General features: G+C 36.7%; 6 protein-coding genes across 9 annotated transcripts; 4 read left to right on the forward strand and 2 right to left on the reverse strand.

Annotated features, from left to right (window-relative positions):
• Positions 1-10,537: 10,537 nt before the first annotated feature.
• On the reverse strand, positions 10,538-18,640 carry LOC140146072 (transmembrane protein 69-like). 3 transcript variants are annotated; one of them, XM_072167822.1, is made up of 3 exons: positions 18,617-18,640; positions 12,178-12,257; positions 10,538-11,379 (listed from the first exon to the last, which is right to left on the reverse strand). In XM_072167822.1, the coding sequence occupies exons 1-3, from the start codon at positions 18,623-18,625 to the stop codon at positions 10,638-10,640; spliced, it is 831 nt and encodes a 276-aa protein (XP_072023923.1). In that variant the 5' UTR covers positions 18,626-18,640; the 3' UTR covers positions 10,538-10,637. The 3 variants fall into 3 exon arrangements, with proteins under 3 accessions (XP_072023923.1, XP_072023921.1, XP_072023922.1); XM_072167820.1 differs by lacking the exon at positions 18,617-18,640 and adding an exon at positions 18,163-18,550; XM_072167821.1 differs by lacking the exon at positions 18,617-18,640 and adding an exon at positions 17,793-18,110.
• A 467-nt stretch (positions 18,641-19,107) lies between these two features.
• LOC140139729 (uncharacterized) lies at positions 19,108-58,517 on the forward strand. Its single transcript, XM_072161435.1, has 13 exons — positions 19,108-19,322; positions 31,214-32,265; positions 34,048-34,137; positions 44,519-44,783; positions 45,438-45,868; positions 47,853-47,931; positions 48,952-49,277; positions 49,739-49,799; positions 50,020-50,948; positions 53,358-53,561; positions 54,295-54,395; positions 54,853-54,955; positions 56,133-58,517. The coding sequence occupies exons 3-13, from the start codon at positions 34,060-34,062 to the stop codon at positions 56,268-56,270; spliced, it is 2,715 nt and encodes a 904-aa protein (XP_072017536.1). The 5' UTR covers positions 19,108-19,322; positions 31,214-32,265; positions 34,048-34,059; the 3' UTR covers positions 56,271-58,517.
• Positions 58,518-61,310: 2,793 nt separating this feature from the next.
• On the reverse strand, positions 61,311-93,763 carry LOC140146074 (uroporphyrinogen decarboxylase-like). The gene is made up of 9 exons (XM_072167823.1): positions 93,693-93,763; positions 86,914-87,019; positions 85,636-85,715; positions 71,599-71,697; positions 70,502-70,663; positions 68,814-68,975; positions 68,051-68,188; positions 66,471-66,571; positions 61,311-65,011 (listed from the first exon to the last, which is right to left on the reverse strand). Exons 1-9 carry the CDS (start codon positions 93,714-93,716, stop codon positions 64,771-64,773), a joined length of 1,113 nt encoding a protein of 370 aa, XP_072023924.1. The 5' UTR covers positions 93,717-93,763; the 3' UTR covers positions 61,311-64,770.
• Positions 93,764-97,318: 3,555 nt separating this feature from the next.
• LOC140139738 (uncharacterized) lies at positions 97,319-115,485 on the forward strand. Its single transcript, XM_072161447.1, is given in 14 exon segments — positions 97,319-97,489; positions 102,842-102,957; positions 103,944-104,030; positions 106,341-106,592; positions 107,105-107,191; positions 108,488-108,586; positions 110,624-110,693; positions 110,696-110,877; positions 111,052-111,180; positions 111,723-111,931; positions 112,285-112,506; positions 113,111-113,253; positions 114,411-114,504; positions 115,038-115,485. Coding segments are annotated over 14 exon segments (1,929 nt in total). The 5' UTR covers positions 97,319-97,482; the 3' UTR covers positions 115,270-115,485.
• Positions 115,486-126,000: 10,515 nt separating this feature from the next.
• Positions 126,001-137,186, forward strand: LOC140139748 (protein SpAN-like). Its single transcript, XM_072161458.1, has 10 exons — positions 126,001-126,219; positions 127,235-127,454; positions 127,925-128,039; positions 129,436-129,502; positions 130,227-130,430; positions 130,761-130,899; positions 131,254-131,373; positions 133,330-133,427; positions 134,333-134,454; positions 135,890-137,186. The coding sequence occupies exons 1-10, from the start codon at positions 126,124-126,126 to the stop codon at positions 136,017-136,019; spliced, it is 1,311 nt and encodes a 436-aa protein (XP_072017559.1). The 5' UTR covers positions 126,001-126,123; the 3' UTR covers positions 136,020-137,186.
• Positions 137,187-145,195: 8,009 nt separating this feature from the next.
• Positions 145,196-215,562, forward strand: LOC140146076 (blastula protease 10-like). 2 transcript variants are annotated; one of them, XM_072167827.1, is made up of 11 exons: positions 145,196-145,301; positions 203,749-203,843; positions 207,798-208,017; positions 208,925-209,039; positions 210,003-210,069; positions 210,711-210,914; positions 211,294-211,429; positions 211,757-211,876; positions 213,248-213,345; positions 213,730-213,851; positions 214,671-215,562. In XM_072167827.1, the coding sequence occupies exons 2-11, from the start codon at positions 203,841-203,843 to the stop codon at positions 214,795-214,797; spliced, it is 1,212 nt and encodes a 403-aa protein (XP_072023928.1). In that variant the 5' UTR covers positions 145,196-145,301; positions 203,749-203,840; the 3' UTR covers positions 214,798-215,562. The 2 variants fall into 2 exon arrangements, with proteins under 2 accessions (XP_072023928.1, XP_072023926.1); XM_072167825.1 differs by lacking the exons at positions 145,196-145,301; positions 203,749-203,843 and adding an exon at positions 206,750-207,057.
• Positions 215,563-215,568: the final 6 nt, after the last annotated feature.

A 215,568-nucleotide genomic window follows, 5' to 3' on the forward strand; every position in this document is an offset into this window, starting at 1 on the left:
AAAAAAAAATTTAATGCACTAAATGCTCGACAAAGTTTTTGTGGACCAAAGAATGGAAAAAAGGCTATTGGCACCGGATTTTGTAGAATGATATGTTATAGTTTTGTCAGAATTTCCGTTTTTGTTTTACCCTTTTTCCATTCATGCTCCGAAAATGTCAAACTAAGTAAAAGTAGGTAATGGTGAGTACTTTTATCTCGAGAGCAACCAGCAGAAATAGTCGATATTTCCTTTGTTGTTATCCAGGTCAATTTTTCATTGAAAGCAAATTGCCCGACCAGCGATTAAATCCCCAATTGGGTGTTCTGGTTAAACATGATCAGTAGGAGCGCTATAGGTCTGGGAATTTCTTTGCTATATTGAAGTTCTGGCAACACTATAGCCATGCCGGTATTCCTATTAAACCCAGGGATATCGATCCACAATGCTAGTACTAGCCTTAGATTTCACGTGTTGATTTTGAAATTTTTTCAGCCGACAGTGAAAGATGGTGAAATCAAAACGGAAATTCTGACAAAACTATGATATATCGCTCACGGTGATGTGCGTTAGAAAGTTGGGGAAAATCCTTCATTAGCGAACTATCTTACTTTGAAAAGCTAAAAGGTTGATCCAAAAAAAGGCTCGCGGGCAGAGTTTAAGCCTATCAAAATCGAAAATCTTACACTAAATGACTAAATTTCACGCCTAAGTTTAACACTAGGATTTGAAAAAAAAATACAGTATCAAGCACTACAGTTTTTCCTGACATTTACTGAAACAATGAAAAGGATTGCTTTTCATTTGGCCGAGAAAATTAATTTTACAATGAAAGGGTGTAACGCAAAATTTAGCTCATTTCAACACCAAATTCGATCGTTTGTATTGCCTCATTAAATGACTGAGTGAGCCTTGCAGAACAAAAGAATCGGTTGTCCAGGTTGCTAACTGTGTAATACTTATTAATTTGCCAAAGGTGACTAGCCCCTTCAATATTTCAATTATGTACGAATGGCTGATATTCAAGCAGGTTTACATTAATGCATTGAAAGCTATAATTGGATCCACAGACTTATAAGCGCATGGGAATTAAAAGTCGAGCATAGACGCTATATTCCTTTCTAGGGTCTATGAGTAGAGGGTGTCATTCGAAGGAAGTTATACGATTTCGGTATACTGGAATGAGCGTTTTGAGCGTTTCGACAGTATTTTTTGTGGGACATGAGAGCACATCAGACCTATCGAATTGCATTCTGAATACGAAGAATGTCTTTCTGATATCAAATAATTTTCATTTTATGAAAATCACGATATAATACAAATTTTATGACAAATTAATAAAATTTGATATTTTCACATTTTGAGATACCTATAACAGTCCTCGAAGTAAATTTTATAAATTTAATGATATATTCTTAAAGTGTACGTAGCTGGGAGGAAAAGCCGACGATCAATTGAACATTTTGACATGTCATATTGAAGATATGGATTTTTTTCCCAAAAGGACCTAATTTTTTGGGTGTTTTTGGAAAAAAAATCCAAATATTCTATACGAAAGGTCAAAATTTTCAATTGATCGTCGGCTTTTCATCCCACCTACATACACTTCAAATATAAATCATCAGATTTATAAAGTTTACTTCGAGTACTGTTAAATATCAATTTTAATGATTTGCCATAAAATGTGTATTACATTGCGAATTTCAAAAATCAAAATTATTTGATATCAGAAGGACATTCTTCGTATTCAGAATGCAATTCGATAGGTCTGATGTGCTCTAATGTCCCACAATAAATACTGTCCAAACGTTCATACCCCTTCCCTTAATTTTGTTATAAAATGAAAAAGCCTACTAAATATCCTGGGGATTTAATGTTTAAAAGGGGGCAGAATTATGACGCCCAACTTCTAATTCTATGCATTGAAATTTGCAGTCGCGGCCTTATTTGAGAAAAACATAGGTATATAAAAATATTTGTAAAGAACTTATTAATTAAGTAAACGTGCAATAAAAGTTTTTTCTCAAAGAACGACAACGACTGGTCAGTCGAATAATGTTTTGGTTTAAACTTTTTGGATTCTCTTTTCCCTTTCGAAATGTTTTCTGTTTTCCTTTTTAAAATATATTTTACTGCAGGTATATTTCAATTCAATTCAATTTTATTCATCAATCATCCTAATAAAATTAACAAGACAAAAACATAATACACATTAGAATTAGAAAATAAATAAATGCTAATATGATTCAATTGAAATATACAGACAGAACAGTGATGAATGTTTTGCATGTAATGCTCCTGCGGAGATATGGGGATGGCATTCTGTGCGTACTCCATTATCGTGTCTTGATCATGTGTTTGATTAAAACCCATCATGATTATAACCCCGGGGCACCCGACTTTGGATGTGACGGGGATGTGCGGACAGCAGTTCGAAACTAGGGGTCTTTCGGTGAGAGCATAGACACCATTACATTTTCTTTTGTCATCAATTCAGCTCATATGTCCGCACTGCATAGTCGTGCGGAAGACTCTTTTCAAGCTCATTCATCTGTAAAGAAATGTCCTTGAGCACGAGAAATAGGGAAATAACAAAAAGCAAGCCTCCGAATCTCTGTGTGAAAGTTATGGAGCGTAAACTCTCTCATTTGCATAACAAGGAACCACTTCCATAAGAGCCAACGCCCTTTATATCAGTTTAGTTGATCGCCGGTTTGTCAGGACCGAATTTAAAAAAAAAAAGGGGGGGGGGTGTCTTTCAGTGAGAAGGTCCCAAAATAGGGGGTCTTTTCGTGAGACTGGGGAAAATCAAAGAAGGGGTCATTAAGTGAGACTGGGAACAAGATATAAAAGTTGATACAAAATTTTCAAAAATTCAACAAATTTGGAACCTTTTGAAAAAAAAAAGAAAATAATGAAAAATGGTGTCATTCAGTGAGAGATTATCAGAAATTTCCCCAAAAGTTTTTAAAAAAAATGGTGTCTTTTGGTGACAGAAAAAGAAAACGTTTGGGTTTTTGTTGAAAAATGGGGGTCACATCCCGTCACCCATTTTTAGTGAGTGACACCCCCCCTGGATTACAACTTCCAGCCTCTCTTCTGGAAGTCAACTGGTGCATCACTTAAATTAGCTTAAGGAGACACCGCATACTCTCCCGTTTATAGGGATTGTAATTACTCAACAACTTTTTGGGGCAATGAATTTCACATAGTGGAATAGATCAACATAAATTAATGCCAAGTTAATAGCTATTAGGCAACTGTGCTCTCCAGTTTTTGTTATGCCCAAGGAAACGATATACTTCTGATTCTAGAAAAATACAGCATTAATTTTCTGTGATTAAAAAATATCCTGTTTTGTCAAATGAAACAAAGCTAGATCCCAGGTCCGTACGCAGGATTTCATTTGGGCGTGCTGATTTTGAAAAAGTGGACTTTTTTTCCAAGGGGGGCAATCTTGTGAAAAGTGGACTTTCTTCCCAAAATTTGGACCTTTTTTTGTCCAAAAAAAGCGTAAAATCCCGATTTTGAGACTTTTGGTATACTTTTGCAAATTTTGGGGTGGGGGTGGGGTGCGACGCACCCCCATGGGCCTGCTAGATCCTAATCTTTTTAGAACTATCTGGCAATAAAAGCTATTTTCATATTTTTGCAATGGGCCAAATCATACCATTTTCTTACATTTGCGTTCACAGAATTCAAAATCTTGCCACGAGTCTAAGGAAACAAACCAAAAGATCGATGACGTCCTATAAACGAAACTAGTTTCGTTTAGTGGGGAGAGGGTAAAAATACTCGATTACGTTTGTACAAAAACATCGGTCTGAAGTATGTGTTATTATTATTATTATTATTATGTTTCTGGCAGGGAGGGAGGGGGTCGGCTGAGAAACGAAACTAGTTACGTTTATAGGACGTCATCGATCTTTTGGTTTGTTCCCTAAACATTCAACATCTTTAGTATATGCTGAGAGTTTGCTCATAAATCTTAATATTTTAGGTTAATTTTAATCATTTCTTTGTATAAGTCTCTCGGCTCATTTTATAAGTATACGTGGAAAAACATGTTAAAACATTATAATTTTGGCCTAATTTCAATAAATTGGCCAAATATTATAAAGTTATTTTCATCAGGTAATGCTAACTAAAGGATTAGGATTTTAGCTATTTAAATTTGGCAAAAGGGAGAGTATAATATTTTAATCTGAGTAAAATTTAGCGCTGTATTTTTCTGGAATCGGGATATATATTGGATATTTCGTAATGAACGAAGTTCACTTCATTCAATATGCATGGTGCCACATATAGGCCTACATGTAATTATAAACTTCTTTCTAACCACATCTTACCATTTAATTCCTTATTTATTCAATTTGCCCTGGTCCGAAACAAGTGTATTTAAAGTAACAAGTACATTTTTTTAAGGGTATACGATGTATTGTTGGTCGAAGCAGCAACAAAAAATGTAGTTCACAGCATCTTGCGAATGATAGTGAGCTTTAGCAAAAATTGCATTGCTCAATTCATAGCGAGCGTGTAGAAAAATTCAAATATCACAGATAGGTCCTGCGGTTCTTGAGTTATGTTGTAATGAGGGCTGAAACAGCAACACAAAATAAAGCAAGTTTTCAAAGTGTATATATACCGGTATGATTGGTAGAATGAACTTTTTCAAAACACCAAAGTGTTATTTTTCAATAATATATTGATTCAGATAATGAAAATCGATTTTTGGCTGCTACGACATACCCTTAAGTATTGTATTTTTTCAATATACCTCATTTATTGCTTCACAAATTGCAATCTTTTGGCTTTCATTCTGACCACCTCAATTGGTTTCGCGCTTATTTAACATGTACAGGGAGGAGGCAGATGGTTGTTATTGATGGGGTTAATTCCGACTGGCTTCCTGTTGTTTCAGGGGTACCCCAAGGATCAATATTGGGCCTATGCTTTTTCTATTATACATTAACGACATGCCCAGTGTTGCCCAGAATTCTTCTTTAGCTTTGTTTGCAGATGACTCTAAATGTTATAAAAACATCTCTGATATCTCTGATTGTCACATCATGGTCCAAAGCGATATTGATGCATTATTTGGAGCAAAACTTGGGATCTCCATTTCCATCCCGGGTTTCCATCCCTCTAAATGTCATATCAATCACCAGACGTAGGAATGCAATTCGTCATGATTATAAAATGAATGGTGCCGTTCTAGACCGTGTTAGTTCCATCAAAGATCTTGATATTTCCTCATCTTTCACTTGGGATGATCACATTAACAGGGTTGTTAAAAAGTGTAACAAAAAACTTGGTATGATTAAACGCACCATTGGCTTCAATGCCCTTCGTAATGGCTTTGTACTCATCCTTGGTTCGTAGTGATTCGGAATATTGCAGTCCCCTACCTCAAAGCGCAACATCCAGAAAGTTGAGAGGGTCCAGAGAAGGGCAACTAAATTCATCTTAGATTATCCCGAGGCTGAGTACAAAGAAAGGTTAAAGCAATAATGTGTGATTTGCATAAAGAATAGATTCTTATTTAAATGTTTGTTTTCACTGATCACATTTAATATCCCCTTTTAATTTCAAGCCAAATAAATGAGATATAACGAAGAAAATTGCGATTAATTCCAACGCCTACAATGCGTGTACTACGCTCGCCGATAGTATTACATCAGAGGATGATTTAAGGAAGCCCCATCATGCACTGTAAAAGTGTTATCACTAGAGTTTCAACTGCCACTTTTAAGTTAATGGGATTTTAAGTTCAATGGGATTTGAAAAGTTAAAACTTTTCAAATCCCATTGAACTCTGTGCAAAAGATGTTGTTTTAGAATTGCCCGTGTGTCATTATTAGTTGGTCGATTTCAGATCTAAAGTGATGTATGCATGAAGGATAATCCACACCTTCTGTAGATAACATAAAATGTGAAATCGACCAACCTTTAGAAGGTGTTTTTATTGTAAATATATCTGTCCAAATTCAAATTTAACCATGCACGTGTGTATGCAGTGGGCGGGCAGTGGTGTGTGTTCACTCACACAGCTGTGCTAACCGCAAGACTTGCTGGGAAGTGCTTAAATCATCCTCTGGTATTACATGTAACTGCACGGAGAATACATGTTAGCAAGTACTTAGTATTCGATCGTTGAACTCTGAATATACTCTAATACAAAAAGTTAAATTTTACTGTTATTGAAGCACTTCAGGCTTAGGCTTTTACGTGGTATTTTAGTATAGGGCCTACCACTGGGCATTATAATTATGCAAAAAGTAGAAATCCGAGTAAAATTGAGGGCGTCGCTGTGAAGCAAATCACACATTATGGCTTTAACCGAGCTAACTCTTCTTCCATTAAGTTTTAGAAGAGAATATGTTGATCTCAATGTATTTTTCAAGTGCAATCTGGGATTATATGACATCAATCTAGATGATTATGTAGTTTTTAATGGTATTAACAAAGACCGTCCCACCACCAGATTTTCCTCTGATCCTTTGTTGCTGGTAAATCAGCTTTCAAAAACTGAGTGCCACAAGATGGGCTTTTTTCAGCCCATTTGGAACCAGCTCCCTAGTACAGTGGAAACTCTTTAATACGAAATTTGTGGGGCCACAAAATTTAGTTTGTCTTATCAGGATTTTGTCTTATCCATCACATGTGTAATATAGGGATTCAGTGCCAGGGACCTGAAAATCAAGCTTGTCTTATCAGGTTTTTTGTATTATCAGAGCTTGTATTAACGAGTTTCCACTGTATTATCAGATCTACAAATTCTGTTGCTTCATTTAAGCAACAAGTTTTAGAGTTTTACCAGTCCAAATTTGCTCGCACCTTTGATGAAACTTCTGTTTTCACTTGGACCTCTTTTTGTAATCCAAATTGCAGGCAAACGTAACTTAACCTGCATTTCCCCCTCTAATTTAATTTACATTTCCCTTCCCTTCTTTTTTTGGATTTAGTTAGAGGTGCCTGGTACCTGTTCGCTCCAGCCAATCACTGGACTTTTTAAAACAAATATTGTTCCTTATAATATTGTGTAATTTTTGATGTAACTTATGTGCAATATTATTATTATATATTTTTTGGTAATTCTGTGCCAGTGATAAAGTGTAATAAATAAATAAATAAATAAATAAATAAATAAATAAATAAATAAATAAATAAATAAATAAATAAATAAATAAATAAATAAATAAATAAATAAATAAATAAATAAATAAATAAATAAATAAATAAATAAATAAATAAATAAATAAATAAATAAAATAAATTTACAATATTTCAATGAGATTTGGGACGAAATTAATTATGTACAATTAAAGTAGAGCTTACGTACGGTTTGTACTTTATTTACTTGTTGTAGCTGTTCCAAATCTCATTGTTTCTGTTTGTAATATCAAATTTCACATGTTCGGAATATCCTGTAAAATACATTTTCGGTATAGTACTAAAATTCCTAGCCTGATCGAATACTTTTGGATCTTACATACTCGCTAGTCATGCTAGTTTAGAATGTTCTGTTCAAAGAACCATTGAAGTAATGTACCAAATTCAAAGTTGAAAGAACTTTTTGATATTCCAAATCTCACTAGTTTGGATGCCCTTTGAAAATTACATTTTTTTAAAAAACATACTGTACTTACGTAAATGTACTAGTACTAGTCATTTACTCCAACCTTTTTGGACGTTTCAAATCTCGCTTCATGGGATTTTTCGGAAGTCGTACTTGAAATATTCTTTAGGCTTTTCTAAATTGCATTACTTTGGAATGTCCTGTAAACGCACATTAAATAATATTATTCTGTACCTAATTCCTACTTTGGATATTCAGCATCTTGCTGTTAGGAATCCCTCAGAAGTACTTGAAATTATTATACGTGTGGATTTTCACTATATAGTTGTCTTGTAGAAGTCAAGTAACCGATTATTATGGTTTGGAATGTCCATCAAAGTGATTTTGAATTTGGATAAGTACTGAACTTTAATTTGTCCCTTTTGGATGGTTCAAATGTTTACTGTTTGAGGCCGGGGCTTTGAGGACAAAGAGGCCAAAGCATGCAATTATTTCACATTTGTTGTCACAAAGTTGAAAGACTTGGCACAAAGTAATCATTCAAAATGTTTAGTAGGTCTACATGCTACGAATTCGCTCATAATCTTAATATTTCGTGGGTTATGTTAATTTGTGAAAACGTATTTCCAAGACATAAGTGCTGGAACATAAAAGTAGTCCGAGTACTTAATTTATTCCAACTTTTTTGGATGTTTCAAATGTCGCTGCTTGGGATTCTTCGGAAGTCGTACTTGACATATTATTGATGTTTCAAATTTCACTAATTTGGAAAGTCCTGTCAAAGTACATTTGCCTCGTTGTATTACTTAAAATATTGTCGTCACACAATAGATACACGGCATCGGCTAACACCAATACCTTTATTCTGTAATCAAAAGTCAATTACACTACCATTTACTTTTGATATGTTATTTTATTGGCACTTTTTACAAATATTTTATAAGCATTATTTATCAAATAACAATCCATTGTCACACACACATTATAATTATAATAAGTATATTCAAAGGCGTTTTTATCTTAAGCTCTGTAAATTTGACAAAAACAAATACTTGGTACATGTAGTTCTAATCTAACAGGCCTGTATGCAGCATTTTGCTTTTTAGGGGGTGGGGTGTGGGGTTTTCTGAAAGTGGACTTTTTTCGAGTGAAAAGTGCACTTACATAGATTTAGTAAAAAGTGAAACTAAGTGACCCCCCTAAAATTGCCCTCTTTTGGGCTTTTTGAATGCCTTATCACCAAAACCAGGACCTTTTGTCATTTTTTCACTCAATTTTGGATCTTTTTATTGTACCAGAGAAGATATGTTACACTTCCCAGAATCCTTTGCAACATGACGCATATTATGTCACCTCAATACCTCCGATGACACTCCTATAGTCCTATTACTTGTTTTCATGTAATAGACTGGCTAAACATGGGCCAATAGTCAAGAAATATACATTTTGCAAGATCTGGATGTTCTCTTTTTATTGAAGTAAACATATTTTGCAAGATCTGTTCACTTTTGACCCACATTGCACTAGATAGCAAATCAGCACAGAAAATGGAAGAAATGCATTGTGGGAAGTGTAAGATATCTTCTTGTATATGGTGCTTGTATCATTTTCTGGGGGTGTAGTGGCATAGCCAAGTAAGGGGGGGGGGCAGCTACCCGGGGGGAGGGCACTCAACACAAATGACCATACGGGTATGCTCCCTGGAAAGACCCCCCTTTTTGGATTACGAAGCTCTGAAAGACCCCCTATATTTGACAAAAATAGAGGTCCAAAAGAACCTTGATTTTGATAATTTCAGCTCTGAAATGTTTTTTCAGGCACTTTTCAACCAGAAAGCCAAGAAAGACCCTTGATTTGGACTGTTCGCAGCTCCAAAAGTCCCTATTTTACTTGTTCGCAGCTCCACAAGACCCCCTTTTATTGGTACGCCATCAGCTCCAAAAGACGCACCACCTCAAAACTCTGTGGGAGCATACCCACCAAAATTGTTCAATGTGCCCCCTCCCCCCGGCAGCTACACCAATTGGGATTTCATTTTCTTCGGAAAGGGGGTCCCAAATATGTCAGTGACCAAATTCAATCTTTTATAACAACCCTATCTTGGGTTTTAATTTTCTATGACCCCCTCTTTCAAAGAAAATGACAGACCTATGTGGATAAAAGTATATTGTGATGTAAAGAAAGTATGAAAAGATTATACCATGTTATTCGCTTGACTATTTCTGAACACTTTAGGCTCTTTCATCCCTACTAACTTGTATGTACAAGTGAAGTGTTCATACAAAAGGTGATACATCTGTTTTTTTCTGCATGATTTGAGATATAGTAAATATAAAGAACATATATTCAGAAAATAATTGTTGTTTTTTTATCACAGCTTCAAAAATATACATTGGATTTTTCTATTTATAAGCTTTAAAACTATCTCAACTGTTATCAATATAAAATTACTACTGTAAGATTATTTATCATTAAAGTTTTTTGGGAAAAAAATCACATTTATAAAAATGTGACAGAAATCATTTGCCTCAAAGCTCTTGCAACTTGTTAGACTGCTCTGCATTCCCTTTTGGATAAACAAGTCATACCATTCCATGCAAAAACACAACACATCCTCAGTGACCACTGCCCAGAGAAAAGGATCATTTTTTTCACGGATAGCTAGCTGTTGGATCAAAACAGGATTGGTGGTCTTTCCATGCTCTGAGGAGAGCTTTTTATTGCTTGCCTACCTTTGGTGTAACAATAATAACCACATATACAACTGCACAGTAAAAATGCTTACCTAATGCTCTCCTGTAGCACTTTAGAGCGATTAAAAGCTCCCCTGCAAATTTCAACGGCAAAGCCGGTTACAAGCCTTCAGATGTATACAGTATTCTTCAACATATAAAGTTTTAGACATTTTCTCAAAATAACAAGAGCTATCTCAAGAACAACTGAACCAATACTAGGCTTGTTTGTACTTATTTTAATGCATTTTTCATGCTGATTCCAAATATGGTCATGAAAATGTACAATTATGAAATATTTGAATAAAAAAAAAGAAATTGAAACTTTTCATCTGCAGTTGACAGAGTTAATCTTCCACTATGATGCTTGCAATCCTGACCAGTTTATACCAATTAACTCCACTTTTTGGTTCCTCAGGTGGAAATACCAAACTGTATCCATACATGACTCCAAGAGAGAGAATTGCGAATGTAGACAGAAAAAAACGCAATGATCTATACCAATCCGGATAACCTTTCATACGGCTATCGATGACAGCTGCAAAAAGGAGTCCCGAACCAACACATGCAATACTTGGTTGCAACGGCATGAGTAGTCCTAACCATGCAATGAGAGATGGCGTTACGCTGTAACCCAGATTGATCCAGTTTGGTTTTGCCTTGTCTGTTTCAGCCAAAGTCAAACCCCATCGGACGCCCCCTAGGAACGATAATATAGTAGCTCCGTATGCTACTTGCGCATACGCCACATTGCAGCTACACGACATTGTTACAACTGTATACAAAGTAGGGAGTATAAATGGTAAGAGCCCGCTGAAGCCGAGAGTGAGCGCCGGTATGGGGGCGGTCTTCAAGTTCTCACGGTGCACTTTTACGAAGTTTGGGGTTTTTACAGGTGGTAAGTTGGCTTGCAAAGACACAGATGTGTGAATGGGAGCGATGTTCTTGATACCATTGGTAGAAATGTCCAATTTCTTCCACTTATCTGCATAGTTTGTTGAGAGTATGCCAGGGAAATTTGAGAATGTCCTTTCGTTCACATCAAGAGTAGAAACCTGTCCATTGTGACTAGCATGTCTGACGTGTCCTCTGGAAAAATAAATTTTCAAGGATTAAAATTTTCAATAGGTTGTTATAAACACATCAAAAAAAATAAGTCCCCCTCTGAACATGGCATCATAACGGTTTCGTTTTGTACCAATGAAACTAACTTTGACTAACTAATTAAATGACTGTTAGTGCTGTGTGAAAATGAGAGATTTCCAAGACTTCAGGGTTGAATGAGCCTAAATTGAAGGCAAAAACTGCCATTTTCAAAATTCACTCCCGAAGATGATTATGCTACCCAAGGTAGCTGCTAACTAGATGACTTATGTGGCCAAAAATCATGGAATTCTGTGGCTTTATTAGAACACTACGGATCAAAATGTTAAAAATCCAAAGTTACACCCTTTACCGTGAAAATGACCATATACATTTGGGTGTTTTCCTAATTATACATGTATGTGAATTCCTGACACATTTGGATGTATTCCTAATACATTTGGGTGCATATTCCTAATATATTTGTGTGTATTCCTAAATACATTTGGGTGTATTCATAAACACATTTGGGTGTATTCCTAATACAGTTGGGTGTATTCTTAATACATTTGGATGTATTCCCAATACAGTTGGGTGTATTCTTAATACATTTGGGTGTATTCATAAATACATTTGGGTGTATTCCTAATACAGTTGGGTGTATTCCTAATACATTTGGGTGTATTCCCAATACAGTTGGGTGTATTCCTAATACATTTGGGTGTATTCATATACATTTGGATGTATTCCCAATGCAGTTGGGTGTGTTCCTAATACATTTGGGTGAATACTGATAACACTTACTTGGTAATTTTTGGGAAACTGAAACTGTGTGTGTAATCTTGACCAGGCAGGCATCTCCAGCTCTTCAGAACACTGGGTACCTATATACCAAAGAGAAGACAAAATGGTAACAGACAGTGAAAGTACATGGATTTTGTCTATACAATAGAATTTTTTATAAATTATTATAGTACCATCAGGGTAAAGACTTAGGCAGGATTTGAAGGTTTGGGTGTGTAAATTAAAAAAAACTGGGTGTGTAAATTTAAGATTTGTGTACAAAGTATAGGCCATGTGGGTAAAAAATGTGTGTGTAAGCAAGGCTTTAGCTAGAGACCCGTCCGGCCGTCATTTGGACGCCCTGTCACGAAAATGGACGGCCTAGGACGGCCTACGAAATTGCAAAAAAAAAAAAAAAAAAAAAATTTCCGGTTTTGTAGTGTCCCCGGACCTAGACCTAAATGCTAGGATTATTCATGGTTGACCTTAAAAAAAAAAAAAAAAAAAAAAATTTGCATGATGTTTGTGTTTTTAATATGAAAATTGATACATTGTATTCATGTCATACTCTATTAAACATATCAAAATGCATTCAAATTCAATGCATTTTGATATCATTAATATAGTATGACATGAATACAAACTATCAATTTTCATATTAAAAACACAAAACATCATGCAATTTTTTTTTTTTTTTTTAGGTCAACCATGAATGATCCTAGCATTTAGGTCTAGTCCAGGAACACTAAAACCAAAAAAAAAATAACTTAAAAAAATTTTTTTTTTTTTTTTTTTTTGGAATTTCGGGTATCCGGGCATGGAATTTCCGCCTTGGTACTAGGCTACCAGGCAGGACTCGAATTCCCAGGAACCAGTCCCTACCTTAGTAAGTCAAGAAAAGTAAGTTTTGAATGGTATTGATGCAAATTGCTTTAATACAAATAGTTGGATTTTTATGTCTAAAAAGCCTCTCTGGGCCCTTCAAATTGCTAAAATCCAGGAGCTTTCGGGGGCCCTGCCCCCTGATCCCCCCGCCAGGTGGGCCTTAAGCGGCCCCCTGGACCCCGGCCGGTGGACGCTACGTTCGCTTCGCTCACTTCGCTTTACTTTTTGTACTTTGGACACCCTACTTTCAAATCCTGGCTAATGCCTTGTGTGTACGTATATACAAATTTGGGTGTGTAAAACACTCCCTACATGGCTGGTTGCCTAAGCCCTTGAGTACCATTCTTCATGTTCTTCATCATCACACAGCGTCATCATCCCTATATCTTCTGTGTCAAAAATTGCCGTGATAGTATAGTACGGCGAATCCTCTCGTTTTTCAACAGCTACGCATGGCGATTTTGTTCGAGATAGGTCAAGCATACCATTTACACCATACGACTATCATATGAGATACCACCAAGTTTCTATTCTACTGAATTATTACGATTTACGTATGCTCTAGTACCCCATATGATGTTGTTACAAGAAAATTCGATTTGTTTTCAGGTAAAACCCAGGTTTTGTTTTTAATACACTAACTTGAAATGCAATGCACAATTAGCGCCATTGCTGTTTGCTTCGTTCGGGGGTCACTCCCATTGTGGCCTGTACACCATTCGCGATAATGAAAACGCGTAAAAATGGTAGTTTTTCGTGGGTAGGCACGATACGCGCGTAACGCGTTTAGGGTGTCAAAAACATGAAATATTGGAAAAAAGGGTAGCAATATTGCAATTGCTAACACGCGGAAATTAAATTGCAAGGAATAAAATCCTTGTTTAGGATATTGTAATAGCCAATGGTTAAATCCTTGTTTAGGTGCTTTTCAAAAGTTGATTATCGCGGATGGTGTACAGGCCACAATGGGAGTGACCCCCGGATTTTACTGCATTTTATGCGTAACAATTTTTAAGTCGTTAATCAAAATTGTGATATATTTAATTGTGAGAATTACAATTATATAAAGGTAGTCAGGCTCACATCACACACTATAGGTGGCGCTATTCGTCCATAGGGAAGTGGAATGTGCCTGTGTGTACAGTCAAAAAATGGCTTTACTGTGGGGCTCAATGGAAAAAATTACTAAAAATTAATTTTGACAACCAAAACCTAAGTGATGTTGACTTATGTTGGTACTGGCATAATAATGGATTCATAAGCTATCACATAGTGCAATCTATGTTCCACCAAGTGGGCGCTCATTAAAGCGCAAAAGCAATTTGTGTGTAAATCAAGACCATCCAAAACAGCTTTCTTACAGTAAAGAATAGGAGGTCATCTGGGGTCACATACAGTGGTGTTAGTGTACATTGTACATGTGCCTGCTGTCACAATTTCACACACAAAATTTTGGACAATTTGGTGACACTATTTTTGTCTGTAACTTCAAAAGTATATGCACTAGAAACATGATTGACCCCTTATTGTTCAGGTAATTTGATTCTCTTTCAAAATGAAAGAACTTTCAGCTAAAAATATTGAACTTCAAAATTTTATTAACATACCTAATAAAGGAACACATTTAGCCCATTCACCTAAGATCCAGGTGCTTGTATAGAATATTCAATCACAAGTCTATAACACAGTGCATACCGTATGTAAACTTTCTTTATCTGTGTCAATAAATAGAATATTGATTTCAATAGAATTGAATACATTTTGAGTTTGTACTTTACCACCGAGCGATCTAGCGATTGATTTTCTAATCTAGCCAATCAGATAGGACTCCTTTTCTTGTGTTCGGTGAAATACCAATCGCCCGTCGCTCACCAACGGGGTATGGAGCTGTATGGAAAAAATATTTATAATATAGGGTGTTGACACTGTGCATCAGTGATCATCATTGCATTCTTGTTCATAATTTCATGTTCTTCAATCATGTAGGTACATGTATGCTAGGTGAATTCAAATTTGCCATTTTGCATCATTTTATATATCAAATTAAAGCGCCTTGAGTAAACAAAGCCAAAACTGAAAACCTTTTTTTCATAGCACTTTCCGTAGCAAAGTTACATCTTGTCAAAGACTGACTTTCATCAAAAAGATTCAGCTAGCATAATTCCCCAAAACAGCATTTTGGGGGTGTTTCTAGATCTTAGTCTCATGGCGATAGCAGCTTTTTTTAATGGAACTTAGCTATCAAAATCCCTCTATAATTCCATGTGCGACTTGATTATCACCATAAAAATCATATATTTGGGTCAAGTGAAGTATAGAAAACATATTTAAGTTTCCTTCACCGACCTATTCTCGAAAAAAATTCAAATTTCTATGTAAATAATGCATTGTGTTTGGGCCCCGGTCTCAGCGAATTTCGCTGACTAGCAAATGTGTTAACTAAGGTTTGCCTAGACTCGCTTGCCAGTCCTATATACGCCGTACCTATGTATATTGAGGACTGGCTTACGCCATTTAGATGTCAATGGGAAATACACATTTAACGATTTGCGCGTTAGAAACTTGAAAAAAAAATCTTTAAAATTTCATCAATGTATATAAAAGTGGTACCAACCAGTGTTGTGCTTGATAATTTAAGACTCGGTTGAAACAAAATTAAGGATCGAAAGCATTTTAGTGTCCAAAAGGCAAAATTATCGTCAAAGTTCTGCGAAATCGGCACCCTTGCGAAGGGTTCAGAATTCGAATCGGGAACGAACAATATAGAATAGAAAATTTGACATCATTTTCTCAAAATATTGAAAAAATTTGCTCACTAGACATCGAAAAAGTACGCAATCCAATTCCCGTTCAAACGCGTGGGAAACTGAAAGTGCATAATCGTGACTAGGTTAGACATGTCCACATTGCTTATTATAGAGGGCGACATTCAATCCAAAAAGTTGTGTCCACAGTAGCTCACAGTCAATGGCTTAACTGTGTAATCCCCATAGGAAATACAAAATTTGAAATTTGGACACCAGAAACTTGACGACGTAGTCTAAAAGTGCTGGTACTTTATCCTTGATACAGAAGTCAGCATGCAGTGAAAGTTAGATTTCATAAAATAAAATCGCCTTTGTGTAAAATGGATCATCGTGGTAAAAAATGGTGCATTGGTCGCATGTCATGAATTGGTCATCTTTTGTGTAACATATTGTTTTATGATAAAAATATCACCTATCTTGATTCACTTCAACACAACTTTTAATGAATACATTTTAGACCATTAAAAGTATACATTTCTGGAAAGCTTATATTACAAGGATGCCAAATCAACAAAGTATAATATCATAATACAGGGTGGGTAAGAAATATACAGGGTGGAACATCAACAAAATTAGCATCTTTCGTGTCATGGTAAACTCCATAGTTTCTTTTTTTCTGAAAGCTATGTAGCTCAAAATAAATATGGATTCAGAAAGACATTGCATGGGCCCTTCCAACAAATTAGGAAGAAAGAGATTGGTATCCCTTGCGTTAAACATACAGGGTGGTCAAAAATTGAAAAATTATTTTACAATTTGTATGACATTATCAATCAAAACTTTTTTCCTCCATGTCTGGCACTAAAACTAATAGCATAATTGAATTCCTCATCAAATTTCCTTAAAAATATGTGTACTTTTGAATAAGCAGGGTGACTCGGGCAAGAGATAGGCCATTTAGAAATGTCGGAGCATTACGCATACACACTTTGTACAGTAACATATAGGGAAAACTGTCTTAATTAGTATTTAATTAGGCAATTAATTAGTTACATCTTTTGTTACAGTTGATCTACTATGAGGTAGATTAACAATCTAGGATGATAAATGTGCAATTTGGTGTCCATGCTAGTTGTACTTTTTAAGATACAAAGGTTTGAAGTTTGCCCTATTTTCACAATTTTGTGTACAACCCTATGGGGCTCACCCGCCCGCTCACCCGCCCCAGCTCCTCCATTGACACATCTTACATATTGAAGTATAAATCTCAAAGTAGTTGTCTAATTGACTTGGGGTTTTTTGCATTTGACAAAGAACATAATTATCTACAAAATGACACCAAACTTCCTAAAATAGGTATTAGGCCTATACTTTTAGAATAAACTAAACTTGAAGTGGGAAGAAAGCATTTTCATGTTACGGCTCCTCCATTTTTGGGTGACCTATTTGTGACATGCGACCCATTACATGCTTTTTTGTACAGTAAGATGGTTGACCCCTCAGGGGTGGTGCAATAATTATGTGTACCCCCGGGTGAATTATAGGGGGGCAAAGATTTTTTGGCAGGCCAAAAGGGGGAGCAAGCATTTTTGGCAGGTCGAAAGGGGGGGGTCAAGCAATTTTGGCAGGTCGAAAGGGGGGGGCAAGCAATTTTTGGCACAGATATTTTGGGCACCGTTTCTATATTACGCCCTAAAAGGCGTAGGAAAAGCGATTCTGAACACGCTCAAATATGCAAAATTTCCTGCTCAGCTGCTTTCGCATTATATGTTAAGACAATTGAAGGTTTTAAATTGGGTTCCCCAAAATCTTGCATATGTAAGGGGGGGCAAAGATTTTTGGCACATCAAAAGGGGGGCAAAGGTTTTTGGCACGTCGAAGGGGGGGCAAAGGTTTTTAGCACGGCCAAAGGGGGGGCAAGCGATTTTTGGCAGACCATTTTGAGAATTCACCCCGGGTACACATAATTATTGCACCACCCTCATTTTTAAGTTAAATAATCACCTTTTTAAACAAAATAATTTCAATGTGAAATATCCTACTTGAAAATTTTGTGAACATGCCTATAGCCAAAATATTAAATTCTCGATCATGAGAGCCACCTTGGGTACGCACTGTTATTTGCGCCGAGCGTACTACGCAAATACCGGCGCTTACGGCGCAAACACAGCTTTTGAGAATTGACCAATCACACGGTCGTTACTAGGCAAGGTCAAGGTTCGGTCATGCAGGTCGCGCGATCGTGTTATTCTATGAAAAGTACGCTGACGCAGAAGGTACATCCTCTCATGATCGAGAATTTGTTATTTTAGCTATAGGTTTGCCTGGGATATCTAAATTGTCCATTGACATTAATCTTAAATCTACTTCTTACCCCATTTATGCGACATGATGAAAACAGGGCCCTCGAAAATTCTCTTTTCATAAGTGGTAAAAGTAAAGTCATGTTGATCTTTCTTTGTACTCAACACCATTTACTTGACTTTCTATAAAGTTTACTTTCTTGGATTCTTTTCATTGCTCTGACAACTTTTTTCCTGTGTACTTTCGTACAGACAACTCGTGTGACAAAATTCGACCAGGGCGATGTGACTTCATAAGGGCAATGTCGGGGATTATAGGACACAATCGATGGGGAGAGATGAGGTCCGACCAGGTCCGACCGAGTCTCCTACACAGGTTACGCTCCCTGTGGAGGGGCGGAACCAAACTGGCTGATGTGGAGACTAAGCCAGTTTGCGTCGGTGGGTCTGATACTCGTCTTTGACCATGCGCAGATCTGGCTGGTCAGGAAGATATTTAATATCCCGAATTTATAATATGCCTACCAGTTCCATCTATAACCGATTTGCTAGAGAATATTTGTTACCATGTTTAATAAATTCGTATTAATCGTATAATAAAATGTGGCCAAATGTACATAGTGTGTACATAGTGTGTGGATCCACTCTTCTACGGGCTTGGCTACTAAGCATGTCGGGAAGGATATGGCGGTATGCTGACCTGGGTCAATATGTTCTGGGCAGATGAGGTCCGACCAATTGCCTACGACCTTGTGTGCGATCATGTGTAACAGGCAATTCCCGATAATAATAGAGGTTCCCTGATTCGACCTCCAATCAATTATGCAAATATATGTATCATGTGACCTTAAATTGTTAGATTTGAATTGCAAAAATAATGATTAAATCAAACCATTTTATTTCAAAATTTGTTGCTAAATAACTAAAATTAACATTTTAATCAATTAAGTCCGTTTGTTGGAAAATAAATGACAAAAACTTATTTATTTCTGAACATTTGCGAGATATCGCGAGAACTCATGTGACGCCATCTTAGATAATATTCTCGGAATTTTGGTCCATTCGTTGTGTTTTGAACCAATATTTACGGCTTACAATGGATAGAACGTTTCATTGAACGATTCCGCTAGAGAGAGACAAACTTCAGATATCTTGAGAAGAAAATTCTATGACAAATCACTTCAGCACGTCGAGTACCGATGATGTTAATTACTTAACAGTTACACAGCGGGTAAGCTTAGCTATCGCGCGCTGGTGCATTCACTTTAGTGCATGAGTGTGTCATGTGTTGTGTGTACATAACTGTACAATCAGATGATGCATGAATTTGTGACTCAGTCTCGGTTTAGTCATGATATTTATCGCCATTACGTTGCATGAAATATTTTGCCATACTATTGCTCCACCGATTGCCTTCACATATAGGCTACGGTAAAGAATCTGGAGCTATTTTTGGCGATCTTTTCCTTAATAAAAATAGACCACCGGCCACCCTCACTGACACTGTCTTTATAATTATATATTATAATGTACACAGGGTTCCCGTTAAGGTTTTAAAAATGTAAGCGTCGTAATGACGCAAGTTTGCTGACGAGGTTGCAAAAACTTGCGTCCAGACAGATTTTTAAAGCGTCCATCTGAAATTCACGATTATGACGATACACACGTACCTCGGGTCTACACCTCATCAAATGTTGATTGTTAAAAAAAATAAAAGTGCATTTTCGCCGTGATATTCCATCTCCATTCGCTATGATAATTTTTCTCATTTCTGTGTCAGTTTTGGTCCGAAACGTGGTCAAAAACAGGTGCAAAAACATGAGCAAAGTCTGTCAATCTTGAGCAATTTTCGTTCGTACTTTCACTTCCGCATTCTTTTTTAAATTAACGTGGTGTTGATGCTACAAAAACTAAAACACGCGCTGCCACAAATAATACGAAAAAGGGTTATCATTTCGATTTTTTCTTTAAAATTGCTTTTATTCATCGTAACAATAATACTGGTCTTGTTTATGCTTTTATATTCTCTATCTCTACCCCCGCTGATGCTAAGCAGTGTACTGCGTTTCATAATACATGTTGCGCAGGGAGGACAGTAATATCGTACACAGCCAAACTTGACTTCGGCAGTTAATTAGGCCAATGAAAGTCAATTCCTTGTTTCCCGTTACACAATTTTTCATGACTGTGTAGGTGACCATTTCATTGTTCATTATTCATTATTTCATACCATTTCATTATTGCATCTGTTACAGGTGTAAACCAATAACTACCCATGTATACATGTGATAAATCACAGTTTGTAGTTTACAGATGTAGTTTACAACCACATGAAGGTGATTGTACAACTATTATCAACAGTTTCACAATGTTTTTACGGGATGAGATCAGAGCAGAATCAAAAAGTGCGGGACAGAGAAGTGAGTAGGTATTCATTATTAATTCATTATTAACCATATGCCATGTGCCTACTGCAAAGAAAATCCCTGAAAATCAACAGAAAGGGATTTATGATATATTTAAAACCACAATTTTTTTATTGGTATGTTAAAGTTTGTTAGAAATCAATGTTTTATTCAAAATAATGAAATATTTGGCCAGCAATTGGTTTTGAGCGGAGTAGGGTAACGGGAAACAAGGAATCAACTTTCATTAGCCTTAGCATATATGCATCATGCATGAGTATATTGAGTGATGCTTTTGGGACGATTCACTATTTGGCATGGGTAAGGCATGTATGAAAAGCGGCGTATGCGTGAACGAGGGTTGTGGAGAAAAAATTAAGTAAAACATAATTTAAAGGAGTATTTCGTGATCCTAGCATCCTCTTTTTATGACATTTTTCAGTACATATCCACGTAAAAAGCATATTCCCAAAATTTCAGTTGATTCCGATTTTATGCTTATGAAGTTATGCATGATTATGTGTATTACACTGCTCCATAGACAATACATATGTATTTGTAATTTCGTTCTGGTGCACCAGAACGAAATTCAAATTTCATGATATCTTTGCTAAACGAATTAATCTGCAAGAAATATTTTGTACATAAACATTATGTAGCCAGAGTATTCCAGTGATATAAAAATCTCAACTTTTTTGAGAAAAGTGGGGGATGAGGCTGTGGATCACGAAATGCCCCTTTAAATATGAAATACGGTCTTACTTTGTATCAGTTGACATTTTATGGACTAATTGCCCGTTATGCAAATTTATAATTAATAGCGCTGGTAATGAGTTCATTATTTTATTTTAAATAATTATCGCCCGGCCGGATTCCCAAATCTCCCTTTCATACAATGAACGTCTGCGGTCCGCATATGTAGAAACTTGATGCGGCATGCTCAGAATGTGTAATGTGTATCTTGCAAAATCTGACAAATGTTGACTCACTATGTAAATTTAATCATGTTGACGTCGCGTCAGTGAGAAAAGTTTTAAATAAAGAGAAATTTTAATAAAAACATTTGCTTAATACCTTGCTTGTCTTGTCCGACAGCTGATTTTAACAACTGCAGCTCCATCGACATTATAATAATTTATGCATATGACGTACTAGGGAATACAGTGGAAACTCGTTAATACGAGATCGCTTAATCGCGAGAAACCGCTTACTACTAACAGAAACTCGTGGTCCCGATTTTCCCCTATTATTTACTGTACAAAATAAACTGTTTAATACGAGGTAAATAACACAAAATCCGCATAATACGAGCACTTGCTGTCAGTCAAAGCTTTTGTTTTCTATTGTTTTTATGATGGATAAAACGAGCTAATTTCCCAAGGTAAATTTATGATGCAAATCATGTGAGAAGTTGACAAAATACTCGCTCGAGACATCACTTTAGCGGCAAATGAGGATTCCCTTTCCTATTTTTTAGATGTTATAAAATCAAGTCATGACAAAATTTGCCATATAAGGCCAATTATTGCTGACAACATATATCAGACTAGCTAATCGCAAACGCGAAGTCCGCCTTGGATCGAAAGTGGGAAACCCTTCAACATGTTCAAGGCATGTTTACTAGCTGCTGGAAGTAGGGGAAATCCCGATATCGTAGTATAATTGTTTTATTTGTTTACGATAATCAGCTTGAGAAAATCATCTGAATGTCATCAGAAAGCTGTGAGAAAAATGCCTCTTACCGAAAATCAAATTCAATTATTAGCCTATCATACCGATTGAGGGAATTTCGAACTGTGACATTGCTCGGAGGCTGCAAATCTAGTATATAAAATAATGAAGATGGCTATGCAGACTGACCAGTGAAGTTTTGCTTGTACAGCCCACTGAGCCGACTTTAGGCTTAAACACATGCAGTCTTCCGACACATATTTTGAACCTGACTTTTAAAACGAACTCCGCTTAATCTGAGCTAAACATGCCGACCCGGCGATCTCAGATAACGAGTTTCCACTGTACCTAGGAATTCCCTTCGTGATTGGTTGGTTGTGCAAAGCTGTTTACAGAATTCATGTGTTGGGAGATTAAGAGATGAAATCGTCCTCAACAGGATAAGCGCAAAGTGCTGATTCCAATATGACGGTCGGGACATTTGTTTGACCGTTTGTTCCCATGGGGTTGATCGAACAAAAATCATCGGGATCAGCGGCAAGTTTTGCTTAGTTGTATCATGATCTTATAGTCTGCCTAATTTTACATGGTTGCACAATTTTTTAATTTGGACGATATTTTAGCCATTCCGTCGGCATGGGTATTTCCCGGGTCTTATTTATTTTTAGCATTATCATTATAAAATTAAACAAATAACGTAGATAATAATACAGATATGGGACATCCCCATACCCCCAATTAACATGTGCTTAATATCTGTAGGCCTATCATCCAAGCATCCTCATCTCCAATGCAACGTTCACTATTTATCACTATGGAATTATATTTACATGTTGAAAAATGTAGGCCTAGGGTTGAGTTTCTTGACGGGATATAAATATGCAGGCATGGGCGAGCGGCATGAGAAAATAAATGTTGGTTAATCCTGAAATCTGCCAGGTTAGTTATTTTAATTTTTGTTATTTCGGTGCTAACAAAATGCACAACTTCCTCAACGTTTATAAATTGAAATATTTGGACAATGAACAGTCTTTTATTCATACTTGATAGGGGTTTATCGTTGAGTGTCTAGGACAAGGAAGATTACACAATTTTTCGTTTTTTTTCATTTTTAGCATTTTAACTTTTTTATTACTTGCTCTTTTTAATACGAGCTTTATGGGAATTAGTTTTACTATTACCGTTTTTTATTAAATTTTTTGATGGTTTTATGCTACAAGGCCTATTTGGTTGGTTTTGTGCGGATGTTTGGTGCTTTAATTTTTTCACAGACAAAATAGTTCAGTGGTTTTCAATAGTTGTAGGCCTACTTAATATTACGAGTCCTGCTGCACGCTGTTTTCATAAAATAAAAAAAGTTGTGCATTGGCCTATATCGCGATAAATATTATCTATCAATTCAACTGTATTTCTTTAATCATTGAATGGCAGAAAGTCGGGGGAAAAATAAAATATATGTGATTTCCAACAACTTCATGTCAGAATTTCGACATCGACTACTCTTGAAAAATTTTATTTTTCCAAAAGTGGCATAAATTTTTTTTGCGGCACCAAAAAAGAGGGACGGGCGGGTTACCGGAAACCAAATTTTATTTTTAGTAGGCCTAACACTTGGCCATAATAATACTTTTAGTTTTGACAGTCTTTAGTCTTGATTCTTGAATCATCACTCATCATTCAGCCATTTTTCTTCAGCCGTGTTGTGTTGGCCAAATTTGGCTGCTGTCTGTTACTGAAATCTGTTTATTAGTCAAGCTAACTGGCAGTCAAGAAGTGAAAAGTCTGAATGTTTGCACTTTTGCAATGACAAATTGAAATGTTTATTAAAACTTGTTTTTAACAAATAACAATATTTTAATCAGTATCTTTAATAAGTGATTATAAGTCACAACAATCATTTAACATAATAATACATAACATTATAAAAGTAAATTTGCTACACAAAACATATTTTGCATAGCAGTTTTTGCAATTTAAAAAAATGCTATGCAAAACATCTTTTGCATAGCAGTTTAAACTGCTATACAAAATTTTGGAACTGCTATGCAAGATAAAACTTGCATAGCAGTTTTTGCTATGCAAAAAAAACCCACGAATTCGAACCCTGGTCCCACCATAAGACTTGTGACCATAAGGCACTTGAAACTTGATTATGAGTTTAGCGTGTGCCGCGTTTGAGATGTAAAATCTGAAAATAATTCATTATTTTGCAAATTACAACTAAATCCAGAAAGAAAATTTGTTCTGCAAAATTTTTAAACCCCTTTTTTTGTATTTGAACCCTTCAAAAACTATAGAAAGACTTGAGAACTATTAAATGAATCCATCTAAATATTTTAGCATTAAAAATATACAGGTTTTTGACCCTTGCTCTATCCAATTATTTCAATTATACCTTTGGGATACCAGGGTAAACTACATTGTAGAAGAGAAACCAACCTAGCCAAAATGGTTTTTTCCAGATGGACATTGTTGAAGTTGTATTTTATAGGAAAAAGCTAGTTTTGACAAATTGGTGCCAAAATGTATTTCATAATGTTCTGCATGATTGTTATTTTTGTATTTAATGAGTCAACCCCCCCCCCCCCATTTCCCCCTATCCTCAAATGTATACGGAGAGGTTAGTACAAATTGGAGTGAAGAAGACTGGCATGGTATACTTCGGAATACATTTAGTTTGTTTTAAAACTTGAAAAACAAAAAGCAAGATAATTATACTTTTATAAATGTTTATGTGTTTTTGTGACATTATATTGCGACTGGAGATACTAGGGTAGGGATTTTCGGGTAATTTTGTTCCCGGGTACCCGTTTATTTTTCGGGCAGGTACCCGGGTACCCGAAATTTAAAAAAAAAAAATTAAAATTTTTTTTTTTTTTTTTTTTAATTTTTTTTTTTTCGGTTTTGTAGTGTCCCTGGACCTAGACCTAAATGCTAGGATCATTCATGGTTGACCTAAAAAAAAAAAAAAAATTTCAAGATGTTTTGTAATATGAAAATTGATACTTTGTATTCATGTCATAGTCTATTAATGATTTCAAAATGCATTGAATTTGAAATTTTTTTGAATTTCGGGTATCCGGGCATGGAATTCCTGCCCGGGTACTCGGCTACCCGGGCGGGACTCGAATTCCCGGGACTCGGTCCCTACCTTAGGCGATACCCAATTAAAATGAACAAAAGGGCATTTATTGGTAAGAGGCCGCTGATAATGAAACCTTGAAAATAAGGAATAATGAATACCGTAATGAAATAGTTGCCTCATTATGAGCTGAAAAAAATGGGACGCTAAACTCAACATCAAGTTTCAATAGCCTGAAATTGAAATTGGCAATTCTGAGCAACGGGATTCCATGAAATGGACGATTCTACAGGATCGGTAATAATTAACAGCTGGTCTGCTGTATTTGAAGTGCATATTGAAGTTTGTAAGTTTGTGACTTCGTATGTTTATTGCATTGATATTATAGGAAGCTTAAATTGGCAGGCTCTCATGCAATGTATCCGTCTCTTCCGAACATATATGTCATATATATGGCTCTGGTTTTTTTAACTTTTATCAAAAGTGTGAACTGAGAGGGTAAAAATGAAATTGACAGAAGACACTTAAAATATGTCATTTCTCAAAGCAGATGACTTGAATTTTATGAAAATACAAAACTTGGAGCTTAATTCTGTTCATTTGGTCTGTAAACTTTGTAGACCCTTTGGCCAAATGAGATTTTTTCATAAAAAAGCAACTTGTTGCCAAAGCTAGATATTGCTTACTGTAATGCCCATTAGTTACCAAATTAGTTGTCATAGGAAAATAATGAGTCCAAGTTACTATTGACCAAATATGGCCATTCTGCGATCACTTTTAGGTAACTTTTCAGGCATATATGAAACTGAAAAATGGGCAAAATAGCAGGTTTGGTGGTCAAAAATATGCTCTAAATGTAATTAATTTCATCCACATATATTGCTAATCCATATGTGAATTAGGGGTTCATTCATATATTTTCATGACTAAACGGTTGTTTATGCCCGAGGGGCCGCTTACAAGAACATTTTGTAATTCTTATTTCATCAAAATAATAACAAAAAATTACAAGTAACATTATTAAAAGTCATGATTTTCCTTCATTTTTCCTACCCGCGATCGCACATCCGGGACACCGGGCATAAACGCTGTTTATGCCCGGCTCTCGACCAATCACGCGCGCCGTTACATAGCGTGTATGTATGAACAAGGTAATGATAACCAAGTACTGACATATATCAAAATAAGTTTGATAATGCCTTTATAGTAAAAATGTAACTCTAGATACTCGTGGGTTTCGGATGTTACATTATTTTGTTAACATGCATTATTTGCAGGTATCTGACCCTATTTCTAAGCACATATTAGTTCAAAAATGTAAATGATAATCACTGTCAGATGATTAAACCTATCACTTGAAAATCTAATCATCATTAAATGATATTTTCATCTTACTGATGAAATTTTTAAATTTAGATATGTACATATACTGATATGGCATTTATTCATACATTGTTACCCACATCCTTATTGTAAATGTGCACTGGACATCATAATAAACCACATTAATTAGCTCACTGAAGCATTAAGTTGATAATACAAAGGGCTACACCTTTCTTACAATCATAATCAGGCTTTTTTTTACGTCTTCCCAACTTAAGAGTGTTTCGGATGTTACATTACGTTAACATGCAATTACAATCTAATTGAACTTATTGAGGGAAACATTTGGTTCATTTCATTATTTTAGCATAATATCAATCACTTTGAATCAGAAAACTTGTTGAAATTATTCAAATGATTCAAAATATGTACAAATATGTGTATAATTAAAGGCAGTGATTCGGATGTTACATGATGTTAACATTTTTACAAAGTTTGATGGTTGGAAGTTGAATTAACAAACATGAGATCATTGCATATATAACAGGTATGTTGCCATGATGGACACTCAGAAATTTTTTAATGCAAGGCACAATCATTTATCATTTGCACACATATAAAATATGCAAAAACTGATCGTATTAAAACATCTCATAAGTCTGTGTTAACAAATAATTCCCATGAAACTTGTTCTGTTGTAAGAGTATTTTTCTTAGTGGTCAATTTGTTTCCATTGATAATTTATTGTTTTATCGGACATAATGAAGCTGTATGAAGCATAGTAAGTATTTCTCCTGCTTCGTTTCTGGTATGTGGCCATGTGTTATGAGTTGGGGGTCTCATAGGCTGGAGCCCGGACATTTGCGCAGAATTTTTTGCATAAATGTTGAATTGTTTAATTACTGTAGTTACCTACATAGGTAAATTATATACCAAATTAAAGCTCTAAGTGAGTGCTTCAAATTGGTACCTTAACTGTTAGTATAGCATGTATACTTCAAAAGTTATAGCAGCTGAACGAAAAAAATGTCAGGGTGGAGTCGGCCCATGATATGCACTTTTGTGTTAACGTTTGCTCCAGCTTATTGACATGTTGTTTCTGATTTGCTTTTTTGCCCAAAATTAGTAAAATTGCCTAAATATGACAAGCCTGAATACTAATAAGTATTCTGAATGTATAATCTTCCAAGTTTTAGGGTTTTAATTAAATTAATTAGCCAGGCTGGAGTCGGCTTACGATATGGCTGCTCGGGAAATGCCGGCTCAGGATATGCTCTTTTCCGGTGAAGTTTGCGAAAACTTATCAGGATTGTATTTCTGATTTGATATACTCTGTCAGATTTAAATATTTAACTTACAAACATCCTTCTTAATTTACATGTTATACATGGTCTTGGTAAAAACCCTTTTTTGGGGGGGGGGGTCCAGGTATTTTACATGTTCAGTGGCGCATCATGGTTTTCAAGTTTTCTGAAGGGGCAAAGACAAACAAATTCCTGGTACCGGTAGCCATCATTTTGACCCTGTGTTACTGTGATTACCTGAGTGATTATTGTGCAAAACAATGGCAATTGTGTACACTACATTTAAGACCAAAATAAGGTGAAAATTGTGTTTGCCGGGCCAAATTTCAGTATGGGGGGGGGGTGAAATTTTCTTTGGGAAGGGGTTGGGTTTAGGGGTGTTTGAAATTTTCTTTTGGGGGGAGTTGAGTTAGCTAACCAACTCATGGCTCAACCCCCTAACCCCCTTGGTCTTCACAATTTCAAAAGACTACATGTATTACATTTACATAAAGTCACTTCAATTTACATCAGTTGAGCATGTGTATTTAAATTAGCACTGACTTGATCTCAGTTTTTGTAATTCTTTGTACAGGTATTGTACCTGTATCTTTGTAACAAAGTAATTTTGTACAAGACTTTCCCAGAAGAAACTGTTTTGCATTGGGATTGACTTGCAAAACATCTGAAATTCTGCAAATCAGCAAAACTTAATATTATTTTAAATCCTGTTGATGACTGTGATATCGTATAGGCCCTACAAGTTCAACTTACTGTAACTACAAACTTCATATTTTGGACAACAAATTTAAAAATACTGTGAATAACTTGTTGTAATGTTAACTTGAATCATTCTTGTACTTTTAATTACTTAATTTTTCTAGACAGAACATGATTTGTTAATGTCATCAAATTCAGCGCCATTTTTTAATGGCGCGTTTTAACCCTTGCGCAATTTGAGGACTGCAATAGGTAGCAAAGTAAAACTATATATTTTCTGAAAGCTTTTGATGTGGGGAATGCGAAAATGGAGTCTATTTTAATGTAGGGTAAGGCATTTTTAAAATAGGACCACTTGAATTTTGATAATTTTAAAAAAAAATTTCCCTTTATAACTTAATTTATATTTCTTAGCACTGCTCCTACATCATAAATAACTGCATTTTTGGATTCCTTATGAAATTTCCTTTCAGAATATGTATACTTTGCCTACAGTAGCATGTACAGGTGCTGAAATAATTAATTCTAAACAAAAAATGGTGCGATTTCCCAAAAATATGCAATGTCCGGCAAAAATCCCCCAACTCAAAACGCATGGCCATATGTGCATAGTAATTCCAATATAGGCCTAACACATATGTACATACTTATATATTTTATGTTAAAATGATCACTTTTTTATGAAAATGCAGCTTTTTTCAATTTTGAAATAAATGATTATGACAAAATTGCTACTTAATTATTTTCAATAAGTTTTAGATATCATCTAATGCTAAAATATTATAAAGTTTATTGAAATTACAACTTCATTTTGGACTTGTTAACAAAAAATGGGTAACATCCAAAACACATTTTAAATCAAAGTATTTTGCTAGTGTAATGGAGAAATATTCAGTGTAAGTTGCTTTTCAAATTTAAAATAAATTTGTTAGGACATGTGTATATGTCAGTAATGAAATTAATTTGAAAGGAGTGAACCAAATTAATTTGTTGCTTTTTATCTTATGTGTTATGCATAGAGACAATAGATATTATAGAGCTAACAACTTGTAATTTTTCCCACTAGCAAGGTTTATGAAGGTGAAATGGAGTCAGCAATATTAGGAAAATGAGGATGTACACCATATTTACTAGAAATTAACATTCATTTAAGTGTATATTCTAAAATCTTCTTACAATGCCCTGTTATTGGCCTCACTTTCCGTTAACATTTTGCCTTGTAACATCCGAAACAAACTTGACATGTTAACGGTTTGCACACTCAAAGAACAAACGTATGGGTATGGTAAAAAATATTTCTACTAGGGCCTTCCCATGATTTCCAATCCATTTGACCTTTTTATTTCCCCTCTAATTAAATTTCTTCAACAAAATGTCACTCTTTCTGTCTCGGATGTTACATTTGATTCGGATGTTACCATTGTTAACGGAAATGTTGTGTGGCCAACATTTTACATAAAGTCAAGAGGAAGTGAAATCATTTTTCATTTAGATACTTGTTGTCATGTCTACTTCAACTTAATAATGAAAATTCAAAGCTAGTATTGTTCTTCACATAATTATAAGACAATATGTATTCTTTCGGATGTTACAAAACTGTTAACGGAAAATGAGACCCATTTAAGTAATGCTTCACCATAATTTGAAAACATTCAACCGATACAAAATTTGCACTTGCAATTATTTATATTGCCCTGAGGCAAACATGTAAAGTATTTGTGTATGTTTTACATGATAAAACAATCACTTAGACCATGTTAAAAATAGAGCAAGATTGTTAACGGAAAATGTAACGTCCGAAACATAATTTTCAAGTGCTCAAAATTGTTTCATGTTAGAAATTATTTAGGTAAATCTTGGATTTCTTGGATCTTGTACTAACATGTGTTCATAAAATATTGAACTGAATACTCAGAGCTGATCTGGTTTCATTTTGTAAACAAAACAAATTAGTCCCCTTTGTTAGGTTGACAAATTTCCGTTAACAATTGGACATTTGGTCTTGTCACAAGTAAAGAAAGAAAACTGGGACAAATTTTGTTAAGCTATGGGAGATTAGCCTAGGTCTACACTACATAAAAATATAAAAAGTTATCCGGAAATAGGTCATGTGTTTCTACTGGGGTCTCTCAAAGTGTCATTTAGCCTTTTGATACATGTTAAAAAAACCAGAGCCATATACGTCCATATATATGGATGTTCAGGGCAAGTCATATACTGAAGTATGACTTGCCCACACAGGGTATAGAAAAACTGGATCCTCCGCAGTAAAATCCATCATGACCACTTGAAATACAATGTAACCAATCAAGCCCTGAATTTTCATGTGTATGGTACAAAGTTTGCATCAAGGACTGTTAAATATCAAAATGTAAAAATATAAATTTCTAATAATTTACCAATACGGTACCATAAAATTTTGTATCATAGATCTATATAGCGAATTTCAAAAAATCAAAATTATTTGATATCATCAGGATATAACACGTATTCAGAATGCAATTTGATGTATCCGATATATGTGTTATCTGATGTGTTCTGAGGTCCCACACAAATACTGTGCAAATGTGCATAGCCAGGGATAAAATAGTACTAATAATTCATTCTTTTTTGTATCTATTTCCCCTCCAATATACAGGTTACTCAAATATTCCAGTTTCACATTGAACCAATCAGCAAGAACATCATGGTTTAGTTTATCCATGGATCGTCGTTACTATCCACGTCAATTGGCATCCCTCACAAGTGCTCTGTTATGGAAACTAAGTGCCTAGCATCAGTTGAAATGGTGTTGAGAACTTTTTAACTCCTTTTCTACCGTTGGAAACCAGTCTGCGTTGAATTCGACAGCCGCTATCTTGCACCCGCTATCAACAGGGTTATTTTGTTACATTTTTTATTGATTGATACACAAAACTTCATCAACATGTGACAGTGAGGTCCATTATAGCAATTCATAATAGTCATCGAGCTTCCATTTTTTTTGTTTACTTTTGAACGAAGAGAGAACAAGACTTAAATGATGTCTAACTATCAGTGAAGAACAACAGCTATGTAAATATTACCGTAGTGCAAATACCAATTGTGTATAGTCGTTAGTTCAATGTTGCAATTACGCTAGCATCACGCTACACGTACGTAGGAAAAAGTAAAAAAAAAAGTATATTGTGTTTGTGTTGTTTTGTATACCTTCAGTACTTATGCTCATTCTTATAATAGTACTGACTTAGAAGCACATCCCAAATCTTGCACAGCAAAGTAGCAATGTTTACAAAGTAACCTCTGCTGCATAGATTTGATAGAACTTTCAATAGTTGCGAGTTTATTGACTTCACTACTTTGTACAGTCCTGACTACAATGGCTTAGCCACTTGCCGCGACAAAGACTGCAACTCTTGATTCATCGTAACGTAAATCTGTTACCGAACTGGCTCCGCTTCGAACAACCATCGCCTGGAATCATTAATGACATTCTTTATTACAGAGGTGCTGTCCTTAATCGCCGTCACCATGACGAGGTAACCAAGGTGATACCGCGCCTCTTGACTCAAGGCGATTTTATATAGAGCGAACCAAGACTTTTGTAACGGACTGCTTGTTTATTTGTCATAAAAGACTTCTTTTCTATTCAGTAGTGCCACCTTAGGTGAAGTTGAAAAGCTTCCCTACATCTGGCTATAGTGTTTTAAGGTGAGTTAAAAGAATTATTCTGTGCTCAAAAATTATCTTGACACTTCAAAAGAAAGCGATTTCGTAAAGAGAACTAAACCTAAATTATCAAATGAAGTGGTTGATAGATAGGTTCTGCGGATTTTGACAACTCATTCGGCACGATGAGACTCTACTACCCCAAGTTATACCAGTTTGAATGAAAGAAAAAATAGTGCAATGTTTCAAAAGTGACAAATTTTGATATTTCTTTGCCACCTTTTGTAACAGGCTCATTACAGTATGGCAGATTAATTTACTTTTAAATGCTGTCTTTTTTATTCAAATTGGTATAAGTTAAGGAAATAAAGTTGCATCATGCCGAAGGAGGTATACTTCAAAATACACAAGAGCAAAATTCTTAATCTATCGACTTCTGTATTTGGTAATTTAAGTGTATTTAAATGTTTTAAGTTAGATGTCACTTCTGTTTTAAGCGTAAAGATACACTTTGTGTAAATGCACAAATATGGGCAATTCAAAGCGCATCATTCCGCAACTCGGAAGTTTGCATATACCGTATTTCGTCAAATAGTCGCCCCCCTCAAATAAACGCCCCCCACCACTTTTTTCAACCAAGATGTTTCAAAAATGCAGATATTTCCATGCTATTTTGTGTAGTAAGCTTACCAAGTTGCGCACATGGTCGATAATAGCGTCAATAATTGGCGAAAATCTGGATCAGAAACCCGGAAGTGAGCCAGAAGTCAGTGTTTCTAGTTCATAGTTCGTCATCTTAGCATGTGTTTTTAGTTTACCTAATGATTTTAACGGGAATTATCGTTCTAAAATTGACCTTGAATAAACGCCCCCCCCCCTTGGGAAAATGTAATGCCCCCGTTACATACGGTAATGCAAATTAGGGGGGTTTGGAAAAGTTTCTCCTATCTTAATCATTCACTTACCAAAAATAGTTTCCATTATGCTATTCACCTACATATTATTTGGCTGCTGTATTAAAAAGAAATTCAAATGCAAACTTTGCATTGCAGAATGATGTGCTTGGATTGGAATTGCCCATATAACTGCAAATTAAGAAACAAGTGAAATAGTTGTAGAAAAATTAGCTTTATGAAAGTGAATTTTATGAAAAATTTCTCCATTTGCTGAATCTAATGAACCGATTAATTATTTTCATGCAAAATCAGTATTTGCTTCAAATTTCACATTAAGTGTCTCATGAAATTCTTTAGCCAGAATCCAAATACGATTCTCACAGTTTTATGTAACATAATTTCTGACCGTGGATTTATTAATTTTTAAAAAATTCAGTGGAAAAATTAAGATGTTTAACTCACATTTTAGTGATGTTTCAGTACTACTCTAGTGGTTTCATCAGACTGACAACTCATCACATCTCCCTGTATCCTTTTATAGCCAATAGAGGGTGTGATTATTGGGTGAATAGGTATATTAACCCTAACTGAACCAAATATAAAAAAACCTCAATTCACCAAGCATATACACGCACGGATTGTGATGTAATTGCATCATCATGCGAACAGTCATATGAAAAGGTCACGGAAAGCTTGGCCTGCAAAGCTAGACCCCTGTGGCAAGGTAGGCCCATGCACGGGTGTGGCACCCGGTAGGGGGTTCAAAACCATTCTCCTTTCTTTCTTTCTGCCTTCTTTCCTTCCCCCTCACCAAAAAGCAACTGGGGCATTAGGGCTGACAGTTGAAACATTCCAAATGAACTTGTTCAAAGATAATTCTGACCTTTTTGATTCCTATTTATTTTGATGTGTTTTGTTTGTTACTTAGGTGCAGTATGGTATGGTACTGGCTGCAATGGCCAATCCCCCTGAGCATGACTTTGCTCCATCCTGGCTCAAGATACCCTCAGATCAGCAGGTAAGTTGTCCACAGAGAACTTAGGGGGTACTACACCCCTGTCCAAATTTGTGCATATTTTTGCATTTTTCTTACAAATTATAGCGCATTGGGGACAAGTAAGATACGCATATTACACTTACAGGGGCAAGGACTACAAATGTTGTAAATTTTATTTCAGCACAGACAGCAGTTGTGGGGTTACAATCAAAAATGAGGGAAAACCAATATTTGATCAATAAATCAAGAAGTTATAACTACTTGCTTTGAGTTGCTGAATTTTCAGTAGAGTAGTTGTAGTCCTTGCCCCTATAATATACATATCTTACTTGTCACCAATGTGCTATAATTGTTGAGTAAAATGTAAGAATAGGCATAAAATTGGCCAGGGGTGTAGTACCCCCTTAACCCCATGAGAACTACCTGCCTATTGGTCAAAAAGGAGTTTTCATTATCAATTGGACCAATCCGCAACATTGTTAGAATAATTTCACCACACAAAATAATTCGGGTGAATTATTTACAAAACTCTATTCTGATTGGTGATTAAAATGAAAATATCATGTAATTGACCAATCAGAGGCAATGTTAGATTGGCAGGTAGTGCTCAGGGTGCTAAAATGGATTATCACAGACAGGGTTCGAATTTGTTTAAAAATTTTGCGTAGCAGTTTTTGGCTAATACATCATAATCGGGATACTTCCACTAAAGCACTATAAAAAGTGTTATACAAATGCAAAATTGGGTAGCTGTTACTTCAAAATGTGAACAAGAACATGGCGGCGGTATGAAGCACGCGAGGGTGTCACCGTCCGGAATAAACGTTAAATTGACTGTCTAAATAATCACCAGAATCAGAAATATTGATACTGTCGACGTATTTAGCAGTTTCGAACACACTGATCAAAATTTCGAATGAAATGGATACCAGAAGAAGACAAAATCAAGGTGGAAATGATACGGCGGGTGATTCAAACAGCGGCGCACAGTGGGCCAGAATCGCCTCAAAGTGTGCCAAAATTATAAACAGACATTCAAACGCATAAAAACACGGTAAAATGACTATATCAGGGGTTTTTGAGGCTGCAGAATTCAATGGAGGCATTTTCAAAATGTATGACGTCATCAAAATGCTGAACGGTGATTGGTCGATTATTTATACAACAGTATTTCAAATGACATAGGGCCTATGTAAAAATTTTAATTGAAAAAGCAAAATAGGGGTTCCAAGGGGTGCGAAATTCAGTGATGACATTTTGGAAAGCGTATGACGTCATTAATATGCTGATATGTGATTGGTCAATTATTCCTCCCACAGTTATTCAAATGCATGTGTAATAATTATTATAAAAACTTTCAAATCGGGGGTTTTAAGGACTGTGGAATCCAATAGAGCCATTTTCCAAGGCATATGACGTCATTAAAATACCGAACCGTGATTAAAATACCGAACCGTGATTGGCTAATTACTCTTACAACAGTAATTCAAATGTCCGATTGGAAAAGTATTAGCAAATAGCATATTCAAGGTTATACGGACTGCAAAATTCACTGACGGCATTTTCTAATACGTATGACATCAATATTAATGCGGACATTTTAATTGTCTAATATAAGCAAGCAAACAACCAACCAACCAGACTCGATGTTGGGGGTGGTTTCTCTTCCAAAATTTGTGCGTGATTCTTCCTGTCGGACTCCAAAACGTCGCCATTATCTTAAACGTAATTTTGGCCTTAATTTTCAACCCATCACTATATACCAATTTCCTTGAAAGAACAACCAATTTTGCTCAAAATGTGAACAAGAACATGGCGGCGGTATGAAGCACGCGAGGGTGTCACCGTCCGGAATAAACGTTAAATTGACTGTCTAAATAATCACCAGAATCAGAAATATTGATACTGTCGACGTATTTAGCAGTTTCGAACACACTGATCAAAATTTCGAATGAAATGGATACCAGAAGAAGACAAAATCAAGGTGGAAATGATACGGCGGTGATTCAAACAGCGGCGCACAGTGGGCCAGAATCGCCTCAAAGTGTGCCAAAATTATAAACAGACATTCAAACGCATAAAAACACGGTAAAATGACTATATCAGGGGTTTTTGAGGCTGCAGAATTCAATGGAGGCATTTTCAAAAATGTATGACGTCATCAAAATGCTGAACGGTGATTGGTCGATTATTTATACAACAGTATTTCAAATGACATAGGGCCTATGTAAAAATTTTAATTGAAAAAGCAAAATAGGGGTTCCAAGGGGAGCAAAATTCAATGATGACATTTTGGAAAGCGTATGACGTCATTATATATGCTGATATGTGATTGGTCAATTATTCCTCCCACAGTTATTCAAATGCATGTGTAATAATTATTATAAAAACTTTCAAATCGGGGGTTTTAAGGACTGTGGAATCCAATAGAGCCATTTTCCAAGGCATATGACGTCATTAAAATACCGAACCGTGATTGGCTAATTACTCTTACAACAGTAATTCAAATGTCCGATTGGAAAAGTATTAGCAAATAGCATATTCAAGGTTATACGGACTGCAAAATTCACTGACGGCATTTTCTAATACGTATGACATCAATATTAATGCGGACATTTTAATTGTCTAATATAAGCAAGCAAACAACCAACCAACCAGACTCGATGTTGGGGGTGGTTTCTCTTCCAAAATTTGTACGTGATTCTTCCTGTCGGACTCCAAAACGTCGCCATTATCTTAAACGTAATTTTGGCCTTAATTTTCAACCCATCACTATATACCAATTTCCTTGAAAGAACAACCAATTTTGCCCAAATTGGGTACTTTTACCAACATGTTTCTAAAAATACACAATGTAGGCCTACTGGGCGCTTTCGTCTGTGGTGAAAACCCACCCATCGCTTTACAAAAATGGGCGAAAAGCACCCCAAAAGGCAAGTCATATACCATGGCAATGGGAGACACCACCCCGGATGTTAAAACTTATTAATTTAATTCACGAATGTAATATTTAATTAACGAATCTAATATAATATATAATTCGCCGAATATTAAATTCGTAGATTTAATATTTAATTTATTTAATATTAAATTCACAGATATAACATTGAATTAAGAGATTCGCGAAATTTATATTAAATTCATGGATTTTATATTTAATTACATGAGATTTGATATTTAATTTACAAATGTTATATTTAATTCTTGAATTTAATATTAAATTACGAGATTTGATATTAAATCATGTAATTATATATTTCATCTGCAAATTTAATATTTGCGAATTTAATATTCAATTTACCAATTAAATATTCAATTTGCTAATTAAATATTAAATCTCATGAATCTGCTAATTAAATATTAAATTCAAGAATTAAATATAACATTTGCAAAATAAATTTTAAATCTGCCAATTTAATATTAAATCTGTGAATGAATTAATTATAAATTTAAAATTCGCAGATTTGATATTTAATTCGCAGATTTAATATTAAATCGGTGAATTCAATGTTAAATTTGCGAATTAAATATTAAATTATAGGCCTACTATTGTATTTAAAAGTTTGTTAAACTTTATCCATCTCTATACGGAGGTTGTACGGAGTTTTGTCTCCCATCAATCTATTAATAGAACACTGTGCATCTCCAGATGTTTGTACACGCTGCAGCGCGGTACATCTCTTTTCACCTGAATTTACGCTTTTGTGGCCAGTTTTACTGGCACAGGGCCTCATAAAACTGACTCCACTGCAGAAGACTGCAAAAAGCTGCAACTGAATTTGGTACCACCACAAAGATGAAACTTTTCTGAATGTGCCTGTATAAGTTTTAAGGCGGAATCGACGGAATCTAATCTTTCGAGATCAAATTTGTTAAAATGTAATATTTCCTTAGTTTCGAGGACGTTTAAGCCAAAATATTTAATTCCCTGAAGGTTTTCACATTCTTCATATCCTATTGTTATATTCTACAAATAGTTTCTCAAATAGCTGTGAAAGCACAAATGAATCAGAAATGTCAAAACAAAATTATAGAATTTTACCCCCAAATCATGATTTTTCTAATAAGAAGCAGATTGTAACGAATTCGCGTGTTTATTATAAAAAATACCACCTTTAAGAACAAACCAGTGGTGAAATATTTTCAGAAAATATTCTTAGGTTCATTATCTTTCCAAATCACATACAAAAAATTCGAACATTGAAAGTCACTAAAGTAGGGTTTTGGCACACTTTGACTTTGACCTGGCCCACTGTGCGGCGGTAGTAATGTGAGTACTGCACGTAACACTAGCGCTAAACAAAACGCAGCTGATCCAAGGCCGACTACAAGTAAATATTTCGCCGATGATTCCCGTAGTGCTAATGCCCAGCCTACTGGCAACGATAGTGCAAAGGATCAGGACGTAACGCATACATTAAACGGTCGCTAGAAACCCTTATTACTGGACAGAATGAACTGAAGAAGGAACTGAATGATATTAAAGCTGCCGTGAATTTCCAAGGTGAGGAAATTAAAGACATAAAAAAGGACACAAAACGCCTGGACATAATAGCAAAAAATCAGAAAGAAAAGATCGGATCAAATACAAGCAAAATCGCGAGCTGCATGATCACATTAATAAGCTTGAAAGACAGTCACGAAGAAGTAACATACGGATAATAGGGTACCCGAAAAAAGGGGAAAATGTCTTTGAGATAGTGGAGACCATTTTGAAGGAGCAATTTGACAGAGGAGACATCGAAATAGAACGTGCTCATAGAGATGGAAAGTTTACACGGTGTAAATCGACACATCTTGGTCAAATTTCTCCGGTATCAAGATAAAATGGACATTATGAAAGAAAAGAAGGAGAAACTTAAGTATGAAAATTATCACATGGTAGAGGACCTAACGGTCAAGGATTTAAAGGAGAAAAAGGCGTTCTCTGAACGAGTAAAATTTCTGTATAAGAAGAAAATTTATTTCCGGTTTGTCGCTGGTTACTGGAGGGACAAAAAAGGAAACAAGGCGCCTTTTTATGCAGATGATACATACGGTCGAGATTATGGAGAATATACAGGCCCAATACACAGGAATTGCCGGCACACTGAACAACGAGACCATAGGGATGATCAGCGAGACCTTGGTGATGATCAACCAACTGGAAACGAGTTAGAATGATAGCTGCACCCCATGATAGACTAATCTTAACACATTATTATAGACACACTACTGTTTACAAGTATAATGAAAGACAGTTTGATAGCGGAGTTCCGCATCAATAAGTGAATCTCAACACCATAACTGAAAGTTTAAAGCGCAAACAATGAAAGTAAACAAACATTAAATATTAAGAACTATTGAAAGAACTTTGTTATAAAAGCAAGGTGAACTCTTGAACTGATTGGTGAACATTTTGTAATATTTTCGGATGGGTAGACACCCGCTAAACTGATCAAGTAGATCAGGATTTATCTTTTGATTACATTTTAGTTATTTCAAATCTTGTTATTATTTAATATTATTATTTTTATTATTTGTACTTCTTATTTATGTCGTGTATAAATGTTGCATCTCTGAATGTCCGTGGGTTGAGAAATGTAAAAAACGTAAAGCAATCTTTATGTATATGAAGAAGAAAAAATAGACATTATATTCCTTCAGGAAACACATTGCTGTAAAACTTTAGAAAAACAGTGGAAACGAGAATGGTCAAGTAATATTGTTTTTAGTCATGGAACAAACGATAGTAAAGGTGTAGCTATTTTAGTAAATCCAACAATTACATGTACGTTTGACCAAGTGATAAGTGACTCGGAAGGAAGATTCATTTTAGCAAAAGTTAGTATCGAAAAAAAACCTTTTACCTGTTAAATGTATACGCTCCCAATAATGACAAAGATCAAGTTATCTTTTATGATCAGTTAAGCAATATTATAGAAAAACATGTAATTAAAGAATACTTGATTATAGGAGGCGATATGAATTTAGCTATGGATATCACTTTGGATAGAAAATCTAAAAATAATACTATTAAGGATGAGCATAAGAATGGCGAATTTCCTCAAACGTCTTCTTTTTAAAAACAATTTAATAGACATTTTTCGTACAAGAAACCCTACCAAAATAGCTTACACATGGTCAACACGTAATCGCAATTCTGCATCAAGGATTGATTTATTTGATTATTGGTTTATACCTCAGTCGCTTAAAATGAATATAGTAGATTGTAATATTGTACCAAGTATTATGTCCGATCACCAAACAATTATTATGAAGATTTCTTTGAGTGATACCGAGCCTCGTGGGCGGGTTTTTGGAAGTTCAAATAGTCTTCTAGAAGATGTTGATTATCATAATTTAATTAAAAGTGTCATTTCAGATGTTAAACGTGAATATGCTAACTTAAATGATCAACAATTTTGGGAATTTATGAAGTTCAAATTACGTATGGAAACCATATCATATTCAACCACAAAAAATCGAGAAAGAAATGCACGTGAAAGATCTTTGAATAAAAGATTAATTGATCTTGAAGAAAAGATAAATAATGAACTTCAAGAAGAAATTGTACACGAGTATGCGAAGTGAAGAAAAACTTAGAGGAAATATATAAATACAAAGTTAATGGTAGTATTGTGAGATCAAGAGACAGGTATTATGATGAAGGAGAAAAAAGCTCTAAATATTTTTTTTTTTTTTTTTAAGAAATGTTTCAAAAAAGGGAATTGATGAATTACTTGTAAATAATGTCCTTAAAACAACATCAAAAGATATTCTTGGTGAAATCAAAGTCTTTTATGAAGATCTTTTCTCAAGTAAACAAGATGGTGAAGGTTATGAAGATATTGAGGAATATTTAAATCAAATTGAGATTCCCAAGCTTTCTCCACAACAGCAAGAGCTCTGTGAAAAGCGTTTGACTTTGGACGAATGTTACAAAACCTTAAAAGATATGTCTAAAAATAAATCTCCTGGGAGTGATGGTTTCTCTAGTGAGTTTTACCTATGTTTCTGGGATTTGCTTGGAAATATTTTAGTTGACTCTTTAAATTTTGGTTACTTAAATGGTCAACTTTCAACAACCCAATCACAAGCAATAATTTCTCTTCTACCTAAGCCTGGAAAAGATCCAAAGCTTATCAAAAATTGGCGTCCAATATCATTATTAAATATCGATTACAAAATAGGTACAAAGGCAATTGCTAAGCGAATGGAAGGTGTACTACCAAGTATTATAGGTAATCATCAAACAGCCTTTGTCAAAGGTAGATATATTGGAGAAAATATTCGTTTAGTTGAAGATATTCTGCAGTACACAAATGATAACCACATTCCTGGTATGTTACTTTTTGCCGATTTGGAGAAAGCTTTTGATTCTGTTGAATGGAGTTTTCTTATGGCAACCTTGAAAAAATTTAATTTTGGTCCAAACCTGCTTTCATGGGTAAAATGTTTTTATTCAAATATTAAAAGTTGTGTAATAAATAAGGGGTTTTCTACTGGTTGGTTTGATCTGACACGAGGTGTTAAATCAAGGATGCCCGTTATCAACAGCATTATTCGTGTGTGTGATAGAAATGTTGGCTTTAATAACTTTGAAATGTAAGGATATTAATGGCATAGAACTCCCAAGTGGGGTGGAGCTTAAGTGCTCCTTTTTGCAGATGATGCAACCTTTTTCTATCCGATTCAAAATCTGTGGAGAATCTTGTAAGAGAAATAGATAAGTTTGGAAGGTTGTCTGGTTTGAAGATAAATTTGGAGAAAACAGAATTGATGAAGATACATGTAGGAAGTCTTAGACACTGTAATGATTATGTTTATGGTATTAAACCAACTAAGGAACCTGTGAAAATATTGGGCTTATTTGTTGGTTATGATAATAAAAAATGTAATGAGTATAATATTCAACCAAGACTCACAAAATTAAAGGACAAATTAGATATTTGGAGACAAAGAGATCTAACACTTAGAGGAAAGGTCTTATTAGTAAAAAGTATTGGTATTTCACAAATGACTTATTTAATGTCCACAGATTATGTGAGTGGAAATGTGTTATCTGATGTTCAAAAGATACTGTATAACTTCTTATGGAGTGGAAAACCAGAAAAAATCAAACATCCTGTTTTAATTGCACCAAAAGAAAGCGGAGGAATAGAGATGGTAAATATATTCAATACAGACAAAGCATTAAAGATAATGTGGCTAAAAAGATTTTTGAGTGAAGGTTATGCACCGTGGAAAGATGTCCCAAATTATTTCTTTAATAGAATGGGAGGTCTGGAGTTCCTGTTACAATGTAATGTTGATGCTTCTGTTTTTCCTGCAAATTTCCCCCAGTTTTACAAAGAAGTCATTTTAAGCTGGCAAAGTTTTAAACAATGTAATAACAAAGAAACAATCAATTTGGAAGATGTATTGCATATGCCACTAAGTTATAACAAGTTGTTTTCAAAAGATGTAAACAAGTCTCTTAATAGAGCTCGAACAAGACTAATAAAGATTAAAGATATATTAGATGATAAAGGTTCATTTTATTCATACGAAAAGCTTTGTGAAAAATATGGACGATGTATTGATTTTGTAACATATTACGGTGTTATAAATAGTTTACCAAGGGAATGGAAATTAGAAATAAAGAAACTTTCTGAAACAGATATGGGAAAACTTAAAAGTATTGAAAAAATATTTCGTTAGAAGTAAAGAAGTTAACAACTTCGTGATGTATCTAAACAATTTAACATGTCACAATCAACAAAACCAGTAAATCAGAATTATTATGATCGTTTGTTTGATCATTTGGGTAGTCTAAATTGGGAATACATTTGGACATTACCTTTTCAAATTACCACTGAAGAAAGAATGAGATTTTTTCAATATAAAATCCTTCATCGAATAATTCCAAGCAATAGTTATTTAAAGCTTATTAATCTGATAGAGAATGAAAATTGTCATTTATGTCAAAATAAAGAAACAATTGATCACATGTTCTGGGAATGCCATCAAATAAACTCTTTTTGGAAGGAGATAGAGACATGGTTAAATGGAAAGATACAGACTCGAATACATATATGTTCCAAAGATATAATTTTGGGACTGGAAGGACATTCAAGGTTCAAAGTGCTTAACTATATTATTCTGAGTGCTAAGTATTATTTATTTAGGAACAGGTTTTCAAATGAGAAACCATATATCGCCATCGTTCTCACATTTTTAAGTAAAAAATTGAAGAAGAAAAAGCTTGTTTTCAGAGAATAAATAAATTGAATATCTTTCGTATGAAATGGGAAGGTTTTGTGTAAGAAAATAATGTAACAACAAAGTAATTATATATAAATATAACATATTAATTATTATTGTCTTTCTCATGTGCCCACGGACAAACAAAGTAATTTAAACGAATTTAAAAATATGCATAATATTGTATTGTACTAGTGATATAAGAGATGCTTTTGTATTTGTGTGTGTTGTTTTTATTCTTTCTATCTTTTGTTTATTTTTTCTCAAGTTATTTGTCTTTTGTCCTGTTTAATCTAAAAGCAAAATGAATAAAAAAAAAAAAAAAAAAAAATAAATAAATAACAATTTATAAAACAACTTTAAAATTCACTATATTATGTAATATATGCATCCTCTCCTAGCGTTTACCTTGAAAACGTCAAATTAAATCAATCGTTTAAATCAAACAGGTATACAGGTCATTCAGTAAAGTAACCACCTGGAACAAATAATAAACGTGTTGAAAAGCATATTCAAAAAAAAAAACAAAAAACAAAAAAAAAACTTCAAAATGTGGAGCAAACTGCTATGCGATACAGCCGAATTCGAACCCTGATCACAGATTTTCTGATGACAAGCACACTTGGTACAATTGGTTATCATGTACATGTATGCCAGTTTCCTGAATTTATTTGGTTTTCCAAACTTTTATTCCAACATTTTTATTTTTTATTTGAAGAGACCCTGGACCTGGAGCAAAATACTATAATCATTTGTTATCGATTTTGCCGGGAGGTGCTGTACTCTGGTCGATTCACTCCCTATGGCTTGCAATTGTCATTTTCAGATATATTTTTTTCCAAGTTAATCAGAGATGCCACTTTTCAGGTTTTAGCCTGAATTCAGGTTTCGAGTATTTTTATTTATTTTCCTGCTTTTTATGGCTTTTTTCACCAGTTTCAGGTTTTTTTGAGTGAAGCTGAGTGGCATCTCTGAGTTACTGGCATCTCTGGGTTATTCCATTTGAAATTCACACTTCCCCTGTGAAATATTTAGCCAAAATAAGAAAATGTTCAAAATATATGTTTGCCACAGAATTTCAGATTTTTCAAGCTTTTTGTGATTATTTTTGTTTTGTTCTTTGTCGCCTAATGCACAAAGTGCCCACTTTTGTTAACATTTATTCTTTTATTTACAGAAACGAGGACAAAAACTAGGTGCTTCCTCTTCCCCACTCTCCTCCTCAATAGACCAATGGTCCAACAAATCAAGTCACCAAGAAGACACCGGACATAACAAATCCCGTCATCGCCACTACTCATCATCAGATTCGCCTGCTTCATCATCATCTCCATCGTCGTCATCTCAGCAATCTGGTGGAGGGTATGGAGGACGCTCTTCATCGGTGACATCTTCGGGTGGTGCGCCACAAGGTGGATATGGATATAGAGGACGGGAAACGGGTAGGTTTTTAAACTAAAAATTATTTGTAATTTAAATGTCTCCCTTGATTGCTCACAGTTCCTTTTACAAATTACGGACTTGCAAAATATTTATAACCTCATAAATATAAGGACTTTGCAAAATATTTATAACCTCATAAATATAAGTGATGTGTGCGATCCAATCATATTTTATTATTTGTAAAAATGTGAACACAAATCGAGGTCAGTAATATTAGTAACCTCTGCACGCGCCGTTTTGTGCGTCAAACAAGCTGCGCGTACGCTGGCCGCCGTATTTGGATTGCGCGCTACCATATTTGCACAGTTGGTTCAGGTACAAGGACACTAGGATAGATCAAGAGATTAAGGGCTCTAATTGAAATGACGTACAGGAAATGGGGAGGGGGCCATGAGTGGGCTATTCCAGCTGGAATCCGTACCCCCCTATGGAAGATGTGGTCTTAATCTTCCACACACCCCTGTGTAGGAGGTTAAGGTCATGTTGTCCATAGAGGTGTATGGATTGCAACTGGAATAGCCCAATACATGCTCCTTCTCGAGTTGAGGATTCGTTTTAGTCATGGGTGATTATAATCCTTTTTCTATGATTGTTTTGTTGTAAGATAGATACCTAAGCTGAATTTGTATATTTCATACCACCTTTATCGCCAGACCGAAGACATTATCCCAGACCAGGCTCAGGCTCAAGACATCACTCAGTAGACGATCTCAATGGCTTCCCTGACTACGGAGGAGGATGGAATCTCCCTCAGTATAATGCTGGTTTCTACTCCAACTATCCCCGACGTGGATCCTCATCCGCCGGCCTCCGAGATGGATTCGGTGGAAATTCTCGCTACGGAGATGTTTTTCACCCGGGGAGCGCTGGTGGAAGAGGATACTACAACAATGGTGGTCGTGGAGGGTCAGCAGGAAGGCAGAGGTATAATTCTGGGTCGCGGGCTGGGTATAACGACAGGGATAACCATACGGATGGGAGTTCCTCCTCATCCCACAGTGGTGACAATAGTGATGTGTCGGGAAAGAAGAAAGATGGAACGGATCATGAGACTAAACACAGTGCCTTATTTAGCAATGATTTTGTAAGTATCTTGTCAACCGGCCAGTTCATGGCTGGGCCATTCAAGTTGAAATTTGTATGGAAAACATGACCCTAATCTTCCACACAGGGTGTATAGATTTCAAAAGGAGTCAGCCATTCAGGTAACATTGAAATACACACTTCATGTGTGGAAGTTTCAGCTCATGTCTTCCGAAGGGAGTGGATGGATTTCAAATGGAATAGTCCATTTTCATTGTGAAGATTTTTCTAATCTTAAGTCTGAGAATGTTTGAATGGTGCCCCCTTTTTTGTTTACATGAAGTTGCATGTAGCACGCATAATGTGTAAAAATATTATAATCTAGGTGAGTTTGGGCCTCTCATAATGATTATTATTGAAATGCACACAAATCGTGCAAAACTTTGTGACTTTCACTCTTTGGAGGGGGCACTGAACCAGTCAATTTATGTGTGGCCATTTTGTGGGAAAAGTGTGCATGGAGCCATGTGGCGTGCAAAAATTTGAAATTTTTACACTTTGCTTAATTTGAAATATGCTCGAAAAGTTATTACTGGTCGCATGTCATAAGTTGGGTACAATTTCAATTACATCCATGGTCAAAAATGACAAAAAATTTATTTTTTGATATGTTGTATATATTGACAACCTCTAATAATTAACACCATTTTTAACCATAACACATGCTTAATTCATGAGATAATGCTTAATTACTAATTAATTAATACACAGGCGTCTATGTAAATCTCAATTTTCAAATGCATTTTTCTCAAATCGGACCTCAATTACAAAAATTACTGTAAATTTTTTATTTTATGCAAGAATGGCATCAGATTTGTAGGATATGTTCTCAATACATTAATGCTTCAGATGAACTATTTAAAATAATTGTATATGTTAATTACATTGTGAAGGTCAATGACCTTTTACGAGTAATTAGCGAGGCGGTTATTCTATCATTGAGGAAATGAATATCAAGAAGAGAAATGTACATTAGCATGTTGCTAAAAATACTGAAATTCAACTAGGATTTCATCAAAAATGAAAAAAAATGGAACATATAACCCGTTAAGGTGGCGCTACACCTGTTGATAAATTTGTGACTATTTTTGCATTTTTCTCAAAAAAAATAATAATACACTGGTAACAAAATTTATGTATATTATAGGGGTAAGGAATCCAGTTACTACACTTGAATTCCAGTGACTCAAGACAAGCGGTATGTTATATTTATGATAAGAAAAGAGGTACCGCTAGAATGTACCTCATTTCTTAACATATATAATGAACCCCTTGTCTTGAATCACTGAAATTTCAGTGAAGTAATTGGAGTCCTTATCCCTATAATATACATAACTTTTGTTACCAGTGTGTAGTTACTTTTTGAGAAAAATGCAAAATTAGTCAAAAAAATTTTCAGAGGGTGTAGTACCACCTTAAGTAGTCAGTAATTGTTTTAGTTGTACAAATTCAACATTCAAAGCTGTCATGAGTACATCATAGCCTCACTAGATTTGAAAAAGTAACCAGTAGTTTTGACATGCCGACATGTGAATTTTCACATAGGCCCTATTGCATACTCCCGCATCCGCCTGCTCTACATCCACCTGCTCCTCCACCCCTGGCATTTTTTGTTTCAACTGATGTGATTTTTTTATTGAATAATTTATAATTATATGCTTCAGTAGACAGAAAGAGTATACTATTAGGCTTAAAATGAGGTATCAACCACTGCTGTAGGATATGGGGTTACGGAAAGCCAATCAAATTTGTAACACAATTTTCCAAAAAATGTAATCCCTCCACCCTTTTTGCATACCCAACTTATGACAGGCGACCTACTGTAATTTATTACCAAGATGGGCATTGGCACACAAAATTTGGCACTATTTACAATCATTTAGCAATGATCAAGGTCAAATTTGATCCCCCTATTAAATCACTTGACACCATTTTGGCCTAACAACTACTAATGATATTCAATTTCTTTGCCTTCTTGTTTGCAGCCTTCACTCTTAGGCGATAACAGTAAAACAAGTGGTAAGGAATCAGCCAAAAGTTCGGGCACCCCATCGGGGGTATGGGGTGAGTAAGACATACAGAGTAACCACAAACAGCCAAAGACTCGGCATCACCCGATAATGAGGGCCGATCGTTCCATGAAGTGCAACAGTCGAAACTGCTATGCACATAATGCATATTTTTATGGTCTTAACATGAAGACACATAATGCTCGACCGCGAAGGCATGCAATGCTGGCGTGTTTGTTAGACACACACAATCAAACATTCGGCCCTCATGAATATGCGAGAATTCACAGCATCTAAAGCCGAAGACTTTGGCTGTTGATGAATAGTCTTAAAACGAACAAGTATGAACAAGTGAAACGAAAGATCTAAGTACACAGGGTTGGATTTACCTTTTGAGGGCCCTGGGCCAGGCAAAAATTTGGAGGCCCCAAACTCACCGTGAAGAAGGCATGTGTGTGCTAAAGTGTCCAAGAGGCCTACTTAAAGATCAACATTCTCGGCGGAAGCATAAAAATTTTGAAGGAGACATTTGTGCGGGAATCGCTCAAAAATATTTCCCCAAATAAAAAGGTGAATTTTGCAATGAATTAAACCAAATTTTGGTTTAAACAAGAAATGTAGGCGTAGAAGTACGTAAGGTTGAATATCAAAAAATAACTAATGCTGAAGCCCGTGTAAAATTGTAAAACCTGCAAAAACAACAGGGATGAGCAGGGATCAAGTAGACAATGCAAAATTCACTGGAAGATATGAATATCATTGTGAACATAAGCAGACAAACTTAATGCTGTGCATGCTAATCATATATGCTTCAACATAAAAAGTTCCAAGTTTTGAAATATTTTCTCAAAATATCAAGAGATATCTTAAGAACCACTGAACCAATACTAGGTTTGTTTGCACTCATTTTCATGCGTTTTTCATTTGAATGTTTAAAACAAAATTTGAAACTTGTCGTCTGCAGTTGAGTTAGTCGACGTTGAGTGAATCACCACTCGCATAGAGAGGGTTAACTTAGCAGGTTTGGGAAATAAAAGATTGCTATAAACAAAACTTGCTCTTAAACCTTTTACAGATAAACCACCAGGTGCGGCCAAGGTCCAGATCAGCGGGCGCAAAGTCCAGCTGATCAAGAAGTCAATCCACAATGACCTTCCACCTCGTGACCCGAGCACCACTTCCTCTTCCATCAAATCATCTAGCAAGGCAGTGTCTAGCAGTGGCAGCAACCCAGAAGGGTCAAAGGTCAGCAGCGGAGGTCACATAGGGTCAGGTACTCGTGGGGGCCGACCTGCGCCATCAGCAAGTACAGCGCCATCTAGCATTAGTAGTAGTAGTATTAACGGCGGTCACAAGTCGTCGTCATCAGCAGTATCACAGAAAGTTTCTGCACCTGTGAAGGTAAGAGCTTGTCGCTAAATCGTGTGTTCGGGGATGTAAATCTTTAGGAAATTTTGCTTGGATGCTCGGGCGTGGGGAGCAAATTTGCCTCCGTAAAGCCACTTGGGTTGCTCTTGGTTCTTGTAAAATGCACATGAACCAGGAGCAGTTTATTTTAGAAAATTGCTCAGTTTCCAGTTTTTGCACTTGATGCAGTAGTGCTGGAATGCTAATGCTATATTTTATATATATATATATGCAGAAAAGGGTTTACTATTTGAAAATTGCTCCTAGTCCTGTTCCTTCAAATATTGCTCCTGGTTATTGTAAAATCCCAGTGAACCAGGAGTAATGTTCAAAAACAAGTTGCTCCTGGTTCCAGTCTCCTTATTTCCAGGCTTGGTCATGTTGCAAAGTATTTTGGGAAGGGTAAGATATCTTCTATTGTGTGACTCATAACATCTTGTGTTTTTCTTTGCCAGGCTCACGATTCATCCAGCTCATCATCCAGCTCATCCAACCTCACATCCCCTAAACCCTCCAGCAAGGACTCAAATTTATCCCATTCTCCCAAATCCCCCTTCAATATTCCCCGAAATTGACCAGCAACATCCCTCCACATCAAACCCCCACCCAGCAAACCAAACCGTACGAGAAAAAGGCAATAGACATTGGTGGACCGGTTAACAAGCCGGTCGCTTCAAAAGTTAGCAGCACCCCGGATGCGTCTAGTTTTGTGTCGACAAAGAATGGCATCAATAAGCCCCTGAAGGTGGGCTGACCTCAAAGGATGGCGTAAGCAAGCAAACTAAAGTTTACGATGTTGCTGAATCATCCGCTGGTAGAGCGCCCCCATCAAATAAACCGGACATTGTTGCTGCATTTTTAGCCCACAAATCAAAGCAAGCGGGTGGCACACCATCACCTACTAAACCAGTTCTGGTTCAGACAACAATGCCAGCGACGAAACCTGTATCATCAGTACAAGTCGGTGGCACAGTGTCTCCTGCTAAGCCTGTTCTGGTGCAGGCGACAACGTCAGCGATAAAACCAACGATGAAACAAGTCGGTGGTAAAGATTCGCCTACTAAACCAGTTCTGGTACAGAGTGCAACAACAGTGACAAAATCGCAGATAAAGCAAGTCGGTGGCACGGTGTCGCCTAATAAACCAGTTCTGGTGCAGATTGCAACAACAACGACGAAATCTACGATAAAGCAAGTCGGTGGCAAAGAGTCGCCTACCAAACCAGTTCTGGTGCAAACGGCAACGACAGCAGCAAAACCTACGATAAAACCAATGTCCGTTAAGAACACCAATGGCAAGCCAGTCCTGAAAGAATCCCCAATCCGACCAGTCCCCATTCAAATCAAATCGACAAACACCACAAAATTCTCTGGAAAAGAATCCCCCATCCGGCCCTTCCCAGTGCGGACATCAAACCAAAAGCTGAACAGCAACCGTGACCGGTCAGTACGGCCGGGTCCGGTGCAGATCAGGAGCAACCGGTTGGTGTCAAAAGAAACCCCGTCAATTCGCCCTGTGCCTGTACATATTATGACACGAAAATCTACAGCAGCTAAAGATGATCCTAATGATGCAGATGCCATGGCAACAAGACCGGTGTCATCATCTGGACCTAAGGAGAAGCAGCCATCTTCATCCAGAATCACTTCCTCACTCGCCAAAGAGGTAAGAAGTATATTGCGCACAAAATGTATCCAAATATTTAAAACAAAAGGCATATCTTGAAGGCACTAAACCTAACTTTCCATATTAAGTAGTCATTAGGCGGATAATTTTGTTCTGCGTATTTTGATACCTCATTTGGCACATTGCGACTTTATTTCCCAAGTTCGAATTGAATTGAATTAAAAGAGCATTTCAAAAGTAACAATTCCATTTCCGTAAGACTTTTCTCACAAAACATGCTAATTATGATCTGTCCCGCTATGATGAGCCTGTTAGAATAGCTGGTAGGAATCAGCTTGAAAGAGGAAATAGCCAAAATTTGTCACTTTTGAAATGGTCTCTTTTCCATTCACATAAAACTTTGGGAAATGAAGTCGTATCGTGCCAACTGAGTTATCATAATACACAGAACAAAATTATCCATCTAATGATTATTTTATATGGTACTTTAGGTTAAGTGTCTGTGTTTTTGTGCAGAGTATAAATAGAGAAAAAGAGAAGAGAATGCATGTGATTTCTGGTGATGTTGAGTCCAGCACAATACACATTTATGCACAAATAATTGTGAGTCCTCTATCTATGATTGCACAAGTTGTTACTTATAGCGGAAATAAATATCTTTGGTGCGATACAGTTTTGAGGTACACCAATCACTAGGAAATTCATGTGTTGAGATTTATTCAAGATTCTGACATTTTCTTGACTATTTCTTGACATTCCTTAAGTTAACTTTATAGATCTAATGATATGTAATTAAGGCCAGAGTAATGGAAGACACATTCGTCTACGACCGAATTTGAGATTTTTTGATATTTATCAACACTAAGATGTATTCTTGAACTTGAAACTGATAAATTACAACTTGCTAATATTTATTCGTATTTTTGCTTGATTTATTTCACTCTTTTCAACTCTAAAAAGTCACATGGCTCAAGACAGCTTAGTAAATTGGCGGAAATAATGAGTCAGAAATGCTTGCTGAATCACGAAATATTGTGATTATCTTGGCCGATTCGCGTCAGCGTGACGCTGGCGCAAACTCTGCTTGCGTATGTCCAACGCAGATCAAGGCGCGTTCGGTATGTTGTTCACGCCAGCAAATGTGGTGTAAACAAAACAAAAATTTGCAGTCAAAATGCCACTTAGATTTTTCAATTATTTTGAATTTTGACGCACTGAAAGCAGACATTATAGATTCATTAGTGCAAATAGATGCATATTTAGACCATGCACCAGATACAGCTTTTACAAGTGTGAAAGTCTTACCGTTTTAAAATTTAAGGACGTTTTGTGCATAATTTTGACATTTTTTACTAAAACATCGATTTCTCAGAGTTTACTTTTGACAATATTATTGCGATTTTTGTGACAAGATAACTCGAAAAATATGCAAGCAAAGGGTAAACTTTTGCACTATCCTTTAGAGTACATCAAAGTCTAGGGAAGGTTTTTTCATTTTTTCAAAATATTTGTTTTAAACAAAAATATACACCATTATGTGCAATTTTTAGCTTAATAGAGTGACAAAATGGCTTTTTTCACATGTTTTTTTCAATATTTCAAAAAAAGAGACGAATTTCAAAAAAATTAAAAAACCTTCCCTAAGTTCATGTCTCTTCTTCATGAAAAGCTAACTGATTTTTTTTTACTCGAACGGATTTTTTTCTAAGTTGTCACAAAAAATTGGGGTAAAAAGTGAATTTTGTGATTTTCTCAAAAACTTGAGATTTTTGAACAAATCTGACGACACCATGGGATTCCTTGACTCATTTCCTTTCCAAAAATGTATAGTTTTATATACTTTGGACATACAATTCAGAAATAATGAAGCTCGAAAAGGTCCATGTTCTCTCCCATTACTCTGCCCTTAAAGTGTATGTAGCTGGGAAGAAAAGCTGACGATCAATTGAAAATTTTGACCTCTCGTATTGAAGATATAGAATTTTTTCCTCAAAGCACCAAAAAAAATTAGGTCTTTTTGGGAAAAAATGTATATCAATAATATGAAAGGTCAAAATTTTCAATTGATGGTCAGCTTTTCATCCCAGCTACATACACTTTCAGTACATATCATTAGATTTATAAAGTTTACTTCGAGGACTGTTAAATATCAAAAGTTTTAAAAAATATCAAATTTTAATAATTTGTCATAAAATTTGTATTATATCGCGAATTTCAAAAAATCTAAATTATTTGATATCAGAAGGTCGTTCCTCGTATTCAGAATGCAATTTGATAGTTTCCAGTGATATAAAATCTCAACTTTTTTTGATAAAAGTGGGGAGATAATGCTATGGATCACGAAATGCCCTTTTAACCCCCCCCCCTCACCTTAGGCAACAAAGTTCAATAGCCTAGCACCCAAGAATCTTGTCTTGAAATGCGTGTTTTCTTTTTGTCTTGTGACAGCCTTCAACAAATCCCACCTCCACGCCACCAGTAGACATTAAGAACGCCAGGTTCAGCCACAACAAGAACGTTAACAATTCTGAGAGCGGCAACGATGTCCTCAAAGGTTTACAGAACGGCGGAGGTAGCTGGACTGTGAATGGACCGCTGAGAATAGAAGATGCGGAGAAGATGAACGGGCCTCGACATAATACACGGATAGAGGTAAGTGGGTAGTTTATGTAGGGTCCACAACTTATAAGTTCCCTCCTAAATACTTTTTTAAATAAATTGAAAAATATTTGACGAAATGCAAACATGTAAGATTAAGGTATGGGTAGCCTTATTTGTTTTACACAAATGGACCAAATTATAGTGTCACACGTCATTTCATTCAGTCACAATGGTTCATTATGTAAAAAAAGAGACCGTTTTAAACAGGGTTAAAAGTTGCATCTGAGTCCATAGGAGTCAACTCTCAAAAAATACAGTGCCACGTCTATTTATGTGTTGGTAAAAGGAAACTTGACTGCTATGGTGTCCCTGTAGGAAGATTTGTTTGGTCAGATAAAAAAAAAAATTCATAGCCAGAACATGCTAAATGAGAGGCTTAATTACCTTAATAAAAAACCTAAATAGATGAGATATGGGTGATTTTACTACAGTATCACTTCAACCTTTATTAGATGGGTTGTTCAAGGTCACATATTGAAGTCAAAGGTTATTTGGTTTTTGTAAAATAGAGTGAACATTAAAAAAAGGTCTCGCATGAGCAGTTCAGATCCAATTGCAACCAAACTTAAAGTCATAGCTGCACTACCTAGTGTTCACTACCTATATTATAAATTGGAGGACTTCATCACCATCCTTTTTCTCAATAGTTATAAAGTAGTGCTCTCTTTTTGTAGGTCATTGTTATAGAACAATTGCTTATTGCATCCTATTGTTTTAATTTCAGACTGATTCAAGAGAGCACATTACTACCAATGGGCTGGACAACAACCTTCATACTGGAAGAAACAACCTCCTACTTTCTAGCAGTCTGGAAGCCGAGAAAAGGTGAGAAGCTCAAAGGGTCACACTCTCTTGGACCCATGGGCGTCAATCATGGGGGGGGGGGGGGGGACATGTTCCCACCTTTGGGTAAAATTATCCATTTTTTGTTCTTTTCAGCCACTATTTGACAATTCAGGTTGATTGTTCCCCCACATTTCAAGCCGGATTGGTGCTTATGCTGGGACCCAGAAATCTTGTGCAAAATGTGTTAAAAAATATGGGTCAATATTTCTTAATTAGGACCTTATACTATTTCTAAACCTTAAAATATCCACAATTTTTGTCAAAATTAAAAAAAAAAAAATATCCATTTTGACCCATATTTTTAAAATGAAGAAAAAATTCTAAACTTTCAGAAAACCGTTTTTAATTTTGTTTTCCTGTGTACATGGTATAACCTGTTTACACTGTCATGGTCATATATTTCTTATCAAAATTTGCCATTCTTGTATTTTCCCAGACTTCTACAAGAGATGGGATGGCATGAACATAGTGATAATGAAGAAGGCTATGCACCAATCACAGAAGATGAAATGAAGGAATTCCAGCGACGATCACAACAGGTATGCTATTATGTACACGGCTATGGCTTGAATACATGGATGTGTGGGGTTGGGGATTAAGGTGTGCCTAGAAACCTTCAACCCTGACGGGTAGGAGCATGGGAGTGCCAAGTAGATGAAATGTGCCCCAAAAAGTGTGAACTGTTTGTTACAGGTGATTAGTCGTAAGGCCAAAAATAAAGTTATTTGCTCGTCCAACATCTCAGTAGTCCCAACCATAGAATTTTTTTTTTTTTTTTTTTTGAAAAAGGTTTTTTGTTTACAATTTTCCCAAAAAACTTTTTGTCTGATAAACTGAAGATATAAATGAAATGTTGTAAAATTCCATTTCTTGCATGTTTTCCCTGCAGTCGTACCTTGGCTGAGGGTTCCGATATTTTATTATCATCCTCAGCGTCTGCACAAGTAAAACATTGCTGAACTTAAAAAGGCAGTATTTTAAGTCTGCCAAACATGTGTATGTCAAATAAAGTAGGGCTTATGTTGAATTCTGTGGTCAGTGAGTTTTTTTACATACAGTTACCTGGTATGAACACATACTTTTGGTAGTTGGGGGGAAATAAAAAAAAAAATAAAAAAAAGGAAAAAAAAACTTCCCGATCGACCGACCCAACTGTCTATGGACAAGCAAACAATTTATTTTTCAGCGTAAGGGTTGTTAGTCCGAAAAAACCAATAAGGGTCGCTTTGAGGTCTAATCTGTACCGTAAGCCTAAAATAATCCTAATCCTAACAATGACCTTAACCATAACCTATCCTTAACCATAACACTTGCCTAACACTAACCTTAATTAAACTCTATTAATCCTAATCCTAATTAATCCTAATCCTAAGCTCTATTAATCCTAAACTCTATTAATCCTAATCCTAACATGCCATGAACCCTAACTTTAACCCTTTATGGACTAATGTCCTTTCCGACCTGGCCTGCTCACGATTTGTTATTGTCATGATATTGGCGTAAACCATGGGGGGCTCAAGTCCCACCTTGGGCACACACCTCTGGGGTTGTAATAGATAGGATGGCATGAACATACTGATAATAAAGGCTATACACCAATCACAGAAGTTGAAATAATTCCAGCGACAATCACAACAGGTATGATTCACAGCTATGGCTTCTATATGGGTGTGAAACTTTTAATTTGTTCTCCACTTTACGCTTTCTCAGCGAAAGACTAAGAGTAACGGCATCACCAGAAACCTCCCAGTGGCCTTCCTCTCCTCGTCTCTCCCCAACACGCCGATGACCTCCATTGACCTAGATGACGCCCTCTCCAGCTGTTCATCGGATTCATCGGACGACGACTTGTAGCGACAATTTTTTGAACCAAAAGCAGTACAAAAGGACGTTTTCTTGACAATTCGGGAACAAAATGTTTATCGACACGACAGTTCCTTGGGATCATCAAATGATGATTTTGTAGTGACGATTTTTTGAACCAAAAGCAGTACAAAAAGGACATTTTCTTGACGATCGATTCAGGAAGAAGATGCAGATCTGCACATCAGTACAGGAGGCAGTGCTGCATGTTGTATTATGTATTGTTTATAACCATTTTCACTATTCTTCATACTTGTTGTATAAAACAAAAGACATTTTCTTATTGATAAACGGCCATTCTAGTTGAAATCCATACACCCTGTGTGGAAGATACAACCTTAATTCTTCCACACACATGGTTTAGATTTCAAATGGAGTTGCCCATTCAGGTAACCCCGTTTGAAATTCACACTCCCTGTGTGTAAGATTAAAGTTGTGTTTTCCATAGTGTTTGTATGGATTTCAGTTGGAGTGGCACAATTCAAGTGAGTGACAGAGCGGTTATGAAATGTTTGACTGTTTGTTTTTTTTCTTTTCTCACATTATTTGTGTATTTGTGGAGGGCCAATATTTGTGTGTGGATAGAAGTTGACGTTTAAATTAATGCACTGAGAGGACGAACGGATGACGAGAAATGATTGAATCTTGATATTTTTTTTTTGTAAAATTTATTAATTCTTAACGTTTTTCATGAAAATGAACTTTTAACACGTAGCTGTGGTCAAAACAAGTATTTGACTTAAATGTTAGTGATTGCAATATATATATATAAATATATTTTCCTTTTTTCCTGGAAAGTAAAAAAACCTACCAAATTGTGGTATTTGAATAATTACATACTATGTATACAAGAATGAAAGAGAAAAATTAAAGAGTTTCTATCTTATTTTTGTGCATATTCACTGATATTTTTCTTCTTCAAAAAGTCTACGACCGAGAGATGATGTCGTAATTTGTAAACGAGATGATGGTGTTCTAATGATTGTTTATATATTAAGATGTATTCAGTACACAAGACTAGGTACTGTATTTCGCAAAATGTTGATGTACAGATAGAGGGCGCTGTGTGCTTGCTAATGGATGCTGTGTGCCTGAAAGATTACCGGAGCTGTGCGATTTGGCAGTGGGAAAATTGGGTTGAGACTGGATGTGTATAGACCAGGGGCTTTATAGTATTTGAAATTTGAAGCACAGTGAAAGCTATAAATGGAAATTTTCTTAGTGAGGTAAAAATATGTCAATCAATAGGCTCCAATAACAAAACCGTATCAATCATGTATAATTGTATATCAAATGGTATATACTGCGCTATTCAAGTTCATACACCTAGGGAAGACATGACCATAATCTTCCACACAGGGGGTGTAGATTTCAAATGGAACCATCCATTCAGGTAATTTTTTTTTCCATTTGAAATTCACACTCCCTGTGTGGAAGATCCATGGTCATGTCAGCCGTAGGAGGTGTGTGGATTTCAACAGGAATACCCCAATGCAAGAAGGTTGTAAGCACTTTATATTGTTCTTTTTCTTCACTTCAACTGTGTTTGCATTCAATGTACGTTAAGCTTCCAATTTAAACCCACTATGAATCAAAAGTTATGATCATTTGGATGATAATTGCACAATGTACATGTTACGTTATCTATATCGTAATCACGATTTCCAGAAGATGCTGAATAACGGATCACTTAAGTCCATTTGGATTGCTCAAAATGACGTCTGCGTGTGATATACGGACGATCTATCTACAATCTATCTGCAGCGTGTGATGCGGTACAAAGTGATTGCGCCCTGTATCACATGCGGACTCTACTGTCTTGAGGTAGCCAAATGGACTGAATAAACCATCCCTGTCTAAGCCAGATACCAAGGCAAAAATGACTTGGACTCTATAAAATATCGCCCTCTGTAGTGAGAACAATACAAAGGGATGTGTACGGTTTATATTTGTCTACTATTGAGCAGTATCGTTGATCACAATGATATGTTTAACCCGCTGGACACTACTGGTCATCTAACAGCATTTCTGATTGGTTGATAACTTGAAATGCTCATTTCAATTGCCAATTATGACTAGGCTTTAAACTATTTATGGTCAAACTTGCATTTGCAAATGATCTTATTAATGCCCTCCTTGATTGGTTCAAAATTGGACACAATATTCATTTTGGCCAATCGGCAGGTAGTTCTCAATAAAGAAATATCATTGTGCGAGTCCAAGAAAGTTAAAGTGCAATGGCTGCCTCATGTTTGATTCTAAAATTGCATTAATTTTGCAGAGGAATCCAAAACCTTAACAAAATGTTGATGATCTCATGAGTCAATGGGTTATGAGTTAATTCAGCTGCTGACTCAAGTTGCTCCTGGAAGCATTGCAAGTTCCACTATAATAGGTTCCAAAATACATTGGAGCGTCGGGAAAAGGTTAAAGGGCATTGGCCCAAAATAGGCAACATAATTTAAGTATTATTGATCTCATTGGAACTGCATCAAGTGGAGTCAGTGAGCACATTAATTGATAATAATGCGAAGTACAAAAATAAATGTTACTCCAAACAGTTGAGGAATGTATAATAGTCACAACAACAAACAGTGCTACAAATTGTAAATTACAAAAGCTGGCTATTGAACATACATGACTTTCTTGACGCACATATGATGATATGCCTTTTGGATGATATGGTTTTGGTCCAGCAAACCATTCAATGGATCATAATAAATATCGGCATTTCTAAAGCGCCTGTTCAATTTGTTCAAAGCACTTTTTAAATTTATTCTGTTGCTATATATGACACTGTGCGGCTGCCAAAAATAAGGGCAGCGGTTTAACAACCCCTAACAGCTCCTCATTGTACACCTGGGTGGAGTGAAGCAAACTGCTCAAGGACACAGCACATTGGATGACTCATATCTTGTGATCACACGTCTGATCACTTGACCATTAGGCCAATGTGCTCCCGTGATTTATGTATGAAGGTATTGGGCTATATACCAGTTGAAATCTATACACACCCTATGGAAGACATGACCTTAATCTTCCACAGGGGGGTGTAGATTTCAAATGAAGTTACCTGAATGGGCGACTCCTTTGAAAACCACACCCCCTGTGTAGGTGATTGAAGTCATATCTTCCATAGGGGTGAGTGTATTTCAACTGGAATAGCCATTTTTCTTGCATGCTGGTGCATGCACGTAACAATTAATCGTGTACAAAATGGTCTGTACAGTTTGACAATCCAAGACAGAGAAAACATGCTAACAATTATAGAGATAGTCAACTTTTTGCCATCAGATCCGAATACCAGAATTATATGTATTTATCTTGGTACACTACACGACTCCTTTCGCTGCCACCCCAGAGGTACACAGCAGCACGGTTGGTTCTCTAGAGTACCTGTGTGGGTACACACATCGGAATTGTGCATACAGTACACACACTGGTACTGCATTGGTACTGAGTAACCACAAAGTAGCTGGCTAGCAGTGTACTTCTGGGGTTGGCAGCAAGGAGCAATCTAGTAGTGTATAAACTGTTATCCAGTGAAAACTGTTTATTCCCGGTGTATATAAATATACCTACAAGATGGCCAACCTATGACAAACCACTGACAACGTCTATTATATCCCGTAAATTATGTTGAGGTGCAAAAGTATGAGCATTTTGACAATATTTGCCGAAATCTTGACAAACATGCATAGTATGTAAAACCGAATATATCTATGCTTGGCTTGCACCATTGTTTATGTTCACACGTTTTCCATTTATTTACAACTTACATAATTATACAGTTTTTCAAAATCACCATGTATGATTTATGGTTGGAAGTTAAGGTTTTGAATAAAAAATGATGTTGAAACATTTATATCAATGGAGTCGATGAGTGTTTTTTAGTGTGATTTAAACACAGGTTCAGGTTTTAGCTTCCTTGAAGAAATCAGTCAATCTTGATTAACATTTTAGGCTGATGAAGGCGGTAATAAATCATGCAACCATACAATGGCCATACCAACATGATATCTGTTGCCAATTTGGATTTAAAGGGCAACAGGTTGGTCAATTTTAAAACCACACCACACCAAACGGGCTGTTACTGACGGTTTCCCATCTGGATCATGGGGGGGGGACCTCATCAATTTCTGGAGGGTATGCTCCCTGCAATTTTGACGTGGTGGGGTCTTCGGGAGCAGACTACATACCACAAAAAGGTCATTTGGAGCTGCAAAAGGTCAAAATCAAGGGCCTTTCTTGGTTTCTGGTTGAAAATCGCAAGAATAAAGGAGTCTTGGTGTTGCAAACTAAAAATGAAGGGTCTTTCTTGATTTTGGGTTGAAAATTGCCTGAAAAAAACCAAATGTATAGAATGAGCAATTTAGAAGTCTTTTTAGAGCTGAAATTATCAAAATCAGAGTCTTCCAGAGCTGTTGTGGTAAAATTCAAGAGGTTTTGGAGGGTTCTGCTCCCGGGGGTGGCACTTAACACAAATGACCATACAGGTTTGTTCCCCCGGAAAGACCCCCCTTTATGGATTTCATAGCTCCGAACGACCCCCTATATTTGACCAAAATAGAGCTCGTAATTTCAGCTCTATAAGACCTCAAAAATCTCATTCGTCATATTTTTGGTTTTTTTCAGGTGATTTTCAACCAAAAAGCCAAGAAAGACCCTTGACTTTTACTGCTCGCAGTTCTTAAAGTCCCCATTTTACTCCAAAAGACCCCTCTTTTGCTGGTACGCTGTCAGCTCCCAAAGACCCACCACCTCAAAATTCCGCGGGAACATACCCACCAAATATTTTTGATGTGCCCCCCACCCCACCGGGGTTCTGCTGTCTAAAAAAAACGGGTCTTTCGAGGGGAGCATAATGGTCATTGTGTTAATTGCCCAGTTGAACATCACATTAAACCAGACAAAGGGCAAAAATGCTATGAGGTGGTTGAATGCAGTTCCCTCCAGCATATCGATAGACCATTCTCTTGCCTTTTTTTTGTAAACATTGCTATCACTTAATTAGACAGTGGGACAAACATATTAGGAAAAATTGTTTATATTTATTCAATATTCATTCAAAACAGGACCCTGTTTTGTTTATAATGTGTGCATATTTATTGGTTTACGTGCTGTGATCGGGCTGCTTTTTATTTATTTTTTTTAAGGTAGTCGCCATTTGAATTAGATGCTGCAAATGCCAATTTTTTATCCATGTTCAGGGCCCCGATCAACCCAGGTTTTGAGGTTTTGAGGTTTTGATTGCTACGTCAGGAGTCAATTGTGAGATATTAATGACCTAGACTTGCATTCGCGTTTTCACAAATAATAAAATATGATTGATCACACGAATCATGCATATTCATGGGGTTATGAATCTGCGCTAAAAACGTGGTACAAATGTTACTTCTTACAGGTCTGTCAAATTATTGATTTATAATTTGGGATTAAAATGCGAGATGACAACAATTAAACAACATGTGCACACACAGTAGTCCATTCAATCATAAAGCTGATCTTGATTTTTATACATAATCAAAAAGAAAATTTACAACTTCTCAACAGCTTTTATATAAAACTAGTAATGATATAATATGCTAACTTGAACATAAATACAATATAGAATTTTCATACACTCTTAGAGAGTAGGAACCAATCGGAGCAAATGTTAGTAAATTACTAGCAGTGCATAAATATTGTATAATTGCACAGGGAGTGCTTTTGGACGAGTTAATTTTTCTTGCGGGTGGATGCATATATATTTGCTTGCATTTTCCAACATTTAATAGTGACAATTTTGTTATAAAATAGCAAAAAATCATAAGATTTTTTCTCGTGCATGAAATAGGTTAATAAATGCACAGCATTGTTGCTCGATAAATCGTACAAACTAACACACTTGTACTGAGATGTTGATGCATCTAATGCACTCCACCCTTCGGGGCATGTGCATTTGACGCATCAACATCTCAGTACGCATGTACCGTTTAATATTAACCTACATGTATAAATAAAATCTTTAGGAGGCCAGGTGCTGCTAAAATGTTTAATTTAAACAGTCTGTTTAATGTTGAAATATATGTATACTGAATGAGTCTATATCATCAGTGGATGACATACACTTCATTCTTCTCCAAGTTAATCATTCTTCTCCAAATTAATCAATTCATCTACTACACATTTGTTGGCACATAAATATATATCATGTCATTATTTTTGTCACCCTGGTGAAATAATTGCATAAGTCATATTTAATATCAGCTATAAAAACTATCTGCTTTGCATAAGTCACTTGCTTGACTCAGGCAACTATTATTTTGATTTGGCTACATCACTTATGAGTGAGTTTGTAAATTCAGCATTGTTACTGCATGGGTCTCTCCCTCATGGTAAAGAGCTGATTTAGGCAAAATTCTCTAATAGTTCAAAATATGGCAATTATTCAAGTTTACGAGAGTGACAATTTTGCAAGATGGATTATTCATCATTAATACTGATTGTAAGATATGGTAAAAAAACCATTGAACTTCTTTGTATTCAGGGTTTTGTCATAGGGTGTGAGAATGTATCTTGCATTCTTGCAGAGGAGTTAAAGCACCTTTTGCAGGAATTATTTGATTCTTCCAAGTTATCTACTGTGTAGAATTTGAACATTTGGCCAGAATTTACTTGCTTCATGCAAACATTTGTATAAGAATTTTTGTGACTGGCAACATTGAACGGGGAGAATGGGGAGCATATTTGAAGTACCCATGTCAAAGTGTTCCAACAATTTTGCCTGGGATTGTAGGTGTGTTTATATAATGTACCATGGAAATATAAATCCAATTGTTCAGTACATTTGCAGCCAGCCAAATATTGGCATGAATATTCAATGCATTAAGAAAATTCATATTCTAAAACAAAAGCCTCATTTACCTTGACGATCTGATCCAAGCAGACCAAAGTCAACAATAATGAAATTAATATATAGGCAAAATAAGGAGCAACCAGGTGTGCCAGGGACTAAGGGATTTCAAGATTAGTACGCTTAGGTATTCAGCAATTAATTAGTATATAGGCCTAGTAATGGTTATAACTAAAATTTTCAAAATGTCTGACTTTGGTTTGAGCAGATCAGATTTTGTAACATTGGGCTATCCTAATTGAGATTCACACACCCCGTATGGAAGACATGATGTTAATCTCAAACAGGGAGCGTAGATTTCAAATGGGAGTCACCCATTTAGGTAGCCTCCATCCTGTGTGGGAGTTGTGAGGTGGTGTATGGATTTCAACTGGAATAGCCCATTATGCTTCTGGTGACTGGTATAATTAAAGACAGAGATAAAGAATTTATCGCATCTGACGTCATCTGTCAATCAAATTCGAGCATGGTTTGTTTACAAGTGTCGTGATGATGACTTGCTGAACGCGGCGGTACAACCGGGCGCCTTATTGTTAATGTTGCACCTTCAAACATGCAAACCATCTCAAAAGTTAGGTCTTGATAGTAGGAAACTTTCTATTCCTTTTCTCCGATCAGCACCAGATAGATCGGTCTTCCTTTTACGCGCTATTAACCTGTGTAAACCAATCAAGGATCGTAATTGACAGAGACATCAGACGCGATAAAATTCTTTTTATCCCTGTCTTTAATTATAGGTAAGATAACATTGGAATGTTGTTCCTTATTAGGTTGTGTTTGGCCCAGAATACCCTGCATTTAAAACAATTCCAATACAGGGTGTATCAAAATAAAGTATACAGTTTGAAAAATGCTGCTAGATTAAAAAGTTTGAGGTATTTGGTCAAAATTCTACAGTTGACAACTGAATCAATATCTTGTCCTGTAAAATCACTGGTGTGTGCCCACTAATAAGGACTCAGTGGCTATTTTTGCGAGCTGAGCAAAAATCCAGTTCCGTGAAGTCAATTAAAATAACATGAAAATCACATGTTTAACCACTTTCTTTACAGTATTTGACAGTCAGAATTTTAGTCTTCCACATGGCCTCAGGGCATGGCTACCATTACTCTGTAGGCAGATATCAACTCTCCTCAACATGGCATTGATTTCACACCACTTAGTGAGAGACATCCTGCCTGGGGATGGCAACGTGTGCGATTATACACCTCTAGAGTTTATCAAGGTCTGCAGGAGGACTTGTGAAAACCTTTCATTTCAGATAGCCAAGCAAGAAGAAATCTTAGGGCCATTGCACTTGGTGCATCACACGATTGCCAAACGTTCTCTCAATAATTACTGTCAAGAACGTGGTGGAACTGTGATTTTCATGTTATTTTAATTGACTTTGCGCAACTGCATTTTTACACAGCTCACAAAAATAGCCACTGAGTCCTTATCAATGGTCATACACCAGTGATTTTACAGCTGTGGGAGGACAAGATGTTGATTCAGCTATCAACTAAATTATTTTGACCAAATACCTCATGTTTTTTTTAATCTAGTGGCATTTTTCAAACTACATACTTAATTTTGATACACCCTGTTTTATACCACTCAGTCTTCAATCTCATCTTTATTTAATTCTGATGAATATTTATGGACCGTGTCCACAAATAATTTGCATTTCTCTGGGTCCATATCGGGATAAACACCATGGCCAAGATTAGCTATGTACTGCTGAGTTCCAAAATGTTTCACCATGTTTTTGGTATAGGTAATTAAGTCTTCATTGGAGCTGTAGAGAGCGCATGGATCCAGGTTTCCTTGGAGTGTGATGGCCTCACGCACATGCATTCTGTAATAAAGGATATACAAGAATTCAATAGATTATATCAATCAATCAATAAAAAAAGCGCACAGGCACAATGCATAGACGTTGATCCATAAGTCTCAGCACACTTTACAGGTTATTGTTGACCACTATGGCTCCATATCATTCCATAAACCATTTAACAACAACTCAGGGACTTTGCAGCTTCAAGAGCACACACCTAGACATTTAATTCCACAATTGACCTTCACAACCAGGATCAGCTCCCCGAGTTTCATACGGGCTACAACGAGACAATAAGTGCCAGGGGAATTTCAAAAAACTCAAATTTTCCAATCAATCAGTCAATTAATCAATCAAAATATCTGATTGGTGCCAAAACATCAAAGGCTTTATCAGTGATTTTATATTTAGAAAAAAAAAAAAAATGAAAGTGAAGGATAAATTTATAAAATTGCCAGAAGGTATTTTTTCATACAAGAAAACAGAAGTGTTGATAATTATGTAATGTATTCAATTTCAGGTAGCTACAAGTTTCCATACAGACATACTCCCACAGAATCAAAATAACCAAAACTGATATACGATATAAAGGTTTGAATCTGTACCTTCCATTGCTTAGCCTTTCATAACTTGGTGATTTCTACATCATTAGCTAGGCTTGTGCGACTAAGTCACCAATACTAGTCGTTAGTCGCCACTATTACTGATAGTCGCGACTATGACTATTGAAAACCAACAGTCGACTAACACAACATTTTTATGTTAAAAAATCATATTAAAAGCACCCAATATCCACACTAAAACCAACCAAATACTAACATATAAACTGCGAAAATGTGATAAAAATGTTAATCATTGTCTTACCGATAGTAACACTAACCAACTACCGTATTCATTCCAATAAGCACCCAGGGCGCTTAACAAAGTCATTTTGGGTGGGCGCTTACTTTTTTACCTTGTTTACCTAATTTTTCCGTAAGGGGCGTTTATTAGAGACAAATTTTCGTATGTTATAAAAGGGTCCCAAGATTTTCTGATGCAGAAAATGTATTGCAAGTTTATGCAGGACTTGTAGTCCTGCAGCTATTTCACTGTATCGACATCTATCTGTCACTTCAACATTAATGGTACCTTTTAGCAAATTAAAAATACCCTGGGTGGGCGTTTATTGGAGCATGGGCACTTATTGGAATGAATACGGTAGTAATCATAAAGTCCATAAATCATCATTAAATTGGTGTTGTTGACTTCTTATCACAAATTTGCACCAATCTTTCACCCAATTTTGACCACAGATAGTCACAGTCAAAGTCGTAGTCGTGACTTCTTGCTGTCGACTAGTCTACTAGGAAAAAAGCGATAGTCGCCCAACTCTATCATTAGCCATCACTGATATCTCAAATTAAAGAAAACACATGTGCGCACATTATGGCTACCTTGATTTTTAAAAATTTACCCTCACTTTTGCTTGATGACTTACTTGGCTAATTCAGGCTCTACAGTCCAGTCAATGCTGACAACATCATACCCTAGAGTTGCAAGTTCCTGTATCGCATAATGGGCCCCTTTGGCAAATACAATCTATAATGGTATGAAAAACATTTATCAATCAATCAATGCATGTACAATCTACAATGATAAGAAAAACATCTATCAATTGATCGATCAATCAATCAATCAATAAATCAATTGATATGCTGATGACAGACAGGTAAATGTCATTCCAAACCCCTGGTTACATTCAGTCCATAATGTAGCCTCTCACATATAACAGGTGCAACTGGCTTTATCCTTTATGTAAAGGGACAGAGAATTAGCCTAGCACAGAAATCTCCTATTGTAGTATTATACAGCTTTATTCTGTAATTATCAATGGAGTCTTTACACAAACTATATATCTTAAATCTTACATCAAGGAATTTACTGGAACACTGCCCCAAAGACCAAACATTTTTAGGTCTTTGGGGAAAAATGTATAATATATAAAAGGTCAAAATTTTCAAATGGTGAACGGCTTTTCCTCCCAGCTACATAATCTTTAAGTACATATCATCAGATTTATATTTAAAATGAACTTGGTGGTTGACTATCATTAGATTTATAAAGTTTACTTCAAGGACTGTTAAATATCAAAAATATCAAAAATATCAATTTTTAATAATTTGCCATAAAATTTGTACCGGTACATGTAATGGCTATTTAATACCAGAAGGACATTCCTAGTATTCAGAATGAAATTTGATGTATCTGATGTGCTCTCATGTCCCACAAGAAATACTGTGCAAACGTTCATTTGATAATTATTTTACCAAACGTTCTGACATACATAACTACAAGACACGATATGTAAATGACCTAAATCTAACCAAAAATAAGAAAGTCTTTTCTGATCATGCTATACGTACAAGAGGTCCCATTCTTTTGAATTCTTTAGATAAAAATCTGAAAGCTTCAAAATCTGTTAAACATTTCCGTAATCAATTCAAAACAAAACTGATCTCTAAATATAATTAATCTTTTCGTGAGCACCCCCCCTCTCCCCTTCCCTTGTCTTTTGGTTATGTTATGTAATGTTGATTTATTTTGTTAATTTCATTTGATTTCAGGGAAAGGTTACTTTGTACCATGTTTTTATATATTTTTTGTAATGTCTTTGATTTTTATGGAAATAAAATATGAATGAATGAATGAATGAATGAATGTTATCCGATCCCTTAAGGATGGCACAAAACCGAGCTACACTCTTGAGCACAAAATGACCTGCTACCACGAAATAAGTGCCATAAAGTTGGAAATTTTGAGATGTCCTGGTTGCTGTTGGTGTTCTTTGTTTCCCACGCACCTATTCAAACCAACAGTATGTCTGTATGTCCTATGTGAATGGGACACAATGGGTCATTTACAAAGGACATACTACTGGCTTGTACCAGTGCATGGCAAACAAAGAATATCAACTCAGCAGTCGGGACGTCTCAAATCTACCCACTTGCGACTTTACGTTCATTTCGTGGTATCTGATCACAAATACTCCCTCACCATAAGAAAAAACCTTTCACTCACCATGGGTACTGGTTCAACAGATTTCTCTGTTAGTTTCTGCTTCACTTTGGTTGCTATCTGTTGAAGGTACGGCATGGAAAATTTACAAAACATCTCATGTCCGAGAATCCCTGCATGGGATTCAAATAACTGGAGTAACTGAAAAATAAATACATTAAAAGAGCAGATTAGTAATTGACTGGTGATGATTCCAATGATGTAGAACCAACACTGTAAATCCCATAGCGAGCCCAATATAAATATCAGTTGTAAAGCACCTAATTTTATCATTATTATGTTTTGGATCCAAAATCTTCACACACTTGGATTCATCAAAACATTATAATTGCTGCAATTGGATTTTGTATGAGAACAAATTTGCACCAAAAGTCTTACATTATGACACCCCTATCACTCCCTCACCCACACACCTATATGTGTTCACATCCAAACAAATACACAGTTTAGTACTATGCAAATGCGAACGTCTGAATCCACATCCAACCAACATACCGAGGATGATTTTTTGCCATTTTTTGTGTGTATGTGTATAAGATGCAACTTTACGTAGCAACGGCAGACAGTGCATGTATATTTAATGCATGATAGAGGATGTATCTCGCAAATGCATTATATCTGCAATTGTAGTCATTTGACGATCTCGAAACTGAGGATGGGCCCCTTTGCAGAGTGGTCCGCGATTTAAATGTAAAGTGTATGTGTCCACGTTTGCTGGCAAACACCTACGCAGCCCACACACTGATCATGAAAAAAATTGTCTTACCTGTGCTCCAGCTATTACTTGGCCCACTAAATAGTCAACAATGACATCAGTAATGAGTTGTAAGAACCTATGAGCATCTTCAGAATGTACATATAACCAGGCCTTCGATTTGGAAAAGGTTGTAGAGCCACCGCCCTCTATACTGTAAGCCATCAGCGTCCACTGCAAAGAACAATAAAAATTAATACAAGAATTTGCCAAAGGATCCAATTTCAGAGTCTTGTCCAGGCATTCAAAGCCTTTTAATACTCATTCACCTGGTTACAGCTCTTCTAATTTTCGAACTCAGACACACAAATCTTCTTATGCACTCTGCTCCGACTCTGCCGTTACATTTGAAATGCCTTATTCCAAAAAACAAGCTGACGATTGTGGCCTTCTCAACTATGGGGCCACACCTCTGGAATGAGTTGCCCACCACTGTCCATGGCAAAGAAAATATCACCACCTTCAAGAACATTCTTAACACCTCTTTCCCACTGTGTATCTCTTTTCCTTTTCTTGTTTTTTCCCTTTTAGTGCTTTGCCTACTTTGTAAAAGGAATTCTCATTGTTTATGTTTATGTTTTTATTAAAACATACATGTGTCAAGAAATTATCCTAACTAAACTGGATCTTATAGAGGTAATCTGACTGGACAACAATTTTGAACATGCTACCACAATGATTTTGAGTTCCTATATCATTCACTATGTATCAAGAGTATCATCTATTTGAGTAAATGTGTGACCTACATGCGGCGCATTTTGGGGGGCTTTAGGGCGCCAGCCCAGGGGTCAAAGTAGGGGCGGCAAAAACGAAGGGCGGAAGGAAGAAGAAGGCGGCAAAACAGGGCGGCAAAATGAATTAGCAAAGATAAAAGGGCGCAAAAAATTGAAAAAGCATAACATTTTTTAAAAAGGTTACTTTTAGGGCGCCAGCGCCTAAAATCCTTTTTTTTTTTTTTTTTTTGCTCTTCACTTTTTCAAACGACCGTGAAAAAAATTGGGTCAACCTTTTCGGGCTGTTAAGGAAGGGGCGGCAAAATTGTTTCTTCTTCAGCCCCGGGGTTGGGGCGGCCACGGTACGCCACTGACCTACATAATTATGAAGATATATCCATTTTGCTCAATTTGGGATATAGACCAATACAACTGGTCAAATGTAGAGAAACTAATAAGAAAATATGTGCTGTTTTTGATCTTATAAAGTTTTGCAAATTAACCATGGATTTTTACAGTAGGTTGTCAATTTCAAAAAGTTTTGAAATGGCATTTTAAATAATTTATCAGCTTTTGCATCATTCCAAACTCTTCAGATGTGAAAAATGTAATTAATGGACACCAGTAGTGGCAGACCAGGGCAACATTTTTCAAGGGGGAAACTTTAAAAGTTGCCCCACTCCCAGAACAACATTTCCGGAAATAGTGCAAGCAAGACTTGACAGTTTTTAAAGCTACAATGGATGGAAATTGCGTTGATTTTGGATTAAAAAGAAGTAAACATTAAGCTATAAATCACAAAATGTATTAATTTTGAACCAGGTGTTGAGATAGCAGTGTCTTATATACAGAGAGGATGAAGATCAAATGGAATAGCCCAACAATCTTGACTTACAGGTGCAGCTGAGAATCCAATTAGTGGCACGCTCCCTTGTCTCTTCCACAGGGAGGATGAAAATAAAATTGAATAGCATAATCTAGACTTACAGGTGCACCTGAGAATCCAATTAGTGGCACGCTCCCTTGTAAAGCATGCCTGGTTTTGGTGATGGCTTGGAAGACATAGTTGAGTGACTCGTTGACATCCACATGTTCCTTTAGTCTCTCTAGATCTTTGGGTGTTTGTATGGGCTCTGGGAAGGATGGTCCCTGTATGCAAAAGATAAAAATGTTCAACACACCTTGTATAAACAAAAGGGTGCTAGCTAGCCACCAGTCCACCTGTCATTTTGGTCTGGCAGTTTACTTCGGGAACAGACAAAATTAATGCCTGTGACTTATGCTAAATTCTAAAAATAATGCTTGAATACGTTCTGTGAATTCAAAACTGGACCAGAATCAAGTATATAGCAATACCTATTTCTATCGTACCCTGAACATTTGCACGGTGCTTATGTTTTGTTTTTAAATGACAAATGATATCATTATGCAAAATGTTATTTATAAATGCTTGATACAATATATTACATCACCAGGGTATGATAGAAAGAGTCACTGGTATCTAAACCGGACACCAGAAGCATTATAGGACCAAATTCGATGTGGTGCCTAAGGCAGGGTTGTGAGAGGCCACAGATCAAAAGAGAGAAAGATTACTTTAAAAAAAACCCTGAAAAATAGTGTAAAATCAGGGTTAAAATGCCAAATATGGCCAAAACATGTACATGTTGGCAACAAAAAAAGAGGAAATCTGCTGAAAAAGGGAACTTTCACACCCCTGCTAAGGGATTCCCCAGCCAAATTGCCACCATGAATTGTCGTATGACATGTCGTCAGAAGTATTATGAATTATTAATTCAAGTCCTATACTTTGTCTACTATATTTAACATGCAAAATTGGCCTTCCGGTCAACTCCTCCATACTGTCTTTTTTGTTTGCTGTTTGTTTTGATGTACAATTTTTATATATGTATATGGAAATAAATAAATTTGATTTGATTTGATTTTAGACCAGACAGGTGAACAATGTCATTCCTAACATAAGTCTACTTTTCGGCATAGTGGTAAAAGCCTAACAATTTTTGCCGATTACAAGCTAATAAAAGTGTAAGTATGCGTGAGATTACTTGTTAAGTTTGACTTACTTTTCCAGGAATCATCTCTACCTTGAGTCCCATGGCTTGAGGGATGACGAGAATATCAGAGAAGAGGATGGCTGCATCAACATCAAAATGATTCAAAGGCTGCATAATAAAATATCACATGAAATTCATCATCAATACGAAAATGTTTATGAGTAAATGTGAGGCAAAGGGACAATACTCGAAAAATTTCTGCCCAATGTATGGGATTCCAATGTTTTTGCAGTGAATACTGTTGATTATGTTTTGTTGCAGAGAGTATGTTGATTTACAATAAAGGATTTATTTAAAACTAATAAATTGCATTTATGACAGATATTCACTGTACAAATTAAGGATTTCAACATATGCATCTTTGTATCATTTGGGTTTTCCTTGCCCAATGATAAAGTACAATGCCCCATAAGTTTCTACTAAAGAGATGGTGCCTCTGAATGGAGCCGTCACAGTAGGTGCCCTTTCCTCTAAATAGTCAGTGGCTCTGAAAAGAGCCATTGTTGTGTGCCCCTTTCCTACTGAAGATTCAGTGGCTGTGAATAAAGCCACTGTAGTAGGTGCCCATTTCCTAATGAATATTCAGTCACTGTTAAATAGAGCCGTTGTAGTACATGCCCGGGGGGGACTCAAGTTTGGTTTCGGTAGGGACGTGCCGCTGAGAATTTGAAAGTGGACCCATAAATATACCAATTTTTCAAGAAATTTGGACCCATTTATATACCAAAAGTCAAATTTTTGGCCAAATTTAACCCAAATTGTCTTAGTTTTTACAAATTTTCCCAAAATTTTGGCTAGATTAAGGAAAAATTTGGCTATTTTTCGAAAAAATTGAGAAAATTTTGAAAAAAGGACCCATTTATATACCAAAATAGGCTTTGAAAAAGGGGTCATTGATATACCAAAAGGCTGAAATGCTACCCATATTTGCGGCACGTCCCCGTATGGTCATTTGTACTAAGATCCCCGGAGTACATGTAGGTGCCCTTTCCTACTGAACATTCTGTGGCTCTGAAAAGTGCCGTTCAAGAGGACAGATTTATAAACGGATGAATTATTTTACCCTGTCGACTTCAATTCAAAAATGCCAGAATTGCACAGTGTTATGACCATACATGAAATCAACATGAGAATAAGTACAAACAAGCCTCATCTTGGTTCAGTGGTTCTTGAGATAGCTCTTGATATTTTGAGAAAATATCTCAGCACTATCACTGCTAAACCATAACGTCCTACATTGGACAAATCGTCCTACATTTAAGAAGCCACATACAATGGAGAATTAGTGCTGCTTCACAATAGAGACACTTCAATGTAGGACGCAATGTAGGACGGCATTTGAGACGATAGAGCACCCAAACTGGCCGCCCAATGAAAAAATCAATACAGTAGGAGGCGAGCTGCTTTTCACACTTTCTGCCCGACTCTCTGCAAAGAATGGTGAGCTGTGAGCAGTGGATGCACAGGAACCACTTAACATGCTCTCACTGATACGTGTGTGCACGATTAACTTGAATAAAAGAATATCATAACTGTAATTGTCACCGGGACCGTCATAATTGAAGGGGACAATTATATTGACCGCTATCATGTTGTCATGACAGGTCGCTTTCGTAAATCGTAAATGTGTCTTGGTCGTAGATAGTGAAGGATCTATGGTCTGGTCATCAATATCACGGCCGCGGCGCGGTGGCTATAATCACGGTCACGGCATAGATGGTTGGCGGGACCGTTACCGATCATCTGAGCAAGTCAGTGACGGATTCCATAACATAAATATCAGTATATAGGCCTACTTAACATGATATTAAAAACATTAATGAACAAATAATAATATTCATGTATAATAACACCCATAATTAATATAAGCATAGGTCTATTAAATCCCGGGGTATTAAATACTGATGTCTGTATATTTTCTTGATAATGTCCCATGTCGCATGTGAATAATATCAGCATATAAATAATATAAATCGTATCATTTTCATGTAAGATCATGAATTATTATTTATTTTACATTATTTTTGACCAGTAAATGACCACATTAAAGCATCAACCAAAGATAAAGAAATGTCCATGATACAATCGATATATAGGAACCATTTCCGTCGAGCCAGCTCAAGTGTGTCCCATAAAATAGATTTGTTGTTGATCATGATCGCTACCCAGGCTTTTCCAATTCAGTATTTCGGTCACGGTATGAACCGTGAATATATTAAAGTTTCTTCTGGTTTCTTAATTTTACCACAGGTATAATAAAAATTAGTATAAATGTAACTTATTTAAAGAAATAATTAGGAAATAACGATGTTTTGAAGGTAAAAAGTAGACAATATATTTTAAAAAATGACCGAAAGAAGATTACAAAAAATGTAGCAAGAAAAAAACAAAATGCAGAATTACGAATCTGACCTTGACCAGCCAAATGCGTACATCTATTTTTTAGGTCTGCAATTATTGATTGTATTAGGCCTAAAGATGCATGTTTTATCATATTCGAAATCACAATTTTATGATAGGGCTTATGATGAATTTCATATTATCTAGTAGCTTGCGCTTCTTGCAATAAATCTTGATATCGAACTCACCATGCTCGATCATGTTGACTGGGATCTTGAGATTTATTGATGATCGGGTTTGTATCCTTCCATGATCAAATTGTTGCAACAGTTTTATATTTCCAATTTTAATAGAGATTCCAGCTGAGACTATTATATCGTCATCAAGTCGATCAATCCTCTACATCGTGCACGATCTATCATCACGATCATCTTTCAATCGTGCCTGGATATGGATGTAGGCCCTACGTATCCGGGATATGGATGCCGGACTGAAAGATCCTGTCGTTCGCCGTGGTCTTATCCCGCGGGGTCTTGCAAGTTATTCTTCCAACTTCTAAGTTCCAAGCAAACATCTTCCAAGTTCTCGGAAAAATATTCTTCAATCTGATCTAATATGGTCCGATAGATGTTCCGCAAAAAAAAAAATTTATTCTAAAAACGTGCACCATGTGCTTTCGATATTGAAACCATCCATGTTCTTGTCTTGTTCAATATAAACAATAAACCAATCGAACGTGAGAAAGTTGTGTCACATGTCAACATACCCACTTGACCTGATGCTGCATGCCGATACTATCGATCCGTGCTGCTGTGCAGGATGTACTAGAGGGAGGATAATGATGATGCTGACGAAGGTGATGATAACAAAGACTCAAGTTCAATACGAAGATGAAAAAATATTTTGTTTACATATAAGTAATTAGGCCTAATATTACACATAAATACATGTTTTAACTTGACGTTCACAATCATCCATCGTATTTTCACAAAGTGTCTTCCCTTTTAAAATATGTCTACCTCTCCTCCATCCCCAATTTATTCCAGGTACGAGCGCATTTCTTCCAACTTTCACCATGACGACGGTCGTACGGATGTGGCTATTTATAGCTGGTAGCTACTGGTCGACCCGGGCGCGATTTGGATGGGGGTGTGTTCGGGGTGTGTATCATGATCATCCAATCACAGGTCCAGTTTCTCAAGAGATTGCAAACTAAAAATAGATCGTTGGCAATCAGCCAGACACCTGTTTAGAGTTGCTGATTCCCCGGGATGGTTCAACCAGGGTAATTAATATGATGTGATTAATAAATATCATGTTCACTCCTACCTTGTCGAAGTATTCAAAGGAAATGTTTTGGCTTTCGATATTTCTATAGTCTCAACATGTTTATGGGTTATTAGAAAATAAAAAAGCATTGTTTGGATGCTCAGCCGTGTGTCTAGAGGTATGAATAATATCATGAAAGTGAACGGAGCGGGTGAGATATAATGCAATTAAATGCCTGGAGCGAGAGGGGTGTATGGTGAATATTGATACGATATGGAGCTGTGCAATAATTATGAGCCCTGGGGGGAGGATAAAAAGGGAGGGGTTAGGGTGAGCCGAAGGGGGGGGGGAGCAATTTTGACAAGCCGAGAGGGGGATTTTTGGCACACATTCACGGGGCGCCTTTTAAATAAAACGCTCTAAAAAGGCTTAGGGAAACAGTACAGAAACGCTTAAAAAGTCATGCTACAAAATCGCCCATTGAATTTCAAGAATAAGATCAGGGCTGTCAACTCTCACGCATTCGTGAGTGTCACGCATTGGGTCACTTTCTCACGGTCTCACGCCAAGGTAGTATAATCTCACGCCTATGTAGTAAACCTCACGCAAAAAGCTGAATAATGAGTAAAATCTCACCCGGGAATCTCACGCATCGTCATGAATAATTTGTTGTTCCTACACCCCCCCGCTTTTCACATTCTCGAGCGCGTAAGATACTGATAATTTTGGTTAAATAAATGTTTCAAATCAACAAAAATCTGTCGAAAAAATAACAAAAAGATGATCGTCTTGTGACGTAAAATTGCTTCGTTTGTTGCAAAATGGCGATTAAATATTCATGACTGAATGATGTCATCGTCCCGGCCAAGTTTTTGCCAGCTGTATATATGCATTTTTATGAATGAAGTTGTACTACGTCCGGATTTTGTCGAAGATTAATTACCTTCGGTGGGTATTTCCCCGCGCCCCAGGAACTCTCCAAAGCAAAATTTCAACGTTCACTTGCCTTCTCTTTTACGTTAAAAAAATAAAACAATAACAACATTAAAATTTTTTATAAAAATGAACTTCTTGACCATCTCGCTTTAAATATAATTGTATATGAAACAAACCCCATATTCAGAGAATAAAATGAGAACCAACATGAATAATACACGTGGCAGGTGATCATCACCCCGGCCCCCGACCCACGAGGCAAATGCCCAGGTAAACATGCTTCCAAATACGGCGTGACACGCATAGATTGATACTTTCCCACGGTCGGTTTGAATGAACTTATGAATATCTAATGAGGGACTACCCTGGGTACAGAGTGGGTACAAGGTGCAGGTGGCTCACGATGTTGTTTACCAAAAATGTCTACTTTCAACGTGCGCATGGGTAGAATCGGTTTCCCGCGGTTGTGTATGAATAATTATCGTAATGAGGGAGAGTACCCGATGTGTGAAATAACAGAAATTCAACTTTTCGTGGATATTAAATAGCCAATTCATTCTTGGAGTTATTCGAAAACAAAACGTGAATTGTTCTTCTTGTACAATGATTTACTACAAAATATTGAGCATTTTTTGGCAGGCCGGGGGGGGGGGGGGCAAGTGATTTTGGGCAGGCAGAGAGGGGGGGGGCTCATAATGATTGCACAGCCCTTAAAGTGGAGGGAGATTGGTTATTGTGATATCGATACGATTAAGTGGAGCGAGAGGGGTGTATGGGGGATATCGATACGATTAAGTGGAGTGAGAGGGGTGTATGGGGGATATCGATACAATAAATTAGAGGGAGTGGTTAATGGGGCATATCGATACGATTAAGTGGAGCGAGAAGGGTGTATGGCGGATATCGATACAATAAATTAGAGGGAGATTGGTTAATGGGGCATATCGATACGATTAAGTGGAGCGAGAAGGGTGTATGGGGGATATCGATACAATAAATTGGAGGGAGATTGGTAATAATGGGGCATATCGATACGATTAAGTGGAGCGAGAAGGGTGTATGGCGGATATCGATACAATAAATTGGAGGGAGATTGGTTAATGGGGCATATCGATACGATTAAGTGGAGCGAGAAGGGTGTATGGGGGATATCGATACAATAAATTAGAGGGAGATTGGTTAATGGGGCATATCGATACGATTAAGTGGAGCGAGAAGGGTGTATGGCGGATATCGATACAATAAATTGGAGGGAGATTGGTTAATGGGGCATATCGATACGATTAAGTGGAGCGAGAAGGGTGTATGGGGGATATCGATACAATAAATTAGAGGGAGATTGGTTAATGGGGCATATCGATACGATTAAGTGGAGCGAGAAGGGTGTATGGGGGATATCGATACAATAAATTAGAGGGAGATTGGTTAATGGGGCATATCGATACGATTAAGTGGAGCGAGAAGGGTGTATGGGGGATATTGATACAATAAATTAGAGGGAGATTGGTTAATGGGGGATATCGATACGATTAAGTGGAGCGAGAGGGGTGTATGGGGGATATCGATACAATAAATTAGAGGGAGATTGGTAATAATGGGGCATATCGATACGATTAAGTGGAGCGAGAAGGGTGTATGGCGGATATCGATACAATACATTAGAGGGTGATTGGTTAATGGGGCATATCGATACGATTAAGTGGAGCGAGAAGGGTGTATGGGGGATATCGATACAATAAATTAGGGGGAGGTTGGTCAATGGGGCATATCGATACGATTAAGTGGAGCGAGAAGGGTGTATGGGGATATCGATACAATAAATTAGAGGAGATTGGTTAATGGGGCATATCGATACGATTAAGCGGAGCGAGAAGGGTGTATGGGGATATCGATACAATAAATTAGAGGAGATTGGTTAATGGGGATATCGATACGATTAAGTGGAGCGAGAAGCGCGTATGGTGGATATCGATACAATAAATTAGAGGGAGATTGGTTAATGGGGCATATCGATACGATTAAGTGGAGCGAGAAGGGTGTATGGCGGGTATCGATACAATAAATTAGAGGGAGATTGGTTAATGGGGCATATCGATACGATTAAGTGGAGCGAGAAGGGTGTATGGCGGATATCGATACAATAAATTAGAGGGAGATTGGTTAATGGGGCATATCGATACGATTAAGTGGAGCGAGAAGGGTGTATGGCGGATATCGATACAATAAATTGGAGGGAGATTGGTTAATGGGGCATATCGATACGATTAAGTGGAGCGAAAAGGGTGTAGGGGGGATATAGATACAATAAATTAGAGGGAGATTGGTTAATGGGGCATATCGATACGATTAAGTGGAGCGAGAAGGGTGTATGGGGATATCGATACAATAAATTAGAGGAGATTGGTTAATGGGGCATATCGATACGATTAAGTGGAGCGAGAAGGGTGTATGGCGGATATCGATACAATAAATTGGAGGGAGATTGGTTAATGGGGCATATCGATACGATTAAGTGGAGCGAGAAGGGTGTATGGGGGATATCGATAATTCGATATGAGTGGTTAATGGGGGATATTGGAGCGAGAGTGGTTAATGGAGGATATTGGAGCGAGAGTTGTTAGTAGGGGATATTGATACTGTAAAATGGAGCGAGAGGGGTTTGTGTGTTATGTCTGACTCTGAACTTGCGTCATGTTTTTAGAAGGGAATTTAATTCTACATTTTATCCCTTTCACGTTTTTAAACAACTTTCTGTCATTTTCAGTTCAAGCAAATAAAGCTAAAATTACGAAAAGTTTCATCGTATCCTGTGTTAGTCAAGTTTTTAGAATGGAATTGAATTCTAGTTTATCCCAAGTTCAAGAAAATAGGCTAGATTTTATTTCTTTGTAAATTCCGATTATATATAAATATTGGTAAGTTGATCAACCAACTCGAAATCTAATTAAGTGGTCCGGTAGTACAGCTGTCATAGCCATCCCTTACATAACTACACAATCATCCGGCATAAAAATTGAAAAGTTAATACCAGGAATTTCCGTTTTTTTGAAGGAGCACCAGTATGATACATTTTGTTTGGGTGCATGATGGGTGTGTGCAATTGGTTTCACAATACACCAAATGACCATATCATGACCTTTAGCATAAAATTACATGAAAAAAATATTTAAAAACATGAGATATTTTGCAATACTTTTATTATTGAAAAAGTACTGAAATAAGATGTATTTTCCATTATATATTATTATTATTGATTAATATACGGATTTTAATATCAACTTAAATTGTAGCATCCCTAAAAATAAATACATTGGTAGAAACTTACCTTAAACCACTCTCCAGGACCTTTCTGCCTCGCCCATCCCCTCCAGTAGCGGCATCATATTGGCACAGGGGCAATTCTGCCAGTCATAGCCCCCAAATATCTAAAATTACGAAATGTTTCACTTTTTATGGCACTGATTCACTTTGCCCACACCCTTCATAAAATTACATAAAAATATTGAAACATATGATACGAGACATTTTGCAATACTATTATTATTGAAAATGTACATGAAATGAGATGTATTTTCCATAATAATATATTTATTATTATTGATTAATATACTGATTTTAATATCAACTTAAAATTGTAGCATCCCTTAGAAAAATAAATACATTGGTAGAAGAAACTTACCTTTAAACCTCTCTCTAGGACCTTTCTGCCCCTCCAGTGGCGACGTCACATTGGCACAGGGGAGATGTTCCCAGTCATAACTCTTGCCCCCCCCCATCACGGTTGTTTAATATGACCATTTATTAATGTTTTTTATATAATATTATATAACTTTCAATTCTAGACATGGAGAGCTGTCCCCTCCCTTACATAATTACCTAATCATCCAGCAAAAGTGTGGCTCAGCAAGGAATTCCCGTTCTTTTGGGGGAGCACCAGTATGATATATTTTGTAAGTGTGCGTGATGGGTGTGTGCAATCGGCTTCACAATACACCAAAAGACCCTACTTTCAAATATTGAAATATTATACGGCATTCACCAATATTATTGCTATTATTATTGATAATAGAAATGATTGATCGACTTAAAATTAGAATGTTGAGCACAAGTCAAAAAACTTCAATTCTGTCCTCTGTGTAAGTCTGAACTTGAGTAAAATTTTTAGAACAATCATCCGGCATAAAAATTGGGAAGTTAATACCGGGAATTTCTGTTCTTTTGAAGGAGCACCAGTAAAGTATGATACAATTTGTTTGGGTGCATGATGGGTGTGTGCAATTGGCTTCACAATACACCAAATGACCATTATCGTGACCTTTAGCATAAAATTACATTAAAAATATTGAAACATATGAGACATTTTGCAATACTATTATTATTGAAAAAGTACTGAAATGAGATGTATTTTCCATTTTAATATATTATTACTATTAATATACTGACTTTAATATCACTTAAAAATTGTAGCAAATAGCATCCCTAAAAATAAACACATTGGTAAAAAACTTACCTTAAACCTCTCTCCGAACCTTTCTGCCCCGCCCATCCCTCCAGTGGCGACGTCATTATGACACGGGGCAATCCCCACTTTTATTTAAAAACAAACAAAAAACTTTACGGGGCAATACTCCCAGTCATAACTCTCCCCACCCACCCACCCCCAAATCTAAAATTACGAAATGTTTCACTTTTTGCGGCACAATTCACTTTGCCCACACCTTCCCCACCCCGAACTTCCCTCACTACATAAGCAAAAAAAAAGATGAAGGAAAAAAAAGAAAACCCTTTCCCCACTTTAAAAAATAAAATAAAAACATTTACAGGGCAATACTTCCAGTCATAACTCTCCCCACCCACCCACCCCCAAATCTAAAATTACGAAATGTTTCACTTTTTGCGGCACAATTCACTTTGCCCACACCCTTCTCCACCCCGAACTTCCCTCACTACGTAAGCAAAAAAAAGACGAAGAAAAAAAAAAGAAAACCCTTTACCCACTTAAAAAAAAAAAAAAAACTTTACAGGGCAATACTCCCAGTCATAACTCTCCCCACCCATCTCAAATTACGAAATGTTTCACTTTTTGTGGCACGGTTCACTTTGCCCACACCCTTCTCCACCCCGAACTTCCCTCACTACGTAATAAAGCAAAAAAGAAAAAAAAAGAAAACCATTTTCCCTCTTTTATTTAAAAAAAAAAAACTTTCCCCATTTAGGGACGCACCATTAGATACTCAGGGGAATTTTTTTTTTTTTTGCTCAAAACTTCCTACCCCACCATGAGAATCTAATGGTGCGTCCCTTAACTGTGTATATACTATAATCTGCATGATCATTAAAAAATGATCATGAGTAAAATTATTGAGTAAAATCATGAGGGGAGGGGCGTGTCTCCTCCCTCCCGTAAAAATTCCTGGTGTCACCACTGTGCATATTTGTTAAAACATATGCTAACTTTTTAATATGACCACGCGCACACCCACCACACCTGTGTAGGCTCCGTTTCGTCTGGTAAACATGCACATGGCATGGTCCCCGGGCATGATCCACTCCCCAACAACTACTAGGTCATCAACGGGTCAAGTATGTGCATGGGGATTTCCCTGCCACGATGTTCTTGCAACTGTCTGTCGCCACCTAAAAATATTAAAACTATCAATATAATAAAAAATACAAATGACTCCATTCGGAGGTTTATTTTCTGGGGATGAATGCATTCGTTCAAGGGGGGAGGGGACTGGGCATGGGCGGCTTATTTTTGGTCTTGAGGTGGGATGGTCTTAGAGGTGATACGCACCTGTTCGTCCCATTCTCTGCACTGGTATTAATTCGTATTTTAAACATGTATATTATTGTAATCTTTTCAGAATGTATTTTGCTATTTTATATTTTACTGTTATTATGATATTGTGCAATCTCCAGTGTATAGAGTCTAATAAATAAATAAATAAATAATAAATACATGGACGGTATTGTTTTAAGATTTGGTATTGATGTCCAGGGTTCCCGAGCGGGGTCCCATTTAAAGATTTGAAAACAATGCATCCCCTCCGTATTAAATGTTCACGGACGCAATATATTAATATCCCACTTTTGACCTAAATAAATGGTATCAAGAGAAAAGAACGAAATTGGCAAACTTAACCAAGTCAGTAAGCTTACATGCCATCATTCATCCGCTTCACTGCTGAGACGAAAATGCTCGAACATACAACATACAATAAAAAGGTATTTTTCATCTAAGCCTCACTCGGTCATTAAAATCACGTAGTTCTGAAGGTCGGGAAATCCCCCATGATGGCCCGTTTACGCATGTTTTGACTGGACCGCACTGATGTTCGTTGAGCACGTGTTTTAATATTATGCATATATTGCCTCACAGATTTACACCATGACCTTTATTGACTTCGTTCAGGTTTTTTTTTTCGAAAGCTGGTTTAGAAAAATATTTTCACATATAGTTCACAGATAATAAAGAATATAATTGTACAAAAATATGCATGAAGAATTTCAGAAAATAATTTTAAATAAGTGTTTGGAAGAATATTTCTTCCGACCGTGTTTACTTCCGGTGTGAAATAACTAACTAGCTCATCACACTACATGTGGTGGAAACTGGATCCGGGCCGGCCAAACTGACTATGGACAGTGCAGGGGGAAATACCGTTTCAACAGTTTCAATGACGGATTTTTTGAGAATTTTTGAGAACATCGTAATTATGCCATCATCGTTTGCCTGGTGTGCGTGTCTGATTTGCAAAAACAAATTATTAACGCGGACCTCCTTTTATTTTGAAAATACTAAAATTTGCAGAAACAAAATTTTTAACGTGGACCTCCTTTTATTTTGTTTTAACGCATTTTCAGTGTCCAAAGATTTTCAGTGCGATTTTCATTGCCAAGATTTCTTAAAGTGGATTTGATTGCTCAAAATACTTTCTCACCAATGGATAGCTAGGCCAATCACATGCCAATAGCGTGGGCGAACGTCGGGCTTGTTTTTTTTAAATTGGCCAAGGCCTACTATATTTATTTTTACAAATGATCCTAAAAATCAACCAAAATTTGTCAATATTTTGCAATTTTTAAAAATTAGTTAAGCAAATCTGCATTGATTTATATTTTTCGTTGATCTGAATCCCCATTTTGACGAAAAAGAAATTGATAGTAGAATTAAATTTATAATAAATATTTATAGGCCTATACCAAAATTTCAATTGTATGTTATTATTATAATTGTGACAATTATTATGATTTGATTAAAATTTCAAGGCAAACCATGTACCATATTATAAATAAGAGACCTCTGTCGCATTAATCGATTGTGTGCTTGACAGACAATGCGTGCCACGCCCCTCACAGCGAAACAGTGGCGCAATTGGGCCCTGGATACAAGTTCATCTTCAGGTCAAGTGGGGGGTATGTTTTAAAGTAGGTCAGTCATTCCCGGAGCACGGTATTTCCCACGATCTGCCATCACTGCTTGGAAGTTGGAATCATAATATTACTGTTCCTGACTTCCGATGCACAAGAAGCTTGCATAAGAATTACAATATCTTTGGATTTTAATACGGATATAATATTGATGGGAACATTTACAGACACTTCGTGAGAATGTGGCCGTGTCGACATCATGATAGGGCTATAGCCTATTAAAATATTTTTTCGGACGGGAAGCAGTGATCAATGAAGCCCGTGGCGTGGCCGTTCTGATCAGGCAAGTGAGAATAATTCCAGAACATTAAATGTAATAGATATATAGGTTAATTTTTAAAGAAACGGGAAAAGAAACTTCTGTCTTATATAAAAAATAAAAAAAACGGGTAAAAATGCAATAGCAAATTTATGTCAGATAAGAAATGAACTCGAAGGCAGCGTGGACACCAAACGCCATTTCTTCCCGACCACCGGCGCCGCGGTAGATCCCGCCGGTACATTGGGCCGTGTGGTCTCGTAATTGACACGTGGTTTTTGTTTCCTTAGCGTGGATTTAGATTTGGACGGATTTTGCCTTTCAAAAAAAACAAAAAAACACGTTTTTAGACTGCGAACACCTTACAATTGCAAATCATAAATCGGTGAGAAGGTTAATGAAAAATAATAGCCCTTGTATTGAACCAGAACCCGGGCGTTGATCGTTCGAACAAGTCGTAACTCGGAAACCCCCCGGGGGAAAGCCGGGTACAGAAATTTGGAAATTAAATTACGAAGTCTGCAATACTACTTTCGGAAAACATAAACAAGTCTTCATCGCCTCAGATAGCATAACTGCATATAGGCCTACTAGTTTTGAGTTTCCGATGAATTTTAAAATAAATGACAAATCTAATATAAATTGGTCGAGATCGACACGATGTAGACCTTACCCAGGGAAATACTAACCATGCCTGTCAAAATCTACTTTATTTATTTTTTGCAATAGGCATTAGGCCTACATTCAGTACAGTCAAGAGCAAGTGACAGGTGATAAATGTCAAGCATTGTTATCTCTACACGCATGGTTTGGCTCACTAGTGATCGCTTTATCGATTGGATGCGATTGAGCTGCTTGGTCTATTTTGCTGATACCCGATGGTTACTGTAACAAGAGCTGCTCTTGCGGGCTGAACTCGGGAAAAACTAGCTGAGCACCCAAAACGAAATTGGGTGCCAAAACACTCCAGCGTCTTACATTGAAGTGTGTGACCATCCTACATTCAAGTGGTTGCCGTCTTATATTGGAGGGCATCGTCTTATTTTGCGTCCTACTTTTAAGTGGAAGATAAAAGATTGTGAGACTAATTCTCCATTGTTGTGCCAGATAAAAAGTAGGACGATTTTTCCAATGTAGGACGTTTTCGTTTTCCAGTGTATGGACTTCTTATGTTGAAGCCTATGGCTAGCATGCCGAGCATTAACCTACTGGATACTACTATTATTACTACTGGTCATCTAACAGCATTTCTGATTGGTTGATAACTTGAAATTCACATTTCAATTGCCATGCAGTTAGGCCAAAAAAAATATTGTTGTGTTACCCTCAAGTGGGAAAATGGGAAATTTGGGTCAGACGGTCGCATTTCTTTTTTTCTTCTTCTTTTTTTTTAAACCTTCAGTTTTTAAAAATCCCCTCAAATATTAAATAATGCTTCTTCAATTAGGGGACATTTGTCAATTTTGACTTCTGGATACCTGTTAGACATCAATTAAAGACTAGTCTTTCAATAAAATATTAATTTTAAGTGAAAAACATTGAGTTTTTGAACAAATCTGTAAAAATCATGATTCAAAAAAAAAAAAATTCCGACCCTGATTTTTCAGGATTTAGGGTCGGACGGTTGAGGGCAACACAACAATTTTTCTTTGGGGGGGGGGGCTTATGACTAGTTAGGCTTTAAACTATTTATGGTCAAACTTGTATTTGCAGAGAATCTTATAATACCCTCCTTGATTGGTTCAAAATCTGACATAATATTCATTTTGGCCAATCGGCAGGTAGTTCTTATGGGGTTAAGTACTCACCATAAGGGTCACTTCACATGCTAACTCTGGAGTCTGACACAAAGTGAAAAAGTCATACTTCTCTCTTATGGCACGAAATTCTGAAATATATATGAAAAGGAAATTTTGCTTCATATTTTTAAAATCAAATACATGTACCGTATTCATTCCAATAAGCGCCCAGGGCGCTTAACAAAGTCATTTTGGGTGGGCGCTTATTTTTTACCTAGTTTACCTAATTTTTTTGTAAGGGGTGTTGAATAGAGACAAATTTACGTATGTTTTCAAAGAGTCCTGAGATATTCCAGCAGTATAGAAAATGCATTGCAAGTTTACACAGGACTTGTAGTCCTCCAGCTATTTCACCGTATCGACGTCTATGTGTCACTTCAACATTGATGGTACCCAATAGCAAATTGGAAATTTCCTGGGTGGGCGCTTATTAGGGCACCGGCGCTTATTGGAACGAATACGGTATGTGAAATGATCAAGCTAAAACTGGTTTGTTTGTCAATAATATTGATTTTGATATACAGCCAATAATAGTGTTCAACTTCATTTGTGTTCTCTTGTTCAGAACAACGCTATATCTTGGAACCGTAAGTCCAACTGAGATATAGTTTTCATTTTAAGCTCTGAAAATGGCAAATATAAGAAATATTTAAATTTTTTAATATGTTAAACAACACACATCACATTGACTGCCTCTCCACTAAGAAACAATCCCTCCAGGTCTAGTCATGGGGAGGACCAGGGGGAAGCTCCCCCATGTTAAGTCTTCTTAGATGGACTGTATCATGTTCCCTGAGTTACATGGCTGCTTTACCAATAAAACTATAAAGGCTATGACCATAATCAAGTGTAAATCTACAACACCTTTTGAGCTATTTTATCTTTGTTCCAAGTATTTGCATCTGCAGAGTGGCCCTGGTCACTGGTACATCAGGCTATTCCATTTCAAATCCATATTCCACCTTGTGGAAGATTTTGGAAATATGTTACATAGGGGGAGTATGAATTTCAAATGGAATGAACACATTAGCAGCTCCATTTGAAATTCAGCCTCCCTCAGTGGAAGATTCAGGTTGAAACTTTCTTAGAGGGTGTGTAGTCATGTAAAAAACTGAAAATTGAATATGTCTGACTTCAGACTGATTTTGCTTGATCACATCACAAAATGACCTTTGTGTATTGAGGAGCTGGTTTTTGTACCCATGTGTACAATGTATCACAATTTTTGAGCGTGACTAGATTTCCTGTGTATTACTCTCAGTCTTAGTTATATCATAGGAAACATACCTGGTAGTATTCGGCCTGCTTGTCTCATCATCCATACTGGCACTCTCTCAACCTTTTCTCTTCTTGCTGCTCTTAAAATCAAGTCATTCCTCAAAGGAGGAAACGCCTGCAGGTTGAGAAACAATTAATTAGTAAATGACAATGAAATATTTTGCAAGTACAATAGTCATACAATTGATGTCAATAATTATATTGCTTTGAATTAATTCATCTCCAGAAGTTATTGATCAGGACAGGTAAATTAATTAGCAAAATAAATAGATCCAGTTGACAGAAAATGATTGATGCATATTGCAAGCGACATTGCTCGTGAGATGAGATGTGCTGCTCGGAAAATGAAAGTAAATACTGAGCATACGTGAGAATTGATTTCTAAAAAGCAATGGAGAATAAAATTCAGCTTTTTGAGCCATGCGCTCAGTGCCCACCTGTGATTACTACTGAACAATTGCGCCCCCCCCCCCCATTAAACCCCCCTAAAAAAAGAAATTCCTGGTGCTGCCTCTGCTACTGAACTATATCTGACAGATGTATGTGAAATTTGTGAGATTTCATGAAATTGCCAATATTTGCAAGTATTTTGAAGGATTGGTAATAATTAATAGCCGTTAACGTTTTATTTTGTAAGTAGTGGTGTAACTTGAAGTTGAAGTTAATAACTAGCGAGTTTGTGGATTCGTAAGTACAAAGAGTCTTTCACTCAGGAAGCGTGATGGTCCGTGATGCTATTAACCAATCCATCGTATTTTGTTCCTGTGGGATTGACTGGGCACGTCATCATGGTTACTCGCAGGGACGGATTTAAGCGGTGCCCCTGCGCCAGTTGATTTTGCCTCGGGCCACTAAACTTCCAACAATGCTGGCCCCGCAGGCCACTAGATTTTTGAGCCTGATAACTCATGAGACAAGTTAATCAGTGATGGACAATTATTGGACACAGTTTCTGCTCCACCTTTCACCTGTGTGTAATATATATTTTTATTTAATGATTTTTCACTTATTCTTATCCTTGCATTGCAAGCAAAATCGAAATATACGACCGCTTTTTATGGCGATAGTAGGCCTATAAATTATGTATTACTTCCAAGCTCTTTCATGCTCAATCTGATGATGGTATAGCAATACCACAAATACCGCATACTCCTGTGTGAACAACTAGATACATGTAAAGGAAGGGCTACTGACTGAACTTGACTGACTGACTACATTGAGTACACTCAGTATAATGTTAAGATGGCATAGAATAATAACACACAACCCCGGCACACAACTAAGTTTGGTAATTGGTAGTTTTTAACTTCAAAGTCACATTGCAACATATGCTTATAATTTGACAAAGCTGGGCCAGTAAATTTATTGCAGGACCAGTAGATTTGCCATTTCACTGGCCCAAAGGAAAATTGAAGCCTATGTCTGTCCCTGTATACTCAAGAATTCTAGCATCGAATTTGCACACGATAGTTACGCATTTGATGCTAGAGTGCTTTGCTATCGTTTTTTGGTCGGACAGCAGTGCAATTTTTTGCACCGGAGGTTATTAGACTATTAATGTTGAAATTTGGATCAAAGTTATTTCGATGAGTCAACTGTATCTTTTGAGCAAGATTTGTCTATTTTGGACAGTCGAAAATTTTGCTGAAGTGTAATTTTAGCAACATTTTTGATGCAATCGCCTGTCGTGATCAGCTGTGTTTACTTCTGAACTTCCATTGCTTCACACCGTGTCATGCTTCAGCGAATCCAACTAGATTTTGAATGAAATAGTCTCTAGCCTAGAATGTGAAGCTATCGGTGATCACATTCTTGGCTAGACTTCTCGAGCAACATCATTCACGGTGAGGCCTCCAAAAACCGCGGGAACGTGGGAACGCCGTTCCCAGATAGGTCACAGAGGTCACAGAAAAAAAATGCAAAAAAAAAAAAAAAGTTTTCGGCGACCTTGGAGAATCACTGGACCTATTATGAAATTTCAGGATCATTCACAGTTAATTTTAAAAAAGGAAAAAAACAGGGAAAAAAATTACAGGTTGTTATCTGTATTTATGCAAACCAAAAACTAATGTTTATTTCTTCATCTATCACATAATTATTATAGATGCATTGGTTTTCCATGCATTTATAATATGTGATAGATGAAGAGGTAAACACAAGTTAATGGTTTGCATATTAAGGATAACAAACTGTAATTTTCGTAATTTTTTCCATTTTTTTTTCAAATTATCTGTGAATAATCCTAGCCCTTCAGAATAGGTCCAGTGGTTCTTCAAATTTGCAGAATACTTCTAAACTGAAAAATGTTAAAAAATAAACAAAACATTGTTTTTTGAATTTTTTTTACCGACTTCCGACATCCAATAATCGGTTGAGCCCTAGATGTGATTATACCCGGCATCAATCATATACTATATATGTACTATGACTTACGACAAAAAAATGACATTGTTGGAAATTTGTGAGTTTTGACAGTTAATACTTTGAAATTTTAAGTTGTGTTTTTTTGTGAAAAAGGATGTAAATTGTTATAGAAAACTGTTCCAAAATAAGGCTCAGATTGCGTTAAGACTTCGTGCTCGTGATGTCCGCTACGCGCACATAGGCCTATTTCAGTTATTTCACAGAAAATTTCCAGCACTTGTCATTAAGTTCCCAGACAGCAGAAAATTTTCTGGAGGCCATGGTCGTAAGGACATATGACGTGCATAATCATATACATATGTTAGGGTGCATCTATAGCCCCCCTATTTTTAAAATGTTAACCCTGATTTTTGTCCATAGCATAAATGTGTTTCACTATCAAAATAAATAAACCTCGCACAAAATTTGATAGAAATCGGACCTCGTCTTATGGGGCCACCGACCATCGGAACATTTATGATAAACTATACCACAATTTCATAAGGCAGCTATTTTGATTCATATACTTTGTGTGGTTTATTATAGCTGCCGTATTCTTAATACTAAAGTGCATCAATTTACAGATATTTTAGACCATTTCCAAAGCATTTGCATATTTTTTTGTAAATGGCAGCTATGTTTGCAGTCTTGATTGCTGTATCTAGTAATAGCTGCCTTATGTAAAAAAGCTTTACAATCCTAAAATGCTATTTTCAGCACTCACTATTACATTCATTTAAAGAAGCTCAGTGCTTCTAGAGGAGTCTGGTTTTAATCATCAGTGTTAGATTTGCGCTTTTGACGATTTGGTTCATTCTTGCGGCTTTAGTTAAAAACAACTTGTAGTGTATTTTGGTAGTGCTTTTCCGTTCTTGCTGCATCCAAGAAGTAAGCTTTAGACTGCGTTCTGCACAGTTGTTGATAACATTGATGGCTCCAATGTTGGCAAAGGATTCTTGATATGCTGGAGAATTTGACCAAGTATCAACATCTTCAGTAAGAAAGTCAGTGTTTGTTTGCAGGATGTGGATAGTGAACCATGAGTCCTCATTGACCAAGTCACCAAGAGATGTTGCAGTGGTGATGTTGGTTGGAGACTCAGGCTTTCCAAAGGCTAATCCAATCTGCTTCTCAGGTGCCAAGATGTCTATTGCAGGTTTAACTGCAATGAGAGTGCACGTCGCTCATCTGTGGGCACTCTATCGCTAAACAGTGCAAGGGGCACCATCTCTCCTGTCAAGTAGGCCTACCATACAATATGTAGGTGATGCTTCAAAGCTTTAATTGCACTTGAAGAAATGGCTGGATTCACAGCCTCATACCCCGGGCCTCATACATGAGCAACTTGTGAAACAGATTGAGGTCATGCCATGGGGCATCAGCAGCTGAAGTGCAGGTCAACCACCACAAACTGTAGATCAGAGTGGTGAAGATAACAAATTATGTCACTTTCAGCATTTGATGGGCGGTTGTGATCTGGTACCTTGTGGCAGCTGTGAAATCTGGGCTTTGCCATCAACCTGGCTTTGTGGAGAGCTCCAGGTTGCTTGAATTTAGCTGACATTACTGCATCCTTGACCTTGACCTAAGGCGTCGGCACGGATGCTGATGCACTCTGCCTTGCCATCTGATCCATGGTGAATCCATGCCATACCACTCGGTCTTTGGCCATTCTTCCTGCTGCTGCTATGGAGGTGATATTTTTAGCCAAGCAGTCTGTTTTGATAGTGTCCATCCATCTTGTTGGTCCCGCGCTGGGAGAACCATCTAACCTTCCGATTGGCTTTAGGGCTGCAGCGTCATGGTGCTCTGTCCTTTGTAGGCCCATTAGAAGAAGTGGCGGGTTAGTAGTTTCAGGGGCTTTAACCCTGGTGCTGTTTTGGTTCTTCATCATGAATCAGTTCCACTCATATGTAAGCTAGGCGGGTGAGTAATCCTCTCCTAGCCACCCTGGTCTGTCCGCCACCAACTGAACAAGTCAGTTGGCTCACAACCCCGCCACTTGAAGGTAGACCAGGACGTTTACCGTTATCTCACAAGTCGGTCGTCCCCTCACACTACATGCTACACTACTGTCTAAACTATCTACATGCTACATGCAAGATGCTACCAGGGACGGTCTCCTCCTTGTATGGTCCATCATAACAAGTATGATAAGAGACTACAGGCTTTTAGGGGGTTACTGCATCATCGCTTCCTTAAAGGTGTGAAATCCCTGATCAAGATATTATTGAAAGGAGTGATAAAAAGACCAATGATTTACACAACATGCAGTATTACTTTGCTCTGAATGTCATTTATATGTTTATTGTTGACATTTGACCTTATTTGGTTGACCTTTGACCTTTGTTGACATTGAACTCTGTTGACCTTTGACCCTCATCTGAATTTCCAAGAAACAAATCTCACAGCAGAGTATTAAAGTTAAGTTTCATATGGCCCTCTTCTTTCCATTTATACATTACATGCATTATATAGGATATTAGTGTGTTTTTAGAGTGCAAAGTTCACTTTACTACACGTTTCAATGGACAAGCCCATTTTCGGACTTCAAGCCTGTGGTGGCCCCATAAGACAAACTCCGAATTAAATAAAATTTGGTAGGGATTAGTTTTGGGACAAGTGGAACATGTTAAGGCTATGGACAAAAATAATGCAATTTATGGGGGCTATAGATGCACCCTAACATATGTCCACGCAGACCGACACCCGGACTAATATTTGCTCAACAGACATGGCAGGAAAATAAACAGCTTTCTATTCCTTATAATTTTGGACTAAAATTTCAAACCTCAGTATATAGGCCTATAGCTATTTTTGAAAAGAAGAAAAGGGGCAAAAGAGAAAAAAATCTTCTCATGTTTCACACCAAAATTCAATCAAGCACATTATCCCAATAAAGGTTTTAGTAATTTCCAAGCAAACACAAAACGTTTTACGTTTATGAAATGTCGGGTTTTATGTATAAAAGGGAATAAAATGTTCTAATACGGTAATATTCAAAAAACGTTTTTTTCCCCCAAACGATCGTTTTCATCACCTTTTTAACCTGACATTTAAATACTATTTACGTTTTGAATAACACATTTATAACGTTTTAAGAATATAATTGTGTCGGTTGGGTCTCCCTTAAAAAACCGAAATGATGATGCACTCCAGGAAAATGTCCAGCTATGTCACCAGAACTGTTATGAAAAATTAAACCATTTTGTCCCCTGACCAAGAAAGCTTCATTTGCCCATCCACACAAGACAATGCAACACTACTACATGTACATGTATATATGATTCCACTCCTAACCAGACCCAGTGAGGAGGAGGAGGGGGGTAGCCCCAGGTTCTGTTATGCAGTTTGTTTCCTGTTTGTTTACTAAGTGGAACACCGTTGATGACCCAAAAGTTGAGCCCAAAAGATAATAGATTTATTTCATCGCAACAGTTTAGCTACAAAGCTATACAGTAATATATGCCCACAAATATCGTTGCCCACTTAGCTCTGATTAGACAATTGAAGACTCAAGACTCGGATGCCATCATTTGCCACATGCCGCACAGGGCACTCACCATAAAAAACGGAATACTGCCGAGCACAGTGAATATCGCAATAATTTATCTCCAATTAGTTTTAAAGGTCTTAGTTTTTGGGTCTTAGTTTTTGGGTCTTAGTTTTTGGGTCTTAGTTTTAGGGTTTTAGTTTTTGGGTTTTAGTTTTGGGGTCTTAGTAGGTATGCCAGGCAAACCTTAATTAACACGTTTGTTAATCAACCAATTCGCCTAGAACAAACATATACATATTTTACATCTAGAAATTTAAAAGAACAGGTATAGGTCAAGGAAACCTACAGTCATAAATATGTTTTCTATCATGTTCACTTGACCCATGATTTTTTATGGTGATGAGACAATCGCACATGGAATTTTAGAGGGATTTTGATAGCAGTTCCATTAAAACAAACTGCTGTCATAATGAGACTACGACCCCCCCGAAATGCCGTTTTGGGGAATTTTGCCAGCAGAATCTTTTTGATGAAAGTCAATCTATCTTTGACAAGATGTAACTTTGCTACGGAAAGCGCTATGACAAAAAGGTCTTAGTTTTGGGGTCTTAGGTCTTAGTTATACAGGTCCTATGAATTTGTACATGATGAACATGATGAATGGGGTCTTAGATCTTAGGTCTTAGTTTTAGACACCCGTTTTTAAGCTTACATAACTCATGTCATGACATAAGCTTATATAAAATTTATCGGCAAACGCACATACTGCAAGTTTAGCGTTGATTGAACGCAATGAATGAAAGAAATAACACTTCTGTTCTTTAACACATTTCATTCAACAAGCATTGACTTCAAATCAGCCATTAAAACAGGAAACTTCATCTCTCACCTGAATTTCCGTGGAGGCTGACATTTTGATTCGATCCAACAAGTTGAAAGTCAATTCCTCTTTGCTAATGCTGCACCAGCTACAAAATGCATGGCTTCTTAGGGGCTGTGCAATAATTATGAGCCCCCCCCGGTAAAATTTCCGAACGGCCCGCCAAAAATCGCTTGCCCCCCCCCCCCCCCCCCGGCCTGCTAAAAATCGCAGGGGTGGGGGGTGGAGGCATGAAAAAAAGAAAAATAGAGGGGTCATAAAATTTTTGATGACAAACTAAAAAAATGATGTAGGGAGTCACAAGATGACCACAGATTGTCTATTCAAAAAGACCGACTTTTCAATTTTAGCCTGAGGACCGTTCACCAACACTTCTTAGGGGTGGCTGATACAAAAAAAGGGGGGGCTTAAAAGTTTCGACCCTCCTAATAGGGGGGGGGCTGAAAAAATGAGTTTATAATTATGCTTTCTATGGGGTTGACCCATAATTTTCATGTCCAACGGGGGATCTGTAGGCCTAAAGGGGCCCGAAATATTTCGATGATTTTTGTTTGTTTTGCATCAGCCCCCCGCCAAAAAAAAAAAAAAGTGTTTGTGAACGGTCCCTTAGGGATAAGGTAGGCTATATAATATATAATATTGGTGGTGGTGGTGGGGGTCATAAATTTTTTTGTTGCTGAAATTGGGGGGGGGGGCTCACAATTTTATTGACGCCGACATTTTTTAAATTTGGAACCCCCTTTTGAAGAAAATGATAGCCCCCTTAGCATGCTTAGGCTCCCGGCTTAGGCTAGTCAAAATAAGAAAAGGCGCGGTTAATTCTGATTCACCACTAATTGCAACAGAATCCCTTTAATCACCATTCATTTCAGAAAAGCATAATTTAATAACACATCAAAATGAATGTTTGTCGGTTTGTTTATCCCAACAACGATCCAGCGACCTTCATGACGTAGATTGATGATTCAATACAATGTCATAGATCGATATTCACTGCTCTTGGCTCTTACAGGGATCAAGAGTTTTGCAAAGGCGAACTTAAATAGTGGAGTTAAAAAATTTTCAAAACAACAACAAAAACACATTCTGTCTATATTTTTTGCCGTTGGGCGTACAGGGTTTGCAGGAGAATGGCACTATTTAAGGATATAATAGCGCCAGATCATGATTTCTGGAGGGGGTGGGTGCGGGGGTATCCATTAGGCTGAGTTCACATAGAAGTATACGGTATACGGTATTCGCTATACGAAATACGCTCATTCGATCAGGCTGAGTTCATATAGGAGTATACTATGTGAACTCAGCCTGATCGAATGAGCGTACATTTCGTATAGCGGATAGCGAGTATGTCAGTTTACCCATTTTCTTCGTCTTATCAAATGCTTGTAACTTTACTTCTTGAGGTCACATTGCATTCAATGAGGTGTCATAATGTGCAGAATTAGATAGTGCATCTATTAAAAAAATGAATTTACCCACATATGGTTTAGGTTTTTAAAATTAGGACGGTATACGCTGCACTAAAATCGAACACGCACGATTCCCACTATACTAAACTATACGCAGGTATACGGCCTTTTCGAATAGCTCTTATGTGACCCGGTACTATGAAATTACCTTGCTCGATATAAGCTATACGCGTGCACCGGCAAAACGTGCATCGTATACCCGAATAGTATACTTCTATGCGATCGTAGCCTTATGTGACCCGGTACTATGAAATTGCCTTGCTCGATTTGAGCTATACGCGTGTACCTGCAAAACGTGCACCGTATACCCGAATAGTATACTTCTATGTGAACGCAGCCTTACAACGCAACATAATAACACAACATTGGGAGGTGCTGCAAATGATGGTATCACTAACTGATTTCAGCATCATCCGAAATCTTTAGGTAGAGATGGGTCACTTTTTTCAAAAATTCCTCAATCAATAACTTGCTGAAAATGTGAAAATTTTCAAGAGAAAATAGGCAAATTTACGGAGTCCCTAAAGTGACATGTGAAAAATAAATACTTATAAAACTTCGAGATAATAATTATAACTATGATATATAATAAATGGTAATTTCGAGAAAACATCTAAACAATCCAGAAAATAACTCAAACTTAAAAATAATTTTTCAAAATTCTTACATATTATCTCGGCATTTTCAGATGACAAATAGAATTTTGAGATAATATCTCAAAATACCGATATAATACCTCAATATTCAAGAAAATATATTAAAGTTCGAGAAAGTAAATCCAACCACGAGATACCACAATGAACTTTGAAATAGCAAGTTAATAGTTAAACTTCGAAATAATAACTCGAACTTGTAGGACACGTTTCAAACTTTATCATCTCAAACTCTGAAAAAATATAGCAAACTTCGAGAAAATAATTCAGACTTTGAGATAATTTCTCAAAATTTGGAGAAAATGTCTTTTAAATAACTTTTACTTAATAACTCAGACTCTTGAGTTATTTTCTGGATTTTTTTAGATGTTTTTTCGAAATTACCAATTATTTTATGTCACTTTAGGGGCTCCGTACAAATTTAAGGAAAAAATAGGCAACTTTTAGTTGAACGGTAAATTCGGTCCAAAATATCGGGCTCTCCTTCCCCTTCTTCCATCCCGAGCTTCTTCCATTGGAATCCTTCATAGTGTTCTCGTCGGCCTTTTCGTTAATTTTCTTCTTTTTATTTTTCGACAGCTTTTTCTAACATTAATGTCCTTCGTGGAATGTTGTTTCTAATTTGATTATCATCATCATCATCATCATCATCATCATCATCATCATCATCATCATCATCATCATCATCATCATCATCATCATCATCATCATCATCACCCCCCCCCGTCACGGTCTGTTGTCTAGGCGTCTTTTTGTTTTTGCACTGAGGACAATCACGTCTTTCGTGCTTTGCTCTTGTGATTGTCCTACCCTGGTCATACCATCCTTTTCTCGATTTGTTTTGTTACTGATATGATGATGGTGAAATAAACTTGAACTTGAAACTCATCGTCATCATCGTCGTCGTTGTCATCAGCATCGTCACGTCGTCGTCGTCATCATTACATCACTATCATCGTCATCGTTGAGTCATCATCATCATCGTCGTCGTCATCATCATCATCCGCCTCCTCCTAGATCCTCCTCATCATCATCATTGATCATCGGCATCATCATCAGCGGCATCATTATACATGTATGCCTATTTAAAAGCTGATATGCCAACACGCCATTATATTACTCTCTTTTAAACCCCACCTTAAATAGTGATGCAGCCTTTGATTAGGATGAAGATCAAATAAAGAACACTACACTAAAATGTTGCCAAACCCGCGATTTGATAGCTCAATTGGGCGACTTCTGAAGATTCTCTCTCGCAACTTTTGAAAATGTCCTGTCCCATAGAAACCAATGATAAGAAAAAATGGTGCGACTTTTCAACATTGGCTCTTGCGACTTTCAGTAGTTTCCAGACAAATAGAAATCAATGATTAACAAGGTTACAAGAACAATTGGATGGCTTTTTCGATTATTGGGACTGAAGATTTTTGGCAACTCTGCCTACACTAATAGTACTAATAATAGGCATAGTTATTATATAGTATTGGTATTTAGTATTATTGATCATGTTGATCAATCAATATTGATACCTGGTACAAGGCAACATACACGATTTACGATACTTTAACCTAAAAAAAAATAGTAAAAAGCATTCTGATTGATAATTTCAATTGTTTTATAACATTTTCATGGAAGCGCTTGTGTGGTAGAATACGACGTCAACCGTTAGTTAGCGAAATGACTGGTGAGTACCATAAAACTACTTTTTAGGGAAAACAAAATAGCATGCCATATGCCTGTACATGTAGGCCTATAATACATTGTTATTACATGTAACTTCAAATGTAACCAAGTGGGTTATTACAGAAAATAATATGTGATGTGCTGAAGCAAACCTCGGCAATGTTATTTTTGAGATATTGGCCGAATAATGTGTGTAGGTGTGGCAAAATCAAAATTGACTTTTTTTTGCAGAAATGGAAGTGAAAAACATTCTTCTTTCCCATGAAAATATTGTCTTGATGAAATTCCCCCGGAAATTCCGAAAGGGAAAATGTTTAAATGGTGACTTTGTTTTTACCCCGGCCTTCCAACTTCGATTATTGTCAAAAATCATGAAATTATTCCAAAAGAAGCTCAGATTCAGCGTTTTGTATAATAAAATTATGCGAACCTTCGTAGCCATATAATTTTAAACAAAAGGTATCGTAGCTAAGTTGACGTATATGGTTGAATCCAACCAAAAGTGTCCACGGGCCAAAAATAAAAGTCCAAAATAAAAATGTCTCCACATATTTTTCCTTTTGCCCATTGATTCATGGCATGTTGGCCTTATAGGAACCAAAAGTGCCATCACTAATCTTGAAAAATAAATCCAGGACGTGTGATAGTAAATGTGACATCAAAACCCAATGTCCGGGCCCAATGCTACCTACGAATACCACTAGGATGCTTTCACTATCGCAATACTAATCAACCTAAAACAAATGGAATATTCCCATTAACACTTTTTTCGTGTAATGTAGACCACGGGGTGTCAGGGAAATGCTAGCTCAACCAGAAAATATCTGCTTTTGTTTTTATAACGCGATCAATATGATCTTAGTAAATTTATGCTAGTTTATTTTTGAAAATGAAGTTCAGGTCTGTTTCTGTATTTTATTTATCAAATGAGTATGAATAAATTTACATATTGTATAAGAACGAGTGGGATATCTGTTTTCAGGAATATTAGGAATTATACGCATACACCTAATGCTTTATAAAATGATAGGTGAAGAAACCCGGGTATTCGTAGGTAACATGAGCGATTTAACAATTTCTATATTGAGTTTAGACATTCAAATTTTGCTATTATGATAATGAATGAATAAAATTGTAGTTTTTAGATCTCTTTCAGATGGTACGTCCAAATGAATAAGTGCTTTTACCTTAGATCAAAATTTTTTTGATGCTTTTAGCAAGATTTTGAACACTTCATTTTGATGTACAAGTAGTTAAACAGCAAATTTACATAATAAATAATTGTTGAATGAATCCGTATATGGGTAATAATATTGTCCAGGGGTACCGCTTCAAGTTTTTGACAATTAATTTCCATTGGTAAGGACACTTCATTACACATGTCATGTATTATGCTGTATTCGTAAGTAACATTTCAGTATTTGTAGGTAAGAATTAGACTTTTGGTGGATATCGCAATCAAATCTTCATTTTATAAAGCACTTTGAATGTATTATTTTCTTTGTGTGCGTTTATTGATACTTGAAACCCTATCATGTATATTTAATGTCAGTTCACAGTGGTTGAAAGAGGATTGAAGTAAGAAACAAAGGCACTAAAGTGACTTTAATTTGCTTAATTGCGCACACAAATCGCTTAAAACCGTTATTGCAGACTTGTGAAGTCCATCTTGGAGTCAGTTATGTCTTGTGGCCTTTCGTTTGAGGGCAACTATAATTAGCTTTATACTAGGGTCCACCACTGTGTTGTCTAGATCATGAGACAATGAGAAAAGTCGTTTTTGTCCATGGTATTCGTAGGTAAACTTAGCGAAAACGTCAAAAGTTACCTTCGAATAAACCAATTTGGACACAAATTACTCAGAAACCAGAAGGTCGGTAAACGTTTAAAATGAAACACACATGACAGCTGACAAATCCAAGTATTTATCCCCTTCTAATCTTCTTCGAATCTGATTTTTCTTTCAAATGAGCAGACCGTCGTCTATTTCAGTACATATATTTTTCAACAATTAAGCCGTATTCAGTTTTGCATGGTGGGCATGTATGTGAATTCGCAACTTTCATTGACAAATGATTTGATAGCAAACATACAGGCCTTCTTAATGTACCAATATGGGCATTGGCATGAATGGCGGTGTTTCACAATACTGTCATGATGTCAAATTGTATTCGTAGGTAACATTCGGTTACCGAAATTTACCTACGAATATACTTGCTTTTATTGTTGACATCTCAGAAATATTTAAACGCAGGCTATTGAAACTTGGTAGAAATAAAGAGTTTATTACCCTGCACCTATTGCTTAACAATTGTTTACTATTCTCTCAGTTTGTGGAAATGACACAGCTTTTAACATGTATTCGGAGGTAATGCATATTTTTTACCAAACCTACCTTTGTGCCATTTAGAATTTCTGGGAGCTAAACACAATAATAAAGATGTCCGAATGCAATGCATTTCAGTATTGGACATATCAAAGCTTGTATCAGTTGCGCATTTATTATTAGTGATTTACATTTTTCGCCAGCCCATAGGGCTGGTATCTAATTCTTAGATGGGATTTGTGTACACTAAAGATTAGCTAAGATTATAGCCTTCTTCTATTGGTATGAATTATTATTTTTACTTCTTGTGGTGGAAATGTTTTTGATGTCTGCTAATTCGATTTGCAAGGAAAAGAAAGTATGTTTTGCCGTTTCAACGAATGAAAACGATTGAGTATTGCCAAAGTTATGTTTGAATTAATTATGACTTAAAAAGTTATCATAGGTTAGGCCTACACATATAAACATAAACTTGTTCAGCAATCAGCATATCAAAAAAATGACATGGTCAACAATATTAATAATTAGCGGGGAATGATCACTGGAACGAGGTCATATCAGTGGACTACTGAGCATAGCATGATGTTTGGTTGCCTGTGAGTGCATAATTGATATGTTGATAACAGATCTAATAATGTTGTAGAATCAAAATCTTCATTATATGGACCACATTGAAGTCAAAGTAATTATCTATCCTATCCTGTATCGTTTTATGGATAAAAATGACTCAAAATGTTATTGATGATATTATTGCTATCTTTAACATCAGTTTTGTCTTTTCAACGGAAAAATCCGATGGAAAATAGAGTTTTTAGGGCTAGCTATAATATTGAACAATATATCCCATATTTTGACATGCACTTATAGAAAATAAATAAATTATTGTCTTACTTTATAAATTATAAATACTGTAAAATGACACATTACTAAAGTGAGGCCACTTCTATCTTTTTTATTTGATTCATAAAATTACATTCAACAAAATGATTGAGGACTGAGAAAACACACAATGCAGACTATTACAGAATGGAGTAGGTAAGATGCCATGTCCATAGCTTTGCAGGAGTTTCGGACTAACAATCAACACATTCAAGAAATACAGTTTAAAAGTGAAGATTGTAGTGAATGATCAGTCCTTTATCATGTGCTTGCCACTATCTACTTTATAGTAAACTATACATTGCGAAATAATATAAAATCATTTTAAAATAAAATGTGCATGTAAGTTGAGTTTACATAGCGAATTAACTAACAACTGCAGTGTATTTCTTGATTTTAATAATAAGCATGGGTAAAAAGCAGTAAAGACAAAAATACAGAACAATTTGGAGTAATGAATTAAAGAGTTGACAGGAGTTATAGGAGTTAATGTTTTTGCTGTTTCAGTGTGCATGTTCTCACCATTGATGGTTTGGTGGACTGTCATGTAACATGGATGTAAGCGTGATCCTAAAAATGCCTTTCACGGTGACCCAAACTATTTACAAGACCTCTTCTGCATTGAGGCTGGCCTTCCTTTTAAAGGGAATTTTTATTAAAGATATATCTAGTGCTATGAAAAATTGTAATCGTAGGTAATGTAAAAAAATACTACTCAAAAAAAAAAAACAAAAAATTCATAATTATGTACCAATATGTGAAAAATCTTTGAATACACACCTTTCAGGAAATCAATTTAGATTCAATCCAATGACTTCTTTTCATAACTGATTTAGATGTTTTTAAAAATACTTTAAGAAATATTTTGAAAAAATAGGTAAAAATAGCATGTTTTGGGGTCTCTGTGTCTAAGTTTTTCACAGAAGGGGGTCTTATTATATATGGCGCGAAGCGTATGATCAAGGCGAATAAACACAATACAAAAACGAATGCCAATTGATTAATATTAAGTTATGGCCCTGAACATGCCGTGTACACTTTTCGTTGAATTCGACCATATACATGTATTTTAGGAATGACTCAATTATTCTAATTTACACTTTAAAAGTTTCTCCACCTCTTTCTTTTTAACCCGGCTTTTTAATGTACCGGTGCGGTGTCCAAATTGTTGTAACTTTGCGGGTAATTTTGTAACCAAAGGTTGTATTCAATGTATTTCCATGGGGTTTCACTAATGTGGAGCCTTGAATACGCTAAAAATGAAAATTTAAGAATCTGGGCCTACTTCAGACTGATATGCTTGATCGCATCACATGCACCACATCTCCTGCAGCAAATGGAAAGGAAATTATATAAATCACGGAATTGAGTCCCTTGAGTTCCTCAAATTTAGGAGCTTTTAGGATTTGCGATTGTCCCGTGGGGAATGCAAATGACCATGTGGGCCGTGTCGCAAACATGGGTAGCATTTTGCAGCCTTTTGGTATATACTGACCCTTTTTGTGGCCAATTGGTACGTGGATAGTCCGATTTTCAAAATGTTCTTAATATTTTCGGAAAAGAGCCCAATTGTGCCTCACTGTAGCCAACATATTTGAAATTTCCCCCAAAAAATTACGACAATTTGGGTTAGGCCTAAATATGGCCGAAAAATTTAGAGTTTGGTATATCAATGCATGGGGCCGGTTCAGTGGGTCAGTCCAAATTTCGGCTTGAAAATCGGTATATTGATGGGCCCCCTTTCAAATTCTCAGCGGCACACCCTAACCAAACTAAACTTGAGTAGGCCTACCCCGCGATTGTGAACTAATTTATTGCTGAATATTGATGGGTACCAATTATTTTGATATGCAGAAAGGGTGTAAGAAAGGGTATTGGCCTAGATTAGGCTACTTCATGAAATGAAATGATATCTGTACTTTTATATTTTACAATTCCCTTATTTTTTAAGTTTTAAGTGTAAAAGTTTATCTTACTGTGGATGACTTTTATATGACTTTAGCATGGGTTATCGTACAATTCAGTTAATGTAAAAGTATATCACTTGAGTAAATATAGGCCTACACTGATGTAATGGAATTAAAAGAAAACTAGTATGCGTGACAATTTTGCCTTATTATGAGCTGTTATCGTTTTCATTGTTTGCAGTTCAAAAGAAACCGATCTGTATCGTAGACAACAAAGAGGCGAAATACTACAGCACATACAACAACGAGCGAGTGTTATTTTGTTCTGCGCCTTGTCATGACCAGTATAACGAGAAAGTGAGTATAATCGTAACTTTAACAGCTATTATCATTATTGTAAAGCTGACGGGTTAGCGCCTAGATTATGTTAATCTCCATTCAGAAGCTGGCCCGTTTCAATGGGACGTGAAGCTGGAGTGCATGTGTGCGGGCTGTACAGATGGAATGAAGGGACGGTCGATCATGACAAACAAGGCTAGATCTTGGAATTTGAATTGCAAGGTTGTAAAATCTAACAGAGCACCGAAGCCTCAGTCTGGAGCTACTCAGGATACCTAATTTACGTCATCTGTGCCTTAAACCAAGTTTGCATTCACTCCACGATTTGAGCTTCCGCTAAGGTTTCCTATCTGTCACTGAGGTAACCACGTAAACCCAGCAAACACAAAATGTTTTCGACATCATTCGCGAAAGGTTAGAAAAGGTTGTCGTCAGGAAACGTTTAAATGTCGAGTTATAGAAAGGGTAATAAAGGGTATAAAACGTTTTCATAACATTCAAAAACATTTTTGATAACTTACTACAAACATTCTTACATATCGTTTTTTAAGTGTTGACAAAATATTTGGCAAAAAAATGATGCAGAAAATATTTTTCAATTACATTTTGAAAATATTTCAAAAACAGTTTTCATACAGAACGTTTTTAAACGTTTTCATGGCCTTTATATAACCATACATTTAGCCTATTAAAACGTTTTTACCAAAACCAAAAGCCCAAAATATGGCCTGGTTAAAACGCTTTATAAATGTTTTGTGTTTGCTGGAAAGACTTCATTTGAATGTGTTAATGTCATCTTCAGCTGAAAAGGGCGTGAATTATCATCAAATATTATAAATACCAAATATTGCGGTACTTATACTTTCAACATAACAACACAAAATCAACAACGACGTGTTATAAAGCCGGCTGAAGCAATTATCTTTTCATACAATAACTAATTCATATTTTCATATTTTTTTTATTTCATTTCTTGCATTTATCTATTGCAACCATGATAACAGGTGGAGACGAAGAATTTCATTCTTGTAAAGTTAGAGGAAGACAATGCTGATGCCAAAAGTACAGACACGGATAAGGATGACACCGAGGTAAATGATTATTCAAATGTTGGTATTAATACAGCACCTTTCACATGTGCACGTGTACCAAAGCGCTTTACGTTTATTCCGCTGTTGCAGAATGTGTCAGCTGCCATACAAGGCATGGTCATACCGTTGGGTGGCGCTCAATGGACAATATTCATAACAGCTCCCTATTTCACCCCTGGGTAGAGAGAGGCAAATAAGGTAAAGTGCTTTGCCCAAGAGCACAACACGATGGCACCACCGGGGCTCGAACTTGCAATCCACCGATTGCAAAGCAGAGCCCGTACTGCTGTGCCACCGTGCCCTTGTTATCATAATTTCCAATTGAGATTGCATTTAGCCGATTGGGATGACATATGGAGCCATATTTTATTTCAGTTTTAGCCAGTTAGCTAAACACTGCAGTGTTTTTTACTTCGATATTTTTTTTTTATAAAGTGCAATGGTGACATACATTAACAAGGTCAATACAGCTGGTAATCAGTTCCTTAGATCGAGATAAACGTCTTTTAAATATTGGTTTAATCATTCTTTGCAAACAGCCTATCGCTGATTTGAAGATTACATGTCAAAGTTTATTTTGTAAATTAAGGAGAGCGTGTCAGGTCCGTATGCATGATTTATTGAAGGGGAGGGACTTTGGTGCGAGACTTCCAAAAAGTGAACATTTTCTAAATGAAAACTGCGCTTACGCAGATTTTTGTGACACCGGTAAAAAAATTCCCTTTTGGACTTTTTGAATGCCTTAATCACCAAAAGGTGCACCTTTTGTCAATCTTCTCTCACATTATAGACCTTATTATCGTAAAAATAGTAAAATAAACTCAACCCAGAAAGTATCGAAACGAAGGTGGTCAGATATATCGGGAACTGAAATATATAGCAAAAACTTATTTAATGTATATAAAGCGCAGCTTGCTCTTGCGCATTTTGATACCTCTTTTGTTGCTCCACGATATCATTTGGTCGAGTTATGGGTGCTTGAGTGGCTTCAAGTCGGATTTTGAAAGGTGCATATAGCTCCTATTCAAGCCAAATGCATCGCCGTGTATACACACACACACCCCCACCCCACCCCCACACACACAAATCAAGACAGTGATGGTGCGCACACCAAGTATTGAGATGTCAGCAGAAAGAGTTCATGAGATAAGTCAGAGATAAGTAAAGGGTAGCAAGTATTGAAGTGAACATTTTTATTCTAAAGTTAATTTCATGGTTAAGTAAATAGAGCACATCGGTGTCCTTTGTCTTGATTGTGTGTGTGTGGGGGTGTGTGTGTGGGGGGGTTTACATGACGAACGCATTTGGCGTGAATAGGAGCTAAGTGCAACTTTCAAAATCCGACTTGAAGCCACTCAAGCGCTCATAACTCGACCAAATGATATCGTAGAGCAACAAGAGGTATCAAATGCGCAGGAGAAAGCTGCGCTTTATACATTAAATAAGTTTTTGCTATATATTCCAGTTCCCGATATATTTGATCGTCTATAATCGTTTCGATACTTTCTGGGTTGAGTTTAGTAAAATGTGGACTTTCTGAAGGATGCTACCTCAAGGTCCACACTCCTAGCATACGGGCCTGAGCGTGATGCAAGGGGTTGTATATTAATTTGCTTCTGATGATGCACATCACGGGTTCAATCCTAGGTAGCGGGATCGTTGCTGGCCATGGGGTATTCCAAGCCCGGGGGCACTCCCACTTTGGAGGTGACGCGTATGTAGGGCTGTAAGACCCCCTTTTCAGCGTCGCTGTCACCCAAAGACCCGTTTTTAACGAACACATATTCTGTCACCCGGAGACCCCTATTTTTCAATTTGATCTGTCACACCCTTATTTTTCAATTTGAAAAGCAACTTTCATTTATCACTGATTTTGTTACTAATTTTGAAAAAACAAAGAAATTTTAAGCTATTTAGAGCTAGAAATTCGATGTTCGAGGTTTCTGTGGCGCTGTTTCGGCTCTCACCTATAGGTTCCATGTAAAAAAGTTCATGTTCTCACCCAATGACCCACTATATCTTTTACATTTTGCTCTCACCGAATGCCAAAAATCATGCTCTCACCCAATGACCCCATATTTTTTACATGTTGCTCTCACCGAACATGCCGAATGCCCCTAATACTGCGAAAGTGCCAGCCCTACACCTATATCCATTTCATATCGAAGTGCCCCCTCCGGATTGCAAGCTATTCCATTGGATTGCAATTTATTAACAGTTGTCTGCCCTATGTATAGGAAAGGCGTATACGTGTACTCGTGATTGCAATCAGTAAAAAGAAGTTGATGAAATTTTGTTTTTATTTGACAGAACCTGACTGAAGTGTTCCAAGTTTGTCATCGTGGCGATGGCAACCACGAGAAACTTCGTACATTACTGGAAGACGGCGAAACCGCTAATCAGAGAAACCAAAAGGGACAGACTTTGTTGACATATTCCATCGCCAAAGGAGACCTCAAAACTTTACATGTTCTACTTGGAGCAGGTGCCGATGTAAACGAAGCTGACGGGAATGGGTTGTCCCCATTGATGGTAGCAGCTAGTATTGGAGCTGAAAAGAAGGTTGGTTTTTGTTCGTCAGTTTGTATGCATGCCTTTCTACTGTTTGTCGCATTTTAACTTGGACACTATATCCCCTGAAACTCACTTGCTTGCTTAATATTTCGAGTGGTTTTCCCGAACCACGACAGCTTTCCATATCCTCCTGTCCTGCATCGCAGTTCAAGGTTAGATGCTTCCAGTCCAGTGTCCTGCTTGAGTACATCTACATGTTAGGGTGGTCTGCAGGGTTTCTGGTTCCATGTTTGGGTGTCCAGGTTATCAGATTGGCACTATACTCCTGAAGCAGTATCCAGCGAAATGTGTTCTCAGGCTTCATACAGCTCTTTCTTGCTTATGTGCTGCTTCCAATGGATGTTGTACACTGCCCTAAGCATTAAGCGTAGACTCACGAATCCCACTGAAATGATCATTTTCGATTCTTATTTCACTCATAGTTCAGTGATTTTTTTCTCAGTTATTACAGCTTCGACTTTCTAATCGTGTTTCTTCTGTTTATTATGTCTTATCTATAGGTGGAATTTCTTTTACAACGAGACGCAGATGTGACTTTTCAAGACAGTGAGGGAAAAACAGGTCTTCATAAAACAGAAACCAATAAGGTAGGTCAATAAAATAAAAGAATTGTCGTGAATTTCTCCTGAAATGACCCAACAATATCTGCCAACAATGTAAACCCGCCGTGCAAATATGATTTTAAAAAAGCGCAGTGATTTATAGTGCGCTACGCACAGGCACAACGCCTAGACGTTGATCCACAAGCCTCAGCACACTTTAAAGCATTGTAATCCATTCATTTCCTTACATCACACACTCATCTTGCCATTTGGAAATCTGTTAAATCTGTAAACAAACCTGAAGTAGCCAGTCTATGTGACCTCATCTTTAAACAGACATTGTGTGTCGAACCGAAACCTGTTTTACTGGACGCATAGACTCTCTAAATCATGTAAATAATAAGTATTTAGAGTCTATACTGGAAGTGACAAAGACGCGGACTTGTATTTAGAGTCTATACTGGAAGTGACAAAGACGCGGATTTTAGCTGACATTCCAAACATCCCTGCCACTCTATTTCACATACCCAGAGAGAATCGATCTCTAGCGGTGTGTTCTTTTACGCAAAGGTTCAGTGTTTGTCAAAATATTAAAGATCTTACTACATGTACTAGGAGTAGCTACTATGCAAATTCATGTTTTTGAATACATTGACCTGACCATTAGCAACGGACCATCTCTTTCCGTCTTTGATAACATGATGTCAGTTGAGCGGGAGACACCACATGGCATTGATTTCCATCCCATATCTGTGACGCTGATCTTGCTGATAAATTCTACGACAACAAAATATGCTGTCTGAGGGATGAGCTTGTGGCTGCTGATGTTCCAGTACTATCTGTTAACGTACATGAAAGTTACATGTCTACATTCTCTACCTAAACTCATTAGAATACCCAAAGAAGAGGTTCTTGAATTGGGTAATTGCATAATCTGCGACAAAAGCTTCTCCACCCGCTTCAAACAAGTGTCAGTTTTAATATGCTGTTCCAACTTTTGTTTAAGTTGAATTTTGCGCTTTCATTTTCTTTGTTTTGTATTTTTCTTTACATTGTGTTTGGTATACAAACGCGTTTACCCTTAATCCATTCCGTTTTCCCTATAGCAATAATGGATGTTATTCATGAACGTTTGTTTAAATTAATTAATTTTAGTAATATAAATTAATTAATTATTGATGTCGTACTATGTTTGCTATGATATGTTATAATGTAAGTTACGTACTGTTTATATTGTTATTATATAGTTGTTTTAATATACGCTACATTTAGGCTATGTTATTAGGTTATGCTTTGTTAATCTGGAAATAAATTGGTTTAATATTTTTGTATTTCATGCAGGATAATCAATGCGCAAAATTACTGTTAGAGAACAATCGATCACTTCTGAACATCAAAGACAAATTTGATCAAACCGCCGTCCACGTGGTCGCGGGTGAGGTAAGTCATGCTCATCTTTCAGGGCACAATTCGTTTAATGCTTATATAATATATACAAATGCCTGGATGTCAAATGATTTATTCAAATTTATTGAACTAAAATAAGAGTATTGTGGCTTATAGCATCTATGAAGTCAACATGCAGAGTAAATAAAGTTTATCTGCACATTTACAACAATTGCAAAGTTAACCAATGATATGATTTGCATATTTGTAGGCTATATCAAATGATTCATATTATTCATCAGAAATTGATCTTAATTATCTATATTGATCAGATCGACAGCCTCATCCTCACAAGTTTCCTTTATTTTATTTATTACACTTTATCACTGGTATATACAATAATTATAATATTACATCAAAATATATTGCACATGAATATTCAAAAGTACATACAAAAAAAAAAGGAAGTAGAGATAAAATTTTGCACCAGTGAAAGGCAAGGACTAACAGGTGCAAAGCACCTCTAGGACAGTCCCACCAAGGATCAAAACAATGAGGACACCCCCTCCCCCTCCCAAAAAATTTGAAAAAAAAACAAAACAAAAAAAACCTACACAAGCCTACAACCAGAACACTGGCAACATGTAACCCAAGAGCGTGTGTTGTAAGGATCAAAACTCTCCTCTAGTTTGTTCTTGTACCACTCAGAGAGCTGGCTCTTAAAAGAGGACATGTTGACAGTGGATCTAATTGTGAGAGGAAGTTGATTCCACAGGGGAACGATACAGTTGAAAAACGATGCCCTGTGAGATTCGGTTTTGCATCGTTTGGGAATCAACAATAGGGGGTCAGCAGATGATCTGGTGGTGGGACGGTCCTTGAGTGGAGTTAAAAACAACAAAATGGTTAAGATTAAGGTCATAAAGTTCCATTTTGCATCTAAAAAAGAATGTGAGATCAAGGATTTCACGTCTAAAAGACAAAGGAAGGAGGTTTAATTTAGTTAACCTCTCACGATAGTCTAAATCAGGGTAATGTAGAGTATAGTTTGTTGCTCTCCTCTGGATGCCTTCAATTAATCGAAGATTACGTTTTGATGTACCACTCCAGAGAGAGCTGGCATACTCCACATCACTCCTGACCAGTGCAGTAAAAAGTGTCCTTGTGACCCTTTCGGGAGCATTAAAACCTACTGCACGTTTTATCATACCCAACTTTTTATTGCACTTGTTGACAACACGTCTAACATGGTCATTCCATACAAGACTAGATGAAATGTCAATACCAAGATCCTTGATAGAATCAGTTCTGGATAAAATATTGTTATTCATACGACAGTCAAATTTCACCATATTTCTTTTTCTGGTGACTGAAATTATTTGGCATTTGGATGGATGGTAATGCATGTCCCATGTTTTGCCCCATTTATAAAGAGAATTTATGTCATCCTGAAGGAGCAAGCAGTCATGTGTACTATGGATTGATCTAAAGCATTTGGAATCATCAGCAAATAATGCAGTTGTGCTGTTTCGGGTACAGTTAGGCATGTCATTGATGTAACACAAAAAAAACATGGGTCCCAAGATGGACCCTTGAGGGACACCGGATAAGACTGGGAGCCAGTCTGAGTTTGCCTTGTCAATGACTACACTTTGCTCCCTATCAGTCAAGTATGCTTGAAACCAACTAAGAAGATGCGAATGGAACCCAAATGACTGTAACTTATGCCAAACAAATATTTTGGCATAAGAAGAAAGCACTGTCTCATCAGCCACTGAAATTTAACACAAAAGATTTGTTTGTTTTTTTAAGGTAGGGGGGCTACTGCTTAAAAGTGGAATTATGGGGCATTTCTATGTGCACGTCTTATTATACCAAAACCGCTGGAGCAATATAATTCGAAATGTAGAAACAGATTAATTTAATGGTACCTCAATGTAAGAAAGAATCTGAATTATGATAAAACCTTACCGGCTACCATTAAAACTTTGTTCTATTGTGTCGCATTCTTATCAATAAAAAAGCATTTAATTGGTAGTGTATCAATTGTATTAACTAAAGGTATTATCTATTTTTCTTTAATATTTAAAGGGCAATGACAACGTGTTGACCGTCTTCCTCGAATATGAGCCAAATCTTAACGATCTTGACAACCTTGGAAGAACCCTTTAAACTGCTGCGTCTTGCAAAAGGCTGAAAAATGCGTGGAGTTACTGCTGAACTACAAAGATGGCATCCAAGATGGCGCCAAAGTGATCGATATGGCGGATAGATTCGGATTCTCACCGATACATTATGCAATCCAGTCGAACAATATCAACATAGTTCGGATGCTTATCGATAAGGTAATAACTGAAATCAGAACTGTGAAAATTGTCATTAACAACTTGATTATTCGCTACATGTGAATAACAACTTGATTATTCGCTACATTTGAATACATTTTTGCATTGAATACATTTTTGCATTGAATGCAAGTTGCTTAGGTAATAACTTATGTTTCCTTTTGTCCTTTTCAGGGATGTGATATAAACAAGAAAGATAATCTTGGACAGACTGCCTTACTTAGCGCTGTGTCGTACGGATATACTGATATAAGTAAAGAGCTACTGGATAAATGCGATGACAAAAATGCTGTAGATTCAAAGGTTTGTACAAAGACTAGATATCACTGCGTTGAGCTGAATTTATCGCTGAGCGACGAGCGATTGGTGTCTAGCCAATGAGGGAGTCAAATTCCAATCGCTCGTCGCTTACCGATGGAGTATAAATTCAGCTTCACGTTACCACTGCCTGCAACAAACTTGAATTTTCACATCTTCCCTGAAGTGATCACATAAAGATGTTGATAGCCATAGGCGATTTAGTACATGACATAGATGGCATTGCCTTTAGGCACTTGTAACACATTGGGCAATTAAGTTGGTCGTGCCAAGCTTTTGGCAATAGTGTCTTTAACAATATCTTAAACATTACAACAAAACGTGTAAACAAATAATATACCACATGTGTTCACTGGTTACATAGACCTAATGCTTAATTGAGACATATCTTCCAGCCAATCATGTCAATCAGTCAGAAGACACAAAGTCCTGTGATTATTTTTGCCTATATCTTAATTTCATTATTCTTAACTTTGGTCTAATTGGATCAGATCATGAATAAATAATTTTATATTATGTATACACAGGGATATTCAGCCCTGCACCACGCCGCATCGAAAGGACAACGTGAGATGTGTGAACTTCTTATTCAAAGTGGCGCTAACATCAACTTGCAAGACAAGAAGCAGCAGACATGTATCTTCGGAGCTGTTCTTAACGACAAAGACGAAACCGTTAAAATGTTGATTAAGAATGGGGCAAAATGTGACGGCAGTGTAAAAGATGAACAGGGCAGGTAGGATATTGGATCTTGAGTTCAGTGACGGCGCCAGGAAGTGTTTGTGGATGGGTGGAGTGAAGTGATTTCAAGGGGAAGGGGACGACTGCGAAAATTTGCCTAAATTTGAATGCCCCATAAGTTTAAATTTTGCCGATTTCTTATTTTGATTGGAGGAGCGGCGGAGGGGATGTGGAGAAGGAGAAGCCCAATATTGATGGGGGTGTATTCATTTCCATCCTATTTTAGTTCGATAACAGTTAAAACGTTAAGTGGCTATTTCAAGATAACAATCAAAAGCGTTGTGTCTTAGTTAATTAAACACATAATAGTACTACATCAATTACTATTATCCTTGTTATCTCTTTCAGAACACCCTTACACCACGTTGCCAACAAAGGCAATGCAAATATGTTAAGGATACTCCTTGAAGCTGGGCTCACGGAAGATGGCTCCACACCAGACAAACATACCTTCAACTTGCAAGACAGAAACAATTCAACAGTTTTATACATTGCTGCATTTCACGAATATAAAGAGTGTTGTCAAATTCTAATTGACAAAGGAGTTATTATTGATGAGCCAAGTCGAAGGTAACTAAATTATATATCACACCATAGATACTTATTTTTAGTATCTATGATCACACTAAGGTATTTTATCTGCAGAAAATGTTGTAATTTATAGGAATACCATACATCGTAATATTAATTTTTTCTATAGAATATTTGGCGAGTCTCAATATATGATTATACCCAACCGCGCACACTACAAACAAGTATTTGAATTGTAATATAAATGAGGTTACGTGGTTAAAATTTCATTTAGACACGTAATGAACACACAATGTGGTTCAAGGTCATTCGGTGCGTTATGGGGCAGCCACGCGATCTTTCAGTTCTTCTGATTAACTCAGACCTTGAAGGACACTTGTCTTCTAAGGTTGTTGATTTCGTCCATCCCGCTGACTTATCTTGTTGTCTCGGTACGTCGAAAACTCAGGAAGATGATCCTAAGTTGCGATGGTCATTTGTAAATGATGGCTGATTAACGTTTTGCTCCTATAGAAGACTTATAGAGCTGCGATCGGTCCATTGGTCAATAATGGATGTGTCTGTACCATTGCGTAAGTCTGTAGATTTGGCCTATATAGCGCACTATAAATCACATGTGTTTACGTGTGTCGATTTCTTGTAGATACCTTATATCAATGGGCCTTATAGAAGAAGAGAAAGTGGAAGAGAAAGAAGATCCAGACGAGGGTGCGTCGCCAAGACAACGTTATGCAGCCGAGCCAGCCCCTACTCCTGAGGAAGAAAAAGTTGAAGATTTGCCCATTGGTAAGCTAAACTCCTCAACAAAGGTTTGGGAAGGGTTTTTTTAAGCATCTATCTCTCAGATTATTTTATGGCATGTTCATATCGTGTTGATGGATAGCTACTTTATTCTCCTTTACAATGAAATCACCATTGTTACGTCTGAGTATACGTCTTGTGAATGTAGGGGGTCTCAAAGAAAATGTGCCAAATTGACCATTCTGTGTAGCAAGCTGTAATCCTGTATCTTCAAAATCTGAGACCGAGTGCAATCCTTTAGATGACAACGCTCGCCCCCACAGTCAACGACTACGGACTACCTACAGAATATGTGAGTTGAGAGAATGGAGTATGTTGCCAACAGCCCAGACCTCAACCCGCTTGAACACTTGTGGAACCAGCTTGCATGGTTGTGCTGTGCATGCCAGAGTAGCCAATGCAACCACATTGAATGACCTGCGATGAATCCTGGTTGACGAAAGGAATGCCATCCCACAGCAACGTGTGACCAGGCTGGTGAGCAGCGTGAGAAAGAGGTGCCTGGCTGTTGTGGTTGCGTATGGGTTTTCCACCCGCTATTGAGGTTAATGACTAGTGTTTTTTGAGCTCAGAATAATTGTCAATTTGGCACATTCTGTCTAAGACCCTACTACATTCACAAGACGTGTACTCAGCTGTGAAAAAGGTGATTGTTTCAAATGTGGTGTCATTATAAAGAGGAATAAAGTATCTATCATTGATATGCAATACGATATGAACATGTCACAAATAATCTGAAATACAGATGCTTGTTTCCAAACTTTTGTTGAGGAGTTTATATCAAAAAATCACACAGATCAACTAACGTCTGTTGCTGTCATAGTGGCTTTTTTAACAAACCGAGAAAACAAAACATGAACAATCTCAAGAAGTCAATGATGAATCAACCAACTTATGAATCAATAGATCTATAACAGGAATAAAAACATGAAAGATCAAATGTTCAAATCTTGTATGAAATTCTCTCATGTGGTGGTGAATTGTGTTAAAAACCAATTCTCAAAGTAAATGTGTTGTGTTGCAATTTATAGCGACACATTCGTAAACAAAACGTAGTTTAAATATTCATTTCACCAGCTTTTTTAACGGTTTTAACTTAATTGACGTATTTCGTAATAATAATGATGTTTTGTTTATTACAGAACCTGTAACTGATCCTATAGTAGTTGCCAACAATTCACGCCACATTTCTCCAACTTCTAATAAGAGAAAGAATAAGCGTGAGCTCAGAGCAAGGTAAGATCGATGGGATGGAATAATAGGCAACCGTCCCTTTGTATTATGCTGACTATAGAGGGGGACATTGCAGCGTAGAGTCATTCTAGCCATTATTGCAACTCACGCTCGGGGAGTCGCCTAAAATCTAATGACACTCCACGGGCGGGGAAAGGGCTATATAATACCACATGTATAGTATAGGAACAGTTTAAACAGTATACATGTACAAAATTTAGAAAATCCCATAGGAAAATTGCCAAAAACGGCTAATTGTGCCCCCCCATCAGACCCAGTGCCCCCTATTGTGCCCCCCCCCCCCAAATCGGATGACCCTCGCTACGCCGCTGGCGAACATTATGACCGCTATAATATTATAGCTGGTAGGGTGACGTACTGGTGGAGGGACCTTAATTTGTGTAAACCTTCATAGGCCAAATACTGCATTGCAAATTCCAAACTTTACCTTTAGTGCCAACAATTGTACTAGAATTGCGAACGAATTCCAAACTTTACCCCATATTGACATTGGTATGTCTTCTCCATCGTTTCAGGCGTATGAAGCCATTTGCAGGCCACGAGAATTCACCGTATCTGATGTCTATGTTAGCAGAAGACGTACTTCACAAGAACAGGCGGTACTTGGGCATGAAACCGGCATACCTGAGTAAATCATGCAACAACCTGGCGACTTCACCTAGGTCGTCGATTACCTCAAAAACATTATCAACAAACTCACATGGGAGGAGATATTCATATTCAAATGGAAATTCACCAGATTCGTGATTGTAACTCTTAATATGATTTATGATGTTACCAACCTCAAATGGAAGGACATATTCCCCCGGGACATAATCATATTCAGATAATAATTCACCAACTTCGTGATTCTAACTTTTGGATGTTATGACAATTATCCCTAATCTCACATGGAAGCACATGTTCATATTCAAATGTGAATTCACCAGCTTCGTGATTGTAACTTTTGGATATTATGACTTTTTTTAAAAAGCATAGTAAAGTGTAGCCTTTGTAGAAATAATCCAATATATATGCCTTGGGATACTTTAAACATCACTCTGGTCGAACATCAGTTCGAAACTAGGAGTCTGTTGTAAGAGATTTTCAGACACCAAATAAATGGGGTCTTTTGGTGAGAAGGCTAAAATGAAGGGTTTTTTCCGTGAGACTGGAAATAAAGTTGGTGAAAATATAAACTAATATTAGTGAAACAATTTTTGGCATGTATACAGAACTTTCAAAAAGTCATCAAAATTTGATTTTTTTGTTGTTGAAAATTTGTAGGGAAGAAAATTATCAGGTATACTTGAAAAAGTCCCCGGGGATGGACGACTGATCGCCAGCATCACATTCGACCCGTCTTTATCGCCGAGCGATACTGATTGGTTTTTAGCCAATGAGGTAGCGTGCTTTTTATTGCATTGGGAAAATCGCGCTACCTCATTAACCAAATACCAATAGCTCGTCGCTCAGCGATGGAGTATAAATTCAGCTATATTAGATACAAGAAGTTGGTTATTCAATCTATTTCCATTTTATTTCCAGTCACATGTTCGACGTCACATACAATTGACATTCGGTAGGGAGTACAGCCAAAATGGTTCACTGAGCTCATCCAAGTTTTGCTGCTTTCGGCAATACATTCTAGCAAAGGGGTACCCGGATTTTAGCAAAGCCCAGACCCATAAAAGCATGTAGAAAACTTCGCTGAATTTACACACACCGCTCCGATACCACAGAATCTATCTTACGACCATACTTGAATAGAGACTGTGCATATGACGTATCATACCGTAAATATGGCGGACTACTCAAATGCATTCAACAAAAGCATGATTTTAATCTATCACGACAGTTCCTCTCACATAACAACTGTACTACGATCAAATAGGTTGATAACAACATTTGATTGAATGGACTACACTGCGCCATGATTACGGTGAAGGACACTGGTTCAAATCCTTTGTTTGAAGCCAATCAATAATTTCACGCACAACCTCTATTCACAAGTAATTGGCACCCAATCAACTTTCTATTGACCGCACACAACGACCCCATTGTTTAATGACCACCTGGACATTTGATGAGAGGGTCGTTATGTACCTACTGAATAAAAAGGAAATTGATATAGCTGTGTCATCGACCCATGTTTATATATGCACTATTTGCTTGTTAGTATCGAAGGCTCTAGTGAAGCTGAATCGTCAGTGAAGGCAGCAAAGCTTGGCCGAGCTCAGCAAACTATTTTGACTGTACTACCTTAGAAGATAAAATGAATTGAAACAGATAAAATAACGAATACTTTTTGAACAAATATCCGACGTCGATTATATGGAGTACGTTTTTTGACCATTACAGGAAGTTTCCATACCTGCCTATAAAATGCAAATGAAAGTGCAGCTTATTATTTATATCTGTATTTTCTATAATTCGACTTAGATTATAATAATTGAAAAATAACAACATATGGATAAATGAATATTATGTTTTATATAAGGATTAATAAATTAACAAAATACTTATACCACTTTCAACAACTCCTCCTATACCTTTGTACAGGAGCCAACCGTTGTTAATCCGTGATGAATCCACACTTTTACAGTAGCGTATACGCGAACGCGAGCGAGACTACTCGTTACGCGAGAGCGCGTAAAATTCGTCATGCCTGGAACCTTTGTGCGTATGCAAGCTTACAAGTTAAATTCAGTATTTTTCAGGTAGCGGCTAAACTTTGCCGTTTTATTCTTTAGTTTTATTGCTGATATTAACAGAGAAATCATCGAAATTTTTGTAAGACTTAGTGACAATGATTTACTGACATTTCCTCGTAAAATATTCGCGAAGTATACGATCTTTAGCTTCTTTTCGTTGTTGAAAGGGATTCAATCATGTTTCACCGTTGTTCATCACCATTTAACAACTCGCGTCCGGCGCGTCTGCGTGGTTTACTTCGCTCGGGCAGCTAAAGCTGCCCTCGCGAAGTAAACCACGCAGACGACGCGGCCGCATCGTTGTTAAACGGTGATGAACAACGGTGAAACATGATTGAATCCCTAAATCTGTTTCAATGTGTTTTATTTATTATTGTATTTTGAAATCTTATGTCCCAGTGTTTGGTTGTAAGCAATATAGAAAAAGAGGGATTATAATTTTGTTTTCACCAAAAATAAGGAGGGGGCATGGGCGTAGCAAGAGTCTCGGGGGCCCATGGACAAGGAGCAGAACTTAGAAGGACCAGAACATTTTCCAATCCGGGATAGAGGCGGGGGTCATAAAAATTGACGCTGGTTCGATTTTGAGACCTGAAAAGATTTCAGCTGAATAATCGGGCATCCAAAGCCATACATATTGAAAAGGCAGCGTCTCTGGACACCGATGCTTGCGTAAATATCATACGACGATTTGTGTCCAGAAGAGACCAAGTGAAACAGATTCGCTCTGACAATGGCACCATTTCTTTCCTGCAATATCCATGGTCAGTTTTTGTGTTGTTTCCATTATCTGGTCATTATATAATTCTAGAGTCCTCTCTTCTGGACATCCATCTGCCAAAATGTTTTTTTTTTTTTTTTTTTTTGCTATCCTGCAACTTCTATATATTGATGCTGCTCTGCTTTGGTCTTAGTAATTTTTATACCTCTAGTCTGGTGTTGATTTTTAACTTGCTCATTCTGGTCACTACCCACGTTCACTTTGTTGATTGTATACGTCTTGAATGATGTGTGCACTGTCTATGAGAATGAAATCAATTTCGTTCTTTGTGCTTCCACCTTGGCTTCTCCATGTTCATTTCCTACCTGCCGGCTTTTTTTGAAAAAAGTGTTCATTATTTTCAGCTTGTTACTGATTGAGAATTCGATGAGTCGGTCACTCCTATCATTTCGTTCTCCACTCCCAAATTTTCCAATTGCGCATTCTTCTTCATCCTCTCTTTTTCCAATTTTGGCATTAAAGTCACCCATGACTATTGTGAATTGAGTCTTGCTATGTTCTTTAGTAGTTCAGTTATTTCTTCGTACAGTTTGCCCACCTCTTCATCGTTGTGTGTTGAGGTTGGAGCGTAGACTTTTTACTGTCAGCTGAGCTAGGGGTCCATTTATACCTTTGACCTCAGTTATATGTATTTTCTTTTCCTTTCACTTCCGTTCCACTGTTTTCCCAACTGACCCGGTCACTAGCTTTCCTGTCCCATGTTTCAACATCCATGTTAGCTATCTTCAGATGATGCTTCACAATATCTCTATACCGAAGTTTCTGCCCACCACGTTTTTCTCTTTCCTTCTGTGAGTTCACCATACATCACAGCTTTTGGTACGCTCTGTCATCAGGCATACTCATGACATGACCGACACAGTGCAGTTGGCCTTTCTCTAGGATGGCTTCTTATATGTGACCCGGCAGCACAAACGAGCCGTAAATTCCCTAAATTGTATTCTGTGTTACGGTGTAAAATGTGTACGAAGGTCGTGTTGATTGATAACTTAAGCTGGCCCGACATCCGTCTTATTTTGATAGTCAAAAACTAATCAATAATCCTATTGTTGAAGTGGATAATAAGCTTCTACCTTATATGGCCGGCTATAGAACTTTTAATAGCTCTGATCTTTGTTTGCTTTTGCTAAATCCTGTTCAAGTGGTGGGTTACCAGGCATTGTATTTTTGTACAGATATGCATAACCAACAATTAACAATGAGAGAACTTTCTTAAACCTCGTTGACTTGGGGATGATTTGAAATGACCGCCAATTATGACTGTTTGATATATATTGCCAGCAATGTGGAAAAAGAGACACATGTAAAAACGTAAAAAGCTATAATTTTGTTGAAGGAGCAAAGTTTAACAAACCATAACCCCGCTTCTGGATATCGTTTGAAGTCAAATGATATACCATTTTTAAGTTTATGATGTTTATTTTTTAAACACGAAATAAAACAAAATTGACCGGGGGAGGAATTTACGGCTTATTCGCCGTGGACGGTCACATATGGTGGCAAGGAAGAAGATCTTCTAGCTCAAAACGGTCTACTTCGCCAAATCATTTAATGCCAGAAGTTTCCACCTACTGAAAGAGTAGTTGTGGGCGACGGTCACAACCAATGACCTTAATCAAGAGCAATGGGGTTCACTGACGCAGTACATAGATTAACACCAGTTATGACAGATTTGGATGCAGCTTCCTAAAACCTAGTATGCATTTGCAATGTACAATTTTTCTTGAAAATGGAAGGAGCTTAAAATATTATAATTATAATTGAAAGTGGTACGTACACAGAAATTTCGAATGCCTCCCCCTCCCTGGGGTCACATGTTTTAAACTTACAGTACTCAAACAACTACGCGGATCATGGTTGTCCTGGTTGAACTCATGCACTCATAGAAATGACTTGTTCGCCTTGTTGGCGCAATTCAAAAGGAGTAAGTTTGGACAACTCAAAAATAGTGTAAAAGTTGCCAAAACAAAATTCATTTTAGTTATCCGAACTTAAAAATGCTGAAAAAGCTCAAAGAAGTTCCGTCAACTAATCAACTTTGTTGGCATTACTTAAAAAGTTGATGTAAGTCGTTGCGTCAACTTTTTAAGTAATGCCAACTTCTGAATTCAAGTTCACGGAACTTAGAAAAATAAACAAGGTTCAAAGAACCAATTAGTTGAGTTATTGTAACTCAACATGTAAGTTGATGTAACTCGTTCATATTAAGTTACTGGTACTTATTGTTTTGAGTTATTCCAATTTGGTACTTTGTTACTTAATTCACGTAATTGGATCATTTTCTGCACAATTAGCAGTATTGAAATATTTATTTTTGTAATCAGTGCAAAATTTTGTATACTATAGCACACCTCTAGAAAATTATGCTAACCTAGTTTCATTTTCTGAGTTGTAACAACTCAATAAAGCAAGTGCAAATGAGTGCGACCAACATAATGATATCGAGTCAGCGTTACTCAAAATTGTACGCGTTGGCATTATTCGGAAAGTTGACGCAACGACTTACATCAACTTACTGAGTAATGCCAACGAACAATTTCTATGAGTGCGCTATTTCTTTGGCTACAAACATTTTTCAAGTTTTTCCAACTAACATTTTAACTAAGAGCATTATACATTTATATGCAATATTTGAAACCCCAACTCTATAGAGGAATCCAAATCCACGCATTCCTACACCTGACTAGCAGCCTTTAGTTGGGTAGCCGTCGGCTACAATGCACCCAAAATGTGAAATGATTCGGCCTTGGCGGAAATTTTAAACTGCATTCCATCACCCGTTTTACACCTTCCGCGAAAACACAGGTAGACAAAAGAATGATTAAAGTTTACAAGCTTCTACATGGTCTATTCGCTGTTGAAGTGACATAATAATCGGATTAACTACACGCGGTATCTATGCATTGATGTACTTGCGAACAAAAGGACTATGTATGAATCGATGCGACGGGATTACCTGCGGAATTATCTCCATTATTATATATTATTAGCTATTATTCAATTAACCCTCCTCGTCCTTGCATCTTCTCTAGGTGTTAGGCGGCTTTTATTTGCACAATTGGACGCTCAAAACACCAGGTTGGTGCTAGCGGCCACCCAAAGATGTCCGACCAAATCCTGACCATGACTTGGCTTGTTGGATTCGTCTATGGGTTTGTAGAAGTTGAGGAATTGCTAATGCCAGAAATTGGCTCTAAGACCAGTTTCTAAGTACGCTTTGATGTAACTGTGCCAAATGTGCTAGTATTAGGTACATTTGCGGAAAAAAGGCCTTCCGCGTTGCAAATTCTGCAAATGCCAGAGTGTTTAAGGCTCAGCTTGTATGAACCCGTCAGGATTTTGCTAAAAAAACACGCGAAATGGTTTCCTATAGCACATCACGTAATATTGAAAGCGGTATAACACGGGAGGGCGGGTTAGTGTAGTGGTCTTCTCACTCGCTTCTCACCACTGTGGCCCGGGTTCAATTCCCCGCGGCGCCACATGTGAGTTTGGTTGCCGATCCATGGTCGTCCTCGCAGGTTTTTCTCCGGGTGCTCCGGTTTTCCTCCTGCATCTAAAATCGGACCTCTTCCCATATCCCTGCCATATCCGGATGGCGTCCCTTAAATTTAGTAGCCTCTGAGCACTATTGGGCACGTAATTGGGATTAGCCTGGCTTCGGCCGAATGTTATAAATAAAATAAATAAAATAAAATTTTTAATTTGAGCCTTAACACGTAATTCAATGGGATTTGACAGCCGTTTTGAAAAAAATACCATCTAGCGGAGTTATTGTTGGATTAGGCAAAGTTTACCCTCATTTTTATCGAGTCTCATGATGGTCGACTAAATAATTGTAAATAGTAACTTAGGGAACCTCTCATGCACACGGGATATGTCTCAGACAACGGCCCAGAAGCCCTAAACTCTATCAATGCAGGCTGTATTGTCATGCTTGTAAAGATTCAACAACTTTTTCTTATTCAATTGCGATATTTTCCATACTGGTAATTTGAGCATCAACATTGCTAGACCCGCATTTATTTTGAACAATCAAGTATGCCAAAGGTGTAAAATATAATTTTAAATTAAAAATCAAAATAGGCGGGCCGTTTTAGCAACCAAACGTTGTAAAATGCATAAAAATAAATTAGTTTTTTAATACTACCCGAACTGCAATATAAAACCTTTGCATAATTAGCCCGTTTAAGCAATAAGGGGGTTGTCATTTTCTTCGGAAGAGGGGAGGGGTCATGAATATACTTGGTGGTGGTGGTGGTGGTGGTGTGTGTGTGTGTGTGTGTGTGTGGGGGGGGGTTATAATTTTAACACCCAAAATATGGAGTTATAGGCCCGCATTCTTTTAATTTAAAATCAAAATGTGCGCACAATCTTCGTTATATAATGCAAAATTCTTGCACACACGATCAAAATCCGCACACTTTATTCGCTCTAAAGTGTTGTTGCGCTCTCGCCTTTGTTCCGGCAATGAATAATTGGTCTGGAATCTGTATAGGCGGAAGGGGGGGGTCATAAAATGTTCGACCCAAGAAGCTCCAAGATAGTAGGGGGGTCATAAAATGTTTTACCCGCGATAGGGGAGTCATAAAACATTTACTCCGTCACCGACATATTCATGACCCCCTTGCCGAAAAAATGGCATCCCCCTAATTATTTTCTGTAGATTTTAAATACAAATTTATCTTATTACGCATCATTGTGCTGCATTTTATCCATTCCTTTGAACAAAGGAGCCCGCCAGTATGATGATGTACGGCAACTTGACAACGATAATATTTTGTATTAACAGTTTGCATTAATTTGTACTTGTTTTAAATCTTAACACGTACATATCAATTTGTGAGCACTCTTTTTTTAAAAGTAAAGCAAAACTACATTATAAATATACATCACTTCAATATCAAAACAACCTATCCATTTAAGGGATCTAAAATGAGCGTTTATTGCGTTTCGACAGTATTTTTTGTGGGACATGAGAGCACCTTAGACCTATCGAATTGCATTCTGAATACGAAGCATGTCTTTCTGATATCAAATAATTTTCATTTTTTGAAAATCACAATATAATACAAATTCTATGACAAATTATAAAAATTTGATATTTTTCAAATTTTGATATTACAGTCCTCGAAGTAAATTATAGAAATCTAATGATATATTCTTAAAGTGTATGTAGCAGGGAGGAAAAGCCGACGGTCAATTGAAAAGTTTGACCTTTCATATTGAAGATATGGATTTTTTTCCCAAAAAGACCTAATTTTTTTTGGTGTTTTGGAAAAAAAATCCATATCTTCAATACGAAAGGTCAAAATTTTCAATTGATCGTCGGCTTTTCATCCCACCTACATACACTTTAAGTATAAATCATCAGATTTATAAAATTTACTTCAAGTACTGTTAAATATCAAAATATAAATTTTAATGATTTGCCATAAAATGTGTATTAAATTGCGAATTTCAAAAATCAAAATTATTTGATATCAGAAGGCCATTCTTCGTATTCAGAATGCAATTCGATATATCTGATGTGCTCTAATGTCCCAAAATAAATACTGTCCAAACGTTCATACCCCAGCCCTTAAGCGAATGATCATGAAATTGGTTGGATGGATTATAATTAAAAGTGGTACTCAGATATTTTGAATGTCCCTTTCCTGTGGTCAAATGTTATACACTAGTACACAAACAACTATGCGGATTCCTTGTTGTACTGGTTGAAAACACGCTGTTTCTTTGAGTACAGCAAGTAAATAACATTTGATAATATCAGAACAATTTTCCCAAATCCAGAAATTGTATCTTTGAACAATTGAAATTGTTAATTTATGAGGACCCTCACTTATGCACAACCCGTCAAAATAAGCGGGTCGTTTTAGCAAACCAAACGTTGTAAAAATGCATAAAATAAATTAGTTTTTGAATACTACCAGAATTGCAATATAAAACATTTGCATAATTAGTCCGTTTAGGCAATAATTATTTTCTGTAGATATTAAATACAAATTATCTTGTACATATTACGCATCATTGTGCATTATTAACGTTTCCTTTGAACAAAGGAGCCCGCCAGTATGATGGTGTTCGATATCTTGACAACAATAATACTTTGTATTAGTAGTTTGCAATAATTTGTACTTGTTTTAAGCCTTAACACGTATTTTAATGGGATTTGGCAGCCATTTTGAAAAGCGCCCTCTAAATATACGCCCCCATTATAGTCTTTATTGAGTCATAGCACGTAATCCATTAATAAAGTTTGTATTCAGTAGTGCATTATTTTAAGCCTTAGCACGTAATTCAATGGGATTTGGCAGCCATTTTGAAAACGCCCTCTAGCGGAGTTATTGCCGGGTTACACAAAGTCTACCGACACTTTTTTATCAAGTCTTTTGGTCTACCACATATCCTAGAAGTAACTTAGGGGACCTCTCACGCAAACGGGATAGGCCTCAGACAACGGACTATACAATACAATGACTACAATGGCTCATCGCTGACCATTTTGTTCCGTCATGTTTAATACTTTCGAGAGAATGACCGAGGGACTAGGGCTAAGTATAAGACAATTTTTGATTTCAATTGCTTTCAATGCGCAGGTTAGGTTTTCAATGGGCAGACTAAAGCTTACCAAATTCTTTCAACACAAATATTCAAGTGCTAGCCTTATACTAGGTTTTATAGAAACCAATGTATAAAGGCAAATATCTCGCGCCAATATCCTTCGGATGAGAAGGATATCGATGTATGGTACACAGCTAGCGACATCATTTTAGTACCGTCATGTTTCATACTTACGAGAGAATGGCCGAAGGGCTCAGGCTTAGTTTAAGAAAGTACGATATAAGTGGCTACGCAGAACAATGTTAATGACTTTAGAAAAACAGAATTGTTTCAGTTTTTGATTTCAATGTACAGGCTGGGTTCTCAATGTAGACTGAAGCTTACCGTATACTTTCAGCAGTGGCGTAGCTGGGATTTTTCCAGCGGGGGCAAGCCTGTATAGGGTGGAGGCCCAAATCCACCAAACAAAAATGGGGGTTGGTGCAGGTGGTGCCGCTCTGGTGCGACGCACCCCCATCAAAAAAGTGTACTTTCAGAGTAAAAATATCCAAGGAAAACAATAAGGAAATAAGTTTAGATTTTGCAATCTATGAGGGATTCAAAGAAATTGTAAAATTGAGTCATTTTAAAGAAAAGTTGAACAATGATTGCGCTATTTATCTAAAATCTTGTTTGCATCTGAATTTTGCAAGGGGTAGACACTTGCAAAATGGAATTCGAACACCAGCAAATAGACTAACCCTTTTTTTATCAAGAAATGTAAGGTATAACTCATATTATTTGGCTAATTTAAATTTAAAATATATGTAAATAGCGCCCTCAAATGTACAGTTTATAGAATTAAAATGACCACAAAAAAACATAAAAAGATGAATAATTTGAAATAGAAACGAAAATATACGATAAAAATTGCCATAAAATATATGTGTATATACAGTCTATTAGTGTGATAGTTGTTGGTATTATTCAGGTCTATGTTTGAACATTATGATAATGTTTTGTTAGAAAAATTAATAAATGATCACATCAAACAACCGTGATTCAAGTGCAAGCCAAACAATAGGTTTTAATAGAAATAATGTTGGTAATGCACCAAATCGCGCGAATTAAGTTCAGAAATGCAAAACTTCCCTAGGAAAGGGGTTGCGCTGCCCCCTTGCAAAACCCACCAGGGGGCGCTGCCCCCTGCACCCCGCTAGTTCACTAACTTTACAGCACCACAGGGGAAGCAGTCCGCCGGTGGATAGAATTTATACGCCAATGTACCGTATGTCTGTTCCCACTATAAACACGCTGATTGGTTAAAAGGAAATATTGGAAAGTCAACTCTATTTTGTAACTGGCAATTAGTGTACATTGTAATAGCAGATACCGGGGAGCAGATACACGTGATTTGATCCAGGGCGTATTTCTATTGTTTAGTTTCCCGCCTGTTATTGACCTGGTGTGGACGCATGATAAAAATCGTTAGGATTTATAAGCAATACCAAGATTATTTTGTGCAACTTCTTGGGTGAAATCCTCAAATCAACGGATGCAGACAAAATAAAAACGAAATAAAACATGCGTTTGTTAGTATTCTCTATAGTGTTGGCGATCTTCAGTATGGCAGCAGCTAGACCGGGAGCTAAGCCCGGAAGGCCGGGTCCGAATAGAAAGGTAAGAAGCTAGCTGATAGTTTCAAGCTAGCTGAAATCAGTTTTTAAAGCATTTTTTATTTATAAAAGAATAATTTTAAATACAAAGCGAAGAGAGACGTGGCAGAGCGCGTGTGAAAAAATACCGATTTCATTTAGGCCTATTATGAATATCGGCACTACTTGTAAAAATTGCTTGCCCCCTGCCAATTATTCTGGAACCCCACCTCTCGGCCTGCCAAAAAATCCTCCCCCATTTGTGACTTAATGTCGTAATAGCTAGTAATCCTGGGGTCGTATGCGACTTTATTTCAAATTTAATGTGTTCCCAACAAATACACATTAATGTTTTCAAGGCTTAAACGTGTGTTATAAACGCGTTTGGTAAAAACGTCATTTACATGTTATTGAAATTAACATTTAATTGTCGGGTTATATATAAAGGTTAAGAAAGGATTTTTAAACGTTTTATATGAAAAAACACTACAACAACATTTAAAAATGTAGTCATGTTATTGTAAAATATTTCTTGGCAAACATTTTGTCAAACTATTTTGCCAACACTTAATCCTGTTAGAATGTTTGGTATTAAGTTTTCAAAAAACGTTTTTTGAATGTTATTAAAACGTCAAAAAGCCATTAAAAGCCTTTTATATAATGCGACATTTAAACGTTTTTGATCTATAAACACACCGAAATTTGACTGAGTCTTAAAGTGTGCAAACATTTTATAAATTACAGCAAAAAAAAATCACAAATTAAGCTCGTACCAGAGATCATACATTATTTGCTTCCCTCCCATGGCTCATTGCACAGCCACATCCTGGATAAGATTATATTTTCTTCAGAATTTCGAGTCTTGTAATATTGAAGGAAAATATGTCGAGTTTTAGGAGTTTAATATCATATAAATTGCACACACGTTTTCTATTCAAAATATAACTTAACTGTCATATGATTGGTAGTGTAACTTTTGAGACATTTCTCAACTTTCCTGTCTATTTTTGTTTTCATCATTATCGCCTATTCAAATATAGTTTCGTGGACCATTCAGCAAACCAGAACCGCCAGAAGAAAAGGAATCTCCTGGGACGTTTCAATCAGATATGAAACTTACCTCAAAACAGCGCGCTGAAATAGAGGAGGCAATGGGACAGCCATTGAACGGAATGATGCTCAGCAAAAGAAAAGCTACTGCAGCACTACAATATCGATGGCCAGGGGCTAGTGTTCCATTCAGCATATCAGGTTCATCAGGTAAGAAGCAAAGATGAAAATAATTACTCATCGGCACTGCAGAAATGGGTAAAAATGCATTGATCATGTATCAAAGATGTCGAGTAGCCCTAGTTTGAGTAGTATTATGTGGGACTGTCGGGGAGTGGTGAGCCTGGGTGGTGAGTGTGTTGCATGGGGTGTGTGGGGTTTTGATAGCGACGTGTGGTGTTAGGGTCAGTGATGGGGCTGTAGCCCTGTCAGGTATAAGAAAAATGCACTACTTAATGTCCGGACACAAATGCAACATCCAGAGTCGTCAAACTAATCCACCTTGTGTTGACCGTAAAGTCGGCGAACAATTACTGCCTGGTGAAGTTTGGCGAGCTGTGAGGTAGACTTATATGTGTACGTTCGTTTTCTATATCATCAATATCAATTTTTGCAAATGACATACGCTCATAGGTGTTATGACCATGCTGACATCGAAACATAATATATATTATTTGAAGCTCCTGACACGAATGCAATACGGGCAGCCATGTCCCACTGGGAGGAGCATACCTGTGTTAGATTTCACGAACGAACGGAAGAAACAAACTTCATTAATTTCATCAAAGATGACGGGTAAGTCAGTTGTCAGAAGTCTCAGCTATACAGAATATAAACTTGCTTTTACAGTCATTATATGCGGTTTCGGAATTAGCTCAAACTTGACATTTAGCCAGTTCTATAAATGCTTAAACAGGAGAAACTCTTGAACACTCTTGAACGTGTTGAATAAATATACTATAACAGCTGAACAATAATAAACGCGGATACAACTCGTCGTCACAAGCGATCGTTGATCACGTTAAAGAGCTATTGGCTCTACGTTGGTGCGAAAAATACATTTTTATGAAATAAATGATGTTCAACTAACTGATAAATTGACACATATAATGTTCTAGACGTAGTATTTGGATATGATTATTTCAAAACCTTGAAATGTCTGTATCACATACCGACGTATTTACTGATCACCTATACTGCGCAAGCCCAGTTTGTTGTATCTGCAATTTGAAGAATTTGTCGTTTCACATAGTGACGTATTTGCGGACATATTTGCGCGACTTTGTCATTGCACGGTGAAATTGCTGTTTTGTCTTTTTCACATAGTGACGTATTTGTGCAACTGTTTCACATAGTGACGTATTTGCACGACGTATTGATTTTTTGCAGAATAAGATATTTTCTGATAGTGATAATCAATGACATTGAAAATATGGTATATTTGCATTATTCAATAACCAGGTTTTAATCGACACAATGTTTAAATCAAGATTATACAGCAAATAAAAATCGCTAAATTTTCAAATTCGATTTTCTCGAAATGCGTATTTTGTAAATAAGTCAGTATGTGATAAGGCCGACGATTTCTTCTGATTTTGCATCCAACAATGTGGGGGAAAGGTCAAAAACTAAGACAATTTGTGTTTTATTTGGCCCAAATTTTGATATTTGGTGTATCGATAGAAGCAAAATGGGCATATCGATGGGTTCAATTTCAAATTATTAGCGGCAAGTCCCTATACCCAACACCAAACTAAAAGTACCACCGGGTTTGAAATACAGAAATAGACTTATTTTAGTTATTGGTTTACTGCTGTCATGATTGGTTCTTTTCTTCATTTCTTCACGCGTATAAACATGACAAATATTGAGACAAATAAAGCTGACACACAAGAGAAATTGAATGTGATCTATAAAGGAGATCACAGGGTTTGATATAATGGGCGTCATTTCCTTCCCGTGTACTTGATTTTTCTCGGGGAGGGGAAACCGCCCAAAAACGTTCGTTTTGATTATAGTGGCCTTAACTCAAGAACAAAAAGACCTATGGAAATATAAATGCAATTATTGGCATCTTTGACTCATTTATATAATACAAATGTAATAATATTATGAAATATGCCGTTTTTCCTGTCATCCGACTCACCTTAAACGAAAATGATACATTAATGATAATGATAATGTTTCGCAGATGTTGGTCTTACGTCGGTCGAATTTTTGGGTCTCAAAATATATCTATTGGTGACGGATGCACAGGTGTACGTATATATTACTGGATTATAGCTATTCGCAGGGGCGTAGCCATATAGAAGCCGGGCAGCCACCCTCCCCCCTCAGAATTTTGTTTAAGGATAAAGAGCAAAGAGTAAAGTGTCATAAAATTACTAGAATTCGGACAAAATATTGACAAATGGGACACAAATTTGGCTTTGCCCAACACTAAAATCATCATGGCTACGCCACTGGTTATTCGGCTATTCAGAATTCATCATGTTTTTAAAGACTTGTCAAAACTGACAATTACATCAACTTGGACTCAACAAGTTTCAACATACAGTATAATAGCAAAATCATTGATATGATGATGGTGATTACAACGACGACAAAGATGACAATGACGACGAATATAACGATGATAATGATGATGACGATGATACTGACGATGATGATAATAATGTTGATGACAATAAAGAAAACGACGATGATGATGATGACGAAGATGATGATGTCGACGATGATAAAGATGATGATGATGATGATGATGATGATGATGATGATGGTGGTGGTGGTGATGGTGATGGTGATGATGATGATGATGATGATGATGATGATGATGGTGATGATGATGATAATGATAATGATGATGATGATAAGATGATGATGATGATGATGATGATGATGATGATGATGATGATGATGATGATGATGATGATGATGATAATGATGATGATGATGATGAATATGATGATGTTATAATTCTAGCTCGGTACAGTAGTTCACGAGATTGGACACTCACTTGGATTTCACCATGAGCAAACCAGGCCGGACCGTGATGATTACGTGAAAGTTCATGTTGAGAATATTAAAGAAGGAAAGGAAGACAATTTCAAGAAATACTTGTGGTCCGACATCGTTACCCATCAAATACCGTATGATTACGGTTCCGTGATGCACTACGGTCCTTACGTAAGTACACATATAATCTTACTGATTTCGTTGCTTTTATCTGGTTAATTGGTACATTCAATGTTTAGATTTTTAGCAGCATTAGAAAATTCATTTATGGCCAAGTTGGTAAAATTGGGAAAACGATGCAGTACACATGACAAAGCCATTTTTATATTCGGCCTATATAAAACTGCTGATGTAGTTTTACCGTTATTTGCAATACCATTGCCTATTACTTTTCCACTCTGCGGTACATGTGGTATTGAACAGCAAACCCTGCGAACATCTTTGCAAACTTAAAATCATTTCATTTAAAGCGTCCCTGTTTTTTTTTCTTTTTAATTCCAGTATTTCAGTAAAAACGACGAACCCACAATTACGGCGGACTCACCAATTGATCAGTTTCAGATGGGGGATAGGGATACAGGCCTTTCATTTGCAGATATCAAACTTGCAAACGCTGTTTACGAGTGTGGTGGATTTGGCGGTAACAGTTACATTTTATAACTATAAACGGATAAAAAACCGGGATAAAAGAATTTGCACTAGGCAGTGACTAATAAAATGTAAGGCTAGCAGTCGACAACACGCATCACTTTACATTTGTTTATACATGTACTCATATGGGTCGAAGGTTGCCGGTTTGATTGCCGGTGTTACGTGTTATGTGTTTTTGCAACGTTTATGTGCGACGGCATCTCTTGGCATAGCCGGGGGCATAGCCGGGAAAGGTAATTAGGTATAAATGTCTTTATCTTAAACTGATTACAACCATTTGTATTTCCAAAAAACATAATCGGCCAAACTCTTGTTTTACCGTTCTTCGTTTTCTCCCGTCTAGACGCTTGTAACCAGGTTTCCATTACGTGTCTACACGATGGGTTCTTAGGACCTGATTGCACATGTATATGCCCACCTGGATATTCTGGTACAACGTGCGAGGTTGTAGTCGAAGTTACAGGTGAGTAGAACCCTGTTGGTAACATTTTGTGGAAAAGATAATATCCACCCACATTCATTATTGAGTGATATCTTGCGTACATGAGACGTGCAACAAAATGTGTTCATGGCATGATAAAATGTTCTCGGCAGTCAAAATAAAAGGTTAGCATTATGAAATCATGTATCATATACCAGTCTGAATTTTGAAATACTGCACTGCTAAAGTTGTCAATTAAGTAGTTTAACAAATTTGCTCCTGGAGCATGTTTATGTTGTCGTACAGTATGGATGAAAATGCTCCAGGAGCATGGTGTATTATATCAGTTTTCTGATTTTGAAATACTGCACTGCTTAAATTTCCCATTAAGTATAGTTTAACAAATTATATCAAATATGCGTTGGGAGCATGTCTTTTGTTGTCGTACAATGATGCGAATGAGAATGCTCTAGGAGCATCATTCCAAAAATAAAACATAGGCCTATAGCCCATCAAGCTCAGCAATCCCCAATTATCGGATAAGAAAAGAGGTACCGATAGAATGTATCTCATTTCTTGACATATATAATAAACCACTTGTCTTGAATCACTAAAATTTCAGTGAAGAAATTGGATTGCCCCTATAATATACATAACTTTTGTTACCAGTGTGTAGTTATTGTTTTTGAGAAAAATGCAAAACTAATCACATTTATCAGGGGGTGTAGTACCAACTTAATGGTGATAAAGCTCAAATTCAATTTGCAGTCAAAGATAAAGAAAAGGCTCACTATGGAGGAGGCAATGAAGTCGTAGAGCATGGTCTTGTTGCTGTATATAGCACATATACATGGTGACGTAGAGGCGGCCCGGGGGGGTCACTCTCACACAAAAGTGCCTCCCACCCGCGTCCGAACACCTCTGAAATGAACCCTTAATGGCGAATTTTCACATAAGCAAATTGCACCCCTTAATGGCGAAACACATGCAAAATCCTAACCTAAATGGCGTAGCACATGCAAAAACCATACCCTAAATGGCGTCAACTTGTAAATATCTATATTGATACCTTAAGTGGCGTAAACAGGGAAATTAGCTAATTTGATACCCAAGGTGTGTTTTTGATGTTGCAGACATATAGATACTGAAAAAAAACATGCAAAAAAGTAACAAGAATCAATTAAAAGGTGGTGATTGTTATCAAATTAGTGCAAATTCACTCAAACAATAATATTACTAACCCTAAACGTCTAAGGATTTGGCTGAAAAAGGACCCCTAAATGGTGATGCCATCTGAAAAGTACCCCTTTTTCAAAAAGACGTCGACGCCACTGTGTGGTAAAAAACATACCCTTTTAGACATTTTTCTTGGACACGGGTGCGTAGCAAGTCAAGTAGTGAGTGACCCCCCGGGAGAGGCGGGCGTAGAGGAAGGTCTTGTTGCTGTAGCACCTATATGAAACAGTAAAATGTCCATTGACTAATCTGGGCTCGCGTGTAAGAATATCGTTTTGAATTTTAATTCAGTGTCTCGATTTTAAGACATCTTTACACCTTTGTTCCATCCATAACCATTAAGGTATACATAGGACATTTTTGTTTTTGCTATAGCCCCCGAATGAAATGTATTTAATTATGTTTGTACTCACTCAGGTAGCATTGTGTGTGAATTTTACATCCGAACTAAGTGCTATTCTTTATTTATGGGCATTTTAGTGTCTAAAATGGCCCGTCCATTTCTAATCGTCACTCCCATAGACTTTACATGTAAAATAAAAAGGCTCATAAAAATTTAATAGCACCTAGGTAGGATGTAAAATTCACACAAAATGCTTTTTGAGTGATTACAAAGATAATTAAATACTTTTCATGCGGGGGCTATGTGGAATATTTTTAATGTATTCCTTGTACACTGAAATTTCACAATAAAATGTCCATTTGAAACAAAGATGTTTAGTAAATGCTGACGATTTTGTTAATACGTACATATATTTACAGGATGCATCAAAGAAGTAACCGACATCACCGGTGTCATCGAAAGCCCAAATTATCCTGGAAATTATGGCAACGACGATAAGTGTCTTTGGTATATAAAAGTAAGAGACTACAACAAATGTAAATGCTTTATCTGTTTATTGCTGCATTCTATTCAATTCAATACATGCATGATTCCTGTTTCTGTCCACTTTTCTCACAACCCACAAATGTCAGGTTGTTCACGCTCCGGGGCATAGTGTTATCGCCCCGACATCTTCATGGCAGAAATCGCCATGGTAGGTTGAATCCACAGCCACGCATGGGCATTTTGTTCCGACCTGTTTAGTAGTTTTGAGACGCATAATGAGGAATGTCCGACTAAGGCTACTGACAATAGCCCGGTGACTGACCTCTCTGTGTGTGAGTGAGCATGGTATACGCCATGGGGTCATCTGCTTTTATACTGCCTCCACGAGTGGCCTACGCTGCGCTGTAGTTCGGCACATATAAAATCAAGAATTTTTGTTAGTTTTTGAGCTCAATACGTACATTTCTTTCGCAATACGCAAGCTAACGACTATCATATCCTTTCAACACATATTCAAACACAAGCAAAAAATATGGCCTCTTTAGAATAAAAAAATTACGGGAGATATTCATCATTTTCCACCCCGGTATCCAAAGATTTATCGTCTGAATATCAAATCGTGCATAGCACATTCACGTGTATCGATCCCGGGTATTGATTTTAGTGTCTCTGCTGTAATTATTAACCAGGCGATGTCGGTGTGCTTGGTTCAAGCTATCTCCAGGTACAGGCAAGGTCTCATCATCAAATGAGATCCTTTTTTTTTGCTAATGATATCTAATATATGTGGCTTTCATAATATAGAAACACCGAATGATTGTTGAAGTCGCGTGTATCACCACATTCGTTAGGGTCCGCTTTTTATGCGACACCCTGTATAGATAATCATGATTTAGATCATGTAATGTACATTGAGTATTTGCTTTTTAAATACAGGGTTCTGAAGGATCCACCATAACTTTATCATTCGAGACGTTTTCGTTAGAGGGACATTCAACATGCGACTACGATTGGGTGCAAATCCGTACAGAGGCACCATTTACCAACGGAGGTCTCAAGTAAGTAATACACAGCTAGAAGATAACACAAAGGTTCTCAAAAACAATAGGTAGTGTCGGCGGCGTAGTACCGGGTGGGCGACTCCCGCTTGCACAACCGAGGCAAGACAAGGAGGAAAGATGGAAGAAAAATAGAAGCGGAAAGGTGATGCAAAGACGGAAGGGGGAGGGGGTGTGGAAAATGTGTAAATGTCCTTTGTGGGAAGTTACAAGTTAGACCTGTTAGTCTAAGTGGAAGTGAAAATTAGTCTCAAGAGAAAGGACATTTTCCTTTACATTTGCCGAAGTTATTTTTTATTATTGTTGAACTTTGCATTAAAATCTGTAAAATTTGCTAGCTACTATTAGAAGGAAATAATAGTGAAGGACCATTGCTGATGGAACTAAATTCCACCAGGGCTAAGTTTACACCCGGAACTCTTTTGTGCATACGGACCTAAATGTTTAAAAAACATAAGCCATTCACCGTCAGTGTGTCTTACTGAAAGAAGGTGACCTGATATATTTGGAAAATTGAATTCTTTAAAACTTACGTATAACAAAAAATGTCGTCCCTTTCAAACGTTCATGCAAAAAGAACACATAAATGTTTCTTGCAAAGGTGACTAGTTCAGGCCTTCTCAACTAGTTTATTTGAAGTGCCAACTGGGAAATTTTTAGTGATCATGAAGTGCCAATATGTTAAGGGGGGATTTTGCGATGGAGCGGGTGCGTGACCACATCCATAGCTGGTGGGGTCCAGGGGCCCGCCTTATGGCCCCTGAAGGGGTCCAGTGTAAAAGGCCCGATCGCGGGGGTCCATGGGGCAGCGCCTCCGGAAGCTCTGAGATTTTAGAGCTTTCTAAAGGCTCAGGTATGGTATGTTCACACCTTTTTTGTTAAAAATGTATGTGAAAAAATTAGTAAGTTTACCGTGCGCCACTTCGTGCGCCACTTCGACTAACTCCAAGCGCCACAAGTGGCGCGCGCGCCGCCAGTTGAGAAGGCATGGACTAGTTCCTATGGAATTACTGATATTTATACAGCGCGATATTGGTAGTCTACAGTGCGGAATATTCGCACGCGCTAGCAGTAGGCGCAACAAAAGATGTGAAGTTGTAAACAAGTTTCGTTCATTTTAGAAAAAGGGGAGTTTTTATGACGGTAACTTAATTTTTGCTTTAAAAAATAATTTACAGTTATTAAAATGATATTTAACTAACTAAGAATGAGAATAAACGATAGGAATTTTTATTTTGCAAGGTCCAATATTTTGTATATTTACAAGGTCCAATATTTTTATCGTAGTGGATACCGGCTACGCCGGCATCCACTACTCAAAATATTGGACCTGCCTGTCGTCTATCACACGGTAGAGGATAGGCAAAATAAAAATTCCTATCGTTTATTCTCTAAATGCAGGGTTAGTAATAAATTGTCCTTCTATATCCAACAGATACTGTGGTGTCAATTCTCCAGGATCAGTTACGTCAACGGGAAGTAAAATGGTTGTTGAATTCGCAGCTGATTATTCTGTAAATGCGGGTGGTTTTAAAGCAAGTTGGGTCATTGGTGTACCGACATAAGAACCGACAACACTACAGCAGTTCCCGAACACACAACCACCAAGTACACAACCACCAACGTCACCATGAAATGAAACTGTTTTTCAAAAGTAACCGATCAGGTAAAGGGCGTGGATTTACAGCACATTATAAAACGGTTACGCAGAACTCTTAGTCGTGTTAGCTGAAACCGCCAATGCAAGCAGATTTAATTTAATTTCATAATAATTATGGGATAACAATAAGTGTACATCACGCCGTTTCTGTAATGGCGTAACATTACTGGGTGAATAGGGCCATTCCATTTAAAACCCACACTCCCCCTGTGGAAGATTTTGGAAATACCTTCCACAGGGGGAGTATGAATTTCAAATGGATTAGCACAATAACCAACTCTATTTGAAACTCACCCTCCCTCTGTGGAAGATTCAGGTTGAATGTTTCTCAGGGGGTTTATGATATTCAAATGGAGCTGCCCAATGTGTTCATACCATTTGAAAATCATTCTCCCCCGTGGAAGATATTTCCAAAATTTTCCACAGGGGGGAGAGTAGATTTTAAATGGATTAGCCCATAGTTTCATATTTTGCACCTCACTTTGAATATCGGGTAAAAGAAAATTTGTAATTTCATCAAAAAAGTTTCATATGGGGTAAGATTACTGAGATCTAATTTGAATTTTTTATTTTTATTTTGGTTTCTATATACATCATTCATATGTCAAATGATTTAAGCTTTTTTAAAGATTTTTGCTCATCATTTTCAGACAAAGGTGCCATCCGGGTTAGAATTAACCATTAGAGGCTGATATTTCTGTATAACCCGGCTGGCATTTCTGAAAAGTGACGTGACCTTAGATATTTGGGTTGAAAAATGCAGTTTTTATGGTTTTGTTTCCTTTTTTACCAGAACTGCCAAGATGAAAGTGAAAGTGAACAAATTAAAGTAAATAAATAAAAGTCATATTTGCTGTCGAAATTCAATATTCGTTAACAAAAAAATTGATATCTTATCTTGATGCAATGTTTTGGGTGAAAATCATTATTTTGATCTCTTTGTTCAATTTTGACCAAAAAAGTTAATTTTACAAGTAAAAAATGGAATTTTAACAAAATATTTAAGATATTTGAAATAAAAAAAGTATACCAATGTATTGATATGAATATGAAAGTGCTTGAACCGAAGTTTTTTGATATGACTTCATGAAAATCGAAGGTCAACAAAAAACAAAACAAAAAGATCGTTTATGTCAGTTTTGCCATCAAAATCAACTGACAAATGGCAGGAAATGCCGTTGCTATGGTAACTGATCAAGCTATGACTTCTCCAATCATCCTAAAAGTGTTGTACCAGTTCGTATAAATAATATTGATTGCAATAAAACCCTGTGTATTGCAAGTAAACAATAAAAAATTGAAAAAAAAAACCCGATTTTTTAAGAGGTCATAGGCTACGTCAAAAACATTAGTTTTTTTTGGAAGTTGCCATGATTCACTTTTTGATGTACACATTCATATCAATACATTGGTATACTTTTATCTCAAATTTCTTAAATTGAAAAAAATCCATGATTTACCATGTAAAATCCACTTTTTTGGATCAAATAATGCATTTGTGACCCGGCAGCACAAACGAGCCGTAAATTCCCTAAATTGTATTCTGTGTTACGGTGTAAAATGTGTACGAAGGTCGTATTCATCGATAACTTAAGGGATCTAAAATGAGCGTTTATTGCGTTTCGACAGTATTTTTTGTGGGACATGAGAGCACCTCAGACCTATCGAATTGCATTCTGAATACGAAGCATGTCTTTCTGATATCAAATAATTTTCATTTTTGAAAATCACAATATAATACAAATTTTATGACAAATTATAAAATTTGATATTTTTCAAATTTTGATATATAACAGTCCTCGAAGTAAATTATATAAATCTAATGACATATTCTTAAAGTGTATGTAGCAGGGAGGAAAAGCCGACGGTCAATTGAAAATTTTGACCTTTCATATTGAAGATATGGATTTTTTTCCCAAAAGACCTAATTTTTTTGGTGTTTTGGGAAAAAAATCCATATCTTCAATACGAAAGGTCAAAATTTTCAATTGATCGTCGGCTTTTCATCCCACCTACATACACTTTAAGTATAAATCATCAGATTTATAAAGTTAACTTCAAGTACTGTTAAATATCAAAAATATCAATTTTAATGATTTGCCATAAAATGTGTATTAAATTGCGAATTTCAAAAATCAAAATTATTTGATATCAGAATGACATTTCGTATTCAGAATGCAATTCGATATGTCTGATGTGCTCTAATGTCCCACAATAAATACTGTCCAAACGTTCATACCACAGCCCTTAAGCTGGCCCGACTTCCGTCTTATTTTGATAGTCAAAAACTAATCAATAATCCTATTGTTGAAGTGGATAATAAGCTTCTACCTTAGATGGCCGGCTATAGAACTTTTAATAGCTCTGGTCTTTGTTTGCTTTTGCTAAATCCTGTTCAAGTGGTGGGTTACCAAGCATTGTATTTTGTACAGGGGATGATTTGAAATGACCGCCAATTATGACTGTTTAATATATATTGCCAGCAATGTGGAAAAAGAGACACATGTAAAAATGTTAAAAGCTATAATTTTGTTGAAGGAGCAAAGTTTAACAAACCATAACCTCGCTTCTGGATATCGTTTGAAGTCAAATGATATACCATTTTTAAGTTTATGATGTTTATTTTTAAACACGAAATAAAACAAAATTGACAGGGGGAGGAATTTACGGCTCATTCGCCGTGGACGGTCACATTTTCCCTCAAATATTTTATCAAAATAATGGAGGAGATGCAGCGAATTAATATGCATGTGATATGAATTCTCCACAGCAAATATGAAGTGCATACTTTATTTACTTTCAAAGTCATAGCTGTTTTAATAATTGAAATTTTTTTGGGAAAAAAAATACCCAAAACTGCATTTTTGAACCCAAGTATCTCAGCTCACATCACTTTTGGCAAATCGCAATCTCTTAATTATCTCATCGAGCGATTAAGAATGATTAATAGTCACTGTCTTATTGTTTCAATTAATACAATTATCTGTATTAATACAAATAATATTAATTCATGTTTTAATAATACTTAAATAAATTGTGGAAAGGCTTGCGTAGATGTGATTGTTTATTTTGATTATAGATGTTGATCTAATATTTATACTCTAGAGATCCTTTCTCAGCACGCCTATTTATCAGCGATCACGTACATGATGTAATATGATATTCCATGTATTTTATTGAGATGAAGTGCAGGGCACATCAATCCGCATCAACACTGATTATGTTTAGTGTAAGAACAATTACGATTTTTAATCAAAATGGGAAATCTTACAGTGACGTAGCGTCAACGGTGCAACCAGGAACGCCCCCCCCATCATGGTCACCCCACCCCTTAGGATGACTCACGCTACGCCACTGAATCTTTACCATTCACATTATCATCATCATCATCATCATCATCATCATCATCCTAAGCCATCGTCGACCCACTGCAAACAGGTGACGCCACTCTGATTTATTCCCCTTTTTCTTATCCAGGTTACATCAAGAAATTTTGTAATTTCATCCCTCCATCTAATTTTCTGTCTTCCTGGGTGCCTACCCAGCAAACACAAAACGTTTTTGACATCTGCATTGTTACTTTATCTGTTTTTCTACTCCCCACCCCCGCTTTCTGTATGCATACTACACTTTAATATTTGTGACTCTCCTTGACTTGTGCTTTATTCAGCTATTTTTGCTTGGGAAAAATTTATTTTCTCTCTTTTTTAACATATGTATTTAAAATAATTATTTTGTAATTTGCATGACTCTTCTCTTTTAAATTTGAGTGACATTGGCCCACTTATCTCTCTCTATTCATTCTCTTCCTCTTCTATTGACTACGACCCCTCTTGACATCTACATCCTGTCAATTAGGACAATACCCTATTGTCCTGTGGTCTTGCTTATTTACATAATGCTTTCCAGTTTCTCACTGTAGTAAACTGTGCTTCATTGAAGTAAGACATGCTTATTTTGCTCTGAGCTTATCTTGTTTGCTACTGAGTTCTATTTGAACTTGCCTTAAGTTTTTGACTTGAATTTGTTTTTAAACTACAGCATGTTTTTATATTTTGTTGTCTGTCCCTGAAGAAGAGTAGTTTATCTGCTCGAAACGTCGGTTGGTTTTTTTTGTCTGTTTAGTGTTTGACTGCTATGTACACAGTGATTTTCATCACTTCCAGTGTACTGTTTTCCTGACACTTTTGTGGGCTCTGGAATTTGCAATTTTTGGCCATCAAACTTTGCCTGTTTTGTGCTTACTCTGGATGTTTGGTTTAGCGTGTCTGTTTATATGCACAGTGATTTTCATCACTTATTCTAGCTAGTGCAGGTTTGTATCCTTGTTGTTTTTGCAGGTTCAGCATTTACTTAGTGGGCCTTGGAACTGGTAATTTTTGGCTATCGAACTTTGCCTACTTCTTCTGCCTACATGTACATTTGCTGTTTTTGTCCCCCTGCATACTGTCTAGTCTGCATTTTACTTGTTTCCCCACATCAAGTTGGTGTACCTTGCTTTTTTCTTTCCTGTTGTTCTTATTCAAGGTATCCTCTTGTATCATTTATTGATCCTTGATGTGTTTTGTGTCCTCGTCCGTTGGATTCACCATTACCCACTTTTTTTGACATCATTCGCAAAAGGTTAGGAAAGGTCGCCAGAAAACGTTTAAATGTCGGGTTATATAAAGGACATATAAAGGGTATAAAACGTTTTCATAACATTCAAAAACATCTGTTTACAACCTACTGCGAATATTCTAACGTAATGTTATTTAAGTGTTGACAAAATGTTTGGAAAAATATATTTTACAATAACATTTTGAAAACATCGTCATCATCCCTATATCTTCGTGTCAAAAATTGCCGTGATAGTACAGCGAATCCTCTCGCTTTTCAACAGCTACGCATCGCGATTTTGTGCGAGATAGGCCGAGCGAACTCAGGCTAAGCAAACCATGACTATCATATGAGATACAACAGAGCTTCTATATTCCACACATTATTTCGATTTGTGCATGCTTTAGTACCCCCATTATGATGTTTCTATTACAAGAAAATCGATTTGTTTTCAGGTAAAACCAGGGTTTTGTTTCCAGTACACTCACTCGAAAAGCAATACACTAATTAGCGGGGCCTTGCAGCTTGCTGTGGATATCTTTTACTGCATTTTAAAAGTAAAGATTTTGAAATCCAAAGTAAAAATTGTGATAAATTTAATTTTGAGAATTACAATTATACTTTATAGGTATAACGGAACACGTTTAGCCCATTCAGTTAAGTTCCAGGTGCAAGTACTATAACACAATGCATATGTAAACTTTTTGTATCTGTGTCAATAATAGAATTTTGATTTCAACGGAGTATTGAGCTGTATGGAAAAATATTTATAATACAGGGTGTTGACACTGTGTAGCACACTACTTCATCACCTATCTACTGCTGATAGCACATTACTTTACCAACTATCTACTGCTGATAGTTAGTTTCATCATTTCAATTTTATTCATAATACACATAAAAACAGATATATTGAAAAGAATATATTTAAGGCCAGACAGGAGGGTTGAGAAGGTACATGACCAGGCTCAAACATCCGCAGGCATATTAAACAACAGGACAATACAACATATAAATGCAGTTTATAAAGGAATACAACAATAATATTATATTATAAATTAGAAATAATATTGCATAAAAACGTTGACAGGGACCCGCCCCGGAACAATTGCACAAAACGATAAAATATGGTCTAAAAGACGGCATTTTGATTACTCTTCATTACTATCTACTGCTGATTAAAAAAAACACAAGCCTCAGCACTGTACAGGTTGTCGCTGACCACTACGACTCCACATCATTCCATAAATTATTTAACAACAAATCGGGGACTTCAAGAGCGCACACCCTAGACATTCCACAAATAACCTTCGCAATCAGGATCAGCTCCCCGAGTTTGGTACGGATTACAACGAGACAATTCCTTGTCCAAGGGAATTTCAAACTAACTCAATTATTCCACGAGAGCGTAGGCACCACCGTAGTTCGAACCCGCAACCACTCGCATCATAGTCGAACGCCTTATCGATTGAGCTAACTTGTTTACTCCTTTATCCACTATCTACTGCGGTTAGCACATTACTTTATCTGCATCCACTATAATACCGCAATAAGCACATTACATTATCCACGATCTCTGCTAATAGTACACTACTTCATCAAATGTGACGTGTCATGTCAAAAGGAGACACTTTTGGACAGGATCGTAAATGGAGAAATAGCCAAAAATCTGCCCGGGGTTGATTTTTTCACATTTTGGGGTTGTTGCGAATTTGTGATGTTATTAATGTTAAATATATTGTCTGATAGTTTCAGACTGGAATATAATTGGCATCTTGTATTTTTTGAGACAAGGTAATTCCACCTCTCAACATTGTCAACAATATTAAAGGCCGGTATCTTAATTTGCAATTTTATAAAACCATAACTTACGATCTCAATATCTACGCTTAGGAATGTCTGATTTCATTGGCGAAAACGGCGTTGTGGAGCAAAATATATCTGTATTTAAGATATGTAAAAACCTCAAAATTGATAACCTGCGCAAAGGTGTCTCCTTTTGACATGACACGTCACAAATATCTGCTGCTATGGCACAATACTTTATCAACTATCAACTGTTGATAATGCACTAATTCATCAACTATTTACTGCTGATTGCACACTGCTTCATCGCTTACTGCTTATAGCACAATACTTCGTCGAACTGTATCTACTGCTGAGAGTACTTCAACTTTCTATCTATCAATTGCTGCGGCAAACTACTTTATCCACTATCCTTGCCTGAGTTGCCTCACTACTGATAAACTATCTATTACTAATAACGCACTACTTATCCACTGTTTGCACTGTTTGCTGCTAATAACGCACTACTTATCCACTGTTTGCTGCTAACAACGCACTACTTTTTCACTATCTTACTACTAATACTGGCAAAAACAGCGGACCGCACTCAAAATGGAAAATCGCGGACCGCACTCAAAATGGAAAATCAACTTTCTATCTATCAATTGCTGCGGCAAACTACTTTATCCACTATCCACTATACTTGCCTGAGTTGCCTCACTACTGATAAACTATCTATTACTAATAACGCACTAGTTATCCACTGTTTGCTGCTATGAACAACGCACTACTTTTCCACTATCTTACTACTAATACTAGTAGCCCTCTACTTCACATCCTATTTACTTCTCAGATTCCTTTTCAGATCCATATTCCTAACCGTAAGGTAAATGTTATACCTGAATCCCAGGAAGTTAGGCAGATTTTCAAACGGATAAGAGCTTGGATTTTTAGACATACTTGTGAAGTTAGACAACATTCAGACCGATCACTTGTTCATACCTGGATAGTAAAGTTAGGCAGATATAGAAATGGGTATTTCTCTGAAAAGGTGTACTATTGGAAGATAGGCAAATATGAATTTGAAAATGATTATAAAAATGTTTCCTTTACATATCTGTAAGGATGTAAGTGTCTAGTGCATGAAAACAATATTTGGCGCAATCTTTAGGGCGCCCTCTATATTATAGAGGGCGTAATCTGCAGGTTGTGCCAGGTGAGCATCATCTCCGTCACATTTAGGCAAAAAAGGAAAAAAGGACAAAAAAATTGTTAAACTCTTAATTATGAGTTTTATGGATAACTTGTAAGTTGCTTGATTCATGTTTGCTTTTTTCATTTAAAAAAAATATGATTTTGTACTTTCGTCATTTATTAAGTATATTCATAATTTTGCTTGAAATAACTAAATAAATTTCTATTGACATAGTAAACACATACAATATCAATTACATTTCCAAATAGTAAATTCCATGTTGTTTGGGTCAAAGGTCAAATAAAGGTCAACAACAATTGTGATGGAGATGACAATGCTGTGATGGAGATGATAGTGATGTGACGGAGATGATATTTCTACACAAATTCCTATAGAGAATCATCTCCGTCACAGACATTTGATTTCAGTAATGTTTTCACACTACTTGAAATGAAATTCATACAGATGAGAAGGTTTAGAATTTGTAAGCATTTTCTGATAAACTAAACTGGACTTCGCTGTATCTCAAGATCCGGTGATGTGATGGAGATGATGGTGATGTGACGGAGATGATATTTCTACACGAATTCCTATAGAGAATCATCTCCGCCACAGCAAATTGTGACGCCAACTGATGTAGCGGAGATGATGGTTCAGACATTGCTTACGATTAATAGCAGGGTTAAGCTTACCCACGTGTTTACATATCACCACAACAGCTTGTGGGACATATTTAACCATCATTATTTTCCGGAAAAATTCAACAATAAGACTTATATCAAATTGATCAGAAACGTTTGGAGATGATGTTGAATAAAGGTACGCGCGTGTATACTTGAAGATACCCTCAAAATTGGCAGGAAAAGAGTGCCAAGGTGCACCTATTCCGGGTTGATGTTTTTCGTCGTCTGTAGAAGGCAGCGTACAGGGTCAAATTATTAACCTCTGATATTTGGTCTTCACCTCCAGCCGTTTTGATGCCAATGTGACGGCAATGATGCAAAACCAAGGGACAGCAATTTTTTGACACAAATTTTTGAATTATTCCATAAAATTGACTTTAGAAGTGGTTTTAAGCATTTAAACCTTCTTAGACATGATATTTACCCCAGTGAGTGGTAATTTTCACTTCCCACACTTGCTCACAAAAATACTACAAAATCTCTAAAATTTGGTGTGTGACATCGGGACATGGGGTTTTCAGGGGGGTCGTCAGATATTGAAGAATTTTTTGACGCCAAGAAATTAATTTTTCCCCACTTGGATGTTCGTAACTATTTTTATACATACAAAAGTCCATGACTAAGCCAAAAAAGAAAAAAAAAATCCGCTTTTAAAACTTTTATGAGCGCCGAAAGTCGCGGGACGTAAAAGTTACCCTTTTCAGAGAATCCCCCAAATATATTATAGGTATTAAAGTTTAACTGAAAATGTACGTAACTAGTAGTCTGGATTCATTGTTCATTACCCCGTATACCGTGGCATGCAGCGCGGTACTTTTGGTACATGAGTATTTTGTAAGACAACGGCAGTGACAGATTCTCTATCGATGGGTAGGTCACTGATAGCTGAAGATACTTTGGTAGGCATGGCAGGTCGGATGTCCATGTAAGTACTTTTGCCGATCAGAGACTAGATGGTAGACCTAAGAAATCAACAGGACGCTCATGGTTCGCAAATTGACCACGATCCCGGGACTGCGTATTCAGTATATAGTAGGCAATGAACAAAGAGAGTCTTAACCGAAAGTCGTGAACAAGACTGTTTTATATAAACAGATAAGACAGGCAGAGTGGCGTGCGCATAATTTCCCTCTGGCTAAGCATGTAGGCATATGCCGCCGTTCGCTGCGTGCCTGTGATTGTAGGTATATACCACTAATAGGCCTGGGCGATACATGGAAATACGACGAGTAACTATTTGTTTGCATGGCATTTGAAAAGACTGCATAAAAATCGCTAAAATTGATCAAGTTATATAGCCAAAAATGTACTTTTTAAAGTTTGATGCTTCAAAATGGTATATTTTCTCTCATTATAGGCCTATGACATTTTGTTGTAATAGTACCAAAATTCATACGCACCATACGGTATTGTAACTGGATTTGATCCTCTTAACCCATTGGAAAGTTACCAGCATGGTTTAGTATTTGGATTCAGTAGTTCGTTTAGATTAATATTTCAGTTTTAAAAACAACAAAGTGAACATACATTATATCTACGAATCTACGTATGACCTTGAACTAGTATGCCTACTTTCAAATGTGAAAATATTTCTTAATATCTGCCCCGGAAAATATGATTGAGTCATCCCTTCAAATACTTTATAAAAAGATAATTTTCACATTCTTTGAATATAAACCATATACTTTCAATTTTAAAAATCTGTTCACTCCTTTACTTCAGTTTCGCATAGACATGATCAAGACGAATGAGAAATTACAGCCCTATTGGTTAAGGAAAAGCTTGAAAGCTCTTGCGCTATATGACTGACAATTTTGTTTGAATCGGACATTCGGTTCTGAGATGTGCAAAGTAAAATTTTTCAGATGTAATTTAAAGATCAATGGTATTGCGGCATGGTAGGCCTACATGGATAAATGGTCAAGTTCAATTTGCATAATTAATCATGACCACTAGAAATGTTGATTAGGACCTAATTAATTAATGCAAATGGAAACTTACCAAATTCATTTGAAGGTTTATTGCATGTAATCATGCCGTTAGAGCACTTGTCCTGTCCCGCATAGACTATGCCAATTCTTTTTTGTGCTCCTCAAGCCGACCTCAAATGGCTACAACGCACAGTGTCATCGCCCCGATATCTTCAGGGCAGAAATCGCCATGGTAGATTGAATCCACCGCCACGCATGGCCATTATACATATCGACCTGTTTAATAGTTCAGTCCCATAATTCAGTATCGAAGTTACGTAATTTTACTATGTCAACGGGATCACGCGCTAGAGTAATGAACCACGATCGAAATGATCACCACATAAAGTATATGGCACTCGAAGGCATACCAAAGTAGCGTGATCCGGTAACCAAGAGAATTACGTAACCACTTCGATGCTGAATAGGCTGAAGGACATCTGACTAAGGCTACTGACAATAGCCCCGATTAGCTCGGTGACTAACCTCGCTGTGTGTCAGTCAAGCATGGTATGCCATAGGTCATATTCTTTTAAGCAGTATACAGACTTTTTATTGTACGTACAATATTGTATGTACAATATGTACGTTATTTAATCTATTGCCATTCTATTTCCAGTAATGTTTAAGTTCTAACGAATGTTTGATGACGTAAAATCGATAATATATTTCTGCCAGATATTGTATGCAGCATATTATCGATTTTTCGTCATCAAACATTCGTTAGAACTTAAACATTACTGGAAATAGAATGGCAATAGATTAAATAACGTACATATTGTACATACAATATTGTACGTACAATACTCGGAGTCTGAAGCGCACTTTAGACAACCTTCACGATTGGCCTATAGACGAATCCAAATACACGCATTCCTACACCTGACTAGCAGCCTTTAGTTGGGTCCCCGTCTGCTACCACACCACTCCACGCCATACATAAATTCTCCCAGTCACATTTCCCCAATATGAAATTAAAAAAAGTAAAATTTAAATTTTGCTTCTTTTAAAGTTTGGCAGAGGCGGGGTTCGAACTCACGGCGCCGCTTATAATGCTCTATGAGCCTAGCGCCTTAGACCACTCGGCCACTTGTCTTCATGGAATTCATTTGAAACTTATTTGACGATATAATCGCAACTTCAATATAGGCCTACCACGTGACAAGCAAAAGCAGAAAACGTACCATATTTTGGAATTTTATATGCCTAAATACATTAAATAAATTAATGTTTATTAATAGCGCTCAATTGTTGTTAATCCGACCATAAACATGATAAATGCGCGTCTATATGGACAATACATGATATCGATTTTGACACGTGCTCTCATGGTGTCAGTACATTTCCATGGTCAGTAAAATACTATAGAGGAACCTACCATTTTTCTTGTATACACGTTCGATGTTTTTATCAATTACATAAAAAATCCATTTTAGACCCCAAATGTTTTTTCAGGAAATAAAAGATTAGATTACCATAAAAACGAAACAGTAATCTTTTGCCGGGTCTAATGTAATATTCACATAGGATTTTCAACGTTTTTCTATCCTTATTCTTGCTCAATTAAAAAATATTTTGGCGTATATAAAATTGAAATAAAATTCTCTGCCTCTTAAACGGCATCAAATGCGCCATAATTGGGTATCACGAATCGTTATATATGATGTGCAGTTAATATTCATATTTTCTTTATACAGAGGATGCTTCAGTTTTGACAGGAAAAATATTTTCTTGAAAACCCTCTCACTCGGTTCCCTAGAATGTGCAATAAATTAGCATTAAAATTTTTCTTATTCTAACAGCAAGCGTTTCTAGAATGTATTATGGCGAAATGTGGTGTAGTCTGCTACAATGCATCCTAAATGTGAAATGATTCGGCCTTGGCGGAAATTTTAAACTGCATTCCATCACCCGTTTTACACCTTCCGCGAAAACACAGGTAGACAAAATAATGATTTAAGTTTACAACGTAATACAGTTCCGCTTTACACCTAGAGAAGGTCGAGGAGCGTTAATCCCGTTGATCCCGTCGCATCTATTCATAGATGTACAAATGGATGAACAAAAGGACTATGTATGAATAGATGCGACAGGATTACCTCTATTGTATATATTATTCTATTAACCCTCCTCGTCTTTGCATCTTCTCTAGGTGTCAGGCGGCTTTTATTTGCACAATCGGACGCTCAAAACACCAGGTTGGTCCCACACAAGGTCGTAGGCAATTGGTCGGACCTCATCTGCCCAGAACATATTGACCTAGGTCAGCATACCGCCATATCCTTCCCGACATGCTTAGTAGCCAAGTCCGTAGAAGAGTGGATCCACATACTATGTACACAAATATACATTTGGCCACATTTTATTATACGATTAATACGAATTTATTAAACATGGTAACAAATATTCTCTAGCAAATCGGTTATCATGGTTATAGCTGGAACTGGTATGCATATGATAAATTCGGGATATTAAATATCTTCCTGACCAGTCAGATCTGCGCATGGTCAAAGACGAGTATCAGACCGACGCAAACTGGCTTAGTCTCCACATCAGCCAGTTTGGTTCCGCCCCTCCACAGGGAGCGTAACCTGTGTAGGAGACTCGGTCGGACCTGGTCGGACCTCATCTCTCCCCATCTATTGTGCCCTATAATCCCCGACATTGCCCTTATGAACTCACATCCACCTGGGTTGGTGCTAGCGGGAAACCAAAGATGGCCGACCAAATCCTGACCATGACTTGGCTCGTTGGATTCGTCTATACACTGCGCTATATAATTCGGCACATATTAATCAGAATTATTGCGGACTTATTGTCAGTTTTTGACATCAATACGCAAGCTACTGTCTCAAAGCGCACGCCAACGACTATCATATCTGTTCAAAATATATATTCACGGGCAAGGAACCACATCTGGTTTCTTTATACGAAATCATTTACGGGAGATATTGATCATTTTCTACACCGGTATCCAAAGATTTTCTTCTCATATCAAACTCGTGCATAGCAAATTCACGTGTATCGATCACAGGTATTTATTTTAGTATCCCTGCTATACCAAGTAATTATTAGCCAGGCGATGTCGGTGTGCAACGTGTCCAGAATAAGGCGGCCAGGCTAGTTTTTGCTTGTGGATGGGACAGATGCTCTGGCTTCAAGTGAAGGACAGAATACAGTTTAAAATATTGTTGTATGTCTATAAGTGTTTGATGAATATCGCTCCACCATATTTATGTGACCTGCTTACCTTCCTCAGCGACACGGTAACGCACGAAAATAGGCCCAGACTCCGCTCCTCTTCAGATACAACAAGGCTCTTGGTTCCACGATCAAATAAGAGAGCTGGTGATCATTCGTTTGTGGTCGCCTCTCCACTGCTCTGGAATGAGTTTCCTATCCAGTTGAGGGAGGCGGTATCTGTGCCTGCTTTCAAGCTTAAAACACATTTATCGTATTTTGTAAGGCGCTGTGCTCATTGTTTAGAGCGCCATATAAGTGTTGATTAATAATAAACCGCCCCCTCCTTTGGGGTCTCAGTAGCTAGCTGTTACAGTAATCATTAATTTTCCAAGGAGAAATTACTTTAGGTACATGTATCATTGGATAGACTACTGGCTGGAGGTTGAGGCCGGGCAAGGTGTTTTTAACACTAGGTATTGCCCTCGTGTTTTTTTTAAATTTTCATGCATTACTGTATACACAGTTAGGGGGCGATCGAGAGTTGTTGTGTTTAGTGATAGTGGAGAAAGTTTTTTTGTTGCGGGGAGGTGTGTTTTTTTTTCTCCAAAAATTTCCACCCCAGTCAAATGGTGCGTCCCTTACTTGCCCTGCCCCAAACACCGATGAAGTGCGGTGTGCAATAGACTTCTCCGTAGTCCACTTGTCATTGTGCATACTCTGGCTATTACATTTACACATAAAACTACGATTTGTTGATTTGTGCACAATTGATAGATTTCCTTGATCTGTTCAGTCACCGTACCCCCCTGTTCTGTTTGCTTGATACCCAAGTGATTTTTTCTCTAAGTTCCAGGGGCGTAGCAAGCAGGTGGACAGGGTGGACGTAGTCCATGGGCCCCGAGGAATCAGGAGCCCTGCGTAAAAGCGAATATGGCGTGGGTTAGGGCTTATAAAACAGGTGGTAAAAGGGCCCAGCATTGCTCCTTGTCCATGGGCCCCGAGGCTCTTGCTATGCCCCTGTTACTAACGTGAGCAATCACGTAATGCACGTAAAAATAAACAAGCTGCCTGCAAAATTCATCCTGGTCTCCCATCTTACGTTGTGAATAAACCACAATCGTACGATTGTAAATACAGCCTGTCTCAAAAAAAATTGTGCATGTGAAATGCGCCCTCTATGGCAATTAGAAAATACTGTTGTGACATGATGCTTATATCAACGTCAAGGTCATAGTCTTAGCTCTCAAATACCGTTTGTTCTGTTCAATTTACTTGTTTTAATCTCGAGATATGTTTAGTTAACAACGAAAGGGTAAAATCACAATTGTGCCACTTTTACTATAAGATCAAGAGGACTGTACATGTAAATCAATGATAGCATCAAGTTTATCAAGAGTTCCTTCGTGAAATCAAAAGAATGCATCAATTATACAACAATAAAAATAGTTTTTACTGTTTTTACTGTTTTATCATGATACATGTATTATATGATTATCTTTTTTCACTTAAAACAGGTTAAAAGAGAAATAGATATTTCACATTCTGCTGTAAAAGTAAATACATGTGTATGTCAATGATTTTATCATGGTTAATACTGTTTTCTTTGTCACTCAAGATATGTTAAAAGACAAACAAATATTGCAAACTTATAGGTTAATGAACGCGTATTATTTGTTGGGAGAATAATTAGATAAAATAATGCATGCGCGCTGAGGTTGATGCATCTTATGCACGAGCCCCGAAGGGGGAGTGCATTAGACACATCAACATCAGCTATCATCATTGATCTAGGGCCTACTTGTGTACCCTCTTCCCTAGTAAAAGTGGCACAATTGTGATTTTACCCTATCGTTGTTAACTAAACATATCTCGAGATTAAAACAAGCAAATTGAACAGGACAAACGGCATCTGAGAGCTAAGACTCCGCCCTTCACGTTGATTTAAGCATCATGTCACAAGGGTATTTTCTAATTGCCATTGAGGGCGCTTTTCACTTGCACAATTTTTTTTGAGACAGGCTGTATATCACAATTTAGTATAGTGAGCTCTATCGAATGCAGTTAATGATGTTATATTAAGGTTACATTCTGTTACATCAGGCCGTTGTCCTACATTCGTTACCCTTCGGCAAAATCGCTTGCAAGCGTGCAAAAGTAAAATATTAATAAAACGCATCAAAGCATCGAATTCTTACGACGACTAAAAAATCCAAGTGGGACCCTAATATAAGGGCCCCGAGGGCAAGAAAATCCTGCTATTTTACTTATGAAAAAAAAAATAGTTTCTATCTTATAGGTGACCAATATTTATTAAAATATTACTTCAGCTATGGTGCGAGAACCATTCTAGTCCAACACTGTGAAGGCCTTCTTACTTTGTGGTATATTCACATTTGGTCAATTATCACAAAGTAAGGAGAATACTGGGTTGGCAAAATCACAGGTAGGATTGAAAATAGCCCTCTTTAACAAACAAAAACAATTAATTAAAGCAAGGCAGGACACGGATCACTCATAATGCCTAGATTTGTAGTGTACGATGTCAAGACTACTTATTACATCTTTAAAATAGTATATCGTGATCCTACACAGCCGTTTCGCGCATCCAGTTGCCCACCGGGTGCCCACTGGTGGTCCACTGGATGTGACATCCAGTGGCACTCCGGTTTAGGCACTTCCTGTTGACAACCAGATGTTGACATCTGGTGTGACACTAGATGTCGATATGTGGTGGACTGCTAGTATTGGAACCCGTATTGGAAATCAAGCGGACCACCAAAAGTGTGCATCATGTTGTCTGCTGTTTGCATACATTATGCTGCCTGCTTGTTGTGGCTAACACAATAACGATTCCATATTTGGGCATACCAATTCTCATTTACAAGTCACGTGACCAAAATCTTAGCTAAAACGTCAAAAACCCATGATTTTTGTGATTTTGATGAAAATCAAGGGAAAAAAGTGTTTAAATGAGTCTAACTCCGTTATTTTTTGAAAATTGAATCTGACACTTTGCAGATATGTCAAGGTTGATAAAAGCTTACCATATATGGTAACATATTAGTGAATCTTATATTTTCACTATCTTCTGTTGTCATGGTAACGTGTTTAAAAGCCACAGATTTGGTAAAAAATGAGTCTAACTTCGTTATTTTTAGGAATTTGAATCTAAAACTCTAACATCTTTCAAAGTCTCATCTGCTTTACGTGATATAGCAACGTCTAACGTGTGACCGCGGTTGTGGGTCGGTCCAACAACATGTTGCTCAAGCCAGGCCTTGCCGTCTAGATTTTAAAGGCGAGTGGTTAATCACTCGCTAGCATGATGCTAGGCGAGTGGTCGCATTTTCACAAATACCATTTATTTAGGTATAATCAAGTAGAGCTTTGGTCTTAAAATGGTATTTATGAATTTGTGTTGAAATGCGCGCGAAGCGCGCTAAAAATTGTGACTTTCTCCGCTTAGAGAGGGCACAGAATTGATTAAATGCTGAATTTGCTGATTCAATTGCTGATTTGGGTAGATTCGCAGCGAGTGATATTTAGTGTGTATGGCGAAATCGAGTTTGGGCGAGAGCGATCGCTCGCCTCAAACGGCAAGGCCTGTCAAGCCCTCGAGGCTCAATGATGTCCATGAAACGCAGAGTTTCTGAGTCCTCAGGCACATCCAGATGATCAAGTATATGCATTAGTATCAGCTGAAAAAACATGGTTAGCCAATAACACCGGGAACCACCACTAGAACATGGAAACCATCAAAAAGAAGAGTTATGTTCCAAAAATAATTTGCAACATCCAAAATAACAAAATTCACGAAAACAAAGATCAATCAAGGCATTAGTACCAGCTAAACAACATAAAAACTTGGAGCCAATAACACCGGGAACCACCACTGGAAAGTGGAAACCATCAAAAAGTAGATTTTTTTTGTTCCAAAAATAAGTTGCAACATCAAAAATAACAAAATTCATGAATAAAGATCTTGAGAAACGCATTAGTACCAGCTAAACAACACGGAGCCAATAACACTGGGAACCGCTACTGAAACGTGGAAACCGTCAAAAAGTATAATTTTTGATTAAAAAAAATGTGCAGCATCCAAAATAACAAAAATTCATGAAAACAAAGATCAAGCAATGCATTAGCAATAGCTAAACAACTTGGAGCCAATAAAACCGCGAACCACAAATGGAAAGTGGAAACCATCAAAAAGTAGGTTTTTGTTATAAAAATAATTTGTAACATTCAAAATAACAAAACCCATGAAAACAAAGATCAACCAACGCATATACGTACTATCAAAACAACATAGAGTTAGAAAAGAAAAGAAAATGGGAACCACCACAGGAGCCATCTGGAAATTAAATCGGTCAAAACTTAAAAATTAAAGATCATGCCAAAAATATTTTGTTGATGACAATATGTAGATGTGCATGGTATGTCTACATCTGCAGTGCAATCGCATGTATGCAATCATAATGCTAACAGACGTCTACATCTGAATTCTAACTACGTGTAAACATCTTTCAGCATACCTGTTGTCCACATCAGGTAGGCCACCAGATGTCACCACATCCTCATGTCCACCTGGTGCAGCTGCATCCAGTTGCCCACTAGATGTTGCCACAACCGGTGGGCAACCAGTGGTACACCTAGTTGCCCACCGGATGTCGTGACATCCGGTGGGCAACTGGATGCGCGAAACGGCTGTGTAGCATCCTATTTTTGTGACATTTATTAGCGTATAAAAATTATACACGAAAAAGCTTATTCCTAAAATTTCGATTCCTAGAATCCTAAAATGATAACATCCTCAGTATCAATTTGGTGTTTGGATGTTTTTACGTGAGTGTATACATGTACGATAGCGGAATTCGGTTGCCAGTCTGTAGAACTAGAACGTATCTGCAATAATCATATGTCATGTATGTAATGGAAACACAGCAATCCCTCAAAGCTCGACTTGGACAGCATAGACGTCCAAGTTCTACAGACTGGCAACAAAATTCCACTATATAGTATACCGTAATCTGTCATGATGCAGTCATGTCTACAGTAGAATTCACCTCGACTTTTGCAGGACTTAAACCCCATTAAAAGCTATTAAACCAAGATAACACTCATTGAAAACAGCTCAACTGATTAAATCATATCTTCTCTGGTTAAATACACACAACATATGTGTCTGCTTTACTCGTACAATGGAGCAATGCGCTGGGATTATAGTTTCATTTGGGTGAACGATTATAAAGCGAGCGCTAGAGAACAATTCTGTGTGGTCTTTGTTTACGAAATGAGACAATACGTGCTTATTGTTAACCAGCGTTCTTGAAAATGAGAAGCATGGTGGTTTGCAGACTTAACACGGTTTGGAAATAATTTCTTCATATTTGTTGGTGTTATCTGTCGTTTACATATCCTTCCTAAAACACCAAAGTACGCATATTTCCAAATCTAAATTAGCTAAAAATTTAGGACATGTTACAAAACTATATTTTCTAGAATTTTAGAAGAGTACTTTTAATATTGGCCGGTTATTTTTCACACAGCGACGTTAACTAGGCAATGTACTATTACCTATAACATACACTAAAACACCAAAGTACGCATATTTCCAAACATCTAAATTAGCTAAAAATTTAGGACATGTTACAAAACTATATTTTCTGGGAGGTTATTTTTCACACAGCGACGTTAACTAAGCAAATCTCCATACTTTTAACGTAGGCTATTTGTAGAGGTCACGCGTCAATGGTAAGAGCACTGTGTATTGTGTATAGGAAAACGGACAGTAACTGCAGTATGTTTAAAAATAATTGTTTGGTGTTCAAATTCAATTAATCTATCTATGATTAGTCATGAATGTTATCAGTATGAGTTGCAACCAGAGCATAATCCAGATGTCAACGGATGAAAGTCAAAGTGTTTTGTCTGCAGAATGCCTGAAGTTGAGACCGGATCCCCCTCTAAACAGGTCGCGATGGAGACTCAATGATGGATGTAGATATAGCGTATGATTAATGGAGCCCCTGAAGACTCAGAAGATGGATATGCGCGTACTGGACAGGATTTGTAACTACTAGCAGACTAAACGCAAACATTTTGAGTTCATTTATTTACAAAATTAATTTATATTGGCCAGAAACCTATATCTTGTCACTTTTTATGCTTTTATCATATTTTTTTGGCTGATATGTGACTTAAAAAAAATAGACCTACCTCTTTTGGTGGCCATTTTGTCCGCCATCTTGTGAGCATCGGGTTTTTTTTCACTGTTAACATCCGGAATGTTTTTAGGACCCTAAACGACATCTAAAAAGTTAGTCTGGTTAAGTACTGGAGGGATGTAAATCGTATAATGGCCATCTAATGTGACTTTATTTCAAATTTGATGCATGTGTTCCCAACATACACACAAATGTTTTCAAAACGTTACAGGCTTAAACGTGTGTTATAAACGCGTACGCGATGACATATAAACGTTTTTGATCTATAAACACAACGAAATTTGACGGAGTCCATTTAAGTGCAATCATTATAAATGACAGCAAAAAACACACCACAAATTAAGGGAAGGGGTATGAACGTTTAGACAGTATTTATTGTGGGACATTAGAGCACATCAGACATATCGAATTGCATTCTGAATATCAAATAATTTTGATTTTTTGAAATTCGCAATGTAATACATATTTTATGGCAAATCTGTAAAATTGATATTTTTGATATTTAACAGTACTCGAAGTAAACTTTATAAATCTGATGATTTATACTTAAAGTGTATGTGGGATAAAAGGCCGACCATCAATTGAAATTTTGACCTTTCGTATTGAAGATATGGATTTTTTCCCAAAACACACAAAAAAATTAGGTCTTTTGGGGAAAAAAATCCATATCTTCAATATGAAAGGTCAAAATTTTTAATTGATCGTCGACTTTTCCTCCCAGCTACATACACTTTAAGAATATATCATTAAATTTATAAACTTTACTTCGAGAACTAATATATAAAAAAATGTGAAAAATATCAACTTTTAATAATTTGTCATAAAATTTGTATTATACCGTGAATTTCAAAATATGAAAATTAGTTGATGTCAGAAAGACATTCTTCGTATTCAGAATGCAATTCGATATATCTGATGTGCTCTCATGTTCCACAAAAAATACTGTCGAAACGCTCAAAACGCTCATTCCAGATCCCTTAAGATCATACCTTATTTGCTTCTGGATGCGATTATTTTTTGGAATGCGTTTTTTATGAGTCTTGTAATATTGATGGAAAATATGCCGAGTTTTAGGAGTCTAATACCATATAAATTGCACCAGTGGCGTAGCTGCCGGGGGGGGGGGGGGAAAAAAATTGCCTATTTGGGCCCCGCCCCCTAGTGCAAGGAAAAAAGAGGAAAAAGGAGGGAGAGAGAGAGAAAAAGAGGGGGAGAGACGCCTCTTTTGGCAAAATCGGAGCACTTTGATGTTTTCGACCCCCATAGAGGCCAAAACGTGACCTTTGACCTTTTTGGTTATAACTCAAGAACGATACATCCTAGATAGGTCAAACTATACATTTTCTGAATCCTTGTGACTAGGGGAATACATTGGAATGATTTACATCACAATTTGAGCATGTTTGAAATTTTCGATGACCTTTTACCCCCCTTGGGGCCAGTTTATATTTTTGGGAACATCCTGATTATGTTTTGGGGTCATCTCAGGAACCTAAAAACGTTGGTTTGGTTTAGTCCTGTGGGGGGTGCACAGAAAGTAATCCTAGCTCCCCGAGTAAAGGCAACGTACACCTAAAACTTCTTCTTCTTCTTCTTCTTCTCCTTCTTCTTCTTCTTCTTCTTCTTCTTCTTCTTCTCCTTCTTCTTCTTCTTCTTCTTCTTCTTCTTCTTCTTCTTCTTCTTCTTCTTCTGAATTCTTCTTCTTCTTCTTCTGAATTCTTCTTCTGAATTCTTCTTCTGATGAATTCTTCTTCTGATGAATTCTTCTTCTGATGAATTCTTCTTCTTCTGATGATGAATTCTTCTTCTTCTTCTTCTGAATTCTTGTGCAATATTTGCTCAAGCAATGAATCGGTACTCAGAAAATTTAAAGCAAGCATATCACAAGGTTTATGCTCATTTACTTCAGCAGCACCTCATTTATAGAACAGTTTATTTATCCCGTGAATCTCTGTCATCATTTAAATCCAGTTTAAAAACTAATTTAAAGCCATAATCTCATTTATGATATATCTAACCAAACAATGATAGTCATGAAATACAAGAATTGTTGTATTAAATCTTATAAGATTAAAATAGGTTGAATTACATTATGTTTTATATTATATTATATTATATTATATTATATTATATTATATTATATTATATTATATGCCATGTACTGTGCCCAAATTAGCACCTGACCGTTATAACTTGTATACAAAATGGCAATGTGAATTTCAGAATAGAGTGGGTATTTTAGTTAATGTCAAATCCAATTATATTATTCTTTTACATACCAATTTCGTGTAGAATCTTGTTGACACACGTATGCATTTTATTTTGGCATTGTATTCTTCCAGTAGGTGCATTTTTGGATAGAGTCGTACGATATGGTCCCTTTTGTTCCATGTATTCATGACAAATATGTGAACTCTTTATGACTGACGTGATTTCTTTCATGAAACTTCATGGTCTTTCACAAACTGAACAGGTATATAATTTGGTACATATGAACGTCGTTGTTAGTGTTTTGAATGCAATACTTATTTTGATCCCTAGATGTGAAATCTAGTGATTTTGAGGTGAGTCGTAGCAGTTCATGAGCTAGCGCTATAAGTATCATTGTGATGGGTTTCATTTTTTCCCTATGTGCATACGTTTTCTTCTAGGAATGGGAAGTAGACATTTTTTGTTTGTTCTAGCCTATTATTTGTCATAACTCAATAATATTAAATATAAACTGAGCCAAGCAAAATTACTCAAACTGGAAAAATATGGTCTAAAAAGTTCTGACTCGCCTTAAAGTTCCATTTATGGTACCAATACCTTTCAGCAATGATGAATTGAAGTTCAGCCACAACACGGGTTTAAATAGCAATGATGAATGGGGCTTTCGCAGGTAATATTCCACTGTACACGCCTGCCCATATGGAAGACATGCAATTGGTTTAATATTTTTCAAACCTGATTTTTGTGGGCATATTTGTATTGTTTGCACTTGTCCCAACTTACCCCTAGATGGAATCAGCCAAATTTGTTGTATGTGTAAGGTCAACAGATAAATATTGACATTATGCCATGTTCAGACATTTCAAAGCCCGCTCTCCATCGAATGCTGCGTTAAACAGCCAAAACAGCTAGTGTGGTTTCTTTCATGATATATTGTTATTTCAGCTTGACAGAAACCCTTCCTAACAGTTATTACTAATATTATTTCAGCATTTTATGCAAATAATAACAAATTAAAATTTGGTGGAAATCGTACATTACGGTTAAGTTGACCGAGACAAGTATTACTTAAAGGCCCGTTCAGAGATTTGCTCATCCGGACGATCATAAAAATTATCAAAATTCAAATTTTGGTACCTTTGTCCTTGTCACAGATGTGCTAACATAGTCTGCTAGTGGTTCAGCCGAAAGCCGTGTATTTAAGACAAAATAAGGCATTTATATGAATCTGTAATTTCTATAATGACAGTATATAAATTAGCTACAAATACATGTATTTAAATGGGGCTTCAACTTCATCAATACTGCTGTTTTCTTTTTCTTTTTCTTTTTTTTTGCCATTTGTTTATTTAAAAAAAAATGACAATGTGAATGACTTATCCTTCACTTTTAAGCAATATATAAACAATATTAATGTTTTTGCACTTGTGCTTGGATCACTGAATGGGCCTTGATAATTAACCCTTGTACATGCATAAATACAAAAACAAGAGTGTGTGCGTTAGACCGAACTATAATGCGGGTTGAAATAAGTGTAGAATGCGAACGGCATTTACCTCAACGTAGCAATATTAAATACACATACCAGGATTCAAAACATATGAAAAAACAATTTTGAGTTAACCCTCTCCATACTTTTTTTTTTAAATATAAAGACAATTTGGAACTTTTCGTCTGCTGTCGGCACCCGTGTTTGTACTCATTTTGATGCATTGTTCGTGTTGATTCCAAAAATTGGGCATGATAACAAACAAGCCCATAATTGGTTGTTTTAAGACTTAAAAGTCTTGAGATCGTACTTGATATTTTGAGAACAAAATCTCAAAATTTGTAATTTTTATGTTGACACCTACATATACTATGGCCAGCTGCTTTAGTAGGGAGTATGCGTCCTTACCAGGATGAGTCTCTCAAAATTGACCTGGACCTCGATGAAGTATATAGTGTGCTCTCAGCAGATGATGTATATAAGTATTTAAATAAGGAATGCTCTTTTTTCAAAAAACTGATGTGCATAATATGACATTTGGAAGGTTTTGGTAGCATGTCATTTTTGTTGCACCACTCACCTAAACCATCAAGATCTTTTTGCAGTTTTGAACAACCACCTGTCTTAGTATTTACAACTTCACCAAACGTCAGGTCATCAACATATTTCCATTTCAGGGGGCTTCGGATGCAGCATCGTTGACCATGGCGGACAAAATAATCGGACCAAATTTAGTGCCTTGAGGCACTCCCTCGAAATAGATTGACATGCTGATGACCTGCCTTTGATTCTAACAGATTGGGTGCGATTACACAAAAAGCTACTAATGACAGGAATAATACTTGGGCGAATACCTGTATCAATTAACTTCTGAACAGCAATATTGTGATTAATCCTGTCAAAGGCTTTAGTAAAGTCAACAGTCGCGTAACTATCGCGTCGTGTACCAGCGGCATTGAGAAAACCACTAAAAGTTGGATGCGTTGGAACAAAAATGAATAATAAGTCCAATACAGAAACACACACTGAATGGGTGTCAAGTGTGGTTGTAGTGCACAAAAAGGATAAGCTTAGGATATGCCTAGCTCGTAAACCACTCAATAACGCAATTAAGTGACCGCGCTACCAGCTGCCAACAATTGAATATGTTGCCACACAGTTGACAGGTTCCAAAGTATTTTCTGCTCTTGATGCCAAGGATGGATTTTGGCAGGTCGAACTTGATCAAGAATCAGCTGAACTGACAACATTTCATACACCATTTGAAAGGTATTGGAATCGACTTCCATTTGGACTTTGATCCGCTCCAGAAGAATTCCAAAGAAGAATTCATGAATCATTAGAAGGATTGGAGGGAGTAGAGGTTAATGCTGATGATATTCTACTAATAGGAAGAGGATCTGACATGAACACAGCCATAAAAGATCATGATCAGAACCTGACTAGATTACTAGAGAGAGCTAGAGAGAGAGAGACATCTAAAGCTGAACAAAGTCAAACTCTGATTAACGGAGGTGTCATATATTGGGCATCTTCTGACAAGCAACGGGTTGAAACCGGACCCAAAGAAGACATAAGCCACAGTTAATATATATGCCAACTTTCTCAGGTCTACCAGCTTTAAAGAGAATCTTGGGAATGGTCAACTATCTCTTCCGAACTTGTCAACAACCACCGAATGTCTCAGAAGACTGGAAGAGAAAGATGTAGTGTGGTGTTGGGAAGAACAACATGACACGGCTATAGCAAAGGTGAAGACTTTCATCACAAGAGAACCAGTGCTACGGTATTACAATGTTGCAGAATCAGTTACTTCACAATGTGATGCTTCACAAAGTGGACTAGGACTGATCAACCAATAGCATTTGCCTTAAGAGCATTGACAGAAACAGAACAAAGATATATGCGCAAATTGAGAAAAAAAATGCTTGCTATAGTATATTGCTGTGAGAGATTCGACCAGTACTTGTATGGACAGACAAGTAAAGTTGAGTCAGATCACAAGCCTTTGGAAACAATAATAAAAAAAACGCTATACAAAGCACCAAAAAGGCTACAAGGCATGATGGTGCGACTACAGAGAAGTATAACCTAAAAGTTACATACAAACCAGGACGTCATATGTATATCGGTGACGCGTTAAGTCGTGCTTATCTAAACACGGATACAGAAGATAGTAACTATGGAAAGAAAGGAACATATTGAACTACCTACCAATTTCAGAAGAAAGACTGAAAGTAATCAAAGAGAAGACAAAAGAAGACAAGACACTTCAAATGTTGCAAAATGTCATCAAGACTGGATGGCCAGAGAAGAACACAGAACCCAATGAGATCAAACCATACTACAATTTCAGAGAAGAATTGGTAGTAGTAAATGACATCATATTCAAGGGAAATAGAGTTGTCATTCCTCATGATCTAATACCAGATATGAAAAACGGAATACATGCCAGCCATTTAGGACAAGAAACATGCTTAAGAAAAGTAAGAGAAGCTGTGTATTTGGGTGAACATGAACAAAGATATGATAGGCTACATAATATAACAAAATACAGTGTGTGCTCAGCAAAACCAGCAGCACAGAGCAAAGAAGAACTTCAGAGTCACGGAGTACCAGATAGACCTTGGTCAAAGTTGGCACAGAGCTAGATGGAAGAAAGTATGTCATTTATTGTAGACTACTATTCCAACTATTGGGAAGTTGATTACCTTTCGGAAGCAACTGCAGATATAGTAATTGGCAAGATGAAATCTCTGTTTGCAAGACACGGCATACCAGATATTATAGTCGTTAGTGACAACGGACCACCATACTCATCATCTAAATTTGAAAAATTTGCCAAGAAATGATAATTTAAACACAAAACGTCTTCCCCAGCCTACCCTCAGTCAAATGGTAAGGCTGAATCAGCAGTTAAGACAGCAAAACACCTGATGATGAAAGCTAAATCATCCAAGAGTGATCCGTATTTGGCTATGCTTGATTGCGGATATGAAACAAGCCCAGTGCAAAAGTTGATGAGTCGCTGAACAAAGACTCTCTTGCCTACAGCATCAAAGATGCTGAAACCAAAAGTGACAAAAGCTGACAAAAGCTGTAAACAAAGAAACCAAAACCAAAAGTGACAAACAAAGAAATACAGAACAACCAGCAAAGACAACAAAGTACCATAATCAAGGAGCAAAGAATTTGAAAACCTTGAATGTTGGTGATAGACTTAGAGTTCAACCAATTGGACATAATAAAAAGTGGAAACTAGCAACTGTAAAGAAGAAGTTGAACTTCAAATCCTATGACGTACAGACAGATCAAGGACAACTTTTGCGTCGTAAACATAAGACATCTGAAGAAAACACAACAGTCAACAAGACGACGATCCAGATTTAGACAGCAGCAGCAGTTTCAACCTGACCATGAAGTAGTAGTCTACTACTTCCATGACCTGACACAGAGAATAACCCCAGTGCTCCTTTACTACGTCTCCTTCATTGGCTACCAATTCGCGAACGTAGATCAAGTTTAAACTATTGGTCTACGTGTTCAAATGCCTCCATTCCCAATCTCCACCATATCTTCAAGAACTGATCTCGGTTAAAACATTCGTTTATGCCACTCGTTCGTCAAAGGACAAAACACTTCTATCTCAACCAAAAACCAAGACACGTACCGGGTTAAATACCACCAATGGGCCTGGGCGATACATGGAAATACGACGTGTAACTATTTGTTTGCATGGAAAGACTGCATTAAAGCCAAAAAAGTACTTTTTAGGGTTTGATGCTTATATTTTCTCTCATGATCGTATATTTTCTCTCATTATATGAAATTTTTGTTGTAATAGCACCAAAATTCATACTCACGGCTTCGGTTTTTAGTAAATATTCGCCCTACCATATTGTAACATTCAGCTTCTAGGGCGCACTGCCATTTTAAGGTGTTTACGGTTCAGTGCGTTAAAACAGGAAAAGTCTCAGGTCAACCTCATTACTGGTCGATCACGATAGAATTTCAGTCTTTAAAACTTAGACTCCGTAGAGCAAGCGTTAACATTGCTACCCAAGCAGCCTGGGGTCTGGACTTAGTCTCCGGAGTATGTTGACTGAGTTAATAAAGTTTGACAGTGACCATGAAACTCGCTACACTAGGATCCACAGCATGCTCATCTATCAGGGGAACAGTTCTTAAACCCCAATACATTTGTACATTCATTGAATGACCTTTGAAGATTTGGGTACAAAAACTCATATTCTGCAACTTGAGGTCAAATTTTGCACTATGATTACGTAATTGAGGTCATTGGACAATGTCACTGGGATGAGGCTCTTGTGGGCCATAGTGTTTTATAGGAAGTCAGATTTTGCAATTCAGAACAATGATATTTCGAAAAAGTCGCTTTTCCAGCACTTCTAAGAAAATAATATTTCAAAACTACTTACTGTATGGTTCGTATATTAAATATATAGGAATCCAAATATTACATTCTATGACCATTCTTTGACAAGTGATTTTTGGTTTATTGCCTAATAACTATTATCATCTATTAATAATTATTTGATTGCCAATCTCCCCTCCCTACCTACGAATAGGCCTACACGCGGTCACCATTTCTGACCGATTTCATTTTGGCATATACTATATCATGTATATAGGCCTAACCGATTTCTCTTTGGCATATATTAACGGGTTTTTTGGCCTATTGATTTTCGATATTGATTTTTGATAATCGATAACCAATTCTTAATCAATAATCAATAATCATTTGATCCTCCTCTACCCCTTCCCCATATACAACCAACCTAGCTATTTTAGTCATTTCATTTTCCAGTATGTCGTTGCATTTAAGTTATCAAAATCGGTTAATATTGATACTTGATTTATCGATTATCGATTATTGATAATCGATTATCAATTCCCTAACTCCCTTCCCCCCACACACACAAGGAAATTGTGCTAACAAATGCAAGCCCCATGATTCTACAACAAAGCATTTTGTACTCCTTCCATTACTGGTCGATCACGATAGAATTTCAGTCTTTAAAACTTAGACTCCGTAGTGCAAGCGTTAACATTGCTACCCAAGCAGCCTGGGGTCTGGACTTAGTCTCCGGACCATGTAAGGTGCCAAATTCGGCAGCCGATGAAAGGGGTACGTTAGGAGAAGTCTGACGGTGTATAATTTAGAATTTGATTTGGGGTTACAAAATAGGGTATACGTATTATAGTTAAGGTTTGGGATTAGTGCTGTAAATATGTTCAAACAAATCATTTCAAACAAATGTCTTGTACTTCTGACGACTAAATCACTACTCTTTGGAAATACAGCGTCATTTTAAGCAACTTATAGACTATGCACATAACGCACTGTAGAATACATGAAGTGGCCGTACCCTTATATAATGTGGTGGAAAATCAAATAATTTTATGTGAGTGCCAAGATAAGCCCCCCCTCCCCGATCAATGTTGAGTCCCCCTCCCCGATCAATGTTGAGTCCTACTTTTTTGGTCACGCGCGCCTGGTGGCACCCAACATTGATTGGTGGGGAAGGGGGAGGGTTGGGGTGTTAGAAAAGGGTTTAAGCTTGACACCAAAGAAACCTCCACTTTATCAAAGGTCGTAAAGCGATATTTTGGCCCTGTCCAAGTTCACTATTCGTCACCTTAACTGTGAAAAACTTAGGTTTTAATATGGCAAATTATTGTTTCCCCCCAATTAAAATCTTACATTAAAGCTCTAGAAGAAAATAAAAGTTATCACAACATCTCGTGACCAAAAAACAAATAAAGGAATCGAACCCATGTACAGTGTACACTTGTTTTTCCAATTTAACGCAGTCTACCACAAATGAAGCAACGGAGTAAATCAGCTTGTTAACATTATTTTAGACTACATACAATGATTGATGAACAAGTACAGTATGTTAGCTCAGTTGATACTCTGCTTTTATTTGTGATGTTATTTATGAAAATACAAATCCTGCATATTTTCATTTCAACAGAAATTCAGTAAAGTGAGAAATTGGTAATTTTAATAAGAAAGTAAAAAAAAAAAAAAAAAAATCAATTTTCTGTTAAATCGTTAGGAATCGAACTCGGACTTTTTAATAACAAGACAGACGACTTATCAACTGAGCTAATAGGCTCAAGTAACATTACGAAGTATTTTTGGGTATAAAAGCTATTGCGAAGTTAATAAACGTGTTTAAACTAACCCACTGCTTTTAGGACATGAAAATTGTCTTATTGGCTATAGAAGAACGGTATTCAGGGCCTTTTTGAAGAAAATATATTCTAAAAGTGTAAGATAGTCTGAAACCCACGGTATGCACTCGTCAGCTAAATAAAGAGATAGTAGTGATTCTCTTTTATCATAGTGCATACCGTGACCTAACTCACCTTCCGTGTACAAATGACATTGTTGAATTGAATTATTGAACGGCCCACTGAGGCATAGTATTATCTAAATGACCTATGTCGTGCATTGGGTTTTCAGCTTTACGCATAGTGGTATACGCGAGTATGAAATATGTTCAATAAGGAAATAAATAAAATTATTAGGTCTTGCGCCGGCGACGCAGGGGGTGTCTGAGGGGGGATGTGCCCCCTGAGAAGTAAGAAACCTTTGCAAAATGAAGACCTAATCGAAGCAAGTTGGTGGACCATTTTGGCACTATTAGTGTGTAAAATTTTAGTTTGAAAAGCCGAAAATTTGTGAAATGACGGACCATGAAACCTTTCGTGGACAAGTTTCCCCTATTGTTTGTAGGCATATAAATTGTTTTAATTTATGGATTCATATTTTTTTTCAGTGGGATCGGTGGGATTAGAAATTACTTAAATGGGCGTTCTCGATAGAATTTCATTTATAAATAGTTAGACTCTGTAGAGCACGCGTTAATTGACATGATGGCTACCCATACGTTTTGAGAGGTCTTTAGGTGTATAATTTAGAATTTTGAGTTGGGGTTACAAAATAGGGTATGCGTATTAGGGTTAGGATTTTCTATTAGAGTTAGAAATATGTTTTGGGGTTAGGATTTGAAATAAGAGTTAGACCTACCATGGTTACAGTTCCAAAACGGAGGGATCTTAAGGCCTCCTATAGATATATCTTTACAAGCTGTTGCGGCGACTGAGGGCTTTATCACGGTTTCATGTATCGTCAGAACCGGGGATCAGAAGTGTATCAGAAGATAGGAAAAATGCTAAGTCCGCAAAGACTGAAAAGTTATCGAGATCGACCTGTAATGGTGACAGCATATATTATGCCTACATACATATACATTTTGTGTGATGTTTCCGATTTTATTTTTTTGTTTTATTTATTTAAAAAAATCTTATTAAGCATATTATAGGAATTTGAAAAACGATTTTTAAGAAATTTGAGAAAAATGCAGTTTTGTGATTTTTCTTGCAAAATGACCATTTTTTAAAAGATATTTTTGTTTTGATTCGTTTGTGAAATTTGAAACTCTTATGACTTTCATAATAGGAGATCAGGAATGTCCATGAGTATGTTGACTGAGTTAATAAAGTTTGACAGTGACCATGAAACTCGCTACACTAGGATCCACAGCATGCTCATCTATCAGGGGAACAGTTCTTAAACCCCAATACATTTGTACATTCATTGAATGACCTTTGAAGATTTGGGTACAAAACTCATATTCTGCAACTTGAGGTCAAATTTTGCACTATGATTACGTAATTGAGGTCATTGGACAATGTCACTGGGATGAGGCTCTTGTGGGCCATAGTGTTTTATAGGAAGTCAGATTTTGCAATTCAGAACAATGATATTTCGAAAAAGTCGCTTTTCCAGCACTTCTAAGAAAATAATATTTCAAAACTACTTACTGTATGGTTCGTATATTAAATATATAGGAATCCAAATATTACATTCTATGACCATTCTTTGACAAGTGATTTTTGGTTTATTGCCTAATAACTATTATCATCTATTAATAATTATTTGATTGCCAATCTCCCCCTCCCTACCTACGAATAGGCCTACACGCGGTCACCATTTCTGACCGATTTCATTTTGGCATATACTATATCATGTATATAGGCCTAACCGATTTCTCTTTGGCATATATTAACGGGTTTTTGGCCTATTGATTTTCGATATTGATTTTTGATAATCGATAACCAATTCTTAATCAATAATCAATAATCATTTGATCCTCCTCTACCCCTTCCCCATATACAACCAACCTAGCTATTTTAGTCATTTCATTTTCCAGTATGTCGTTGCATTTAAGTTATCAAAATCGGTTAATATTGATACTTGATTTATCGATTATCGATTATTGATAATCGATTATCAATTCCCCTAACTCCCTCCCCCCCCACACAAGGAAATTGTGCTAACAAATGCAAGCCCCATGATTCTACAACAAAGCATTTTGTACTCCTTCCATTACTGGTCGATCACGATAGAATTTCAGTCTTTAAAACTTAGACTCCGTAGTGCAAGCGTTAACATTGCTACCCAAGCAGCCTGGGGTCTGGACTTAGTCTCCGGACCATGTAAGGTGCCAAATTCGGCAGCCGATGAAAGGGGTACGTTAGGAGAAGTCTGACGGTGTATAATTTAGAATTTGATTTGGGGTTACAAAATAGGGTATACGTATTATAGTTAAGGTTTGGGATTAGTGCTGTAAATATGTTCAAACAAATCATTTCAAACAAATGTCTTGTACTTCTGACGACTAAATCACTACTCTTTGGAAATACAGCGTCATTTTAAGCAACTTATAGACTATGCACATAACGCACTGTAGAATACATGAAGTGGCCGTACCCTTATATAATGTGGTGGAAAATCAAATAATTTTATGTGAGTGCCAAGATAAGCCCCCCTCCCCGATCAATGTTGAGTCCCCCTCCCCGATCAATGTTGAGTCCTACTTTTTTGGTCACGCGCGCCTGGTGGCACCCAACATTGATTGGTGGGGAAGGGGGAGGGTTGGGGTGTTAGAAAAGGGTTTAAGCTTGACACCAAAGAAACCTCCACTTTATCAAAGGTCGTAAAGCGATATTTTGGCCCTGTCCAAGTTCACTATTCGTCACCTTAACTGTGAAAAACTTAGGTTTTAATATGGCAAATTATTGTTTCCCCAATTAAAATCTTACATTAAAGCTCTAGAAGAAAATAAAAGTTATCACAACATCTCGTGACCAAAAAACAAATAAAGGAATCGAACCCATGTACAGTGTACACTTGTTTTTCCAATTTAACGCAGTCTACCACAAATGAAGCAACGGAGTAAATCAGCTTGTTAACATTATTTTAGACTACATACAATGATTGATGAACAAGTACAGTATGTTAGCTCAGTTGATACTCTGCTTTTATTTGTGATGTTATTTATGAAAATACAAATCCTGCATATTTTCATTTCAACAGAAATTCAGTAAAGTGAGAAATTGGTAATTTTAATAAGAAAGCAAAAAAAAAAAAAAAAATCAATTTTCTGTTAAATCGTTAGGAATCGAACTCGGACTTTTTAATAACAAGACAGACGACTTATCAACTGAGCTAATAGGCTCAAGTAACATTACGAAGTATTTTTTGGGTATAAAAGCTATTGCGAAGTTAATAAACGTGTTTAAACTAACCCACTGCTTTTAGGACATGAAAATTGTCTTATTGGCTATAGAAGAACGGTATTCAGGGCCTTTTTGAAGAAAATATATTCTAAAAGTGTAAGATAGTCTGAAACCCACGGTATGCACTCGTCAACTAAATAAAGAGATAGTAGTGATTCTCTTTTATCATAGTGCATACCGTGACCTAACTCACCTTCCGTGTACAAATGACATTGTTGAATTGAATTATTGAACGGCCCACTGAGGCATAGTATTATCTAAATGACCTATGTCGTGCATTGGGTTTTCAGCTTTACGCATAGTGGTATACGCGAGTATGAAATATGTTCAATAAGGAAATAAATAAAATTATTAGGTCTTGCGCCGGCGACGCAGGGGGTGTCTGAGGGGGGATGTGCCCCCTGAGAAGTAAGAAACCTTTGCAAAATGAAGACCTAATCGAAGCAAGTTGGTGGACCATTTTGGCACTATTAGTGTGTAAAATTTTAGTTTGAAAAGCCGAAAATTTGTGAAATGACGGACCATGAAACCTTTCGTGGACAAGTTTCCCCTATTGTTTGTAGGCATATAAATTGTTTTAATTTATGGATTCATATTTTTTTTCAGTGGGATCGGTGGGATTAGAAATTACTTAAATGGGCGTTCTCGATAGAATTTCATTTATAAATAGTTAGACTCTGTAGAGCACGCGTTAATTGACATGATGGCTACCCATACGTTTTGAGAGGTCTTTAGGTGTATAATTTAGAATTTTGAGTTGGGGTTACAAAATAGGGTATGCGTATTAGGGTTAGGATTTTCTATTAGAGTTAGAAATATGTTTTGGGGTTAGGATTTGAAATAAGAGTTAGACCTACCATGGTTACAGTTCCAAAACGGAGGATCTTAAGGCCTCCTATAGATATATCTTTACAAGCTGTTGCGGCGACTGAGGGCTTTATCACGGTTTCATGTATCGTCAGAACCGGGGATCAGAAGTGTATCAGAAGATAGGAAAAATGCTAAGTCCGCAAAGACTGAAAAGTTATCGAGATCGACCTGTAATGGTGACAGCATATATTATGCCTACATACATATACATTTTGTGTGATGTTTCCGATTTTATTTTTTTGTTTTATTTATTTAAAAAAATCTTATTAAGCATATTATAGGGAATTTGAAAAACGATTTTTAAGAAATTTGAGAAAAATGCAGTTTTGTGATTTTTCTTGCAAAACGACCATTTTTTTAAAGATATTTTTGTTTTGATTCGTTTGTGAAATTTGAAACTCTTATGACTTTCATAATAGGAGATCAGGAATGTCCATGAGTATGTTGACTGAGTTAATAAAGTTTGACAGTGACCATGAAACTCGCTACACTAGGATCCACAGCATGCTCATCTATCAGGGGAACAGTTCTTAAACCCCAATACATTTGTACATTCATTGAATGACCTTTGAAGATTTGGGTACAAAAACTCATATTCTGCAACTTGAGGTCAAATTTTGCACTATGATTACGTAATTGAGGTCATTGGACAATGTCACTGGGATGAGGCTCTTGTGGGCCATAGTGTTTTATAGGAAGTCAGATTTTGCAATTCAGAACAATGATATTTCGAAAAAGTCGCTTTTCCAGCACTTCTAAGAAAATAATATTTCAAAACTACTTACTGTATGGTTCGTATATTAAATATATAGGAATCCAAATATTACATTCTATGACCATTCTTTGACAAGTGATTTTTGGTTTATTGCCTAATAACTATTATCATCTATTAATAATTATTTGATTGCCAATCTCCCCTCCTACCTACGAATAGGCCTACACGCGGTCACCATTTCTGTCCGCTTTCATTTTGGCCTATACTATATCATGTATATAGGCCTAACCGATTTCTCTTTGGCATATATTAACGGGTTTTTGGCCTATTGATTTTCGATATTGATTTTGATAATCGATAACCAATTCTTAATCAATAATCAATAATCATTTGATCCTCCTCTACCCCTTCCCCATATACAACCAACCTAGCTATTTTAGTCATTTCATTTTCCAGTATGTCGTTGCATTTAAGTTATCAAAATCGGTTAATATTGATACTTGATTTATCGATTATCGATTATTGATAATCGATTATCAATTCCCCTAACTCCTTCCCCCCACACACACAGGAAATTGTGCTAACAAATGCAAGCCCCATGATTCTACAACAAAGCATTTTGTACTCCTTCCATTACTGGTCGATCACGATAGAATTTCAGTCTTTAAAACTTAGACTCCGTAGAGCAAGCGTTAACATTGCTACCCAAGCAGCCTGGGGTCTGGACTTAGTCTCCGGACCATGTAAGGTGCCAAATTCGGCAGCCGATGAAAGGGGTACGTTAGGAGAAGTCTGACGGTGTATAATTTAGAATTTGATTTGGGGTTACAAAATAGGGTATACGTATTATAGTTAAGGTTTGGGATTAGTGCTGTAAATATGTTCAAACAAATCATTTCAAACAAATGTCTTGTACTTCTGACGACTAAATCACTACTCTTTGGAAATACAGCGTCATTTTAAGCAACTTATAGACTATGCACATAACGCACTGTAGAATACATGAAGTGGCCGTATCCTTATATAATGTGGTGGAAAATCAAATAATTTTATGTGAGTGCCAAGATAAGCCCCCCTCCCCGATCAATGTTGAGTCCCCCTCCCCGATCAATGTTGAGTCCTACTTTTTGGTCACGCGCCCTGGTGGCACCCAACATTGATTGGTGGGGAAGGGGAGGGTTGGGGTGTTAGAAAAGGGTTTAAGCTTGACACCAAAGAAACCTCCACTTTATCAAAGGTCGTAAAGCGATATTTTGGCCCTGTCCAAGTTCACTATTCGTCACCTTAACTGTGAAAAACTTAGGTTTTAATATGGCAAATTATTGTTTCCCCAATTAAAATCTTACATTAAAGCTCTAGAAGAAAATAAAAGTTATCACAACATCTCGTGACCAAAAAACAAATAAAGGAATCGAACCCATGTACAGTGTACACTTGTTTTTCCAATTTAACGCAGTCTACCACAAATGAAGCAACGGAGTAAATCAGCTTGTTAACATTATTTTAGACTACATACAATGATTGATGAACAAGTACAGTATGTTAGCTCAGTTGATACTCTGCTTTTATTTGTGATGTTATTTATGAAAATACAAATCCTGCATATTTTCATTTCAACAGAAATTCAGTAAAGTGAGAAATTGGTAATTTTAATAAGAAAGCAAAAAAAAAAAAAAAAAAAAATCAATTTTCTGTTAAATCGTTAGGAATCGAACTCGGACTTTTTAATAACAAGACAGACGACTTATCAACTGAGCTAATAGGCTCAAGTAACATTACGAAGTATTTTTGGGTATAAAAGCTATTGCGAAGTTAATAAACGTGTTTAAACTAACCCACTGCTTTTAGGACATGAAAATTGTCTTATTGGCTATAGAAGAACGGTATTCAGGGCCTTTTTGAAGAAAATATATTCTAAAAGTGTAAGATAGTCTGAAACCCACGGTATGCACTCGTCAACTAAATAAAGAGATAGTAGTGATTCTCTTTTATCATAGTGCATACCGTGACCTAACTCACCTTCCGTGTACAAATGACATTGTTGAATTGAATTATTGAACGGCCCACTGAGGCATAGTATTATCTAAATGACCTATGTCGTGCATTGGGTTTTCAGCTTTACGCATAGTGGTATACGCGAGTATGAAATATGTTCAATAAGGAAATAAATAAAATTATTAGGTCTTGCGCCGGCGACGCAGGGGGTGTCTGAGGGGGGATGTGCCCCCCTGAGAAGTAAGAAACTTTTGCAAAATGAAGACCTAATCGAAGCAAGTTGGTGGACCATTTTGGCACTATTAGTGTGTAAAATTTTAGTTTGAAAAGCCGAAAATTTGTGAAATGACGGACCATGAAACCTTTCGTGGACAAGTTTCCCCTATTGTTTGTAGGCATATAAATTGTTTTAATTTATGGATTCATATTTTTTTTCAGTGGGATCGGTGGGATTAGAAATTACTTAAATGGGCGTTCTCGATAGAATTTCATTTATAAATAGTTAGACTCTGTAGAGCACGCGTTAACACATGATGGCTACCCATACGTTTTGAGAGGTCTTTAGGTGTATAATTTAGAATTTTGAGTTGGGGTTACAAAATAGGGTATGCGTATTAGGGTTAGGATTTTCTATTAGAGTTAGAAATATGTTTTGGGGTTAGGATTTGAAATAAGAGTTAGACCTACCATGGTTACAGTTCCAAAACGGAGGGATCTTAAGGCCTCCTATAGATATATCTTTACAAGCTGTTGCGGCGACTGAGGGCTTTATCACGGTTTCATGTATCGTCAGAACCGGGGATCAGAAGTGTATCAGAAGATAGGAAAAATGCTAAGTCCGCAAAGACTGAAAAGTTATCGAGATCGACCTGTAATGGTGACAGCATATATTATGCCTACATACATATACATTTTGTGTGATGTTTCCGATTTTATTTTTTTGTTTTATTTATTTAAAAAATCTTATTAAGCATATTATAGGAATTTGAAAAACGATTTTTAAGAAATTTGAGAAAAATGCAGTTTTGTGATTTTTCTTGCAAAACGACCATTTTTTTAAAGATATTTTTGTTTTGATTCGTTTGTGAAATTTGAAACTCTTATGACTTTCATAATAGGAGATCAGGAATGTCCATGAGTATGTTGACTGAGTTAATAAAGTTTGACAGTGACCATGAAACTCGCTACACTAGGATCCACAGCATGCTCATCTATCAGGGGAACAGTTCTTAAACCCCAATACATTTGTACATTCATTGAATGACCTTTGAAGATTTGGGTACAAAACTCATATTCTGCAACTTGAGGTCAAATTTTGCACTATGATTACGTAATTGAGGTCATTGGACAATGTCACTGGGATGAGGCTCTTGTGGGCCATAGTGTTTTATAGGAAGTCAGATTTTGCAATTCAGAACAATGATATTTCGAAAAAGTCGCTTTTCCAGCACTTCTAAGAAAATAATATTTCAAAACTACTTACTGTATGGTTCGTATATTAAATATATAGGAATCCAAATATTACATTCTATGACCATTCTTTGACAAGTGATTTTTGGTTTATTGCCTAATAACTATTATCATCTATTAATAATTATTTGATTGCCAATCTCCCCCCCCCTACCTACGAATAGGCCTACACGCGGTCACCATTTCTGACCGATTTCATTTTGGCATATACTATATCATGTATATAGGCCTAACCGATTTCTCTTTGGCATATATTAACGGGTTTTTGGCCTATTGATTTTCGATATTGATTTTTGATAATCGATAACCAATTCTTAATCAATAATCAATAATCATTTGATCCTCCTCTACCCCTTCCCCATATACAACCAACCTAGCTATTTTAGTCATTTCATTTTCCAGTATGTCGTTGCATTTAAGTTATCAAAATCGGTTAATATTGATACTTGATTTATCGATTATCGATTATTGATAATCGATTATCAATTCCCTAACTCCCTCCCCCACACACACAAGGAAATTGTGCTAATAAATGCAAGCCCCATGATTCTACAACAAAGCATTTTGTACTCCTTCCATTACTGGTCGATCACGATAGAATTTCAGTCTTTAAAACTTAGACTCCGTAGAGCAAGCGTTAACATTGCTACCCAAGCAGCCTGGGGTCTGGACTTAGTCTCCGGACCATGTAAGGTGCCAAATTCGGCAGCCGATGAAAGGGGTACGTTAGGAGAAGTCTGACGGTGTATAATTTAGAATTTGATTTGGGGTTACAAAATAGGGTATACGTATTATAGTTAAGGTTTGGGATTAGTGCTGTAAATATGTTCAAACAAATCATTTCAAACAAATGTCTTGTACTTCTGACGACTAAATCACTACTCTTTGGAAATACAGCGTCATTTTAAGCAACTTATAGACTATGCACATAACGCACTGTAGAATACATGAAGTGGCCGTATCCTTATATAATGTGGTGGAAAATCAAATAATTTTATGTGAGTGCCAAGATAAGCCCCCCTCCCCGATCAATGTTGAGTCCCCCTCCCCGATCAATGTTGAGTCCTACTTTTTGGTCACGCGCGCCTAGTGGCACCCAACATTGATTGGTGGGGAAGGGGAGGGTTGGGGTGTTAGAAAAGGGTTTAAGCTTGACACCAAAGAAACCTCCACTTTATCAAAGGTCGTAAAGCGATATTTTGGCCCTGTCCAAGTTCACTATTCGTCACCTTAACTGTGAAAAACTTAGGTTTTAATATGGCAAATTATTGTTTCCACCAATTTAACTCTTACATTAAAGCTCTAGAAGAAAATCAAAGTTATCACAACATCTCGTGACCAAAAAACAAATAAAGGAATCGAACCCATGTACAGTGTACACTTGTTTTTCCAATTTAACGCAGTCTACCACAAATGAAGCAACGGAGTAAATCAGCTTGTTAACATTATTTTAGACTACATACAATGATTGATGAACAAGTACAGTATGTTAGCTCAGTTGATACTCTGCTTTTATTTGTGATGTTATTTATGAAAATACAAATCCTGCATATTTTCATTTCAACAGAAATTCAGTAAAGTGAGAAATTGGTAATTTTAATAAGAAAGCAAAAAAAAAAAAAAAAAAATCAATTTTCTGTTAAATCGTTAGGAATCGAACTCGGACTTTTTAATAACAAGACAGACGACTTATCAACTGAGCTAATAGGCTCAAGTAACATTACGAAGTATTTTTGGGTATAAAAGCTATTGCGAAGTTAATAAAAGTGTTTAAACTAACCCACTGCTTTTAGGACATGAAAATTGTCTTATTGGCTATAGAAGAACGGTATTCAGGGCCTTTTTGAAGAAAATATATTCTAAAAGTGTAAGATAGTCTGAAACCCACGGTATGCACTCGTCAACTAAATAAAGAGATAGTAGTGATTCTCTTTTATCATAGTGCATACCGTGACCTAACTCACCTTCCGTGTACAAATGACATTGTTGAATTGAATTATTGAACGGCCCACTGAGGCATAGTATTATCTAAATGACCTATGTCGTGCATTGGGTTTTCAGCTTTACGCATAGTGGTATACGCGAGTATGAAATATGTTCAATAAGGAAATAAATAAAATTATTAGGTCTTGCGCCGGCGACGCAGGGGGTGTCTGAGGGGGGTGTGCCCCTGAGAAGTAAGAAACTTTTGCAAAATGAAGACCTAATCGAAGCAAGTTGGTGGACCATTTTGGCACTATTAGTGTGTAAAATTTTAGTTTGAAAAGCCGAAAATTTGTGAAATGACGGACCATGAAACCTTTCGTGGACAAGTTTCCCCTATTGTTTGTAGGCATATAAATTGTTTTAATTTATGGATTCATATTTTTTTTCAGTGGGAATCGGTGGGATTAGAAATTACTTAAATAGGCGTTCTCGATAGAATTTCATTTATAAATAGTTAGACTCTGTAGAGCACGCGTTAACACATGATGGCTACCCATACGTTTTGAGAGGTCTTTAGGTGTATAATTTAGAATTTTGAGTTGGGGTTACAAAATAGGGTATGCGTATTAGGGTTAGGATTTTCTATTAGAGTTAGAAATATGTTTTGGGGTTAGGATTTGAAATAAGAGTTAGACCTACCATGGTTACAGTTCCAACTCGGAGAGATCGTAAGGTCGCCTATAGATATATCTTTACAAGCTGTTGCGGCGACTGAGGGCTTTATCACGGTTTCATGTATCGTCAGAACCGGGGATCAGAAGTGTATCAAAAGATAGGCAAAAATGCTAAGTCCGCAAAGACTGAAAAGTTATCGAGATCGACCTGTAATGGTGACAGCATATATTATGCCTACATACATATACATTTTGTGTGATGTTTCCGATTTTATTTTTTTGTTTTATTTATTTAAAAAAATCTTATTAAGCATATTATAGGGAATTTGAAAAACGATTTTTAAGAAATTTGAGAAAAATGCAGTTTTGTGATTTTTCTTGCAAAACGACCATTTTTTTAAAGATATTTTTGTTTTGATTCGTTTGTGAAATTTGAAACTCTTATGACTTTCATAATAGGAGATCAGGTATGTCCATGAGTATGTTGACTGAGTTAATAAAGTTTGACAGTGACCATGAAACTCGCTACACTAGGATCCACAGCATGCTCATCTATCAGGGGAACAGTTCTTAAACCCCAATACATTTGTACATTCATTGAATGACCTTTGAAGATTTGGGTACAAAACTCATATTCTGCAACTTGAGGTCAAATTTTGCACTATGATTACGTAATTGAGGTCATTGGACAATGTCACTGGGATGAGGCTCTTGTGGGCCATAGTGTTTTATAGGAAGTCAGATTTTGCAATTCAGAACAATGATATTTCGAAAAAGTCGCTTTTCCAGCACTTCTAAGAAAATAATATTTCAAAACTACTTACTGTATGGTTCGTATATTAAATATATAGGAATCCAAATATTACATTCTATGACCATTCTTTGACAAGTGATTTTTGGTTTATTGCCTAATAACTATTATCATCTATTAATAATTATTTGATTGCCAATCTCCCCTCCCTACCTACGAATAGGCCTACACGCGGTCACCATTTCTGACCGATTTCATTTTGGCATATACTATATCATGTATATAGGCCTAAACCGATTTCTCTTTGGCATATATTAACGGGTTTTTTGGCCTATTGATTTTCGATATTGATTTTTGATAATCGATAACCAATTCTTAATCAATAATCAATAATCATTTGATCCTCCTCTACCCCTTCCCCATATACAACCAACCTAGCTATTTTAGTCATTTCATTTTCCAGTATGTCGTTGCATTTAAGTTATCAAAATCGGTTAATATTGATACTTGATTTATCGATTATCGATTATTGATAATCGATTATCAATTCCCCTAACTCCCTTCCCCCCCCCCCCCACACACAAGGAAATTGTGCTAACAAATGCAAGCCCCATGATTCTACAACAAAGCATTTTGTACTCCTTCCATTACTGGTCGATCACGATAGAATTTCAGTCTTTAAAACTTAGACTCCGTAGAGCAAGCGTTAACATTGCTACCCAAGCAGCCTGGGGTCTGGACTTAGTCTCCGGACCATGTAAGGTGCCAAATTCGGCAGCCGATGAAAGGGGTACGTTAGGAGAAGTCTGACGGTGTATAATTTAGAATTTGATTTGGGGTTACAAAATAGGGTATACGTATTATAGTTAAGGTTTGGGATTAGTGCTGTAAATATGTTCAAACAAATCATTTCAAACAAATGTCTTGTACTTCTGACGACTAAATCACTACTCTTTGGAAATACAGCGTCATTTTAAGCAACTTATAGACTATGCACATAACGCACTGTAGAATACATGAAGTGGCCGTATCCTTATATAATGTGGTGGAAAATCAAATAATTTTATGTGAGTGCCAAGATAAGCCCCCCCTCCCCCGATCACTGTTGGGTCGCCCCTCCCCGATCAATGTTGAGTCCTACTTTTTTGGTCACGCGCGCCTAGTGGCACCCAACATTGATTGGTGGGGAAGGGGAGGGTTGGGGTGTTAGAAAGGGTTTAAGCTTGACACCAAAGAAACCTCCACTTTATCAAAGGTCGTAAAGCGATATTTTGGCCCTGTCCAAATTCACTATTCGTCACCTTAACTGTGAAAAACTTAGGTTTTAATATGGCAAATTATTGTTTCCACCAATTAAAATCTTACATTAAAGCTCTAGAAGAAAATAAAAGTTATCACAACATCTCGTGACCAAAAAACAAATAAAGGAATCGAACCCATGTACAGTGTACACTTGTTTTTCCAATTTAACGCAGTCTACCACAAATGAAGCAACGGAGTAAATCAGCTTGTTAACATTATTTTAGACTACATACAATGATTGATGAACAAGTACAGTATGTTAGCTCAGTTGATACTCTGCTTTTATTTGTGATGTTATTTATGAAAATACAAATCCTGCATATTTTCATTTCAACAGAAATTCAGTAAAGTGAGAAATTGGTAATTTTAATAAGAAAGCAAAAAAAAAAAAATAAATTTTCTGTTAAATCGTTAGGAATCGAACTCGGACTTTTTAATAACAAGACAGACGACTTATCAACTGAGCTAATAGGCTCAAGTAACATTACGAAGTATTTTTAGGTATAAAAGCTATTGCGAAGTTAATAAACGTGTTTAAACTAACCCACTGCTTTTAGGACATGAAAATTGTCTTATTGGCTATAGAAGAACGGTATTCAGGGCCTTTTTGAAGAAAATATATTCTAAAAGTGTAAGATAGTCTGAAACCCACGGTATGCACTCGTCAACTAAATAAAGAGATAGTAGTGATTCTCTTTTATCATAGTGCATACCGTGACCTAACTCACCTTCCGTGTACAAATGACATTGTTGAATTGAATTATTGAACGGCCCACTGAGGCATAGTATTATCTAAATGACCTATGTCGTGCATTGGGTTTTCAGCTTTACGCATAGTGGTATACGCGAGTATGAAATATGTTCAATAAGGAAATAAATAAAATTATTAGGTCTTGCGCCGGCGACGCAGGGGGTGTCTGAGGGGGGTGTGCCCCTGAGAAGTAAGAAACTTTTGCAAAATGAAGACCTAATCGAAGCAAGTTGGTGGACCATTTTGGCACTATTAGTGTGTAAAATTTTAGTTTGAAAAGCCGAAAATTTGTGAAATGACGGACCATGAAACCTTTCGTGGACAAGTTTCCCCTATTGTTTGTAGGCATATAAATTGTTTTAATTTATGGATTCATATTGTTTTGCAGTGGGATCGGTGGGATTAGAAATTACTTAAATGGGCGTTCTCGATAGAATTTCATTTATAAATAGTTAGACTCTGTAGAGCACGCGTTAACACATGATGGCTACCCATACGTTTTGAGAGGTCTTTAGGTGTATAATTTAGAATTTTGAGTTGGGGTTACAAAATAGGGTATGCGTATTAGGGTTAGGATTTTCTATTAGAGTTAGAAATATGTTTTGGGGTTAGGATTTGAAATAAGAGTTAGACCTACCATGGTTACAGTTCCAAAACGGAGGGATCTTAAGGCCGCCTATAGATATATCTTTACAAGCTGTTGCGGCGACTGAGGGCTTTATCACGGTTTCATGTATCGTCAGAACCGGGGATCAGAAGTGTATCAGAAGATAGGAAAAATGCTAAGTCCGCAAAGACTGAAAAGTTATCGAGATCGACCTGTAATGGTGACAGCATATATTATGCCTACATACATATACATTTTGTGTGATGTTTCCGATTTTATTTTTTTGTTTTATTTATTTAAAAAAATCTTATTGAGCATATTATAGGGAATTTGAAAAACGATTTTTAAGAAATTTGAGAAAAATGCAGTTTTGTGATTTTTCTTGCAAAACGACCATTTTTTTTTTTTTTATTTTTGTTTTGATTCGTTTGTGAAATTTGAAACTCTTATGACTTTCATAATAGGAGATCAGGTATGTCCATGAGTATGTTGACTGAGTTAATAAAGTTTGACAGTGACCATGAAACTCGCTACACTAGGATCCACAGCATGCTCATCTATCAGGGGAACAGTTCTTAAACCCCAATACATTTGTACATTCATTGAATGACCTTTGAAGATTTGGGTACAAAACTCATATTCTGCAACTTGAGGTCAAATTTTGCACTATGATTACGTAATTGAGGTCATTGGACAATGTCACTGGGATGAGGCTCTTGTGGGCCATAGTGTTTTATAGGAAGTCAGATTTTGCAATTCAGAACAATGATATTTCGAAAAAGTCGCTTTTCCAGCACTTCTAAGAAAATAATATTTCAAAACTACTTACTGTATGGTTCGTATATTAAATATATAGGAATCCAAATATTACATTCTATGACCATTCTTTGACAAGTGATTTTTGGTTTATTGCCTAATAACTATTATCATCTATTAATAATTATTTGATTGCCAATCTCCCCTCCCTACCTACGAATAGGCCTACACGCGGTCACCATTTCTGACCGATTTCATTTTGGCATATACTATATCATGTATATAGGCCTAACCGTTTTCTCTTTGGCATATATTAACGGGTTTTTTGGCCTATTGATTTTCGATATTGATTTTTGATAATCGATAACCAATTCTTAATCAATAATCAATAATCATTTGATCCTCCTCTACCCCTTCCCCATATACAACCAACCTAGCTATTTTAGTCATTTCATTTTCCAGTATGTCGTTGCATTTAAGTTATCAAAATCGGTTAATATTGATACTTGATTTATCGATTATCGATTATTGATAATCGATTATCAATTCCCCTAACTCCCTCCCCCCCACACAAGGAAATTGTGCTAACAAAATGCAAGCCCCATGATTCTACAACAAAGCATTTTGTACTCCTTCCATTACTGGTCGATCACGATAGAATTTCAGTCTTTAAAACTTAGACTCCGTAGAGCAAGCGTTAACATTGCTACCCAAGCAGCCTGGGGTCTGGACTTAGTCTCCGGACCATGTAAGGTGCCAAATTCGGCAGCCGATGAAAGGGGTACGTTAGGAGAAGTCTGACGGTGTATAATTTAGAATTTGATTTGGGGTTACAAAATAGGGTATACGTATTATAGTTAAGGTTTGGGATTAGTGCTGTAAATATGTTCAAACAAATCATTTCAAACAAATGTCTTGTACTTCTGACGACTAAATCACTACTCTTTGGAAATACAGCGTCATTTTAAGCAACTTATAGACTATGCACATAACGCACTGTAGAATACATGAAGTGGCCGTATCCTTATATAATGTGGTGGAAAATCAAATAATTTTATGTGAGTGCCAAGATAAGCCCCCCCCCCCCCCCCCGATCAATGTTGAGTCCCCCCCCCCCCCGATCAATGTTGAGTCCTACTTTTTTGGTCACGCGCGCCTAGTGGCACCCAACATTGATTGGTGGGGAAGGGGGGAGGGTTGGGGTGTTAGAAAAGGGTTTAAGCTTGACACCAAAGAAACCTCCACTTTATCAAAGGTCTTAAAGCGATATTTTGGCCCTGTCCAAATTCACTATTCGTCACCTTAACTGTGAAAAACTTAGGTTTTAATATGGCAAATTATTGTTTCCACCAATTAAAATCTTACATTAAAGCTCTAGAAGAAAATCAAAGTTATCACAACATCTCGTGACCAAAAAACAAATAAAGGAATCGAACCCATGTACAGTGTACACTTGTTTTTCCAATTTAACGCAGTCTACCACAAATGAAGCAACGGAGTAAATCAGCTTGTTAACATTATTTTAGACTACATACAATGATTGATGAACAAGTACAGTATGTTAGCTCAGTTGATACTCTGCTTTTATTTGTGATGTTATTTATGAAAATACAAATCCTGCATATTTTCATTTCAACAGAAATTCAGTAAAGTGAGAAATTGGTAATTTTAATAAGAAAGCAAAAAAAAAAAAAAAAAATCAATTTTCTGTTAAATCGTTAGGAATCGAACTCGGACTTTTTAATAACAAGACAGACGACTTATCAACTGAGCTAATAGGCTCAAGTAACATTACGAAGTATTTTTGGGTATAAAAGCTATTGCGAAGTTAATAAAAGTGTTTAAACTAACCCACTGCTTTTAGGACATGAAAATTGTCTTATTGGCTATAGAAGAACGGTATTCAGGGCCTTTTTGAAGAAAATATATTCTAAAAGTGTAAGATAGTCTGAAACCCACGGTATGCACTCGTCAACTAAATAAAGAGATAGTAGTGATTCTCTTTTATCATAGTGCATACCGTGACCTAACTCACCTTCCGTGTACAAATGACATTGTTGAATTGAATTATTGAACGGCCCACTGAGGCATAGTATTATCTAAATGACCTATGTCGTGCATTGGGTTTTCAGCTTTACGCATAGTGGTATACGCGAGTATGAAATATGTTCAATAAGGAAATAAATAAAATTATTAGGTCTTGCGCCGGCGACGCAGGGGGTGTCTGAGGGGGGGTGTGCCCCTGAGAAGTAAGAAACTTTTGCAAAATGAAGACCTAATCGAAGCAAGTTGGTGGACCATTTTGGCACTATTAGTGTGTAAAATTTTAGTTTGAAAAGCCGAAAATTTGTGAAATGACGGACCATGAAACCTTTCGTGGACAAGTTTCCCCTATTGTTTGTAGGCATATAAATTGTTTTAATTTATGGATTCATATTGTTTTTTCAGTGGAATCGGTGGGATTAGAAATTACTTAAATGGCGTTCTCGATAGAATTTCATTTATAAATAGTTAGACTCTGTAGAGCACGCGTTAACACATGATGGCTACCCATACGTTTTGAGAGGTCTTTAGGTGTATAATTTAGAATTTTGAGTTGGGGTTACAAAATAGGGTATGCGTATTAGGGTTAGGATTTTCTATTAGAGTTAGAAATATGTTTTGGGGTTAGGATTTGAAATAAGAGTTAGACCTATCATGGTTACAGTTCCAAAACGGAGGATCGTAAGGCCTCCTATAGATATATCTTTACAAGCTGTTGCGGCGACTGAGGGCTTTATCACGGTTTCATGTATCGTCAGAACCGGGGATCAGAAGTGTATCAGAAGATAGGAAAAATGCTAAGTCCGCAAAGACTGAAAAGTTATCGAGATCGACCTGTAATGGTGACAGCATATATTATGCCTACATACATATACATTTTGTGTGATGTTTCCGATTTTATTTTTTGTTTTATTTATTTAAAAAAATCTTATTGAGCATATTATAGGGAATTTGAAAAACGATTTTTAAGAAATTTGAGAAAAATGCAGTTTTGTGATTTTTCTTGCAAAACGACCATTTTTTTAAAAGATATTTTTGTTTTGATTCGTTTGTGAAATTTGAAACTCTTATGACTTTCATAATAGGAGATCAGGTATGTCCATGAGTATGTTGACTGAGTTAATAAAGTTTGACAGTGACCATGAAACTCGCTACACTAGGATCCACAGCATGCTCATCTATCAGGGGAACAGTTCTTAAACCCCAATACATTTGTACATACATTGAATGACCTTTGAAGATTTGGGTACAAAAACTCATATTCTGCAACTTGAGGTCAAATTTTGCACTATGATTACGTAATTGAGGTCATTGGACAATGTCACTGGGATGAGGCTCTTGTGGGCCATAGTGTTTTATAGGAAGTCAGATTTTGCAATTCAGAACAATGATATTTCGAAAAAGTCGCTTTTCCAGCACTTCTAAGAAAATAATATTTCAAAACTACTTACTGTATGGTTCGTATATTAAATATATAGGAATCCAAATATTACATTCTATGACCATTCTTTGACAAGTGATTTTTGGTTTATTGCCTAATAACTATTATCATCTATTAATAATTATTTGATTGCCAATCTCCCCCTCCCTACCTACGAATAGGCCTACACGCGGTCACCATTTCTGACCGATTTCATTTTGGCATATACTATATCATGTATATAGGCCTAAACCGATTTCTCTTTGGCATATATTAACGGGTTTTTGGCCTATTGATTTTCGATATTGATTTTGATAATCGATAACCAATGCTTAATCAATAATCAATAATCATTTGATCCTCCTCTACCCCTTCCCCATATACAACCAACCTAGCTATTTTAGTCATTTCATTTTCCAGTATGTCGTTGCATTTAAGTTATCAAAATCGGTTAATATTGATACTTGATTTATCGATTATCGATTATTGATAATCGATTATCAATTCCCCTAACTCCCTCCCCCCACACACAAGGAAATTGTGCTAATAAATGCAAGCCCCATGATTCTACAACAAAGCATTTTGTACTCCTTCCATTACTGGTCGATCACGATAGAATTTCAGTCTTTAAAACTTAGACTCCGTAGAGCAAGCGTTAACATTGCTACCCAAGCAGCCTGGGGTCTGGACTTAGTCTCCGGACCATGTAAGGTGCCAAATTCGGCAGCCGATGAAAGGGGTACGTTAGGAGAAGTCTGACGGTGTATAATTTAGAATTTGATTTGGGGTTACAAAATAGGGTATACGTATTATAGTTAAGGTTTGGGATTAGTGCTGTAAATATGTTCAAACAAATCATTTCAAACAAATGTCTTGTACTTCTGACGACTAAATCACTACTCTTTGGAAATACAGCGTCATTTTAAGCAACTTATAGACTATGCACATAACGCACTGTAGAATACATGAAGTGGCCGTATCCTTATATAATGTGGTGGAAAATCAAATAATTTTATGTGAGTGCCAAGATAAGCCCCCCCCTCCCCCGATCAATATTGAGTCCCCCCTCCCCGATCAATGTTGAGTCCTACTTTTTTGGTCACGCGCGCCTGGTGGCACCCAACATTGATTGGTGGGGAAGGGGGAGGGTTGGGGTGTTAGAAAAGGGTTTAAGCTTGACACCAAAGAAACCTCCACTTTATCAAAGGTCGTAAAGCGATATTTTGGCCCTGTCCAAGTTCACTATTCGTCACCTTAACTGTGAAAAACTTAGGTTTTAATATGGCAAATTATTGTTTCCACCAATTAAAATCTTACATTAAAGCTCTAGAAGAAAATAAAAGTTATCACAACATCTCGTGACCAAAAACAAATAAAGGAATCGAACCCATGTACAGTGTACACTTGTTTTTCCAATTTAACGCAGTCTACCACAAATGAAGCAACGGAGTAAATCAGCTTGTTAACATTATTTTAGACTACATACAATGATTGATGAACAAGTACAGTATGTTAGCTCAGTTGATACTCTGCTTTTATTTGTGATGTTATTTATGAAAATACAAATCCTGCATATTTTCATTTCAACAGAAATTCAGTAAAGTGAGAAATTGGTAATTTTAATAAGAAAGCAAAAAAAAAAAAAAAAAATCAATTTTCTGTTAAATCGTTAGGAATCGAACTCGGACTTTTTAATAACAAGACAGACGACTTATCAACTGAGCTAATAGGCTCAAGTAACATTACGAAGTATTTTTGGGTATAAAAGCTATTGCGAAGTTAATAAACGTGTTTAAACTAACCCACTGCTTTTAGGACATGAAAATTGTCTTATTGGCTATAGAAGAACGGTATTCAGGGCCTTTTTGAAGAAAATATATTCTAAAAGTGTAAGATAGTCTGAAACCCACGGTATGCACTCGTCAACTAAATAAAGAGATAGTAGTGATTCTCTTTTATCATAGTGCATACCGTGACCTAACTCACCTTCCGTGTACAAATGACATTGTTGAATTGAATTATTGAACGGCCCACTGAGGCATAGTATTATCTAAATGACCTATGTCGTGCATTGGGTTTTCAGCTTTACGCATAGTGGTATACGCGAGTATGAAATATGTTCAATAAGGAAATAAATAAAATTATTAGGTCTTGCGCCGGCGACGCAGGGGGTGTCTGAGGGGGGGTGTGCCCCTGAGAAGTAAGAAACTTTTGCAAAATGAAGACCTAATCGAAGCAAGTTGGTGGACCATTTTGGCACTATTAGTGTGTAAAATTTTAGTTTGAAAAGCCGAAAATTTGTGAAATGACGGACCATGAAACCTTTCGTGGACAAGTTTCCCCTATTGTTTGTAGGCATATAAATTGTTTTAATTTATGGATTCATATTTTTTTTTCAGTGGGATCGGTGGGATTAGAAATTACTTAAATGGGCGTTCTCGATAGAATTTCATTTATAAATAGTTAGACTCTGTAGAGCACGCGTTAATTGACATGATGGCTACCCATACGTTTTGAGAGGTCTTTAGGTGTATAATTTAGAATTTTGAGTTGGGGTTACAAAATAGGGTATGCGTATTAGGGTTAGGATTTTCTATTAGAGTTAGAAATATGTTTTGGGGTTAGGATTTGAAATAAGAGTTAGACCTACCATGGTTACAGTTCCAAAACGGAGGGATCTTAAGGCCTCCTATAGATATATCTTTACAAGCTGTTGCGGCGACTGAGGGCTTTATCACGGTTTCATGTATCGTCAGAACCGGGGATCAGAAGTGTATCAGAAGATAGGAAAAATGCTAAGTCCGCAAAGACTGAAAAGTTATCGAGATCGACCTGTAATGGTGACAGCATATATTATGCCTACATACATATACATTTTGTGTGATGTTTCCGATTTTATTTTTTTGTTTTATTTATTTAAAAAAATCTTATTAAGCATATTATAGGGAATTTGAAAAACGATTTTTAAGAAATTTGAGAAAAATGCAGTTTTGTGATTTTTCTTGCAAAAACGACCATTTTTTTAAAGATATTTTTGTTTTGATTCGTTTGTGAAATTTGAAACTCTTATGACTTTCATAATAGGAGATCAGGAATGTCCATGAGTATGTTGACTGAGTTAATAAAGTTTGACAGTGACCATGAAACTCGCTACACTAGGATCCACAGCATGCTCATCTATCAGGGGAACAGTTCTTAAACCCCAATACATTTGTACATTCATTGAATGACCTTTGAAGATTTGGGTACAAAAACTCATATTCTGCAACTTGAGGTCAAATTTTGCACTATGATTACGTAATTGAGGTCATTGGACAATGTCACTGGGATGAGGCTCTTGTGGGCCATAGTGTTTTATAGGAAGTCAGATTTTGCAATTCAGAACAATGATATTTCGAAAAAGTCGCTTTTCCAGCACTTCTAAGAAAATAATATTTCAAAACTACTTACTGTATGGTTCGTATATTAAATATATAGGAATCCAAATATTACATTCTATGACCATTCTTTGACAAGTGATTTTTGGTTTATTGCCTAATAACTATTATCATCTATTAATAATTATTTGATTGCCAATCTCCCCTCCCTACCTACGAATAGGCCTACACGCGGTCACCATTTCTGACCGATTTCATTTTGGCATATACTATATCATGTATATAGGCCTAACCGATTTCTCTTTGGCATATATTAACGGGTTTTTGGCCTATTGATTTTCGATATTGATTTTTGATAATCGATAACCAATTCTTAATCAATAATCAATAATCATTTGATCCTCCTCTACCCCTTCCCCATATACAACCAACCTAGCTATTTTAGTCATTTCATTTTCCAGTATGTCGTTGCATTTAAGTTATCAAAATCGGTTAATATTGATACTTGATTTATCGATTATCGATTATTGATAATCGATTATCAATTCCCCTAACTCCCTCCCCCACACACAAGGAAATTGTGCTAACAAATGCAAGCCCCATGATTCTACAACAAAGCATTTTGTACTCCTTCCATTACTGGTCGATCACGATAGAATTTCAGTCTTTAAAACTTAGACTCCGTAGTGCAAGCGTTAACATTGCTACCCAAGCAGCCTGGGGTCTGGACTTAGTCTCCGGACCATGTAAGGTGCCAAATTCGGCAGCCGATGAAAGGGGTACGTTAGGAGAAGTCTGACGGTGTATAATTTAGAATTTGATTTGGGGTTACAAAATAGGGTATACGTATTATAGTTAAGGTTTGGGATTAGTGCTGTAAATATGTTCAAACAAATCATTTCAAACAAATGTCTTGTACTTCTGACGACTAAATCACTACTCTTTGGAAATACAGCGTCATTTTAAGCAACTTATAGACTATGCACATAACGCACTGTAGAATACATGAAGTGGCCGTACCCTTATATAATGTGGTGGAAAATCAAATAATTTTATGTGAGTGCCAAGATAAGCCCCCCCCTCCCCCGATCAATATTGAGTCCCCCCTCCCCCGATCAATGTTGAGTCCTACTTTTTTGGTCACGCGCGCCTGGTGGCACCCAACATTGATTGGTGGGGAAGGGGGAGGGTTGGGGTGTTAGAAAAGGGTTTAAGCTTGACACCAAAGAAACCTCCACTTTATCAAAGGTCGTAAAGCGATATTTTGGCCCTGTCCAAGTTCACTATTCGTCACCTTAACTGTGAAAAACTTAGGTTTTAATATGGCAAATTATTGTTTCCCCCAATTAAAATCTTACATTAAAGCTCTAGAAGAAAATAAAAGTTATCACAACATCTCGTGACCAAAAAACAAATAAAGGAATCGAACCCATGTACAGTGTACACTTGTTTTTCCAATTTAACGCAGTCTACCACAAATGAAGCAACGGAGTAAATCAGCTTGTTAACATTATTTTAGACTACATACAATGATTGATGAACAAGTACAGTATGTTAGCTCAGTTGATACTCTGCTTTTATTTGTGATGTTATTTATGAAAATACAAATCCTGCATATTTTCATTTCAACAGAAATTCAGTAAAGTGAGAAATTGGTAATTTTAATAAGAAAGTAAAAAAAAAAAAAAAAAAATCAATTTTCTGTTAAATCGTTAGGAATCGAACTCGGACTTTTTAATAACAAGACAGACGACTTATCAACTGAGCTAATAGGCTCAAGTAACATTACGAAGTATTTTTGGTTATAAAAGCTATTGCGAAGTTAATAAACGTGTTTAAACTAACCCACTGCTTTTAGGACATGAAAATTGTCTTATTGGCTATAGAAGAACGGTATTCAGGGCCTTTTTGAAGAAAATATATTCTAAAAGTGTAAGATAGTCTGAAACCCACGGTATGCACTCGTCAACTAAATAAAGAGATAGTAGTGATTCTCTTTTATCATAGTGCATACCGTGACCTAACTCACCTTCCGTGTACAAATGACATTGTTGAATTGAATTATTGAACGGCCCACTGAGGCATAGTATTATCTAAATGACCTATGTCGTGCATTGGGTTTTCAGCTTTACGCATAGTGGTATACGCGAGTATGAAATATGTTCAATAAGGAAATAAATAAAATTATTAGGTCTTGCGCCGGCGACGCAGGGGGGTGTCTGAGGGGGGGGTGGGGTGCCCCCTGAGAAGTAAGAAACTTTTGCAAAATGAAGACCTAATCGAAGCAAGTTGGTGGACCATTTTGGCACTATTAGTGTGTAAAATTTTAGTTTGAAAAGCCGAAAATTTGTGAAATGACGGACCATGAAACCTTTCGTGGACAAGTTTCCCCTATTGTTTGTAGGCATATAAATTGTTTTAATTTATGGATTCATATTTTTTTTTTTGGGATTCGGTGGGATTAGAAATTACTTAAATGGGCGTTCTCGATAGAATTTCATTTATAAATAGTTAGACTCTGTAGAGCACGCGTTAACACATGATGGCTACCCATACGTTTTGAGAGGTCTTTAGGTGTATAATTTAGAATTTTGAGTTGGGGTTACAAAATAGGGTATGCGTATTAGGGTTAGGATTTTCTATTAGAGTTAGAAATATGTTTTGGGGTTAGGATTTGAAATAAGAGTTAGACCTACCATGGTTACAGTTCCAAAACGGAGGGATCTTAAGGCCTCCTATAGATATATCTTTACAAGCTGTTGCGGCGACTGAGGGCTTTATCACGGTTTCATGTATCGTCAGAACCGGGGATCAGAAGTGTATCAGAAGATAGGAAAAAAATGCTAAGTCCGCAAAGACTGAAAAGTTATCGAGATCGACCTGTAATGGTGACAGCATATATTATGCCTACATACATATACATTTTGTGTGATGTTTCCGATTTTATTTTTTTGTTTTATTTATTTAAAAAAAATCTTATTAAGCATATTATAGGGAATTTGAAAAACGATTTTTAAGAAATTTGAGAAAAATGCAGTTTTGTGATTTTTCTTGCAAAATGACCATTTTTTTAAAAGATATTTTTGTTTTGATTCGTTTGTGAAATTTGAAACTCTTATGACTTTCATAATAGGAGATCAGGAATGTCCATGAGTATGTTGACTGAGTTAATAAAGTTTGACAGTGACCATGAAACTCGCTACACTAGGATCCACAGCATGCTCATCTATCAGGGGAACAGTTCTTAAACCCCAATACATTTGTACATTCATTGAATGACCTTTGAAGATTTGGGTACAAAACTCATATTCTGCAACTTGAGGTCAAATTTTGCACTATGATTACGTAATTGAGGTCATTGGACAATGTCACTGGGATGAGGCTCTTGTGGGCCATAGTGTTTTATAGGAAGTCAGATTTTGCAATTCAGAACAATGATATTTCGAAAAAGTCGCTTTTCCAGCACTTCTAAGAAAATAATATTTCAAAACTACTTACTGTATGGTTCGTATATTAAATATATAGGAATCCAAATATTACATTCTATGACCATTCTTTGACAAGTGATTTTTGGTTTATTGCCTAATAACTATTATCATCTATTAATAATTATTTGATTGCCAATCTCCCCTCCCTACCTACGAATAGGCCTACACGCGGTCACCATTTCTGACCGATTTCATTTTGGCATATACTATATCATGTATATAGGCCTAACCGATTTCTCTTTGGCATATATTAACGGGTTTTTTTGGCCTATTGATTTTCGATATTGATTTTTGATAATCGATAACCAATTCTTAATCAATAATCAATAATCATTTGATCCTCCTCTACCCCTTCCCCATATACAACCAACCTAGCTATTTTAGTCATTTCATTTTCCAGTATGTCGTTGCATTTAAGTTATCAAAATCGGTTAATATTGATACTTGATTTATCGATTATCGATTATTGATAATCGATTATCAATTCCCCTAACTCCCTTCCCCCCCCCCACACACAAGGAAATTGTGCTAACAAATGCAAGCCCCATGATTCTACAACAAAGCATTTTGTACTCCTTCCATTACTGGTCGATCACGATAGAATTTCAGTCTTTAAAACTTAGACTCCGTAGTGCAAGCGTTAACATTGCTACCCAAGCAGCCTGGGGTCTGGACTTAGTCTCCGGACCATGTAAGGTGCCAAATTCGGCAGCCGATGAAAGGGGTACGTTAGGAGAAGTCTGACGGTGTATAATTTAGAATTTGATTTGGGGTTACAAAATAGGGTATACGTATTATAGTTAAGGTTTGGGATTAGTGCTGTAAATATGTTCAAACAAATCATTTCAAACAAATGTCTTGTACTTCTGACGACTAAATCACTACTCTTTGGAAATACAGCGTCATTTTAAGCAACTTATAGACTATGCACATAACGCACTGTAGAATACATGAAGTGGCCGTACCCTTATATAATGTGGTGGAAAATCAAATAATTTTATGTGAGTGCCAAGATAAGCCCCCCCCCTCCCCCCGACCAAGGGTGAGACCCCCCCCCCCCCCGCCCAACGGCGAGTCCTACTCTTTCGGTCACGCGCCTGGTGGCACCCAACATTGATTGGTGGGGAAGGGGGAGGGTTGGGGTGTTAGAAAAGGGTTTAAGCTTGACACCAAAGAAACCTCCACTTTATCAAAGGTCGTAAAGCGATATTTTGGCCCTGTCCAAGTTCACTATTCGTCACCTTAACTGTGAAAAACTTAGGTTTTAATATTGCAAATTATTGTTTCCCCCTATTAAAATCTTACATTAAAGCTCTAGAAGAAAATAAAAGTTATCACAACATCTCGTGACCAAAAAACAAATAAAGGAATCGAACCCATGTACAGTGTACACTTGTTTTTCCAATTTAACGCAGTCTACCACAAATGAAGCAACGGAGTAAATCAGCTTGTTAACATTATTTTAGACTACATACAATGATTGATGAACAAGTACAGTATGTTAGCTCAGTTGATACTCTGCTTTTATTTGTGATGTTATTTATGAAAATACAAATCCTGCATATTTTCATTTCAACAGAAATTCAGTAAAGTGAGAAATTGGTAATTTTAATAAGAAAGTAAAAAAAAAAAAAAAAAAATCAATTTTCTGTTAAATCGTTAGGAATCGAACTCGGACTTTTTAATAACAAGACAGACGACTTATCAACTGAGCTAATAGGCTCAAGTAACATTACGAAGTATTTTTTGGGTATAAAAGCTATTGCGAAGTTAATAAACGTGTTTAACTAACCCACTGCTTTTAGGACATGAAAATTGTCTTATTGGCTATAGAAGAACGGTATTCAGGGCCTTTTTGAAGAAAATATATTCTAAAAGTGTAAGATAGTCTGAAACCCACGGTATGCACTCGTCAACTAAATAAAGAGATAGTAGTGATTCTCTTTTATCATAGTGCATACCGTGACCTAACTCACCTTCCGTGTACAAATGACATTGTTGAATTGAATTATTGAACGGCCCACTGAGGCATAGTATTATCTAAATGACCTATGTCGTGCATTGGGTTTTCAGCTTTACGCATAGTGGTATACGCGAGTATGAAATATGTTCAATAAGGAAATAAATAAAATTATTAGGTCTTGCGCCGGCGACGCAGGGGGTGTCTGAGGGGGGATGTGCCCCCTGAGAAGTAAGAAACCTTTGCAAAATGAAGACCTAATCGAAGCAAGTTGGTGGACCATTTTGGCACTATTAGTGTGTAAAATTTTAGTTTGAAAAGCCGAAAATTTGTGAAATGACGGACCATGAAACCTTTCGTGGACAAGTTTCCCCTATTGTTTGTAGGCATATAAATTGTTTTAATTTATGGATTCATATTTTTTTTTCAGTGGGATCGGTGGGATTAGAAATTACTTAAATGGGCGTTCTCGATAGAATTTCATTTATAAATAGTTAGACTCTGTAGAGCACGCGTTAATTGACATGATGGCTACCCATACGTTTTGAGAGGTCTTTAGGTGTATAATTTAGAATTTTGAGTTGGGGTTACAAAATAGGGTATGCGTATTAGGGTTAGGATTTTCTATTAGAGTTAGAAATATGTTTTGGGGTTAGGATTTGAAATAAGAGTTAGACCTACCATGGTTACAGTTCCAAAACGGAGGGATCTTAAGGCCTCCTATAGATATATCTTTACAAGCTGTTGCGGCGACTGAGGGCTTTATCACGGTTTCATGTATCGTCAGAACCGGGGATCAGAAGTGTATCAGAAGATAGGAAAAATGCTAAGTCCGCAAAGACTGAAAAGTTATCGAGATCGACCTGTAATGGTGACAGCATATATTATGCCTACATACATATACATTTTGTGTGATGTTTCCGATTTTATTTTTTTGTTTTATTTATTTAAAAAAATCTTATTAAGCATATTATAGGGAATTTGAAAAACGATTTTTAAGAAATTTGAGAAAAATGCAGTTTTGTGATTTTTCTTGCAAAATGACCATTTTTTTAAAAGATATTTTTGTTTTGATTCGTTTGTGAAATTTGAAACTCTTATGACTTTCATAATAGGAGATCAGGAATGTCCATGAGTATGTTGACTGAGTTAATAAAGTTTGACAGTGACCATGAAACTCGCTACACTAGGATCCACAGCATGCTCATCTATCAGGGGAACAGTTCTTAAACCCCAATACATTTGTACATTCATTGAATGACCTTTGAAGATTTGGGTACAAAAACTCATATTCTGCAACTTGAGGTCAAATTTTGCACTATGATTACGTAATTGAGGTCATTGGACAATGTCACTGGGATGAGGCTCTTGTGGGCCATAGTGTTTTATAGGAAGTCAGATTTTGCAATTCAGAACAATGATATTTCGAAAAAGTCGCTTTTCCAGCACTTCTAAGAAAATAATATTTCAAAACTACTTACTGTATGGTTCGTATATTAAATATATAGGAATCCAAATATTACATTCTATGACCATTCTTTGACAAGTGATTTTTGGTTTATTGCCTAATAACTATTATCATCTATTAATAATTATTTGATTGCCAATCTCCCCTCCCTACCTACGAATAGGCCTACACGCGGTCACCATTTCTGACCGATTTCATTTTGGCATATACTATATCATGTATATAGGCCTAACCGATTTCTCTTTGGCATATATTAACGGGTTTTTGGCCTATTGATTTTCGATATTGATTTTTGATAATCGATAACCAATTCTTAATCAATAATCAATAATCATTTGATCCTCCTCTACCCCTTCCCCATATACAACCAACCTAGCTATTTTAGTCATTTCATTTTCCAGTATGTCGTTGCATTTAAGTTATCAAAATCGGTTAATATTGATACTTGATTTATCGATTATCGATTATTGATAATCGATTATCAATTCCCTAACTCCTTCCCCCACACACAAGGAAATTGTGCTAACAAATGCAAGCCCCATGATTCTACAACAAAGCATTTTGTACTCCTTCCATTACTGGTCGATCACGATAGAATTTCAGTCTTTAAAACTTAGACTCCGTAGTGCAAGCGTTAACATTGCTACCCAAGCAGCCTGGGGTCTGGACTTAGTCTCCGGACCATGTAAGGTGCCAAATTCGGCAGCCGATGAAAGGGGTACGTTAGGAGAAGTCTGACGGTGTATAATTTAGAATTTGATTTGGGGTTACAAAATAGGGTATACGTATTATAGTTAAGGTTTGGGATTAGTGCTGTAAATATGTTCAAACAAATCATTTCAAACAAATGTCTTGTACTTCTGACGACTAAATCACTACTCTTTGGAAATACAGCGTCATTTTAAGCAACTTATAGACTATGCACATAACGCACTGTAGAATACATGAAGTGGCCGTACCCTTATATAATGTGGTGGAAAATCAAATAATTTTATGTGAGTGCCAAGATAAGCCCCCCCCGCCCCCGATCAATATTGAGTCCCCCCTCCCCCGATCAATGTTGAGTCCTACTTTTTTGGTCACGCGCGCCTGGTGGCACCCAACATTGATTGGTGGGGAAGGGGGAGGGTTGGGGTGTTAGAAAAGGGTTTAAGCTTGACACCAAAGAAACCTCCACTTTATCAAAGGTCGTAAAGCGATATTTTGGCCCTGTCCAAGTTCACTATTCGTCACCTTAACTGTGAAAAACTTAGGTTTTAATATGGCAAATTATTGTTTCACCCAATTAAAATCTTACATTAAAGCTCTAGAAGAAAATAAAAGTTATCACAACATCTCGTGACCAAAAAACAAATAAAGGAATCGAACCCATGTACAGTGTACACTTGTTTTTCCAATTTAACGCAGTCTACCACAAATGAAGCAACGGAGTAAATCAGCTTGTTAACATTATTTTAGACTACATACAATGATTGATGAACAAGTACAGTATGTTAGCTCAGTTGATACTCTGCTTTTATTTGTGATGTTATTTATGAAAATACAAATCCTGCATATTTTCATTTCAACAGAAATTCAGTAAAGTGAGAAATTGGTAATTTTAATAAGAAAGTAAAAAAAAAAAAAAAAAATCAATTTTCTGTTAAATCGTTAGGAATCGAACTCGGACTTTTTAATAACAAGACAGACGACTTATCAACTGAGCTAATAGGCTCAAGTAACATTACGAAGTATTTTTGGGTATAAAAGCTATTGCGAAGTTAATAAACGTGTTTAAACTAACCCACTGCTTTTAGGACATGAACATTGTCTTATTGGCTATAGAAGAACGGTATTCAGGGCCTTTTTGAAGAAAATATATTCTAAAAGTGTAAGATAGTCTGAAACCCACGGTATGCACTCGTCAGCTAAATAAAGAGATAGTAGTGATTCTCTTTTATCATAGTGCATACCGTGACCTAACTCACCTTCCGTGTACAAATGACATTGTTGAATTGAATTATTGAACGGCCCACTGAGGCATAGTATTATCTAAATGACCTATGTCGTGCATTGGGTTTTCAGCTTTACGCATAGTGGTATACGCGAGTATGAAATATGTTCAATAAGGAAATAAATAAAATTATTAGGTCTTGCGCCGGCGACGCAGGGGGTGTCTGAGGGGGGATGTGCGCCCTGAGAAGTAAGAAACCTTTGCAAAATGAAGACCTAATCGAAGCAAGTTGGTGGACCATTTTGGCACTATTAGTGTGTAAAATTTTAGTTTGAAAAGCCGAAAATTTGTGAAATGACGGACCATGAAACCTTTCGTGGACAAGTTTCCCCTATTGTTTGTAGGCATATAAATTGTTTTAATTTATGGATTCATATTTTTTTTCAGTGGGATCGGTGGGATTAGAAATTACTCAAATGGGCGTTCTCGATAGAATTTCATTTATAAATAGTTAGACTCTGTAGAGCACGCGTTAATTGACATGATGGCTACCCATACGTTTTGAGAGGTCTTTAGGTGTATAATTTAGAATTTTGAGTTGGGGTTACAAAATAGGGTATGCGTATTAGGGTTAGGATTTTCTATTAGAGTTAGAAATATGTTTTGGGGTTAGGATTTGAAATAAGAGTTAGACCTACCATGGTTACAGTTCCAAAACGGAGGGATCTTAAGGCCTCCTATAGATATATCTTTACAAGCTGTTGCGGCGACTGAGGGCTTTATCACGGTTTCATGTATCGTCAGAACCGGGGATCAGAAGTGTATCAGAAGATAGGAAAAATGCTAAGTCCGCAAAGACTGAAAAGTTATCGAGATCGACCTGTAATGTATGTTGAGTTTTTGATCATTTGGCATCTAAATCATATAGTTTCACCTGATATTAGTGGCATTTAACTGCGAGAGTTCTGAATATGAGAAAATTCCACCCGAAATTAGCCATTTTCCATTTGAAACCCGTGTAATACATAATTATAGTGGTATTTAACCACCGGCGATCATTCATTTGAATCATGTCCACCCGGATATGGAACGTGACAGCATATATTATGCCTACATACATATACATTTTGTGTGATGTTTCCGATTTTATTTTTTTGTTTTATTTATTTAAAAAAATCTTATTAAGCATATTATAGGGAATTTGAAAAACGATTTTTAAGAAATTTGAGAAAAATGCAGTTTTGTGATTTTTCTTGCAAAATGACCATTTTTTTAAAAGATATTTTTGTTTTGATTCGTTTGTGAAATTTGAAACTCTTATGACTTTCATAATAGGAGATCAGGAATGTCCATGAGTATGTTGACTGAGTTAATAAAGTTTGACAGTGACCATGAAACTCGCTACACTAGGATCCACAGCATGCTCATCTATCAGGGGAACAGTTCTTAAACCCCAATACATTTGTACATTCATTGAATGACCTTTGAAGATTTGGGTACAAAAACTCATATTCTGCAACTTGAGGTCAAATTTTGCACTATGATTACGTAATTGAGGTCATTGGACAATGTCACTGGGATGAGGCTCTTGTGGGCCATAGTGTTTTATAGGAAGTCAGATTTTGCAATTCAGAACAATGATATTTCGAAAAAGTCGCTTTTCCAGCACTTCTAAGAAAATAATATTTCAAAACTACTTACTGTATGGTTCGTATATTAAATATATAGGAATCCAAATATTACATTCTATGACCATTCTTTGACAAGTGATTTTTGGTTTATTGCCTAATAACTATTATCATCTATTAATAATTATTTGATTGCCAGTCTCCCCCTCCCTACCTTCGAATAGGCCTACACGCGGTCACCATTTCTGACCGATTTCATTTTGGCATATACTATATCATGTATATAGGCCTAAACCGATTTCTCTTTGGCATATATTAACGGGTTTTGGCCTATTGATTTTCGATATTGATTTTTGATAATCGATAACCAATTCTTAATCAATAATCAATAATCATTTGATCCTCCTCTACCCCTTCCCCATATACAACCAACCTAGCTATTTTAGTCATTTCATTTTCCAGTATGTCGTTGCATTTAAGTTATCAAAATCGGTTAATATTGATACTTGATTTATCGATTATCGATTATTGATAATCGATTATCAATTCCCCTACCTCCCTTCCCCCCCCCCACACACAAGGAAATTGTGCTAACAAATGCAAGCCCCATGATTCTACAACAAAGCATTTTGTACTCCTACGGTGACAGCATATATTATGCCTACATACATATACATTTTGTGTGATGTTTCCGATTTTATTTTTTTGTTTTATTTATTTAAAAAAATCTTATTAAGCATATTATAGGGAATTTGAAAAACGATTTTTAAGAAATTTGAGAAAAATGCAGTTTTGTGATTTTTCTTGCAAAATGACCATTTTTTTTTAAAAGATATTTTGTTTTGATTCGTTTGTGAAATTTGAAACTCTTATGACTTTCATAATAGGAGATCAGGAATGTCCATGAGTATGTTGACTGAGTTAATAAAGTTTGACAGTGACCATGAAACTCGCTACACTAGGATCCACAGCATGCTCATCTATCAAGGGAACAGTTCTTAAACCCCAATACATTTGTACATTCATTGAATGACCTTTGAAGATTTGGGTACAAAACTCATATTCTGCAACTTGAGGTCAAATTTTGCACTATGATTACGTAATTGAGGTCATTGGACAATGTCACTGGGATGAGGCTCTTGTGGGCCATAGTGTTTTATAGGAAGTCAGATTTTGCAATTCAGAACAATGATAAAAAAAAAAGTCGCTTTTCCAGCACTTCTAAGAAAATAATATTTCAAAACTACTTACTGTATGGTTCGTATATTAAATATATAGGAATCCAAATATTACATTCTATGACCATTCTTTGACAAGTGATTTTTGGTTTATTGCCTAATAACTATTATCATCTATTAATAATTATTTGATTGCCAATCTCCCCTCCCTACCTACGAATAGGCCTACACGCGGTCACCATTTCTGACCGATTTCATTTTGGCATATACTATATCATGTATATAGGCCTAACCGATTTCTCTTTGGCATATATTAACGGGTTTTTTTGCCTATTGATTTTCGATATTGATTTTTGATAATCGATAACCAATTCTTAATCAATAATCAATAATCATTTGATCCTCCTCTACCCCTTCCCCATATACAACCAACCTAGCTATTTTAGTCATTTCATTTTCCAGTATGTCGTTGCATTTAAGTTATCAAAATCGGTTAATATTGATACTTGATTTATCGATTATCGATTATTGATAATCGATTATCAATTCCCCTAACTCCCTTCCCCCCCCCCACACACAAGGAAATTGTGCTAACAAATGCAAGCCCCATGATTCTACAACAAAGCATTTTGTACTCCTACGGTGACAGCATATATTATGCCTACATACATATACATTTTGTGTGATGTTTCCGATTTTATTTTTTGTTTTATTTATTTAAAAAATCTTATTAAGCATATTATAGGAATTTGAAAAACGATTTTAAGAAATTTGAGAAAAATGCAGTTTTGTGATTTTTCTTGCAAAATGACCATTTTTTTAAAGATATTTTTTGTTTTGATTCGTTTGTGAAATTTGAAACTCTTATGACTTTCATAATAGGAGATCAGGAATGTCCATGAGTATGTTGACTGAGTTAATAAAGTTTGACAGTGACCATGAAACTCGCTACACTAGGATCCACAGCATGCTCATCTATCAGGGAACAGTTCTTAAACCCCAATACATTTGTACATTCATTGAATGACCTTTGAAGATTTGGGTACAAAACTCATATTCTGCAACTTGAGGTCAAATTTTGCACTATGATTACGTAATTGAGGTCATTGGACAATGTCACTGGGATGAGGCTCTTGTGGGCCATAGTGTTTTATAGGAAGAGATTTTGCAATTCAGAACAATGATATTTCGAAAAAGTCGCTTTTCCAGCACTTCTAAGAAAATAATATTTCAAAACTACTTACTGTATGGTTCGTATATTAAATATATAGGAATCCAAATATTACATTCTATGACCATTCTTTGACAAGTGATTTTTGGTTTATTGCCTAATAACTATTATCATCTATTAATAATTATTTGATTGCCAATCTCCCCCTCCCTACCCAGATAGCAACACTACGTTGGCCCAACGTTGGTCCAACGTGAGCGAACCGACCTTACTACGTTGGGCCAACGTTGGTTTTTTGACGTTGGCCCAACGTGGATTTGGCCAGGCAGCCAACCACTGCAACGTTGGGCCAATGTCGGCCCAACTTTGACCCAACCTAAATACATATGTAATTTGCGACGTTGGGCCAACGTTATTTGGCCAACGTTGAGCCAACATTGACAAACAAGCCCAATGAGAAAAAAAAAATGAATACAATTAGTTACTTGTGTATACTGTGCTTACTTTAAGTCTTAAATTACCTGGCTCTCTATTTTACAACGAAGACAAATTAACTACCTTAATTTTACACAAGTCACTTACCTTAGTACCTACCGGGATTCGAACCAGGGACCTTCTGTTTATAAGCCTGATGCTCTACCAATTGAGCTAACTGGGATTACATAGTTCAGCAAGTGTTTTAAGTTAATATAAGCTATATTTTCATGACTAAACCTGCCAAAGTGCATCTTTTAGGGATATTGATCAAATTTACTGTGAATATTGATGACATTAATTTGCTATAAATGTTGATTTAAGAAAAAAAAGTAATATAAAAATATAATTCTTACTGTTGATTTAATTCCTAGCAATATTGTTCTTATTATAATTACATACCTAGTATGGTATAAGCATTATCATTATTATCATCATCATTATTATTTAATATCATTATCATTATTATTCATTAGGCCTATTATTATAATTATTGTTATTGTTATTATTATTATTATTATTATTATTATTTGATATTATTATTAGTTTATCTAGTGGGCTTTTGTAGTCTTTATTTAATGTCACTCTTTAATACGCCTTAGTAATAAAAAGAAAATAATTATAAACATGACCATTTCCATGACTTGAACAACAGCTTATACCATCGTTGGTCCAATGTTGGGATTCCAGCCGTTTGTGCGACGACATTGGCCCAACCTCCACGTAACAACTGTCATTTTACGACTGGCTGGCTACGTTGGTGCAACGTTGGCATACCGACTATCATTTTAAGGTTGGCACAACAACGTTGGCCCATCCTCGGCGTACCGACCGTCATTTTAAGGTTGGCTTGCTATGTTGGCTCGACGTTGGCATACCGACCATCATTTAAGGTTGGCACAACAACGTTGGCCCAACGTTGGCATACCGACCGTCATTTTAAGGTTGGCTGGCTACGTTGGCTCGACGTTGGCATACTGACCATCATTTAAGGTTGGCACAACAACGTTGGCCCAACGTTGGCATGCCGACCGTCATTTTAAGGTTGGCTGGCTACGTTGGCTTGACGTTGGCATACCGACCATAATATAAGGTTGGCATAACAACGTTGACCCAACGTTGGCCTGACGTTCCCATACCAACCATGACTAAAGGTTGGCATGTCAATGTTGGTCCAACGTTGGCTTGGCGTCGGCTTACCGACCGCGACCATGCCGACCATTGCCAACGTTGGGCCAACGTTGTCTTGCTATCTGGGTACCTACGAATAGGCCTACACGCGGTCACCATTTCTGACCGATTTCATTTTGGCATATACTATATCATGTATATAGGCCTAACCGATTTCTCTTTGGCATATATGATTGATTTTCGATATTGATTTTTGATAATCGATAACCAATTCTTAATCAATAATCAATAATCATTTGATCCTCCTCTACCCCTTCCCCATATACAACCAACCTAGCTATTTTAGTCATTTCATTTTCCAGTATGTCGTTGCATTTAAGTTATCAAAATCGGTTAATATTGATACTTGATTTATCGATTATCGATTATTGATAATCGATTATCAATTCCCCTAACTCCCTTCCCCCCCCCCCCACACACCAGGAAATTGTGCTAACAAATGCAAGCCCCATGATTCTACAACAAAGCATTTTGTACTCCTACCTCATGACAGCAGGGAAGCTGGTACACTCCAGCTTTTCAAAGCAAATCTGAAAACATACCTGTTCAAGTAGTTTTTATCATGCTCTTATCCAATTGTCATGACATATGTTATGCTTTGTATTGTTTGTATTACTTTATGGTTCATGTACATGTATATATTAATTTGTAAAGCGCTCCGTTCTTTGTGGGGCGCTCAATAAATGCCTATTATGTTATGTTATTTTGAGCCTAAATGAGCATTTTGGCCCCAATTTGACCTCACAGATGAATTTATCAAGTCTTTGTCATTCTAAATATGTATACTTTTATAAACTTTAGACCAACAATTTAGCAGTTATGAGGCCCAAACGTTTCCATAATTCTAGGGTTAAGACCAACCTTAAAAAAACTCAGCTATTAGAAAGTGTATAGTATACATACATGTATTTTGAGGCTGCAAGTTAACATGTAATTTTTGTTATGTTGCATAATGGAAAATATGCTTAGAAAATATTATTTCAAGGTGAACTTTGTTTATTAGTGTTTTCATGGTGATCCAACATTCACGATAAAATTAAATTTTGATCAGCAATTAATGTAAGAGTATGGCACTTTTTAAAAAAAGTTTTGTTTCCGCTTCAGAAAAAAAAGAAGCAATCGAAAAAATATTTTTAATTGTGCCAGTCAAACAAAGTTATACTATGTGTAACTTTTTTGTAGCGCGCAAAATGAAGAATAATAGGCCTCAACAGCATTTAAATAGCCCAACAATTTTGGCATTTACAATCTGTGCGAAGTCTTGCCCCGTGGGATGATGGCTGCCCTGCTATGTAAGATGTGTAGCCCTTTTTTTTGTTGTAATTTTTTGACAATTTTCGTCAAAGTTTTCCCCCCTTAAAAGTTGGCTTGCCCCCTTAACAATTGGCTTGCCCCCCCAGCCTTTGGCCACACTCTGAAAAAGTGCTGGCTACGCCACTGGGGGAAATATTTTGGGGATTAGGAAAACTGCCTATAGGCAACATTTTACTCAACATTTTACGAAATGTGTACTGTTTATATATTCACAGTCAAGATGGACAGCAAGTTCCCAGTCAATAACTAGGAGGAGGTTTCAAATGGATCAAAGGATAAAATCTCAAGATCATCTTTTCATTGTAAAATGGTAAGTTGTGATGTGCTTTTTTACCGTCAACCGTGGACCTCCATACAATGTCACATAACATGGTGTTAACTGGTTAATGTGGATACCCAAGGTTGTACCACTCTTATAAGAGGACATCATTTTCAGTTTGTGGGTGCAATATACTTTGCCGTATAATAAGGAGACATGTTTGTGTGTATGGGGGTGGGTGTGTGTGTGTGTGTAAAGGGGGGGGGGGTAGTCAGGCTTTGGGATGTGAATTGGGTATATTTGTCCTACCTAGGCTATAGTTTGACCAGGTGTGCCTAAGAGGTTGTAGGCTATACAGAAACAAGCATATGGGTATGTGTTTGTAAACACTGGCAAACAAGGACACACATAATATTATAAGAAATCTCCTAGATCATGTAGTTCCTAGGTAATGTTTCTAGATTTTAAAACAGATAAGAATACTATAAATATAGCTACTGACTGCAGTTGCTGGTATAGTCCACGCTTTGAAACTAAAACTTAACCACGTCCACGGAAATGTGAAAGAAACTCAAACGTGTGTGTGTCCACGGTTGGATTGTAAAAGCTCTATCATGTTTTTATTTTTTTTTGTATATAGCTATTGACTATATGGGAATATGTGTCCACACTTGTATAGCAAACAGGTTCAAATTTGATGTCCACATTTGGTGCATTAATATAGGGTGATGTGTGTGTGAGGAGGAATATTTTGCTTTATTGGAAACATGAAAGGCAAAACTAGAATATAAAAAATGAAATTGAAATTTCAGAGAATATGTATAATAGGCTATGAGGAAATAACCTTGAACCACAAAAGGTTAGTGTACAAAAACATAATGAATACAGATTTGCCAAGTCATAATTCTATTGAACTTATTTTTAGATATTGTATTGTGATTGTATACAATTGAGAAATCAACTCAATTTCGCAATATATTATGTACATGTACTGGGGTGTGTGGGCTGGGGTGTGTTGTCTGTATCTGTTTTGTTGGTATGTTTACGTTTGTGTCATGCATATGCCCCGGGGGCCACTCAATTCAGACTTGAAGTCATCCTCGAGCAGAAAAACGCCGAAAAGGGTAGGGTTTTCAGCATGTGGCACAGCCCGCGATAAGGGTATCAATTTCAAGCTTTTTGCAAAAAAGGGTAGCCTTTTTAGCCACTTTGGCCTACAAGTCGGTGTTAAGGGTAACGATTTTCATGCTTTGTCGGAAGCCTGGGGGGGGGCACTCAACTTTGGAAGTGACGGGTATGTGCCTACCGGAGTCGCGAAGTAGGGGCCTATCGGGTACAAAGCGTTATTTTTGGTCATTGGGTACAAACAAAATTCATTGGGTACAATATTTTGAAAAAGGGGGTCATCGAGTATAAGATTTTAAAAAAAGGGTCATCGGGTAGAAAATTTTGAAAAAATGGAGCACATTTTTGCATTTTTTTGTTGCATTTTGATGATGCTATTCTAGAAAAAAGGGGGTCATTGGGTAGCCGCAACCAAAAAAGGGGGTCATTGGGTAGCCGCAACTAAAAAAGGGGGTCATCGGGTATGGCTTTTAAAAAGGGGGTCATCGGGTATAGTCGACTTCAAAGAGGGGCCTATTGACAGGCACATACCGTCACTTCCAAAGTTGAGTGCCCCCCCGGGGTCGGAAGCCGTGTTCCAACTGGTATTTTACATACATAGCTTTATTGTATCAGTGAAATGGATGTATTTTTTGAGTTGATCAGTGAAAAGGGTTCCTATTTTGCTCCAAGGTCAGCGGGTTCATTTTATCACTCAATGAAGGTCTTAATAGGGTTGGGAATCTGACGGGCTGCTTGAGGATGCCAACACATAATGGGTGTTTCCATAACCTGACCACCTTTTCTGACTACCTTTTCTGACCACCTTTTCTGACCAGCTTTTACAGTGAGCCCTGTGATATTTTATTCTTACACTATAGACCACAATGGCCTTATCCCAATGCCATAGTCCAATAACATTAACTAAACAATCATAAGATGGTCAAAAAATGGTCAGAAAAGGTGGTCAGAAAAGGTAGTCAGAAAAGGTGGTCAGGTTATGGAAACTCCCACACAGAATGGTATGTGAGTGGCCCCAAGGCATATATGCTTATGTGTATGTGCATACACACCCCAGACTGTAGTTCAACTGACCCCCCCCTGCACACAACCCCGAACACACACACCAATAAAGTTGAGTATTCCGGGACAATTAAGAATTGTCACCAGCTAATTGTAGTCTGATCATTATACCAGTGTAGGCTATATAATTGATGACCCTGACTGCAATTGCTGAAAAAACCCCTTGATAATTACCAATGATCCATTGTAAGTAGCTACAGCGCAGTCCCTATCCATGAGCCAGTAGCGTGATCGCTGCTCGTTTGGCCTTGCTTTGCCGCCCATACTTTATAATGCTAGTAATTGAGAATATCACAATGCAACATTTCTGCAAAGAAAGCTGCAAAAATTCCTTTTACTGAGTCATCACATACTGCAGGAGACACGTAGACCATTAAAATGAAATACAAATGCAAAGAGTTATGGGATACTTAACAAATTCTGATCAAAAACTGCATCTCACATGTATAGATTTTTCCATGTACCATAGTATCCCAGCATGCACTATTCCAGAGCTAACTTATACAAGTAGATGAGTCATTGTCAACTGAAATTATTGGGATTTTGTTATTGACATTGAATTACACTGAATAGAATAAACTAGAATAGAATAGGAATGTGAGAGCATAATAAACCATTGATTTTAACTTGGCACAAAGTTCATATTCTGTAGACTATTTCGGTGTAAGGTATATAATTTTTTTTGTGCGCTTACAATTCAAATTCTGATGTATGCGGATCCTTGCAAACCTGAACTTGGATTTATGCCAAATTTAGTTCATGTTAACATTAGTGCCAATTTACCAAGGTATAATTATTCTATCATAAAATTTATACGCCAATGTACCGTATATCTGTTCCCAACAAGCTGATTGATTAGGAGCGAATTGGAAAGTCAGATCTATTTTGTAACTAGTGCAGACGTGTGATAGTGATTATAAGCAATACCAAGATTATTTTGTGCAGCTTCTAAAGTGATATCCTCAAATCAACGGATGCAGACAAAATAAAAACGTAATAAAACATGCGTTTGTTAGTATTCTCTATGGTGTTGGCGATCTTCAGCATGGCAAAAGCTAGTCCGGTTCCAAAGGGAAAGGTAAGAAGTACAGCTGAAAAGTTGAAGCTAGCTGAAATCAGTTTTAAAACATTTTGTATTCATAAATGAATCATATTAAATACAAAGCGAAGAGAGACGCGACAGAGTGCGTGTGAAAATTACCGATTTCATTTAGGCCTATTATGAATATCGGCACTAACCTGTAAAAATTGATTGCCCCTTGCCAATTATTCGCGAACCCCACCTCTCGGCCTGCCAAAAAATCCTCCCCCCTTTGTGACTTAAATATCGTAAATGTATTCAAAACGTTACATGCTTAAATGTGTGTTGTAAACGCATACGCGATGACATTCAAAACGTTTTTGATCTATAAACACAACGAAATTTGACTGAGTCCATTTAAATGCAAAATTATAAATGATAGCAAAAAAAAAAAAAAATCAAATTAAAATCATGCATTATTTGCTTCCCTCCCAGGGCTCATTGCACAACCCGACTGAATGAGATTATTTTTTCTTCAGAATTTCGTGAGCTAAGAAAGTGCTTTAGAGAAATTTACACTTCCGACTTATTTGGAATGCGTTTTTTTTTTATAACTCTTGTAATATTGAAGGAAAATATGTCGAGTTTTAGGAATTTAATACCATGTAAGTTGCACACACGTTTTCTAATCAAAATATAACTTAACTTTCCTATGAATGGTAGTGCAACTGTTGAGACATATTTCTCAACTTAACTTTCTGTTTTAATTTTCCTCCTTATCGCCTGCTCAAATATAGTTTCAGGATCCATTCAGCAAACAAGAACCACCAGAAGAAAAGACATCTCCTGGGACGTTTCAATCAGATATGAAACTTAACTCAAAACAGCGCGCTGAAATGGAGGAGGGAATGAGACAGCAATTGAACGGAATGCGGCTCAGCAAAAGAAAAGCTACTGCAGCGCTAAAATATCGATGGCCAAATGCTACTATGCCATTCGAAATATATAATTCATCGGGTAAGGAATAAAGATGAAAATAATTACTCATCGGCACTACAGAAATGGGTACAAATGCACTGATCATGTATCTAACATGCCGAGCAAGCCTAGTTTGAGTAGTACAGACTTAACATTTAGTATGGAATATTTTTTCGAAAAACATCAAGACTGGTCTTTCAATACTGGTAGATTACAAGTGCATTTCAGTTCTGACGTACACTTAATGGTATTTAGGTTCAGTAAATATCACCTCAAATCTCAATAAATTTGATAATATTAGAATAATGTTGCTCAAACTCAGAAATTTTAACCCCCATAAAAATCAAATTCAGTCTCCCTAAATCCGCCATTTTAAGCTAATTCACTACATTATGAGAACCATCATTTAAACTAATGGAAAGCAAATTTTCTGTCAAAATATTACTTTATACCATCTCTCGACACACCCCAATTAATATTTATCCCGCGCGATTTATGCAGACCCCTTCCAGACCAGTCTTGGAATTTTGCGAAAAAATATTCCATACTAAATGTCAAGTCTGTAAATTTATGTGGGACTGTCGGGGAGAGGCGAGCCTGGGTAGTGTGTGTTTTGCATGGGGTGTTCGGGTTTTGGATAGCGGCGTGGGGTGTGTGGGTCAGTGCCGGGGCTGTTACAGCCCCGTCAGGTATAGAAATATGCACTACTTAATGCCTGGTCACAAAGGCAACCTCCAGAGTGGTCAAACTGGTCCACCTTGTGTTGACCGTAATGTCTGCGAACAATTAATGCTTGGAAAAGTTCGTCGAGCTGTGCATGTGAGGTTGGACTATATGTGTGTTAGTTGGTTTATTTATCATCAATATCAATATTTGCAAATTACAAAATGCTCATAGGTGTTTAGACCATGCTGATATCGAAACATAATATTTATTATATTTGAAGCTCCTGATACGATACAGGCAGCCATGTCCCACTGGAAAAATCATACCTGTATCAGATTTCACGAACGAACGGGAGAAGAAACAAACTTCACTAATTTCATCAAAGGAGTCGACGGGTAAGTCAGTTGTCAGAAATCTCAGCTATATAGAATATAAACTTATTTTTACGGTCATCATATGCGGTGTCGGAATGAGCTCAAACTTGAAATTTAGCCAGCTCTAAAATGATTAAAAAGAAAAAAAAAAAAAATGAACATGTTGAATAAAGAAAATATAACAGCTGAATAAAATCGCTTTAAAACGAGTGAATAATAATAAACCCAGATACAACTCGTCGTCGACAGGTGATCGTTAAAGAGCTATTGGCTCTAAGTTGGTGCGAAAAATATATTTTTGTGAAATAAATGATGTTCAACTAACTAATAAATTGACGCATGAATGTTCTAGACGCATCCATGTAGTATTTGTATATGATTATTTCTTGTGATTTTGCATCCAAAATGTGGGAGAAAGGTCAAAACTAAGACAATTTGTGTTATATTTCGCCGAAAATGTTGATATTTGGTGTATCGATCGATGTAAAATTGATATATCGATGGGTCCAATTTCAAATTCTTAGCGGCCCGTCCCTATACCCAAAAAAACAAACTTGAGTTCCCACGGGTTTGAAACACAGAAACAGATTTATTTTAGTTATCATTAGTTTACTGCTGTCATGATTGGTCCACTTCTTCACGCGTATAAATATGACAATGCTTTGTTACACATCAACGTTTAACATTAAAAAATACCTGCCATATTAACTCCTTAAGGCGGGTCGGAGGGGAGCATGACTTAGTGGTGAATGCATACAAATATTGAGACAGACAAAGCTGACACACAAGAGGAATTCGATGGGATCTATAATAGGCGTCATTTCTCAAGAACTCAAGCACAACAACACCTAGGGAAATATAAATACATTTATTGGCTTCCTTGACTCATTTATGTAATATCAATGTATTAATATTATGAAGTATGCCGTTTTTTCCTGCCATCCGACTCGCCTTAAACGAAAATGATACATTAATGATGCGCAGATGTTGGTCTTACGTCGGTCGAATAGGTGGACGACAAAATATATCTATTGGTGGAGGATGCGAAGTGGTACGTATATATTACTGGATTTATAGCTATTTGCAGGGGCGTAGCCAATTGAGTGTCATTTAAGTTTCATTAAAATGACTAAAATTGAGACATAAAATAGACAAATGGGGACAAAAACTTGGCTTTGCCCCACACTAAAATCATGGCTACGCCATTGGCTATTCCTATTCGGCTATTCAGAATTCAGCATGTTTTTAAAATCTTGTCAAAACTGACAATTACATCAACTTGGACTCAACAAGCTTCAACATACAGTAATATAATATAATATAATATAATACACTAGCAAAAGCATTTATATGATGATGGTGATTACAACGACGACGAAGATGACAATGACGACGAATATGACGATGATAATGATGGTTATGATGATGATGATAATGATGATGATGATGATGATGATGATGATGATGATGATGATGATGATGATGATGATGATGATGATGATAACGATGTTGATGACAACAAAGAAGATGACGATCATGATGAAGAAGATGATGATGTCGACGACGACGACGACGACGATGATGATGATGATGATGATGATGATGATGATGATGATGATGATGATGATGATGATGATGATGATGATCATGATGATGATGATGATGTTGTTGTTGTTGTTGTTATAATTCTAGTTCGGTACAATAGTTCACGAGATTGGTCACGCACTTGGATTTGTGCATGAGCATGCCAGGCCGGACCGTGATGACTACGTGACAGTTCGTTATGAGAATATTAAAGAAGGAAGGAATGAACAATTTCTCAAATTCTCAACATCATTAATCGATACCCATCAAATACCATATGATTACGGTTCGGTGATGCACTACGGTTCTCGCGTAAGTAGACCTATAATTTTACTGATTTCGTTTCTTTTATCTGGTCAATTAGTACATTCAAAGTTAAGATTTTCAGCAGCATTAGAATATTCATTTGTGGCCAAATTGGGAAAACGATGCAGCACATATGACAAAGGTATTTTGGCCTATATACACTGTCATAACATCCACAAACCGTATGAGTACCCACACACGTTATCACGCATACAATAACAACAAGTAAATTCAACAATTAAGCTGCTAATGTAGTTTGACCGTTATTTGCAATACCGTTGCGTATTACCTTTCCCTTTGCGGTATTGAACAGCAAGCCCTGCGAACATCTTTTCAACCTTGAAATCAGTTAAGGCGTCCCTGTTTTCTTCCTTTTTCTTTTCAGTATTCAAGCAAAAACGGCAAACCAACAATGACGGCGGACTCTCCAATTGATCAGTTACAGATGGGGAATAGGGAAGGCCTTTCATTTGCAGACATCAAACTTGCAAACTCTGTTTACGGGTGTGGTGGATTTGGCGGTAACAGTTACATTTTACAACTATAAACGGATAAAAATCTGGAATAAAAGGGTTGGAACTAGGCAGTGTATAATAAAATGTATAAGGCTAGCAGTTAAAACCTGTCATCGCTTTACCTTTATTTATACTCATATGGGTCGAAGGTTGCCGGTTTGAATATTGTTATGCGTTTTTGCAACGTTTATGTGCGACGTCCTCTCTTGGCATAGCCGGGGGAAGGTAATATGCAATGTCTTTATCTTACGGTTTATTAAACTGATTAGGACCATCTCCAAAACATAATCGACCAAACTCTTGTTTTACCGTCTTTCGTTTTCTCCCGTCTAGACGCTTGTAATCACGTTTCCATTACGTGTCTGCACGGTGGGTACTTAGGACTCGAATGCACATGTATATGCCCACCTGGATATTCTGGTACGACGTGCGAGGTTGTAGACGAAGATAAAGGTGAGTAGAATCATGTTGGTAACTTTTTGTGGAAATGATAAAATTCAACCAAATTCATAGCACATATACATGGTTTTGTTGCTGTAGCACATATACATGGTGACGTAGAGCATGGTCTTGTTGCTGTAGCAGATATACATGGTGACGTAGAGCATGGTCTTGTTGCTGTAGCAGATATACATGGTGACGTAGAGCATGGTCTTGTTGCTGTAGCACATATACATGGTGACGTAGAGCATGGTTTTGTTGCTGTAGCACATATACATGGTGACGTAGAGCATGGTCTTGTTGCTGTAGCACATATACATGGTGACGTAGAGCATGGTCTTGTTGCTGTAGCAGATATACATGGTGACGTAGAGCATGGTCTTGTTGCTGTAGCAGATATACATGGTGACGTAGAGCATGGTCTTGTTGCTGTAGCACATATACATGGTGACGTAGATCAAAGTTTGAAGGCAAGACCATTCAAGTACAACACAATGCGCACTGATGGTTAACTGTCAATGGGCTTTATATTTTGTTCTGTGAATCCTTTTTTTTTTTTAATCAGTTTGCTTCTTGCAAAACATTTAATTTGAAAATGAAAGTTTGCATGTAAGATGATGCTCGGTACTTGTAAATATCTTTTTTCGTTAATGTTGATATAATTATTGCATGAAGAATTATTGCATAAAGACTTCTAGCTGGCCAAAATGTTTTCTCACACACATTCATGTTTTTGGAATATTTCCAAGAATTGGTAATGCAAAGTTTAATCTTTTAAAACTTCAACATAATGTTGCATGATATCCAAAATCACACGTAAAGCTGTAAGCACTTGGTCATTGTCATTCTTGGCTCAAATATTCTTTGGAAAGTTAAAATATAGATACATATTTGCACAACATAAAGAATTATAGCTGGGGAGCTTCCAATTGCAGAAATCAAAGTTTTCTTGGACAAACTGTTGTTCATCTTCAGTGAAAGCATGAATAACATTACACCGTCAGAATTTTAATAGATAATGAGGAATACATTTAATGAAGATACACGAACTTTAGGAAGGGGTGAGCAAGTATGAAAAAAATGGCTGTTGGTCAAACTTGGAATGAACTGCATTGATGCACGCATTACGTAATCGTTAATTTCTTCGCAACCAGTAGGCCCTAAATCGAATCAAATAAAATTTGCGTATATGATGTACGATAAAATGAGCTACGCGCAACATTTTAAAGTTTTTGATTCTGATGTCTATTTCTCGACTTATGTCCAAATTCATTCACACGGAAATTTTCTGGGACACCCTGTACACATGGCGTATCAATTTTGAAGACAGAGAAAATCATCATCTTCAGTAAATGATGTTAATGTATATATATATATTAACAGGATGCATCAAAGAAGTAACCGACATCACCGGTGTCCTCGAAAGCCCAAATTATCCTAGCAGTTATGGCAACGGCGATAAGTGTCTTTGGTATATAAAAGTAAGAGACTACAACAAATGTAAATGCTTTATCTGTTTAAGATGCATTCTCTTCAATACAATATACAACACATGATTCCCGTTTCTGTCCACTTTTCTCACAACGCACAAATATCAGGTAGTTCACGCCCCGGGGTTCAAGCTATCTCGAGGTACAAGAAAGGTCTTATCAAATGAGGTCCTTTTTCGCTAATGATATCTAAAATATGTGGCTTTCATAAGTTATTACAAACACCGAATGATTGTTGAAGACGCGTGTATCACTACATTCGTTCGGGTCCGCTTTTTATGGGACACCCTGTATAGATAATTATGATTTAGATCATGTGATTTACATTGAGATGTATACAAACAGTCTTATTCAGTATTTCCTTTCTAAATTCAGGGTTCTGAAGGCTCCAACATAACTTTATCATTCGAGACGTTTTCAATAGAGCCGGATTCAACATGCCGCTACGACTGGGTGCAAATCCGTACAGAGGCACCATTTACCAACGGAGGTATCAAGTAAGTAATACACAACCAGAAGATAATACAAAGGTTCTCAAAGACAATTGGTAGTGTCGGCGTAGCTATGCAGGACTGCCCGGATGGGCGACTTCCCCCTCTCCTTGACTTCCCAACCGAGGATGGAAGAAAAATGGAAGCGGAAAGGTGATGCAAAGACGGAAAGGAGGGGGAGGGGGCGTAAATGTCCTTTATGGGAAGTTACAGGATATCTTATACCCGAAGGGCTCATTATGATGCACGGCTACTCCTTTCTTACACAAGTCTGTGGTTAGACCATAGACCCTGGAACATTTATAAATCGTTTTAAAGCATTTTATTTATAAACACGTAATTATATGACCTGTTAAACAAATGTAAGGTCTTTGGGTGAGGAAATGGCATGGCGCAGTATCTGGTTATATTCTCAGTCTGGTGCGTGAGGACCGGGTTCAATCCCCGTCAGTGGTGATATTGGATGGGATTATGGCTTGGAGAAAACCTGCATTTGACATTAATATATTAAAATTCTAAATTTCCATGCAAATTGGTTAAATAAACCAGGACAATGAGCAGTCGGTCCTGTGTATGAGACAGAGAGTCGGCCACACCTGCAGCTGTATGTACATGCAATCGTAGTCAGGCTATCTCAAAATATCTATCTTTGTTGTTTGTTCATGGGGAACCCTTAAAATCAGCATTACTACTTGGTTACCCATCTACTAAAGCAGTAAAGATCAGAGTAAGTAAACTAAATCCTGACTGTAATCCTTCTTTAAAAACATAACCCATTCACAGTCAGGTTTGTAATAAAAAAAATTGTCCTTCTTTATCCAAAAGATACTGTGGTATCAATTCTCCAGGAATGGTCAATTCCACGGGAAGTAAAATGGTTGTTGTATTCGTAGCTGATGATTCTTCAAGTGCTCCTGGTTTTAGAGCAAGTTGGGTCATTAACAAGCCATAAGAACCGACAACACAACAGCAGTTACCAAACACGCAACCACCAACTACACCAGAAGTGCAATGGAACTGTTTTTTAAAAGTAATTGAGCAGGTAAAGGGCGTGGATTTACAACACATTATAAAACCCTTTGCCGTGTTAGCTGAAACTGCCAATGGAAGCAGATTTAATTTCATTTCGTAATTATGGGATAATTTCTTTTATGGCGTAAAATGACTGGGTGAATAGGGCCATTCCATGTAAAATCCACACTCCCGCCTGTGAAATATCTGCGACATCCACAGTGGGAGTATGCAATTATGGAATTAGCACAGTAACCAACTCTATTTGAAACTCACCTTCCTCTGTGGAAGATTCAGATTAAATCTATTTCAGGGGGTGTACGAAATTCAAACGGAGTTGCCTAATGTGTTCATTCCATTTGAAATTCATTAGATGTAGATTTTAAATGGAATAGCCCATAGTTTTCATATTTTGCACCTCACTTTGAACATCGGGTAAAAGGTAATTTGTAATTTCTTCAAAAAAGTTTGACATGGGGTAAAATTACTGAGATCTAATTTAGTTTTATTAATTTTTATTTTTGGCTTAAACGATACATCATTCATATGCCAAATGCCTTAACCTTTTTTGAAATATTGTTCTTTTATAACACCGATAGTCACTTTGGACACACCAGTAGAGATGCCACATCGGTCTATCTGCTCCAGTTAAGATTTTTATGCATCATTTTCAGACAAAGATGCCAGCTGGGTTAGAGTTAACTATTAGAGG

The sequence above is a fragment of the Amphiura filiformis genome, chromosome 2, assembly GCF_039555335.1.
Source record: "Amphiura filiformis chromosome 2, Afil_fr2py, whole genome shotgun sequence".
NCBI lineage: Eukaryota > Metazoa > Echinodermata > Ophiuroidea > Amphilepidida > Amphiuridae > Amphiura > Amphiura filiformis.

What these genes read in the sequence shown, in the direction of transcription:
- LOC140146072 (XM_072167820.1), bottom strand. Translation starts at nt 18,234, where the DNA reads ATGACTTTACTTTTACCACTTATGAAAAGAGAATTTTCGAGGGCCCTG. An exon ending in CATCATGTCGCATAAATGGG is followed by an intron (nt 12,258 to 18,162) that starts GTAAGAAGTAGA and finishes TTTGGTATATAG; the next exon opens with GTACCCAGTGTTCTGAAGAG. An exon ending in AGTTTCCCAAAAATTACCAA is followed by an intron (nt 11,380 to 12,177) that starts GTAAGTGTTATC and finishes TTATTTTTCCAG; the next exon opens with AGGACACGTCAGACATGCTA.
- LOC140146076 (XM_072167825.1), top strand. Translation starts at nt 206,983, where the DNA reads ATGCGTTTGTTAGTATTCTCTATGGTGTTGGCGATCTTCAGCATGGCA. An exon ending in TTGGTGGAGGATGCGAAGTG is followed by an intron (nt 210,070 to 210,710) that starts GTACGTATATAT and finishes TTATAATTCTAG; the next exon opens with TTCGGTACAATAGTTCACGA. An exon ending in TGATGCACTACGGTTCTCGC is followed by an intron (nt 210,915 to 211,293) that starts GTAAGTAGACCT and finishes TTTTCTTTTCAG; the next exon opens with TATTCAAGCAAAAACGGCAA.
- LOC140139748 (XM_072161458.1), top strand. Translation starts at nt 126,124, where the DNA reads ATGCGTTTGTTAGTATTCTCTATAGTGTTGGCGATCTTCAGTATGGCA. An exon ending in GGCCGGGTCCGAATAGAAAG is followed by an intron (nt 126,220 to 127,234) that starts GTAAGAAGCTAG and finishes ATTCAAATATAG; the next exon opens with TTTCGTGGACCATTCAGCAA. An exon ending in CAGCATATCAGGTTCATCAG is followed by an intron (nt 127,455 to 127,924) that starts GTAAGAAGCAAA and finishes TATTATTTGAAG; the next exon opens with CTCCTGACACGAATGCAATA.
- LOC140139729 (XM_072161435.1), top strand. Translation starts at nt 34,060, where the DNA reads ATGGTACTGGCTGCAATGGCCAATCCCCCTGAGCATGACTTTGCTCCA. An exon ending in ATATAGAGGACGGGAAACGG is followed by an intron (nt 44,784 to 45,437) that starts GTAGGTTTTTAA and finishes CTTTATCGCCAG; the next exon opens with ACCGAAGACATTATCCCAGA. An exon ending in CACCCCATCGGGGGTATGGG is followed by an intron (nt 47,932 to 48,951) that starts GTGAGTAAGACA and finishes AACCTTTTACAG; the next exon opens with ATAAACCACCAGGTGCGGCC.
- LOC140146074 (XM_072167823.1), bottom strand. Translation starts at nt 93,716, where the DNA reads ATGTCAGCCTCCACGGAAATTCAG. An exon ending in CAGCCTCCACGGAAATTCAG is followed by an intron (nt 87,020 to 93,692) that starts GTGAGAGATGAA and finishes CTCAACCTGCAG; the next exon opens with GCGTTTCCTCCTTTGAGGAA. An exon ending in TTGGATTCTCAGGTGCACCT is followed by an intron (nt 68,976 to 70,501) that starts GTAAGTCTAGAT and finishes TGTTCTTTGCAG; the next exon opens with TGGACGCTGATGGCTTACAG.